The 236,413-nt window shown below is 41.8% G+C and overlaps 8 protein-coding genes and 2 long non-coding RNA genes across 19 annotated transcripts; 5 read left to right on the forward strand and 5 right to left on the reverse strand.

Annotated features, from left to right (window-relative positions):
* Positions 1 to 798: 798 nt before the first annotated feature.
* znrf1 (zinc and ring finger 1) lies at positions 799 to 42,595 on the reverse strand. 2 transcript variants are annotated; one of them, XM_088996559.1, is made up of 5 exons: positions 41,915 to 42,594; positions 21,994 to 22,089; positions 11,696 to 11,801; positions 10,378 to 10,468; positions 799 to 3,123 (listed from the first exon to the last, which is right to left on the reverse strand). In XM_088996559.1, the coding sequence occupies exons 1-4, from the start codon at positions 42,306 to 42,308 to the stop codon at positions 10,411 to 10,413; spliced, it is 654 nt and encodes a 217-aa protein (XP_088852685.1). In that variant the 5' UTR covers positions 42,309 to 42,594; the 3' UTR covers positions 799 to 3,123; positions 10,378 to 10,410. The 2 variants fall into 2 exon arrangements, with proteins under 2 accessions (XP_088852685.1, XP_088852686.1); XM_088996560.1 differs by lacking the exon at positions 799 to 3,123 and adding an exon at positions 10,074 to 10,097 and having other exon boundaries at positions 41,915 to 42,595.
* LOC148898415 (uncharacterized) lies at positions 3,206 to 12,690 on the forward strand. Its single transcript, XR_016115119.1, has 3 exons — positions 3,206 to 3,895; positions 11,708 to 11,806; positions 12,284 to 12,690. It is a non-coding gene; the product is annotated as an uncharacterized LOC148898415 (long non-coding RNA).
* A 4,034-nt stretch (positions 42,596 to 46,629) lies between the features above and the next one.
* ldhd (lactate dehydrogenase D) lies at positions 46,630 to 59,045 on the reverse strand. 4 transcript variants are annotated; one of them, XM_088997607.1, is made up of 11 exons: positions 58,886 to 59,045; positions 56,543 to 56,655; positions 54,397 to 54,538; positions 53,265 to 53,406; positions 51,785 to 51,944; positions 51,006 to 51,205; positions 50,703 to 50,831; positions 49,563 to 49,690; positions 49,001 to 49,091; positions 48,281 to 48,392; positions 46,630 to 48,103 (listed from the first exon to the last, which is right to left on the reverse strand). In XM_088997607.1, exons 1-11 carry the CDS (start codon positions 58,916 to 58,918, stop codon positions 47,902 to 47,904), a joined length of 1,452 nt encoding a protein of 483 aa, XP_088853733.1. In that variant the 5' UTR covers positions 58,919 to 59,045; the 3' UTR covers positions 46,630 to 47,901. The 4 variants fall into 4 exon arrangements, 3 of the variants coding, with proteins under 3 accessions (XP_088853733.1, XP_088853732.1, XP_088853734.1); XM_088997606.1 differs by lacking the exon at positions 58,886 to 59,045 and adding an exon at positions 58,641 to 58,852; XR_016115120.1 differs by lacking the exon at positions 58,886 to 59,045 and adding an exon at positions 58,641 to 58,855 and having other exon boundaries at positions 48,076 to 48,103; positions 48,872 to 49,091.
* Positions 59,046 to 59,175: 130 nt separating this feature from the next.
* On the forward strand, positions 59,176 to 68,083 carry fam169b (family with sequence similarity 169 member B). 3 transcript variants are annotated; one of them, XM_088997615.1, is made up of 7 exons: positions 59,176 to 59,242; positions 59,920 to 60,049; positions 60,143 to 60,245; positions 60,345 to 60,430; positions 60,826 to 60,988; positions 62,834 to 63,016; positions 64,730 to 68,083. In XM_088997615.1, exons 2-7 carry the CDS (start codon positions 59,924 to 59,926, stop codon positions 64,873 to 64,875), a joined length of 807 nt encoding a protein of 268 aa, XP_088853741.1. In that variant the 5' UTR covers positions 59,176 to 59,242; positions 59,920 to 59,923; the 3' UTR covers positions 64,876 to 68,083. The 3 variants fall into 3 exon arrangements, with proteins under 3 accessions (XP_088853741.1, XP_088853742.1, XP_088853743.1); XM_088997616.1 differs by lacking the exons at positions 59,176 to 59,242; positions 59,920 to 60,049 and adding an exon at positions 59,271 to 59,604 and having other exon boundaries at positions 60,179 to 60,245; XM_088997617.1 differs by lacking the exon at positions 59,176 to 59,242 and having other exon boundaries at positions 59,909 to 60,049.
* A 954-nt stretch (positions 68,084 to 69,037) lies between these two features.
* On the forward strand, positions 69,038 to 80,313 carry arpin (actin related protein 2/3 complex inhibitor). The gene is made up of 6 exons (XM_088997621.1): positions 69,038 to 69,174; positions 70,289 to 70,364; positions 76,048 to 76,180; positions 77,737 to 77,943; positions 79,411 to 79,574; positions 79,926 to 80,313. The coding sequence occupies exons 1-6, from the start codon at positions 69,083 to 69,085 to the stop codon at positions 79,932 to 79,934; spliced, it is 681 nt and encodes a 226-aa protein (XP_088853747.1). The 5' UTR covers positions 69,038 to 69,082; the 3' UTR covers positions 79,935 to 80,313.
* A 1,631-nt stretch (positions 80,314 to 81,944) lies between these two features.
* anpeplb (alanyl aminopeptidase, membrane like b) lies at positions 81,945 to 107,172 on the reverse strand. Its single transcript, XM_088997620.1, has 20 exons — positions 106,523 to 107,172; positions 103,192 to 103,334; positions 102,960 to 103,090; positions 102,506 to 102,626; positions 100,862 to 101,016; positions 95,858 to 95,971; positions 95,535 to 95,678; positions 95,337 to 95,402; positions 93,253 to 93,318; positions 92,997 to 93,145; positions 92,449 to 92,528; positions 91,817 to 91,947; positions 90,378 to 90,433; positions 90,101 to 90,248; positions 89,901 to 89,989; positions 88,489 to 88,599; positions 87,036 to 87,203; positions 86,742 to 86,882; positions 83,555 to 83,618; positions 81,945 to 83,424 (listed from the first exon to the last, which is right to left on the reverse strand). Exons 1-20 carry the CDS (start codon positions 107,119 to 107,121, stop codon positions 83,281 to 83,283), a joined length of 2,820 nt encoding a protein of 939 aa, XP_088853746.1. The 5' UTR covers positions 107,122 to 107,172; the 3' UTR covers positions 81,945 to 83,280.
* A 21,106-nt stretch (positions 107,173 to 128,278) lies between these two features.
* On the reverse strand, positions 128,279 to 143,917 carry LOC148898420 (uncharacterized). The gene is made up of 3 exons (XM_088997622.1): positions 143,635 to 143,917; positions 142,200 to 142,816; positions 128,279 to 130,701 (listed from the first exon to the last, which is right to left on the reverse strand). Exons 2-3 carry the CDS (start codon positions 142,728 to 142,730, stop codon positions 130,114 to 130,116), a joined length of 1,119 nt encoding a protein of 372 aa, XP_088853748.1. The 5' UTR covers positions 142,731 to 142,816; positions 143,635 to 143,917; the 3' UTR covers positions 128,279 to 130,113.
* A 6,802-nt stretch (positions 143,918 to 150,719) lies between these two features.
* Positions 150,720 to 185,137, forward strand: chka (choline kinase alpha). 3 transcript variants are annotated; one of them, XM_088997625.1, is made up of 12 exons: positions 150,720 to 151,204; positions 154,355 to 154,463; positions 165,318 to 165,371; positions 169,165 to 169,278; positions 170,490 to 170,623; positions 173,605 to 173,709; positions 174,111 to 174,169; positions 174,257 to 174,344; positions 176,131 to 176,239; positions 176,341 to 176,447; positions 176,548 to 176,629; positions 180,945 to 185,137. In XM_088997625.1, exons 1-12 carry the CDS (start codon positions 150,969 to 150,971, stop codon positions 181,002 to 181,004), a joined length of 1,257 nt encoding a protein of 418 aa, XP_088853751.1. In that variant the 5' UTR covers positions 150,720 to 150,968; the 3' UTR covers positions 181,005 to 185,137. The 3 variants fall into 3 exon arrangements, with proteins under 3 accessions (XP_088853751.1, XP_088853749.1, XP_088853750.1); XM_088997623.1 differs by lacking the exons at positions 150,720 to 151,204; positions 154,355 to 154,463 and adding exons at positions 161,094 to 161,204; positions 161,739 to 161,799; XM_088997624.1 differs by lacking the exons at positions 150,720 to 151,204; positions 154,355 to 154,463 and adding an exon at positions 161,100 to 161,204.
* Positions 185,138 to 205,924: 20,787 nt separating this feature from the next.
* On the reverse strand, positions 205,925 to 228,315 carry cetp (cholesteryl ester transfer protein, plasma). Of its 2 annotated transcripts, none has more exons than XM_088997627.1 (18): positions 227,940 to 228,315; positions 219,315 to 219,645; positions 216,639 to 216,753; positions 216,432 to 216,563; positions 216,067 to 216,137; positions 215,869 to 215,956; positions 215,382 to 215,451; positions 215,225 to 215,285; positions 214,770 to 214,861; positions 214,435 to 214,534; positions 214,176 to 214,255; positions 214,016 to 214,066; positions 213,760 to 213,906; positions 208,696 to 208,763; positions 208,307 to 208,346; positions 206,487 to 206,556; positions 206,279 to 206,364; positions 205,925 to 206,196 (listed from the first exon to the last, which is right to left on the reverse strand). In XM_088997627.1, the coding sequence occupies exons 2-18, from the start codon at positions 219,529 to 219,531 to the stop codon at positions 206,098 to 206,100; spliced, it is 1,587 nt and encodes a 528-aa protein (XP_088853753.1). In that variant the 5' UTR covers positions 219,532 to 219,645; positions 227,940 to 228,315; the 3' UTR covers positions 205,925 to 206,097. The 2 variants fall into 2 exon arrangements, with proteins under 2 accessions (XP_088853753.1, XP_088853752.1); XM_088997626.1 differs by lacking the exon at positions 227,940 to 228,315 and adding an exon at positions 220,088 to 220,460.
* A 2,173-nt stretch (positions 228,316 to 230,488) lies between these two features.
* Positions 230,489 to 232,371, forward strand: LOC148898423 (uncharacterized). Its single transcript, XR_016115123.1, has 2 exons — positions 230,489 to 231,070; positions 231,583 to 232,371. It is a non-coding gene; the product is annotated as an uncharacterized LOC148898423 (long non-coding RNA).
* Positions 232,372 to 236,413: the final 4,042 nt, after the last annotated feature.

The following is a 236,413-nucleotide window of genomic DNA, read 5'->3' on the forward strand; positions in this document are numbered from 1 at the left end:
TCATTGTTTTTATTCAGGATGTCCCGACTACAAATGCTCCCTTGCTTTATTTATCCCTAGCTGAGAATTTTGCTCCAGTTGGTCGTTTGTCCATACACTCTTTGTCATTTTCCACAATGCAATGTTTGCATCATCTGCTACAAGCCACGTGAATTCTTCTTTCCACAATGCTTTTAATGTGCGTTCAATTTCTAAGCACCTTTCAAAACTCTCAAGTACACTTTACAGTCACGTGATAATGTACGTTTACGTTTTGTAGCGTCATAAATTTTGTTAGCTTCTTTTGAATCTTCTGGGGCTGAGTTTCTGTGCACCTACTCTGGAAAATGATATGCTAATGCACAACCTTATAACGCTCGGGAAAGATGGAAGCACGCTTCTGATTGGCTGCCGTACCAAGTATGCAAATTTCCAAACGAACCGAAATTCTGAAATTCCCAACCCAAAATGAAGATTTCTAAATCGGAATACAGTAAAGTCTCGTTATATCGATATCGGATATATCGATAGTCCCGGTTATATCGATACTATTTCTATGCACGCACGAAGAAAATTACATGCAAACAGGGTCGGATATATCGATAGTCCCGGTTATATCGATATTTTTTCGGACCCCCTTGAATATCGATATAACGAGACTTTACTGTACTTTATTCTGATTTTGAATTTCAGACACTAATATTACAATTGGCTTCAAAGCAAGGTCGTCGATCATGTAGACACGGCCGACTACCCGTGCGGGTAGCGTTCGTTCGTTTTCCACTAAGGGACTGTAAAATAACCAAAGGCCTACTGTTCTATGATTTTGTGACCCTCTTCAGGATAGGCAGTGTTGAAAATGATTGGATGACTTTCATTTTTTTGGTTTGAAAGAGGTTTGAATAAAAAAAAAAAGGATTTCAACGTAGACTTCAAAGCAGAGTTCCTCATCGTGTACCAGTACAAACTTCTGACTTGCCGTCGGACAAGCTTAGAAGTGGTTCCCACTCAGTGAGTGTGAAATTCCCAAACTCTATAGCAGCTGAAACCATTTTAAAAACAAGTGGTGTTGAAAATGGAGGTGTTTTAAATGAGATTTTGGTTTTCCAAGAAAAATGAGATTTTCAAAATGAGGTCTCACTTTGGGTTCAGATTTTTAGGGTATGATTGCCATTGCCAAAACTGTGCACAGGAATCAAGCACGCGCGACTGTGCAGTACCAAACGGCTCCAGCCGACTTCACTTTGACAAAACTATGCTGTTTTTAGAGGCCGTGCAATGGAGCGGGTTACAAGCAAGCTCTAAAAAACGTCACACACACGTGGGTGGTTGGGTGGGTGAAAGTTTGATTGATGATCTTGAAGTTGTTCCCTTACTTGTGGTTCCTTAAGGATGAGGCATACATTCCTAATAGTGTCACCCCCTACACCCGATGAGAATGTAAATACCCTCATATATGTCCAGAGTCATTCATTTATGTCAGCATATGTTGTACAAAAGCGATACCTCCCAGACAAATGCATTATTCCTCAGTGAGAGTTTTGTGTCCCGTGTCTTTCATGCATCATTTGCTGTTCTACATGTTGAACTGTACACTTATGTATACACCTGCACGACCATTCAGAATGTTAAAAACCCTTTTGTCACGCCAACTGTTTTAGAAACCCTCTGTCATTCCTTCAGTAACATATCCATTTTCTGGGCCAATTGCAGATGTAAAGATTTCAGCGTGCACATGATTCAGACATTTAATGAAAAGTTGTTCATGTAAATCAAAGCAGAATGTCATCTAGCACAATTTATTCCACTATTTATTGATAGTATCTTTGTTTATGCATGGATTTCTTTTGGAGTAGTCTTTTTGTAAATCACCTCATGGCATTCTGAAGAGTGAGTAATATCCCACATGATTGTAAGATCAAACAAATATTGTTAAATATGAACAATTAAGCAAACGAGCCCCTTGAAATGCTCTACAATGGGACGAGAGTCTATTTTGGTGTCCAAGTCGCTCACATTTGTAGTTCGCCTTTGAGCGGTCTGACCTACGTGAGCAGGAACAGCAGCATCAAAAAGTGACACACATTGAGACGATTGTCACTCTTGAGACTTTCCCAAAGAAAACAGCATATGAAAAATCAGGTTCATCTAAAATTAAAAAAAAAATAAAAAGTACATGTGTAATGTGTACAATATGCCACATAGCTTCTCAGTAGCTGTAAACATCCGCAAAGTAAAGGGAGGAATGCCAGTCACACACAGGGAGCATCAACATCGAGCTGTAAACATTTGAATACGCAGACCAACACACAGGCACACAGAGTACTGTCCCAGTCAGCCTCCGACCTGGCACTCAGACACACATGCACGAAAGCCTGACGTTACAGAACCCCCAAAATGCTACCCATTCAGAGAGCGGACTCCACCGCTGGTCTTCCTTGTCAAGTGGGAAGTTGGAGCAGAGTATTCTCGATAGCCTTTTCCCTCCGTCCTTCCTATGCTCCAAATCAGATCAATTTCGCTCACTATTTAAGGAGCGTTCAGATTATTCAAAGGATCAACACATCAGTGGGGTGAATGGAATGGCTGCACATTGATGACCAGTATGTTATGACACCACTGGGATGGAGTTAACAATTGAGTGAGTGACTCGCTAAATATTGTATAAGATACTTCGGTCTTGTTCATGCAAACATGTTTTCCTCGTGCTCCTGTTCCTTTTTCCTGATGTGTTGCAATTCCTGTCTCCGTTCCACTTTTGTCAGTCTGCTTCCTCTCCGTTTCCAAGTTAAGGCCATGGGGAGGGCTGGAGATCGGCAGACCTTCGATCTTGACGAGGAGGTGGATCCCAACACGTGAGAGAGGCAAGTGGCCACGCGCCAGTTTGTCGAGGGAGATGAGGCAGATGAAGCCCTTTGAAGGACCGTTACGGTTGGATGGGTCTATTTAGCAGATAAGTGTATAAGGTCTCTGGAAGGTCTCATAATGAGCCACTTTTTCAAGTGACAAATCTTTTGTTTGCTTCATTATGAGTAGTTTTCTTCCAAGGTTGAAAGATTCAGTCGTACGTGTTGGTTTGATTGCTTCTTCTCATTTGGTTGGACCCGCGTGGCCCAGATAACCATGGTGTGACCTTGAGCCCTCCTAAGAATTGAGAGAAATGGGTAAACATGTCACCATACACACCAAAGCAAAGCATTCCACAAGGTAAACTGAGCAACAGAATGAAGAATTAAAAACACTTTTGTAGCCCAGCATTTTCTTTCTTTTGATTTTTATGCTGGCTGTTAGGGATATTACAATTATCCAATTTTAAAGGACAACCGACACCTCCCGACAAGTTGCGTCCATAATTTGTAAAATCACTTCAGATGACTTCTACTGACCGCATTTTACAAAGGTTCCACTGCATATAGCTATATTTTACGTTTTAACATTCGCACTGAATATTCATGAAGTTTTGTTTTCGAGTTGATGCCAATGCCGATGACGAAGTGACATCGCAGAGGGAACTCCCCTGACAGGGAAAGCGATACACCGTGCATTTTGAGTACTTTGTTTTGTCTGAAAACACTGTGTTGATCGCGAAATTACAAGAAAAATTACATAAATAACGCGATGGTGAATCGTTGTGTGGCAACCAATTGCAGTAACACGCATTAAGAAGGTGTAAGTTTACACAAATTCCCAGCGGACGCACCAGACATTTCCATCAGACCAGAGCAGGAGAGCGCCAGCCGGAGGCGAACGAGGAGCTAACCGGAGTTAGTGATTCCCCGCTTGGATAACCGCTGTCATCCTCTCAGCCTGACAATGGGTACAAATTGCTTCCAGTGGTGAAAGAGAGAAATTGTCATAATAGTGGAGCAAGCCGATCGGACAAACATCCAGCTGCTGGAACGAGGAGCGAACCGAAGTTAGCAATGGATAACCACTGTCATACTCTCGTGTTGCTTCTGCTCCTCTCGAGGCTGATTATTCAGATCGTAAATTATTTTGTTGAACGTATATAAGTAAAATGGAGCTCTTCCAAGCCAAAGATGATGACATTCTTCAGAACGGGGACCAAGTTCTTTGGTGTAGACCAGGGGTGCTCACACTTTTTCAACACAGGAGCTACTTTTGAAATGACCAAGTCAAAATGATCTACTCATTATATTTATTCAGAAATATATTGACGATTCTTGCAACTTATGTTGATGTATAACCGCATATGTAGCACAACATAATTCTGTACATTTTTTTGCGCCGATAACTGGCAGACGAGACAAACGCACCTTGAAAATATCATCGTGAATAAATAGTCCCATTCCCATTCCATGTGAAAGTGACATTTTTTTTTCCTCTTCCTTGGTCCAGCTCCCCCATGTATTGCTTTGTGTAAGTGGGTTCGGTAAATGATACAACTTCTGGATAGAGTTGAGGTTCTTTATTAGGACGGCTGTTTTGGTTGGAGGGAGAAGGCAATTGACGTGTAGCTCTTGTAGGCTCTCATCAGACTCACTTGCAGCAGTGCGCATGCTCCTTTTGTCTTTGGCCAGGCATCACTAGTTGAACATGCAAATATGATTTGATCATATTATTACACCTCACTCATTTTTATACCATATCTTACGTTTAAGAGGGTAAAACCGAGCGAAAATTAGGATGTAACTAACGACGAGCTTGTTAACTTTGCGTTATTTGAGCATGCACAGTCTACCTAATAGTGAAATGTCATCTGATTGGTTGTCCGGTGTGTCAATCAAGTGAAGGGATGGTTGATTGGCTAACGTCGAATTTTCCCCCCAAAACAACTCAACTTTATTTGTATAGCGTCAGTTCATGACAAATGTCACGCGATCTACCAATAGTATCTTGAAGATCGATTGGTCGATCGCGATCGACGTATTGAGCACCCCTGGTGTAGACAAAAGGACGCTTCGATGACAGTCAAACCTGGTCCGTATCATTCTGAGAGTCTTTTTTTTATTCAAACACAAATGCTTTTTTGATCCATATTAAATTCTCAATTTTCTTATTATGAACTCCATTGTATAGAAGGCCATTCATCCGTAAGTTCGTAACTTTTCATCCTGAACGTTTAAACAACTTTTTGCATGCACAACCATTAAACAATCTGCATTCATGTTGACATATTCTAGCTTATTTGTTGTTCATGTCCTTATATGTGACATATCACCCAAGTTGATGTTATATTGCTAATTCACAGAGCTTCATATATGCTTCATATGTCATGTCCTTCACCAGTTTCGTCGCTTTGCTTACACGGCTCAAATTGATACGGAAGAACTTTTTTAATCGATCGCGGACACTTATGCTTTCCTATTCAGAACTATTTGAATCATATTCATAACCGGATGAGTAACAAGAAAGGATCTTTTTCCGAATCTGAACTCTGTGAAGCCATTGTTTTGATTCTGGAGCAAGGCAGTTTGTGAAGGAGTATCCTGACGAGACGTCACGAACTGGGGCGGGACTTTCTGAATCTCTCCAGTTTTGAGCTCATTAGTGGCAGTTTTGGGCAACTTTAAGTCATTTTATTGGTGTTTTGCGTTTGATTACAAATATTAGTCTGCGTGATTTGGGTATTTTAGATGCTATAAAACGTTTTTCTGATGTCAGCTGGGAACCAAAAAAATGGTGTTGGTTGTCCTTTAATGGAAGAAGCCCAATCCCAATAAAGTTGGGACAGTGTGTTAAAAGCAAATGAAACAAAATACAAAGATTTGCAATCCTTTGCAATCTATATTCATTTGAATAGACAACAAACACGAGGTATTTCATCTGCACAGTACTATGTGTGTGTGTGTGTGTGTGTGTGTGTGTGTGTGCGTGTGTGTGTGTGTGTGTGTGTGTGTGTGTGTGTATGACTAGTCTTGTGAGGACCACTATCATTTTATACCATACGTAGTGAGGACATTTTTGACAAGTGAGGACCTTTTGGCCGGTCCTCACAAGTTTTTCATTCTAAAGGCTTCTCGAGGGTCTATATATGCATCTGTTAAAAGTTTCAGAGAGGTCCTCACAAATTCACCCAAAATGATTTTTTTTTTGGTGTGTATTTTCATTTCACTCGGAAACACACACTTTTTACTCGCTGTGTGTGTGTTTATGTATGTGTGTGTGTGTGTGTGTGGTTAATGAGAGGAAAAAGTTCATACCACAAAAAGTAAAATGATATTTAACCAAATTCACCACAGGGGTGAGGACTTTGAATGTACCCATTCAGAAACCTCACTGCTGCTGTTATTTCAGTTTCAAGTCCGCTTTTTATTTCTTTGTTTTGAAAGAAGTTGAAGTGGGAAATGGGGTGACATTTAGTGTTCAAATGTAACACTAGTTCTTCGCTAAACACTATTAGCTACGGTGGTCCTCACTCCTTACTTGGAGTTATCCAGACCTCACAAAACAATTGAAACAGCAATGTGTGTCTGTGTGCGTGTGTGTGTGTGTGTGTGTGTGTGTGTGTGTGTGTGACTTGACAGTATAACAGCAAACTATCGTGCAGCGTAATCGTGTTTGTTTGATTGGATAAAGTTAGCGCACAATTGGCTGCGTATCAATGGAATTAATAATTTGCGAATAAAACTTCACTTTGTGTGTCCGCGCTTGTTTGTCACTGTTGATATGATAACACAATGAAAACTAGCTGTCAATGGGGCTAAGTCAAGTTGTGTAGCTTCAGCTCATGTTAGATTCACTGCCACAGCCACATTATTTTCACTCAAGCCACTGGGAGAAGTGGGGTGTCGTCAAATATAAATGGCAATTATCAACCAAGTATTGACGCGTGATTTTCAAAAAATATCAGGAGACCCACATATTGCAGCCATAATAAGATCTCAATCAGAGATTTATGTCACAATTAAGGAAAATGCAGGAAGTTGTGTTAATTTCTCCTGAGTTACTTCAGTGCAGAGTTAATACATTTAGACCCGGAAAAAGTAACCCAGAAATAATATGCCAGGTTTGACAACACTATTAGCAGACTTTAGCTTTAGTCATAAGCTTGATGTGTTTGGCTTATACATTCAGGGCTGAATTCATAAAAAATGAACTTTGAAGCTATAACTACAGTTCATTTGCACTGACAGTCTTAATGTCGTAACGTCCTATTCATGAAGGATATTGCATTAATGATAAACTGTCCCAGCGCAACACATGCACTAAATTTGACAACTGAATGCAGTTTGCACTTATTGCTCCTGATTGCCACATCTGGCAAATTACCCGTGTTTTCTGGTGTATAAGGTGTACCCAAAAGCCTTAATCTTCTTCAAAAGATGAATCTGCGCCTTACACGCAGGTGCGCCTTATATATGAAGTAATAACAGGTCTCGCAACTAATGTCAGCAGTCACCGACTCCATTTCACCCTACCCTGTAGTGTAGAAGTAGTGCGTTACAGCCTCTATCGTAGCGCCATATAATGTGGTGAGCCCTTACTTTGCTGCGCCTTATAGATGAAACAAGTTTGAAAATATACAATTAATTGGGGGTGCGCCTTATAGTCCGGTGCGCTTTATACACCGGGAAATACAATACACAGTAAAACCTCCGCTAACGAACGCTTAAGCTCACAAACTTTTGCCTCAAGTACATTATATTTGCGAGCATATAGTCTCTGCTGACAAACTAGTTTTTGGCGGACGAACCAAACTACGTTGTCGAACAGCGCCATGGTGGCGGCCACGAGAAGCTGACGCACGCTCACGGCATCCCAGTTCGTCACCCTCTTCTTTGAGTGCGGACAGGGTTTATGTTTGATAGACATTTTGAACCATATTGAGTGTACTTTTGCTGTTATGGGACTGAAAAAGACACCACCACAGGCTAGTGATAAGCCCAAGAAGACATTAAAGAAAATTACGATCAAGCAGAAGAAGGAGATCTTTGAAGAACATGAATGAGGTGAGCATTTGTGTGACTTAGCATCCCTGTACCACTACGCTAAGTCTACCATTGCTACCATCCTGAAGAACAAGGAAGCTATTAAGGGTGTGTGTGTGGCTAAGGGTGTTTCTGTGTTGTCTCAGCAACGTTGTCAAAACTATTGCTGTGAACCACATTGTTTCCATGGGATAGAACATGGGCCTCCAAGTGGATGCAGTTGATGTTGAGGAGCTTGTTGCTGACCATAATCAGGTCCTCAACACAGGTGATTTGATTCGCCTTGCAGAGGACAAGCAGAAGGAAGCCATTCGGGAGTTTTCATGTGAAGATGATGAGGAGGAGATGGCCGTAGCATCAAGTGAGGGCATCAAGACCATGTTAGCTAAGTGGAGTGATGTGCGGGCTTTTATCGAACAGTACCAGTCACGTTCCAAACGAGGCAGAAGGTAACTGATTCGTCGGAACGAAGTGGGATGTTTGGATCCCCAAGCAGGCGACAGAGACAGAAGATACTTGCGGGGTGTTTATGAACGTAACAAATGGCGCTGGTCCAAAAACAGGTGGACCAGGGGAACAGTAAGAAATAAACAATACTAAAACACGACAAGTAGGAAGACAAGGGGAAAAGCCGACTCGCCTACTACGTCAAAAAGCAACTCGTACACGGTGGTGCAAAAATAGGTACGATCCCGAAAGCAGACAGACACTTATGGGACGCGGGGAAATAAACCTCGGACCGGATCAACACGCGCACCGAAGCTGAGACAGTCCATGGTACGGGCGGGATTCGAGATGAACATCGATAATGTCGCACTAGCGAGGTGACCACGACCCATATAAATACCCAGTGTCTGTTGATGAGGGAATTGACAACAAGTGGTGGAAGCGGGGAGACGCTATTCTCATTTTAGTGGTTTATTATGGGAAATAAATGTTCGGAAGACAAACTGTTCGCCTTCCACACATTTTCTGGGAACCAATTATGTTTGTGAAGTGAGGTATCACTGGATTTGTACAAAGACCACCATGGCCATGTAACGGCAGTCAGGACACAAAAAAATGAAATTAGCGTAATGCAGCTTGGGGTCCTGAACAACGGGGTGAAAATGAAAACCGTCAGAACATTGTTGGAATGATCAGCAAAATCCAAAACAAGCAACTCAATATATTGGAGTTCATCAACATACGCATTTTACTCAACAGCAACATTGTAATCTGTTTTGTGTCCCTCGGAAGGAAGACGAAGACATTCATTCATTCATTGATCTTCCTGACCGCTTTATCCTTACGAAGGTTGCAGGGGGGAGAGTCTATCCCAGCCATCTTCGGGCACAAGGCGTGCCACACCCTCAATAGGTTGCCAGCCAATCGCAGGACACACAGAGGCAAACAACCATTGGCTCTCACTCACACCTTGAGACAAATTAGAATCTTCAATCAGCCTGCCATGCATGTTTTTGGAATCTGGGAGAAAACCGGAGTACCCGGAGAAAACCCATGCGGACCTGAGGAGATCATGCAAACGCCACATAGGGAGGCCGGAGCATGATTTGAACTCACAATCACTGCACTGTGAAGTCGGCGTGCAACCACTCGACTACCGGGCCACCTTCATTCATTCAATTCATTCAATGTATTCATTCATTCATTCATTCAATGTCCACACCATCCAAAATTTTGGTGATCATGATAATATTTAATTAATGTGGGCATCCTTGGGAATGGGAATGTGAACACTCATCATGATTTCTTGTAGTTGTCTGACATAACTCCCTGGAAGGGAAAAAATTTGCCAGAGATCTGACAAGCGCTTTATCGGCACCCCCTGCGAGATAAAACAAAACCCGAACAAATTCGGGAATGATGCTCCACGTTGTATTTTCAATTTTCAAATAAATTCAGGAATGGCAGTGAATGAGTCAACTATCATTGCGCTTTTCCACACTGAGCATTTTAGACCGAGCCTGTGCAAAGCCATTCTTCAGAATTCCAGACAGAACATACGATGACTTCTCCTTCTACATATTCCCTCGTGAGCCCGCTGTGCATCAGCGGGGCCATTGACAAAATTGTGGCCCCATGCAAGCTTCAATTTTGGTGGGGTTGCAGGGGGCAAAAGGGATAAAGACAAATTTGGGCGACATCTCACCAGCTTTAAGGGCTGGTCCAGGATGAACAGACATCTTTTGTAGCACTAAATTATGTTGTAGAGGGCTGGTGCATCTGTAAATTAGGATGAGATGGTTTGTATATACATTGTTTAGCTGTCGCTGGTCACAGTCCATTCAAGAAGGAAGAGGCTTCCACAGAGAAGCCCAATTCTTACACCTGCATTCTCCATATATTATTTGTTTGACTCTATTAGCGTTGGAGTTTGTTAATCAATTACACTATCTGTCAGCTCCGTTTTTACCGGTCAGCGCCATGCAAAAGCCGCTCAATCTTTTCATGAAATTGTCCATTAATGTAGGGTTTGTATTCACGCGATGCATGTGTGCCTCACCTTGAACAATATTGTCAGTGGGAATGTGGTCAGTCAGTCAGACGGGTGTTCAGGGCAGGACCGATTGATCTCAAACCACGAGTCTATACAGCTGCAAACACACAGACACACACACACAAAGCACATATTCTGTGAAACGATGCCTTGACAGCAGTCCTTTGCGAGGGCTTCGATTCTAGGAGGGGTGCATGTGACCTCAGAGAACATGTTTATTATTTTTTTTTTTATCATCAAATTATGTTATTTATTGTAATGGCGGAGGTGCAAAATATTTTACATTGCAATTGTTTTTTTTTTTTTTTACTAATTTGGCCACGGGTGTGACCTATAAAATGTGAAATTATGAACATATTATTTTTCATTCCGCATTATTTTCACATTAAAACATCGGATGGCAGTCTTGGCCTATGTTCTGAAGTAGACAATGAGTCTGATCTAAGACAAATAGAAGAGGAAGCGCCACATCTTTTAGAGTTGGTGGATTTGTTTAAAAGTGATACAGAAGATATATATTTCATTGGATTTAGTGATTATGAGTGACACTGATGTTTTGGGAAACTTGTTAGCATGTAGGGCATGTTGTTTGCATAAAGCTGTAGTCATCTGGATAATTCTGTTACGTGAACATATCAGGCATTTTCTCAGTTCGTTCTTTGTACGTGCTGTCATGCTATCATATAATGCACGTATTCCACCAGTTCTCTATTTTATATGTATGATGTTGGTGTTGGATTTTAAGAAAAAAAGTTCCCCCAAAAATGTAATAATACTCCAGTGCGATGTATGTTTTTTTCTTCTTCATTATGCATTTTATGGCTGGTACTAGGTAATAATTAATAATACAGTAAAGTCTCGTTATATCGATATTCAAGGGAGTCCGAAAAAATATCGATATAACCGGGACTATCGATATATCCGACCCTGTTTGCATGTAATTTTCTCCGTGCGTGCATAGAAATAGTATCGATATAACCGGGACTATCGATATATCCGATATCGATATAACGAGACTTTACTGTAGTTAACTAACTAACGAGTTAATAATTTGGTAAATACGGTTTCTATTCAGCAAAGGGTTGCAACAACACTCTATTATGTTATATAAACTTACTTGAATTAGTGTTTGAGTCATAAATAAGTATATGTAGAGGCTTCTATACACTGCTACATCACTTCAAATAAGAACATCATGTACAAACAGGAGGACAGTGCAACTGAGAGGCCACGGCTGAGGGGCCAGAGCTAAATTGATGTCAAGTGGGCCAGACAAGACAAATCTAATATTACATGTTAATAACAGTAGTTCTCGTTGCATCACCTTTTGTGGTAGATACAGAGGCACGGCAGTCTGGCTATGGTGTCTCCTTGCTGCAGCTCTTCAAGACAGATCACACACTCGCCAGCATCCTTCGCCAACACATCATCTAAGGTGACAAGAACACACAAACACATTAAACTAGCTGTGAGCACCCAGAAATCAAACATTTTTAACTTGACACATCCTACAGTGAGCTCGGAAAGCACATGCTGTAAAGTCAGTACACATGCACACAACGTTCTGTGTGAGCTGGAAGCTTAAACCATGTTTGTCTGTTACCATGTAAAACAATACAATTACTAAGAAATAATAAGTTTGAATAAAATCAGGTATTCATCACACAATAGCTTAAAGATTGTACAATATGAAATTCTCCTTAATATCAGGTAGTATTGAGTTTGGGGGCGGGATGGACAACAGCTTGAAAAGCGCATACCTTGATATGAATCCTGGCTTTTGCGGTTGCAGGCATTGTGTACAATTATAGCATAAATCAATCTTTGTTCTTCTTCTCTATCAAACAGCTTCCTATGTATGTGGCATAAAAACAACAATAATGTTCAATTTTGATTTGTTTGTTTTTTGTAGCGCAAAGAGGGCAAGAATTGGCCAATGATGCTTGGACGAGCGCAGTCATAAAACCTTTCCACAGGAAGACAGAGTACACCTTTTATTTATCTTTAAAGGACAACCAACTGTCATGATCTGGTTGGCGACCAACGGGGGGCGCTGTCAGCCCCGCCTGCACCTGCACAGGTGCTGGTCGTCCCGATCAGATTGGCGACCAACGGGTAGCGACGTCAGCCCTGCCTGCAGCCTTGCAGGTACTGGTCGTTTTAATCATTGACACTTAAAAGGACACCCGGCACGACCATCCGGGTTCGGTTCATTGTTTGCCGCATGTTTGTTGCATGCTTTGTACGCATTGTGTATGCAGTGCATATGTTTGTTTAACCTTGGCGGACATTTACACTTGATTTTCTTTTGATACTTTGTATTTTTTCTGTTCAGATGATTTTGATGTTTTACATTTTGTTCCTGCTGACCTTTATTTTAATACAATTTGTCAAACAACCTCCTGCTCCCTCCTGCCTGCTTTTTGGGATCCGCACCCACCATCACCACCTCGCAAACCCTGACACCAACACCTCCGGACAAGTTGTGTCCATAATTTGTAAAATCACTTCAAATGACGTCTGCTGAGCGTATTTCACAAACATTCCACCGCATATAGCTATATTTTATGTTTTAAGACTCACGCTGAATATTCAGGAAGTCTTGTTTTCAAGTTGATGATGATCCCCTACGTGACGTCACATTTGGAACGGCCCTGACCGAGAAAGCGACATACAATGCATTTTGCGGTACTTTGTTTGGTCTGAAAACTTTGTGTTGATGGCAAAATTAGAAGGAAAAACACTTAAATAATGCCAGGGTGAATAATTGTGTGTTGCACCAAGACTACTATTTGATATTCGCTGACACAAATTCCCAGCAGACAAATCAGCCCATTTCCAACGGAGCTTGGGCGCCATCTTGTGCATTTTCTGGGACGCTACATTGCTGTCATTGACGGCTCGAATTGATTGACGGCTCCTTTAATCGATTGCAAACATTTATGCTTTCCTCTTCCGAACTATTTGAATCATATTCATAACTGGATGAGTAACAAGAAAGGATCTTCTCCGAATCTGAACTCCGTGAGCCCATTGTTTTGTTTCTTGAGCAAGGCAAGACGACTTGGCGTGACATCACAAACTGACTTTGAGCTGATTCTTGGCAGATTTTGGACACTTTAAGTCATTTTTATTGGTGTTTTGCATTTGACTAAAAATATCAGCCTGCATGTTTTGGGTATTTTAAATGCTATAAAACGTTTTTCTGATGTCAGTTAGGAAACAAAAAATGGTGTTGGTTGTCCTTTAACACTAATGTACACACTGTATACATATGTCTGTATGTACATGTATTTATTTGAAACAATTTGTATGTGTGCACCATTTTTTTTAAACTACCGAATCAGGACTCAATTTTGGGAAAGTTCTTCAGACCAAAATACTCAGATCGGGACAACCCTATTATTATCAGCTAATCCGAAATGTGCAACATGCACACGTATAAATAAGCAGTGATATCTTAGAACAAGAGTAACCTCAGGGCTGCTGTAATTCACAATTAAATAAATTGCACTGGGTATAAATTAAATCTGGAGCCCGTTTGTTTGGCTATCGAATCAACGATGCCGATGTGCTCTGACATTTTATTTGTTCTTCAGACCTGAGAGTCGCTTTTGGTTTCTCACATGTATTGATTGAGAGACAGTGTGTCACCCTGCAGCTCTCATTCTCGTATATCCGACAAAAGGTCACTCATTTACAGGACGGAATTCCCCACAGAGACGTAAAGTAAAGACAGGTAAACCCATTTTCATAATCCCACAATAGGCCACAATTATTTGGATAAAAATTTCTAGTTTTATGTTGAGCTGCAAATATTTGTCAACAACAATACAATGCAATACAACGCAACGCAACGCAACGCAATGTAATGCAATGCAATGCAATGCAATGCAATGCAATGCAATGAAATGAAATGAAATGAAATGAAATGCATTGCAATGCAATGATATGAAATGAAATGAAATGAAATGAAATGAAATGCATTGCAATGCAATGCAATGCAATGCAATACAATACAATACAATACAATAGATGAGAAGGTTTCTTCAGCCGTCATCTGTACAATTTTGAAGGTTTCGGACGTTTCGCCTCCTACCCAAGAGGCTTCGTCAGCGAACTAAAGTCTGACTGGTCGTATCGGCCCTATTTATATATCCCTAATGTCCAGGCATGGCGGCGCCGGACACAGCTATGATAGGTCACTACTCTCAGGTAGTGACCAGGTAGCTGACGAAGCCTCTTGGATAGGAGGCGAAACGTCCGAAACATTCAAAATTGTACAGATGACGGCTGAAGAAACCTTCTCATCTATGGACCACTCCTGTACGACTGAGAACTTACACAGACGTAATACAATACAATACAATACAATACAATACAATACAATACAATACAATACAATACAATACAATAGATGTTGATTTACAAGTATATAGCCTGTGTTTGAAATAGCGTCTGTCCGGTGGACCGGGGCGTACAACTTTTGCGTCAGGCGTACAACTTCCAAAACGTCTCAGCCCGGATGGCCGACAACTTCAACAAAATAAAAAGCGATTTTTTTCAAATTAAATGTTTGTTTCATTCAATCAAGCAAGCAAAAGCTTCACGCAAACCGGCACACAACAAGGCACATGGACAACTCTTTCTTAGCGGCTTTCAAAACTCTCATTGCATTCACTCCTTTCCGGTAAGCTTGTCCTCATCTGACTGCAGCCTCACACCAAGGTCTTTCTTTCATCTCCTTGGCTGATTTCTACATTTTGCTAGAATGAGAATCCCGCACACTCATTGCCCACTCATGCTGGATGAGTGGTTATATTTAGTGGAGGCCTTAAAATGTCATCATGCAAGGTCAAAGCCAAAAAAAGATCTGGCGGACACTTCAAATTCAGATGTGGCCACCATCCTCCGATTTCCCTTTCTGACTGTATACTGTATATGGTATTGTTCATTTTTTGTTTGTGACTGCAAAGTGTCCTTGGGAGTTTTGAAATTAATTTAAAACTAAATTGAAGGATATAAGCAAAAATAAAAAGTCATAGAAAATTAGAAATAATTTAATGAATAGAAAGTCACATCATGTATTGCATACGTATTATAAATAGATCTTCACTCAAAACATGCTTTGCTCCAGGCCCATACATCCATCCATTTTTAACCTGCCTTTCCTCACAATACAATACAATACAATACAATACAATACAATACAATACAATACATATCGATTGATGTAGCACTTTAACAACAGCTGAAGCTTCGATGAAAGGGTTTCTTCAGCCGTCATCTGTACTTCTTTGAAGGTGTCGGACGTTTCGCTTCTTATCCAAGATGCTTCTTCAGCGAACTAAAGTCTTACTGGTAGTAGAGGCTATATATATATATATATATTGTGATGTCACGAGAGGCTGTGTCCTGGAGGGCGAATACATCCCCCTAAGATGGCTCCACCCAGAGAGAGTCTTGGCCCCATCTGGTGGAAGGCAGCAATTAAAACCACACACCTGCAGCTGATCAGGGCTTGATTGGCAAGCAAGGCTCTTAAGGCAGAGTGTGGAGCTTGGGGAAAGACAAGCTTGATTGCTGTGCTCTGTGAAGAAGTTGATTGCTGCGTGGAACTCATTGCCAGTTGGGACCACACGACTGGACACTGGATTTGAACCTAGCTAAGGTGGCTAGGCTACATGAGGAGGACGTCAAGAGGGGTGAGGCCTAGAGACTCTTAGAAAAGAACTCCGTCTTCAGTTTTACCTCAGAAGAGACTTTATTTGGATTTAAGTATCAGAAGAGACTTTATTTGGATTTAAGTATCAGAAGAGACTTTATTTTGATAAGTATTGGAAGAGACACTATTCAAAACTTTGTTGCTTGTGAATTCCCCCTGGAACCCTTGATTAAAACCTTTTGTTTGTATCCAAACCTGTCGTCCAGTGCACTTCTTGTCCTGTCCCGATGAGAGCTAGCCTCTCATGATATCACATATGGTGGAGGATGCGGGCACTGGACAAGCGTTAGTAAGTGCATGGACATTGATGGTTTGTGTTATGTTTTTTTAAATTGAAAATATCCTCAATTACAAAAATGGAAGACATTTTGAAAACCCTGCTTGCAAGTCAGAAAGCCCAATATCGGGCCAATTTGGCTCTCCTGGAGGAGCAAAAGAGAGCCAATGAACTGAAGGCAGAGGAATTGCTCTTGCAGAAACAAATGGCCGCCAAGAATATTCCCCGGGTGAAGGCGGGTGATTTTTTTAGCCAAGATGGGAGTGACGGATGATATTGAGGCGTACCTGCATACGTTTGAAGCAACCGCCACTCGAGAAAAGTGGCCCAAGCAGCAGTGGGTGGGACTGCTTGCACCCTTCCTGACAGGGTAATCGCTGAATGCTGTCCTGGACTTGACCGCAGACAGAGCAGAAAACTACGACTATTTAAAAGCTGAAATTCTCAGCAGACATGGGCTCACCAAGTTTGGGATGGCACAGCGCTTCCACACCTGGACTTTCCAGCCACCACCACAACCTCCACGGGCACAGATGGCTGGAACCGGAAAGGAGCACGGCAGCTGAGGTGGTCGAGGCCATTGTCGTGGATCGCTACTTACGAGCCCTGCCCTATGAGGCAAAAAGAATAATCAGTCAGCAGTCGCTGACCACTGCGTGTCAAACAGTGGCAGCGGTGGAGAAGCCACAGCGGAGATGCTGCGAACGACCAAGAGGGAAACCGGCAACACATCCCCATCCCGGACTGAAATGGCCCGCCCAAAGTTGCCCAAGCCCACCAACACAGCCAAGATTGCTCCAGGTGGTGTCAGGGGTCCACCCAGGCAGTGGCTGACGCCCAGTGGCACCGAAAGCAGACGATGCTACAGATGCGGAGGGACGGGACACATCTCATGGCAGTGTGGAAAACCAACGGAAGAGTCCATGCCGTCCGTTGACTCTTCCAGTGCCCACCCTGCTCATTATGCCTCCCTCCTGGGGGGGAGTGACAGCTCACTAACAAGGCCCCCCACCTGTCCGGTGACAGTGAATCAACAGGATGTTGAAGCCCTGCTGGACTCCGGAAGCCTGGTCACCTTGGTGCGCCAAACGCTGGTCGATCCAACCAGGTTGTCTCCAGAGAAAACCCTTCCAGTCTCCTGCGTCCACGGAGACACCAGAGAGTACCACACTACTGAACTCACCATGACCACAACCAAGGGAATCATCCGCACGGTAGCCGGTGTGGGTGACTCTCTCCCTGTCCCCCTCCTGATTGGAAGCGACTGCCCGGCCTTTCACCCACTGTGGAGAGAAACACAGGAAAGACTGGCCCGACTACCTCGGAAGGGGAGAGGTAAGACGCGTGTAGTGAATACCCAAGCCTACCCCTCTGATTCACTCTCCCAGCCTGTGCTCTCCTAGGGACAGCAGATGCACCACCGGTGACGGAGTCTGGCCCAGAGACCGCCGAGGAAACTCCAGCCCCAGAAAATCTCGCGGCTTCCAGTAGTGATGAGAACCCAGGGACTCAGAAGCTGCCTCCTCTAACAGGCCGGTATGGTACAGCCCAGTTACAGGATCCTACCCTTGCCAACGCCATGAAGAATGTGCAGGTTTTAGAGGGTGTAGTACTGGGGGAAAGGACAAGCCCCACATACCCCCATTTTGCGGTTGATCGGGGGCTATTATACCAGGTGACGAAGCAAAATGATGAAGTACGTGAACAACTTCTTGTACCACAACCACACCGAGCTACAGTACTGGACTTGGCACACACACACCTGCTAGGGGGACACCTAGGGGTCGAAAAAACAAAAGAGAGAATCTTGCAACGGTTCTTCTTGCCAGGGGTGCACAAGGATGTGGAGAACTATTGTCGTTCTTGCCCCGAGTGCCAACAGGTGGCGCCCAAGCCCACATACAGAAACCCGCTCATTCCCTTACCCATCATTGAGACCCCTTTTCAGAGGCTTGGGCTGGACATAGTCGGACCTCTACCAAAAAGTGCTAGGGGACACCAGTATATTTTGGTTATGATGGATTATGCCACTCGGTTCCCAGAAGCTGTTCCCCTCAGAAAGGCTACCACAAAGCAGATTGCAAAGGAACTGTTTTCTCTCGCCAGCCGGGTCGGGATCCCAAAGGAGTTACTGACCGACCAGGGAAGCCCCTTTATGTCCAAGGTCATGAAGGACCTGTGTGCCCTGCTCAAGGTCAAGCAACTGAGAACCTCCATCTACCACCCACAGACAGATGGATTGGTAGAGCGATTCAACAAAACACTCAAGGCCGTGATGAGGAAAGTTATTAAAGCAGATGGCCGAAACTGGGATCAACTGCTTCCGTACTTGCTGTTTGCCGTGAGGGAGGTACCACAGTCTTCTACCGGTTTCTCGCCCTTTGAGTTGTTGTACTCTTACAGACCCCGGGGACTGCTGGATATCGCCAAAGAGGCTTGGGAAGAGCAGCCGTGCCGACAACGTACCCTCATCGAGCATGTGGGGGACATGCGGGAAAGGATGAAGGCCATTTATCCGTGCGAGAACACATGGAAGCGGCCCAACGACAGCAGCAAGCCTCCTACAATAGACCTGCCCAGCCTCAAGAGTTCAAGCGAGGGGACAGAGTGCTGGTCTTGGTGCCAACCGTGGAGTGCAAGTTCCTGGCATCCTGGCAGGCGCCCTTTGAGGTCATCGAACGCGTGGGGGAGGTAAACTACAAGGTGAGGCAACCTGGTAAGAGGAAACCTAGGCAGATTTATCACGTCAACCTCCTAAAGAAGTGGCATGCCAGAGAGGCGCTGTTTAGTTGCCTACCCCCCAGCGAGGCAAAGGAACCGGCCAGAGAAGACGTCCAGATGGGTCCAAATTTGTCCCCACACAAACGCCAGATGACCCTCGAGAGACACTGTGTTCCAGTCCGATCCTAGTGGCACCAGACTTCAGCAAGGACTTCATGGTGCAAGCGGATGCATCAGAAGTTGGTCTGGGGGCTGTACTCTCGCAAGTACATGGAGGAGAGGAACATCCCATCCTGTACCTTAGCAGGAAGCTGTTGCCCAGGGAAAAGAACTATTCCACAGTAGAGAAGGAGTGCCTTGCCATCACATGGGCGATGGAGTCATTGCGCTTCTATCTCCTGGGAAGACATTTCACAGTGGTCTCTGATCACGCTCCTCTCCAATGGATGGCCAGGAACAAGGAGACCAACAGCAGAGTAACCAGGTGGTTCTTGAGTCTGCAGGCCTTTAACTTCTCTGTTGTCCACAGGGCTGGCAAGCGCCAAGGCAATGCGGATGCCCTCTCCCGAAGGGAGGCCTTCCTGGCCTGTTTCGCATCCTTCACCCCGCCGAGGACGTCGGTCTCAAGGGGGGGGGGGGGATGTGTGATGTCACGAGAGGCTGTGTCCTGGAGGGCAAATACATCCCCTAAGATGGCTCCACCCAGAGAGAGTCTTGGCCCCACCTGGTGGAAGGCAGCAATTAAAACCACACACCTGCAGCTGATCAGGGCGGGATTGGCAGGCGAGGCTCTTAAGGCAGAGAGCCTCTGAGTGTGGAGCTTGGGGAAAGACAAGCTCGATTGCTGTGCTCTTTGAAGAAGTTGATTGCTGCGTGGAACTCATTGCCAGTCGGGACCACACGACAGGACACTGGATTTGGACCTTGCTGAGGTGGCTAGGCTACATGAGGAGGACGTCAAGAGGGGTGAGACCTAGAGACTCTTGGAAAAGAACTCCGTCTTCAGTTTTACCTCAGAAGAGACTTTATTTTGATTCAAGTATTGGAAGAGACACTATTCAAACCTTTGTTGCTTGTGAGTTCCCCCTGAAACCCTTGATTAAAACCTTTGTTTGTATCCAAACATGGCGGTGCTGGACCCTGCTCTATGATAGGTCCCTGCTCTCAGGTTGGGGAGACCTGCAGCTCCACTGATAGCTTCTATTGTCCTGGCTGACGACTGATTGACCAATTGACCCTAGTATCACCTCATCAGCATGACTAATCCTATGTTGCCTAAACAGGCTATTGTACGAACGATCCAAATTGAACCTCACCCCACCATTACGGTTAAGGGAAGGATTTTGTTGTTTTATGAAAATAGCTTCTATTACTCCTGTTTCAAACCATCTATTTTCTTTCGCTAAGATTTTAACCATTGTCGTCAAATGAGTGGTTGCTAGCTTTCAGGTGCAGATGTACTGTAGATTGAGGCCCACTAGTATTATCCCTGCGATGTTGATAAAGTCTTTTTTTTTTTTGAGAATGTGTTTAGTCTCCCCGATGTATTGCTCTTTACAATTTTCATTTTTACAATGTATTGAATAAACTACATGAGTTGTTTTTCATTTGGCAGCCTATCTTTTGGATGCACTAATTTTTGCCTTAAAGTGTTTATGGGTTTGAAATAAGTAGGAATTTTGTGTTGCCAAAGGACTCTTTGTAGTTTTTCAGAAACTCCTGCAACATAAGGTACTGCTACTCCTCTCTTTTTAGTATCTTCAGAATTGTTGGTTTCATTCCCTATTCTTACAGCTAAAGCTGTAACAAAGTGCTTAACATGGACAACTATCATATACAGGAAATAAAGCAGTCACAAAGATAGGAAAATGCACCAGGGAGTAAAACTTAGATCAAGTCTGAATCATGGTGAATCAAATGCCAAAGTGTACAAGTAAGTTTTAAGGCAGGTTTTAAAGATACACAGCGAGGGCAGAATGTTCAGTGGCAGGTCATTCCAGAGAGTGGGACCAGCAACGGAAAAGAATCTATCCCCCACAAGGGTCGTGAAGTCTGCTGGACCCTATACCAGCTGTCTTCGGGCATAAGCCGGGGGACACCCTGAACCGGTTGCCAGGCAATCACATAGCACACAGAAAAGAATAATCACACGCACTCACACAATCGGGTGCATTTTGAGTATTTCAGTCTGCCCCCTGATTACTATTTAATAAGTATGATCGCTAATTGATTCTCGATTGCCATGTTGCACATGTGTTTACGCTTCCCCTTTTAGACTCCAGGCTCAACAAGTAGCCACCCCCACATCCGGTCTTTGCTCCTTGTCATCATGCTATTAAGGCTGTATTTTGGGATTGACCCCACATTGAATGTGTGAGTAGTGACTGATTTGTATTCCTCAACAGCGACTGATTTCAGCTAGTGTGTTAAAAGTGTACATAAAGTGAATATGAATTGCATTGTCATCCTTCATCTTTAGTGCAGTATGAGTGTTACATTTTACACTTTTTTTGTATGGCACAGAAAATGATTTTCAATTCTTAATAATAATAATAATAATAATAATAATAATAATAATAATAATAATAATAATAATACATTTTATTCATAAGCACCTTTCAAAGCTCTCAAGGACACTTTACAATCACAAAACAAGCACATCAATGAAACGATAGATAAAATTATAAATAGAAACAGGAGATAAAACTGTACAGAGAATGCAATTTTACATAGGTGGGTTTTAAAAGAAATGAACAAACGAATAAAAATATGCATGCTCTATTTAAGCTTCATTATATCCAACATTTATTTTATCCATCTACAAGTGTAATTGAGTAATTTTTCCAATTAAAACAAACAAAAAAGAATAATAACAATTAAGTGCTGAGGTGAGACTCACCATTATATGAAAGTCGGGGCTTGCTCAGACACATGATGAAGTGTACTTCCATTTCAGTGGACGTCACTGATTTAGAGCACACAGGACACTTGAATCCTAAAAGAATATCACAGAATAAGTCAAAGAAAATATTTCTGTCAAGCAATATACTGGTGGATAAAAAAATAAGAAGGAAGAAGGAAGCAATGTACAAGTTTTTCTCTATGTGGAAACATTTTGGATTTCACAATTGAAGTGATCAACAGGACAAGGTGGTTGGCGTGTGTTATGGCCCATGATATTCTGTTGCTGTTAAATTGTTTTTATGTTATGGGGATGTGTGTGTGTGTGTGTGTGTGTGTGTGTGTGTGTGTGTGTGTGTGTGTGTGTGTGTGTGTGTGTGTGTGTGTGTGTGTGTGTGTGTGTGTGTGTGTGTGTGTGTGTGTGTGTGTGCACGCGCGCGGAGAGCGGGGTACGGCCGGGGAGAGGGTAACCGGTAGTACAACGGCGACCCAGACCCAAGTTCGCCCGCCCCCGTGGCGTCCAAATCAGATTGCTTGCAAGTCATTTAGCACTGAGTCTCTATTCAACATTTTGAATGGATTTCGACTTACGGCCATTTCGACCTACGCCGTTTAGTCGGAACGGAACCCGGTCGTAATTCGGATGTTACCTGTATAATAACCAGTGCAATTATATAATGTCTACTACTGTGACAACACGGTGTATCCCTCGTTGTAATGTCTTCTACTTGCTGATACAGTGGGACCTTGGCTTACGAACTTAATTGGTTCCCAGACAGAGTGTGTAAGGCAAAAAGTGTGTATCCCGAAAATTAATTTCACATAGGAAACCATTAAAATGAGAATAATGCGTTCCCCGGCCCCCATGAAATATAATTTTCTACTTTCTAATTTTCTAAGCTTTAAAACAACACAAAATATACCTTATTTTATGTATAATAAATGTGCTATAGTATTATGATTGAAGAAATAAACTGTACTGTACTTCTTATCCTTTCGGCTTTTCCCTACAAGGGGTCGCCACAGCAAATCAGTGCCCTCCATCTTTAGAGGTTTGATCCGCATGTTTGTTTTGGCCAAGCTTTTACGTCGGATGCCCTTCCTGACACAACCCTCTGTATTTATCCGGGCTTTGGACCGGCTCAAGGAGACTTATGTCTCTTTGTGGCTACAGAACAAGCAACTCGCTCAGTAAAAGGCTCCCAAACACAAAATGGTCATTGGCACAGCAACATTCAAAAAAGAAAAAACTATAATTTAGTCAAATAGCAATTCATTTCTCTTAATTTTCTTCCCATTCTCAAAATATTCAGATTTTTGACATTATTTTACAGTTTCTATTGTGGCTTTATTTGGAATTAAGACAAGATGCACAACATCCACATGTGGAATCAGTTGCCTGCCCTCCAATAACCTAAAGGGGTTGTGGAGGGGGTTCCGTAAGGGTCAGCTCAGGGGTGACCCTGATTTATGGCAATATATTACATCCAGGGTACGGCCCTGTACTATACAATAAAGTCATTTTATTTACCTTTGTGATGGTCGTGAATGGCTTGATGGAATGGAGTGTCCGGTTTCCTCAGTATGAAACACTTGAGGAGGAACATAGGCTTCTTTCACCATCTTGAGGAATGATCCCTTGTAGGGGCTTTCTCTGTGATAATTGTATCGAGTTCTTCATCAATTGTGATCTGTTTAGCTGGTTTGATAGCTTTTTGCATCAAGTGTACAGATGACTTGTGCGGGTTATTTGTGGAGCCTGAACGAAAGTGTGAGAGTGTGAGAATAGTGAGAAAATGGATAGAAAACAGTTAAAATATCCCATATATATTTTAACTGTTTTCTATCCATTTTCTCACTATTCTCACACTCTAATAGATAGAAAACAGTTAAAATATCCCACATATGTTAACTGTTTTCTATCCATTTTCTCACTATTCTCACACTCACACTTTTGTTTTTTGTTTCAACTCTGTCATCTCCCGTTCGTGTGTGTGTTTTCTCACTCTCTCTATCTGCATGTCTCTTTAATGTTTAAGCCCCCCCCCCCTCCCCACTGCTGGGTTCTTGACCAATTACATGGCTTTTACCGAAGACGCCATTTTGTTTTTTGGAGAACTGCCTCACTCTCTCTCTGTTTGTAACAAAACTCTTTTCACCGTGTTCGAGCACTCTAAATGGGCCCTGTCCTAAATGCTGTCGGATGGCGTGCCGAAACGCGCGACAGATACGCGCGGGCTATATCTACCAAGGTCGTGGAGGACAGGGGGACTGCTTTCGTCCACCTAGTGGTCCGATCGACCATAGTGAGGAGATGTGTGCAACCCTGCGAAGGAGGGAGGGGCCCGACCAGATCCACATGGACGTGGTCAAATCTCCTGGCCGGAATCGGATCCCGCTGGTACAACGGACCCGTCTCATTTCCACCCTGTGCCTGGCAATGCTACGTCCACGTTAGCCCACACCTCGTCCAGTTTGAATTGCGTCACTCGACGAGCCGTAACGTCCACGTAAACGTCTGGCCGAGACCTCCTTCCAGGTGGCCGTCCAGGGTGACACTGGGTGACTGGCAGTGCGCGCCCACGTCCAGCCACGCTGTCGTCGTGCATGACGAATTGAGTCTCATCCACGACGAGCCGTGCAACGTCCGCGTCAACGTCAGTCCGAGACCCCGCTCACCGCTGGATCCCGGAGCGGCTCTGGACTGGTCTCGTTACCCCGGTGCCGGGCAGTTCACGCCCACGTCGGCGTCCGGCCGAGACCTGGTCCCATATGGCCGTACGGGGTGCCATTCTGGTGACACTGGGTGACTGGCAGTGCGCGCCCACATCCAGCCACGCTGTCGTCGTGCATGACGAATTGAGTCTCATCCACGACGAGCCGTGCAACGTCCGCGTCAACGTCAGTCCGAGACCCCACTCACCGCTGGATCCCGGAGCGGCTCTGGACTGGTCTCGTTCCCCCGGTGCCGGGCAGTTCACGCCCACGTCGGCGTCCGGCCGAGACCTGGTCCCATACGGCCATACGGGGTGCCATTCTGCGCCTGGCAGTTCGATGTCCACGTTGAGCCATGCGCCGTCACGTGAACGTGCGAGAGGGATCGCACTAACGCCCACGACGATCCGTGCCGCATCTTCGTCCACCCCAGGCCGAGTCCTGTTCCCATCAGGCCGCCGCCCGTCGTATGCTGGAGAGGCAGCGGTTGCCCTCTCCACCGATCGTTCCCTGGCGAGTTGACCTTTTGGGAGACTGTTGGGACTTCTGGAAGCAGCCCCTTGAAGGGGGGGTACTGTCATAATCTGGTTGGCGACCAACGGGGGGCGCTGTCGGCCCCGCCTGCACCTGCACAGGTGTTGGTCGTCAGCCCTGCCTGCAGCCTCGCAGGTGCCGGTCGTTTAATCACTGACACTTAAAAGGACACCCAGCACGACCATCCGGTGTCAGTTCATTGTTTGCTGCAGTTTGTTTGCTGCTTGTTTGCTGCATGCATCGTGTATGTGTTTGTTTAACCTTGGCGGACTATTACTTTTGGTCTTCTTTTGCTCTTTTGTATTTTTTCCGTTCAGATGATTTTGATGTTTTACATTTTGCTCCTGCTGACTTTATTTTAATACAATTTGTCAAACAACCTCCTACTCACTCCTGCCTGCTTTTTGGGATCTGCACTGTCATGATCTGGTTGGCGACCAACGGGGGGCGCTGTCGGCCCCGCCTGCACCTGCACAGTTGCTGGTCGTCCCGATCAGATTGGCGACCAATGGGTAGGGACGTCAGCCCTGCCTGCAGCCTCGCAGGTGCAGGTCGTTTTAATCACTGACACTTAAAAGGACACCCGGCACGACCATCCGGTGTCGGTTCATTGTTTGCTGCATTGTTTGTTGCATGCTTTGTCTGCAATCGCATGCATTGTATGCTGTGCATGTGTTTGTTTAACATTGGCGGACTTTTACACTTGGTTTTCTTTTGATACTTTGTATTTTTTCTGTTCAGTTTATTTTGATGTTTTAAATTTTGTTCCTGCTGACTTTTATTTTAATACAATTTGTCAAACAACCTCCTGCTCCCTCCTGCCTGCTTTTTGGGATCCGCACCCGCCATCACCACCTTGCAAATCCGTGACACGCACCCGCCATCACCACCTCCCAAACCGTGACATCTACATTATCCTGCGAGTGCAGTATCGAATAAACCAGAAGAAAAGTAGGCGTCACAGGCGCTGACGTGTGTATGCCTTTGAAGTGCACCTTTCAACCCTTTGATGTCTTTGAAGTTAGTCTCAGCCTGACGCATTTCCCACGCATGAAAATGGGTATATAAGTAGCCGTCGCGGGACAGAGAAGGCAGAATCTCACGGACTCCCACACAGACAGACTCGCAGAGACCCGCACAGCGTTGGACAGAGTTTACAGCACGACTTGCTCGACTCCACGCCACGATCAAGCTCTGGGACACATTCCCGTGTCAGCCTGGGAGATCTGACAACTACCCACTTACAAATAAAGAGAAACATCAAACTCTTCAACACCATAAAAGGTGAATGATGGGAATGATGATGAACACCTGGTAGATATAAAGTGGGGAAGGAGGAAAAGACAAAGTTAGGCAATTTCATTAAAAAAAAGGAATCTATCGTTAAAAGATGAGAATAATTTCCACCATTTTATAGGGGAATATTCATAAAAAAAAAGAAATAAACCCCAATTTTTAAATGCATCAATTGATTTTTTATTTTTGCAAGAAAACATTGTTTGTGTCAGCACTAGTCAAAACACAGTCGTCTATGTCATCTTGTATTTGTGGAGAAGAAATACATGGAATGCGGGTAATTCAGGAACGTTGGATTGGATTGGATTTGCCTTTATTAGTCTCACAGTGGAGAAATTTACATTTCACAGCAGCAAAGTGATGAAAGGAATGAAAGTAGAAAAACAAAATACATGAGCTGCTGGAAAGGCAGCCACTCTTGCGGCGCCATCTTGAAGTCAAAAGAACAAAAAAATAAGGTACCACTATGTTCGACAAAATCATCATGAGCTGCAGACTAGAAGGAAAGCAAGCAACACCTTGCCTTCGGAAATGGCATGCACAATAAAACACAAGGAGTTGTGATATGAATGACCGTGCGTGTGTTACTTGAAAGAATATTTGCTTTACTGTAGACATTAACACACAAACAAGGAACAAGACAACCTTTCAGTTGCTTCAGTGCTAGTGCTACTTTGTATGGAATGTATGTTTAAGTCAAACCCTGAACAAGGAAGTATAAAACACAGACACTCTAACACTCGTAAAATAAATTCACACCTATTGTAGTACGACGACATATATCCTTGGTTCTTTAGTAAGCCATTACTGAAGCTGCTGCCACGTAATTAACGAATTACGTGCCATTACTTTTTGTTATGCATCGCATATTCCTGGAGTGTCAACTGGGAAGAGGGATTTCCTTCCCACCCACATACTCTATACAACCAATCATAAATGAGCTTGGCAGCTCCTCAGAGCGTCAATTGGAAAGAGGAATTTATTACCCGTTCAGATACTGTACGCAGCCAATTGTAAGCAAGCTCAGCGGATCGGGGCCTGAACTAATTGGCAACACTTTAGCATAGCCGGTCGCTGAATGATCAGCCTTGGTGTCCGTCACGTAACATCCAGTGCTTGAAACCTCAAATGTGTCTGCGTGCGCGCGTGAAGCACAGTACACAGCCAATCGTAAGTGAGCTCGGCCGGAAAAAGGCACGCAATACAAAATCTAATTTACAGCATCCCTGTCCGAACATTTTTCAACAAACTTCCTGCAAAAATGTTTGTATGTACTGTAACCATGTAACTCGAGTGGCCGTAAGTTGAGGAGTGTTTGTACATTAAAACTCCAAAAAATTATGGCAAAAACAAATGTGAACCGATCTTACAAAGACCATTTTGGCTGATGTCCAGTTTGTCTCAATTGCTGGTAGCCAACGACAATGCTGCCACCGATCACTACTACTGTCACAGGAAACCAGAAAAAGTAATCCTCAATCGTATGTATTTTTTTATCACTGCGTATGGTCAGATTGATAAAAGCATAACGGGCGCATGCACGTGAGCTGTCTGCATTTCTGCTTGTGTTAGTGTTTTTTGAGTCTTTCTAATAATGTATGGCCTACTACAACTTTTTACGGGAATTGTAATCATTTATAAGAGCAGCTTTTAGTCATGTTTGACAGGTATGACAATTGAAGATGCGAGTTGGGTATGCCAGTGTCAACCGTCAGCTCATTGTCGTCTCGGTGAACCATTGTATTTCAAATTACCGGCGAATATACAAGTGGGTGATGACATCGAAATCACGTGCGTTCAGAGGATTTGGACTTAGCTACAAGCGAAAGCGGCCCACGCCCGGAATCACACTTCACAAATTGTTTCACCTGTGTACTCGGCACACGTGTCGGAGCCTCGGCACAGTCAGTCACATCACTACTAAATTGTCCCTAGGTGTGAGTGTGATAGTGACCTGTTGTTTGTCTATGTGTGCCCTGTGATTGGCTGGCAACCAATTTGGGTTGCCTAGTGCCCGAAGACAACTCGGATAGTCTCCAGCACCCCCCGCGATGCGAATAAAGAGATTCATATTGTTATGGAAAATGCACTTCAGTTTGTGTCTGATTTAACATGTAGACCCTATCTGCTACCATCTCATTCATTTAATGGAATAACCAAACATGAGTATGAGCGAGTAGGTGTACCACCAAATGCTCCCAACCAAACTGGCACATGACCTGGAACTCCTACTATATATGTACCGTATTCACAGCCAAGACTGCACACAGACCGAAGCACACAAAATCAGCACTCAGGAATGCCTTTCAGCGCTGGAAAGCGGGAAGGCGGAACACCCGTCTACTGCCATGACCAAAAAAACAGCATCCCTAAAAAATGTAGGTTTGATTATATCATCCATGCCTTCCTGGAACGATCCACCGTTTCCATGGGAACAGGACAGAACAAGGGAATAGGATAAAAGACTGAAGAGAGACAGAGGAAGTTGAGAGAATGGATGCTGAGTGTGTGGAAAGAAGAGAGCTTAAAGTAACAGAAGAGAAGCACATTATTTTATGTGTCAAATAGGTGACGAGACTTTTGATGGTTGTAAGCTGTTGGATAGAGAAAGGTAAAAAGAAGAACACGGGAAGGTCATGATCATCTCATTTGGAGATGACATGGCTTGTATTTTGGATTCACAGGTATATTCTGCCACCGTCAGGGTTGAAATTAGGTCATTGGAATTGAAGGAGTTCATGAACGTTCATTCAACGCTACAGTCATTCTCCAGGGAGCACAGCGGTCTCAGTAAACAACACTACGCAGGCAAAACAGCAATCCAAGTGAAGCTTCACACAGCTGCTGAGCAAGTCCCCTGAGGATCCCCAGTTCGAAATGAGATTGGTTGCATTTGTCTAACCAGGTCTCTAAACAAATATTTTCAGCACCGACTGTACTGAGTGTGCTAACCAAACAAGGAATGGGTTATTCAGTGGTGCAATCAATCAAATTAAGTAATGGAGCAGTAGGAATGGCCCATTTTTCACTGAACTCCATCTCTCGTCCATTGCTTTCCCATGACTTGGTGGGGAGCACGAGGAGGAACCGAACACAATTACCGGTAGTCCATTTAAAATTCGTGTATATATACGAAATGGTTTCCACATATACATACTTCAACTTCTGGAAATGTCACAACAATTAGCTTCTCCACTTAGAAGAAAACAAGGAAAGGAGCAGCCTCCAAGCAGTTTACCTCATGTCAGATCTATTTTCCTTACTAAGGCTTCACGACACAAACACAACGCGTTGCGAGGGGCTTTTTACTGAGCTGCATTGTTTCTAGATCTTAATAGATGAACTATTAGTTATGAGGGTTAGCTTGACATACTTATTTTTTGAGTGACGTGCGGTGAGGTTCATGGCTGTTGAGGCACTGACGTCATCACAGTCAGATATACAAACATATGAACTCGACAGAGTAGCTTATTCACCATTTGATTGGCAACAGTTAACGTGTTTTGTTTATGTCATGTCAGCATTCTTTATACTATATACAAACTGTAGCATAGAAAAACAGAATAAAAAAATGTTACTATCGTGTTACCTTTACTTATAAATGAAGTCTATGTGCCGCTCTTTCTGAAGAAAGGCATCGATAACTTCTTTGTAGAAGCCTTCCTTATCTTTCTTCAGTTTTAAAAGTCTCTCTGTTTCAATGGAGATCACTGCCAGTGAAGAAAGTCATCCTTGATCAGTCCTGTTCCGAATCTTTGCAATGCTGAGAATGACCGTTCCACTGATGCTGTAGTTGCTGGAACAGTGAGCACGAGCTGGAGCAACTTTGTCGCCTCAGGAATAGTTTCAATGAGATCCTTTTGGGCCCAAAAGCTGAGATGCTGTCCAGGAGATTTCCATCCATCCCTCACCGTTTGCGAGCTATACAGTCCGGTGTTGGTCTTCCTTTAATTATTATCTCCTGCTTCGATTGAAAGTCCAGTTTAGAAAATTCTTTCAATTTTGATATGTAATCCTCCATTCTGAAAATAAGGTCAAGCAACACGGAAAAATGACTGGATGGTGGCATTTAACTTGCCAACTGTTTACTGTCGCTTGCAGTCACTAATTCTATTATTCTGCAGCCGATGAGTCGCAAGAAGAATCTCTGGAATCACCAGCACCCCTGTCATGAGGCAGGAGAACTGTGTGCCTCACCTATGCACACAGTTGTGATAAAAATTAAATAAAATTAACACTGTAGTACAGTCTTTATAACGTACAGTGACTGTACATTATATACACCAGCTAAACCGTAGAAATTTAGTTCATATACTAAAAGTGTTTGAACACTTTAATAGCGATCTGCTGAGGGGCAGCAATACGGTCTCACTTCAGAGCATTCCAGCACAATTAGCATAGTCATTGTGCAATCCATGATGAGGCTCAGCCGGCTGCTGCCTCACCGCTCGTCTCTACTTAGTATTTGTCAGAGATATGACAGTCAGACACCGTGGACAGAGACTCGGAACCAGAAAGATTGTCCCCACTGCCGGCAGGAGACGCAGTCATCAAATGACATACGTCTGAATTCTGCGCCTCTCTGCCAAGCTATTTATTGAGAGTATATAGAAATTAAAGAGATACATTAGTAAAACATGGTTTTCTTAATTATAATGCCACGCCTCTGGGCGTTCTGAGCACCAACAGCTGCAAGCAGTAAAACATAGACATTTTAATTGGTTGTCTTTTCCATGAACTGATAAATTTGTAATCTGGCGCTTGTACAGGATGTTTAAACCGTAAATAACTTTGGTGAAAAAGGAGTATCTCAAGCCCTAAATTCTGTGCAAGGCCGGACCTTCTAGAATCTAGATGGAGACGACAGTTCACCTTGCCGTGTCTGTTTCACTCAGATTTACTGTGGCCATCTGCGCTTTGACTGTGGGCCCATTGTTTAGTTGGTCAGCAAAGCACAACACTTTTAACCATGATAAATTCTTATTCTCCATCAGTATTTGAACGGTAAATGTGAAAATTCCGCGATTTTGAAAAAAACATCAAAAAATGGTGAAGTGAAATGGAAAATAACTTTAAAGTACAAATCACTCAATAAATATATCTGTTTAATTGATTTTTTCATTTGATATTTCCATGATGGCAGGTGAGGCATGGCCTCACCTGCCTCCACTGACTGCACGTCACTGTATTTTTTATAGTTCACCTCCAAGTTGTAGTCCACCGCAACGTTAAAATGACACACTTAAAATGACACACTGCTCTTATAAATGACACACTTTCTTGAATGTAATGCCCAGCCTGTTTTCCAGCTCCCAGGAGCAACGCACCTGATTCAAATCATCAGGACCGTTTTGATGCTGCTTCAGAGCTGGCTGATGAGCTGATCATTTGAATCAGGTGTGTTGCTCCACGGAGAGCTGGAAAACAGGCAGGACAGCGGCCCTCGAGGACCGACTTTGGAGACCCCTGGTTTAAATGATATGGATGACGTGACTTTAGTTGGCCTTATTCAAAAACTAGATCCTGGTGGCGGTGTCATAGTCGTTGCCAAGTCATCTATTTGAAAAAATATATATATTTTTTTGATGTTCAATGTGTTGGCACTGGATCACTACCTAGGCACATTTTTCGACTTCCAATTTAACTTCGATGGAAATGTGGAATTAACTACAAGAGGTGCTCATATAGTGTTGCATTGTTATCTCTAGGAAACTCTGGCCTTGGAGTTAGTCAGCAGATTACAGAGCGCTGAAAGGTGTTTTTTACCTTTCATAATTTTGTCCAGTACAGTTACCAAAATTGCAGACTTAAAAATATACTTTCTAGGACTGTGTCATTGGATAATGACAAGATAATTGGAGTGACAAGGCGAAGTCAGTCCTCTCAGATTGCTGTCTGCTAGTTTGAGCCTTTTCACTCTGAGACGCAAGAGTGCCAACTCTGAATGTAATGAAGACATCCTTGAGCCCCTTGTGCTATTAGTATTCTTAACTCTGCAAAGTGACTAAGAGCCAGGACATGGACTCCTCTTAATAATTGATGTTCAACGTTATGAAGAATGCAATTTCACCAACTGTGTGTGCATTTTATCATACGCTTAATTTCTTTCGTTTTACTTTCTTTTACTCTTACAATATTACAGTTTTTTACGAGTCAAAGACAAATTTCCACTTCCAGGTGGGCATTAACGATTTGTACTATACTAATCTAAAAGCACGCTGTACAATATTTTTGTCACATTTAACGTCAATAGATGCGTTTTGACCTAATCTCTGAAATATTACACTTTTCTTCTTGTATTCCCCACTGGTTGAAGTGGACCTCAATATAGTTGTGAATCTGTGTTTAGGTGACAATTAGTGGTTATGTGGTTAATGCGTCGACCTCAGAGTGGAGAAGTACCGGATTCAATTCCAGCCGTTTTCCCTGGGCCAGTGTGGGTTATCTCCGGGTCCTTTGGTTTCTTCCCACATTCCAAAAACTTCCATGACAAGCTGATTGAACACACAAAATTGCCCCTCGATGTGAGTGTGAGCGCGTATGGTTGTTGGTCTCTGTGTGGCTTGCGATTGGGTGTGAACCGGTTCAGGGTGTACCCTACCCACTGTCAGGAGATGTGAGGATGAAGTGAATCAGAAAATGGATGAATGGATGGATGGATGGATGGATGGATGGATGGATGGATGGATGGATGGATCGTCACAATTTTGAGACACCAGGTGACAACAGAACATGAGAAGGGAAAGCCATGAAAAGAAGCCAGATGGCACCAGGCCGGGCGCGGCCCGAAAATATAACAGGGATCAGCCTTTCTACGGCCTCCAAACGTGTGAGAAGGCCGAAGGACTGAATGTTGTTGAGTCTGTCAAATTGGTGACTTCAATCATACTTTTTAAAAAGATATTAGAAGGTCCTTGGCTTCATCATGTCATGATCTGGTTGGCGACCAACGGGTGGCGCTGTCGGCCCCGCCTGCACCTGCACAGGTGCTGGTCGTCCCGATCAGTGGCGGACTGCCACGTTCGGATTGGCGACCAACGGATAGCGACGTCAGCCCTGCCTGCAGCCTCGCAGGTGCTGGTCGTTTTAATCAGTGATACTTAAAAGGACTCCCGGCACGACCATCCGGTGACGGTTCATTATTTGGATTGGATTGGATTTGCCTTTATTAGTCCAGCAGTGGAGAAATTTACATTTCACAGCAGCAAAGTTATGAAAGAAATGAAAGTAGAAAAGCAAAACACAGGAGCTGCTGTCAAGGCAGCCACTCTCGCGGCGCCGTCTTGAAGTCAAAAGAACAAAAAAAACTAAATAACAAATAACATGACAACGCAAAGACACAGAGAGACATTCATTCTTAAGCACTTTCTGTACCCTCTTTGTTACATAAAGCAGTTCCAGATGAAAGAGGAGAGGATCAAAGCGTCTCTTCACCAGTGGATCAGGGACATCATGGTGGAATGTGCACGTCGACTACAAGCTAAATGTTGAAAGCAAACACGCAGCTGTAGCATCCATTGACGAAAAGAGATTGTCTCACATCTCCTGTCCCCCATAAATCAGCTTCAATTCCATCCCGCGACAATTCCATATACGCATCGGCGCTCTGCGCTGACGCTACTTCCTTCTTATCGCGGGCTCCTCAATTTATCCATTTATCCATCCAGCCGCAGACTGTCCAACAGCACCGACCTTCCACTGAACAAAGCGGGGCTGTGAAGATGCTGCCCATTACAGGCGCAAAAAAAGCACAATGCCCCGGAGCTGTCCGGCGATGACAGTCGAATGGCACCGACATTCCTCCCATTCAAAAACAGTACTGGCATATCCATGCTGCCGAAAAGGCGCAACCGCTCAGCACAGTCTCCCCCTTGATGAATGTTGTGGTAAAAAATGCTGAAAAACAATCCGTATCCGTTCCACACGACACACAACAACACAAAGTGACAAAAGAAAACAACAAAAAAAGCAAGGCTCATCAGAGCACTTGCTGACGGCTGCTTACTCGGGCGCCATCTTGGACTCCTTTGTTGCATGCTTTGTCTGCAATCGCATGCATTGTATGCTGTGCATGTGTTTGTTTAACTTTGGCGGACTTTTACACTTGGTTTTCTTTTGATACTTTTTTCTGTTCAGATCAGTTTGATGTTTTACATTTTGTTCCTGCTGACCTTTATTCTAATACAATTTGTCAAACAACCTCCTGCTCCCTCCTGCCTGCTTTTTGGGATCCGCACCCGCCATCACCACCTCGCAAAAACGTGACACATCAAGCCAAAATTTTTCAACTCTCACCAAAGCGGTTCACAGCCGAATGGGATGACAATCAACATCTCCAAATCTGAGACCATGGTCCTCAGTAGGAAAAGGGTGTATTGGCCTCTCCAGGTTCGGGGTCATCCTTCCACATGACAGAAATGCGGCCTTCGGAGGACACAACCTGTGAATTTGGACACAGCGACTGTCCCCTTGTTGACCTTGAAATACTTTGGGATCACTTAGGAAATCTATCTGGGGAGAGGGAATTCTGAGCTTTCCTGATAAAGTAGCTTCCCCTTGAGCTGCCTGACTGTGGATAAACAGATGATGGATCTCTGATGAATAAATAATTGTCTGTCTTTTCTACTTTCTCAATTTTCTTTTGACCCCACATGCGCTCTTCTATACGGTGTGTGCTTGTGTGTGTGTATATATAATTGCAGTGAATATGCATTTTGAGTTAAATGAAATGCAGTTATGTGGAAACGTGAAGGGAGCGTGTATTGTTCATGCTGTGGTCATGAAACAAATATGTTATCCTCAAAGCATTTGCTGCCACTTCTGCACTCCGTCCTCATTCTCCTTGATGGAATTCTGCAGCTTTTCTTGAATGTAAAATATATGCATGCCCTGTCCTCAAATGCCTTCTCGGTGCCTTCACTGCTCAGCGATACCTCAGAGAAAACAAGGAGAAATCGTGAGTATGCAGATGCACCTCATACATGTGTATGAGAGAAGCAGAAAAAAAGAAAAAACATTGTCAGGCTGACCTACAGTGCATACCGAAACTGCAAAGAAGATCATATGTTTAGTTCTCTTTTCGAAACCCTCCAGTGTGTGATCCTTGCCCAACATCAGTTTTGCTGAAAGCAATGCAATGCAACGCAACAATATCGTTATGTTCCATATACATGTACATACATTAGTGCATGGGTGTCAAAGTCATTTTTTGCCGCGTGCCACATTGTAGTTATGGTTTCCTCTCGAGGGCCGTTATGAATTTGGGGAACCCATTATAATGTTTAAATCCCTTCAAATATTACATATAAAGCACACAGAGAATTAATGAATAACTCGTTTTCAAATCTGAAGTCAAGAATAATGACTTTTATTGTGGTTGACATCCAAAAATATGAAATTTTGGCTCAGATTTTAGCAATCATCATGGAATTTAACAAGTTTGATTTGCTTTCGCGGGCCGAAAAAAATGATGTGGCGGGCCGGATTTGGCCCACGGGCCTTGACTTTGACACCTGTGCATTAGTGCCATTGCCTTTCCTTTTTTTTGTGTGTGGCATTGCAGTGTGTGTCAGGAAAGACATTTTGGAGCTGATTTCAAACGCACCTGTATTATTATAGACATTTACGGATGCCATTATGTCATAAAATAATGACTCTTAAGAATCAGAAACTTCATTACACTTTATTCTTAACAGTTAGTCAACAGTAGCCAAAATGGAACTGTATAGTGCCACTTAGCAGTTTTTTTTTACGACGATACTAGTGCAGCGTGTTCTACCGGAAACAAATTCCTTGTGTGTTCTACATACTTGGCAATAAAGATGATTCTGATTCTGATCTGATTATTGTTAAAAAAAAACTTTGCCAAGATCACTCAGAGAATGAAAACCATCACGAAAGAAAATACTACTAACATTTTTCACACCTCAAACTGCCCTTTACAATATAATACAATGCATCCTGAGTTCTTTCGTTTTGCAGTCAAGGATGCCTTAATTTTTTGGACACAAACATTTATTGATGCTGTTGTTTGTCACATCTGTTCCTGTCAATAATCCCACACTCGAGTAAGGTGACATGTTTCTTTCCTTGCTTTGATGACTTTTTTTAATTTCGTTTTCTTGATATTTCCACACTTCCTTTTTTGGTTTTGCAAAAATAAATGACTTTTTTGCAGAATTCTCCTGTCTCTCTCCTGCTTCCCTTTTGTCTCACAAACCTGTGGAAATGCAATTACATTGTCAAAGTGGTTTTCAATTAGATTAGATGAGCCGTTATTACTCACACTGGATAAATTTACATTTCACAGCAGCAAAGTGATGAAAGGTAGAGGGAAGGAAAAGAAGTAGAAAAACAAAATACACGAGCTGCTGGAATGGCAGCCAATCTCGTGGCACCATCTTAAAGTCAAAATAACACACAAAAAAACAAAATAAATATGACAACACAAAGACACAGAGAGTCATTCAACCCTAAGCACTTTCTGCACCCTCTTTGTTGTATGAAGCAGTAGTAGATGAAAGTGGAAGCATCCTTTTCACCAGTGTGTCAAGGACATCATGGTGAAATGTGCAGGTCTGCTACAAGTTACGTTTTGAAAGCAAACTCGAAGCTGTAGCATCCATTGACGAAAAGAGATTGTCTCACATCTCCTGTCCCGCGTAAATCTGCTTCAATTCCAAGCCGTGACAGTTCCACATATGCATCGGGTGTTTTTGTTAAGGGACTTTGACTCCATGACCAAAGGGTTCATTATACTTGGTCCTAATTTTTTTTGATCCATCAATTTGTTATTGCTTGTGCAATCTATGTGTTTGGGATTGTCAGAAAAATGCTATCATCTCATTGTGTTTCATCAATTCACTTCCCATGTTTTGACTTCCTTTGACCACAACTTAACTGAGCCAGGCAGTCTTTGTGGCACCACCTGGAAGCAACGTTTTCAAAGGGACAAATGTGTGTGATGCACAGCAGAAAGTATGAAGAGAACACGGTCTGTGCGTCGCTGATGTTGAACAAGAGAGCCTGGTTCAGAAATGTTATTGAATTTCCTCTCTGAGATGTTTGGAGTGGTCTGTATCGACCTCTCTGGTTCTTTTACACCCAATATAACTCAAACTGCATGGACGCACAGTTGCATTGAAGAAGGAAAAGGCATTCCGCAAGATCTTTGACATCGTTCAAACATTTTCAGAGCACAAGGAGTCTAAATACGGTGTTTTGTTCAATACCCCTTGCTGTGCCTCAAAATGAGTAAAATCCCACTTTTAAAGGCTATGACGCTCAAGCTATTTATAATGCAAGAGCAAAGTCTATCAATCTTGAGGCACAGTCCGAAAATGGATGCAATATTTCCATTTAGCCCTGACAATTCAAAAACAAACTGAAAATTGATCTGCAGTTTTTTATTATTATTAATTGAACTAAAACAAATAATGACTGTTGTGGTTCACATACGACAATTTGAAATTTTAGTTCAGACTTCAGCAAGCATCATAGAATTTTACATGCTTGATTTGCTTTCGCAGGCTGAATAAATTGATGTGGCCAAATCTGGCCAGATTTGGCCCCGGGCCTCGACTTTTACACATTTAGAGAGTTCTGTTAACTTGCCATCCATGTTTTTGTAACGTGGGGGGGGGGGGACGGAAGACATAAACAAAACGTACGCAGTCACAGACAGAAGATACAAACTCTTACTGGAAGGCGTTCTCACATTATCATCAAATTGTCAAACATTTTCAAGCAAAGTTCCATTTAGATTTTCAAAATACTTTTGTCGATCCTCGAAAAAGACAGATTTTTATGGCGTTATAAAACCCGTCTCAAAACTCACTCACTCACTGCACTCTTTGGCATTCGATATGATTCCGACTCGATCTTGGTTTCACTCCCTGGTGCGTTCTATTAACTTTGTGACTGCTTTATTTCATATATATATATCATGCATGTCCACGTTAAGCGCTTTGTTGCAGCTTCAGCTGTTGTTAAAGTGTGTTACAATTTAATCTTTTCATGCACCCAGTACCCTGATAACATATGATCAGCTGTCCACTGTAGTCATTGTTGTCTCTTAAAGTGAAGACTGGTTCTCAAAACAGTGTTGTTTGTGGATCGTTCAATGGGAAATAGTCTGAAAATGTAAATTTCTCCACTGTGAGACTAATAAAGGCATATCCAATCCAATCCAATCCAATTTGAGCTTCTAGGTACCATATTTTCCGCGTTAAAAGGCAGTCCTAAAAGTCTTCAATATTTTTTCAAAAGCTGACCAATGCGCCTTGTAATCCAGTGCGCCTTATCGAGGGAATGAACTGATAAAAGTGAGATTCACGCATTTCTTTAGTCTGTATACAGTTGTACTGTTGTCAGGGTTGGTCATATTGTGAATATGGACATTTACACCTGAACAACATTTAGTTATTATGCTATTGCATTAGAGTTTTTATTTGAGTCATTATTGTTATTGTTATTGTTATTGTTATTGTTATTGTTATTGTTATTGTTATTGTTGTTGTTATAGTTATGCACCATTACAAGTGTTCCTGTATTGTGATGGCACCAACGTTTAATTTACTGTATCAGCAAACAGAATGTTTTTCACATGTTTATTGAATGGAGGAAAAGTTAACCTCTACCATATGAATGTTGCGCTACTTGTTATACCTTGCTTTTGTTAAAAAAAAAATAATAATAATAATAATAATAATAATAATAATAATAATAATAATAATAATAATAATAATAATAATAATAATAATAATATGTCTGTGTAAGCTCTCAGTCGTACAGGAGTGGTCCATCGATGAAAAGGTTTCTTCAGCTGTCATCTGTACTTCTTTCAAGGTGTCGGACGTTTCGCTTCTTATCCAAGAAAATATAGGGCCTAAACTACCAGTAAGACTTTAGTTTGCTGACGAAGTTTCTTGGATAAGAAGCGAAACGTCCGACACCTTCAAAGAAGTACAGATGACGGCTGAAGAAACCTTTTCATCAATAATAATAATAATAATAATAATAATAATAATAATAATAATAATAATAATAATAATAATAAGAAGAAGAAGAAGAAGAAGAAGAAGAAGAAGAAGAAGAAGAAGAAGAAGAAGAAGAAGAAGAAGAAGAAGAAGAAGAAGAAGAAGAAGAATACATTTCATTTATAAGCGCCTTTCAAAACTCTCAGGGACACTTTATAGTCACAGGATATTTTTTCTGTGGGTGAGCAGCGGCAGCAACACGCGCCAGCGTTCACTTCAACCGGGAAGTAACAGTAAAGGATAAACTGTGTCATGAAAATCCAAATACTTTATATCAGAGTAAAAAAAATAATACAAAAAATAATACAGTTAGTTGTTTATTCATTTTGGAAGTGTATGGAGTTGTCAGAAAATGCATAACATGGAAAAAGTTTGAAAATATGTAATTCATTGAAGATGCGCCTTATCATGCACATTATAGTGCGGAAAATATGGTAATTGGTAATGAGCCTATACATTCCAGAATGCAAGAAAGGTCAGGTTTTCTGCCTAAAATTGTTCATTGTATTTTTGCCTATAACATTTTGGTGTTTTAACCACATTTACCATTTGCTTTACCATTTGCTTTACACAAATGTGTAAAGCAATTTGTTGATATTTCTTTGAAATTTCAACACAAAACAATTACAATAGTAATTATTATAGGATAAGCGGTCCAGAGAATGGATGGATGGATGGATGGATGGATGGATGGATGGATGATAATGTAAATTTCTAACTACAGAAGGTCTTTTTGAACCTACTCCTGACTTCCTCTTATACAGCTGTCACACTTATAAGAAGTGGCCGGGAAAAGGCAACACAACTGAGCTGCTGACACCCAAGTTGTTATTCACCTGCTGTGCACCGACTGGGGCTTCAATAATGAGAGCCTGGGGGGTTGTCTGCTGTGGCTGTTAATGTGAGCCTCCCTTGTGGATTTCTGCACATATATTGTACATGCACACAAGTAGCCGAAACCATGTGGTGAGCAATGTGTGTTTTTACCTGGACTTGAAATGCCAATGCGCATCCTGAAATGAGTTATTATCAGAATCAGAATCATCTTTATTGCCAAGTATGTAGAACACACAAAGAATTTGTTTCCGGTCGAACACGCTGCACTAGTATCATCAGCAAAAAAATTGCAAAGAGGCACTATACAATTCCACGTGGGCTACTGTTCAAATAGTTAATGGCTTGGGGGAAGAAGCTGTTTAAATGTCTGCTGGATTTTTATTATGAATGAGATAAGCTGCAGTGAGCAAAAAAAACACAATCTGTTCCTCCCTTTCAAACTTTCCTTCCACATCTCACTATTTTCCATCTTTTCCAGTTTCTGCTTCCTCTCTCTTTGGATTCCCATTTCTTGACCTAATTGACTCAGCCAGATTTAGCAACAGGCTTATTATGGCTACCGCTGCTCACCCGCACACAAAAAATCCTGTGACTGCAAAGTGTCCTTGAGAGTTTTGAAATGTGCTTAGAAATTAAATGTAGTATTATCATTATCTCACACAAGGAAGGACCTATACATGCAGTGAAACACATGCTTTTGAGAGACAACTCGCATGCAATGTTAAATTCAATGCTACTCATTCAAACACACTCCTCAACATTAGGATTACTTGTCAGTGGACTCCATGCAAAAAAGGTAACTTTGCTTTTTACATAACATATACTAATGCCCAGACAGTTTGGTGTTGTTTAAGGGTAATCTTACTAATGAGGGTACACATTCGATTGAAAGTTATTCATATCGTCGTTATACTTAAAGCCAAATATAAAATCTTAGCCCCAACTCTACAATTCAATGCATTTCACTTCATGCTATAAACTATGGTACAGCCAATACGAATACACATTGTTGAATCAGGAACTGTAGACTCCATAGAGACTGTCAATGTGTTTTCCATCTATAGTATCCATGTTCACCTGACTACATGATTGTACTGTTTACTAATACGTTTGGAGGAACAACAGAAATTACATGTATTGTCCGTTGTCGATTGTATGTCTTTTTAGCCACGTTATAAGTGCCTTGCATGCTGGGTCCGAGAGAACATTAATTTCATCTGTGCTGTATGCCATTCATATTAGCATATTTGACAATAAAGCTGACTTTGACTTGACTTTCGACAAGGAAAATGTATTGCAGCACTACAATTACACGTCATTTTCATTTCACTATGCAAACTATGGACAAGGCTAACCTTTAAAGCGCATGAATGCTTTGGCTGCCGGCCGCCTGCCCCGTTTGTCTCCCACACTCTACCGGATGGGGCGTGAGGCGGTTGCAACGCGCGACAATGATCGACTGACGGCTCTCATGTGTGAAAGTGTTCCGATTGCTCTTACCGCTGTGCGTCCCGAACCAGCGGGGAGCGAAGTGAAGGGGCAATGTGTCAGCCAGCGAACCACGGGACCCCAGATAAAGCACTCCGTCAGTGTGATGCCGTCCATCGCCACCGTCCTGATAGCCGGTTCCATGAGAGGCGGCGGGTGTGCCCCCAGACCCTCCTCCGGCTCGTTCCGATCCCGTGCCTCTGGCTGGGTAAAAACCGAAGGGCACCCTCGGGGATTGCTCGATAGCCATCGCGGCCACGGAGCTCACCGAGCGGCTCCGCAGGCCCATGGTGCCGTTTGATCGGTAGTGGCCGAAGTGGGCCGATGGTGGTACCGCGCTGTCATCCGTAGAAACGCCGGGAAACGCACCCCGGGACCGCCCCGTCGTGCTCTGCTTCCCCCCCATCCAACAAACAGGGAGTTGTTGGACGAAGCGGGAGGGGGCTCGACTTGATCCGCAAAGGGTCGACAGAGCCGTGACAGGCTGTCGCCCCCTCCTCTCGCTTCTGTCTGTCTCTCGGCCCACCTGCTTGTCTCTCTGCCTGTCTGTCTACCCTGGCGCCTGTGTGTGTTCCGACTCCACATGCACGTCAGCTATGACTTCGTGCAGACGCAACAGCTCGTTTCCCCGCCGAGCGGGTCATTGGCCAGCCCGGGTGTCTGGATTTGGCTCTCCCCCAGACAACCCTCGACAGCACTGGCAGACGACTGGCACGCCAAATGACGCAGATATCCCAGGATGACACAAACACACAACGCATTTTGTGTACTTGGTTTCATCCGAAAACTTCGTGTTGATGGCGAAATTAAAAGGAAAAAACATAAATAATGTGATGGTGAATTGTTGTGTGTTGCACCAAGACTACTATTTGATACTAGTTGACACGAATTCACGGGAACGCATACAACGTCCCCTTGTCGGTTGAGGTCAGACATCGGCAAACTACGGCCCGCGGGCCACATACGGCCCGTTAGGCTTTTTAATTTGGCCCGCCGAACTTGTCCAAATTATAGTAAAAACAGTGTCTGAAAGTCATGACAAAATGTTAGCCTATCAACTGCAGGTAGCCTATGTCTGTGTGCTTGGCAACATACACGTGATGTTTGCGCGTGATGGGGAGGGCCTCCATGGTGAGTTTGTAGAGCATGCGGTCAGGACAATCCATCCATGATTTTGCGGAGTTTAACACAAGTAGCTTGATTATTTCGTTTTTAATAATATGTTTTGAATGTTGAAAGTCATTCCACTTTTCAATAAATGTTAATTTCTTTAACTTTGCACCTTCGATTGAAACTTATTAAAAACGGACGCAATCTTGATAACTCAGAGTGCGTATGTTATTTTAATCTATTTCCATTTCCTTCTCCCAGTATCTGCGAAATAGTATATAAATGCCATATATTGCATATTCCCTGAGACAAATTTATTAACTGATAAGGGCCATTTTTCACATTTGAAAGACGGTTAATAAATTGATAACTGACTGATAAGGGCCATTTTTCACATTTGAAAGACAGTTAATAAATTGGGTTGTAGTGTTCATATTGTGGTATGAGGTTTGCACACACTACATTTAATGTTTTACATTTAGTATATTCGGCCCAAACACTCCCTCCAAATGCTCCTTGCATGCTCCCCTCTGTCAAATTTTAGAACCCATTTTGGCCCGCGAGTCAAAAGAGGTTTTATCACCTGAACCCCTGGTTCAGGTGATAAAACCTCAGCAGGCGGGACGCGGCAGTCGAGCATCAGAGGCGACGACGGCGCCAGCCTCGTTGGTAGCAGGAGCACTGCAATATTCGCTCCGCCGCTCTCGTCTCATCTCGACTCAGGAATCGTGACAACTGTTGCTGTCTGGCTGGCTGTCGCGGCACAGCAATATGTCCGCGATGGCGTTTTTCTCCAACTAAGCAGCTGGACTGCGTCTGAATCTTCCCCCGCCGCGATCTGCCAGAAAATGCAAGCAAGCGCTCAGTGCGCAAACTCCGATAATAAAAACCTACTACTGTACAAGCGACTGTCCTAGATGCAATAATTAAATAAAAATAAAAATCCCTCTCCTGAATAAACCACACGTCTGAGAGGGATACTCTATCTGCCATCTTGATCTTTACATACAGTGGGACCTCAACTTACGAACTTAATTGGTTCCCAAACAGAGTGTGTAAGGCGAAAAGTGTGTAAAAAATTCCTATAGGAAACCATTAAATGGGAATAATCCGTTCCCGGGTTTCCATAAAATATACTTTTCAACTAAATAAGCCTTAAAACTACACACAACATACCTTATTCTATGTATAATAAATGTGCTATTGTATTGTAATGAAAGAAATACACTGCATTGTATCATAAAGTCACTTTATTTACATTTGTGATGGTCATTGATGGCTTGATGGGTTAACAACGGCCGCCATTGGTACTGTTGAGCTTCAGGGTGACAGTGGAAAATGGACTACTGTTGGTCGAAGAAGGAGAGGAGGGAGGTGTGCCCGGAGGAAAAGAGAGAAATGTAGGAACTTTGAATGTAGGAACAATGACAGGTAAAGGTAGGGAGCTGGTTGACATGATACAGAGAAGGAAGGTAGACATACTGTGTGTCCAGGAGACCAGGTGGAAAGGGAGCAAGGCTAGAAGCTTAGGGTCAGGGTTTAAGTTGTTCTATCATGGTGAAGACAGAAAGAGAAATGGAGTTGGGGTCATCTTAAAAGAGGAGTTTGTTAGGAATGTCTTAGAATTAAAAAGAGTATCAGATAGAATGATGAGTCTGAAGCTAGAAATTGAAGGCGTGATGTTCAATGTTGTTTGTGGGTATGCCCCACAAGTAGGATGTGAGCCGACGGAGAAGGAGAAATTTTGGTTGGACTTTGATGAAGTCATACAGAACATCCCGAGAAGTGAGAGGGTTGTAATTGGTGGAGACTTCAATGGACATGTTGGCGCAGGAAACAAAGATGATGAGGAGGTGATGGGCAGGTTTGGACTCCAGATGAGGAACGCTGAAGGACAGATGGTGGTTGACTTTGCTAAGAGAATGGAAATGGCTATTGTGAATACTTTCTTTCAGAAGAGACAGGAACATAGGGTGACCTACAAGAGTGGAGGCAGAAGTACACAGGTAGACTACATTTTGTGTCAACGATGCCATCTAAAGGAAATCAGTGACTGCAAAGTAGTGGTTGGTGAGAGTGTAGCCAGACAGCATAGGTTGGTGGTGTGTAGAATGACGCTGGCAGTGAGGTAGATGAAGAAACCAAAGGCAGAAGTGAGGACAAAATGGTGGAAGTTGAAAAAGGAGGCGTATTGCATGACATTTAGGAAGGAGGTAAGACAAGCACTGGGTGGGCAAGAGGTCCTTCCAGATGACTGGAAAACTACAGCAAACATAATCAGAGACACAGGTCGGAAAGTACTTGGTGTATCAAGTGGAAGAAAGGTAGATAAGGAGACGTGGTGGTGGAGAGAGAACGACTATATCGGGAGAAGGATGCTGAATCTTGAACTGTGCAGGAGTTAAACACGGTTGGTGTCAAAAATGAGTTTGACACCCACCCGTTGTAAACCAAAACTAAATCCTCCACTCATGAATCTAAACATCGATTTTCCTTGCTAAAACACAAGTTGAAAAACAACTTTTCATATTCTCAACTGAAAGGTCATCTTATGCAAAATGCTTGCCACTATAATCATCGTTTGAACACAGTGAACACACCCGGTGTCATTCATTACACACAACTCAAAATTGAAGACATTAAAATTATAAGAATCATTGTATTTTATTTTAAATTATATTTCTCCTCGGTTGTCATTTTCATCACCGTTTTCTTTTTTTCTTTTTCTTCTTCATGGTGTTCCAAGTGATTGTATTGTGGATGGCCTCTGTTTGCGGAATTTCGATATTGAGCACTATTTATTGTTTGAAAAATCAATGCAGTGCACACACCTGTCAATCACGTGTTCCATTTGTTCAAAACATAAAAATGGAGGGTTCAGACAAAAGCTTATATTCAAGTTACAGGGGTCCATCTGGGACATTTAAAAATGGGGCCCCCTTATTTCTGATAAGGGGGCCAAATTCTAAAATAAATGGGGCCCGATATCACTCGATTGCAGAAGTATACAAACTGTTTGAAATCAACCAAAATACATCAATTGGAACATAAAATCTATTTTCAAATAGTGATACATTGGCTTACGAACTTAATTGGTTCCCAGACAGAGTGTTGAAAGCGAAAAGTGTGTATCCCCAAAAAATAATTTCCCATAGGAAACAATTAAAATGAGAAGAATCCGTTCCCAGGTCCCCATAAAACATAATTTTCTACTTTCTAATTTTCTAAGCCTTAAAACTACATACAATATACATTATTTTATGTATAATAAATGTGATATGGTATTATAATTAAAGAAATAAACTGTACTGTATAATAACATTGTTTTATTTACCTTTGTGATGGTCGTTGATGGCTTGATGAAATGGAGTGGCCGGTTTCATCAGCATTAAACACTTGATGAGGAACGTAACCTTTCACCATCTTGAGGAATGATCTCTTGTAGGTGCTTTCTCTGTGATAGTTTTACCTTTTTCCTCATCAATTGTGTTCTGTTTAGCTGGGTTGATAGCTTTTTGCATCAAGTGTACAGATGGCTTGTGCGGGTTATTTGTGGAGCCTGATTGATGGGATATTTTAACCTTCCAGTCTACACTCTGCTTTTGAACTATCAAAGCTTTTGTTTTTTTTTGTTTGAAGCTATGTTGTCTCCTTTCGTTTGTGTTTTCTCACTCTCTCTCTGTCATCTGACTGTCTCTTAATGTTTAACGCCCCCTCCCCCGACTGCTGCGTTGTTGACCAATCACGTGCCTTTAACCGAAGACACCATTTTGTTTTTGGGAGCTCTCTCTCTGTCTGTAACCCCCACCACCTCACTGCTGCGTTCTTAACCAATAACGTGGCTTTAACAGAAAACTGGGTGCGGGGAATAGAGGACAAAACAGTCGGCCACCATTTTCTTGTAAGGAGAACGGGCTTGCCCGCGAATGACACACCCTTCATTGTGGCAGCTCCGTGTGTATCCGGAAAAATAGTTCGTATGACAAGGTAAAATTTTCATCAATGTAACGTTCGTAAACCAAAAAGTTCGTAACCCAAGGGGTTAGTAAACCAATGTATCTTACTAGTGTCTACTTAAACGAATGTCTGTGCTTTGAAGATTTCCAATGTGCAGCAACAGCTCTGAAATCATTCCCATTATCCATTAAATTCGAATCATCCACTAAATTTGCTGCAACGAATGATCATTATCCTCCGCAGACTTGCAATTGTTTCTTAAAAAAACGAGAATTTGTTTGTTTGCAGCCTGTTTTTAATGTCTTTTAGAGTTTTAAACATGTTCTAAGGCTCCATATTGCAACCATTCGCCATGTTCAATGCAAATAATGCAATGCACAATGGGTGAAGGAATATTCGATTCGCTCTTTCGGCAGTGTCCGACGGATCACGGAAAAGGCCAAGATATCGTCTACCAAGAATTTGTAACGCACCGAAACAAATGCAAGGTGATTATGGCTCGATATCGGTAAGGCAACGACGACGGAACTTAAAACCTCTGAAGGAAAACGAACATTTTTCAAATGCTGATTAGCTAAATTTGTTTCTTTAGCTATTTTGTCATATGCCATATGCAGATCTTGTCGCAATATGTGCTAATCGTAATAGACTTGTGCCGGTGCTGGCGCAGCGGAGTTACAAAGTTGCGCCAGTGGCTGTCAAAATGCGTAAATGGCGCAAGGGTGCGGCCGAGATACATCCATGAAGTTATGTATCTGATCAAGATGTGAATACCCGAAAACATAAGCTGAAATACTGATCCTTCAATCAATTCATCAATCGATGTCAAACCTGAATCTTTTCAGTCAACGACAAAAATCAAGGGATTTGCCTCCCCCTGACAATAATTTTGAAGGGGACTGCCCATTTACTAAAAGTGTTGTACAGTTTCATTACTTGGTTGACTGTACAGTTTGAGGTTCTCTTGGCAACAAAACCTTCCCTGGATTCATTAAGTTGTTTGGGTCTAGGGCATCCTTGATGCTATGCATGACCTGCATAGTCATGGATCCCATCTCTTCACAAAGCAGTGTTCGCTTGCCCAAGCCCACTCCGTGTTCCCCTGTGCATGTTCCATTCATAGCCAGAGCGCGCCTAGGACAAAAACAAATCAAGGTTTTATAATATTTCTTTCTTTTTTCCCAAAGTGAAACAGAAAAAAAAACAAGGGAAAAAGTATGAAAACCTTTGGAATCACTTTTTGGACAGGTGTGCGAGTCTGAGTTTAAAACGGTTGATATAAATGACAAATAATACAACAAAAAACTTTACCTCGCCAGCCTCTCGCTGAACAAATGGACATGACGTAGTTCTACTGGGTCGTTAGGATCAACGACCATCAAACAGTGAAAGTTCCCGTCACCCACATGACCAGCGATGGGACCTGCATGAGCATGACATCATTGTACTCAGTTGCTTTGTGGTAAAAATGGGCATGGGAAACTCTGGAGAATCAGCCATTGTACCATCAGAATACAGTAAAGTCTCGTTATATCGATATCGGATATATCGATAGTCCCGGTTATATCGATATTATTTCTATTCACGCACGGAGAAAATTACATGCAAACAGGGTCGGATATATCGATAGTCCCGGTTATATCGATATTTTTTCGGACTCCCTTGAATATCGATATAACGAGACTTTACTGTAATTGTATTTTCTGTCGGTGAAAATGGAACAATGTATCGATGTGCAGGAGGGGGCGAAATAATAAAAACAGTCATTTCAAAGATTATTGTGCCGGGGATACCGATAAGCAGCTTTCTAGTAATACACAATAAGCTTGCCTCGCTTAGCTCTCTTCGTTTTTGTCATGAACAAAATGAGGGCAACAATTTTATCATAAAAGAGTAACTCACAGGGATTCTCTTGAGACACCAAGTTCTGATTTGTTTTCATCTCAGCTTCAAACTCGACACTACTTTTGAAAAGACATTTTATGTGGTGTCACAGTTGATATGAAGCCATCTCGTCTGCAGTGAGCTCACCGGTAAGTTTGTTCTCAATCAGATCGGTTTTGGTCTCCACAATGATTTGAGGCAGTTGGGAAATGGGAACACAGACATCTGTAGAATAAGCCTACAATAAAACACAATGGGGAGTTAATGTTGAACTTTGAACTCCGTTTAATGGTTATCATGGGAAAAAGAAAAAAAAACACTTAAACTTGCACTGTTCTAATGGTAGGTTGACAAAGAACTTTAGTGTTCTTGCAATTCCAGGATGTTACACTCCTTTATAAATCTATGGTGTGCTGTTGTTTTAAATATGTAATTTTAACGACAGTTAGGATAACATTAAAAATGTCTTATCATCCACCCTCCCCAAAAAAACACTAATGGGCAAAATCATTGCATGCAAAAAGGCAAACAATGGTAAAACGGAATACTGCCTTTTGCTACAATATGGTGGCACAATCAAACTAATACGGTAAGCCTTTTATTGCCCCCAGTTTTGTTCTACATTTCCACTTTTGTGAGGATTTTCACATTGCTGAGTGCCAATTTGTTTTCATTTAGTTCACTGAAGTCTCAAGCGACAATCGCCTACCTTGCAACCAGGTCTAAGAGCCTGAGCAGCATACCAGGCATCGTGGCGAGCTTTCCACAATCGGTTCCGTGTTTCTACATCTCGGGCCCATTGAAAATCTGAGCCACCATTAGCCTGGGTGATTCCCTCTGTGGATACATGATCAAGATCATGTTAATGATGCATAAGTTACATAGCTGTGCAGTTAGAACACAATCACACTGACACGTGTACAAAAATTGAAAAGCTATAATATGTAGACTTGTATTACAGCAAACATGACAAATTCCTCTGTAGAGAACGATTGAACTTTGACAGGTCATGCCTTTAACAGCTATCCACTCTTCTGCTCAGTCAAGTTTTTAAAATACTTGAACACGCCGTCAAAGGACAGTATTTGATCCCGTTCTGAAAACATGCATGTTCGGTCTCCCTTTGGTCAGTGTGTGTGTGCGTGCGTGTGTGTATGTATATATCCGTCTGTGTGTGTGTGTGCTTGTGTATGTGTGTGTATGCGTGTGTGTATGTGTGTTCGTCTAGTTGAGTCCTATGATTGGCTCTAAAATTGTCCAGAGTGTACCCTGCCTCTTGCCCAAAGTCAGGCGGGGGAGGCTCCAGCTCAGCTGTTACCCTTGGTGGTATAAGCCGTATGAAAACAATTAATTCAAAAGAGGATTGATGGATTTAACCCATTCACAATACAACCTCACAAATATGACAATACAGTTTCTTGACAAGAAAATAAAGTGAGCTGTTGTATGCAATGTTAATTTAAGAAAGAACAAGAGTTGATCATATAAAAATGAACAATAATTGTTTATCTGTGACATAAAACCCTTGCTTCAAGATTAACTTGCAAAACAAAAAATATCCAAAGTTGCTCCTAAAATGAAGTCATTGTTTTGTACTTTGAAATATTTTATCATCCATTTTCTGATTCGGGAGTCACGGGAACTGCTGAAGCCAATCCCAACTGTCTTCAGGCAGCAGACAGGGGACACCGTCAACTGGTTGCCAGCCAGTCGCAGAGTTCACATGGACAAACAACCATTCACCTACACCAAGGGACAATTTTGAGAATGCCTTTTTTGGAATGTCGGGTTGGAGGGAGGAAGGGAGAGACCAGTGTACCGGCACTAGGAGAAAACCCACACAACTCACCTGTTGTGTTGACTTGTTCTGCAAGGCTATGTTCAGAACCATGGAACTCCAGGAACAGAGTTGGAGTCACGGCATATGACAGAGAGCTGAACATGTTGCATGCATTGATCATCACATCATCAAGAAACTCTTCAATACACAAAAACAGAAAAACAGTTCTTAGGATCCATGGGTCTCTCCACTATTCTCCTAAATCATTTTCCAGCAACGGCTTTCACAGACAGTTCTGTAATTGTGAACCGATGTACATGCAAATTGTGTCATTTGTGTTGTGATGTGTTATTAGTGCAAGCAACTGCTCACCAATGCGAGCGATGGCTACCCCAGCTTGGAGAATCTGCACAGTGCTATCCACAGCAGCTTGTACTGAAGGAAATGAGCAAACCGCTGACACCATGGCTTCGGGAATACCATAGAGGCGCAGAGTTGCCTTAGTGATGAATCCCAGAGTGCCCTCTGATCCAACAAACAAGTTTGTCAAGTTGTAGCCCGCAGACGTCTTCCTGTAGTTTATTGATCATGAAGATAGGGGTAAATGTATGTAGCATAGTGCTATTCCATGACTGTTTATCCTCTGAGCATGCCATGTTTGAACAATATCTGAAATTTTGAAAGCCTTATATGGTAGTTCAGTAGTCGAGTGGTTAGCATGTTGACTTTAGAGATCAGAGGTACATGGTTAAATTCCAGCTCCTGCCTTCCTGTGTGGACTTTGCATGTTTTCTCTGTGCTTGAGTGGGTTTTCTCTGGGTCCTCCGGTTTCCTTACACATTCCAAAAACATGCATGGCAGGCTGTTTGAGCACTCAACTTTGAGCCGAGTTGTGTTTGTGATAGCGCATGTTTGTTTGTCTCTGTGTGCGAGGCGATTGACTGGCAACCCATTCAGGGTGTCCCCCGCCTAGTGCCCGAAGATAGCTGGGATAGGCTCCAGCACCCCCCACAACCCTTGTGAGGATAAAGTGGTCAGGAAGATGAATGTACGAATGATCGAATGAATGAATGAATGAATGAATGAATGAATGAATGAATGAATGAATGAATGAATGAATGAATGAATGCATCCATTTTTTTATGTTTTACCTGGGACGTCGGCCCTTGCCGGCCGTGTGAATGATAGTCCCATTAGCAAGGACCACCTCTAGATTGATGACGTTTTCCCTCATTGTTCCATATCGTACTGCATTAGTACCTGATGCGCTCGAGGCGGCCATTCCACACAGTGAAGCATCAGCTCCAGGATCTATGGGGAAGTTGAATCCCAGTATTATTTTCTGAATCATTTTTTAAAACGGAGCAGCGAAGTTATCTGCGGTCAGAATGTGTTGTAAAACAAAAATGTCCTGATAATTGTAATCATGAAAGGACGGCGCTGCTTTGACCCTGCTTTATTCCACTACATTCAACCATACCTGTTGTCTTCAAACAGTGTTGCCCGGCATCAGAAAACATGATGAAAGATCATAGAATTTCACACTTTACTCTCTTTAAGATACTTATAGATTATACTAGTTTAGTGGTACATCTTCTAAAAATGCAGCAAAGTTTCTTCACAAACAACAAATTTCATATTATTCAGAAAAGTCTTAGGATAATAATACATTTCATTTATAAGCGCCTTTCAAAACTCTCAATGACACTTTAGAGTCAGCAAGCTACCTGATATCACAAATCCTGTTAATAATAACATGGGATTTATTTGTTGATGTATTTTTTAAATTATATTTATTCATGTGTGAGAGGATGCACACAACCGGGATAGATGGAGGACATTGATTCGCTGTGGCGACCCCTGAAGAGAAAAGCCCATCCATCCATTTTCTGATCCATTTATTCTCATAAGGGTTGCAGGGGATGCTGGAGCCTATCCAAGCCGGTTGCCAACCAATCACACGGCACATAGTGACAAACAACCATCTGCGCTCACACTCACACCTAGAGACAACTTAGAGTGTTCAATTACCCTGCCATGCATGTTTTTGGAATCTGGGAGAAAACCAGAGTAGCCAGAAGAAACCCATGCACGCCCGGTGAGATAATGCAAACCGCACACAGGGAGACCAGAGTTGGAATTGAACATCAGGCTGGCTGAATGGTGCTTCTTTGGTGTTGTTGTTGTTGTTTTTTGTCGCTGAAATAAATTTCTATTTTTTTTATAAAAATAATTGGTGTCTTGGTCTCGTTGGACAAGACAGATGGTGATTTTTTTTCTGATTATATAGCATGGTAACTTACGTCAGAAGTCACTTTTCTCTTTCTTATTTTTAAATCTAAATGATCAGATTTACATAACAGCTACAATGACATACAACTCCCAGAAAGAAGTATACATTATATCCTCGAGTTCTGTTCAGATGGTGATTAGCAATGCAGAGCTGAAAAAGTTCAAGGAAGGCTGTTGTAAATTCACTGTTGGAATGGAATGCCTGACAAAATCTAGCTGTACATATAGCTGGACACATTGTGGTAATTTATCCATATACATTTGCATATTTTTGACACTGAATCACTTGCGATTCTGGAATCAAGACTTTGGTTAAGATGGGCTGGGGGTTTAACTGACCAACAGGAAACCACATTCCAGTGTCTCGCAGATACGCATTGAGGGCTTTTCGGGTCACACCAGGCTCGACCGTCACATCGAAATCCTCCTGGTGGACATCCAAAATCTGGTTCATATTCCTTAGGCTGAAGCACACACCGCCCTAAGGGAAAGGGAGGCTACATTACTTGGCGTTTTGAAAGTACAGTATACAGTAAAAATATCGAAATAACCGGGACTATCGATATATCCGACCCTGTTTGCATGTAATTTTCTCCGTGCGTGCATAGAAATAGTATCGATATAACCGGGACTATCGATATATCCGATATCGATATAACGAGACTTTACTGTATCTCACTTGAATTCGGTCCTGTAGGCAGTGCTTGCATGCAACCATATAAGTAAGTGACATTATTTGAGTGTTTTGTAGTGCAGACTAGGAATGGGATTGGAGGACGGTAGTTTTTTTTTCACGCGTTCCAACGCTCACACCTCCACCCAGGGACAATTTAGTGTTCAATCAGACTGCCATGCATGTTTTTGGAATGTGGGAGGTTCCTGGAGAAAACCCACATCGAGAACACGCAAATTTCATACATGAAGGCTGTAACCTCAACCTCTGCACTGTGAGGTCAACATCCTAAGCGCTAAGCGCTCAACCACCTGAGCCGCTGTATACACTGATATAACTATATTATCTTGTTTTATCACTAGTTAAATTTGTTCCTTTTAATGTTCATTGAAAAAATATGTTTGTACGCAAATTGTATTTTGTAATAGTAAACGTATTGTTTGTATTGTTATACCTTGATTGGATTGGATTGGATTTGCCTTTATTAGTCTCACAGTGGAGTGGAGTTGTTAACCAATCCTTTGGTTCATTTGTTTTAACTTCATGAGTTGCAAGTTACATTTTCAACATTGAAAAATAATTGTTCAATCGAAATACTTCTACTACTACTTCAATTGTGTATTAATGTAACATCATTCCAACACAACACAAAACAAAAGTACTGAAAATGTGTGCTGTTTAGCAAATGTGGAAGTTTCCCATCCCTAATGCCACCTCACAAGTTAATGAAAACCACATAAAAGTGTGATATTATTCCACAACTGTAACAAGACATCTCACCATGGTATTCTCTCTCACCTTCAATGCTCCTACTCCACCCTCCAGGCCAGTTCCCGTTCCAAACGGTATCATGGGAATGCGATTGTCATGGCAGAAATTCGCCAGAGCGCTAACCTCCTCCACACAACGTGGAAAAACAACCACATCTGGTGGACGGCATCTAGACAGACATTAACAAAGGAGCTTGTTGGATTTGTTATGAAGCACTTTCTGGCATGAAGCTGCAGTGGATCCCTTGTCAAAAGTTGCAAAATAACAGTCTTTGCAAGGTAAGGAATGGAACATAATAAACTATGTTGTTATGGTAACATAAATCGACAGTGTTAAACAGGACAAAAAAGGCACATTTACATCTTCTTTAACCGTTTTTCATTGGATTGTTTTATCTGTGGCCTAGAAGTGTTGGCAGAAAAATATTTACAGTAATCACACTTCACCACTGTGTTAGGGTCGTTAATAATAGACTACAGTACATTCCAACTTTTGTACAAATTTGGCTTAGGCTATCATCAAAGGAATCAGTACTGTCCGAGGACTCCCTAGACAATTTTAGTAGACACTCGCCTGTAAACAGATTGAGGATTAACAATGGTTTGGAAGTAGGGGGGAATTTTGTGGGATTCATCTTTTGTATTTATAATGCTTGCAGTCTTTAATTTGGGTTATTAAAAACAATTACTGTCTCGGCAAACTACAAATATGGCCGAAGCTGTAGTCCAAAGATGAGTGTCTTGGTAAAAAACTACAAATATGGCCGAAGCTGTAGTCCAAAGATGAGTAGCACCATTTTTCCCCCAGAGGAGAGAGCTGAAATGAAGGCAGGTGTGCCAGCAGCTGAAAGCCATTCAGAAATCAAAGGCTCTCACCAGAAGCAACCACTCCTTAAAATAGTCAGTTGCAACACTGCTCAGGTTCGGTTCGGTTCAAGTACTGCTCTAGGAGTTTACCAAGACAGTAGAGTTCAACTGTGTAAAGACCAGGGTGGCTGATTGTGAGAGAACCTGATATTGTGACTGTTTATTTGATCATTTGATGGTTTAATGTCAAAACCAGCCTGTTAAGCCTTCAAATGTAAACCTAATTGCTGTTTGTGTTTTACCTTCTTCAAAGGTTTTTCACCTTGCAAACTTGCAATCTTGAAATCAGCTTGCAATTGTCTTTTCAATGAGAAAAGAGACGATTAAGTCCAAAATAAAAGAGGAAAAAGAAAGGAGAAATCTGTCTCATCATTGGAGTCAAAGAGTGAAGTCCCAGTGTAATCCCGGTCAACACAGTCAAAACCCTTTTCAAGTTAGGGGGAGAACTCAAAAAAAAATAACTTGACAATTACACAATGGCATACCTTATCTAAGTTACATTAATGTGGTCAACGTAACACTGCATGGAAAGAGAAGACATTCATTCTTTGAATGCAACCATGAATGCTATGAAGACAAGAGTGAGTTTATCCAGGAAAATATCAACATTTGTGCATGGGCTCGGCAAGTTACAGTAACATATCAGTGTCTCAGCAATGCTGATTATTTGCTGGAGTGGGTGTCAATAGAACATGTTGGCATTGTGATGTTTCAAAAAAACAAAAAGCAACCAGATGTAAATGCTTTTTTTGGGGGTGTTGCCAATTTACGTTTAATGTCAAATGTTTTTGTTGGGTTCATGCACTCAAACCTGTTTTCATTTTCATTGTGTGTTTTTCCCCCTGAAAACAATTATATGTCTACATTCATGTATTCATTTTCCGAATCGCTTCATCCTCACTAGGCTCAAGGAGGGTGCGGGAGGCTATCCTAGCTGTCTTTGCGCAATAGGGGGGGGGGACATCCTGAACCAGCCAATCACAGGGCACACAGAAACAAATAACCATTCACGCTCACTCTCACATCTGGGGATAATTTCGAGTATTTAATCAGCCTGCCATGCATGTTATAGGAATGTGGGAGGAAATTGGAGGACCCGGAGAGAACCCACGCAGGCATGGGGAGACCATGCTAACTCCACACAAGAAGGTCAGACCCGGATCAGATCCATGACCTCTGCACTGTGAAGTGAACATGCTAACATGTAACCTCGAATTTTTCACCATACAAAAAAACTGGAAATATGTATTTTATCTTCCTTAATGTTGATGGTGCAAATGGTAAAAGTAGATGTGAGTAACCGTGACCTGTGTACAGATTCATCTTTGCCGTGTTGCTCTCTGACAGCAGTTCCCAATGATACCCCATCCTCTCCACATATGGACCTGAATGTAGAGAGTGCACTGTCCAAAGAAGCATTCTGTACGAACACACACAAAGTACATGTTAAATAATGTACGATAAGTTAGACACGAAGTTCTCAAAAAAAATTTCACCTGAGTAGCACCTAAAAAAATATTAACATGTACAAGCACTACCATAATGACCAAAAATAAATTCTGTAGCAGAGTAGCTATACCCATTTGTCAAAATGAAGGTAGGTGCTTTATCTACCACACACAAAAAAGTGATTCAACATAATTATAAGCCACACTAAAATCATTAGTTAAAGAAAATAGTTCTTTGAGCATGCCTCTATCAATCCCCATTCACCATCCCAGTTCAAAAATACAAGCTTTGCCCCCGCCCGGAGTACACTGTACAACAATTAACTGCGGTCAAGCCAGCCTCACTCGCAAAATCGTAGTCAAGTGAGTCGCCACTTCGATTGACAACACTGTGCAGTATGGTAGTCTGTGGAAAGCGGCGTGGATCACCTTCAAAATAACAGTAACACAACGAGTGCATACCCGGCAGTGGTTTGGATGTAAATAAACAAAAAAATATGTAAAACAAGCGGTTTCTTGGCTGTCGGGTAAGGGTCACGTTCACCGAGGAAGAATAAAAACTCTCAGAACAGTGCCAAGCTGGGGTACTCGAGTTTCCCCAAGTATTGATTTGGTCCAAGGATATCGAAGATTTTCCCATTTATAAGTTTTTAAAAATTGATGAACAATATCAATGTCTTGTCAATTTTCAGAGGCTTTTTATTTAAAAATATAAATCTGTATCAGGGTGGTCTGTCTGTGTAAGCTCTCAGGGTGGTCTGGTTGGATAGCTGGGGTGCTCTAGTTTTCCCCAGTGTTGGTTTGGTCTGGGGACATAGAAGATCTTCCCATTGAGAAGTTTGTAAAAATTGATGAACAATACCAACATGTTCACATGCATTGGCATCAGGAAGGAGTTCAGATGTCACTTTTCAGAGGATCTGTATCAGAGTTGTCTGGTTGGATAGCTGGGGTGCTCCAGTTTCCCACAGTCTTAATTTGTACTCAGGATATCGAAGAGGTTCCGATTTAGAAGTTCTTAAATATATAAATTTATAATAATAAAATAAAATAACAAAACAACAAAAAAATATGTCAACATGCACTCAACTACAATGGTGTTTATTTTACTTTTATTTATAAAATGTCTTTGGGTGCTTCGAAAGATGCTTTTGTTATACTATAATGATCATGATCATTATAATTATAAATATTATGTTATGTTATTGGGCGGCCTGGTAGTCGAGTGGTTAGCACGGTGGCTTCACAGTGCGGAGATCGCCGGTTCGCGTCTCGCTCCGGCCTCCCTGTGTGGAGTTTGCATGTTCTCCCCGGGCCCGCGTGGGTTTTCTCCGGGTCCTCCGGTTTTCTCCCACATTCCAAAAACATGCATGGCAGGCAGATTGAACACTTGAAATTGTCCTTAGGTGTGAATGTGAGAGTGACTGTTGTTGTCTCTGTGTGCCCTGCGATTGGCTGGCAACCAATTCAGGGTGTCCCCCGCCTCGTGCCGAAGACAGCTGAGATAGGCTCCAGCACCCCCAGCAACCCGAGTGAGGAATAAGCGGTATGGAAAATTGACGGATGTTGTTATTATTATTATTATTATTATTATTACAACTACTTTTTCATCTCCACTTGAGAACGCGTCTTTGCACTGTTCTGAGAGCTTTTATTCTTCCTGACAGCCAAGAAACCGCTTGTTTACATATTTTTTTATTTACATCCAAACTACTGTCGGGTATGCACTCGTTGTGTCGCTTTTTTTTTGAAGGTGGCACACGCCGCTCGCTTGCCGCAGACTACCGTAATGCACAGTGTTGTTAATCGAACTGGCGGCTTGACTACGATTTTGCGAGTGGAGGCAGGCTTGACCGCAGTACTGTAATACAGTCAGGGGGGACTCTTTACAAACGCAGATAGGGTATGACCTTCAAGTTATGTTGAACAAAGCTATGCAGCAGCAGAAAATACGCACATTGATTGTCGTGCATATGACGTTCTGCGCACTTGAAATGGCAATGATCCAAGTGACATCCAGTAAATGTATATAAATGCAGCAACACTTTTTATCGCTCCGAGAACAAAAACGCAGCATTAGCCACCCACCCCACAAGCAAAACTAGCCGGATGGGAAACTATAAACGACATTGAAGTTCGCGTTCACATTTTTTTCAACTATGGTCGATTTGTCCCAAATGGCCGTGAAACAATAAAACTCACAGTGAGACGACTAAATGAGCGAATTCCCCTCATGATACCAAACTCGTCCGTGCAGTAAACTGTCACACATTGGAGTTGTTCCGGTCAAAACCCGCATAGCGTTAATGTGCTAAATGTAGGGGGTAAGAAACGACCTCCGTTACTGTATGTTATTCGATTAGACTACCAAGCCAGGAGAGGGCGCTATGCGCCAGTGAATGGAACAGAGGAAGACGATGCATGCGTGAGCTGAGCCTAACGCATGCGCAGTTAGTCATAAATGCCGCTGTGTGAAGCTGATTAACACGGTTGTCTCGTGTCGTCTTTTCCTCGTCGTTCACAGTGCTACCTGCCTGAGACGCCTTTGGACCGACCCAGGTATCCCCTAGGCCTTCATTCCGGAAAAGAAACAAGTGACAGTTAAAAATAATAAATACGGAAAAACAGATTTACACACAATCACTTTTAAGCGAGAAAAAAACAGATTTATATACAATCAATTTTCTTTACAATATATTTTAATTTAGAGAGTTGTACTGCTCGTGTCTGAAACTAGATGCTTTTTTTTACGACGTGGTGTAGTGACTACTTTCTCGCGAAAAGTGACGCTGCAAGTCAGTTCAACGCCGTCAGGTGTGCTCTGTGTCAAGGAAGCGCAGGATAGTTAAACCAAACGTCTTTCTGTTTAAAAGATTACCATGACAATCCTTCTTTCTTATCACAACTCAACCTGTCGGAAAGTAGGTTACAGCATTCTTGCTGATTGGATGTTTCAAAGATTTTTTTATGTTTCAGCGTTGCTACGTTTACGATACAAACTTTACACAAAGTTTATGATTGTGCTAATGATCGAATGCGCAAAGACTTGAAAGTTCACATTTCTGATTCAAATGTTTCCCTGTGGCTTTTATACTGTTTATTATGGCGGTCTGAACGAACGTTTTAGAATTAAATGGTTGGGTGGTTAGTTGGTCTGTCGATTCTTCGAAACTCACGTTTTGCATGCACTGTTTGTTGTTTTCAACGTGTACTCGAACGAGAAAAGTTTTGTGCAGGAACATGTTTCCCGTAGACCTGCCAAACGTGGACGAAACTGACCTGAGGTCAGCATCTGAACAGTATCTTTTGTCGCTAAAGTCCAGTCCGAAAGATAATGACTGGTTTGAATCATCCAAAACTTCTAAGGTCTGGAGGTCCCTGATCACAATTATGTTGTCATTATATTATGCTGTTCCCGTCCGTGGTTTCAATGAATGTATACCCTGTATGTCCAATTAGTTGGAAATAACAGCAAATAACATCAAATGGTTGCAGCTATTTGAGGATGACCAAGCTCAGACACCGTTATTGGCACTTCACCCACCTGATGATCCAGCTCAAGGTTGTGATGACACATTTTGGCACCGGCATGTAAACTTGAAAAAAAAAAACATGCAGATGTGTGCCTTCTGACTCTCCCTGCTCTCCCCTTGTTTTCTAGTCGTGGCCTTATACTTGCATGGAAGTTGGTGGTCTGTGAATGATGTTATACGGACATCCTGCAAATCAAGAACTGACTTGCTTCCGGTAATCCCAGTTTCCCCCTTTTTAAAAATGTTATATTCCGTGTGTGTGGGTGTGGATGGATGGATGGATGGATGGATGGATGGATGGATGGATGCATAAAACTTATATATAGAAAACTCAACCAATTTTTTGGGGGGGAGAGGAAAAATTTAAGAATGAGGAAATACTTGAAGATAGTCAATGTTTTTGTGTCTCAAAAGATAGGCCAGCAAACTTCATGGATCAATTGATGACTGCAGTCAAATTATCACACCCTGAGATTGTTTCATAATTGAGTGAGCTGAGTTTGTATATCAATATTAGCTTCAAAACTGATGTCTGATTCCAACATCCAAAATACTTGAACACCAACAAACGAAGCACATTTTAACCATTCGACAACACACTTTCCTCAGGTCCAGTCCCTCATGGAGAGGCTCATTATGTTCCTGCTAAATCAGGTGGTGGAGAGGCATTCACAAGAGGAAAAACTGTTCACCCTGCACCCCCGCACCGAGAGTGCTAAATTGCTGTGGCGAGATGGTCAAGCAGTTGCCTTCTACACAGTGAAACGCAAAGGTGTCTTGCTATCGAGGGAAAAGTTGGCACAGTTTGACTGTTGCTTGTTTGCATAGTGCATCGTGATTTACATATAGCGCTTTCCAGTGACGTGCGGTGAGGTTCATGTCTGGTGAGGCACTGACGTCATCACAGTCAGATTTACAAACATGAACTCTACAGAGTAGCTTGTTCACCATTTGATTGGCAACAGTTAACGTGTTTTGTTTAAGATGTCATGTCAGCATTCTTTATATAAAATGTAGCATAGAAAAAAATAATTAAAAAAAACATGATCATCGTGTTACCTCTACTTATAAATTAAGTCCATGCGCCGCTCCTTCTGACGAAAGGCATCTATACCTTCTTTGTAGAAGCCTTCCTTATCTTTCTTCAGTTTTAAAAGTCTCTATTTCTTTCAATTTAGATATGTAATCCTCCATTCTGAAAATAAGGCCAAGCAACACGAAAAAAATGACTGGATGGTTGCACTTAACTTACTAACTGTTTACTGTAACTTGCTCTCACTAATTCTGTTATTCTGCAGCTGAGGAGGTGCAAGAAGAATCTGTAATCATCAGCGCCCCTGTTATGAGGCAGGAGAACTGTGTGCATCACCTATGAACACTGTTTTGATTAAAATAAAATACAATAAACATTGTAGTACAGTGTTTATAATGTAAAGTGACTCTACATTATATACACCAACTAAACTGTAGAAATTTAGTTCATATACTAAAAGTATTTTAACAACTTTAATAGCGATATGCAGAGGTACAGCAATGCGGTCTCACTGCAGAGCAAGCTAGCACAGTCAGCACAGTCATTGCGCAATCCATGATGAGGCTAAGCCACCTGCTGCCTCACCGCTCGTTTCTACTTAGTATTTGAAAGGTAAATGTGAAAATTCAGCGATTTTGAAAAAAAAATCCCAAAATGGTGAAGTTAAACGGAAAATAACTTTAAAGTACAAATCACTAAATAAATATAACTGTAATTTATTTTTTCATTCGATATTTCCATGATGACAGGTGAGGCACGGCCTTACCTGCCTCCCCTGACTGCACGTCACTGGTGCTTTCACAACAGCTGAAGCTGTAACAAAGCGATTAACAAAACAGTTAACATGTAAACTAATCCACAAGGCACTTGTTTTTTTTTTTCTTTGCGCTTTAATGGGCACCCTTTTTGCGACGACCCCGTATTGTTCAGCGGGAATGTCAGTCCTGATGGACTCTGCGTTGGTGCGGATGGAGTACCTTATAGAGGAGCTGAGGATCAGAAGGCAGCGTTTGAAAAGTAAAATGGCTCTAGTTGGAACTGAAGAATTGAAAGTTTCTTTCTTAATGTGTATGTTACTAACAGATGCTCCAGTTGCCTGTTTGTTTCCAATTTATTTTGGAACAGACATCTCACACAAAAAGTATTTGGCAAGATCCAAAGTAAATTAGTAATAGTGTTGCAGCAGTTGTCATTGCAATTTATGTGTGACATATCGCTTGTTTATAATACGACTTCTATACGGCACAAGGATTTACAGCACCAAAAGGCGCAATAGCTAACCAGGATTCAACTTTAGCCACAATACGGCGCTTATTTGCTGCTATCAAGAAATTCACTCTGACTTTTTTTCTGTTTCTTTTTTTTTCCGTATTAACCCCACTCCATCCACCTCAAATGCAATGTATACTGTGGAACGATTTAAAACCTGAAAAATATGGGACATACATGCATGTTATTTTAAGATAATATAAACTTTATGAGTCTCACAGTGGAGAAATTCACAATTCACAGCAATCAACATACACTAGAGTTTCGTTCATGTGGTACATACAGTACTTGACTCCCATCTGTGTGGTGTTTCAGGCAGTCTGTGTGACAGCTGGAGCAGCCGGTGCTACCTGATGCCTGTTCTGGACACCGTGCTGGTTAGGCCAAGTTGGAGGAAAAGTGGACTGGGACTTCAGATGCTGAGTGACTTCTGCTCGTCCTTCCCCAGCGAGCAAGTGCTGGGAATTAGTGTGCCTCTTTCACCCAACATGGTTTCAGGTTGGATCAGTTTTCAATATTCCATTAATATAAGCGATATTTACATATAAAGCTTTAAATGTCAGCAGTATACAAATAAAATAAGATTATTTTAACTATAATTTATTTTTATGGTTGACTCGCGGGAATTTCAGTGACATGAAACAATGATGTTTGTTTTTCATTTCAATGTCTTCCGGTGGCAACGCATGAAACAACATAGACCGATACAAACATGATTCATGTTAGACGTCAAATTATTACATAAAATCTAAAAAAAAAACACTGGATTAACCTAGATTATTTGATATTTTTGCATGAACAAGACCAACTCTACAACAAATGTTTACAGTGATTGTTCAAAGAATGCTCCTTTCAGCATCTTGTTGACCTCTGTGTAAATCATGCTTCTATAGATTACCTCAACGTGTCCATGCGCTATCTGTCTCAGTTTTCTCTTCTGCCAGGAAGACCCAAATCATGCATCTCCCATTAGTGTGTATTAGCGAGTTGCCTGTTTGAGGTCTACAGTGTCATAAGAATGTATAGAAATGAATGATTCTTTACATTTTACCTCAAATTCTATTCAAACACCACACCTGGTGTAGAAAATGTAGAAATATATTTTTTTTAATGAAGAGGTGTAATCGCAACCTTTGCTAACACGAGATGTCATCAAAACAAGCAAACGATAACAATCAGGAGCAAACTCTGACTCTTAAAGGACAACCGACACCATTTCTTTTGTTTCCTAACTGACATCAGAAAAAGTTTTATAGCATCTAAAATACCCAAAACACACAGTCTGATATTTTTAGTCAAATGCAAAACACCAATAAAAATGACTTAGTGTCCTAAAACTACTTCAAAATTACCTCAAAGTTTCAGTTTCAGAAGGTCCCGCCCCCTTGTTCATGACGTCACGCCAGGACATCTTGCCTTGCTCGAGAATCAAAACAATGGCTTCAGATTCGGAGAAAATGCCTTCTTGTTACTCATCCAGTTATGAATATGATTCAAAGAGTTCTGAAGAGGAAAGCATAAATGTTTGCAATCGATTAAAGAAGTCCTTCCGTCTCATTTTGAGGTGTCTGGATTCCAATGTAGCGCCCATAAAATGCACAAGATGGCGCCCAAGCTCCGTTGGAAATGGGCTGATCTGTCTGCTGGGAATTCGTGTCAACTAGTATCAAATAGTAGTCTTGGTGCAACACACAACAATTCACCATCACATTATTTATGTTTTTTCCTTTTAATTTCGCCATCAACACGAAGTTTTCGGATGAAACCGAGTACACAAAATGCGTTGTGTGTCGCTTTCTCGGTCAGGGGCGTTCCAAACGTGACGTCACATCAGGCATAGTCATCAACTCGAAAACAAGAATTCCTGAATATTCAGCGCGAGTCTGAAAACATGGAATCTTTTTTTAAAGTGATTTTACAAATTATGGACACAACTTGTCCGAAGGCATCGGTTGTCCTTTAAATACAGTCACAGGCTTCACACAGTGAATCAATATGTAATGTACAGGAATCTATTTTCATAACCTGATATAATACCGCTACGTTTTCTTCATCCTCTGTGTTGCCTGATCAAATTCTTGAACTCATGACAGAATGCACTAACAAACTGCTGTTATTGCATCAATTGCGAAACATGGGTTTTGCATTTGTTTGGAAAAAAAGGCATTCTTTTTTTTTTTGCATTATGTGATAAAATGTTTCTGTTTTAAGTGTGTAGGCGGTTTCTGCAACTGAATGAAGGCTACAGAGACCGTCTGTATGAAGTCGAGGCTCCAGGGGAATGGACTCAACGGCGAAACATTTGGCTCAACATCCAACTATCCCGCTATTCCGTCACTGGAGATAAAGTTATATGAATGGGGAAACCTCATTCGATTCAAGACTGTGTCCATGGAACTCATCTTGCACCAGTTGATAGAACTCAGCATCGTTTGCTTTTATTACTTATGTTAGTCGTTTCTTGCATCTATACATTTTCCGTCAAAGGTGTGATGGACCGTACCCCAATTGACCCTGGGTGAGAGGTTTTGCCAGATTTTTTTTTCTGTCTGTCAGGCCACACCTCATTGAGGGTTAAACGTGACTCCCCACTCAGCACAAAACAGCGATCTCGGATCAAATTGAAGACAAATTTGGGACTTAGGCGATGATTTCATGGTTCGGTCTGCCTTAGCCTGAAGTCAAATGTGTTGATTCCACCCCCACCCCCACAGGGACACAAGAGCTGGTTCAAGATAATCATTGCGGAAAATTGGTGGGCAAATATGTCAGTTTCTTATAAATATTGTTTTCACATTCACTGTCTGACTTTACATTACGTCACCATCGTCATGACGTCACATTGAAGTTGGTTCGATGACCACATACATGTTCAGTAAAACAGTCTCTGCGGACCTCGTTGAAGTAGACTACCACCCAGCACCACTGTCTGATCATAAATTAATCACACTTAATGTAACCTTGACACCAGTTATGATTATTCCTAAGGCTTTATGTTGGAAGCTGAACAATAGTTTGTTAGCCCATGATGAGGTAAAGAAAAATATAAACAGGTTAATAAATCGGTAAATATAGCAGCAATTTAGCGAAACACAGAAGGATGATTTATGTGCTCAAATAATCTCTCTTTCCAGTCAATCAGCAACCCTATCTGAGGATGATCACGCCAAGTTAGCAGACTACCAAAATAAACTTGATGGTATATTTAGACGAAAAGCAGAGGGTGCATTTATCAGATCCAGGAGGCGTTGGCTGGAAGAAGGGGAAAAATACTCATCGTACTTCTTTCACTTGGAAAAATCTAAATCTAAAATACAAACCATTGACACATTAAAAATGATAACAAAATTGTTTCAGACTACCACAAAATCTCCTCTTTCTGCTCGAAATTCTATGGTAACCTATACACTTCTAACCATATGCAAGCAGAGCCAGTGTCAATTTTAGAATCCATTACGTCCAATAAAACTATTAATATTTATGAGAAAAAACGATGTGATCAACCAATCAATCTAATTGAAGTGCAGGATGCAATTAAGCAGCTCAAGATGAATAAATCTTCTGGAAATGATGGGCTTACTTCAGAATTGTAGAAAACTTTTTCTGACCCTTTGGCCTTTCCTGCTCAATGTTTTTTTCTGAAAGCATCTCAAAAGGCTCCCTCCCCTGTTCACTCTCTCAAGGTCTTATATCTCTCCAAAACCGAAAAAAAGACACATCATCTCTTGAAAACTGGCGCCCTATCTGCATACTAAATACAGACTATAAAGTTTTAGCCTCCATCCTTGCAAACCGAATTAGAAAATCCTTACCGCATATAATTAGTGAAACACAGTCAGGCTTCTTGAATAAAAGACACATTGCCAATAATGTTCGTCTTGTATTGGATATTCTTGATTATCAGGAACTTATTAACCACAATAGTTTTGTTTTATTTCTCGATTTTTACAAAGCTTTTGACACTTTGGAGCACCATTTTATTTTTCAATCACTTAATAAGTTTGGTTTTGGAAGCTACTTTACTCAGGCTGTTAACACACTGTACACCAACTGCAACTCCTCAATACTGCTTAAATATGGTACGTCCCCTCGCTTCAACGTCTCCCGTGGCATCCGTCAAGGTTGTCCCATTTCTCCCTATTCTTACTTTCAGCACAAATCTTATCACTGTTGGTCACTGAAAGTGAGGTCCAAGGTTTTGAAGTAGCAGGCAGGCCATGTGGCAGATGACACCACACTCTTCCTGAAAAATTCTGAGCAAATTCCAAAGGCCATAGCTCTGGTTAAACAATTTTCCTAAGTGTCAGGTCTCTCGCTAAATATAAATAAATGTGAGTTGTTAGCTGTGAAGTCATGTAATGAGTCAATGCTATACAACATACCTGTAAAAAATCAAGTGACGTACCTAGGTATTGTCATTGCCAAAGAAGACGAAGAGCGTTGTCATCTGAACCTCAATTCAATAATTGATAAAACCAAGAAGCGCTTTAATCACTGGGGATCTATCACTAAACGGAAGAATACTAAAGGGATCTATCACTAAACGGAAGAATACTGCTCGCAAAAAGTGAGGGAATCTCTCAGTTTGTATATCCTACAATGGCTTTAAATGTGGATCCAAGTACATATAAGACAATGGACAAAATAATGTATAACTTTGTATGGAAAATTAAAAGTAATTATATAAGAAACTCTGTCATATCCAGGACGCTAAAAGAAGGAGGCCTAATTTTTTTGGACTTTACTTCTCTAAACTATACTTTTAAGATTAACTGGCTGCGTAATTATCTGTGTAGCCCTAATGCAATCTGGAATTTCATTCCAAAATCCATGTTTTCCCGACTTGGTGGTCTGTCTTTCTTGCTGAAATGTAATTATAAGGTTGAAAAATTGCCTGTTAACCTATCAAAATTCTATAAACAAGATTTATTAGCCTGGTGCTTAATGTATAAGCATTCTTTCTCTCCACATTCATGTATGATCTGGAATAACTGTCATATTTTGCACTAAAACAAATCACTGTTTTTGTCGAGATGGAATGACTTGGTTATCATTTATGTAAAGCAACTTTTTAAAACAATGATTTAATGAACTATGCTGAGTTTCTCAATACGCATCAAATCCCTGTGACCCCTAAGGACTTCGCCATCATTATGGATGCCATCCCAAGTGGTATCATAAGCCTGTTCAAAGGTCACTACGCTACTGACAGACCGCCGCCAATTCCAGTGACAGAAACCGCCCTGTGGAAACTGTTTCTCATCAATTGCTCGAAATCGGAACCGTGCAATTAGACATTTGTTTCAAAAATATTTTGTGACGGTTCCCTACATTGTTCATCACTGGAGAAGAACAAGGTCTGGACCCTCCCATATAAATTTTTCATCACAAACAAACAAACAAAGAGAAATAACCTACAAACTTTTGCACCGTTGCTATCCTGTTAAACATAAGATACGGTCCTTACAGGATATATCTTGCTGGGTCCGAGAGGACAGTAATTTCATCTGTGCTGTATGTCATGCATATTAGCATATTTGACAATAAAGCTGACTTTGACTTTGACTTTGACTTTTTGACTTGATATCTTGTACATTTTGTGAAGCTGAGCCTGAAACTGCAACTCACCTCTTCTGGGATGGTGCCGAAACTAGTCGCTTCTGGAAACACTTTGTCAAATATGTTCAATGTAAAATCACTTCTCCATTCATATTTCGTTACAAGGACATGCTGTTTGGATATTACAACAAGACCAACGATAAATATTTTATTATTAATTTATTAGTTTTTCTTGCCAAACACATATTCATAAATCTAAATTTTGTGAGAGGAAACCCCTATTTGTAATATTTCAAAATGAAATGAAACTATATCAGAAAACAATTCAACCATCTGCCGACCTAAACGCTATCAAAACACATGATTTGTTGATGAAATATGGCATAGGATGATGTGCTTGCCGATTCATCTGGTGTTCCCCCCTCTTTTGTCAATTTCACTATGTTGTGCAGACTCAAAGAAATGTTAAAACCCCTGGGGACGCCCACTCTCTCTCTCTCTCTCTCTCTTCTTCTATTTTTTCTTCTCTTTTTCCTTTTTGTATAATGATTGTGTCAGGAACTCTTTTTATTTCCTGTGCGATCAGGTACTGTCTCTTACGCGATTATGTCACCTAATGTATGTTGCCAACTATTTACAAAATATTAAGTATGCAGAAAGATTTGCTGAGACACACCTCTGATTTACTTCTAGAAGCTCCACGAGCTATTCAAAACCAATGGTTTCGTTTACTTTTGTTGTGTTTTGTTTGCAGTGTTGTTTGTTTGATTCTATTACTTTGTATGTTTGCATGCCATTTGAATAAAAAAAAACAATTAAAAAAAATTTGGACCTCCAAATTCAAAGGGCGTACGCAGTGACCTTTCCTCGTCGGAAATCGGCTATCGGACTTCCCACGTTCGGGGAATGCATCGCAAGCATCCCGGTCACGTGGACGGAAGCGGAAATGTCAGTTTCGGGAAAACACCGACAGCATTGTTTGGAGTTCTTATAATTTGTGAAAAAATGAGCCGAATATACCATGACATATCTTTAAAAAACAAACCAGTGAACAAGGAAAAATATGACCATGTGTGGCCACCTGGATCCTATGAAAGGTTGGTTAAAAATTGTTGTATCCAATGAATTCATTAAATCCATTTACAGTACTGTCCCATTATGCAGGTATGAGCGGACTCGTGTGAACAACTATTCCGACGACGAATATAATCGTGTGTTTTCCTTCTTCTGATTTAATGTTCCTTCCGTAATAACGTTTCAGTCTGATGGAAACAAGTGTTCGTATCTTTGGAGTGAAAAACACAAAACATTTATTTGCACACAAGAGAAAGCCCAGAAGAGTTTTAGATATTCAGATGACTGTCGTGTTCGCGGCCTATAGGGGTCATGCTTGTATAGCACTACCTTGTCTGTGCGTGCCGTACTGTACATCTTTTCTATACAGCGCTGTTCGCTTTTGACTAAAAGGGGGAGACCTCATTATTTTAAGTTATTTTGCAAAACCAGGAAGTTTAAGCACCCAAATGTGACTTTAAGGAAGTGTATTCTTATATCAGAATCAGAAAACCTTTATTCGTCCCACAATTGGGAAATTTGTTATATAAACTGTTGCTCTTATGTTTTTATTCTTGCATTGCATCACAATTTATTCAACATGCATTTTTTATTGTGTTTATCTAGAACAGTGGTTTTTAATCTTGTTGGGGGCACCGAACCCCACCAGTTTCATATGCTCATTCACCGAACCCTTCTTTAATAAAAAATAAAATCGGATTTTTTTTAATGGTGCATGAAATGAATTGTGCATTAATACAGTAAAGTCTCGTTATATCGATATCGGATATATCGATAGTCCCGGTTATATCGATACTATTTCTATGCACGCACGGAGAAAATTACATGCAAACAGGGTCGGATATATCGATAGTCCCGGTTATATCGATATTTTTTCGGACTCCCTTGAATATCGATATAACGAGACTTTACTGTATCACTTTGTTCAAATAACAAAACCAACACAGTGCATGAACTCAAAATACAGTACTTTCAATGACTGTGCGCACTAACTGCAGCCTAGACTGAGGGGTGAACCTCTGCGCCAGATCACCGAGCCCCTGAGACCGACTCACTGAACCCCAAGGTTTCAATTGTACCCAGTTTAAGAAGCACTGATTGAGAACTACTGCTTTGTTGTTGTCTTTATTGTTACAGTGGTGCCGGAGTTATTCTTGAAGGAAGGCTTGTTGATGTTTCAAGACATGCATTGACCGATGTCAACAATCAGAAGGTACTGGATGGAGACTTAAGATCACAATCCAGAAATTGGAAGTTTCTTTTTGCAAATAAGACACAAAAAATGTGTATGCAAAGCTAATAGTTAAAAGAAAGCACATTGGGTGGAAATTACCCCCACATTTGAAATTAATTAATTGTTGACTTCTCAAATGTTTTTTGCAAACTGAAGTTTACAGATTACACATGTTTTCTCTTCCCCCCAAAAAATTGCGTCATGATATTGCCAATTGAATTGGTCAAAATTATACAGTATGACATTATATATATACATATATACAGTAAAGTCTCGTTATATCGATATCGGATATATCGATAGTTCCGGTTATATCGATACTATTTCTATGCACGCACGGAGAAAATTACATGCAAACAGGGTCGGATATATCGATAGTCCCGGTTATATCGATATTTTTTCGGACTCCCTTGAATATCGATATAACGAGACTTTACTATATATATATATATATATATATATATATAACAAGACTTTACTGTATATATATATATATATATATATATATATGTATATATATATATATATATATATAACGAGACTTTACTGTATGTATATATATATATAATATATATATATATATATTATATATATATAATATATATATATATATATATATATATATATATATATATATATATATATATATATATATATATATATATATACAGTAAAGTCTCGTTATATCGATATTCAAGGGAGTCCGAAAAAATATCGATATAACCGGGACTATCGATATATCCGACCCTGTTTGCATGTAATTTTCTCCGTGCGTGCATAGAAATAGTATCGGTATAACCGGAACTATCGATATATCCGATATCGATATAACGAGACTTTACTGTATATATGTATATATATTATATATATATACACAGTAAAGTCTCGTTATATCGATATTCAAGGGAGTCCGAAAAAATATCGATATAACCGGGACTATCGATATATCCGATCCTGCGCCGAACTGCATTAAACAAAAGCCGCCAAAAGAGGGCAGCCAAGCGCCATATAAGAAACGGAGCTGGCCATTAGCTCCCTTTTTTTTGGGTGAGAGATGTTCACCCAATGTTGCCTCAAAATGGCACATATAATTCTTTAATGATTGTAAACATGTATGCTTTAATCTTCAGAACGAAAGTGTATTTGAAACATATTCATAACTGGATGTGTAACAAGAAAGCATATTATCCGAATCTGAAGCCATTGTTTGGATTCACAAGCAATGCAAGACGTCTTGGCGTGAAGTCATTTTTATTTGCATTTGAATAAAAAGTGACATCGGCTGTCCTTTAATACACAGTATGGAATGTTAATAATTTTCAAAATCATCGCGCTTCAGCAGACAAAACAAGAAACATTGTTGCAAAAAACGATTGCATTCATATACAGTACAGTGGGCATGTACATAACACAACAGGGAAACTGCAACGCTTACATCTTACTGTATTATGTATACAATTTAAAAAAGTCATCAATCTTCTTCTGCTTCCCATTTTTACCTTTTAACACAAACACTTCAATCTCGTCTGCTACACACGAGCTAGCGTCTGAAAATGAAAATGGCTCTGCTACACGGGTGCTGGGCACGTAACCAAGTCACCTGACCAAGTCGACCAATGGCGCGACTGATGGCGTGACACGTAACCAAGACACGTGACCAAGTTGACCAATGGCGCGACCGATGGCGTGTCACGTGACAAAGTCACACGGCCAAGTCGACCAATAGCGCGACCGATGGCGGCTCATGTGACCAAGTCGACCAATGGCGCGACCGATGGCGGCTCACGTAACAAGACACGTGACCAAGTTGACCAATGGCGCGACGGATATATCGATATAAACAACAAAAATGGCCGGCGGGGGATGAAAAGGAGCACCGTAATAACCGGATTCTCGTAATAACCGGGTATCATACTAAACGGTACTAATTATACATAAAAAGACTAGAAATGTGCAAGGGAAATGAAAATAGTATCGTAATAAGCGGTACTACCGATATAACCGATATCGATATAACGAGACTTTACTGTATATATATATATATAGCGGCTGGATAGCTCAGTTGATAAGGCATCGGTTTGGCATATGGGAGACGAGGGTTCAAATCCCACTAGGGGCAGAGAAAATGAGCACAAATACATCATCCAGTGTGGGTCCTTGGGCAAGACCCTTCACGCTAATGCCGACCTCATACAATGATGAGAGACAATAAATGGAATGACATGCCGGCGCCCGGCCATGGCTCTGCTGTAATGCTACTACTCAAGCAACCCTAGTCAGAGGGGTTACATGCGGAGAATGGGGGCTGAATGGTTACTTCGAAACCCACAGTCACGGTTGACCACGAAACAACTAGTAGCTCAGTGTTCCAATATCCACAAACGGCAATTGCTATCACAACTTGAGATTGATGAGGTACAACACAAATTCCGAGTTGAAGGGCCCCAGGCTGCCACATCAGAGGAAGAAGTTCAACCAGAGATTGGGAGGCAAGCCCCAATGAATGATGAGATTGGGAACCCCAATGAATGAAATGCTGAGTGAAGCAGCAACTGACCTGAGAGATAAGGAAGAATGAAAATGAAATGAAAACTGGGCAACTAAGAAACCGATTACAACGGCTATGGGAAGTACCACCTGAAAGTCTCATGGAAACTGTGAATGCAGCACTGAGAACGTTCCCGACCGGAACGATCACGGAAACCAATGAGCTGATATACGCCTCAGCATCAGTGATCCTAGAGATGCTTGGCTACAATGAGAGCAACCATTACCCACCATGGAAAAGACGGTTGGAGGCTAAGATCAAGGCGGCTCGGAAAGATGTGAGTCAATTGACGGAGACCCAGATAGGTGTGAATAAAAGGCCAATACCCAAGAGGTACATGCAGATAACCATACCTGAAGCACTCGAAACTGCCAAACAAAGGCTCCAGGCCTTGTCCAGTCGCCTAAAGAGGTACACGAAAGAGAATGAGGCCAGAAGAATAAACAGGCTGTTCGTAACACAACCTGCGAAAGTGTACGCTCAGTGGCAGGGTTCTAACAGCAGAGCAGACCCTCCAAGATACTGGAAGGGCATATGAGAGAAGGAGGTTCGCACATAACAGCAGTGCACAATGGCTGGCTCCTCTGAAAGAGGAGCACAGCAACCTCCCTGAACAGAACCCAGTTACCATCACAGCGGCAGATATACAAGAAAGAGTCTCAGGTATGAAAAACTGGACGGCACCAGGCCCGGATATGGTCCACACCTACTGGCTAAAGAAACTCACAGCTCTCCACGAGCGCCTAGCAGCACAAATGAACCAGTTGCTGATGGATGGAACTCACCCAGGATGGCTAACCGAAGGGCGAACAATCCTAATCATGAAGGATTCCTCAAAGGGTGCAGTTCCTTCCAACTATCGGCCAATAACCTGTCTCTCCACAACATGGAAGCTCATGTCAGGCATCATTGCGGCTAAGATAAGTGGACACATGGATCAATACATGAGCAAAGCACAGAAAGGGAGGTACTAGAGGTGCCAAACATCGGCTGCTGATTGACAGAACAGTCGCACAAGACTGCAGGTCCCGACATACCAACCTGTGCACAGCCTGGATTAATTACAAGAAAGCATATGACTCAATGCCACACACATGGATCACTGAATGCTTGGAGTTGTATAAGGTCAACAGGACCCTGAGAGCCTTCGTTGCAAACTCGATGAGGATGTGGAAAACCACAATTGAAGCCAATGGCAAGCCACTAACGCAAGTGTCCATCAAATATGGCATATACCAAGGTGATGCACTCTCCCCACTGCTGTTCTGCATAGGACTGAACCCCCTCAGCCAGATAATCGCCAAGACAGGCTATGGATACCGCCTCAGAAATGGAGCTACGATCAGTCACCTCCTCTACATGGATGACATAAAGCTGTATGCTAAGAGCGAAAGGGACATAGACTCCCTGATCCACACAACCAGGATCCACAGCAGTGATATCGGAATGTCATTCGGGCTGGAGAAATGTAGTCGCATGGTGACTAAGAGGGGCATGGTAGTCCACACTGAAGGGGTCTCACTCCCTGAAGGAACAATAGCAGACATTGAAAAGAGATGTACAATGGCAACCTCGAACTAGCAACAAGGAAAGCGGCTACGACCAAATACCTCCAGCGGGTGAGGCAAGTCCTCAGAAGCCAGCTCAATGGCAAGAACAAGACCCGGGCAATAAACAATAAATAAGCTATGCCCTGCCAGTGATCAGATACCCTGCAGGAATAATAAGTTGGCCAAAGGAAGAGATTCAGACCACGGATGTTAAGACCCGAAAACTCCTCACCATGCATGGAGGGTTCCATCCCAAGTCCAGCACCCTGAGACTGTACACAAGCCATAAGGAAGGAGGCCGGGGACTAGTGAGTTTGAGAGCCACTGTCCAGGATGAAACATCCAAGCTCCATGAATACATCAAAGAGAAGGCTCCGACGGATGATGTACTCAGAGAATGTCTCAGACAATGGGGAACAGAGGATGAGGTGCTGGAAGAGGGACAATCATGGGATCATGGGCCTAAAGGATAGCACAGAGGCACTCATCCTGGCTGCTCAATAGCAGGCCCTGAACACCAGAGCCATAGAGGCAGGGATATACCACACCAGACACCCAAGGCGTAGGTTGTGCAAAGTGGCACCTGAGACAATCCAACACATAACTGCAGGGTGTAAAATGCTGGCAGGGAAAGCCTACATGGAGCGCCATAACCAGGTGGCTGGCATAGTCTATCGAAACATCTGTGTGGAGTATGGACTGGAAACCCCAAGGTCAAAATGGGAAACACCTCCCAAAGTAGTAGAGAATGACCGAGCAAAGATCCTGTGGGACTTCCAGATACAGACTGACAAGATGGTATTGGCGAACCAACCAGATATCGTGGTCATAGATAAAGGGGAAAGGAAAGCCATTGTCGTGGATGTAGCGGTCCCGAGTGATGGAAACATCAGAAAGAAGGAACATGAGAAAATCGATAAATACCAAGGGCTCAGAGAGGAGCTGGAGAGAGCCTGGAAGGTAAAGGTGACAGTCGTGCCTGTGGTGGTCGGAGCACTCGGGGCAGTGACCCCCAAACTCGACGAGTGGTTGCAACAGATCCCGGGAACAAAATCGGATATCTCGGTCCAGAAAAGCGCAGTGCTGGGAACAGCACGGATACTGCGCAGAACCCTCAAGCTTCCTGGCCTCTGGTAGAGGACCCGAGCTAAAATGGGGGACAGACACCACCCATGAGGGGCGAGACGAGGATTTTTATATATATATATATATATATATACAGTAAAGTCTCGTTATATCAATATCGGATATATCGATAGTCCCGGTTATATCGATACTATTTCTATGCACGCACGGAGAAAATTACATGCAAACAGGGTCGGATATATCGATAGTCCCGGTTATATCGATATTTTTGCGAACTCCCTTGAATATCGATATAACGAGACTTTACTGTATATATATATATATCTATATATATATATATAGATAGATAGATAGATAGATAGATAGATAGATAGATAGATAGATAGATAGATAGATAGATAGATAGATAGATAGATAGATAGATAGATAGATAGATAGATAGATAGATAGATAGATAGATTTTTTTTTCATTTGGCAGGTTCGTTACTATGTGCTCTACATCAAACCTCGACGCATCCATCGCAGAAAGTATGACCCTAGTGGGAAGGAGATAGAACCAAACTTCAGTGACACCAGAAAGGTCAACACGGGTTTTCTCATGTCCTCTTACAGTAAGTAAAGTCTAACTTTTTTTACTTCATCAGTATTTACACCTTTATTTTTTTCATTTGTTTGATTATCATTTTGCATTTTTTCATAAAGTAGGGATATCAAACTCATGTTTTTCATGGGCCACTTTTTACTTATAGCATCCCTCAATGAGCTGTTCTTACAATCAAACCAAATGAGTGAGTGCTGAATGATCTGATTGTACTGCTCGATATGCACAACAAAATGATAGCTTACTAGTTTTAAATCAGAAAGAAAATGTGATAATTTGTTGAATTATTGTTCTAATTAGTGTAAAAAGGATGAAAAAATATTGACAAATAGTAATGTTATTATTAAGTACACATGACTATTCAGCATTCTTGTACAGATTTTAGCACGATTCATGGATGGTGACACATAATTGGCTTTGCAGGCCACAAAAATGATGTCGCAGGGACATCCACCATAATGTAAAATTTAATCAAGCTGATAACTTGGAAACCTTTGAACAGGTCTTTCCAGACAAGAGTGTACGCTTGCACGAGACAGAATTACGTTGCAGCGACAATTATCCTTCGTAAAGGATCCCCCCAACCCCCTCAAAAAAGCAACACTCTTTAGTAGTACTGTAGTGATGGTAGTATTAAAGAGAAGTATTCATGTGGTGACAAAAACAACTATTTTTTGTGTGAAGCTCAAGCTGAACAAGTGGTATGATAACATAAACCTATTACAGGTAGACAGGGTGACCGTGTATCCTGTAAAAGTCAATACAAACTGTAACTGTATATTTTTCCCAAATCATTTTCCCTAAAACATTTATTGGAAATTTAAATCCACTATTTAAAGGTCTTAATGTCACAGACACAATGAAAACATTGCAATACAGTAAAAAAGCAACACAGATTAACATGGTAATCCCCCCTTCAAAATTGCGGATGGCAAAAAATGAAGTCCATATTTCTTTGCTTGAGCTGCTGCTCCTACAAACTGACCTTTTGGTTTGTCTAGAACAGGGGTGTCAAAGTCATTTTTTGCCGCGGGCCACATTATAGTTAAGGTTTCTTCTTGAGGGCCGTTATGAATTTGGGCAGGCCATTAGAATGTCTAAGCCCCTCCACATATTACATATAGAGCGCACAACCAATTAATGAATAACTACTTTTCAAATCTGAAGTCAATAATAATGACTGTTATTGTGGTTTACATCCAAAAATATGACATTTTGGTCAGGATCTTAGCAAGTATCATGGAATTTCACAAGTTTGATTTGCTTTCGCGGGCCGAAAAAAAATGATGTGGCGGGCCGGATTTGGCCCCCGGGCCTTGACTTTGACACCAGTGGTCTAGAACAATATATTCAGTCAATGTGAAGTATTAAATATGATGTGAGTGCACCTTAAAAAGGTCTTCATGAATTCCTTATACTGTATCTGCAGATACCCTGGTCGAGGTCTTTAGTTATCAAAGAAGTAAATGAAGCTAACATCTGAGATTCCAACTAAAAACAGGAAAACAAGTTAACTTCTTCTATGTGTACATGTGTGTGCATATATTTCTATCAATTTTTATAAAGAGTTGGATGTGAAAGGAGAGTCAGACATCCTGTCAGAGGAGCAGTTCTCAGCACTGATACGTAAAGCCGAGCTGGTGAAGGTAACAGACAAGCACAGACCTGACGGCACATGGGCCTTCTGGTATCCTGAATGCGAAATGGAGAAAACGGAGCTTGAGAGTGACACAGACATTCGACTGAAGACTCGAGGAAATAGCCCCTTTATATGTGAGTCGGTATGGTCATGATGTGACCATTTATTCACCTTTTTCATAAGACACAAAGTTGTACTTTATATTGGCACGTTTAATGTTAGAGAATACTCGCCGAAGATGATTGCATGGAAATCATTTGTCCATCTTTTGAAGTTGAGGAGCATATTGCTAAATAAACCAAAGAACTACAATAATCAACTAATTAAAAATGAAAATGAACACACTCATGGGTCATGAAACCCTGAAAAAGCACACATAAAAAAAGCTATACCGTCTCCTATTTCATTGAACAGTCTGCATGTTATATTTACAACACACACACTTTGGCATTGTATGGATTACAATGGGTAATGTCCTCCTGGTGTACTATGAAATTAATTTCCATTCAGAGATGCCCATCATGACCTCTCCATGAGCTGTCACCTTACCAAGGTGGAGGAGTTTGCGTGTCCCAATGATCCAAGGAGCTAAGTTGTTTGGGCGTTCATGCCCCTGGCAAGGTCATCCATGGCAACCAGAATCCTGGGCGCAACACCAGTCAAAACATGGCTCACAGACCTCTTATGAAGAAGAAGAATACTCGTTCAAACTTGCATCAGCGAGCTCCCCCGTCTGGAGCTAGGCCCCGAGATGGGCATCGCTGGCGAGCACCTGATGACCAAACCCTGCCCGAAGAGGCAATATAGGTTCCCCTCCACACGGGCTGACCACATATGGGAGGGGCTAAAGGGGCCAGGTGTGAAGTGAGCTGGTCAGCAGCCAAAGGTGGGAAACTTGGCCTTCCAATCGGCGGGTATAGAAGGTAGCTCTCGGTCGATGGAATGTCACCTCTCATGCAGGGAATGAGCCTAAGCTGATGTGCGGAGCAAGAGTTTCTGACTGGACATAGTCGAACTTGAACACGGTCTGGGTTCTTGTACCGGTTATCGCGAGAGGGGTTGGTATCTATTCCACTCTGGAGTTGCCCAGAGTGAGCGACGCAAAATCAATGTGAGCATACTGATTGACCCGCAGTTCAGTGCCTGAATTAGCGTTCATACTGTTCTCCCTCCGTCTTCAGATGACTGTTGTTTGTGTCTATGCACCAAACACCAACCCGGAGACCCCACCCTTTTTTGAGCCTTTGGAGGCAGTGCTGTCGAGTGGTCCCCTGGGGACTCCCTCACATTGTTGGGGAACTTCAATGCTCACATGGGCAATGACAGTGAGGCCTGGAAGGTGGAGATTAAGAGTAACACCCCTTCCCAATCAGAACTCGAGTGGTGTTTTGTTATTGGACTTCTTTGCTCGTCATGGATTGTCCATAACGAACATCATGTTCACACATAAGGGAGTCCATCTGTGAACTCGGAACCAGGACACCCTAGGCCGCAGTTTAATGTTAGATTTTGTGGTTATATCATCAGATATGCCGCCACATGTTTTGGATACTCGGATGAAGAGAAGTCTGGAATTTTTAACCCTTTCTTACTGTTTCCAGTCTCCTTGGCTAAAATAGATGCTGGCACTGTGTCCAAATGTAATTTTGCTGGAGACGAAAATACTGGAGCATCGTGGACAGACAAGATTATGGCCAACAAATCTGGAGGAGCTGACACTCAGAAGCAGGGAGGTGAAGGAGAGGGACCGCAAGACGATGAATGGGTGAGAGCAACAGCTACAGTAACATCCACCCATAATTTTACTGTGCGAACAATGTACTCTATATAAATGTGCGTGTTTCCATTGAAACATCCACATTTAAGTACTCATCTCCAAATGGGCCAGGCATATGCTGTCAACATTTATATTGTACCCAAAACTGTTAACGATCATGAGATAAGAAATAAAGCTTTTTGGGGGCGGGGGCTAGCTTTCTCAAAATGTAAACAAGGATGTAGAAAAAAAGACTAAACATCACTGTGTCAACTGCAGCCTGGTATCATGATGAGATGTCCACTGTATTAACCGCTGTACACAAAAGGACTGAAAAGCACACTTTTTTTTCTTTCATAGGATGACTAAAGAAGATCTTTAAGCTTTTGGTCAATTTCCAGATTGAATGGTCTCAACTTCGGCAGGATGTCTTGGATCAAATTGCTTTGGTATACAAGACACCAAACGTATTGCACATGTGGCCTTAATGTGAATGGTTCCCTTGAGTAAAACTGACAAAGTTATGCTCTAGTTTTGATTTGGTCACCTACCTACACAGGCTGTATTATTGGACTTGCTTTGCTTCTTTTATGCCCATTTGCATTAGTCATGCTGCATGAGAGAAAAAGCTCAACGCCAACATACCACAAAAGATTGAATGTCTTCCTAGAGAAGATGTGTACAGTTCAAATGCAATACTAGAAAACTAATAGTAGAGACTAATAAAGGCAAATCCAATCCAATCCAATCCAAAAGATATAAAACCAAATAATTCTTTGCCATTCAGCTTTTCAGTCGTCACAGGTCACCGTTTATCTTATTTTACGTTTCACAATTCGCCACCAATTTTGAATGGGAGACAGGCCTGGATTGCAGGCAAGTGAGCTCGAAAAGTCGACAGCGTACTGACAATTGGTTTTCCGAAGGGCGGCCCAGTGGTCATCTATATCGCGTCAACCTCATAGCGCAGAGGTTGTGGGTTCACTCCCGGCTTCTTCTCTGTGTGGAGTTTGCTTGTTCTCTTGGGTGGGTTTTCTCTGGGTACTCTTAATTTTCTCCCACATTCCAAAAGAATGCATGGCAGGTTAATGAATGGTTAGCATCTCTGCCTCAAAGTGGCAGCACTGATTGATGTCTGTGTGCCCTGCGATTGGCTCGTAACCAGTACAGGGTGTCCCGCTTACTCCCTGAAGACAGCTGGGATAGGCTCCAGCAAACCCCGCAACACTTGTGAAGATAAAGCGGATTAGGAAATGGATGGTTTTTCCCAAAATGTTCCTGTGCCCATGGGTTGATATCCTTTTCACGTTGATGTCAGTTTGTGATGGCAGATGAGGGATGGAAGACCACAAATATTCAAATATTCTTACCTGCAGTGATTTCTCCAGATTTTCTGAAACTTTTCAAGATATTATGGACTGTCGGTTGTCCTTAAATCATTTGACTATTTTCTCACGCAGTTATTCACACAGAGCAAAACTCATCCCATATAGCCTATAAATGTAATTTAAAATAGATTCTTATCTTACAGACAGTGTATTGTCGGTGTTCAAATATTCGGCGTCTACTTCCGCCTTGACGCCGAAACATGTCAAGTATTTGAACACCGACAATACACTGTCTGTAAGATAAGAATCTGTTTTAAATTAGACATCAAGTAGAGAGGATGAACTTAATACAACTAGCCTATAAATGAGTTAATAATTCAGGGAAGCTCTTTTCAAACCAATCAAGGCACCCGTGTTTTCCCTGTTGCCCTGTTCAGCTATTTTGAATTTGATTAGCTTTTCCCAACATTCTTAGTCTTTTTTGCCACCTGTCCAAACTTTTTAAGAATGTGTTGCAGCCGTAAAATTGTTTTTGAGTTGGTCCAACAATAATGGGTTAATTTGAATCTTAAATAGCTAGTCTTCTTGAAAGTGACCCCTGTTGTAAAGTACAACAGGGGTCACTTTCAAGAAGCTTAGTGCTTTCATTGCGATAAAAGTCAGGATGTAAAATAAATGGACCTTCTATCTTCTTCATATTTTCAGAACATTTTATTTTCAATTCTTTAATATACATCATTTGTCAGTGAGTAGCCCCTATTTTTCTTGTCGTATATGACTACAAACATACAAATTGCAAACACACTTCATACATAAACAATGTACTTTAAGCACTTTAAGACACAAAATACCATCTCTAGCGCCCCTCTCATAAAATAATGTAATAATCTAAACAATAAACAAAAATACCATCAACTGCCTTTGTTTCTTTGAATTTCTGAACTCACTGGGATACTTTTGGTCAACGTGTGCTATTTGGAATGACAAATAAATAAGTATACTGAACTGGGTAGTGTTAATAATAATAATAATAATAATAACAATAATTCAATGTGTTCCGATACTACACCAATGTATAGAAGGCTAAATTTCAGCCTAGTATACAAATGACTTTGTCATATGACGACAACAAACACATCCATCCAAATTATGTTATTATCTGTGTTACAATTAAAGGACAACCGACGTCTCCGGACACATTGTGTCCATAATTTGTAAAATGGCTTCAAATGACTTCTACTGAGCGTATTTTACAAAGATTCCACCGCATATAGCTATATTTTACGTTTTAAGACTCGCTGTGAATATTCAGGAAGTCTTGTTTTTGAGTTGGTGACGAGTCCATACGTGACGTCACTAAAGGAACGCCCCTGACTGAAAAAAGACTCATTGTAGCAGTCCTTCCATCACGTCAATTTTGCTGTACTTGTTTGGTCTGAAAACCCCGTTTTGCACCAAAAAGCCGCCACAAGAGGGCGACCAAGCTCCATGGAAGGAATTTATCAGCCTGTGTAAACGGGCTGATTAATTCATCACACTAGCTTGGACGCCATTTTCTGCCTCTTTTTGGGTGATACAGCTGAGATAGGCTCCAGCAACCCCCGCGACCCTAATGAGGAATAAGCGGTACGGAAAATGAGATGAGAGATGAGACATTTCCCCCCAATGTTGCCTCAAAATGGCACGGAATAAATTCTTTAATCGATTGCAAACATGTATGCTTTCCTCTTCAGAACTATTTGAATGATATTCATAACTGGTTGTGTAACAAGAAAGCATATTCTCTGAATCTGAAGCCATTGTTTTGATTCTCCAGCAATGCTAGACGGCTTGGCGTGACGTCAAGAACTGGGGCAGGACTTTCTGAAAATGCCCAATTTGCAGCTCAATTTTTTGCAGATTTTGGACACTTTAAGTCATTGTTATTTGTGTTTTGCATATGAATAATAATATCATACTGCGTGTTTTGGGTATTTTAGATGCTATAAAACGTTTTTCTGATGTCAGTTAGGAAAGTGACGTCGGTTGTCCTTTAAGATTCTGTTCTCGTCTCTGGTATATTTCAAAATTGAACATGACATTGGCAGTATTCATCTCTTCCATTTGCATTAGAACAATATTTTATAAATAAATAACAACTATCCCTTTAGCAGGAAAATAAGGATGTTTAATTTTGTCCAGTAACCTGCATTTTGTTTACATTTTGTCCTCATCTCATGAATTAGGTTTTAGGAAAGTGCATCACTCCATTTATTCGTTGAACTTGTCTTCAAGAATCTGTTTTGATTCTGTAGCAGAGGAAGGCCTTTCAAAGTTGCCTTCACCATCTAATGGAGTTCACAATCAAATGCTAAATGTCATAATCTTCTAAATGACATGTCTTATTATTATTCAGTTCTGCTAAGAAACCACTCCAGCACGGTGTCCTTGTTTTCGCTGACCCACTGGATGTTGACTTTAACCTGCTCAATAACCTGCTCCATAGTCCCAGAAGCAGCACCAAGGTCAGACTTTGTGGCAAAATCCTTCAACTGCAGAGGTTCAGAAGAGAAGCACATTTTTAAAAGTACCGGTTTATTAAAAAAACAACACCAACTTGACTTTGGTGACTCATTTTATGATGATGTGTTTTGAATGAGATCACTGCTAAGGATAAATTACCTCCTCCAGTTCGAACTGAGTCGAGAACCTCCTGGTCACACCCTCAATCAGTTTGGCTCCATCGCTGGTGACAGGCAAAAACAATAAATATTACATTTGAACAACACAATTGTAATGTTGAAATTATTTGATCTGAGGATTTAAAATATCTGAAATAAGTTGATGGATAAGGTCATAAAGATCGCATTACAAACATTTGCATTGAAATGAATAAGCACTACTTCCTTGTGGCTTTTGTGAGAAAGAACTAATTAAAATTGATGACCTTTGTACGAGATGACAGCTAAATTAAACAAACCACCGTGGATCACAAGCTTAATGGCACCCGGTGATTTCAAGCCCTGCTCTCTTCAGTGGCCGGGGGATTGTAAACGGGCAATTGGCAAGCGAGCAAGATAAAACTTTTTCGCTGTGGTTCTGTGGTTTCAGACCAAAAGGTGAACTTGTTTCGGACTGTTTTTAATAGTTTCTAAAATGCTGTTGTCCCTTGAATGAACAAATGTACCTCCAATTTTTCTGCATTGTAATTTCATTTTGATACCGGTTTAGGAAAAGGGTCCCAAATGCATTACAAACTAAAAAATCATAACACTGACATGACTATTATTATTATTATTATTATTATTATTATTATTATTATTATTATTATTATTATTATTATTCGTCTGTGTAAGCTCTCAGTCATACAGGAGTGGTCCATCGATGAAAAGGTTTCTTCACCCGTGATCTGTAATTCTTTGAAGGTGTCGGACGTTTCGCTTCTTATCCAAGAAGCTTTGTTCTGTCACATCTAAGATTGAATCTGAGGTGATTCTTTTAGTCAGCTAATTTAAAAGTGGCCTTTTCTAAGCTACATACCAGCAGAAGGATGTCTCTCCCAAAGTTGGCAGCAATATGTCTGTGGTTACACAAACTGTGGTTACCCTCAGTGGTCTTTGAAAATACAGTGAGACCTCAACTTACAAACACCTCAACTTACAAACTTTTTGTCTTACAAACGTCAAATTTTAAAAAAATTAAACCTTATAATAAGCACTATTTTCATAATACACACCCACCACGGCTGGCGGAGTGATCTTCGGCGGAAGCACACGACCGAACAGCACCAGAGGTTAAGTTACCAACAGTCCTTATGGAAGGTGACTCTCCTTCCATAAGCCATCAACGACCATCAAAAAGGTAAATAAAACTTTATTTTACATCACAGTTTATTTCTTTAATTACAGTCGTCATGCAATGCGCCTCTCTTTCCAAACAGCAATTCCCTTTGGCCTTCGACCTCCAACGCCATTCCATCAAGCCATAAATGACCATCACAAATACGTCTGTGTAAGCTCTCAGTCGTACAGGAGTGGTCCATCGATGAGAAGATTTCTTCAGCCGTCATCTGTACAATTTTGAAGGTTTCGGACGTTTCGCCTCCTATCCAAGAGGCTTCGTCAGCGAACTAAAGTCTGACTGGTCGTATCGGCCCTATTTATATATCCCTAATATCCAGGCATGGCGGCGCCGGACACAGCTATGATAGGACCATCACAAATGTAAATAAAATGACTTTATGATACAATGCAGTGTATTTCTTTCATTACAATACAATTGCACATTTATTATACATAGAATAAGGTATGTTGTGTGTAGTTTTAAGGTTTATTTAGTTGAAAAGTATATTTTATGGAAACCCGGGAATGGATTATTTCCATTTTAATGGTTTCCTATGGGAAATTTATTTTTGAGATACACTCTTTTCGCCTTACACACTCTGTCTGGGAACCAATTAAGTTCGTAAGTTGAGGTCTCACTGTATGTCAAAAGGAAAGAATAGGGAATGAAACCAACAATTCTGAAGATACTAAAAGGAGAGGAGTAGCAGTACCTTACATTACAGGAGTTTCTGAAAAACTAAAAAGAGTCCTTTGGCAACACAAAATTCCTACTTATTTCAAACCGATAAACACGTTAAGGCAAACATTAGTGCATCCAAAAGATAGGCTGCCAAATGAAAAATAAAGTAATGTAGTTTATTCAATACATTGTAAAAATGAAAATTGTAAAGTGCAGTACATTGGGGAGACTAAACAAATTCTAAAAAAAAAAGACTTTATCAACATCGCAGGGATAATACTAGTGGGCCTCAATCGGCAGTACATATGCACCTAAAAGCTTGCAACCACTCATTTGACGACAATGAGGTTAAAATCTTAGCGAAAGAAAATAGATGCTTTGAAAGGGGAGTAAAAGAAACTATTTTCATAAAACAGCAAAATCCTTCCCTTAACCGCCATGGTGGGGTGAGGTTCAATTTGGATCGTCCGTACAATAGACTGCTTAGACAACATACGTTGACTTATGCTGATGAGGTGATACCAGGGCAAATTGGGCAATCAGGCCAGTCGTCAGTCAGGACAATAGAAGTAATCAGTGGAGCCGCAGGGATCAGCAGTCCCCTGCTCTCCCCAACCTGAGAGCAGGGACCAATCATAGCAGAGTCCGGCACCGCAGTCCGTCTGGACAGTAGGGATATATATATAGGGCCGAAACTACCAGTAAGTTTAGTTTGCTGACGAACCTTCTTGGATAAGAAGTGAAACGTCCGACACCTTCAAAGAAGTACAGATGACCGCTGAAGAAACCTTTTCATTATTATTATTATTATTATTATTATTAAGACAGTGGTTTATAGCTCAACAAATGGAATGTTTAGCACACCAGCCTCACAGTCCAGAGTTGGATTTGATTTCCATGTTTTCCTTGTTCCGGCGTTGGTTTTCCCTAGGTATTACGGTTTCCTCCCACATTCCAAGAACAGCCATGGCATCTTACCGGAATACTTAGAATTGTCCCTAGGTGAAATTGCGAGGGTGGATGGTAGATGTTCGTCTGTGTGCCCTGTGACTGACTGGTGACTGGTTGAGGGTGGCCTATTACTCATGAGGATAAGCAGATCAGAAGATGAAACTCTCTCTCTCTCTCTCTCTCTCTCTCTCTCTCTCTCTCTCTCTCTCTCTCTCTCTCTCTCTCTCTCTCTCTCTCTCTCTCTCTCTCTCTCTCCATCTGACCATCCCTCCCCCTCTCTCTCTCCCCCCTCTTTAGATGGACCGACAGACAGAAAGACAGACAGGCATTCTGCATTCTGACATCCGTCATGACAGCATAAATGTACAGTGTTAAGAAGTGAACAAGAACCAACCTCTGACTAACGTAGTCCCAGTTTGCCCGAATAAAATTCCAAGCCATTCCATGCCCCGCCACATTTGTGGCAATGTAGTTAATAGTCGAAGTAACATCCATCAGTCGTATCTTTTCAGGGTCCAAAGTGTAATCCAAGTACCTGCAAGATAACGGAGACATTCTTTAGTATGTCTTCTAGTCTTCGAGGGTTATCTGCGGACATCATAAAATGAGATCTTGTTCTTTAAAATGTTATCAGATTGACGACAAAGTATGATACGTCATCATGTTTGAATGTCATTGTTCACGTCACCTGCTTAGAAGCCAGATCTCTTTGGTGCATGACAGTGCTTTACGTAGCTGGTCTTTTTCTGAGGTTTTGCTCGTGGTCTGGAACTTATTCCAAGCAAACTCCCACTCTTTTTTCCCCCCGGCGGCCACAGCTTGGCAGTAGATGACTGAACGCAAGTTGGGGTGAATGCTGAGTTGCACAGAAACACACAAAACATGATGACAATTGATAGGAGACCTTATGTTTTCTCACAGATTTGCTGGAAATGCAATGCAGGGGCATCATGATTTTTTCCCCTCCAAACTGGATCCCTACAAAACATATTTCACGAAATACACATCCAAAGCCTGAGGTCAACCGCTACTCAGAGGTCACACTTGACCTATGAAATTTTAGCGAATGAAGTTTCTGCACATGCGTGCTTTACACCTTCTCTGCAAGCCCAAAACAATACAGTATAGTCTAATGTGATGCATTTTATTACAGTAAAGTCTCGTTATATCGATATCGGATATATTGATAGTCCTGGTTATATCGATACTATTTCTATGCACGCACGGAGAAAATTACATGCAAACAGGGTCGGATATATCGATAGTCACGGTTATATCGATATTTTTTCGGACTCCCTTGAATATCGATATAACGAGACTTTACTGTATATAGTACCGATGGAAATTTAGATTATCGCTGAAAGATAAATATGTGACTAACTGAGGCTTGGCAATAGCACATACAGAGGAAGTAATAGCCTTGAAATTGGGTTTTGATCATCCCTCTCATAAAAGTACAATTTCACATTTAACTGTGGTTCTTTGACGTGACGTGACATTCCATGCTGTTAGGGAGGCAACTGTACCTTCACATCACACAGCACAAATTAAATTAAAATTAAAATGGAAGTCAACTTGAAACATTTCTTTGCAATATTATGTTCTATGTACTGTGTCCCCACTAAAGCAACCACAGCTTTCGGAATCCTTTTACACTTTAGGAATACTGTACGATTAAAGCAGCAAAATTCACCATCTCTTTTTGGGGTGTATTTTGACACTCTTGTCGAGTGGAAATGACACCAGAGTTGCTCGCAGATCAGGTCACGACCAATCACGGCCCAGCTGTGTTTTGAATTTAAAACGGATTCTTTTCTTACAGACAGTGTGTGTTGTATGTGTTCAAATACCTGACATATTTCGGCGTATACTTCCGCCTTCCTTGGCTTATCCTAAGATTTTATTTTATTTAATTTCTATGTGGGCTATTTTAGAATTGTTAGGTCTTGCTTTGCCTCCAATAAGGTGACCTCTAAAACTTATACTTATACTTGCCTTTGCTACCGTACACTTTTGCTGGAGGCGATAGCCACACAATAAGAACAATTACACATATTACATACATACATACATATTTAAGATTACTATGCTGACATAGTTTGGGTCTGTAGCACATTTTGCATTGCCAGGTGTGTCTATACCTGTTGACGTTTGTGTCATTCATCCAGTCATCAAACATCCACGTAGCCATTTGGATGCATTCTTGGAGTCCATTGGAACAAGCTATGTCAATGGCCGTGATCTGGTTGTGCCTTAAAATGAAATCCAGTGTTATTTTTTTTGGTAAAATAACCAGTCAACTTGCTTTATTTGGATTGACAAAGCAAAGCCCACATATGTGTTGTTGTCCAGTGTTGTCCTATTTTCAAATAACATTGAATGATTACTTACTGACCCAATCCCAACTGTTTACCTCCCTTTATTAATATTGAACCTTGATCATATAAATGGAAGGGCAAAAACTTCCACCAATGAAAGATCAGTTAAAGATTCCAAACAGCTGAAAAACTCAGCAGCCATAAATTCTGCAACTTCGGTTTGCACTTTTTCTTCTGGGATGGTGATGGAGAATAATAAATTATCATGTTTAAAAGTGCCGTGCTTTGCTGACCAACTAAACAATGGGCCCACAGTCAAAGCGCAGATGGCCACAGTAAATCTGAGTGAAAAAGACACGGCAAGGTGAACTGTCGTCTCCATCTAGATTCTAGAAGGTCTGGCCTTGCACAGAATTTAGGGCTTGAGATACTCCTTTTTCACCAAAGTTATTTACGGCTTAAACATCCTGCACAAGCGCCAGATTACAAAATTATCAGTTCACGGAAAAGAGAACCAATTAAAATGTCTTATGTTTACTGCTTGCAGCTGTTGTTGCTCAGAACGCCCCGAGGCGTGGTATGCTAATCAAAAAAACTATGTTTTACTAATATATCACTTTAATTTACATATACTCTCAATAAATAGCTTGGCAGAGAGGCGCAGAATTCAGACGTATGTCATCTGATGACTGCATTCTGGTTCTGAGTCTCTGTCCACGGTGTCTGTCTGTCATAGCTCTGACAGATGGGCTCAAACATTTTCACAGATGTAAGACACAATGTCATTACCAAAATGAACTCAAAAGTGGACAGAAACATTTTGTCTGCCAAAATACGACCCAACAAACTAATTAGAAGACCTTTCATCATAATGACTCAAAACGCAAAGGAGTTTTTGGGCGGAAACACTTCCATCACACCATCTCAATCATCCGATGAGGAGACTAAACATAGTAACCGTCAAAACAACCCAAACAGTAAAAGAAAAGCTGCAAAAGCACGTGTCAAACTCCTGTACATGAAGGATGCTGTCCTGGATATTTTTTGTTTCAACTGTGGAAGAGTGGATTGAGTCTGATTTGTATAATATGCTTGTGACACAGTCCATTAAATTGATAAACATAAAAACAGGACATTAGTGCAAGGAAGATTTGGTCCTTGAAGTCAGATTGATTCAGACATAGCATGACTGAAGGGCTAGGTGTGAAATGCACGGTTTGCCACTGGTTGCTTACTGTAAGGAATGGTCCTCTGGAATTGTACAGTTGTCTGTGTAGTTTCTGAAGTAACTGTACAAGTTTTTAATTTGATCCTGAAGATAGACCTGAAGGGAAAAAACGTGTTGGGGAGTGACAAATAGTAGTGTTATGTACAATACGTTACATGACACTACTATTTGTTGCTACTGCTGGCCATGGAAAAGAATGGAACATGCCTGCATCGGTCCGTAGACCTCCGAGCGGTCAAACATGAGGACAAAGTACTCAAGATTCCGAACTGCCGACTCCCAGGGTATGTACTCCTTCTCATTGCGAAGGAACCACGTTGTATTGAGAGCCAGAGCCACATCGACAATTTTGGCCCTAAAAGAAATGTCGATAAGTCACAGAATAAGATCATATTTGCTCGTGTTGATTCGCAGAAAATTAATCTGTGGGGGTTTTATTGCAATGCTCATCTTCAAACATTTAAAGATACAACAGCAGTAATACCTTGCCAAATGAAATGCATCATCAATGAGCTGCCCTCGATTCATCACTGGAATGTGCTACAAAGAAAAAAAAAATAGATGAGCTGTGTTCAAAACATATGTATACGTACGTTGTAATTTACGAGACAAGTTCAATTCATGTAAAAAAAACTGGGGGAACCTGGGAGCAAATAAGTTTCATGAGCATTCTGCACCTTTTCGAGTGGCTATTTTTTCCTCAAAAAAAATTGTAGATTTTTCTGTTTCCTTTTTCTTACAGCTAATTAAAGGACAACCGACGTCACGTTTTTGTTTTTTAACTGACACCAGAAAAACGTTTTATAGCATCTAAAATACCCCAAACACGCAGTATGATATTTTTAGTCAAATGCAAAACACCAATAAAAATGACTTAAAGTGTCCAAAATCTGCAAAAAATTGAGCTGCGAATTGGGCATTTTCAGAAAGTCCCGCCCCCAGTTCGTGACGTCACGCCAAGACGTCTTGCATTGCTTGTGAATCAAAACAATGGCTTCAGATTCGGAGAATATGCTTTCTTGTTATACATCCAGTTATGAATATGATTCAAATAGTTCTGAAGAGGAAAGCATAAATGTTTGCAATCGATTAAAGAATTACAGTAAAGTCTTGTTATATCGATATCCGTTATATCGATAGTACCGCTTATTACGATCCTATTTCTATGAACGCAAGGAGAAAATTACATGAACGCAGGGTCGGATATATCGATAGTCCCAGTTATATCGATATTTTTTCGGACTCCCGAGAATATCGATATAACGAGACTTTACTTTATATGTGCCATTTTGAGGCAACATTGGGGGAAAATCTCTCACCCAAAAAAAAGAGGCACAAAATGGTGACCTCCAGTGGCCACCTCCGCTTCCACAGGCTGATAAATTCCTTATATGGCGCTTGGACGCCCTCTTCTGGCCTTCTGGCGGCTTTTGGGTGCAACACGAGGTCCCCAGACCAAACAAGTACAGCAAAATACATTGACGTGATGGAAGGACCGCTACAATGCGTCTTTTTTACGGTCAAGGACGGTCCTTTAGTGACGTCACCTACGGACTCGTCACCAACTCAAAAACAAGACTTCCTGAATGTTTAGCGCGCGTCTTAAAACGTAAAATATAGCTATATGCGGTGGAATCTTTGTAAAATACGCTCAGTATAAGTCATTTGAAGCCATTTTACAAATTATGGACACAACTTGGCCGGAGACGTCAGTTGTCCTTTAAAAACATTAACGATTGAGTGCCTGGCTCAAGGGTGTTCCAACCAGTAGTCCATCCACTCATAATTTCGCTTTTTAAAAAACACTTTAGAGCAATTGCCTACCGAGAGTCGTCCTTCTCTCCTTTATTCCCAATTTAAATCATACAAATTAAAAAATATCAATGGCAGTTGTATTATTAGCCAGCTCTGCTTAATACTCACATCTGGTTTTGATTCCAGCTGACTGAGGAGATGTATCCAATTTTCTGGGTTATAATTCACCCGATAGTATCCAGTACAGTTGACATTTGCAAGGATCCACTCTCCATGCTTGGAAATAAATGGATCTTTAACTGTTCCAAAGGAAACATTGGTTAATGTATTTACGTGTGTGTGTGTGTGTGTGTGTGTGTGTGTGTGTGTGTGTGTGTGTGTGTGTGTGTGTGTGTGTGTGTGTGTGTGTGTGTGTGTGTGTGTGTGCGGGCGTGCGCGCGTGTGTGTCTATGTGTGTGTGTGGGCATACGTACATGAGTGTATATGTGTGTGTGTGTGTCTATGCATTTATGTATGTATGTATGTATGTATGTATGTATGTATGTACGTATGTATGTATGTATGTCGAGAGACATATTGAGAGTGAGTGAAAGAGAGAGAGAGAGAGGGGGGAAATGAATTACGAATGAAGAATAGGGTGGAAAGTAGGGAATAGTCACACAAATTCAATGACAGACTTCTTATCAGGTGCACTCAAATCCAACAGGAGATGATATTTGTGTTGTGACTCTTACAATTTCTCCTTTTTGAGCTTCACAGGTTTGATTGGGCACAAAAAAAGACAAATGCTCTTCCCTTACCTGCTCTTCGAGTCTTCAACCAGACGAGAGAAGTTCTCGATGTATTTGACAACACTCGGATTGGAATATGCCACAAAACACTGAACGGTCAAAACAACAGACAGGTAATGAGCGTTTTTTCCAGCACGTTTCTATGTTTCCGTCCTTCAACATATGTAATTTGTTTGATCAAATCACCAATAAGCTCTGACAAATCCAAATACAGTAATCCCCCATTTATCGCGGTTAATGGAGACCAGAAACCTGCGAGGTGCGGACGCCATTCGTGATCCCACACCCACCTCGGCCCCACCCCCCTCCCCAAGGAATTTGTGTACAATCGTTTGTAAGTACTAGCATGATTCAAATATGTAAACAGAATTTATCCTTTATATATTTGAGACAAATACTTTTATATAGTGTATTTGAGACAAAGTATTTATACTTTATATATTTGAGACAAAGACAATAGCAGATACTGGTACAGTATCTGCTATTGTGGACGATTTGCCAACCATAACTTACCAATGAATTATCTGTTTTGCTCGGAAATATAAAACCTCCCATACCTTGAGTCCAAAGAACTGTTGAAGAGGAAGTGCTTCTGGTTGATTTCGCCATTGGTTGTATTGATGGTAATGACGGGATATCCATTTTGATTTGTCCATGTGTGCATCGTCCTGGTAACATCAATGTGACCCCCGTCATCAACAACAGCCTGAACGCAAGGAACAAAACGGTGTGAAAGAAGTGTTCCCTTTGTATAGGCTTCATATTCCTAATATGCCATTTGTTCGGGGGAGCATATGATTTTTGTGAACTTACCTTTCGTATATAGCCCCAAAGGTCATCTTGATCGGTGTTTCCATATTTAAAGGCACTGAGGTACATCTGGGAAGAGGAAAAGGGGTTAGGTTTCCGCTTATTTGGGGCGTTTAGGTTTTTTTTAAATGTACTATGGGAAGTTTGAAAAGACAAATACAGTAAAGTCTCGTTATATCGCTATTCAAGGGAGTCCGAAAAAATATCGATATAACCGGGACTATCGATATATCCAACCCTATTTGCATGTAATTTTCCCCGTGCGTGCATAGAAATAGTATCGATATAACCGGGACTATCGATATATCCGATATCGATATAACGAGACTTTACTGTATTTGCTTGCCAGTAGGCAAAAGCTGCAGAATATTATTTGGGCATGATCCACTCCAAGGTTAGTTTTGCTTCCCTCTCACTTGGACATATTTCCAGAAAGAATGTTTTGTTAAAAGTACAAATGGTCGTCGGATGAACGAAGATAGACGTCAGGTATCCAGTTGTGATCAGGTAACATCAGCCGACCTCGACTAATTACAGAAGAGCTGAAATATAGCTAATATTGTGAACTTGTAACTTCTTTCAGATTCAATCGAAAAGAAATGTGAACACTGATTGTCCGTCAATTAAAAAGCCCAAGTTCAGGGAGCCACATGGATGACAAAATGGGAAATCGTCTGCAGTGACCTCAGGTAGGATGAACAGAACGTTTTCCAAGATGTGACCGATAATCTGAGTGGCCTTGTGCCTCTGACTGACTCCCAGTTGTGAAGATCCACAGTACATGATAAACCTTCCTGAATGTGTTTAGTTGTGGGATGTAGCTGCCAACCGTACATCTCTCTTTTCCTTTCACCATGGAACAACAATTTCCCTTGTTTTCACTTTTTGTTGAGGGTATTTCATTATCACCACCACCAATTTCTGTGTTCCTGTCTCTTAATTCCTTTATGCTTTTAACCGTTTTTCTGCAGAAGCCCATTTTTTTCCAAGTGTTTGTTTGTTTGTTTGTTTGTTTCTTTGTTTGCATTGCATCATTTTTACACTAGGTTTTTACTGTAAAAATAATAATGTGAGCTTGTAAATATTTTTCAAGAACAAGCAAAGAATAGACAGTACACCAGTGGCATTGTGATCTTGTGGTTAGCACGTAGGCCTCACAGTGCAGACGTTCAAAATTCCATTTCATGTTTGTCCTTTCTGTGTGAAGTTTGCATGTTCTGTACATGCTTGCACGGGGTTTCTCTGGGTACCTCAGGTTCCTCCCACATCCCAAAAACTGTTGTGGCAGGTTAATATACACTCTAAATTGCCCCTAGGTGTGAATGTCAGTGTGGGTTGGTTGTTTGCCTGTGTGTGCCCTGCGATTAGCTAGCAACGAATTCAGACCTACTGCCTGAAGCTGGCTGGGATAGGCTCTAGCAACCCCCGCAGACCCTCGTGAGGATAAGCGGATTAGATAATGGATGGGTGGATATCCAGGATACTCTTTCATGAACCTTAATAATTATTTTCATGAACCTGCATCCGTACATAATTATTATTCTGAAATTACACATACTGACAAAGTATTTTATTTCATAACACCACAAACACTACATTGAAATGTGTTACACCTTATCTCTTGGGACATTTATGAGCCTCAAAGCCTCTTGTTTCCTTACCATGTGAAATTGACTTGACAGAAGCAATTTAGAATAATACAATGTCAAAGTCTCATGTAGGAGTGGAAAAAAAATTTAAGGGGAAATAAAAAGGACCCTCAGAAGGGATGGATTCCATCTAAATATTTTGCATCTAGGCGTGTATTCTATACAAAAATAAAATTGCAAAGCAGATGCTGGGATCAGCAAGGTCACTCATCCTGCTGAGATTCACTGGATATTGGACAGACGCCGGTCACACCAAACGTTATTTATTAGGGGAACATTGTGAATGTTTTAATACAAAAAACAAAGTGCACATGAGGCCCAGCTGGTCTTTTTTTGGGGGGGAGTCATCCTGAGAGTTTTCCAACAGCCAAATGTGTCATGCCACTGACATGTGCTAAATATTTACACTGATTAAAACAAGGGTATATCAGCACTTACTTTCACCCCTTTGTCAAAAACTCTTTGCTCCACAGCGTCAGCCAGCATTCTCAGCACAATTGCTCCCTACCACAAGAAGAAAAAGAAAGTCGTAAGAACGTCCAAAGTATGCAACCTCTTATCTGAACCTCAAACAAGAATTGTAAGTACTGGATGATGACATCTGTCTCTACTCGTTTTATATAGATTTGGGTATACCTTGTAGTAGGATATAACATCAAACATCTCAGTGATCTGGGAAGTGGACTGGATGTTTCCTTGTGGGACGCTAAGAGGATGTGAAGAAGCCAACGCGTCCTGCTCAAGTGCTCGGTGGAGTTCATGCATGATGTACATTTCTCTCTGGGTGATAACACAGTACATTTCATTCACCAGAAATACAAGGCAAAGTGCTTGACTGAGATCAAGACCAAAAAAAAAAACTTCCACTTGTCAAAAATCGCTTGCCCAGATTTATCGCAACCTTCAAATAATGGCCAATTTATACACTGCAGATATCCTGTGCATACATCTGAACTCACCACTTTAAACGTCGGTTCAACTTCATCCAGTGCCAAAGTTGACATGTAGGTGGCAAAGCCTTCATTGAGCCAAATTTCACTCCACCATTTCATTGTCACAAGATTTCCAAACCACTGTAAGAAAAAAGAGACCAAACCTTACAGGGCACCGTTTAGACAATGGCAGCATTGAATCTGAAGGTTGAAACGCGACACACAATTGAAAAAAGAGAACAAGGGATAGTCTTGCTTACTTGTGACTGTTTAATTACACACAACATGTAGCCACAGGAAGAAGTGCACCGAGAATATTACATTACTTCCGTTTTGTCCATTTCGGACTCTGTTTTTAGTTACCATTCCCCTTGGAGGGCCATATCATATCAAGAAGTCAAGAAAACAGTTTGTTCAACTATTGAACAACATATATATTTCCAAGTCCTGACAAAATAGGTGTTTCAGGGTTCTAAATCGTATAAACCAACTGTTTAAACATTTAGCAATTTTTTGTTGTACAACAGCATTAGTTGGAATGATTGATGCGAGATTTTTTCCCCTCCAGCATGACTGCAACACAATGGTTAGCTGGCTATCTATTAGCTATCTATTAGCTAGCTAGCTGATTGGCTGGCTATCTATTCGCTGGCTAGCTGCCTATCTATTAGCTATATAATAGCTAGCTATCTGTTTATTTATTTGAGTTATTCCGGGTTGAGTGAAAACGCTGGCGCATGTGGCTGCCGTTTCTCACCCAGAGAAAAAATGATCCAGTGACTATAAAGTGACCTTTGAGAGTGAGAGTTGTGAAAGGCGCTTACAAATGAAATGTATTATTATTATTATTATTATTATTATTGGATTGGATTGGATTTGCCTTTATTAGTCTTAGTCTTAGTTTCTCATCTCATCTCATTTTCCGTACCGCTTATTCCTCATTAGGGTCGCGGGGGTTGCTGGAGCCTATCTCAGCTGTCTTCGGGCACGAGGCGGGGGACACCCTGAATTGGTTGCCAGCCAATCGCAGGGCACACAAAGACATACAACATTCACTCTCACACTCACACCTAGGGACAATTTGGAGTGGTCAATCTGCCTGCGATGCATGTTTTTGGAGTGTGGGAGGAAACCGGAGGACCCGGAGAAAACCCACGCAGGTCCGGGGAGAACATGCAAACTCCACACAGGGAGGCCGGACCGGGACGCGAACCGGCGACCTCTGCACTGTGCAGCCGGTGTGCTAACCACTCGACTACCGGGCTGCCCTATTATTATTATTATTATTATTATTATTATTATTATTATTATTATTATTATTATTATTATTATTATTATTGAGTTCATAGGCGACCCCTGAAAGCCGAAAGGAAAAGAAGATTATTATTATTATTATTATTATTATTATTATTATTATCTCATCTCATCTCATTTTCCGTACCGCTTATTCCTCATTAGGGTCGCGGGGGTTGCTGGAGCATATCTCAGCTGTCTTCGGGCACGAGGCGGGGGACACCCTGAATTGGTTGCCAGCCAATCGCAGGGCACACAAAGACATACAACAGTCACTCTCACACTCACACCTAGGGACAATTTGGAGTGGTCAATCTGCCTGCGATGCATGTTTTTGGAGTGTGGGAGGAAACCGGAGGACCCGGAGAAAACCCACGCAGGTCCGGGGAGAACATGCAAACTCCACACAGGGAGGCCGGACCGGGACGCGAACCGGCGACCTCTGCACCGTGCAGCCGGTGTGCTAACCACTCGACTACCGGGCTGCCCTATTATTATTATTATTATTATTATTATTATTATTATTATTATTATTATTATTATTATTATTATTATTATTATTATTTACGTCTGTTTAAGCTCTCAGTCGTACAGGAGTGGTCCATCGATGAACAGGTTTTTTTCAGGCGTCTTCTGTACTTCTTTGAAGGTGTCGGACGTTTCACTTCTTATCCAAGAAACTTCGTCAGCAAACTAAAGTCTGACTGGTAGTTTAGGCCCTATATATATATATATATATATATATATATATATATATATATATATATATATATATATATATATAGTAAAGTCTCGTTATATCGATATCGGATATATCGACAGTCCCGGTTATATCAATACTATTTCTATGCGCGCACGGAGAAAATTACATGCAAACAGGGTCGGATATATCGATAGTCCCGGTTATATCGATATTTTTTGGACTCCCTTGAATATCGATATAACGAGACTTTACTGTATATATATATATATATATATATATATATATATATATATATATATATATATATATATCCCTACTGTCCAGACATGGCGTTGCCGGACTCTGCTATGATAGGTCCCTGCTCTCTGGTTGGGGGGAGCAGAGGACGACTCCCTGCCACTCCATTGATTGTTCCTATTGTACTGACTAATGACCCCACTGATGATGAGGTGATGCCCCACTTCCACCGGCATCACCTCATCAGTATTCCTAATCCTATTTTGCCTAAGTAGGCTGTTGTACGAACAATCCAAATTGAACCTCACCCCACCATATCGGTTTAAAGAAGGATTCACTGTTTTATGAAAATCGCTTCTTTTACTCCCCTTTTAAACCAACTATGTTCTTTCGCTAAGATTTTAACCTCATTGTCGTCAAATGAGTGGTTGCTAGCTTTTAGGTGCATATGTACTGCCAATTGAGGCTCACTAGTATTATCCCTGCAATGTTGATAAAGTCTTTTTTTGAGAATTTGTTTAGTCTCCCCAGTGTACTGCTCTTGACAATTTTCATTCTTACAATGTATTGAATGAACTACATTACTTTGTTTTTCATTTGGCAGCCTATCTTTTGGATGTACTAATTTTGGCCTTAAAGTGTTTATCGGTTTGAAATAAGTAGGAATTTTGTGTTGCCAAAGGACTCTTTGTAGTTTTTCAGAAACTCCTGCAATGTACGGTACTGCTACTCCTCTCCTTTTTGTATCTTCAGAATTTTTGGTTTCATTCCCCATTCTTTCTTTCTGACATTTGTTAAATGACCACTGAGGGTGCCCACAGTTAGTGAGTGCTCTCCTGATATGTTTAGACTCCTTTTCTCTGAAAAGTCAAAGTCAAAGTCAGCTTTATTGTCAAATATGCTAATATGCATGACATATAGCACAGACTAAACAAATTCCCAAAAAAAGACTATCAACCTCGCAGGGATAATACTAGTGGGCCTCTATCGGCAGTACATATGCACCTAAAAGCTAAACTCATTATACGACAATGAGGTTAAAATCTTAGCGAAGGAACATAGATGCTTTGAAAGGGGAGTAAAAGAAGCGATTTTCATAAAACAGCTGAATCCTTCTTTAAACCGATATGGTGGGGTGAGGTTCAATCGGGATCATTCGTACAACAGCCTACTTGGGCAAAATAGGATGAGGAATACTGATAAGGTGATACCGGTGGAAGTGGGGCATTCAGGCCAGTCGTTAGTCAGAACAATAGGAACAATCAGTGGAGCGGCAGGGAGTAGTCCTCTGTTCCCCCCAACCTGAGAGCAGGGACCTATCATAGCAGAGTCCGGCACCGCCATGTCTGGAGAGTAGGGATATATATACAGTGAGACCTCGGTTTACGAACCACTTGCCTTACGAACTTTTCGGTTTACGAACGTTACATTTATGAAAATTTTACCTTGGCAGACAAACTATTTTTCGGGATACACACGGAGCTGCCACAATGAGTGTTGTGTCGTGCACGAACGAGCCCGTTCTCCTAAGAAGAAAATGGTGGCCACCGTGTTTGTCCTCTATTCCCCGCCCCCAGTCTTCGGTTAAAGCTACGCTATTGGTCAAGAACGCAGCAGTGGGCGATCGGGTTACAGACAGAGAGAGAGTGAGGCCGTTCTACCAAAAACAAAATGGCGTCCGGTTTAAAGCCACGTGATTGGTCAAGAACCCAGCAGTGGGGCGGGGGGGTTAAACATTAAAGAGACAGGCAGACAGGGAGACAGTGAGAAAACACACACACACACGAAAGGGAGATGACAGAGCTTGAAACAAATAAACAAAAGTGTGAGAGTGACATGACAGATTGTAATTGTTTTCTATGGGAAATTAATTTTTGGGGTACACACTTTTCGCCTTACACACTGTCTGGGAACCAATTAAGTTCGTAAGCCAAGGTCCCACTGTATAGGGCCTAAACTACCAGTAAGACTTTAGTTTGCTGACAAAGTTTCTTGGATAAGAAGCGAAACGTCCGACAGCTTCAAAGAAGTACAGATGACGGCTGAAGAAACCTGTTCATCGATATTATTATTATTATTATTATTATTATTATTATTATTATTATTATTATTATTGATGAACAAACTGTAAAGAGGCGCTGTCCAATAAAATACTTAATATGTCTATCTTATTTATACTTGTGAGAATCGAAATTTTGGTACATACAGTAAAGTCTCGTTATATCGATATCGGATATATCGATAGTCCCGGTTATATCGATACTATTTCTATGCACGCACGGAGAAAATTACATGCAAACAGGGTCGGATATATCGATAGTCCCGGTTATATCGATATTTTTTCGGACTCCCTTGAATATCGATATAACGAGACTTTACTGTATTTTAGCAATCATGATGGAAGTTCCCATGTTAGATTTGCTTTCGCAGGACACAATATGATGTGGCAGGCCAGATCTGGCCCCCGGGCCTTCACTTTGATATCCCGTTGTCTACAGTATGTCACACTTGACGGAGCTCAAGGCAGCTTCTCAGGTGATAGGTTATCACTAAAATGAAACCTAGGAGGTCGCTAAATGAGAGAAAACGAACGTCTTTGGGAAAAGGAAAAGGCCCGACCAGGAGAAAGAAGAGCCTACGACTTTCAAGAAAAAGAAGACTACATTAATAGATAGTATCCAATTTAAAATATGGATTTATTTCAATGTGAGATTCTAGAATGAACGACTAAGATCTTGTCAAGTTTGGTGAGGTTTTTGTTGGGAAGCAAACTTTTAAATAATCCTTTTTTTACCAACCTGGTGAGCCAGCTCGTGTGCAATGACATAAGAGATTGTTTCCTTGTGCAACTGGGATGACACTCCCTCTTCATACAGCAAGCCTCCTTCATCGTATGTGATTAATCCCCAGTTTTCCATCGCAACAGCAGATAAATCCGGCAGTGCAATTTGATCTGGGAGAATGGTGAAGCACAATTACAGTCAGGCTGAGATTCTTCACGTTCACACATGGGCACAATTTGGAGTGTTCAATCAGCCTGCCATGCATGTTTTTGGAATGTGGGAGAAAACTGGAGGACCTAGAGAAAACCCACACGGGCTCGGGAGAACATGCTAACTCCACACAGGGAGGCCGGAGCAGGACACGAATTTGCAACCTCTGCACTGTGAAGCCAGAGTGCTAACCACTCGACGACCGGGCTGCTCCCTCTCTATCATTAATGATTTTATGATACTTTGGAAAAGGAACAGAGTCCAGCAAAATACCAAGAAAAAGAAAACTCCACAAGACTTGTGCTAGGACCAAGAAATGGGCCCTTACATCCTGGTAAGCGGACAACATTTGCTCATAATGACAGACAATTCTATCTAATATAAGGGTGTCAAACTCATTTTTTGCCACAAGCCACATTGTAGTTACGATTTCCTCTCGGGGGCCGTTATGAATTTGGGGACGCCATAAGAACAAGGGTCAGGGACCTTTTTGACTCAGAGAGCCATAAAAATAAAATATTTAGAAATGTTTTTCAGTGAGAGCCACACACACACATGCAGGTGTGTGACATTTAAACAAATTGTCAGAGTATATTATTTAAAATAACTGTGATAATATTCACCATTAATATGAATATTTTTCTGTTCCTCGTGATTGGTAAAAAAAAATCCAGCCAAACGATCGGAATGAAAGTCAACTTGCCGGGTCCATAGGCGAAGCTACTGTTAACTAGCCTGCACACTGCTCATTAGCTTGCAGGCTTGCTTTCTGCTGTCTCTCACAGAAGTATATTGATGCTCACGTTAGCATGGGGCTTGTCAAAGTGCCACTGATATTCAACTGTTTCATTATTGTATAATTTCATTGCAAATTAGCATCACGGCAGAACTTTTTCTCTCCACAAAGGCGAATCCTTCGGTCCATTCAACCTGAAGTCTACGATACTCATCCTTTTTTTTTACCTGTCAGGCTTATTTAAAAGGGGGCGTTTACCTGTTTCGACATCAACGGCCATAGGTCAGTATCATCCAATCAAAATTGCGCTTTCCGCCAACTGCCGCTCAAACAGGAAATGAACAGTGAAAAAGCGAGAATATGTATTTAGTTTTATTGGCGAGCCAGATGGGCTCGCCGAAGTGGTTTTCAAATTTGAAGTAAAAAATAATGACTGTTTTTGTGGATTACATGGGACAATTTGAAATTTTGGTACAGACTTTTGCAAGCATCGTTAAAGTTTGATTTGCTTTCGCGGCGCAAATAAAACAATGTGGTGGGCCAGAGTTGGCCCCTGGGCCGTGACTCTGATACCCGTGATATAAACTATTTACACTAGTCATGATACATTTCTGCAAATCTTTAGTGCAGGCTTAAAAGCCTTTTCATGACATATCATCAGATTGTAGTCACACACTGAATTGTCTCTATGATGGTCTCGCAGAAAGTCTTACCGAGTTTTTTCAGAAGGTAATTGATTTCGAATGTTTTCTCGTAGAACGTGAGAATCTTTCCAGTAACACTTGCTGCATATTGAGTGTGTCCGGCATCAGTAGCCTCTGGCCGAGCAAATATCTGCATGAGAAAATCATAGAAGGCAGGATGTATGTTGGGTTTTTATTATCAAATGAAACATTGACAAAAATGTGGGTGCCCTGTCATTAGAGTTAGCTTAATATGCTGAAAATTAATCAACGCAAATCACTGCATTATTTTTGTGGCCTAAGTGAATGATTGTTAACTGCAAAATCAGTATTTTGCTCCAGTAGCAATTGTGTTATTATTTCTTTAACGGAAGGGTACCAACAATTTTGTCCTCATAAGTCTCTAAATAATTGGTTGCGTAAAGGGAAGCAAAATACATTACCTGTCAACACCAGTAAAATAACTCACTGCATCTGCACTTACTTGGATTTTCACACGGTTGTGCTCTGATGGGGTGGGTGTGAACTCTGAAACTGTGAATGCCAACAAGTATGTTGACATTTTTGGTGTGGGATGAAAACGCGTGACTTCCCAGTTTTTGATAAGACGAGAGTCTGAAATAAGGGTGTGGGGACATGTTTAAGTAGAGAGTGTCAAAGTATACAGTTGTGCCTTTTTCAATACACAGTCGCTATTCTAAATGTTATTTGTTTACCTGCCACTGCTTCATTTCCAAGTGCCATCATGTTTTCTCTATGCATGATTGACACATCAAATACAGCTTTCATTTCCGGCTCATCGAAACAAGGAAACACTCTTCTGGCGTTTGTTGGCTGCAGATGGGTACTGGCAAGAAATCTACGACATAAAAAGTGAAATATTTTCACCACTAAAAATGTAAGGGCTGACACATAAGAGTAAGCCACATATGTATGTGCACAAGAAAGCTCCGTAAGTCATACATTTCCCATTTCAAACAAGTCCCCAAGTTACTGTAGGAAAAACAGTAAAGTAATTAGAGTCCACCACATTTCAATGGAGTCAAATCATGACTTGGTTCAAGCAAGTCGTAATTCAAGTCAAATAATGTTGCTCAGCAATACGATATAAAAGTGGGAATTAAATAGGAGAGCTTCTCCACTGGTGTTTGACTGAGACCAAAACCACATTTCTCCTGCTGAATTTGAGGTTCGACCTCCCAACAGAACCTCCTCTCCAGCACCACTGAATGGAACTTACCTGGGAGGCTGAGGCGTGTGATTCCGCCCATGTTGGAACACACCCTCCGATCCCCCTTCTTAAAAAAGGGGACCACCATCCTGGTCTGCCAGTCCAGAGGCACTGTCCCCAATGTCCATGTGATGTTGAAGAGCAGGGGTGTCAAATTCATTTTTTTTGGCCCAGTTTTATGAATTAGAATGTTTCATCTCCTCCACATATTACATACAGAAAACACAACAAATTAATGAATAGTTTTAACATTTGAAGTCAAGAATAATGACTGTTGTTGTTGTAATGATATGAGCAAATCGTATTTGCATGTTCAACTAGTGATGCCTGGCTATAGACCAAAGGAGCATGCGCGCTGTTGCAAGTCAGTCTGATGAGAGCCTACGAGAGCCACACATGTCAATTGCCTTCTCCCTCCAACCAACACAGAATCAGAATCAGAATCATCTTTATTGCCAAGTATGTAGAACACACAAGGAGTTTGTTTCCGGTAGAACACGCTGCGCTAGTATCGTCGTCAAAAACAAAACAAAACTGCTAAGTGGCACTATACGGTTCCATTTTGGCCGTCCTAAAAAAGAACCTCAACTCTATCCAGAAGTTGTATCATTAACTGAACCCGCTTACACAAAGCAACACAGTTGTGGTGGCAATTTAAAATTTTGGTTGGACTTTCGCAAGCATCATTGCACTTGGCATGCTTGATTTGCTTTTGCGGGCAGAATAAAATGATGTAGCAGGCCTGATTTGGACCTCGGGCCTTGACTTTGACACGAGGGCCTGACGGCCTTTGTTCACCAGCTTCTTCAGAAAGCACTTGACCTCTACGGTCTCTCACCCAGATTGTGAACAACTACCACCCCTAGCTCTTGAAGTTCTATATTTATCAATCATCACCCAGGGTCATATGAACTATCATTTATATTCCCTCACCAAGGCGCTGCTTACCATGGGTGACCCTGCCAGGGGCATACAGTCCCACAGAACTTCACTTCTAATATCATTGGAACGCATAAACACCGCCACCACGGTAAGGTGACTGCTCATAGAAGGGGTCTAGGAAATAAACTGATATCCACATAATGAATAATGCATGTATTTTTAATGTTTTTATGGGTGTTTAGAACAACCTATTATGCACTTTTACTCTCACAATACATATTGAAATAGAGAAATAAATATAAGTACTGTAATCATCACTTTAAAATGACGGCTGCTTTTGAGGCCAATATGGTTCGTTTGGTGAATCAGAGACACAAACTTTGTGCACTGTGAGATTCAGTAAAGTAGACATGTATAGGTTGACAAGAGTGTTGTCAAATCAAACATGGTGAACATGCTCATGACCCAGTGACTGGCTGGCAACCAGTTCAGGGTGTACACAGTCTACTGCCCGAGAGCAGCGGGTATGGTTGCTCGCACCGGCGCGGCCCCCGTGAGGAGAAGCAATGCAGGTAATGGATGGTCAGATGCTCATGTATGTATATATCCATGTATGTATTTTCAATGAGAATAACATAAAGAGAATGACATACAGTTTCACTAATATTTGACCAGACATTAGTGAGCTAAATGTCACGGTCCGAAACGAAACAAATATGTTAGGATTGAAAACGCGCTTGGAAAAGACAGGGAGAGAGACCGGCCAAGAAGTAACACTCCTTTTCAAAATCGTTTCTGACGAATGTACTAGATTAAGTCAATTTGCCTTCAAAATATTGATTCAGACTCAGTCATTAAGATGAGATCAATTATCGATATTTTATTTCCATTCATGTCATGGCCTGTTTTCTAAACACATAATAAATCCAGACCATGTTCTATGAAGTCCAGATTGTTCAAGATTATCTATCTTTCAGCATCAGTTTTTTTTGTCCAAATATTACATTGAAAATAGTACAGTGATACCTTGGCTTACAAACTTAATTGGTTCCCAGACAGAGTGTGTAAGGCGAAAAGTGTGTATCCCAAAAAATAACTTGTCATAGGAAATCATTAAAATGAGAATAATCCGTTCCGGGGTCCCCATAAAACATAATTTTCTACTTTCTAATTCTCTAAGCCTTATAACTAAGAAAAATATACCGTATTTTATGTATAACAAATGTGCTATGGTATTATAATTAAAGAAACATGTATGCTTTCATCTTCAGAACTATTTGAATCATATTCATAACTGGATGAGTAACAAGAATCTGAAGTCATTGTTTTGATTCTCGAGCAAGGCAAGACGTGGCGTGACGTCACGAACTGGGGCTGGGACTTTCTGAAAATCCCCAATTTATTGCAGTTTTAGCAACTTTAAGTCATTTTTATTGGTGTTTTGCATTTGACTAAAAATATCAGCCTGCATGTTTTGGGTATTTTAGATGCTATAAAACGTTTTTCTGATATCAGCTAGGAAACAAAAAAGTGGTGTTGGTTGTCCTTTAAAGAAATAAACTGTACTTTATAATAAGGTCATTTTATTTACCTTTGTGATGGTCGTTGATGGCTTGATGGAATGGAGTGGCCGGTTTCATCAGCATTAAACACTTGATGAGGAAGGTAACCTTCTTTCACCATCTTGATGAATGATCCCTTGTAGGAACTTTCTCTGTGATAATTGTATCTCGTTCCTCATCAATTGTCACATCACTCATTGCGGCAGCTCCGTGTGTGAAAAAAGTTCATATGCCAAGGTAAAGTTTGTAATCCAAGGTAAAATTTTCAGAAAAGTAACGTTTGTAAACCGAAAAGTTCGTAAGCCGAGGTGTTCGTAAAAACCGAGGTATCACTGTACTCGAAAGAAACCAATAAAAATATTCCACACTTACCTCACTGTATTATCCTTAGAGTCTGGAAACCCTTCGTTATATGTGCTTAAATATAAGGCTTGAAGAGTTTGTGATATCTGTCCTTTGAATGAAAGGAACAAGCTGTAATTCATTCCAACCTCAAGTGTATCCTTTAACTGAATCTCCAAGAAGTCACTTTCGTCCGCATGATGCTTCATATGAGAGATCCCAACCTTCTTTTTTGTAATTTCATTCTTCACCAACGGATCATAAACCCTCAGGTCTCGGCTGTGGAGGTAAATGCTCTGCGTCTTCTCAACACAATAAAAATGTACTGTTGAATTACCGGTGAATAGCACAGTCTGGTTGGGAGTGGTGACGTTAACTTCCTCAATGATTCTGGAATAGAGATGAAGATGAAGAAAAATTTTGTAGTTCTCAGGCACAAGATTTGTCGGCAGCCGCATGACAGGTGGTGGTGCCATCGTGGTGGTTGCCAAGGTTGGTCGCGGAGTTGGGTTCATTGTCGCAATCTCAGTTTTGTACAAAATGATCATCGTGACGATGCTGCCGATGACAGAAACAGTCAGGATGCCAAAAGAAACGGCGAAGGCCTTGGACGTTGAGGTCTTCGCCATGGTGGCTGCTTTACCCGAGGTCCCGTTTTCCTCTACTATCTGAGTTTAGTCTCAAAGATCTGTGGACTTGTATACATCTCTGACCTGCGAGAACTTATCTGCATCCAATTAACAGCCCTCCCATAAACGGGGCTTGGCCCAACTATCCTAACTCTGTTTTTGGATTAAGCATTAACCCGGAAATTGTATAGGGAGCAAAGAGTATGTGATTCAGTGCAGGGTGTTGTAAAATATCCGTCATAGATTGTGATTAGACATCTGGAGGTGGTTACTTGTCGTCTAGCCACACATTCAAAGCCAATTCTCATGAAGCGCAATGTTGTCAATCTTTCCCACTCATGTTGCTCACCTTGCATTCTTCAATGTGGTCATTCTCATTTAAAGACAATATGAAAAGTCAACGCAATCCACACAAGTGCCAAATTTTTAGGATATGAAAAATGAGACAAAAACCCATTCCCATTAATGTGATTTATGACCTGTAAAACCCAGTTGAAAATAAATAAAAATAAGTGACAACAAACAATAGATTTATTATGGTGGCACAAGCGTGTGAATCCCCTTATAATTGGACTTTGTTCAAAACGAATCAATCGTGTGTCATGTTGAATGATGACAAGTGTTAGTCAGCAGAAACATGGTACCACTTCAAGTCCCGCTAATCCTTGAATAAAGTTGGCTGTTTGTCAGAGATATGACAGACAGACACCGTGGACAGAGACTCAGAACCAGAAAGATTGTCCCCACTGCCGGCAGGAGACGCAGTCATCAGATGACATACGTCTGAATTCTGCGCCCCTCTGCCAAGCTATTTATTGAGAGTATATGTAAATTACAGTGATATATTAGTAAACATAGTTTTCTTGATTATAATGCCACGCCTCTGGGCGTTCTGAGCACCAACAGCTGCAAGCAGTAAAACATAAGACATTTTAATTGGTTGTCTTTTCCAAAAACTGATAAATTTGTAATCTGGCGCTTGTGCAGGATGTTTAAGCCGAAAATAACTTTGGTGAAAAAGGAGTATCTAAAGCCCTAAATTCTGTGCAAGGCCGGACCTTCTAGAATCTAGATGGAGACGACAGTTCACCTTGCCGTGTCTGTTTCACTCAGATTTACTGTGGCCATCTGCGCTTTGACTGTAGGCCCATTGTTTAGTTGGTCAGCAAAGCACGGCACTTTAAAACATGATAAATTATTATTCTCCATCACTGTTCTAGTACGGTTTTCCAGACATTGCATCCGAAGCACGAAACAGGCTTCTGATTGGCTGCCGGTGCCGAGTATGCAAAATTGCACCGGCAGCCAATTAGAAGGCTGTTTCGTGCTTCAGACGACACCATGACTGAAAAGTGTACTTGAGAGTTTTGAAAGCCGCTTAGAAAGAGGAGCCCATTTGGCTTGTAGCGGTTTGCTTTTAACTTTTGCTTTATTGAATAAAACAAACGTTTGTTTTGAACAAAATCAAACGTTTTTTTTTTTTTTAATTTCTTTTCTTGAAGAAGTTGTCGGCCACCCCGGCCGAGATGTTTTGAAAGTTGTATGCCTGATGTAAAAGTTGTACACCCTGGGCCGCTGGGCAGACGCTATTTCAAACACTATATATATATCTATATTTTATGTTTTAAGACTCGCACTGAATATTCAGGAAGTCTTGTTTTCGAGTTGATGACGATCCCCTACGTCAGGGGTCCCCAAACTTTTTCCTGTGAGGGCCACATAACTTTTCCCATCTCTGATTGGGGGCCGGTGTCAGTTTGTAACAGAAAAAGTGTGACGATCGTAGGGGAACTTAAAAATTTGATTCTTTTCCAGAAAGCCACACATAACCAAATAACCCTTTCCAGGTTCTTTACAGAAAACGTCAGGAAACAAATAATAACGCTATTAATGAAATAAATAATAACTAAATAACCCTCTCTGAGTTCTTCACAGAAAAAAACAGGAAATAAATAACACTATTTATGAAATAAATAACTAAATGACTATCTGGGTTCTTCATTGAAAAAACAGGAAATAAATAACACTATTTATGAAATAAATAATAACTAAATAATTCTCTGTGTTCTTCATAGAAAAAAGCCATGGAACATCAACTTTGTGCCCTGCACAATCTTAACAGATAAAAGATCAGTTGTCAGAGCAGAATATCTTCACCACATATGAGCAGTCTCTTAAAGTTGTTGTGTTCCTTCCTTATAATCCTTCTGTAGGTTCCAGTAGGCTTGTAGACACTGCTGTCTGCAGCTCTCTCTCTCATCAACTTCCCTGTGAAAACCACAAAGGAAGGACTAAGTGATACAGCACCTAAACAGCACAATACATTTCAGTACCATTATGGCTGTAAGGATGGATTTTATACCACTAGATGTTATTATGATTATATTTTTGTACTAAATTCATCCTGTCTACTTGATATCTAATTTTAAGCAGATTTTAAGCGACTACTTCCGCCTTCGTCACGAAGGCATCTGGCTGGTGAGACGTTGAATATCAGGTTCCATTCTAGTTACAGTTCATCTGTCAATCTTGATATCATCGTTGATTTCAGCAGTTTCATGCGAGAAAAGGTTTTCTCGCAGATATACGTTCTGCCAAAAATTGTGGACATTTTCATTGCGTGTTTTTTGATGTTTGGATATGTGTCGTTTGGGAGGGTGGCATAGACGTCAATGAGACTGTTGGGCTTGAATGCGTCTTTCAGAACATCACAGTTCTATAACTCAGGTCCAACTTCTCCATGGTTTGGTACACTTGGTAAAAAATATCCTCTGGCATTGTAGTCCCGAGACTTTGGAGGGCTGCCAGCTCCTCGCATATCTCAAAGTTTGCGCTAACTCTACGAATAAAAATGAGCAGTTGCTCTGTGTCTTGCATGTCCGTGCTCTCATCCAGTGCTAATGACAAAAAGTCACATTCTTTCGTCTTCTGCTGCAGCTGGGCATATACATTACTCCCGATTTCTTCACCGCGTCTGGTAAATGTACTTAAAGAGTTTGATGCTTCTCTTTATTTGTAAGTAGGTTCGTTGTCAGATCTCCCCAGGTAGGTGACGCGCAGAGCTTGATCGTGGCGTGGAGTCGAGCAAGTCGTGCCGTGATGTCCGTCCGACGCCCGACGTGAGCCGGGCGTGCCTGTGCGGGTCTTTGCAAGTCTCTTTGAGGCTGTGAGTCCGAGATGAGTCTGAGATGATTCTGCCCCGTGGTTCGCCCCAATCTCTCTGTCCCGCAACAGCTCCTTTTATACCATTTTCAAGTGTGTGCCATGCGTCAGGGTGAGACGCACATCAAGGAGATCAAGGAAATGAAAGACATTAAAGCTGCGGTGCGCACCGGTGACGCCACAGGGCTCCCCTCCTGGATCCGAAGTTGGTGAAAGCGATGAAGGAAAAAGAAATAAAAACAAAAGCCACTCTGCGACACGGAGAGGCGAGGCACGATGACGGTCGTCACCGGGCATGGCAGACGTCGGTGGGGAGGTTGCGGAGGAAGCTTCGGTCGTGCCTGAAGTCGTTGTACGGGATCACGCGCAAAGAGTGCTCCACGACTGCCAGTTTGAGTCGATCGATGAGGGATTGTGAGGACGAAGGAGCGTGGGGTTGGTCATGCTGCCGGGCACGGACAGGCCGGTCATCGGCGACGGTGGTGTTGATCGCGCTGCCCTGGCGCTCTGCAGGACGCTGAGGAAGCACCCTGACGTCGGCGGCCGAGTCGGCCATGAAGCGTCTTCCCGAAGTCCGATCGTGGACATAAGCGATGTCCGACTATGTCCGATCGTGGACATATATGATGCCCGATCGTGGACATGAGCGATGTCCGATCATGGACATATACGATGCAGCTAGTTGCAGAATCGCCAGGCGAATTGGACGATGTTGGCCATCAGGGTGCGACAGGTTTCACGGTGGGGTCGGGGCGCCCACGGCTGGTGGCGGCCCATCGGGAGCCCGGCTCGAGGGGTCTTGCTGTGAAGATGCCGGGATCACGGGCGGCTGGGAAATCTGGGTGTTTCCATTTGGAGAGTTGATTGTGGCTGAGGAGGAGGGAAAAAAATCCTTTTGGATGGCTCGCCAAAAAAAGAGTTTGATGGTTCTCTTTATTTGTAAGTAGGTTCGTTGTCAGATCTCCCAGGCAGGTGACGCGCAGAGCTCAATCGTGGCGTGCAGTCGAGCAAGTCGTGTTGTGATGTCCGGCCGACGCCCGGCGTGAGCATTAAAGCTGTGGTGCGCACCGGTGACGCCACATACTCGCCGACAGACTTATGGCATTAAATGCATCTTTCCCCTCGGGACACACCTCCTCTGCGTCAGCATCCATGCATTTCTTAAAAAACTCTCCGTCCGTGAAAGGCTTACCGCTGCTTGCTATCAGTTTAGCAACACGAAAGCTGGCCCGAACGGATGCCTTATTCAGCTGAGCTTGGCGTACAAATGTATTCTGCTGAGATAGTAGGCCACTTTTTAGCTTTGAGTTTGTCTGCTTGTATTTGGCCTTGCAAAACGGGTTCGGGACCAAACTGAGCGCACCTGAATGTACCACCGGATTCCCCTCCACTTCCTCATACGTCACTTTCTTGTGTCGCGTCGCATTGTGACCGACTCCTTTAGCGTTCTATTGTGAGCAGGCGTGTTTGTATTTTTCAATCACGATTATAAACAACATAGATTGATTACATTGATTAAAATAGGAACAGATAATGATTGAAAACCGACATTTGACTTGCAAAATGATTTTTTAGGCCAAATAGGAAAAAAAAATCTCATAGCATCTCTGCTATTGTTTAGGGAGCCGAGCCAAATGTGCTGACGGGCCGGTTACGGCCTGCGGGCCGTAGTTTGGTGACCCCTGCCCTACGTGATGTAGGGCAGGGGTCAGGGATGTGAAAACAACACTCTGGTGTTGTTGGGCATCCGCACCATGCTAAACCCCGACATCGACTCGACTCCAGCAGTTTACGACTGCCTAGTGAGCTCCTCAACCCGACCGACCCTATTACTGTCAACGTCAGTGATCTGCTCACCCGCCTCCGGTAGTTTGCACTTGTTCAGCGGCCCCGGCCGGCCCGGACGTCGTCCCGCACTCCAAACATGCACTGCCTTCCTGCGGTCTGATCGTGTTCGCAAGCCCTCCAGCCCCCTTACGATGACCCGTATCCTGTCCACTCCCACGGTGAGAAGACGTTCCGCATTCAAATCAACGGCCGCGAGGATACAGTTTCCATCGACCGACTCAAACCGGCAGTCGTAGAGCACACGTTACCGTGCTCCCGAACATAGACGTCGGCCACCACTCCAACAACGCCCCCCATGCCTGGCGATCGACCTTCTTCGTGCCTGGCCTCTCTGTTTGACCAAACTACCTGGAACGGCAGACGTGTGCACTTCCCAGAACGGCTCACCTCCTACCGGATCTTCTGAGTGTGTCCGGCTCGTTTTTTCCTGTGTCGCCTCCCCTGATTTCAGATCCAGGAGGGGAGCCCTGCGGCGTCACAGGTGCACACCGGGGCGCTTTCATGTGTACGCCTTTGAAGTGCGTCTTTCAAACCTTTGATGTCTTTCCAACCTTGATGTCTTTGATGTGCGTCGAAGACTGACGCATTTCCCACGCATGAAAATGGGTATAAAATCAGCCATCGTGGGACAGAGAGGGCAGATTCATTCGGACTCAGACACACACGCACGCAGACTCGCAGAGACCCGCACAGCGTCGGACGGAGTTCACAGCACGTCTTGCTCGACTCCATGCCACGATCAAGCTCTGGGATACATCTGCGTGTCACTTGCCTGGGAGATCTGTCAACTACCATTCTACAAATAAAGAGCAATATCAAATTCTCTAGGGTCCTTTTCAGACCACCCCAAACTCGTCCTCGCCCACCTGCGACCGCTGGTAAGTTCATCGCTGGACCCGCTACAGTTTGCCTACCAGCCCAGCATCGGTGTGGAGGATGCCATCATCTACCTCCTCCATACGGCGTTGCTGCACCTGGAGAATGCTGGGAGCACGGTGAGGATCACATTCTTCGATTTCTCCAGTGCCTTCAACACCATGCAGCCAAGTCTACTGGGGGACAAGCTGCGGCATGCCGGAGTCGACCATCACCTCACATCCTGGATTACAGATTACCTCACAAACAGGCCACAGTACGTGAGAGTAAAGAACTGTGAGTCGGGCAGGCTTCTCTGCAGCACCGGAGCGCCGCAGGGAACAGTCCTGGCTCCATTCCTCTTCACCCTCTACACCTCGGACTTCAATTACAACACCCCAACCTGCCACCTTCAGAAGTTCTCTGACGACTCAGCTATTGTCGGTCTCATTACAGAGGGAGACGATAGGGAGTACAGGGGGCTGACAAAGGACTTTGTGGACTGGTGCCAGCAGAATCACCTCCAGATCAACACCGGGAAAACCAAGGAGCTGGTGGTGGACTTCTGCAGGAAACAATCCTCACCTGCACCATTGAACATCCAGGGTTCAGACATTGAGAGGATGACCTCCTACAAGTACTTGGGTGTTACTCTCAACAATAAACTGGACTGGACAACAAACACGGATCAAAAAGGGACAGAGTCGCCTCTTCCTCCTCAGGAAACTGAGGTCTTTTGGAGTTCAGGGGTCACTCCTAAAAACTTTCTATGACTCTGTGGTGGCATCAGCCATCCACTATGGCATTGTCTGCTGGTCAGGCAGCATCACCACCCGGGACAGAAAAAGACTGGAGCGCTTTGTCAAGCGGGCCAGTTCTGTTGTGGGCTGCTCGCTGGACTCTCTAGAGTAGGTGGGCAACAGACGGACGCCAGCTAAACTAAAAGCTATGACGGACAGCCCCTCCCACCCCCTCCTGCCCATCCTGACAGCTCTGGGTAGCTCCTTTAGCCAGAGACTATTACACCCGCGCTGCAAGAAGGAGAGGTACCGCCGCTCGTTCCTACCGACTGCTGTCAGGCTTCACAATTCCCAATGATCACATGTGGAAAAAAAAAAAAAAAAATGGACACTTGTAAATATGGGTTGTTGCAATATATCTAAATGCATTTCTTGATTCTGCACTATGTACGGTCTTGTTTATAGAACGGTTTTTGCACATCTACATTTGCACAGTATACAGTTGACATTTTTATTTTGTTATGCTTAGAATATCTTGTTTTCTATCCTTTCACTCCCACCCCAACCCCATCCCTCTTCAATTGCTGCTGTGGACTGCAAATTTCCCCATTGCGGGATGAATAAAGGTATTCTGATTCTGATTCTGATATGTTGAAGTTAGTAAAACAGCGACGGAGATTCAGAAGACAGAAATGTGATTGACAGTTTAAGAAATATTTGGTCAATAATTGGTCCAGCACTTGCTTGAAAGATTAAACTGTGGTCCACTCCTGATCGCCATGAATAAGAATAACTAAAGCAGAACGTTGTACACCTACACCTCGGACTTCAACTACAACACCCCAACCTGCCACCTTCAGAAGTTCTCTGACGACTCAGCTATTGTCGGCCTAATTACAGAGGGAGACCATAGGGAGTACAGGGGACTGACAAAGGACTTTGTGGACTGGTGCCAGCAGAATCACCTCCAGATCAACACGGGGAAAACCAAGGAGCTGGTGGTGGACTTCTGCAGGAAACAATCCTCACCTGCACCATTGAACATGCAGGGTTCGGACATTGAGAGGGTGACCTCCTACAAGTACCTGGTTGTTACTCTCAACAATAAACTGGACTGGTCAACAAACACGGATGCCCTAATCAAAAAGGGACAGAGTCGCCTCTTCCTACTCAGGAAACTGAGGTCTTTTGGAGTTCAGGGGTCACTCCTAAAGACTTTCTATGACTCTGTGGTGGCATCAGCCATCCACTATGGCATTGTCTGCTGGTCAGGCAGCATCACCACCCGGGACAGAAAAAGACTGGAGCGCTTTGTCAAGCGGGCCAGTTCTGTCGTGGGCTGCTCGCTGGACTCTCTAGAGGAGTTGGGCAACAGACGGACGCTAGCTAAACTAAAAGCTATGATGGAAAGCCCCTCCCACCCCCTCCTGCCCACCCTGACAGCACTGGGTAGCTCCTTTAGCCAGAGACTATTACACCTGCGCTGCAAGAAGGAGAGGTACCGCCGCTCGTTCCTACCGACTGCTGTCAGGCTTCACAATTCTCAATGATCACATGTGAAAAAAGAAAAAAAAACTGGACACTTGTAAATATGGGTTGTTGCAATATATCAAAATGCATTTCTTGATTCTGCACTATGTACAGTTTTTCTTATGGAACGGTTTTGCACATTTACATCTGCACAGTATACAGTTGACACTTTATTTTGTTATGCTTAGAATATCTTGTTTTCTATCCTTTCACCCCCACCCCTACCCCATCCCTTTTCAATTGCTGCTGTGGACTGCAAATTTCCCCATTGTGGGTCGAATAAAGGTATTCTGATTCTGATTCTGACCTCTCAAGATTTATTTAGCAGCCAGCTGCAACTGGAAGGTCTTAATTAAGATAAACTGAACGTTCTAAAAACTTTAAAAACGGTTTGTAGTCTTCACTGCTACAAAATATGGTCTTTCACCATTATTCAACGCCTTTGAACAGTTGTATTTCACCCCCAAAAAAACAACTATTTTTTTTGCATCCGTATTTTCACTTTTTTTATGATGCAATGAGTTCAATTCTCTTTTATGTATGACCAAACCCAATTCCAAATATGAAAACCTGTACATCAAGCAATAATGGGAAAGACTTACATCTACAAAGCTTCAACAATGAGTGTCCTTAGTTCACAAACATTTATTGAATGTTAAAAGAAAATGTGAGGTAAAACATGACTGTCCCGGAGCTTTGGAAGGCGTTACAGCCATAAAACTCTAAATTCATCATTGTTTGCTGAAAACAACAAAGTTTGGAGTTAAACAACTGTGTCTTTGTCGTGTATTCAATTACAGTAAAGTCTCGTTATATCGATATCGGATATATCGATAGTCCCGGTTATATCGATACTATTTCTATGCACGCACGGAGAAAATTACATGCAAACAGGGTCGGATATATCGATAGTCCCGGTTATATCGATATTTTTTCGGACTCCCTTGAATATCGATATAACGAGACTTTACTGTATATATTGATTGAAAATGACTTGAAAATTATTGTATTGTTTGTTTGTTATTTTTTTGTTGTTGTTAAACAGGACATCCCAAAATCAATGGCGTCGGCTTTGTATAACTGGTATTTGAAGCACTTATTTTCTTGTTCTACCCTCCCTGTTCTCCGTTAAAATCGTACTTAATTTTGAATTAACTGAAAGGTGTTCAACGCACTGCTTATTGAAACCCTTTTATGGGGCTGTGCAAACAAACATCAAGACATTTTGGGAATACAGTGAGGCCTCGGTTTACGAACGCCTTGCCTTACAAACTTTTCGGTTTACGAACGTTAAATTTATAAAAATGAAACCTTGGATTACGCACTACTTTTCGCGATACACACTCCCCACCACGGCTGGCGGAGTTATCTTCCGCGGAAGAACACCAAAGCACATGACTGAACAGCACCCCAGCCGGCCTATCTTTCCACACCCCCTTTCTCTGAATGCACCCGTCAATCCAGAGCGAGCGAGAGACAGAGAGCGGGATAGAGACACACACACATGCATACACGTTTTTGCTACATGGTGGGGACATGGTGTGCAAAAGTTTTGACCCGTGGGAACCCAATTTCAAACATGAAAAAAACATTTATGAAACTCATAAAAATTTGATTTTAGGACCCAATTTTTTTAGCCTGTGCTCACTCAGAAATCACTTTAATGGCATAATTCTTGATTTAATTTTTCCAGGTTTTTTGCAACTCCGTGGGGACTTAACGAATCATGTCAAACCAAAACTACCAGCAAGTGGTGCTTATTTTTTTTCAAGAGACAATATTTAGAGCCTGTAAGGTCAGCAATTGTGTTTTGCAGGAGCCACGATCGTATATTTTTTGACAATTCTAAATTTTGAACACAAATTGTGAAGTATTTTGTTCACATGCACAACTGGGTCCAAGCCCCCTCCCATTTTCTGAGACGATATCCGACAGAATAATCAAGCACCAGATGTAGGTCTGGCAGGTTCTGTCACAACCAAAAGTTTGACTGCATCCAGTATTGGACTTTTCAATGTGCTATTCTTTATTATTTATCTGTGAATTACATCCCATTGGTGCTGCCAGCAAATTTTTGTTTCATAAATGTGCTGAGTTCCAACACTTGGTGTGCTCTTTGTGTAGTTTTTAGATTTGTATGTTTAATCTACGGAAAATATCTCGTCTTTTAATTACATATTGACTAACAACCTGTGCAGATCGGACCTAAATGACAATGTTTTAATTTTCTCAATTTTCAATCTAAGTTGCTAGAACAAACATACTTTTCTTGCATATTTATTGGATTGGGGGGCGGCCCGGTAGTCGAGTGGTTAGCACACCGGCTTCACAGTGCAGAGGTCGCCGGTTCGCGTCCCGGTCCGGCCTCCCTGTGTGGAGTTTGCATGTTCTCCCCGGACCCGCGTGGGTTTTCTCCGGGTCCTCCGGTTTCCTCCCACACTCCAAAAACATGCATGGCAGGCAGATTGACCACTCCAAATTGTCCCTAGGTGTGAGTGTGAGAGTGACTGTTGTACGTCTTTGTGTGCCCTGCGATTGGCTGGCCACCAATTCAGGGTGTCCCCCGCGTCGTGCCCGAAGACAGCTGAGATAGGGTCCAGCAACCCTCGCGACCCTAATGAGGAATAAGCGGTACGGAAAATGAGATGAGAGATTTATTGGATTGGATTGGATTTGCCTTAATTCGTCTCGCAGTGGAGAAATTTACATTTCACAGCAGCAAAGTTAGAAAAGCAAAATACAGAAGCTGCTGGAAAGGCAGCCACTCTCGCGGCGCCGTCTTGAAGTCAAAAGAACAAAAAAAAAAAAAACAAATAACATGACAATTATAAAATAGATTCAAGAGAATTAAGTAAATTAACACTGCTCACGTACCAATTTCAATGGCAGCCGATCTTTTTAATAATTGAAATACATCAACCTGAAATTTCAAACATTCAAGACATTGTGGTAAGAAAATAAATACAAATTGCTTTCATATTAACAACTGCGTGTAAAACGTTCAAGATTGAAATAAAACTGCTGGACAAAATTTGTGTGTCCAGAAGTTAAGTCGACAAATATTCAAGAAAAAAACTCAATATGTTGAAATAAAAGCTATTGTCTCTGTGTTGTATTGAAATGTGCCAGAAACAAGTGCATATGACACATACATAAAAACAATGCATTGTTCCAGCTGCCAAACCTAACCTTTCCTTAGTTTCGAACCTAACCTTAACTGCGTTTTGCGGACATTCTCATTAATTTATCAATGCGGTTTTTCACGAAATATTTAACTCCCTTCCAAGTTCTCCCTTTCAATTCTTCTGGTGAAGCCTTAATGCAGTTCATGCATTCGTCTTTGCCTGGAACCCTGAGAGACATGATGGAGTCCATCAAGGTTTTCTCCACAGCGTGGATTTCTTCTTCTGTCCACTTTTTTACTTTCATTTTTACTTCTTCCTTACCTATATAAAATGGGACAGTAAATTAATATTCCTCCAAAAATTAAAACACAGACCAGTGCTGTCTAAAGTCATCATTGGTCTGTTTTGTAACAGTTTTTGTAGTCTTAGCGACATCATGTAAAGGAAGGCAGGATATGACGTATGAGGAAGCTCAAAATGTAAACAAAGATTACGGAGCGATGTTTAGAGATGTTTGTATGGCGAATTACTCCAACAATCATCATCATCATCATTATCATTATTATTATTATTATTATTATTATTATTATTATTATTATTATTATTGTAAATACAAATAAAACATAACTCATGCGTACCGTCTGTATTATACCCGACAACAAACACATAACTGGATTTCGGGTGGGTACGTTGCTGTCTCAGCATCAGTGACTGCTTGTCCCTCCTACCACTCTCAGAATCAGAATCAGAATCAGAATACCTTTATTCGTCCCACAATGGGGAAATTTGCAGTCCACAGCAGCAATTGAAAAGGGATGGGGTTGGGGTGGGTTGAAAGGATAGAAAACAAGATATTCTAAGCAAAACAAAATTAAAATGTCAACTGTATACTGTGCAAATGTAAATGTGCAAAACCGTTCCATAAGAGAAAAAAAACTGTACATAGTGCAGAATCAAGAAATGCATTTTGATATACAGTAATGTCTCGTTATATCGATAGTCCCGGTTATATCGATACTATTTCTATGCACGCACGGAGAAAATTACATGCAAACAGGGTCGGATATATCGATAGTCCCGGTTATATCGATATTTTTTCGGACTCCCTTGAATATCGATATAACGAGACTTTACTGTATTGCAACAACGCATATTTACAAGTGTCCAGTTTTTGTTTTTTTTTCACATGTGATCATTGAGAATTGTGAAGCCTGACAGCAGTCGGTAGGAACGAGCGGCGGTACCTCTCCTTCTTGCAGCGCGGGTGTAATAGTCTCTGGCTAAAGGAGCTACCCAGTGCTGTCAGGGTGGGCAGGAGGGGGTGGGAGGGGCTGTCCATCATAGCTTTTAGTTTAGCTAGCGTCCGTCTGTTGCCCACCTCCTCCAGAGAGTCCAGCGAGCAGCCCACGACAGAACTGACCCGCTTGACAAGGCGCTCCAGTCTTTTTCTGTCCCGGGTGGTGATGCTGCCTGACCAGCAGACAATGCCATAGTGGATGGCTGATGCCACCACAGAGTCATAGAAAGTCTTTAGGAGTGACCCCTGAACTCCAAAAGACCTCAGTTTCCTGAGTAGGAAGAGGCGACTCTGTCCATTTTTGATTAGGGCATCCGTGTTTGTTGTCCAGTCCAGTTTATTGTTGAGAGTTACACCCAGGTACTTGTAGGAGGTCACCCTCTCAATGTCCGAACCCTGGATGTTCAATGGTGCAGGTGAGGATTGTTTCCTGCAGAAGTCCACCACCAGCTGCTTGGTTTTCCCGGTGTTGATCTGGAGGTGATTCTGCTGGCACCAGTCCACAAAGTCCTTTGTCAGTCCCCTGTACTCCCGATCGTCTCCCTCTGTAATGAGGCCAACAATAGCCGAGTCGTCAGAGAACTTCTGAAGGTGGCAGGTTGGGGTGTTGTAGTTGAAGTCCGAGGTGTAGAGGGTGAATAGGAATGGAGCCAGGTCTGTTCCCTGCGGCGCTCCGGTGCTGCAGAGAAGCCTGTCCGACTCACAGTTCTTTACCCTCACGTACTGTGGCCTGTTTGTGAGGTAATCTGTAATCCAGGATGTGAGGTGATGGTCGACTCCGGCATGCCGCAGCTTGTCCCTCAGTAGATTTGCGGATGGTGTTGAAGGCACTGGAGAAATCGAAGAACGTGATCCTCACCGTGCTCCCAGCATTCTCCAGGTGCAGCAACGCCGTATGGAGGAGGTTGATGATGGCATCCTCCACACCGATGCTGGGCTGGTAGGCAAACTGCAGTGGGTCCATTGATGAGCTTGCCAGCGGTCGCAGGTGGGCGAGGACGAGTCTCTCCAGCGTCTTCATCAGGTGAGACGTCAGGGCCACCGGTCTGTAGCTTTTGAGCTCCTTTGAGTTGGCAATCTTGGGCACTGGGACCGGGCATGACGTTTTCCACAGCTGTGGAACTCTGCCCAGCTACAGGCTCAGGTTGAACAAGTGCTGGACAATGTCACACAGCTGGTCGGAGCAGGTCTTGAGGAGTCGGGAACTGATATCATCCGGACCTGCTGCCTTCCTCACCTGCATCCTCCTCAGTTGGTTCCTCACCTGCACAGTTGTGACAGACAGGCAGGAACCAGGAGGCAGAGTGGCGGCTGAGGGTGTGGCAACGGTTGGGAGGGCAGTTGTTGGGTGCGGAAAGCTGGTCGTGAGAGGGGGCAGGGAAGGTAAGGCCACAGTGAGAGTTGGTGCAGGTGCAGCTACAGGTGAAGTTGACGGTGGGCCGGGGGCGGCTGGCGTCTTGTCAAACCGATTGAAAAAGCGGTTGAGTTCATCTGCCCCGTCCTTGTTTTTTTCGTTCAATGTCACTGGGCTTTTTTGGCCTGAGATGTTTTTCAGGCCCTTCCAGACACCAGCGACATTGCTGGCTTGCAGCTGCTCCTCCATTTTCATCATGTAGACCTTCTTCCCCTCTCTGATCTTCCTCCTCAGTCGGATCTGCACGGCCTTCAGTTCCTCTCTGTTGCCCGACACAAAAGCCCTTTTCTTTTCCTTCAGGAGGACTTTTATGTCAGGATTAATCCATGGTTTGTCGTTGGCAAAACACCGCACAGTCCTGGTGGGTACGGTGTTTTGTTCTCAAATCTTGTGCAAGATTAGATTAGATCACATTACATTACATTGCCCTTTATTAGACTCACAGTGAAGAAATTGTTCTGAATTTATAATTATTTTCTGTGTCAACATAATTGTATACTGACATCAGTGACGTGCAGTCAGGGGAGGCAGGTGAGGCAGTGCCTCACCTGTAATCATGGAAAGCTGTCATGGAAATATCAAATGAAAAATAAATTAAACATTTACGTATATCTATTTAGTGATTTGTACTTTAAAGTTCTTGTCCATTTAACTTCACCGTTTTAGGATTTTTTTCAAAATCGCTGAATTTTCACATTTACCGTTCAAATACTAAGTAGAGAGAGCGGTGAGGTAGCAGCCGGCTGAGCCTCAACATGGATTGCGCAATCACTATGCTTACTGTGCTGGCTTGCTCTGCAGTGAGACCGCATTGCTGTCCTTCTGCATATCGCTATTAAAGCGTTCAAACACGTTTAGTATATGAACTAAATTTCTACAGTTTAGCTGGTGTATATAATGTAGAGTCACTGTACATTATAAACACTGTACTACAGTGTTTATTTTGTTTTATTTTTATCAAAACGCTGTGCGTAGGTGAGGCAAACAGTTCTCCCACCTCATGACAGGGGGCGCTTGTGATTCCAGAGATACTTCCGACTCCACGGCTGCAGAATAATAGAAGGAACAGCAAGCTGCAGTAAACAGTTAGCAAGTAAAGTGCAACCCTGCAGTCATTTTTCCGTGTTGCTTGGCCTCACTTTCAGAATGGAGGATTGCATATCTAAATTGAAACAATTTTCTAAACTGGACTTTCAATCGAAGCAGGAGGTAATAATTAAAGGAAGGCCAACACCGGAGCTAAAAGGTTTGCTTCAGACAACGGGACACAATACTCGCTCTTTTCAGGCGGACTGGTACACACGAAAAGGCTGGCTGTGTGGATGTCCAGCAAGAAACCAACTTTTCTGCTTTTCCTGCCTTCTGTTCTCAACTTGTAACAATGTCTGGACTCAAATGGGATATTGCGACCTGAAAATTTTACAACGGAGCCTCATCAAACATGAGCGAAGACTCAACATCAGCATCCACAATGCTAAGGTAAAGGACAACCGGGAGATTTTAAAAGATCGTATCAATGCCACCTGCTTCCTTGCCAAACAACAGCTGGCATTTCGTGGAAATGATGAAAGTAAAGGCTCTGCTAATCGTGGCAACTATGTTGAACTATTACATGCTTTCGCTGAGAAAGATGACAGGCTAGCGAGTCATTTTCATCCACTGTATTTTCTGGCCTGTGAAACAGAATACAGAACGATTTAATTGAAGCAGTTGGTGATGTCATTAGAAATGACATTAAAAAGGAGATCAGTGCAGCCCCATTTGTTGCTGTAGAAGTAGACGAGATTGTCATTCTCAGCACTGAAAAGACCGAAAACATACAGTCAGAACAGGACTGATCAAGGACGACTTTCTTCACTGGCTGTGATCTCCGTTGAGACAGAGAGACTTTTAAAACTGAAGAAAGATAAGGAAGGCTTCTACAAAGAAGTTATCGATGCGTTTCTTCAGAAGGAGCGGCGTGTCATGATGCTAAAAGAAATGTTAAATAATTTTGTGTTTCGTGGATTTTGGATGGGAGAAAGGTGCGCATTTCTCCCCATCCAAAACAGTTGAGTTGGGCGACCACTAATTGATTTAGACTGATTGAGAAGGTGATTGCAACCACCTGGGAATGGCCAATTGCCGCTGGGACCTGATTGGCCAGAAGCTCAGGTGAAGCACCTTTAAAGCCAGCCTGAGCCAGTCTCTTGGAGGAGGAAGAAGAGGGACAAAGGACAAGCTGGAGAGCGGTGTTACCTGTGGTCTGTTGAAAGCTGATATCAACTTCAAATAAAGAAAACTCACGATACCCTTCCTGCATCTAGCTGAGTGAACTTTTATCCTCTTTCCACCTGCTTGCTGTGTCGCCGCACGACACGGCGCATGGACTTCATTTACAAGTAAAGGTAACAAACTTGTATATATAAAGAATGCTGACATGAAATTTTAAACAAAATACGTTAACTGTTGTCAATCAAATGGTGAATAAACTACTCTGTAGAGTTCATATGTTTGTAAATCTGACTATGATGATGTCAGTGCCTCACCAGCCATGAACCTCACCGCACGTCACTGACTGACATGTATGACACCAATGGTCTACATTTTCGGGAAGGCATTGAACAAAACATATTTTGACCTAAAACAATTTAAAGTCATAAACATACCAGATGATTGTGCCGATGATGTTGATGTATGAGTACATTTTGTCATATCTTTACCGTCCTCATCATCAGTGCCTGACATATCAGTGTCAACACACTTTTTCTGAGGAACAGAGGAAACACAGATAAAACTTCAGCTGGCAGAGAAAAAAATGGGTGCAATTATTTCCTAAAATATGCAGATGTGTTCTTACCATGGGGATCAATGTTGATTTCATCCAAATTCTTGCCCTTAAACTGGGACAAACTTCCCGTTTCCAGAGCGATGAGTACCTTGCTCATTTTTGCAAGCTGCAATATCCCATCCGGCAGCCGATAATATTGACGGTGCACTCTGATATCATGGCCAAGGAAGTCTGCCAGCTCGTCCATTTCATTGTCTTTTAAATTGAGAACTTTGGACATTGTGGCCATGTGCTTTCTCAATTTTGTGGAAGACAATGCTTCCAGATTTTTTCCCCCGCAGTTTAGGGCTATCTAATGAATTACATCAGATCCTCTGAAGTGACTGGGAGCTTGTGGTCTTGCAAAAAAGAATGTTTTCATCCAGTATCCCACATTCATGACGAGTATTGGCAAGTAACATCATGGATGTCTGCACTTCAGGTGTAAGGAGAATGGGAACCTTTCGCTCTCGTTTACCTTGTATTTCAATTCTTTGGAAGTGCCGACACAGTTTCCGCTCAAGGTCAGACAAAACCAGCTCCACATCCGGATGTGTCGATGATGTATCTCTCAAAGTAAACACAGTAAGTGGCATCTTAGAAACTTCCCCTTCTCTTCTCTGGTTGAAAATGATAATTTCGCTAAGTGTAACTTTTGCAAGTTCTTCCCAATGTTTCCTACTTGTGTCTTCTTTGAGTTTTGTTTGGTACACCTGTCTTTGGACCTCAAGATACTCATGCATCTTTTTCACATCTTCGGTAAAAGGCAGAAGTTGTGGAACATTCCATTTTGCCTCACACAGGTTTCTGAGGCACTTTGAGGACACGCATTCACTCCATCTGGTGTCACAGATTTGTTTTAACACCCGTGCATTATTAATGGCATCGTCATCACCTGAGATTAATCTTTCACATTCAATAATATTTGCAATTTTCCTGAGGTTGTGGCCTAACCTGAGTGCTAAGGATGGTATTTCGAATGCATTTAATTGCTCATTAAAGCCAGCCACCTTCCTCACTGCTTCGATCACACGAGGGAAATTCACTGGGATAAACAAATCCACCATGTCTTCAAGTTTTCCATTTTTCTTCCCCTGTAGAAGCAGTCGTCCTCCGTCACGCATCTTCTGTCTGATGTAGTCATGTTTTGAGACATGCCCATGCTTATTGAAGAGGTGTTCCCCAAATTGCAGAATCACCTTTTCGTTACGCACAGCATTTGTGATTGCATCATGACACATAGCAAGCACCATTTTCCAAAACTGTTCATTTATACCATCTGGAACTGGCTGAGCATATTCACACAAGGCCTGAACCCTAGTCTTTCCTGGGTTCAAATTTTGCTCATGCATGTTTAAGTGACACCTCTGCGTGTGCCTGCACATTGCTCTCCTCATAAAGTCACCGTGACAATTCACACAATGCATGTAATATTTGGCTTTCACGTTTTTTTTGGATTGCTGACGAGGTATCAACATTCCTTGACCTTCACGAAGAACGTCATTGTTATGGGCACGATTCCCTTTATTTCTGAGAAGATACAGTTGTATTCTTCTCTCTTTGGAGCCAGTTGGAAATTGAAGCACATTTTCCACTTCAGGGGTATCTTTGTGTTGTGTTATCAAATGGCGTGCAATTTTTCTGTAAGGCTTGGAGCAAAACACACAGATGTAAGATTTGTTGTAGAGCCTGCCACGATCTGTTTTCCTTTTAAAAGTCATGACCTTCATATCAGAACCACTGGATGAAGCTGTTTGCTGGTGTTCTGAGTCAGATGAGTCGGCACAAGTCACGCGTCTTTGTGTCTGTGGCTTAGAGGAATTGGCCAGGTGTAAACTTTTTGATTCATGAGGTTTATCCGTGTACAGGGTAGAAGAAGGTGTCACATGTCTTTTTTTTATGTGAAGTTACATGCACTTTCCGTGGGTTGGTCGAAGGCACTTTCCGTCTCTTTGTCTTCTTGTTCTTCTGCTGCTTTGTTTCTTCTTCCGAGTTGTCACTTGTTTGTTATCCAGGTTTGGGAACATATTCATCATCAGCATTGTCAGAACTCGACAGAGAATCGTCCATGGTTTGTTCAATCATTTTCATGTTAAGCTGAAAGCGGGAGAGACAGAGAGAGATCACTAACCGACAAAATTTGTGCCCCCCACTCTTGTGTTTATATATATATATATATATATATATATATATACACACAGTGACGTGCGGTGACGTTCATGCCTGGTGAGGCACTGACGTCATCACAGTCAGATTTACATACATATGAACTCCACAGAGTATCTTATTCACCATTTGATTGGCAACAGTTAACATGTTTTGTTTAAAATGTTATGTCAGCATTCTTTATATACTGTATACAAACTGCAGCATAGAAAAAAAGAATTAAAAAATGTTATTATCGTGTTACCTTTACTTATAAATGAAGTCCAAGTCTCTCTGTCTGGAGATCACTGCCAGTGAAGAAAGTTGTCCTTGATCAGTCCTGTTCCGACTGTATGTTTTCAGTCTTTTGTGCCATGCTCGCCGATAAATATTACATATTATAATACATATTGTCGTTTTTTTCGTCGTTCATTTCCCGTTGGGGCTGCAGTTGCCGGAAAGCGCAATTTTGATTGGATGACACTGACCTAGAATGGCCGAAAGCGCCATGTTGATTGGATGATAGTGGCCGTCATTCCTTCCGTCATTTTCATTCCTTTCATCACTTTGCTGCTGTGAAATGTAAATTTCTCCACTGTGAGACTAATAAAGGCATATCCAATCCAATCCATGTTGAAACAGGCCCTTTAAATGAGCCCAACTTGTGTACTTCAGCCTGAATGCACCGGAGCATTAGAGGAGAGAAAATGTTCTGATTCTCATTTGCAATGAAACAATACCATCGATGAAACAGTCGAATGTCAGTGACATTTTAACAAGCCCCATGTTAACGTTAGCATCGACATACTTCTGCGAGAAGTAGATTGCAGATAGCAAGTGTGGAAGCTTATGAGCCGTGTGCAGGCTAGCTAGCAGTAACTTTGCCTCTGGACCGGCAAATTGAATTTCATTCCGATAGTTTTCCTGGATTTTTACCAAACACGAGGAACGGAAAACCATCCATGTTAACGGTGAGTACTATCACAAAGTTATTTTAAATAATACATTCTGATATTTTGTTGAAAAGTGGCCGCGCATGCGCGTGTGTGTGTGCACGCGCGCGCACATACAAACGCTCGCGTGCGCGCGCGTGTGGCTCTCGCTGAAAAACATTTCTAAATATTTTACTTTTTTGGCTCTCTTAGTCAAAAAAGGTTCCTGACCCCTGCTGTAGTAGCTGGAACAGTGAGCACGAACTGGAGCAACTTTGTCTCTTCAGGAATAGTTTCAATGAGATCCTTCTTGGCCAAAAAGCTGAGAAGCTGTCCAGATTTACATTCATCCCTCGCCGTTTGTGAGCTATACAGTCCGGTGTTGGTCTTCCTTTAATTATTATCTCCTGCTTCGATTGAAAGTCCAGTTTAGAAAATTCTTTCAATTTAGATATGTAATCCGCCATTCCGAAAATAAGGCCAAGCAACACGAAAAAATGACTTAATGGTTGCACTTTACTTGCTAACGGTTTACTGATGCTTGCTGTCACTAATTCTATTATTCTGCAGCCAAGGAGTCGCAAGAAGAATCTCTAATCACCAGCGCCCCCTGTCATGAGGCAGGAGAACTGTGTGCCTCACCTATGAACAGTTTTGATAAAAATAAAATAAAATAAACACTGTAGTATAGTGTTTATAATGTACAGTCACTGTACATGACAGGGGGCGCTGGTGCAGAATAATAGAATTAGTGACAGCAAGCTACAGTAAACAGTTAGCAAGTTAAGTGCAACCATTAAGTCATTTTTTCGGAGTACGATGACTTGCTCTGATCTTACTTTCGTGACTGCTTGGAGCCTCCAGATGTTGAATAGATTTCCATCAAGCCGGAAATCTATGGTAGCCCCACTGTTCTTCTCGATCCTCACATGGAGCAACAGTGTCACACACAGAAGGAAGATGTTGAACAGGACTGGTGCGAGGACACATCCCTGGCGTACACCAGTCTGCCACATTCGGGTCGCGTACACTCACACAGTTTTTTGGTCTGGAATGCCCCCATGGGGACACTTTAGAAATGTCATGAAACGTCTTGAAAACAAGATTTGAAGTCTCTCAGAGCAATTTGCCCGTGGGGACCTCATTTTGAAGTCTCTCAGAGCAATTTGCCCATGGGGAGCTCATTTTAGGTCCCCACGGGTACATGAGTCCCCACCGGGCTGCGTGCAATAAGTTTGATGTCCCCACCGGGGGGCGCAAAGGAGCACACACACACACACACACACACACACACACACACACACACACACACACACGTCGATCGCCTCCAAGGAGTTTTTTTACAGATACTTTTGCTTTTTTGGAAAACGAAAAAGACACCACAGGCTTGTGTTCAGCCGAAGAAGACACTCAACAAAATTACAGTCGAGAAGAAGATCATTGAGAAACACGAACAAGGTGTGTGTTTGTCTGATTTAGCTGCTTGGCGGATATGCTAAGTCCATTTCAATGTGTATCATTGTGTTCAGCTGATAGAAAAGGACTGGTATGATGTTACCCTTCGATTCTTGAAAGCAGCATGGAAGAATTTGTGTCCCACATGCATCCTTGTGAGGGACATTGAAGGATTTGATCCTCATGACTCTGTTGTTTTGGAGCTTGTTGCTGACCATAATGACGTTCTCAACACACAGGATTTGATTTGCTAAGTAGAATGATGTGCAGGGTTTTATTGAACAGTTCCATCCAGAAAAGACTGTGGCTATGAGAATCATCAACATGATGAATGATAATGTGATGTAAGACCTTACAAGTCAGAAAGCAACAGGTGTCAATTAAGAGCCAGCAACGACCATCACAAATGTAAATAAAGTGACTTTATTATACAGTGGTGTATTTCTTTCATTACAATACAATAGCACATTCATTATACATAGAATAAGGTATGTTGTGTGTAGTTTTAAAGGACAACCAACATCACTTTTTTGTTTCCGAACTGACATCAGAAAACGTTTTATCAGAATCAGAATCATCTTTATTGCCAAGTATGTAGAACACACAAGGAATTTGTTTCCGGTAGAACACGCTGCACTAGTATCATTGTCAAAAAAACTGCTAAGTGGCACTATACAGTTCCATTTTGGCTACTGTTGAAAGAGTTCAAAGAGTTAATGGCTTGGGGGAAGAAGCTGTTTATAGCATCTAAAATACCCAAAACACACAGTATGATATTTTTAGTTAAATGCAAAACACCAATAAAAATGACTTAAAGTGTCCAAAATCTGCAAAAAAAATGAACCCGAAAGTGGTGAGTTTCTGAAGGTCCCACCCCCCTTGTTCGCTGGAGAATCAAAACAATGGCTTCAGATTCAGAGCTTTCTTGTTACTCATCCAGTTATGAATATGATTCAAATAGTTCTGAAGAGGAAATCATACATGTTTGGAATCGATTAAATAATTTATTCCGTGCCATTTTGAGGCAATAGGGGGGGAAATGTAGCACTAACAAATAGGCAGAAAATGGCTGATTAATTGCTTACACGGAGCTTTGTCACGCGCTTCTGCCTCTTTTGGGTGCAACACGAAGTTTTCAGACCTAACAAGTACAGCAAAATGCATTGACGTGATGGAACAACTGCTACAATGTGTCCTTTTTTTCGGTCAGGGGCGTTCATTCAGTGACGTAGGGTGAGGACTCGTCACCAACTCAAAAACAAGAGTTCCGGAATATTCAGCACGAGTCTTAAAATGTAAAATATAGCTATATGCGGTGGAATCTTTGAAAAATACGCTCAGTAGAAGTCATTTGAAGCCATTTTACAAATTATGGACACAACTTGTCCGGAGACATCGGTTGTCCTTTAAAGCTTATTTAGTTGAAAATTAGATTTTATGGAGACCTGGGAATGGATTATTCTCATTTTACTGGTTTCCTATGGGAAAAAATTTGGGATACACATTTTTCGCCTTACACACTCTGTCTGGAACCAATTAAGTTCGTAAGCCAAGGTCTCACTGTATGTGGAAATGACCAACTTAATCATACACGTCAATTTTCTCATGTGTCCCTGTGACTAATCGAAGTAAATGAAAACAATACTCAAGAAATAAAACTACATTCGCAAAGTTGTTTGGTTACCAAAGCCAGTTGTCTAGATGCTGGACACAATAACAAGAATCATCCAGGATGGCAGAGAGTTCCCCATAGCTCTTCTCTCTCCAAGTAGGAAGGAGTCTCTCATTGTTGAGGGCCTGGAGTCTTGGGGTTCCTTCCCGAAGGACATGGTACATGCAGGGCCATCGACTCTGGATCCTTAGCCTGGTACGCCTGTCCAATGTGATGCCGCGAACGATCTTCGTAGCTCTGAGCTCACGCAGAGCAGGCAGCTTGAGACAAGAGAAGACCAGGCCTCTGCTCGGTGACACGTCCAAGAACTCCAAAGAAAATGACTCCAGAGTGTAAGAAATACCCAGGTTTCTTAGCGGCACCAGGATGTGTAAGGTGAGAGATTTTAAGTTGGGAAGGGATGTTGTTAAGGTCTGCAGTGTGGATGGAGTTAATCCTTTGAAGACCCAGAAGTACTTCAGCTCAAGGACTTTGAGCTGCTGGAACTGAGTGAGCAGTGATACAGACAAATCTGACCAGTCAAAGTGTAACCTCATCTTGGTGATACGCGGACAACTCTGGGTGAGTTTGGTCAACAACTCCTGGAAATTGTTCACCTGTCAAAACAAATGAAATTGCTTCAACAAAAAGGAACTGACAAGCTGCGAGTACAACCCGAGGGAGAAAAAAATAGACGGGTGTTCTAACATTCGGGAAAGATACATAAAACGGGTGTCAAACTCATTTTTTGCCGCGAGCCACATTGTAGTTACGGTTTCCTCTAGAGGGCTGTTATGAATTTGGGGAAACCATTAGAATGTTTCATCTCCTCCACATATTACATGCAGAACACACAACAAATTAATGAATAACTAGTTTTCAAATCTGAAGTCAAGAATAATTACTGTTATTGTGGTTGACATATGAACAAATTTTGGTTCGAACTTCAGCAAGCATGATCGCACTTAACAAGATTTGCTTTCATGTCTCCACCCAGCACATAACAAACTGGTTCCCAAAGGCTGCATCGACGGGTGGTGAAACCCGTCAGCGAATTGGTTTCATGTGATGACGAGAGTGACCGAGAAAGGCTCTGGGACGCTACTACATAAATAGCTGTGTTCTGCATTGTTTGGGTGGAGCAGAGGAGGCAGGGAGTGTTTGAGTAAGGTAAACCTGTGAATGTTTTTTTTTCCAACTCGATCTATGTACATGACTTATTTCATTGCAAATGTTCAATGGTAAAATACAGAGAACCATCCATACATTTTGCAGGGCCACTTTTATTCTCACAAGAGTCGGAGAATAGTGGAGCCTATCCCAATTTTCTTTCAACAGAAGGCAAGGGACACCCTGAACTGGTTGCAGGGCACACAAAGATGAATAACCAACCCACACTCACACCATACCTAGGGACAATTTAGACTGTTCTATTAACCTGCCAAGAGTGTTTTTGGAATGTGAGAGGAAACCGGAGTACCCAGAGAAAACTCATGCAGGCAAGGGGAGTCCAGTCCTGTGGAGTTTTCCACAGGGCTGGACTCGAACCCTGCACCTCTGCACTGCAAGGTTGATTCTCTAACCACCGGATACTTTGGCTTACAAACTTAATTGGTTCCCAGACAGGGTGTGTAAGGCAAAAAGTGTGTATTCCAAACATTAATTCCCCATAGATGAGAAGGTTTCTTCAGCCGTCATCTGTACAAAGGTGAAGGTTTCGGACGTTTCGCCTCCTATCCAAGAGGCTTCGTCAGCGAACTAAAGTCTGACTGGTCGTATCGGCCCCATTTATATATCCCTAATGTCCAGACCTGGTGGCGCCGGACACAGCTATGATAGGTCCCTACTCTCAGGTTGGGGGAGGCGCGGGACCCCCCCCTGTGGCCCCACTGATTGTTCCTACATTCCTGACTAACGATTGGCCTATTACACCCACTCCCCCCGGTATCACCTCATCAGCATAACGACCCTCATCAGCATTGCGAAAGTTGCCTAACCTGTTTTGCCTGAGCAGGCTATTGTATGAACGATCCAAATTGAACCTCACACCACCAGACCGGTTTAATGAAGGATTTTGTTGTTTTATAAGAATCGCCTCTTTTACCCCCCTTTCAAACCATCTATGTTCTTTCGCTAAGATTTTAACCTCATTGTCGTCAAATGAGTGGTTAGTAGCTTTTAGGTGCAAATGTACTGCCGATTGGGGTCCACTAGTATTATCCCTGCGATGTTGATAAAGTCTTTTTTTGAGAATTTGTTGAGTCTCCCCAATGTACTGCTCTTTACAATTTTCATTCTTACAATGTATGGAATAAACTACATTACTTTGTTTTTCATTTGGTAGCCTATCTTTTGGATGCACTAATTTTTGCCTTAACGTGTTTATCGGTTTGAAATAAGTAGGAATTTTATGTTGCCAAAGGACTCTTTGTAATTTTTCAGAAACTCCTGCAATGTACGGTAATGCTACTCCTCTCCTTTTAGAATCTTGAGAATTATTGGTTTCGTTCGCTATTCTTTCTTTCTGACATTTGTTGAATGACCACTGAGGGTACCCACAGTTAGTGAGTGCTCTCCTGATATGTTTTGACTCCTTTTCTCTACCTTCAGTGCTAGTTGGTATTAGTTTAGCCCTATGCTGGAGGGTTCTGATAACTCCTAGTTTATGTTGTAAAGGGTGGTTAGAGTCAAAAAGTAAGTATTGGTCAGTGTGCGTAGCCTTCCTAAAGACTTCTGTTTTTAGCGCTCTGTCCTCTTTTATAATTACTTTACAATCCAAGAAGGCTAGTTGGTTCTCTTGAATGTCCTCACGAGTAAATTTAATGTTGAAGTCTACAGAGTTGAGATGATCTGTGAAGGATTGAATTTCTTGTTTCTTAATTATGACAAAAGTATCGTCCACATATCTAAACCAGTGTCTAGGTTTTGTCCCTGGGAAGGATGTGAGGGCCTGTTTCTCCATCTCTTCCATGTAAAGATTAGCCACTATGGGTGAAACTGGTGAGCCCATAGCACAACCATGGATTTGTTTATAAAATTTTTCCCGAAATTGAAATTGAGGTTTAAATTTCTCAGTGACTCCTAAAACTATACCTACAATAGATTATATCACAGCTACTGAATCGGCTATTAAAAATAACAAACTTTCGTATGCAGAGGCAGATGATCTACGCATTAAAATATCAGCTCTTCTCAGTAGTGCCAAACTTCCTCCGTCCAACATAACATTAGAAGAGAGAAAGGCGTTAACTACTCTACAAAAAGACAAAAATATTACTATTTTGCCAGCAGACAAGGGCAGATGCACAGTGCTGCTCAACACATTGGATTATGAAGACAAAATAAATAGGTTAATCAGTGATTCTAACACGTATGAGCAACTAAAAAGGGACCCTTCCAATAGATACAAGAAAGAAATGATTGACTGTCTCCAAAAGCTAGAGAAAGGAAAACATATAGACAAACAGATGTATTTTAGATTATACCCGGGACAGGCCACGCCATGTATCTATGGCCTGCCAAAAATACATAAAGAAGGGTTCCCCCTCCGACCCATTGTTTGTAGCATTGACTCCTCTACATACAATGTAGCCAAATATTTAAAAACTATTTTAGCTCCGTTGGTTGGTAACACAGAATACCACGTAGAGAACACCACAGGGTTTGTAGAGAGGATCAAAGACCTCATATTGGAACCTGAGGAAACTTTGGCATCATACGATGTGACTTCTCTCTTTACATCTGTCCCAACCCCAGCAGCAGTCTCAGTGGTGAGGACGAGGCTGCTGGCGGATGTTTCTCTGCATGAAAGAACCAAACTGAAACCGGATCACATCTGCCAATTATTAGAAATCTGCCTTAATACTACGTATTTTCAATTTCGGGAAAAATTTTATAAACAAATCCATGGTTGTGCTATGGGCTCACCAGTTTCACCCATAGTGGCTAATCTTTACATGGAAGAGATGGAGAAACAGGCCCTCACATCCTTCCCAGGGACAAAACCTAGACACTGGTTTAGATATGTGGACGATACTTTTGTCATAATTAAGAAACAAGAAATTCAATCCTTCACAGATCATCTCAACTCTGTAGACTTCAACATTAAATTTACTCGTGAGGACATTCAAGAGAACCAACTAGCCTTCTTGGATTGTAAAGTAATTATAAAAGAGGACAGAGCGCTAAAAACAGAAGTCTTTAGGAAGGCTACGCACACTGACCAATACTTACTTTTTGACTCTAACCACCCTTTACAACATAAACTAGGAGTTATCAGAACCCTCCAGCATAGGGCTAAACTAATACCAACTAGCACTGAAGGTAGAGAAAAGGAGTCAAAACATATCAGGAGAGCACTCACTAACTGTGGGTACCCTCAGTGGTCATTCAACAAATGTCAGAAAGAAAGAATAGCGAACGAAACCAATAATTCTCAAGATTCTAAAAGGAGAGGAGTAGCAGTACCGTACATTGCAGGAGTTTCTGAAAAATTACAAAGAGTCCTTTGGCAACATAAAATTCCTACTTATTTCAAACCGATAAACACGTTAAGGCAAAAATTAGTGCATCCAAAAGATAGGCTACCAAATGAAAAACAAAGTAATGTAGTTTATTCCATACATTGTAAGAATGAAAATTGTAAAGAGCAGTACATTGGGGAGACTCAACAAATTCTCAAAAAAAGACTTTATCAACATCGCAGGGATAATACTAGTGGACCCCAATCGGCAGTACATTTGCACCTAAAAGCTACTAACCACTCATTTGACGACAATGAGGTTAAAATCTTAGCGAAAGAACATAGATGGTTTGAAAGGGGGGTAAAAGAGGCGATTCTTATAAAACAACAAAATCCTTCATTAAACCGGTCTGGTGGTGTGAGGTTCAATTTGGATCGTTCATACAATAGCCTGCTCAGGCAAAACAGGTTAGGCAACTTTCGCAATGCTGATGAGGGTCGTTATGCTGATGAGGTGATACCGGGGGGAGTGGGTGTAATAGGCCAATCGTTAGTCAGGAATGTAGGAACAATCAGTGGGGCCACAGGGGGGGGTCCCGCGCCTCCCCCAACCTGAGAGTAGGGACCTATCATAGCTGTGTCCGGCGCCACCAGGTCTGGACATTAGGGATATATAAATGGGGCCGATACGACCAGTCAGACTTTAGTTCGCTGACGAAGCCTCTTGGATAGGAGGCGAAACGTCCGAAACCTTCACTTTTGTACAGATGACGGCTGAAGAAACCTTCTCATCGATGGACCACTCCTGTACGACTGAGAGCTTACACAGACGTATTAATTCCCCATAGGAAACCATGAAAATGAGAATAATATGTTCCTAGGTCCCCCATAATTTTCTACTAAATAAGCCTTAAAACTACACACAATATGCGATTGGCTGGCAACCAATTCAGGGTGTCCCCCGCCTCATGCCCGAAGACAGCTGAGATAGGCTCCAGCAACCCCCGCGGCCCTAATGAGGAATAAGCGGTACGGCAAATGAGATGAGACTACACACAATATACCTGATTTTATGTATAATAAATGTGCCTTGGTATCGTAATTAAAGAAATAAACTGTACTGTATAACAAAGTCGTTTTATTTACCTTTGTGATGGTCGTTGATGGCTTGATGGAATGCATAGCTTTTTACTGTCTGAAGGAGCTCTGGGTTGTACATCTTAGAAGTTGTGATATTGCGACAGCAACAGATGCAGGCAGACACACTAGAAACGTCATTTATAGATGGTTGCCTTGCTTGTATATTCTCTTCAAATTGTACAGATGGCTTGTGCGAGTTATTTGTGGAGCCTGATTGATGGGATATTTTAACCTTGCAGTCTACACTCTGACTTTGAACTTACAATAAAGTTCTTTTGTACAGATGACGGCTGAAGAAACCTTCTCATCAATAAAGTTGGAACAATTCCAAATTTCACTGTTTTCTATCCATTTTCTCACCATTTCACTTTTGGTAATTTTTTTCACTTTTGTTTTTTTGTTTCAAGCTCTGTCGTCTCCTTTTCGTGTGTGTGTGTGTGTTTCTGTAACCCCTTCCCCCACACATTGCTACGTGTGTCCTGCTGCATGTGTCCCCTCTCTCCTCTACCACGGATCTTGACCAATCACATGCAACTTTAACCGAAGACTGGGGGCGGGGAATAGAGGAAAAAAAACGGCTGCCATTTTCAGCTTCGTTCACTTCAGAGACCCAGCTCCAAGAACCGGCTCGTTCGTGAACGACACATCACTAATTGTTGCGCTCCGTGTGTTTCCCGAAAAATTGTTTGTATGCCAAAATTATATTCTCGCGAATTTAACGTCCGTAAGCAAAATGTTCATTAGCTAAAGCGTTCAGAATCCGAGGTATCACTGTACCAATATTTCTACTTGTCAATCATGAAATTATCGTGTTTGCTACTATTTTAAGAAAACAAAAGAGAAATCTTTTACAGCCAAACATTTAATAATCAATATTGTTTGGTGTTTCCATGAATTGTAAGACATTGTTACTAACTTCAAATATGCACATCAACATTCAATACTGTTCACATCAATGAATCATAAACATTTCACATCTCTAGTTAACAATTTCACACCTCAAGCATTGATATTTTCCATTGTGCATTTTCTTTCTTTGAGTCAGACAGATTGTGGCACTTGTTGCTAGAAATAGTCATCATTTTTTCTGGTCATAAGGCTTCCAAGAAGACGTGGCTATTTATGCGCTCACAGTCAGCATTACTGTGGTACATGACAAGCACAGATTTCGCTACAAGGCACACCTTCTTTCTCCTGAAATTAGAGGTGAACCAACCAGAAGAAGAGATTTAGCAAGCAGAGCTCACTCATACACCTGCTGCTATGGATGAAATGGAATGAAATGTTTGAAAATAATGAAAAGCTAAATGAATAACTGCATTTGAGAAAATTGAGTAAATGTACAAAGTGTCACCAGGGTAAAATATATAGGCCAGGGGTTGGGAACCTATGGCTCTTGAGCCATATAGGGCTCTTTTGATGATTCCATCTCGCTCGCAGATAAAACTATATATTCTCGCTTTTTGTTTGCTCATTCCTGTTTAGGCTGCAGTAGGCTGAAAGGGCAATTTTGAAAATGGCAAAAGGAAAGAAAGATGACGAGTATCGTACACTTCAGGTTGAATGGACCGAAGGATTCGCCTTTGGTGAGAGAACATGTTCTGCTGTGATTCTAATTTGCAATGAAACAATCTCGTCGATGAAACAGTCGGATGTCAGTGGCACTTTGACACGTCCCATGCTAACGTTAGCATTAATATACTCTGGGAGCGAGAGTAGAAAGCAAGTGTGCAAGTGCTGAGCAGCGTGTAGGCTAGCTAGCAGTAATATGACTTCCGATAGTTTGGCTGGATATTTTTACAAATCACGAGGAACGGAAAACCATTCACATTAATGGTATTATCACAAAATTATTTTAAAGAATACATTCTGACATTTTATTAAAATGTGATTTACATACTGTATATGTACATGTATATTTATGTATGTGTTCTGGAATGAACTGCCACTAAACATTCAGCATTTCACTAATAAATAGATACAAATATCGATGAGAAGGTTTCTTCAGCCGTCATCTGTACTTCTTTGGAGGTGATGGACGTTTCGCATCTTATCCAAGAGGCTTCGTCAGCGAACTAAAACTAAACTAAAAGTTCGCTGACGAAGCCTCTTGGATAAGCAGCGAAATGTCCGACACCTCCAAAGAAGTACAGATGACGGCTGAAGAAACCTTCTCATCAATCGTTCGTGAACGACACATCACTAATTGTTGCGCTCCGTGTGTTTCCCGAAAAATTGTTTGTATGCCAAAATTATATTCTCGCGAATTTAACGTCCGTAAGCAAAATGTTCATTAGCTAAAGCGTTCAGAATCCGAGGTATCACTGTACCAATATTTCTACTTGTCAATCATGAAATTATCGTGTTTGCTACTATTTTAAGAAAACAAAAGAGAAATCTTTTACAGCCAAACATTTAATAATCAATATTGTTTGGTGTTTCCATGAATTGTAAGACATTGTTACTAACTTCAAATATGCACATCAACATTCAATACTGTTCACATCAATGAATCATAAACATTTCACATCTCTAGTTAACAATTTCACACCTCAAGCATTGATATTTTCCATTGTGCATTTTCTTTCTTTGAGTCAGACAGATTGTGGCACTTGTTGCTAGAAATAGTCATCATTTTTTCTGGTCATAAGGCTTCCAAGAAGACGTGGCTATTTATGCGCTCACAGTCAGCATTACTGTGGTACATGACAAGCACAGATTTCGCTACAAGGCACACCTTCTTTCTCCTGAAATTAGAGGTGAACCAACCAGAAGAAGAGATTTAGCAAGCAGAGCTCACTCATACACCTGCTGCTATGGATGAAATGGAATGAAATGTTTGAAAATAATGAAAAGCTAAATGAATAACTGCATTTGAGAAAATTGAGTAAATGTACAAAGTGTCACCAGGGTAAAATATATAGGCCAGGGGTTGGGAACCTATGGCTCTTGAGCCATATAGGGCTCTTTTGATGATTCCATCTCGCTCGCAGATAAAACTATATATTCTCGCTTTTTGTTTGCTCATTCCTGTTTAGGCTGCAGTAGGCTGAAAGGGCAATTTTGAAAATGGCAAAAGGAAAGAAAGATGACGAGTATCGTACACTTCAGGTTGAATGGACCGAAGGATTCGCCTTTGGTGAGAGAACATGTTCTGCTGTGATTCTAATTTGCAATGAAACAATCTCGTCGATGAAACAGTCGGATGTCAGTGGCACTTTGACACGTCCCATGCTAACGTTAGCATTAATATACTCTGGGAGCGAGAGTAGAAAGCAAGTGTGCAAGTGCTGAGCAGCGTGTAGGCTAGCTAGCAGTAATATGACTTCCGATAGTTTGGCTGGATATTTTTACAAATCACGAGGAACGGAAAACCATTCACATTAATGGTATTATCACAAAATTATTTTAAAGAATACATTCTGACATTTTATTAAAATGTGATTTACATACTGTATATGTACATGTATATTTATGTATGTGTTCTGGAATGAACTGCCACTAAACATTCAGCATTTCACTAATAAATAGATACAAATATCGATGAGAAGGTTTCTTCAGCCGTCATCTGTACTTCTTTGGAGGTGATGGACGTTTCGCATCTTATCCAAGAGGCTTCGTCAGCGAACTAAAACTAAACTAAAAGTTCGCTGACGAAGCCTCTTGGATAAGCAGCGAAATGAGGTATCACTGTACCAATATTTCTACTTGTCAATCATGAAATTATCGTGTTTGCTACTATTTTAAGAAAACAAAAGAGAAATCTTTTACAGCCAAACATTTAATAATCAATATTGTTTGGTGTTTCCATGAATTGTAAGACATTGTTACTAACTTCAAATATGCACATCAACATTCAATACTGCTCACATCAATGAATCATAAACATTTCACATCTCTAGTTAACAATTTCACACCTCAAGCATTGATATTTTCCATTGTGCATTTTCTTTCTTTGAGTCAGACAGATTGTGGCACTTGTTGCTAGAAATAGTCATCATCATTTTTTCTGGTCATAAGGCTTCCAAGAAGACGTGGCTATTTATGCGCTCACAGTCAGCATTACTGTGGTACATGACAAGCACAGATTTCGCTACAAGGCACACCTTCTTCCTCCTGAAATTAGAGGTGAACCAACCAGAAGAAGAGATTTAGCAAGCAGAGCTCACTCATACACCTGCTGCTATGGATGAAATGGAATGAAATGTTTGAAAATAATGAAAAGCTAAATGAATAACTGCATTTGAGAAAATTGAGTAAATGTACAAAGTGTGATATTAAAGAAATGGTCATCATGAATATACCATATGCAATAAATTCAACTGTTGATCTTACTTTTAATTTTTCCATGTACGACAGGGGCCTCTTCCACAAAGCAACCTTAACTCTATTACATTAACATTACACTAAGGAACCTTCGTGAATGAGTTAAGGTTAGTGTTTTGTGTGTTTCCTTTGTAACAGACATATTGCAATCGATGGTTCAATTGCAGAACATATATGTTACATACAGCTCTACCAGAATTGCTTTGAGGGCGTGTTTATTGTTCTTCTCCAGGTAGCAGAAGAGCAGGTCATCCATCTTTACAGGCAATTTCTTAGCTCCTTCCTGTACAGCCAAGTGTGTGAAGTGACAGGAACACCTGCAAACACGGATATGACAAATAATTTATGATCTATATCACAGGTGTCAAAGTCAAGGCCAAATCTGGCCTGCCATATCATTTTATTGGGCCCGCGAAGGCAAAACAAACTTGCAAAACAAACCATGACGCTTGCTAAAGTCGGAACCAAAATGTGAAATTGTCCAAAGTAAACAACAATAACAGTCATTATTTTTTACTTAAAATTTGAAAACTATTCATTAATTTGTTGTGTGCTCTATATGTAATATGTGGAGGGATTGAAACATTCTAATGGCTTCCCCAAATTCATAACGGCCCCCGAGAGGAAACCGGAACAACAATATGGCCTGTGGAAAAAAAATGACTTTGACACCCTTGATCTATATCATGGCACACAAATCATCAGCACAGAGGAAAATTGGTAGTTTAATAACCTCATTGATTAGCAGTGAGACTGTGCGTAATTATTCATTCGCTTACAAAAAAAACAAAACAAAACTTGAAAGAAAGCTCACCTGCAATGTAGTTAGATGGCGATATTTCGTTGATACGCGATGCAACCCCTTTCTTGGATCCAAGCATTACATAAGCATTGTCTGCTGCAAAACACACTCAATTCTTCCAAGTATTTCCTTGGAATCAATTTTATCCTGAAGAATCTTGAAGATATTTTCTCTTGTTGAAGAAGTATTGCACTCCCACAAAGAAAGAAGCACCGACAGTACTTTTCCAAGTTGGGCATTAAAATACATCCTCATAATCGGTACTAACGTCAGTGGACATACTGAAAGCTTCAGTTTTTATTTATTCGAACAATGCTTCTCGACGATTATTTTCCAAGACAATGGATTGTATTGCTGGTTTTTGTCCGTCCAGACAAATTTCTTTGCGATTTTGGAATCGGGAAACATTTTTCTGAACAACTGTCCCATTTCAATTCGTACTGCGTGTTCAATGATGGCTTTCGTGAACAATACCTTGGCATTTATGACTTCCAGTGAATCTGTCAAGGCCACAAAAAAAATCTGACCAACACACACTGCAATTTGCGTAATTTTCACATTTTCTTGACCGGAGTATAAATTCGGGAAAATCTTGGGGGTATTCCTGACAAAATTACTGTAGTTTTTACTTTTCACACTTTTTCTTGATTTTTCTCCGGCAGATGCCATTACACGACAATGATAAAAACAATATTAACTCCTGAGTACCATGCGCGATTTATCTAAGGGAAGTTAACAGCTGGCACTGTGCCGATCGCTAGTGTTTTGAATGAACGTTGCACGCTTACTATTTTGACGATTTTTGATTTAATGTTTTTTTTGGGAAATCGTAATTGATGAAACCGAAACCCGGAATGGGATAATTACAACTATAGTTTTTACAGCAAAACCGGAGTAGTTGGCAGGTATGCAAAAACCCTGGCACAGGAGTGGACACATTTTTGTCTGGCAGTGAATGAGATTTGGCCAATATACCTGATGTTGTTTTCAAATGCTAATTATTGATGTTACAGATTTAAATTGTAGTTTTGGAGCCAACAAATGACTTATTAGTGAACTACAGCCATAAACATTGGCACACTTACAGTTCTGACAGGTTCGTTCACATTTGAAATGGCAATACCAATACAATAATTCTAGTTTAAAATTTAACAATCTTTAAATCGCATTGCTCCCTGTATATTAGAATAGGCATAGAACCTTTTTTTGAAGAGATATACACCCCTAATTTCGCATCGCAGAATCTCTGAAACAAAATGTGTGAACTGGTCATTTAAAGTTTCCAAAAATGTTTTGTCATTTCCTCTTTCGGCCACATGGCCATGAAATATCAAGATTTGAAATGACCCGTGACCGTCTGTGAGTGGGTGACTAAATATTGTTACCTGGTCCATCTTAGTAACGCTCTCCTGGTGGGAACTGGAGCTGGAATGCACCCTTAAATCCAAAGGTTCAAGATGCGTAAATGTCCAATTGAGGTCGAGGTGACTCAGATCCCTGCAGTGGACATTATCCAACAGGTGGCTGAGCAGGTCACCCCACTTATTGCAGCGATCCCCCAAATCAAAGCTGGCCTTCAGTGTGAGGAGGCTGGCTCGACGTGATATGAGATGGTGCGTGTAGAGGTTAACCCAGGATTTCCACCTCTCAAACTCACGATTTGACACGAGCAGCCCCTCTTGCCCCAGGTGGAAGACACCGCGTCGGGAAAAGTCAGCAACCCGCCACAGCTTCCAGGAACGCACAAGGCAACTCCAGCTCAAGCAAACCAGAGCACAGCTACATTTATCCACCTCATTCAGGAAAGACAACACATGGAGCTGGCACTCCACAGGCAAGAAGTTGAAAGGGAAGTAGTCGTCCTTTCCTTTGCGACGGTTGCTTACAGGAACCAACGGTCTTTTCCTCGGAGGCATGTTGATTGGACAGAATGGTGACCAATGGTGGGTCTCAGAATCTCCACTGAGATGTCTTGTCGTCTGGCTTTGCCATAAATCTGTCTCTTTGGTTTAAAGTAAGAAATGACAAAGTAAAGTCAGGAATAATGACATTTTGTTTGGCTGCAGGAAAACCAGAACAAAAATGAATCACTCTTTGTTTGAAAGGCCGGTCTACATTGTAACAAAGGGTGTTTTAGCACACGAATAATTCAGTTGATGGAATGTTGGTCGACAAATATTTGAAGTCAAATCAATTTTGAATGGACATGACCACAGACACAATGACAACTGAAAGGTTTTGCAGTTGTGCTATCCTTCAGGATGGTGGAATTCTGTGCAATTCTGAAGGGGAGCTAATGTGATTTTTCTTCCTGAGATTCACCGCATGGAATTGAAGCAGATTTCAATGGAATGAGTGTATTGAACCAATCTCTGTATTCATCAATGGACATTAAAGCTTCATATTTGAGCTTCAAACGTCCATGCACATGCAGGAATCGTCATTACGATTGTTATTATTGTGTTATGTTAACGTGTTCTTTTGTAATACTCTTCTATGTTACTTCGTCTATGTATGAATGTTATATAAAGCGCTTTGTAACAGCTGCAGCAACAATACAAATAAAGATGTGTTGTATTGTATATATACTAACTACTACTTAAACCACTCAAAGGCACGTAATGTTGCAAGTGGCGGTTCTTCAGATTCAGACACCTTCATACCACCTTACTGTGGTACACACGCAGACTGGTTTCCACATGAAAACGCTTGCCAATTTTACCAAGCAGTCAAGGTGTGTTCAATTGATAACTTTACTGCTGTTAATTTAAGTCGAATTTTAGATTCTGTAACAGTTCATATTGTTGACGTGTAATTTACCTCCGTGTCGAACAGGCTCGGCACCCTCGATCCCCCAATTTGTGAAGCTAACCTGTTAATGGCTAGAGCAAAACGGAAACAAAGGAGTTTCCGATCCAAACTAAATAGTTTGGATTCATAGTCTGTATTAAAAGCGGAATAGAGACGCTTCAAACGTTGTTCGTAGTACAGATGATGTAAAACAGTAAAAAGCGATACTTTGCGAATTCGGCTTGCGGCAACCTGTGTCAGACAGCTGACTTGTGTTTTTGTGTGCGGCCGACGGAGCTTCCCGTGACGTAATCAAAACCCGCCGAGTTGAAAAGTGAACGCCGACAGAGGGCGCGCGATGTGACTGGAACCTCGATGAGCGGAAGTATCGCGATACAGTTTATAATTTTCAAAATAAATGCTTGAGTCAAAATATCCCGTTTGCTCGTCTCTTTAACAGTGAAATACAGTGATACATTGGCTTACGAACTTAATTGGTTCCCAGACAGAGTGTGTAAGGCGAAACGTGTATATCCCAAAAAGTAATTTCCCATAGCAAACCATTCAATTGAGAATAATCCGTTCCCAGCTCCACATAAAACATAATTTTCTACTTTCAAATTTTCTAAGCCTTAAAACTACACAAAATATACCTTATTTTATTTGTAATAAATGTGCTATGGTATTATAATTAAAGAAATAAATGTACTTTACATAAAGTTGTTTTATTTACCTTTGTGATGGTCGTTGATGGCTTGATGGAACGGAGTGGCCGGTTTCATCAGCATTAAACACTTGATGAGGAACGTAGCCATCTTCCGTCACCATCTTGAGGAATGATCCCTTGTAGGTGTCACGTTTTGCAAGGTGGTGATGGCAGGTGTGGATCCCAAAAAGCAGGCAGGAGGGAGCAGGAGGTTGTGTTTGACAAATTGTATTAAAATTGCAACCCATTAAAAATAAAGTCAACAGGAACAAAATCTAAAACATTAAAATCATTTGAAGACAAAAATACAAAGTATCAAAAGAAAACTGAGAGTAAAAGTCCGCCGAGGTTAAACAAACACATGCACAGCATACAAAGCATACAACAGCATTCAGCATATAAAATTTGCATACAATTGCATCCAATTGCATTCAACAATGACCCGACAACGGATGGTCGTGCCGGGAGTCCTTTTGAGTGTCACTGATTGTAACGACCAGCACCTGGGCGGCAGCAGGCAGGTGTAAAAGGACTCCCGGCACGACCATTCGGTGTCAGGTCATTGTATGCAATTCTATGCACTGTGTATGCATTGTATGCTGTGCATGAGTTTGTTTAATCTTGGCAGAAAGAAAGTCTTTATTTGATACTGTGTATACTGTGTGTACTGTTTGAATTACTTTGATGTTTTAGATTTTGCTCCTGTTAACTTTATTTTAATACAATTTGTCAAACACAACCTCCTTCGCCCTCCTGCCTGCTTTTGGGGATCCACAACCGCCATCAGCACCTTGCAAACCGTGACAGAATTACCCGACCAACCATCGGATCCCACAGGTACAAAGGACCGGTTTCATTTCCACCCTGTGCCTGTCAGTCAACGTCCATGTCGAGCCGATGCTTCGTCCCGTGTGAAAAGGTTCACACTCACGTCCACGACAAGCGGTGCCGCTTGCACGTCCACGTCAGGTCGAGACCTCCTTCCAGGTGGCCGTCCAGGTTGACACTGGGTGTCTGGCAGTGCACGCCCACATACAGCCACGCTGTCGTCATGCATGTTGAATAGAGTCACATCCACGACGAGCCGTGCAACGTCCGCGTCCATGTCAGTCCGAGACCCCACTCACCGCTGGATCCCAGAGCTGCTATGGACTGGTCTCGTTTCCCCGGTGCGGGCAGTTCGCGTCCCTGTTAGCCCACGCCGCGTCGAGTTTGAATTGAGTCACTCGATGAGCCGTAACATCCACGCCAACGTCCGGTCCAGACCCGTTCCCATGCGGCCGTCCAGGGTGCCACTCTGCACCTGGCAGTGCAATGTCCACGTCGCGCCATGCGTCGTCACGTGATCGTGCAAGAAGGGTCGCACACACGTCCACGACGATCCATGCCGCATCTTCGTCCACGTCAGGCTGAGTCCCGTTCCCATCAGGCCATCGCCCATCATATGCTGGAGAGGCAACGGTTGCCATCTCCACCATCGTTTCCTGGTGAGTTTGACCTTTTGGGAGACTGTTGGGACTTCTGGAAGCAGTCCCTTGAAGGGGGGTACTGTCATGATTTGGTTGGCAACCAACGGGTGGCGCTGTCGGCCCCACCTGCATCTGCACAGGTGCTGGTCATCCCAATCAGTGGTGGATTGGCAACTAACGGGTAGCGCTGTCAGCCCTGCCTGCTGCCTCGCAGGTGCTGGTCGTTCCCAATCAGTGACAGTTAAAAGGACTCCCGGCACGACCATTCGTTGTCAGATCTTTGTATGCAATTGTATGAAATTGTACGCACTGTGTATGCATTGTATGCTGTGCATGTGTTTGTTTAATCTTGGCAGACTTTTACTCTTGGTCTTTATTTGATACTTTGAATTTTTCTGTTTGAATGACTTTGATGTTTTAGATTTTGTTCCTGTTTCCTGCCTGCTTTTTGGGATCCACATCTGCCATCACCACCTTGCAAACCGTGACAATTGTGTTCTGTTTATCTGGGTTGATAGCTTTTTGCATCAAGTGTACAGATGGCTTGTGCGGGTTGTTTGTGGGGCCTAATTGATGGGATATTTTAACCTTGCAGTCTACACTCTGCCTTTGAACTATCAAAGTTGAAACTCTCATTGTCGTCTGTCTGTCTCTTTAATGTTTAAACCACCCCCCTCACTGCTGCATTTTTAACCAATCACATGGCCTTTACCGAAGACTGGGGGCGGGGACTAGAAACAGTCGGCTGCCATTTTGTTGTTAGAGCGGGCTCATTCGCGAACGACACTCATTGAGGCAGCGTGTATGAAAAAAGTTCGTATGCCAAGGTAAAGTTTGTATGCCAAGGTAAAATTTTCATAAATGTAACATTCGTAAACCGAAAAGTTCGTAAGCCAAGGGGTTCATAAACCGAGGTATCACTGAATAGTTAAATACAAAAGTATATTTAGGGTTATATCAGTATATGAATAAATATATATATTAAACTGAGCGAGTTGCTTGTTCTGTAGCCACAAAGGGACATATGTCTTCTTGTGCCGGTCCCAAGCCCGGATAAATACAGAGGGTTGTGCCAGGAAGGGCATCCGACGTAAAAGCTTGGCCAAAACAAACATGTGGATCAAACCTCTCAAGATGGAGGACACTGATTTGCTGTGGTGACCCCTTGAAGGGAAAAGCCAAAAGGAAAAGAAGAAGATTAAAAATATATATACAGTAAAGTCTCGTTATATCGATATTCAAGGGAGTCCGAAAAAATATCGATATAACCGGGACTATCGATATATCCGACCCCGTTTGCATGTAATTTTCTCCGTGCGTGCATAGAAATAGTATCGATATAACCGGGACTATCGATATATCCGATATCGATATAACGAGACTTTACTGTATATGTAGATATAAATGTGTATATGTGTGCATGCATGCACACACATACATGTATCTATGTAGGTGTGTAAGTGTTTGTACGTGTGTGTGTGAGTGGATGGATGGATAGATGGATGGATGGATATATCTGACAAACTTGGCCACGAGTCGTTTGACTGACGCGCGGACGTCAGGGTGTGAGAGGGAATGAATAGAATCAAAAATTCGCCGACGCCACTCCTCCATTACCACGGGACGAGTGCGACCCGTAGACACATCGCAGAGGAGAGCGGGAACCCTTCATATAGTGCCACCTCCTCAAGCTTCAGGGCCGTGCCTGTCGCCTTGAGTTCGTGGATGTCTGGATCCTCAGATTGGGCGGTGGCCATCTCTGAGATATCCACCCCGAGCTGGACTGGGCATACGATCGCACGTGACAAGCAATTGGCCACAGGGTTACATTTACCAGCCATGTGCCGAATGTCTGTTGTGAACTCTGAAATGGTCGCTAGGTTCCATTGCTGACAGGCCGACCACAGTTCGGTCACCTTCGACATGTCGAATGTGAGTGGTTTATGATCCACATGTGCGGTGAAACGGCGCCCGTTGAGGAGGAAACAAAAATGGCGCGTCGCAAGATAGAGTGCTAACAAGTCTCTGCCTGAAAACACTATACAGTGAGACCTCAACTTACGAACTTAATTGGTTCCCAGACAGAGTGTGTAAGGCGAAAAGTGTGTATCTAAAAAAAAAATTCCCATAGGAAACCATTAAAATGGGAATAGTCTGTTCCCGGGATTCCATAAAATATACTTTTCAACTAAATAAGCCTTAAAACTACACACAGCATACCTTATTCTATGTATAATAAATGTGCTATTGTATCGCAATGAAAGAAAAACACTGCATTGTATCATAATGTCACTTTATTTACATTTGTGATGGTCATTTATGGCTTGATGGAATGTCGTTGGCGGTTGAAGGTCAAGGGGAATTGCATGAGGACTGTAATAAACTGCTGGAAAATAAAGTTTTATTTACCTTTTTGATGGTCGTTGACGGCTTATGGAAGGAGAGTCACCTTCCATAAGGACTGTTGGTGCTGTTCGGTCGTGTGCTTCCGCCGAAGATCACTCCGCCAGCCGTGGTGGGTGTGTATTATGAAAATAGTGCTTATTATAAGGTTTAAATTTCATAAATTTGACGTTTGTAAGTTAAGGTGTTTGTAAGTTGAGGTCTCACTGTACTTGCGTTCGTTATGTTGCAGCTTCCAACTGAAAAATGCAAGGGGCTGCCATTTGTTCTCCACATGATGCTCAACCCTACGGCAACATCAGATGTATCGGTAGTCAAAGCTACTTGTGCGGTTGAGATCGGGTGGACCAGAAGAGTTGCACTCGCGAGAGCGTCCTTAGCCTGTTGAAAGGACTCGACGAGGTCATTAGCCTTCTTTTTTCTCAAGGCGCCACAGAGGGGTTGTAGGAGGTGAGCTGCGTGAGGAAGGAACCGGTTGTAAAAATTTACCATGCCCAAAAACTCCAGCAGAGCCTTAACTGTGGGCTTAAAAATTCTGTGCCGATTATCGGAACTGTGATCGAGGCAACAATAAAGTTCCACTTGAAATTCCCGTCCATGGAAGCACACAGTCACCGACCTGGAGCCGAAGTTGGTGTTAGCTGCACACAGAGGAGACCTACATCCACCTGCCGCCTTTAGCGCGGCTGTGAGTGTCAGCAGGCTGACTTGTGATCCGCTGTCCACAAGGAAACGTCTTCCTGATGAGGAGTCCGTAATGAAAAGCAGCTCGCTTTCATTGCCGGCGTCCACGGCTGCTATTCGGCACCGGCGCTGGAGTTTCTTGTAGGTGCAGGGGGGCACGCAGCGTCGAGCCTTGGTGCCAAACCGCTGGTGGAAAAAACCTAGGGTATTCTCGTGTCGCTTCCGTGTGACCACTCATGTCCTTTAAAGGACAACCGACGTCTCCGGACAAGTTGTGTCCATAATTTGTAAAATCACTTCAAATGACTTCTACTGAGCGTATTTTACAAAGATTCCACGGCATATAGCTACAGTAAAGTCTCGTTATATCGATATTCAAGGGAGTCCGAAAAAATATCGATATAACCGGGACTATCGATATATCCGACCCTCTTTGCATGTAATTTTCTCCGTGCGTGCATAGAAATAGTATCGATATAACCGGGACTATCGATATATCCGATATCGATATAACGAGACTTTACTGTATATCTTATGTTTTAAGACTCGCGCTGAATATTCAGGTCTTGTTTTCAAGTTGATGACAATGCCTGACGTGACGTCACGTCTGGAACTTCGTGTTGATGGCAAAATTCGAAGGAAAACACACGAATAACGCAATGGTGAATCGTTGTGAGATTGCGCGCCATCTTGTGCATTTTCTGCGATGCTACATTGGAGTCCTGACGGCTCGAATTGATACGGGAGGACTTCTTTAATTGATTGCAAACATTTATGCTCTCCTCTTCAGAACTATTTGAATCATATTCATAACTGGATGAGTAACAAGAAAGCATATTCTCCGAATCTGAAGCCGTTGTTTTGATTCTAGACCAAGGCAAGACGTCCTGGTGTGACGTCACGAACAAGGGGGCGGGACCTTGTGAAACTCGGCATCTCGAGGTAATTTTTAAGTAGTTTTGGGACACTTTACTCATTTTTGTTTGTGTTTTGCATTTGACTAAAAATATCAGCATGTGTGTTTTGGGTATTTTCGATGCTATAAAACGTTTTTCTGATGTCAGTTAGGAAACAAGAAAATGATGTCGGTTGTCCTTTCACAGCATTTTTATACTGACTTTACATATAGGGCGGTCCGGTAGTCGAGTGGTTAGCACACAGTGCAAAGGTCGCTGGTTCGCGTCCCGGTCCGGCCTCCCTGTGTGGAGTTCTGCCCGGGCCCGCGTGGGTTTTCTCCGGGTCATTCGGTTTCCTCCCACACTCCAAAAACATGCATGGCAGTCAGATTGGCTACTCCAAATTGTCCCTAGAAGTGTGTGTGAGAGTGACTGTTGTATGTCTTTGTGTGCCCTGTGATTGGCTGGCAACCAATTCAGGGTGCCCCCCCCCCCCCCCCCCCCCCCCCCCCCCCCCCCCCCCCCCCCCCCCCCCCGCCTCGTACCCGAAGACAGCTGAGACAGGCTCCAGCACCCCCCCGCGACCCTCATGAGGAATAAACGGTACGGAAAATGGATGGATGGACTTTACATATACAGTATAGTACATGTATAGTAGATACATCGGCTTGTGTGCGTATTGTGGGAGGATTTTAACGGTATTGATTTCCAAATCAATACCGTTCACTGCTACAACGTGTTCACTGCTACAACGTTGTCATGTCGACGGGAGTGTTACGCTTGTGATGTGTGCACGTTTGAAGTGGACCACGAACTTCTTTGTTTTTTTGGTCCAGCCCACAATGACCATCAGCTGGGTTGTGTCTGGGCCAACCAACCAGGAGACGAAATTGGCGTACGTGAGTCATGTGACCACGCCCTTCGGGTCCTTCCATCTTCGCTGTAAATCCGCACCAGTTATATCTCACTCATTCCCACACAGGATTTCTGGACCTTCTGCTGCTCTCTCTTTCACAAATCGTCAACGTTAAATCAGTGGCAATTTCTCACGTTAAAATTGAAGGAAACGTGAAAAACCTACTGCTTAAAAACAAATTAAACAGCGAGTCACAAATCTTAGTATTTTGCGAGAAAACCAACGGTGAAGACTTCATTTAGGGATATAATTCGTCGCATTTTCTTGGGTTTTCTATTTAAAAAGCTCAAATGAAGACCAAATTTATCAACGGGGTTTCCTCTTCCCCCTCTCTGTCGCTGGGTTTGCTGGTAACCGAGAACGCCTTGCAGGTTCAGCCTAGTGCTCAAGAGGATTGCAAGGACATGGTCCACCCGGAGACTCCCGACCAAGACACACGGTTAAATGCTTACCTCTGGTGCAAAGAGTTCCTCAATGGGTCCTGGAAAACACTGCCGGAGGACGACTTCGAGATAACCGTGATAAGGTAGGTCACGTTCTTTTCATGTCGGCGATTCTAAATATTATTCAAAGCAAACGGACGTCGTTGAAACTGGGTACACTGGCCATAGGGATACCGAATTTTCCCCCGTTTAAATGGAAACTGAATTTACAGTGCTTTACACGTTGACTGTCTACGTACTCAAAAGTTTCGTTGTTATTACAGTTAAGATACACCATCAGTGATGTTAAAGTAATTCATGGGCCACATTTGCAGTTATACTCAAAGGGTCTTAATTACTTTGATAGCCATAGTCACTTCCGATTTGGCACGTTTTTTGAAAACCAGGTCGCTTATTTTGACATTTATTTTTATACTTGTCATTTATTTGTACAATTTTGAGAGCACTCAAGCTTTTGGATATGTTCATACATTTATTTATTTATTTACTTACACGAAGTTTTCAGACCGCAAGTACCGCAAAATGCATTGTGTGTCCTTTTCTCGGTCAGGGGTGTTCCTTCCGTGACGTGAAGTCAGGAATCGCCACCAACTCGAAAACAAGACTTCCTGAATATTCAGCGCGAGTCTTAAAACGTAAAATATAGCCATATGTTGTGAAATATTTGTAAAATACGCTCAGTAGAAGTCATTTCAAGTGATTTTACAAATTATGGTCACAACTTCTCCGGAGGCGTCGGTTGTCCTTGAACGTGGATTTGGTTGGGAAACTGCTTGTAAAATATCAAAGGGTAAAATTTGGGATTTTTTTACAAAAAATGACAAGACAGTAGAATTTGAAAAAACATATCTCTCTGTTCCTATCTTGATCCTACAACTTTATTTCAATGATTTCAAAACACAAAATACCAAGAAGGGCCGATCAAATGCTGTATAGACAGAAAACATGGGCAACTGATGTTTACAAACTTCACCTGCGCAGGGAGGGCGGCCCGGTAGTCGAGTGGTTAGCACACCGGCTTCACAGTGCAGAGGTCGCCGGTTCGCGTCCTGGTCCGGCCTCCCTGTGTGGAGTTTGCATGTTCTCCCCGGACCCGCGTGGGATTTCTCCGGGTCCTCCGGTTTCCTCCCACACTCCAAAACCATGCATGGGAGGCAGATTGACCACTCCAAATTGTCCCTAGGTGTGAGTGTGAGAGTGACTGTTGTACGTCTTTGTGTGCCCTGCGATTGGCTGGCAACCAATTCTGGGTGTCCTCCGCCTCGTGCCCGAAGACTGCTGAGATAGGCTCCAGCAACCCCCGCGACCCTAATGAGGAATAAGCGGTACGGAAAATGAGATGAGATGAGACCTGCGCAGGGACAGATGTTTTGCCTTCTGCTTTAATACAAAAACAGGAAGAAAATCACAGTGGAGAAACAATTCAGTGCTTTACAACATTCCAACCAACATTAATAAGTAATGGTAGCAATGTCGCAGCTATGGCTAAAAAGAGCTTTTTGTCAATATAAAGACACAAAGTACAGTTTTGATCACCCAGCAAGTACAGGCTTCCTAAGAGCATACTTCCCAAAAGGGAAGTATGTGTATCTTTGTAATTAGAACGATTATTCTGTACTTGTGAAGTTCAGAAATATTTCAGTAATATGATAAAAGGGAGAAAAAATAGTTTGAAACAAATATGAGTCCTCTCCTTAGCCCTTTGGTTATTACCATGAAATGCATCTTGGAACTCAGTAGTCTCCAACTGACCTGGCTTTTAACTAACAGACAAGAACAACATTGGTGTATCTTGGTGATTGCGACCTTTCAATAATAACAGGACTTGGGTCGCCACTGGATCACAAGAACAAAAGAATGGACCAGAATACAAATTGAGAAACATCTATTGTCATGTTGATGAACATACCTGATTTGTTTATGAAGGGCATGTCTTTGGTCAAAGGCAGGTGAACTAAGCCGAAGAGAAGGTGAAAAGACAGAGCATTGTCAATCCATATTTTCTGCTAAATTAAAAAAAAAATTTGTTAATCATGAAACTTAATGAAAACACACTTTATTTGCCTTGATGGGCCTCGTAAACTGATGTAGTGGGTCGAATTTGGCGCCAAGGCCTTAAGTTTGACACCTGCGCTCTCAATCAATTCCATCTGAACATGTGGTCCGATAATGCATGGAATACATGTACCTATATTTGCTCTACTCGTCCGTCTTTTGCTAATTGTGTAGCCAGTATTTTGCGCTGTAAATGACAACGGTTCTTGAACCATGTGGACCAATTCCTAATACAGTAAAGTCTCGTTATATCGATATTCTCGGGAGTCCGAAAAATACTGATATAACCGGGACTATCGATATATCCGACCCTGCTCGCATGTAATTTTCTCCTTGCGTGCATAGAAATAGTATCGTAATAAGCGGTACTATCGATATAACGAGACTTTACTGTATTTAAAGAAAATTATACTTCTTACTTGAACTTTAAAGTTAGTAATGCATGACAAATTTAAACGGACAAAAAAATAAGTCATTATTGTAACATTTCAATTGTAATAAAATTGACATGTAGAAATTAGTTTCAGTATTTTTGTGGTCAGATTATTCATGATCAAGAGGCCACTGTTGCCAGGCAGAAATAATTGGATTGGATTTGCCTTTATTAGTCTCGCAGTGGAGAAATTTACATTTCACAGCAGCAAAGTTACGTTAATGAGGGTTTACTTATCACCGCTTCTTAGGTGGAGGTCAATTATGTTATGTGACATTCACCCGCCCAAAGGAATGGGAGACGTCAGTCACACAGCAAACAGTGTTCCAAATTTGACATTATCAATTACATCAACTACTGAAGCTGCTGCCTCCGCGACCCGACCCCGGATAAGCGGCAGAAGATGGATGGATGAATGGATGGATGGAATTACATCAAACTCTTAATTTTGATTTTGTCTTGTCCGGTCTGGGGGCATGACAACGAATCACTCAAGTGACTCAGTTGCAATGTTTACACCAGATGAGCTTTCTGACTTAAATCACCCATTTATCCAGGCTTGAGGCATTGCGGTACCGATGAAGAATTTAACTTGCGCTGTTTCTGTGAAACGCAGAAGAATATATTATGCTCCCACTGCAATCACAATTTTACTTAGTAAAATTAAAAGGAAAGAAAATGACTGCTGAATCTGGTGGTTTATTCTTGTCTTTTTATCATAGTGACTTATTTATGTGTCTTTCAGGGGTGGGTTGAGTAACAAGCTCTTCCTGTGCAGCCTCCCAGACAGTGTGAACACTGTTGGGGATGAGCCAAGGAGTATTCTGCTGCGCCTTTATGGGGCCATCCTGCAGGTGAGAGTCTTCTTGATTATTTTAATTTGTCTCACAGCGCATGGCTGTCTTTTCCCTACACAAAAAATATGATGAACACTTCAGAAATATGCAATTTTTGCATTTCAAACCTGCACGCACTGTGAGATCTTTTCTGACAGCTTGTTCCAAAATGAGCAGTCGGCAGAAATGTAATACGCAGGCAGTTTGATAAACAAATTGGCACGAATGGTGGCTTGTCTGCCTTTAGGAGAGATACGACTCTTGTTAACCGAGCAATATGTTGTTGCTTTAGCCAAACACGAAACAGAGAAAAGGTAATCACTGTGGCAATGTGATGGGACACAGAGAGGAGAACTGGATGAGTGGCGTGGTTGAGTGTGTGTGTCTGTGCACGTGCGTGTTGGTGTGCGCGTGTTTCTGAAGGTCATAGGCCGATAAATGCGCAGTGATGCCTTCACTCATGTTGCGTCCGTATGTTTAGGCACGTGTTAGCCATTGTCGTACATCGTGATGTACCCCCATGGCTGTACATGCATGTGTTCTTTGCCGTAGGCTTCCCAAAGGAGCCTGCCTTGGGCACTCTTGTTCCCTGTTGAGCCCACCAAAAAACACGGTACAGTATGAGATCTCTGAAGTCTCAGACTAATACGAAGTCCTATGACACATTCATGTAGAGCACAACTCCGACTGCCAACATGAATAAATGACACTGTGGTGAGAGAACAAAGTGATCAACCCTTCTTCTATCAATTACTTTTTTCCTTTAAACATCCAATAGATTGTACTCAAGCAGTCACCTGGAACAATTGATAAATATGTTTAAAGGTGGCACAATAACCATTCTCCCGCTGAGAAAACAACTTAACACAGCTTCATTTTTAGGTTACTTCAACAACAACCACAGCTACGTAAAACATAAATGCCAATTTTTAACACACCAAATGGCCCCCTTTGCCAAAAGTTTGGACATCCCTATTAGATTGAAGTCTCGAAAAACCATTACAGTGTACTGTGAGGATCAATGGACACTGAAACTATCGTTTGTTCACAATCATAGCATGCATGATTGTGAACATGACTAATAATTTGCTGCAAGCTGAATTTAACGTAAACAAACAGTTTCCTCTCAGACGATCATTGGACCGTTGGCGAGGAACAGACACACTTTGTAAATAAGAATAGGTTCAATTGTCCTTTTCCATTCAATAATAATAATACATTTAATTTATAAGCACCTTTCAGAAACTCCCAAGGACACTTTACAGTCACATATTTAGTGCTTGGACTCATCTCATTTCCTTATCTCTTCTTAGTTAAATGCTTATCATCCGCCTCCACGCTGGGGGCATTGCTTCTCACAGTTGTGGCACGGCAATAGGCAAAGGTCCAATGGCACCAATATTTTCCACTCAGTAAGTGAGTGAAGGTGCACAGCAAGGCATCCATCCGCCTGAGTGCCATTGGGCCTGTTATTATTCTACTCACTGTTTGAAAGCTATTAGTTCATGGTTTCTTCGCAGCCGACACGTTACTGTACTGCCATATAAAAAAAAAACAAGCAAAAAAAATCTCAAGATGACACTGCTGTTTTGCTTTTCGTTCATCACCACAGCTGTTGCAGGGGCAACCTATCCAACACTTCAGTGAAAATGCAACCAAATAATTTTCTCCAACACGTCTTTTATGATATGCCTTTCTCAAATTTATGGCAACCGAGTACAGTAATACCTCGGTTTACAAACTCCTTGGCTCATAAACTTTTCGGTTTACGAACATTAAATGTATGAACATTTTACCTTGGCATACGAACTATTTTTCGGGATACACACGGAGCTGCCACAATGAGTGATGCATCGTTCATGAAAGAGCCTGTTCTCCAAAAAGCAAATGGCTGGCGACTTTTTTTTGTCCTCTATTGCCCACCCCCTGTCTTCGGTTATAGCCACGTGATTGGTCAAGAACGCAGCAGTGAGGAGAGGTGGTTTAAACATTAAAGAGACAGGCAGACGACAGTGAGACAGTTTCAACTTCGACAGTTCAAAGAGTGTAGACTGCAAGGTTGGATTGGATTGGATTTGCCTTTATTAGTCTCACAGTGGAGAAATTTACATTTCACAGCAGCAAAGTGATGAAAGGAATGAAAGTAGAAAAAAGAAATACATGAGCTGCTGGAAAGGCAGCCACTCTCGCGGCGCCGTCTTGAAGTCAAAAGAACAAAAACTAAAAAACAAATAATATGACAACACAAAGACAACATGACAAAACAAAGACACAAAGAGTCATTCATTCTTCAGGACTTGCTGTACCCTCTTTGTGATGACTTGAAGCAGTTCTAGATGAAAGAGGAGAGGATCAAAGCGTCTTTCCACCAGTGGATCAGGGACATCATGGTGGAACGTGCACGTCGACTACAAGCTAAATGTTGAAGGCAAACACGGAGCTGTAGCATCCATTGGCGAAAAGAGATTGTCTCACATCTCCTGACCCACATAAATCTGCTTCAATTCCAAGCCGCAACAGTTCCACAGCCGCATCGGCGCTCTGCGCTGACACTCCTTTCTTCTTATCGCGGGCTCCTCAAGCCATGCATCCATCCAGCCGCAGACTGTCCAGCAGCAAGGTTAAAATATCCCATCAATCAGGCTCCACAAACAACCCGCACAAGCCATCTGTACACTTGATGCAAAAAGCTATCAACCCAGCTAAACAGAACACAATTGATGAGGAACTAGATAAAATTATCGCAGAGAAAGCACCTACAAGGGATCATTCCTCAAGATGGTGAAAGAAGATGGCTCCGTTCCTCATCAAGTGTTTAATGCTGAGGAAAGCGGCCACTCCATTCCATCAAGCCATCAACGACCATCACAAAGATAAATAAAACAACTCTATGATACTGTACTTTATTTCTTTGTTATAATACCATAGCACATTTATTTAACATAAAATAAGATATATTGTGTGTAGTTTTAAGGCTTAGAAAATTAGAAAGTAGAAAATTATGTTTTATGGGGACCTGGGAACGGATTATTCTCATTTTAATAGTTTTCTATGGGAAATTAATTTTTGGGATACACACTTTTCGCCTTACACAGTCTGGGAACCAATTAAGTTCGTAAGCCAAGGTATCACTGTACAATTATTCCAACACACATGAAAGACCTCTCAAATGGAGATCTACAGCCAATGTTACAATTATAATGACCATGACAATCACAATTATTGATATTAAAATATTATATAATAAGTTAAATCAACAACTGTTTATCATTTTTGCACATTTGAAATTCTGAGCAGTGACAACTGAAGTGACCATCCATGTTTGCAAGAAGGTTGACCCCACAGGGACAGTGACGATGAGGACTTTTATATTTCAACATAGTGGGACCCTATTAATTAATGATTTGGAATGAATCAATCAAACCTGACAATTGAACTTTGATCAAAGAGTGTAAGAGAACGCAAACAAGCCTTTTCCATGCAATATGGGTGAGGGACTGTATACATCTCAAAAGCTCAGGGATATGTACTTGTACCTCAGGGCTAATTCCCTGCATTCTCGCCACAGGAGGAATGCATGAAAATATCCTGTTGTTTTTTAGGTTTTCCTAATTTTTAATGTGCAAATTGTCACTCACAACAAATTACATTTCAACTGGATTCTCTTTCTCTCTGCTTTTAAAAAAAAGGCTGCAATCTCAGCAAAACACATTTTTCCCAAGATTCTATGTGCAATAATCAAGATTGCTGTCACTACGTTTGAGTACTTGTGTTATTCTCAAATGTGTCTGAAGCGCTGCCAAATACACTGAAAACAAAAACGCAGTCAACAAGAGAATTTTAAGTGAATGAAGCCGTTTATTGTGGCCGTGTTTAATAGTTTTAGGTTATATGAGACCAAACTAGTCAATAATTACTTACACGAAGTTTTCAGACCGCAAGTACCGCAAAATGCATTGTGTGTCCTTTTCTCGGTCAGGGGTGTTCCTTCCGTGACGTGAAGTCAGGAATCGCCACCAACTCGAAAACAAGACTTGCTGAATATTCAGCGCGAGTCTTAAAACGTAAAATATAGCCATATGTGGTGAAATATTTGTAAAATACGCTCAGTAGAAGTCATTTCAAGTGATTTTACAAATTACGGTCACAACTTCTCCGGAGGCGTCGGTTGTCCTTGAACGTGGATTTGGTGGGGAAACTGCTTGTAAAATATCAAAGGGTAAAATTTGGGATTTTTTTACAAAAAATGACAAGACAGTAGAATTTGAAAAAACATATCTCTCTGTTCCTATCTTGATCCTACAACTTTATTTCAATGATTTCAAAACACAAAATACCAAGAAGGGCCGATCAAATGCTGTATAGACAGAAAACATGGGCAACTGATGTTTACAAACTTCACCTGCGCAGGGAGGGCGGCCCGGTAGTCGAGTGGTTAGCACACCGGCTTCACAGTGCAGAGGTCGCCGGTTCGCGTCCTGGTCCGGCCTCCCTGTGTGGAGTTTGCATGTTCTCCCCGGACCCGCGTGGGTTTTCTCCGGGTCCTCCGGTTTCCTCCCACACTCCAAAAACATGCATGGGAGGCAGATTGACCACTCCAAATTGTCCCTAGGTGTGAGTGTGAGAGTGACTGTTGTACGTCTTTGTGTGCCCTGCGATTGGCTGGCAACCAATTCAGGGTGTCCCCCGCCTCGTGCCCGAAGACAGCTGAGATAGGCTCCAGCAACCCCCGCGACCCTAATGAGGAATAAGCGGTACGGAAAATGAGATGAGATGAGACCTGCGCAGGGACAGATGTTTTGCCTTCTGCTTTAATACAAAAACAGGAAGAAAATCACAGTGGAGAAACAATTCAGTGCTTTACAACATTCCAACCAACATTAATAAGTAATGGTAGCAATGTCGCAGCTATGGCTAAAAAGAGCTTTTTGTCAATATAAAGACACAAAGTACAGTTTTGATCACCCAGCAAGTACAGGCTTCCTAAGAGCATACTTCCCAAAAGGGAAGTACGTGTATCTTTGTAATTAGAACGATTATTCTGTACTTGTGAAGTTCAGAAATATTTCAGTAATATGATAAAAGGGAGAAAAAATAGTTTGAAACAAATATGAGTCCTCTCCTTAGCCCTTTGGTTATTACCATGAAATGCATCTTGGAACTCAGTAGTCTCCAACTGACCTGGCTTTTAACTAACAGACAAGAACAACATTGGTGTATCTTGGTGATTGCGACCTTTCAATAATAACAGGACTTGGGTCGCCACTGGATCACAAGAACAAAAGAATGGACCAGAATACAAATTGAGAAACATCTATTGTCATGTTGATGAACATACCTGATTTGTTTATGAAGGGCATGTCTTTGGTCAAAGGCAGGTGAACTAAGCCGAAGAGAAGGTGAAAAGACAGAGCATTGTCAATCCATATTTTCTGCTAAATTAAAAAAAAAAATTGTTAATCATGAAACTTAATGAAAACACACTTTATTTGCCTTGATGGGCCTCGTAAACTGATGTAGTGGGTCGAATTTGGCGCCAAGGCCTTAAGTTTGACACCTGCGCTCTCAATCAATTCCATCTGAACATGTGGTCCGATAATGCATGGAATACATGTACCTATATTTGCTCTACTCGTCCGTCTTTTGCTAATTGTGTAGCCAGTATTTTGCGCTGTAAATGACAACGGTTCTTGAACCATGTGGACCAATTCCTAATACAGTAAAGTCTCGTTATATCGATATTCTCGGGAGTCCGAAAAATACTGATATAACCGGGACTATCGATATATCCGACCCTGCGCGCATGTAATTTTCTCCTTGCGTGCATAGAAATAGTATCGTAATAAGCGGTACTATCGATATAACGAGACTTTCCTGTATTTAAAGAAAATTATACTTCTTACTTGAACTTTAAAGTTAGTAATGCATGACAAATTTAAACGGACAAAAAAATAAGTCATTATTGTAACATTTCAATTGTAATAAAATTGACATGTAGAAATTAGTTTCAGTATTTTTGTGGTCAGATTATTCATGATCAAGAGGCCACTGTTGCCAGGCAGAAATAATTGGATTGGATTTGCCTTTATTAGTCTCGCAGTGGAGGAATTTACATTTCACAGCAGCAAAGTTACGTTAATGAGGGTTTACTTATCACCGCTTCTTAGGTGGAGGTCAATTATGTTATGTGACATTCACCCGCCCAAAGGAATGGGAGACGTGAGTCACACAGCAAACAGTGTTCCAAATTTGACATTATCAATTACATCAACTACTGAAGCTGCTGCCTCCGCGACCCGACCCCGGATAAGCGGCAGAAGATGGATGGATGGAATTACATCAAACTCTTAATTTTGATTTTGTCTTGTCCGGTCTGGGGGCATGACAACGAATCACTCAAGTGACTCAGTTGCAATGTTTACACCAGATGAGCTTTCTGACTTAAATCACCCATTTATCCAGGCTTGAGGCATTGCGGTACCGATGAAGAATTTAACTTGCGCTGTTTCTGTGAAACGCAGAAGAATATATTATGCTCCCACTGCAATCACAATTTTACTTAGTAAAATTTAAAGGAAAGAAAATGACTGCTGGATCTGGTGGTTTATTCTTGTCTTTTTATCATAGTGACTTATTTATGTGTCTTTCAGGGGTGGGTTGAGTAACAAGCTCTTCCTGTGCAGCCTCCCAGACAGTGTGAACACTGTTGGGGATGAGCCAAGGAGTATTCTGCTGCGCCTTTATGGGGCCATCCTGCAGGTGAGAGTCTTCTTGATTATTTTAATTTGTCTCACAGCGCATGGCTGTCTTTTCCCTACACAAAAAATATGATGAACACTTCAGAAATATGCAATTTTTGCATTTCAAACCTGCACGCACTGTGAGATCTTTTCTGACAGCTTGTTCCAAAATGAGCAGTCGGCAGAAATGTAATACGCAGGCAGTTTGATAAACAAATTGGCACGAATGGTGGCTTGTCTGCCTTTAGGAGAGATACGACTCTTGTTAACCGAGCAATATGTTGTTGCTTTAGCCAAACACGAAACAGAGAAAAGGTAATCACTGTGGCAATGTGATGGGACACAGAGAGGAGAACTGGATGAGTGGCGTGGTTGAGTGTGTGTGTCTGTGCACGTGCGTGTTGGTGTGCGCGTGTTTCTGAAGGTCATAGGCCGATAAATGCGCAGTGATGCCTTCACTCATGTTGCGTCCGTATGTTTAGGCACGTGTTAGCCATTGTCGTACATCGTGATGTACCCCCATGGCTGTACATGCATGTGTTCTTTGCCGTAGGCTTCCCAAAGGAGCCTGCCTTGGGCACTCTTGTTCCCTGTTGAGCCCACCAAAAAACACGGTACAGTATGAGATCTCTGAAGTCTCAGACTAATACGAAGTCCTATGACACATTCATGTAGAGCACAACTCCGACTGCCAACATGAATAAATGACACTGTGGTGAGAGAACAAAGTGATCAACCCTTCTTCTATCAATTACTTTTTTCCTTTAAACATCCAATAGATTGTACTCAAGCAGTCACCTGGAACAATTGATAAATATGTTTAAAGGTGGCACAATAACCATTCTCCCGCTGAGAAAACAACTTAACACAGCTTCATTTTTAGGTTACTTCAACAACAACCACAGCTACGTAAAACATAAATGCCAATTTTTAACACACCAAATGGCCCCCTTTGCCAAAAGTTTGGACATCCCTATTAGATTGAAGTCTCGAAAAACCATTACAGTGTACTGTGAGGATCAATGGACACTGAAACTATCGTTTGTTCACAATCATAGCATGCATGATTGTGAACATGACTAATAATTTGCTGCAAGCTGAATTTAACGTAAACAAACAATTGCAGTTTCCTCTCAGACGATCATTGGACCGTTGGCGAGGAACAGACACACTTTGTAAATAAGAATAGGTTCAATTGTCCTTTTCCATTCAATAATAATAATACATTTAATTTATAAGCACCTTTCAGAAACTCCCAAGGACACTTTACAGTCACATATTTAGTGCTTGGACTCATCTCATTTCCTTATCTCTTCTTAGTTAAATGCTTATCATCCGCCTCCACGCTGGGGGCATTGCTTCTCACAGTTGTGGCACGGCAATAGGCAAAGGTCCAATGGCACCAATATTTTCCACTCAGTAAGTGAGTGAAGGTGCACAGCAAGGCATCCATCCGCCTGAGTGCCATTGGGCCTGTTATTATTCTACTCACTGTTTGAAAGCTATTAGTTCATGGTTTCTTCGCAGCCGACACGTTACTGTACTGCCATATTAAAAAAAAACAAGCAAAAAAAATCTCAAGATGACACTGCTGTTTTGCGTTTCGTTCATCACCACAGCTGTTGCAGGGGCAACCTATCCAACACTTCACTGAAAATGCAACCAAATAATTTTCTCCAACACGTCTTTTATGATATGCCTTTCTCAAATTTATGGCAACCGAGTACAGTGATACCTCGGTTTACAAACTCCTTGGCTCATAAACTTTTCGGTTTACGAACATTAAATGTATGAACATTTTACCTTGGCATACGAACTATTTTTCGGGATACACACGGAGCTGCCACAATGAGTGATGCATCGTTCATGAAAGAGCCTGTTCTCCTAACAAGAAAATGGCAGCGGACTGTTTTTGTCCTCTATTCCCCACCACCAGTCTTCGGTTAAAGCCACGTGATTGGTCAATAACGCAGCAGTGAGGGGGGGATTGGGTTTACAGACAGAGAGAGAGTGAAGCCGTTCTCCAAAAAGCAAATGGCTGCCGACTTTTTTTTGTCCTCTATTCCCCTGTCTTCGGTTATAGCCACGTGATTGGTCAAGAACGCAGCAGTGAGGAGAGGTGGTTTAAACATTAAAGAGACAGGCAGACGACAGTGAGACAGTTTCAACTTCGACAGTTCAAAGAGTGTAGACTGCAAGGTTAAAATATCCCATCAATCAGGCTCCACAAACAACCCGCACAAGCCATCTGTACACTTGATGCAAAAAGCTATCAACCCAGCTAAACAGAACACAATTGATGAGGAACTAGATAAAATTATCGCAGAGAAAGCACCTACAAGGGATCATTCCTCAAGATGGTGAAAGAAGATGTCTACGTTCCTCGTCAAGTGTTTAATGCTGAGGAAACCGGCCACTCCATTCCATCAAGCCATCAACGACCATCACAAAGATAAATAAAACAACTCCATTATACTGTACTTTATTTCTTTGTTATAATACCATAGCACATTTATTTAACATAAAATAAGATATATTGTGTGTAGTTTTAAGGCTTAGAAAATTAGAAAGTAGAAAATTATGTTTTATGGGGACCTGGGAACGGATTATTCTCATTTTAATAGTTTCCTATGGGAAATTAATTTTTGGGATACACACTTTTCGCCTTACACAGTCTGGGAACCAATTAAGTTCGTAAGCCAAGGTATCACTGTACAATTATTCCAACACACATGAAAGACCTCTCAAATGGAGATCTACAGCCAATGTTACAATTATAATGACCATGACAATCACAATTATTGATATTAAAATATTATATAATAAGTTAAATCAACAACTGTTTATCATTTTTGCACATTTGAAATTCTGAGCAGTGACAACTGAAGTGACCATCCATGTTTGCAAGAAGGTTGACCCCACAGAGACAGTGACGATGAGGACTTTTATATTTCAACATAGTGGGACCCTATTAATTAATGATTTGGAATGAATCAATCAAACCTGACAATTGAACTTTGATCAAAGAGTGTAAGAGAACGCAAACAAGCCTTTTCCATGCAATATGGGTGAGGGACTGTATACATCTCAAAAGCTCAGGGATATGTACTTGTACCTCAGGGCTAATTCCCTGCATTCTCGCCACAGGAGGAATGCATGAAAATATCCTGTTGTTTTTTAGGTTTTCCTCATTTTTAATGTGCAAAGTGTCACTCACAACAAATTACATTTCAACTGGATTCTCTTTCTCTCTGCTTTTAAAAAAAGGCTGCGATCTCAGCAAAACACATTTTTCCCAAGATTCTATGTGCAATAATCAAGATTGCTGTCACTACGTTTGAGTACTTGTGTTATTCTCAAATGTGTCTGAAGCGCTGCCAAATACACTGAAAACAAAAACGCAGTCAACAAGAGAATTTTAAGTGAATGAAGCCGTTTATTGTGGCCGTGTTTAATAGTTTTAGGTTATATGAGACCAAACTAGTCAATAACTGCATGGCTATGGCGTGCTAATGGGTCTGATCTAAACTTGGCTTTTATAGCTTGAGAAGTCTGAGAGCAGAGACGCTGTGTCCTTCACCCAGGTAACGGCAGCCATCTTCTGTAAAAGAGTGTCTCATTTTAGGAATGACTCATGTTTCATTCAAAAAGCTAACACGACTGAAAGTTTGATTTCATTGCCACAGTGCACAGCTCTTAATGATTAAACTAAGTTACTTTGCCTGGAGATGGCGTTTCTCGGTGATGAAAATATGCGAGTTGAACATTGTACCCCGAGTAAATTCATGAAATAGGTGCTGGCATCCTTTGCCCACCTTTAGTAACAACAAGGTTGGGTCAGAAAACACGACCTGCTAGAACCTACTGTCGTATTCTGACGTTTGCATTATGCATGAAAGCAAATGTCATAGTGTGTGTGTGTGTGTGTGTGTGTGTGTGTGTGTGTGTGTGTGTGTGTGTGTGTGTGTGTGTGTGTGTGCGTGCGTGCATATGCGTGCGTGTGTGTGTGCGTGCGGGCGTCTATTTGAACTCTTACTGTATTGTCTGCGCCATGCACATGGTTCACTTTGGATGCTCATGGATCGCTTTGCATGTATTCATGGATAGTTCTTCCTTTTTCTTTTGTTGATAGATGTCCTGTAATAAAGGGGAATCCCAACAGTCAAACAAAGAGAATCCCTTTCAAGTAAGTAACAGATGATGGTGCCAATGTGTCCAACATGTTCCTCATGACAACCCATTTAACACTCACTTTCCATCGTGTCCGAAAATACTTTTCCATCTACCGGTAAGTTCTCATTTGTCTAATTTGAGGAATTCCTGTTTAAAACAATTGGTGGTTGCTGAGTCATGAAGGTTTTTTTGTTGTTGTAAGAAGCCACATGAATGGACTGAGTTTAAAATCGCAACTTGAGGCCTCACAATGACCTTTGAGTCACACGGACCTCTCACATTGTAAGGGTTATATACACACTTCCGTCGTGATCGCAATGAAGTCATCCGATTGTGGGCTCGAACGGTGGCAGCGCCGTTTGCTTTTTGATTTTTCATTCACCCAAATTAATCGAACACCATATGCCGCTGCAGTAGGTGGCATGCACCGCAAATCGAATCAATTCAAACACATGCAGTCAAAGTTAAGCGTTAGGTGTCAAACTCCTTTTTTGCCGCGGGCCACATTGTAGTTACGGTTTCCTCTCGAGGGTCGTGATGGATTTGGGGAAACCATTAGAACAGTGGTTCTCAAACTCACGGAACCCAAGTTAGTCATCACGGGTTCGGTGGATCCTCCGCCGCAGATGTCTAGTCTGCAGTTAGTGGGCACAGTCATTGAAAGAACGGTTCGATGAATGAGCATATGAAACTGGTGGGGTTCGGTGCCTCCAGCAAGATTAAGAACCACTGCATTAGAATGTTTAATCATCTCATCATATTACATGCAAAATGCACAACAAATTAATGAATGACTAATTTTCAATTCTGAAGTCAAGAATAATGACTGTTATTGTGGTTAACGTAGGACAATTGGACATTTTTGCTCAGACTTTAGCAAGCATAATGGCACTTGACATGCTTGACTTGCTTTCATGGGTCAAATAAAATGATGTGGCGGACCAGATTTGGTCCCCCGGCCTTGACTTTGACACCTGTGGTGTAGCACTTTCAGTGCCTTGTTCAATGACGCCTGAAACAGTTTGAAGCAAACCAACACCTCTTCAGCAACTGTTATCTGTGACCTTGGTCCAGAGTGGAGATTTACAGCCGCAGCCCTTTCCACTCCATAGCAAAGTCTCTCAAAGACTGAGCTGCAGCTGCCCCGCCCCCTTGAGATATAATGTAACCTTGTTCATCTGTGGTGTGTCTGGTGCAGGTAATCCTATTTGGCTTAGTCGAACCGACACTGCATTAATCCCATGCTGCTCTGCAGTATAGCGCGGTATCGTGTTACCACTTTACGTCGGCTGCGTTGTCCTCCGACATAGACCCTTGCTAGTGTTGCGTCACATTCGCTTCATAAGGTCAGATTTTAGTAGGCATTGTATCATTCAATGACTTTGAGGTTCTTAGGTCCTACCTCAGATCGGGTTCCTATTTCAGGTCAAATGTAGTTATCGCTGTTGCCTCGACTGGCTTATTGACACACATTGTGGGACAAGCACAAGATAAGCATTGTGGTTGCTGGAGCAGATGTCACATAGCTCAGAGTGCACCAGCTGAAACACTCCAAGGCTAGCCACGTAACACCGGGTCATTGATATTTGACGGGAGCTCTGATCCCGGATTTCATCATCTTGCAGTGCCTGAAAGGGTATCAGGAAAGTGCCAACTGCTGTCAACCACATTTTGACATGTTTCAAGACAGTCATAGTTTTCAGTGTTGTAATAATAATAATAATCATCATAATTGTGTGTGGCTGCCGCTGCTCAACCGCAGAAAAAATATCCTGTGACTGTAAAGCGTCCTTGAGAGTTTTGAAAGGCGCTTATAAATTAAATGTATTATTATTATTATGATGATGATTATTATTATTCAAACCTCTAAGGATGGGGGACACTGATTTGCTGTGGCGACCCCTTGAGGGGAAAAGCCGAAAGGAAAATAACATTATTATTATTATTATTATTTGCACAGTTGGGTGATATAATTACAGTATGTGTATGCTGAAACGATGATGAGATATTAGATAATGTACGCTGGAGATTTAAAACCAGACGTGATCAGCATTGCATGAGGGTATTATGTAAGAATGGGGCGCTTACTCCGCACTGGCAAGGACGACAATGTTCCATTTCTGAGCAGCAAGATTTATAATTCATGATGTGTAAATGATGTAACTTCATGCTGCTGAAGTCAAACATACTGTACGTATGGTAAATGCTACTGGTCAGATATTTTATTCAATAAATGAACCTCACATAACACAAGCAATCGCTCGGGGCTTGACCCAGTTTGGTTGGATTTTCATTGATTTCAACATTTGAGGAGCAGTTGTGTTGTTGAGTGGACATCGAGTTCTTTGACCTGTCTCAAAGTATCGGTCACTTTAGTTCATATTTATTTTGCAAGCACAAAACATTGGTTGCTTGAAGTAATGTAGAATTTTAAGTGACCGCTTCCACGTTCTGCCATCATTTTATTCTTTACTTGAAATGAATTACTCAAAGTGTACGTTAGACATGATATTTCCAATGCTCTTTGAGAGTACTGATGTGACATGGAAGGGCTTGTGAAGCAGAGCCGTTTCCTATAAGGCAAGATGTCTTCCTGCTGAATGTTCCCTAGCTGGTGTCCGGAGACGTTGGTTGTCCTTTAAAGGACAACTGACGCCTCCGGACAAGTTGTGTCCATAATTTGTAAAATCACTCCAAATTACTTCTACTGAACGTATTTTACAAAGATTCCACCGCATATATCTATATTTTACGTTTTAAGACTCGCGCTGAATATTCAGGAAGTCTTTTTTTCGAGTTGATGACGATCCCCTACGTGACGTCACATTTGGAACGCCCCCTGCCCGAGAAAGCGACACACAATGCATTTTGCGGTACTTTGTTTGGTCTGAAAACTTCGTGTTGATCCGTGTTGATGGCGAAATTAGAAGAAAAACACATAACGCGATGGTGAATCATTGTGTGTTGCACAAAGACTACTATTTGATATTCGCTGACACAAATTCCCAGCAGACAAATCAGCCCATTTCCAACGGAGCTTGGGCGCCATCTTTTGCATTTTCTGTGCACACTAAATGCTGTCATTGACTGCTCGAATTGATATAGGAAGACTCCGTTAATCGATTAAACATTTATGCTTTCCTCTTCAGAACTATTTGAATCATATTCATAACTCGCTGAGTAACAAGAAAGCATCTTCTCCAAATCTGAAGCCATTGTTTTGATTCCTGAGCAAGGCAAGACGCCTTGGCGTGATGTCACGAACAAGGCGGTAGGACCTTCTGAAACTGGCCATTTCCGGTTTCTTTTGAAGTCGTTTTTGGACACTTTAAGTCATTTTCATTGGTGTTTTTTATTTGACTAAAAATATCAGCCTGCGTGTTTTGGGTATTTTAGATGCTATAAAACGTTTTTCTGATGGGGTCGTTTAAGCATCAACACAGTGAATATTTCGACATCGTGAGTTAGCGTGTGTCTGCGCGTGTGTGTTTGCGTGGGTGTGCGTGAGTGTATGTGTGTACAGTATTAACAAGATAAAGGAAGAAGGGTGAAGCTGTCTCCTTGGCTTCAAGAGTTTCAACGGTGTTTGGTGATGTCAGTGGGTCAAGGCCTTTTGGAAGTTTAAATCTAACTACTGTGTTTGCCTCACTGCTCTGACAGGCAAACCTAACGAACTCTTCCAGTTTTCTGAATGTCCTATTTTTTTTTCCTCGTTCATAATTTTTACAGTGCACATTTGGGTTGTTTGTTCGGGTAGTATCAGAAGTCTACAGCTGTTACTTATGGTTGTTGCATGTTTATCTTAGGGGGCAGAGGCCATGGTCTTGGAGAGTGTGATGTTTGCAATCTTGGCAGAGAGAGAACTGGGGCCAAAACTCTATGGGATTTTTCCTCAGGGAAGACTGGAGCAGTATGTGCCTGTAAGTGACAATTTATTGATTGCATGTATGTTATTGTTGAGAACCATACTTGTTAGTACTGTAATCTGAGTATCTACAATGATTCAATGCAAAAAAAAATAATATTTGATGTGATTGTCTGGAAAACATATTAATCGAACAACATGTAGTGATCACAACTATATTTATCCTTTAAACCAGTGGTGGGCTATGCATGTCACTCCTAGGCCTTCAGTAGTGCTCCGTCTAAATCAATCCAGATGCGACCGTTGGCCAGGAAATAACTTGGGACTTAAAGACACTTAAGGAATACTGTCATTAAACTGTTCGCATTTTTATTATGAACGTATGGATTCATGATAACCTAATAACATTTCAGTATTATTAGCTACTTTTGCTACTTCAAAGCTATCTACCCTTTCTGAATGATGTCCATCTATTCTTGAAAAGCCGGTCTTGAAAATGGCTTTAACAGTATGTCTGCAACCAAATCAATTTCTTGTCCTCCCTCCTTCAGCCATTGTGCGTTGACAAAACCGCTATTAAATCAACACAAAAATGTATTTGCTTATGTAGTGCGCTACAGATACAGCGTGTGAGCTCTGGCCAGCATGCACTTATCATTCGCGGCTAGTGATACTATGATTGGCTAGTGACGAGCCATTCATGTGACTAGCCAATCATAGTTTGCAAAAACTGACGTTTCCGGCAGGCCTTGGGTTGCCAACTCGAACTGTAATTGGTTAAAGCAACAGTTTCATAGACATTGAATTTTATGCTCCACCGCCTGCAGAGCTGATTGTGAAGGCGTCACGGTAGATTTCTGGCCGTGGTCACAAATTATGGCTGAAATGTTATTGGTTAAATGTTTAAATATGAAAACACACACCTGGAAGCAGCAAAACAGGGGAAAAGCAATGAAAGGAAGCTGAAAGACAATTTGGAATTTTTGTCAAAATATAATTCACATTAGCCTGTGATTCAGATATTTTTTGGCCAATAGAGAAAGCCTTGCATGACCTGACGGCCCACCACTGCTTAAAACCGAGAACGGAATCAAATGTGTTGAGTATAGATTGATACTGCAATAGAAATGTACATTATTAACAGGTTTATGATTCTGGTTTTGTTGTAGTCGTAGTTGCAGTTTAGCTGGGTCGTTTAGGGAGACAATGCTTATGAAAGAGAATATGACTTCATGTTTTTAAATAAAGCATATTATGTATCGACAGAGCCGTAAGCTGGAAACGTACGAGCTGAGTGACCCGAGCGTTTCAGCAGAGGTTGCTGAGAAAATGGCCAAGTTTCATGCAATGAGAATGCCTTTCAACAAGGAGCCCAAATGGTTGTTTGGAACCATGGACAAGTAAGTTACTAAATTAACTTGGAAGTTTTCCTGGGCCAAATTGAGGTAGAAGTGGAATCATTTACGGTATGCTGTGACACGGACTGGTCGGATCAAAGCTTTTTTTTTCCCCTGTGAAACTCAAATGTAGTTATTTTTGGCATTTTCTTTTTCTTCAATCCCATTTTAAATCTAAAATTCAACAGTTCTCTTTGACATGAAATTAAACATGAGAAAAATGCCCTTCCCCACTCACTCCTTGTAATTGAGCATGCCTATTTGTTTGACCCATTGACCAACCACATTGCAGCTGTGCCTCGCTGAGAATTGTTCTTTCATTTGTACGTACTTGTCTTCACTGTATTCTATTTCACTACAACAACTGAGTACAGTACTTGAACACTGATTCGAATGGTTTTTCATATGTGAATATATCTTCTTTTCCTTTCGGCTTTTCCCGTCAAGGGGTCGCCACAGCAAATCAGTGTCCTCCATCTTTAGAGGTTTGATCCGCATGTTTGTTTAGGCCAAGCTTTTACGTCGGATATCCTTCCTGTCACAACCCTCTGTATTTATCCGGGCTTGGGACCGGCAGAAGAAGTCCCTTTGTGGCTACAGAACAAGCAACTCGCTTAGTAAAAGGCTCCCAAACACAAAATGGTAATTGGCACAGCAACATTAAAAAAAGCAAAAACTATACTGTGAATATATAATTTTATTAAATCGATTTGGAATTGGTGGTTTAGCTAACAGGTTTCAAACTGACAGGCACATTCGTAGAATACTTGAAGCTTTAATGTGCCTAACTTGGGCACCTACACTCTTCAATTGATTTCTTTATTTATTACTAATTCCTGCAAAAGTGCAAGGCAAGGCAGCTTTTATTACATAGCCCATTTCAAGGCTACTCACACAAGTAAGGACACAACAACGACACATTTTTAACAAAACCGACCCTAAGAGGCGATGACACTCATAAGCAAAGCAGAGAAAAAAAAAGAAACAAAAAATACTGAAAGACCAAACATTACCAATGTTTAAATACACAAACAGACCACTTTAAAAACATTTAAAATAATGTTAAGGAAAAAAAAGAGAAAGGACATACCGGAATTTTTAGACTTTGGTTTATTTATTTATTATTTCTTTTATTTTTTATTTTTTGCTTGAAGCAGTGACATAATTTGTGACTTGAACTGCTATCATTTGGGGACATTGATAGATATAGCAGTGACCCATCCGCATAACCATGATAGCCTCCATTGCCACTGTGATGCAACTGACCCAGAGGTAACATTTACGTATTGTATATTAGTGCCATAAGTTTGTATTACATCCGGGTCGAGTGAACGTTGTCCCGAATGGCTGCCGCTGCTCACCCGCAGAAAAAAAAATCCAGTGACTGTAAAGTGTCCTTGAGGGTTTTGAAAGGCGCTTAGAAATAAAATGTATGATGATGATTATGATGATGATGATGATGATGATGATGATTATTATTATTATTATAAGAAATAAAATGGGTCCAAGGACTGACCTTTGAGGGACCCCACGTTATGGCCATTCAAACATGCAAATTTCCAATGTCAGATGTAATTGGACTCAAGACAGCTAATTGGTGTTTTCAACTTATGAACCAAATACATGACAGTTTTTCGATTCACTATATCAAATTCTGTAATCGTTATTGAATTGTACCTGGCTGATTTGAAATGTTGCATGATGTTTCATGAAATCAGCATGAACGTTCTTTGCATGTATGTGTTGAGAGGAGTTCTGTTGCTATTTGGGATATTTATGAGTTTGTGTATTATTGGGTGGTTTCGTTTTGACGAACTCTTTGATCAAATTGCAAAACACATTTGATATTTGTCTGCACTGGTCAAAATTAACTCAATAGTTAGTTTTTCTCCATATACGCTGCACATTACTTTTGTAGTTCATCTTGGCATCAAGTAGTTTTGGTTTTAATAGGAATGACCGCATTCAAGACAGTTTGGATTTTCCAGGTGAATTTATTCAGAAGCTCATTTTCGAGGATTTGTTACCACATGACTGTTGTAACCAAAGTGAATGTGTATTTTCTCGATCTATTTTAGGCAAAGGCTATGCTTCTACCCTACCCAGTAGGTTTCCTACAAGTCCTAAAATTACTGAGCAATTTGGCTGGTAGAAAAAAAAAATCCCCCAATAACACATCCTGCTTCCTCTTCATGTGTAAGGTCAGGTTGTTTGTTTATTTGGTGTCAACAAAGACTGCTCTACGTTTACACCATTGTAAAGTCCCCATTCTCCATTTTCAAAGATAACAAATCTAGAATCCTATAACTTCCATCGATATCATCCCATAGCAACATTTGAACCGAGCCAAAGTTTGTCTGGTAGCTGTTTACAAAGATGACGTTGCATGATTATTGCCAATATGTCGTGACAAAGTCCATCGCCCTGTTCCACTTTTTCCTGTGGAAAATTTCAAAACGGGGCTTTATGACATGACGTCAAGGTCGTCATGTAGTACTCATATTACTGCTTTTTCCTTTCAGGTTACACACCGCAAACAATCTTAATCTCATTAAACTAACTGACTAAAAGCTGCATAGATTGCAATTTTATTTGCTGCGACTAAATATTTGCTACATATTCCAGGTGTTGAAAGGGAAAAAATAAAACTCATGCAGTTGTCATTGAGACAAAATAAATGAGAATACATCATTTAGATTCAGTGACAATAACTTAGAAATGCCAATAGCAGACACGGGCTGGGTCACAGAACTTTCTTGAGAAAGGCTTTCTTGTTATCCTATCACCTCTGTCTTGCCACTCACCTAAACATTAAGACTCAAAAGCTCAAAATGATTCCTGATTCCTTTATTTAATATCCACTTCCAGTGTATCGACTTGCCAATATACAGAGGGATTGCTGTGGCCTGTTTCAGCATTGCATTGACTGGATAATTGACACGTGGAGTGAATGCGTCTTTGTGTTTCTCTGTATTCGTCATCAGGTACTTAAGCCAAGTCATGAGGCTGAACTTCACCCGGGAGTCTCACTTGCGGCATTTCAACCACTTGCTCAGCTACAACCTACTGCAGGAGATGCATTGGCTCAAGTATGTTGTTCTTATTCTAATAGTCATAATCTAAAATCTAAGTTTGTGAAGGTGTTTTCCGTTTGGCATATGTTGCCAGCTGCCAACAAAATTGAAAGTAACATCAAGAACATTGTTGTCGTGGGAATGTGGAACTGAATGCCACCAGGTGATAAAACAACACACTGGTTGCTGGCGCACCGGCAATATTAAAGCTGATTATGTTAATGAATGGGTGATTAACTTGATGACGTCCACGGATTATGTCACAGTTCCCTCTGCACAGATAACGTATAAGACACTGATTGTGTTTGTTGCCAATCTGCAAAAAAATAGTCAATAATAATCACCATCAAGTGAACCTCAAAATACAGGTTTTGTGAAGTGCACTGCTGACCTGCCTGTTTTCCATCTATGTTCAGGTCTCTGTTGGAATCCACCCACTCTCCAGTGGTGTTTTGCCACAACGATTGTCAAGAAGGTAACATCATGCGGATATCGTCGCTTTTTGTAATACAAACACTGTAAAATCAACCCTAAGGGTAATAAACAGGATTTGTTGCTTTAGGAAACATCTTGCTCCTAAAAGACCACCATCAGTCGGACAAACAGAAGTTAATGCTCATTGACTTTGAGTACAGCAGCTATAACCACAGGTATGCTTGCACACGTCTCACTAAGTGTATGGACAAGCCATTCAAGTGTGCAGTTGTAAAACAAACATTTTATTGTACATATTATTTTACTCATAGTGAAATTTCTTTTTATGGTCCCCGAGTACGGTCATTGTTGGTTCTGCACAGCAACAGTGCTTTTGCAACACAAATTTTCTTCACCCTTTCATGCACAAATAATGCTAACCTCCATGAAGATGTATGTTTTTAGTGGTGTTATTATTAGCATTGAAGCATGAAAAAATAAGATTCATTAACATGATAGAAAATAACATTTGAATAGCTGTCCACTCTAGTAACTACTATACCTGAAACAGTTAAACAAATCACTTTTAAAATTTGAAATCAGCAAAAGTGACCCCCCATACATACACATACACACACTTATGTCCTAGAAAGTTAGGAGTCTCTCAAATTCTGAAGATAATTTTCTCTATCTGATTTTAAATGTCTATATGTTTCCAAATCCAGTTTGAAAACCTGAACATTTATGTAACTTTCATCACTATCATTCTCTTTTATTTGACCCCCTCCGATAATGAACTTGCTGTGCATGGGAACATGTGCATGATGATAGAGAAACAGAACACTTGAAACCCGTACATAACCTAGATGCTCAGCACAAATTTAGATTGATGGGGCAAAGGAAAGGGAAAACAACACCACCTGGCACGCAGCCTGGATGGAATCAATACATCCTCCCAGCAGTCATAATTCATGGTCACTCACAGTTTGCAATGTGGAAATACTCTGTGTTTGTTATGTAACCAGATTTGCCGGGCCAGTGAAAGCAACCATGCAATGTGGACACATAAAGAACGCAATGATGGTGCTTTATGCTTTGCCATGCTGTGTTTAAAACGGCGACAGTTGAGTGTCTTGAGAGCATTTTCATCATATAGCTTCTGTTTCTTTTTTTTTTTTTTCAGAATGCACTGCATAGCACAGCAACACCTATAGCTTACATTGACCTCGACTCACAGTAAAGAACAAAGCTTTCATTTTTCTCTCACAGTCTTTTGTTCAAACCCCAAGCACCACTTCCCATCATACCCTTGCACAGCCCCTTTTAAGGCTCCCAATATGCTGCCACCATGTGACCTACTAAATACAAATGTATAAAATGTAAAAAGAAAGTTAAAAAATATATATTTTATTTTGACTTTCTTACACACACGCACACACACACACACACGCACACACGCACACACACACACACACGCACACACGCACACACACTTCTCAGCAACAGTGAAATAAAAGTGACATCAACATAACATCATTTCAAAAGCAGACATCCTTTTTTTAGTTGGCTGTTCAATGTAGCAGTTTGTGGCTGTTGGGTTTCTCTTGGTGTGAAGAACTACAGGCCACATGCAGAGCTTCAGTGCAGAGAGCCTAACAACAAAGAAGTGAACCTACTTGAAAAACAAGATCTAATGATATCCTCAAGTGGACAAAAGTGCATGAAAACACACTTCAGCTGGACGCGGCACTCTTTTTGGGTTCAGTAACAGCTTATCTCTGGGAATCACACCACTTTATTGAGCATTTGCTCCAAGACATTGCTACATGTTAAAGCCAAATGAAAACCAACATAATGTCAGATCCGCTGTCTCCATATGTGAATGTTTATCACCATTGGATTCGATTTACATTTATTATTCTCTCAGTGGAGAAATTTAGATTTCACAGCAGCAACGTTGGGTACATATTGTCATTTTGTGGGAACATAAATCATGGGAAATCTATTTTTCAATTGTTGCAGGGGATTTGATATTGGCAACCATTTTTGTGAGTGGATGTATGACTACAACTGTGACGAGTTTCCCTTCTTCAAAGTGAACACTCAAGCTTACCCTTGCAAGGATCAGCAGGTATGTGGGCTACGGCATAATGAACTTTTTTTTTCATTGCACACATTGGTGCTTTCCAGGTCAAATACTGACCTTAGCTACCTTGGGCCATATTTGAGCAGCTCAACTTCATTGAAAATTACCTGCGCGCATCCCATGAAGGATTTGGCACTCTAAGTAAGGAGGACCAAATGAAAATGAAGGAGGAGCTCTACACGGAGGTCAACAGGTAAGTAAAATCAGCATGACATTTGACACGGTAAAACAATTGATAGAAAAGTAAAGAAAAATCGGAGACAAGTGTCTGTGTGCTTTGCTTCGAAAAACAGATTTTCACTTGCATCCCACTTCTTTTGGGGCTTGTGGTCGATCATCCAGGCCCGTCTATCGACCATCAAGTTTGGATATCTGGTGAGTGATGAAATTACTAAGGCGCACCCAAAAACCTTGATTTTTGTTCAAAAGATGACCCCTCGCCTATGTCAAGTAATATTTAGCCACAACACGTCTTGCAACTACTGTCAGCAGCCACCGACTCTACTTTCCCACGTGGAAGAAGTAGTGCATCACCCTGTTCTCTACTGTAGCACCTTATAAATTGGTGTGCCTTATATTTGGAAAACTTTTATATATTTATACATTATATTTATCATTCATTGAAGGTGCACCTTATAATCCGGTGTGCCTTATATGTGGGAAAATGTGAAAATACACCAGGTGCGCCTTATACACAGGGAAATGCAGTACTTTAACCCTATTATTCAGTTCGATGATAACCCTTTCACGGGGAGCGGTTATGAGAGTGGACTGCTTATGTTATTGGATTGGATTGGATTTGCATTTATTCGTCTCGCAGTAGAGAAATTTACATTTCACAGCAGCAAAGTTATGAAAGGAATGAAAGAAGAAATACAAAATACAGAAGCTGCTGGAAAGGCAGCCACTCTCGCGGCGCCGTCTTGAAGTAAAAAAAAAAACGAAAAAACACGAAATAACAAATAACATGACAACACAAAGACACAGCGAGTCATTCATTCTTCAGGACTTGCTGTACCCTCTTTGTGTTGACATGAAACAGTTCTAGATGAAAGAGGAGAGGATCAAAGCATCCATTTCAGCAGTGGATCAGGGACATCATGGTGGAATGTGCACGTCGCCTACAAGCTAAATGTTGAAAGCAAACATGCAGCTGTAGCATCCATTGATGAAAAGATTGTCTCACATCTCCTGTCCCACATGAAGCCGCTTCAATTCCAAGCCGCGATAGTTCCACATACGCATCGGCGTTCTGCACTGACGCTCCTCCTTATTGCGGGCTCCTCAAGCCATGCATCCATCCAGCCGCAGACTGTCCAACAGCACCGACCTTTCCGCTGAACAAAGTGGGGCTGTGAAGATGCTGCCCATTACAGGCGCAAAAAAGCACAATGGCCCCAGAGCTGTCCAGCAATGATAGCCAAATGGCACCGACATTCCTCCCATTTAAAAACAGTACTGGCATATTCATGCTGCCGAAAAGGCTCAAGTTGAGCTCAGCACAGTCTCCTCCTTGAAGAAAGTTGTGGCCAAAAATGCTGAAAAACAATTACGTTATCAGGTTACAGGGTGCATGATAGGGTTAAAAAAGGCAAATCAACATGAATCCGAAAACTAAACAGTAAGCCCGATTGCCCTGCAGAGTTGGAGCAGTTCATATGTTTTGGAAAGAACTTGTCAGCATAGGTCAGGTCAGATTGTCATGTCAACCGACATGTCAAAAACTCTTGAAGTGTTTGCACTTCTACACACTGCGTTTGAATTAGAATTTTTGTAAAACTACACAAAATATACCTTATTTTATGTATAATAAATGTTGTATTGTATTGTAATTAAATAATTAGACTGTACTTTATAATAAAGTAGTTTTATTTATACCTTTATGATGGGAGTTGTCAATAGACGACGAACTTCCAGGTTGCCTCTTGATGTTATCCGAGTGAAGTTGCCGTGCTTTCTCAGTGATAATACCCTCATTCACGCTGTCCCCTAGCTGCTTTTCGTTAATCTAAAATCAACTGAAGTTTTTCAACCTCTTCTACTGCCTGAGAGGAAACACTCTTAGCCACACACGCACCCTGAATAGTTTCCTTCTTCTTAAGGATGGTAAATGGTAGACTTAGCGTAGTGGTACTGGGACGCTAAGTCACACAAACGCACACCTCGTTCGTGTTTTTGAATGATCTTCTTCTGCTCGATCGTAATTTTCTTTAGTGTCTTCTTAACACTCGCCTGTAGTGGGGTCATTTCAGTCCCATAATAGCAAAAGTACACTTGATAACAAATCACGCCCGCACGCAAAGAAAGGGGGTGACGAAAACTAGTCTGCCAGCCACTGTGGTGCTGTTCAACCCTGTGGTTTTGTGTTCGTCCGCCGAAAACTAGTTCCTCAGCCGAGACTTATATGCTCGCAAATTTAATGTTTGTGAGGCGAAAAGTGAGCTAAAATGTTTGTCAGCGGAGGTATCACTGTCTTTAAAAAAAGAATCTAAAAGAAACACGACAACTGTCACGACAGTCACACGACGACGACTGAGCAAATTAAATATCCCACAGCACTGATTGGACAAGCAACCCTCACGAAACAAGTATGTGTATATATATATATGTATATATATATATATATATATATATATATATATATATATATATTAGGGACGTGCAGTCAGGGGAGGCAGGTGAGGTCGTGCCTCACCTGTCATCATGGAAATATCGAATGACAAAATAAATTAAACAGTTATATTTATTTAGTAATTTGTACTTTAAAGTTCTTTTCCATTTAACTTCTCCGTTTTTGAATTTGTTTTTAAAATCGCTGAATTTTCACATTTACCGTTCAAATACTAAGTAGAGACGAGCGGTGAGGCAGCAGCCAGCTGAGCCTCACCATGTATTGCGCAATGACTATGCTACCTGTGCTGGCTTGCTCTGCAGTGAGACCACATTGCTTCCCTCTGCATATCGCTATTAAAGTGTTCAAACACTTTTAGTATATGAACTAAATTTCTACAGTTTAGCTGGTGTATATAATGTACAGTCACTTTAAATTATAAACACTGTACTACAGTTTATTTTATTGTATTTTTATCAAAACTGTGTGCATGGGTGAGGCACACAGTTCTCCTGCCTCATGACAGGGGGCGCTGGTGATTAAAGATTCTTCTTGCACCTCCTTGGCTGTAGAATAACAGAATTAGTGAGAGCAAGCTACAGTAAACAGTTAGCAAGTGCAACCATCCAGTCAGTTTTTCGTGTTGCTTGGCCTTATTTTCAGAACGGAGGATTACATGTCTAAATTGAAAGAAATAGAGAGACTTTTAAAACTGTTACATCAATAACTGAAAGTTATTGATGCCTTTCTTCAGAAGGAGCGGTGCATGGACTTCATTTATTAGTAAAGGTAACACGATAATCACGTTTTTTTTTTATTATTTTTTTCTATGCTACAGTTTATATAAAGAATGCTGACATGGCATTTTAAACAAAACACGTTAATTGTTGCCAATCAAACGGTGAATAGACTACTCTGTAGAGTTCATATGTTTGTAAATCTGACTGTGATGACGTCAGTGCCTCACCAGCCATGAACCTCACCGCACGTCACTGAGATATATATATATAAACTGTCATCAATGTCATTTTTCAATGATTGGTTGGTTGGTTGGTCTGGGATGAATGAGGCACATGCGCCATGGACGCAAATAGACCGAGTTCGACTAAAAAGTATCTCCCGGGAGCTGATAATATGAATATGTATTCCCCCAAAAAACAAGACGTTTATGGATTTTTTTTATTTTGCAAACTGATCTTATTTGCAACAGCAGATTTACAATAATGTGAAAAACTTATATATTTTGTCAAACACTTTGAAACAGTCCATGGTAATATTCATGTTCGATATTGAACAATAAAAGGAAAAAACACATTTCATTGTAGCGGTCCTTCCATCGCGTCAATGTATTTTGCTGTACTTGTTTGGTCTGGGGACCTCGTGTAGCACCCAAAAGCCGCCAGAAGGCCAGAAGAGGGCGTCCAAGCGCCATATAAGGAATTTATCAGCCTGTGTAAACGGAGGTGGCCACAGGATGTCGCCATTTTGTGCCTCTTTTTTTGGGTGAGAGATTCTCCCCCAATGTTGCCTCAAAATGCCACAAATAAATTCTTTAATCGATTGCAAACATGTATGCTTTCCTCTTCAGAACTATTTGAATCATATTCATAACTGGATGTGTAACAAGAAAGCATATTCTCCGAATCTGAAGCCATTGTTTTGATTCACTAGCAATGCAAGACGTCTTGGCGTGACGTCATGAACTGGGGGCGGGACGTTCTGAAAATGCCCAATTCGTAGCTCAATTTTTTGCAGATTTTGGACACTTTAAGTCATTTTTATTGGTGTTTTGCATTTGACAAAAAATATCATACTGCGTGTTTTGGGTATTTTAGATGCTATAAAACGTTTTTCTGGTGTGAGTTAAAAAACAAAAAAGTGACGTCGGTTGTCCTTTAGGGCCATCAATCTCATCAGATTCTATTGAACCCAGATTAAGAATCACTCGTCCAGACTGACTGAAATCATGCAACTTTTACAATGCATGTACAGTACTTGAATTAAAAATGCCTAGTGAATGATGTGCCCTGACACCTAATCTGTGTTTTCTGCAAATGTTCTACCTTTTGTACCTCATAGGAGTACGCTCTGGACAGATTTGATGCCTACTTCCAGCAGAAGAAATTGTGGGCTGTCTAACGCAGCAAGAAGATTGGCCCACCTTTTGAGCTGTGCGAGGTCATGCTACCCGATGCAGCTTACGTGCTTTACTTACATTCTGCCACAAGAGTATGTGCTGGTTGCTGTTGGTGACGGTGGTGCCAAATCGAATCACAACTGCGGGTGCACGTCTTCCCCCTAAAGTCTCAACTGCTCGTCGACAGATAATCTCGTGCAGGCTATCTGCTTGTGCATTGCTCTGTGAATCTAACTAACATATGCCATGACTGAAGCAGGTTGAAAATGGATTTAGGTTGAAGATAGATTGGACGCATTAACATTGCATCAATGTATCACTGTATTGCTCCTTCTGAGGGAAAGAGTCAAAATTGAATTAGTTGTGGTAGATTTCTACTTACTTAAGCATCCGAATATGTATATTATATATAAACCCAAATTACCACTAACCTGTCCTTCTCTGTTACGAATGGATCGTCTTGCTGGTGGGATTATTATGATATCAATGCAGTTTTAGGTGTCGTCGCGATTTTTACGCCAGTGAAAGGGATTGTGTTGTGTATGTGAATGATGCAATTCAAATCATCAATGTGAAACCGTAGATTATACTGTATTTTTTTTATTATCGTATGTAACAGCACACTGACTCTAACATGCCTCTGCACACAGCTTGGTCTACTTGAGGTGCCAACTTGGTTGAGTCCAAATGCCAGTAGTGACAGTTGAGCAGAATGACATAATTCCATTTTTTTTTTGCATTATTGCTTTACGCTCTATTTTCATTTGGTGTACATTATTTACAGTTCTGTGGTAAATAAATCATGCACAGCATAAATGTTTATACCCTGTCAGTATATGGTAGTATATAGTGTACGGTATGGCTAAAGAAAAAACACATTCCAATTATCCGCTGTGTCATTACATTTGTGCAATTTTCTGTTTTTGACATGGGAAAAAAAACAAAACAGAATTATATTGTTTTGCACGATTGCTAATGCCTGCGAGAAGTGTCAATGAAATCAAAATAAACCCACTGCTCCTCTTGGGGAATGCAGTTTGGATGTTCATTCTAATTAATCCTCTTCATCAGTGGGCATCCGCTGTAATTAAATATTTTACGTTAACAGTTGAAATGCTTTCTACTTGATGCCGCTTTGACAAAACCTGCGAAATTACCTCAAAAGATTCTTGTAGTTGCTCTGCATTCGACCGCCCGATACCATCCGATATCATGCTGATACCAAGACAGTATACTGGACTTCTCAGAGAAGTCAAGTCATTTTGTTAGCGTAGCGTTCAAACACTGAATGTAATTTTCTTCTGTTGTACAATGTGCTGTATTTTCAGCATTTCAATGGATGGCCTATTTCTAAACTTTTTTTTCACGTATAAGGCACACTTTATCATTGTTCTGTGCATCCATTACGCTAAAGGGACACAAGACAGCTTTACTTGTATAGAGCCTTCACAATCGCTCCAGCGAAAACAATGAGAATTGGTCACAAACACGGATGTGAAACATATCAATACAAATGGCATTCCAAAACATCAAGGAAAAGATTTATCAAAACAAATGGCATTCCAAAACAATAAAGGAAAGATTTCAGTTATAAAGAGAATTTATTTTGTTTCTTTGTTGGCAGTGCAGAGCTCACAAAGTAGCTGTAAGCTTGTTTGAGTGTGTGTTAGCAAATGCAAATGTGAATTAGTGGCGACTCGAACCCGTTTAGGTTACAATTGGTTCCTGCTTGTAATCACCACTAAATGTAAATGGCATTGAAACACTAACAGGGAATCAACTCAATGGGGAATAGAAAGAGATTGCAAGGCGCACCGTATTTACAGGGGGTCACACTGTCAGCTTTTGGGATAATTAAATGTTTTAGTTGTGCATTATAGTGTGAAAAATATGGTATACGTATAAGCATAACACTAGTAAGTCATGATTTATTTAATATTGAACATACAGTGATACCTCAGCTCACAAACTTAATTGGTTCCCGGAAAGTGTGTGTAAGGCGAAAAGTTCATCTGCCGAACATTTATTTCCCATAAGAAACCGTTAAAAATGAGAATATCCGTTCCCAGGTCCCCATAAACATAATTTTCTACTAAATAAGCCTTAAAACTACACAAAATATACATTATTTTAAGTATAAAAATGTGCTATTGTATTGTAATTAAAGAAATAAACTACTGTATAATAAAGTCGTTTTATTTACCTTTGTGATGGTCGTTGATGTAGTTGCCTCTTGATATCTGAGTGAAGTTGCTATGCTTTCTCGGCAATAATACCCTCACTCATAATGTTCCCTGCTCGCTGCTTTTCGTTAATCCAAATCAACAGTTTTTCAACCTCTTCTATTGCCTGAGACCGTTGCTTGGACAACACAGAAACACCCTTAGCCACATGTAGCAATGGTCGACTTAGCGTAGTACTCGGACGCTAAGTCGCACAAACGCACACTTCGTTCGTGGTTTTCGATGATCTCCCTCTGTTCAACCGGAATTTTCTTTTGTGTCTTCTTCGGCTTAACACTAGCCTGTGGTGGGGTCTTTTTCGGTCCCATAATAGCATAAGTACACTCTATAACCAACCACGTCTGCACTCAAAGAAATGGGGTGACGAAAACTAGTCCGCCAGCCACTGTAGTGCTGTTCGACCGTGTGGTTTTGTGTACGTCCGCCGAAAACTAGTTCGCCAGCCAAGATTATATGCTTACGTAATGTTCGTAAGATGAAAAGTTTGTGAGCGAAAGCGTTCCTAAACTGAGGTATCACTGTACAGGTACTTCACTTTTCCAAATCTGCTTGTTGTCAACAACTAATTGTGCAACATTTGACTCGCCAAATATCGTGTAAAATGGTGTCGTTGGCAACTGCAATAAGCTAACACTGGGTGGTGGTCCCCAACAAATGTGTTTAGTGCTGATTCCACTCAACATTCTACTTTGGGGTCGCTTAGTCTGATTTTGGAAACCCCCAAAATGTGATCCAGTGAAGGGTACCATTGGTATTACCTCATAGTGTTGTTATAAACGTTTCCCATCTACTGTATATGCCATTTGCCTGATGCTTCAACCATCCAGAAGTCTTAGAATGCCCAGTGTAGCACTTTTGATCTCAAAGGACTGGAGGAGAAGGACAAAAAAGTAATTTAGTATTAAACTGGGATTCATTTGACTTGTTTTATTTTGCATGTATGTATTTTTAAGTATACCTGTCAGTTATCCTTTTTTTAAGTTGTGTGTTACATAATTTGGAGATGCAACAGGACCATGTGTACATCAAAATATTGTCCATTAGACTAAAAAAATCATTTGGGTTGTTTTAACATGTGCAAGTATGAGCCAGATTTTATTCTGTAGTTACGTTTACTTTAATGTGTGTTGTTTTTTTTATTTGTTTGACATGACCTTTCATATCCTCATAGTCATAAAGAACTCTTTCCCTTGCATGGACAAATGTTGGACAGTTATTACAATTCTGAATGAAATGATCTGTCTTAAAGCAGGCCTTGTTGAGGCTCATGTTTATTTGGTCAAGGACCTACGAATGAACTCAGTGCCATAAATCCTGAACATCATGAAGTCACACCAAGTCCTCTCAATTATTTGAATTTGTCTTGAATTGAACAAACCACACTGAGAAAAAAATTTAGTCCTTTATCTCGGGCAACTGCCACCTTTCAGTTTTAAGTTTGGACCAAACCTAAACTTCCACCCCAAATGTTTTAAAAGTTCAGGACTATTGAGGCAAAAGTCTTAACTACTGTGCTTATTTTAAAATGAATGGTCCATGTCTCTTTTATCACAATGTTATTTTGAATTTTTTATATATTTTCCCTGCACTTTTTTTCTCAAAGTTGCTTGGTAATTGTATATTGTTGATGCAAAAATGTCCATGTGTTTTTTTCCTGAACGTAGCATATGTGCAGATTCAGGTTCATTTTGGGCCAATAGAAACAGAATGAAAGCAACATAATCACTTTTTGCAATGTTAAATCACTAAGATTTTGATTCTCTGTGATTATAGTGGTGATGAATCATTAACTAAGCTGAAAATGGTTGAAGTTTAACCACTGCAGCATAGAAAGAATGACCCCCTTGAATTTCTGCTTTGCACAAATAAAAGTAAAAGCAAAAACTATGGTTATGGCAAGATCTGGTTCGTCTTTTTTGTCTAAACTAGGTGTCAAACTCACTTTTGTTGTTGGCCACATTGTACTTACATATAATCACCTTCACATATTACATACATGGCGCCCAACAATTTGCTGAATACCAGTAACTAGTTTTAAAATATGAAAAATCAAGAATAACGACTATCATTGTGGATTACATATGATGATTTCATTTTTGGTCCAGACAGGTTTGATTTGCTTTCACGGGTCACATAAACTGATGTGGTGGACCAGATCGACTCCCCGAGCCTTGACTTTAACACCTGTGTTCTAAACGGTCTCATTCACAATGTGTTGTCCATACTAAAATCATTTGCTAGCAAGAAAGGCAGAAAGAAATTAGAACAGCCACATGTAGTGGACGAAGTGCAGGCAAGTGGAACACTAATCAAGAGATTGAATGGTTGGAATTAATTTAGCATATTTTGAATGGAACCAATTGCATTGCATATCAGTTGCAAATGTGAGTGCTGGTTTTTAGGCAAGCGTATAAAGTGTGGCTGCCTCTGACCTTTCACCACAGACCAATATGGTGTTTTTACTTGAAAGGAATGCAAGCCCACAGAGAGCAAAAGCGGAGGACCGATGAAGGCGACTGGCCAGCACTTAGAGAGCAGGTGTTGGGGTCCTATGACTCGCGAGCCATATATGGCTCTTTTGATAATTACATCTGGCTCGCCGATAAAACTAAATACGAACATATCCTCACTTTTCTGCTCTTCATTTCCTGTTTGGGCGGAAAGCGCAATTTTGATTGGATGATACTGACCTATGGCCGTTGACGTCGAAACAGGTAAACACCCCCTTTTCAATAAGCCTGACAAGTAAAAAAATGAAGAGTGTTCAGGTTCAACGTTCATTTCAGGTTGAATGGACCGAATAATTCGCCTTTGTGGAGAGAAAAGGTCCTGCCGTGATTCTAATTTGCAATGAAACAGTTGAATATCAGTGGCCTTTTGACAAACCCCATGCTAACGTTAGCATCAATATACTTCTGTGAGAGACAGCAGAAAGCAAGCGTGCAAGCTAATAATAATAATAATAATAATATTATTATTATTATTATTATTATTATTATTATTATAATTCTAATAATACATGTAAAGGAGAACCGACGTCTCCGGACAAGTTGTTTCCATAATTTGTAAAATGGCTTCAAATGACTTCTACTGGGCGTATTTTAATAAGATTCCACCGCATATAGCTATATTTTACGTTTTAAGGCTCGCTCTGAATATTCAGGAAGTCTTGTTTTTGAGTTGGTGACGAGTCCGTATGTGACGTCATGAAAGGACTGCCCCCTGACCGAAAAAAGACATTGTAGCAGTCCTTCATCAACGTCAATGGATTTTGCTGTCCATGTTTGGTCTGAGAACCGTGTTGCACCCAAAAGCCGACAAAAGAGGGCATCCAAGCTCCATATAAGGAATTTATCAGCCTGTGGAAGTGGAGGTGGTCACTGGAGGTCGCCATTTTGTGCCTCTTTTTTTGGGTGAGACATCTCCCCTCAATGTTGCCTCAAAATGGCGCATATAATTATTTAATCAATTGCAAACATGTATGCTTTCCTATTCAGAACTATTTGAATCATATTCATAACTGGATGTGTAACAAGAAAGCATATTCTCCGAATCTGAAGCCATTGTTTGGATTCTCCAGCAATGTAAGACGTCTTGGCGTGACGTCACCAACTGGGGGCGGGACTTTCTGAAAATGCCCAATTCGCAGCTCAATTTTTTGCAGATTTTGGACACTTTAAGTCATTTTTATTGGTGTTTTGCATTTGAATAAAAATATCATACTGCGTGTTTTGGGTATTTTAGATGCTATAAAACGTTTTTCTGATGTCAGTTAAAAAACAAAAAAGTGACGTCGGTTGCCCTTTAATTTACAAGCGCCTTTCTGAACACCCAAGGACACTTTACAATAAAAACAGTACGTAAAACAATGAATAAAACAATAATAAAACAGCAGATTAAACTCGACCATGAAAGCAAGTTTAAACAGGTGGGTTTTGAGGTGAGATTTGAAAGTAGGAAGGGAGTCAATGTTACGGATGTTGGGTGGAAGTGATTTCCAGAGTTTGGGAGCGGAGTGGCTGAAAGCTCTGCACCCCATCGTGGTGAGACGGGCAGAGGGCATACAGAGATGGAGGGAGGAAGAGGATCTGAGGCCTCGAGAGGGAACGGAGATTTGAAGTAGGTCAGACAGATGGGGGCAACGTTATGGATGGCTTTAAATGTAAACAGAAGTATCTTGAAATCAATACGAAGTTTAACAGGGAGCCAGTTAAGCTGCTGGAGGACAGGAGTGATGTCGTGAAAGGAGGGGTTTTTAGGCTCAGGAATTTAGGACTAGTTGGAGTTTATGTAGAAATTTTTGATTGACCCCGAGAAGAAGTGAATTACAATAATCCATACGGGATGTGATGCGACTGTGGAGGAGGATAGCAGTGTTGTGAGGGGTGAGAGAGGGACAGAGACGATTGATATTACGGAGGTGGAAATATGCAGACCGAGTTATGTTATTTATATGGGAGTGAAAAGATAGTGTGCTATCGAGGATGACACCCAGGCTCTCGACCTGAAGGGCAGGGGATACGGTTGATGGTGAGAGAGAAACTGTTTGCTTTGTGAAGGGTGGATTTAGTACTGACATGGAGAAGTTCAGTTTTTTTTTCACTTTTTAGTTTGAGAAAGTTATGAGAAAACCAGGATTTAATTTCTGAGAGGCAAAGTGTAAGGGATGCAGGTGGAAGAGAGCCGTCGGGTTTACTGGAGAGGTAGAGTTGGGTGTCATCCGCGAAGCAGTGAAAGTGAATACCAAAATTGCGGAAGATATCACCAAGGGGAAGAAGGTATGTAATAAAGAGAAGGGGCCCCAGAACAGACCCTTGGTGCACACCAGAAGATAGAGGAGAGCACCGTGAAGTGAATGAGTTAATTTGGATAAACTGTGAGGGGGCAGTGAGGTAAGAGTGAAACCAGCTAAGTGGAGTGTGTGTGACGCCTAGAGTGGAAAGTCGGTTGAGCAGGATGGGCTGAGAAATGGTGTCAAATGCTGCAGATAGATCAAGAAGGATGAGAATAGAGAGGGAACCGGTGTCTGCTGCTATGAGAAGATCATTAGTGATTTTTATGAGGGCTGATTAAGTGCTGTGGCGGGGACGGAAACCAGACTGGAATTGTTCATAGAGGTTATTGTGAGTCAGGTGAGAGTGGAGCTGAGACGCAACAGTTTTTTTTGAGAATTTTAGCGATAAATGGAAGACGAGATTTTGGACGTAGGTTATTGAAATTGTTGGGATCTGAGCCAAGTTTTTCCAAAATTGGTGTTACAGCTGCAGTTTTGATTGGGACAGGAACAATTCCAGTGGATAATGAGGAGTGCATAATAGCTGAAATAAACGGGAGGAGAGAGGGTTGACAAGATTTGATGATAGTAGGGAGGGGGTCCAGCTGACAGGTGGAATTCTTGGACTAGGTGATGAAGACAGAAATTAATGAGGGATGAGGGAGTTCAAAAGAGGATAGCAGTTGATGGGGAGTAGGAAGGTTGGGGGAGGGGAGGGATACAGAGGAGCCGAGGTGCTGGTGGATCTTTTCATTGAAAAACAGAAGCACAGCGTTGCAGGTGTCTGAGTGCAGTAATCTGTCTGTCTGCACAATCATGAGGAACGGAAAACTATTCATATTAATTAATGGTGAGTGTTATCACAAAGTGATTTTAAATACAGTAAAGTCTCGTTATATCGATATCGGATGTATCGATAGTCCCGGTTATATCGATACTATTTCTATGCACGCACGGAGAAAATTACATGCAAACAGGGTCGGATATATCGATAGTCCCGGTTATATCGATATTTTTTCGGACTCCCTTGAATATCGATATAACGAGACTTTACTGTATGTCGTGACATTTCATTGAAATCACGTGCGTGCGTGTGCATGTGTGTGTCTGCATGTGTGTGTGTGTGTGTGTGTGTGTGTGTGTGTGTATGCGTGTGTGTGTGTGTGTGTGTGTGTCTCTCACTGAAAAACATTTCTAAATATTTTACTTTTATGGTTCTCTTCGTCAAAAATGTTCCCGACCCCTGACTTAGAGGGTCGCCATCCCTTTTCAAACAGTCTTGAAGTAAAGTGGAAGCAAGGAAATAAATGTTTATCGGTCTACTCTCTTTTACACAATTTTCATGTACGTAAATTGAGCAGAGTTGACTTCCGAATTATAATCCTAAATAATAATTGTCCCTCTGAGTTTTCTTGACATGCTAGCAAGGAATGATTTGGCGCATCTGATGACACACAGACAGATAGGGGTCAAGAATGCAGCAGAGAAAAATGCTGTTACGAGGACTGTGAGACTAAATTGTTGAAATGACCAGGTGGGTTGTTTTGTCCAGACAGGTTGCTTCTTGACATCCCTTTGTCCGTTCTGCAGCGTTGCATTTGTGAAGATGCAGCCAAAGGAATATTACAAGTGACCACCGCGCAAGACTTAAAGAGGATGACAGCAATTATCGATTGCTGCATTTTAGTGGATTAAGCGTTTATTTAAAAGAAGGGGGGGGGGGACAACACCCACACACAAAAAAATACATTTTAAACATTTAAAAACAAAGTAGAGAAGTGAAAACATGTTGCTAAAATTACTCAAAAAGACAACAGTGCAAGAACAAGATTTTAGAGAACACATGAGAAATGAAATTAACCATAATTGTGGGAAAGCTACAACATTTCAACCCGGATTTGAAAGCATTTTCATTTGAGGCTTACTTCAGTTATGTTTGCAAATTTTATTGCATTAGCATACAGCCTGCCACTAATCCAGCATTACTATTCGCAGTTTGTAAATAAGGACGGGAAGTGGTCCGGACTTTTTAGGTTTATAATAACTTACAAAACACTGTTTTTGAGTGTGCGTGTGTAATTATTTAATAACAGGGAGCAAAGTTGACTTATTGTAAGCTGAAATAGAAAGGGGGTGGGTGGATAGTGATCTGAAATACTGAATCGGTTGCCTTCATGGCCATCTTAACCTTGGTGCAAGGAATTGTTTGGCATGTAGCACCCACAGACAAGCAGACAGCATAGGGGAATGTAATCACAGATAAAGAGAAGTGTGTTGCTCGATCGCTTTTACTCTTAGAGGGGGTGGGAAAAAAAACACACACACACACACACGCACACACACACACGCACACGCACACGCACACGCACACGCACACGAACACGAACACGAACACGCACATGCACACACACACACACACACACACACACACACACACACACACACACACACACACACACACAACTCTTTTCTCACAACTGTGTGTTTTCTTGAACAAATTTCACAAAGTTGGCTAAACAAAAATCTAACCATTGCCACGGGAGCCTTATCATTCACATCTGCAACAGCAGTGATTACCAAAGTGTGCCAGCAATACGTCTGTGTAAGCTCTCAGTCGTACAGGAGTGGTCCATCGATGAGAAGTTTTCTTCAGCCGTACAGATGACAGCTGAAGAAAACTTCTCATCGACAAAGTGTGCCAGGACACATTAGTGTGCCCTCCAACCTTTTCAAATGAGAAAATGAACAATGAATAACAAATACAGTAATGTAATTGTGTCCACCAATCTATAATAGCATTATATTGTATGAATAAATACGGAAATAAATAAACACATAAACAAGTAAATAAATAAATATATTTTCCAGACCCCTTTATTCTCATTAGAGTCATGGGGGTGCTGGAACCTATCCCAGCCGTCATTAGCCACAAGGATGGGGACACCCTGAACCAGTTGACAGCAGGGCACACAGAAATGAACAACCATTCAGAATCACACTCACGCCTCTGGACAATTTGGAGTCTTCAATAAACCTGCCATACATGTTTTCAGAATGTGGGAGGAAACAAATCTTTCCGCATAATTAACATTTTGTAAACAGTTGGCAACATACATTAGGTGACATACTCGCGTAAGAGACAATACCTGATCGCACAGGAAATAAAAGTTCCTGACAGATAATCATGATACAAAAATGAAAAAGAGGAGAAATGTAAAAAATAGAAGAGAGAGAGAGAAAAAGCGGGGGTGGGGGGTGCCAGGGGTTTTAACATTTCACTGAGTCTGCACAACATAGTGAAATTGACAAAAAGGAGAGGGGGGGAACAGCAGATGATTCGGCAAGCACATAATCCTATGCCATATTTCATCAACAAATCATGTGTTTTAATAGAGTTTGGGTCGGCAGATGGTTGAATTGTTTTCTGATTATAGTTTGTTCATTTTGAAATATTACAAATAGGGGTTTCCTCCCACAAAATTTAGATTTATGAATATGATGTTTGGCAAGAAAAACTAATGAAATAATAATAAAATATTTATCGTTGGTCTTGTTGCAATATCCAAACAGCATGTCTTTGTAGTGAAATATGAACGGAGACGTGAGTTTACGTTGAACATATTTGACAAAGTGTTTCCAGAAGCGAGTAGTTCCGGGACAAGCCCAGAAGAGGTGAGTTGCAGTTTCAGGCTCAGCTTCACAAAATGTACAGGATATATCCTGTAAGGACCGTATCTTATGCTTAACAGGATAGCATCGCTGCAAAAGTTTGTAGGTTATTTCTCTTTGTTTGTTTGTGATGAAAAATGTATATGGGAGGGTCCAAAACCTTTCCTATTGGATATTTGGGACATACGTTCTCCAGTGATGAACAATGTAGGGAACCGTCACAAAAGATTTTTGAAACAAATGTCTAATTGCACGGTTCTGATTTCAAGCAATTGATGAGAAACAGTTTCCCCATGGCGGTTTCTGTCACTGGAATTGGCGGCGGTCTGTCATGAGTAGCGGAGTGACCCTTTAACAGGTGAACATGACACCACTTGGGATGGCATCCATAAAGATGGCAAAGTCAGTGACGTAGAAGTCACAAGGATTTGATGCGTATTGAGAAACTCAGCATAGTTCATTAAATTATTGTTTGTGTTAAAAAGTTGCTTTACATAAACGATACCCAAGTCAATCCATCTCGACAAGAACAGTGATTTGTTTTTGTACAAAATATGACAGTTATTCCAGATCATACATGAATGTGGAGAGAAAGAATGGTTATACATTAGGCACCAGGCTAATAAAACTTGTTGATGGAACTTTGATAGGTTAACAGGCAATTTTTCAACCTTATAATTACATTTCAACAAGAAAGACCACCAAGTCGGGAAAACATGGATTTTGGAATGAAATTCCAGATTGCATCAGGGCTACACAGATAATTACGCAGCCAGTTAATCTTAAACGTATAGTTTAGAGAAGTAAAGTCCAAAAAATTTAGGCCACCCTCCATTAGCGTCCTGGGTATGACTGAGTTTCTTATATAATGGGTTTGATTTTTCCATACAAAGTTATAATTTTGTCCATTGTCTTACATGTACTTGGATCCGCATTTAAAGCCATTGTAAGATATACAAACCCAGAGATTTTCTCACTTTTTGCTAGCAGTATTCTTCCGTTTAGTGATAGATCCCCATGTAAGCAGTGATTAAACCGCTTCTTGGTTTTATCAATTATTGGATCGAGGTTCAGATGACAACGCTCTTCGTCTTCTTTGGCAATGACAACACCTAGGTACGTCACTTGACTTTTTACAGGTATGTTGTATAGCATAGACTCATTACATGACTTCACAGCTAACAACTCACATTTATTTATATTTAGCGAGAGACCTGACACTTTGGAAAACTGTTTAACCAGAGCTATGGCCTTTGGAATTTGCTCAGATTTTTTCAGGAAGAGTGTGGTGACATCTGCCAATACCTTGGACCTCGCGTTCAGTGACCAAGAGTGATAAAATTTGTGCTGAAAGTAAGAATAAATAGGGAGAAATAGGACAACCTTGACAGATGCCACGGGAGACGTTGAAGCGAGGGGATGTACCATATTTAAGCAGTATTGAGGAGATACAGTTGGTGTACAGTGTCTTAACAGCCTGGGTAATGTAGTTTCCAAAACCAAACTTATACCCACCCCAAAAAGCAACTGACTACCAGTGACGTGCGGTGAGGATCATGGCTGGTGAGGCACTGACGTCATCACAGTAGATTTACAAATATATGAACTCCACAAAGTAGCTTATTCACCATTTGATCGGCAACAGTTAACGTGTTTTGTTTAAAATGTCATGTCAGCATTCTTTATATACTGTATACAAACTGTAGCATAGAAAAAAAAGAATTAAAAAAACGTTATTATTGTGTTACGTTTACTTATAAATGAAGTCCAAGCCTCTCTGCAATGAAGAAAGTCGCCCTTGATCAGTCCTGTTCCGACTGTATGTTTTCAGTCTTTTGTGCTGAGAATCACCGCTCCACTGATGCTGTAGTAGCTGGAACAGTGAGCACGAACTGGAGCGACTTTGTCGCTTCAGGAATAGTTTCAATCAGATCCTTCTTTGCCAAAAAGCTGAGAAGCTGTCCAGGAGATTTACATTCATCCCTCACCGTTTGTGAGCTATACAGTCAGGTATTGGTCTTCCTTTAATTATTATCTCCTGCTTCGATTGAAAGTCCAGTTTAGAAAATTCTTTCAATTAAGATATGTAATTCACCATTCTGAAAATAAGGCCAAGCAACACAAAAAAAACTACTGGATGGTTGCACTTAACTTGCTAACTGTTTACTGACGGGTTTATTTTGATCGTTCGTCCTTGGTTCATTGCTTCTACGGGCGTTGACGGCAGAGGATGGTTAAATCATCAGGAAGCTAGGTGTTGTACAGAAAGTTGGTTTAATCTTGAAGACAGCGGAGACATTGTGGGAGGTCAGCGAAGGAGGAAGGCAGAGAGAAGAGAGAGCGCCAAGCTAGAAAGGGAGAGCATTTATATGGCGCACAATGTGTGACGCGATTGGATTGGATTGGATTTGCCTTTATTAGTCTCTCAGTGGAGAAATTTACATTTCACAGCAGCAAAGGAATGAAAGTAGAAAAACAAAATACATGAGCTGCTGGAAAGGCAGCCACTCTCGCCGCGCCGTCTTGAAGTCAAAAGAACAAATAAAAACTAAATAACAAATAACATGACAACACAAAGACACAGAGGGTCATTCATTCTGAAGCACTTTTCTGTACCCTCTTTTACACAAAGCAGTTCCACATGAAAGAGGAGAGGATCAAAGCGTCTCTTCACCAGTGGATCAGGGACATCATGATGGAATGTGCGCGTCGACTACAAGCTAAATGTTGAAAGCAAACACGCAGCTGTAGCATCCATTGACGAAGAGATTGTCTCACATCTCCTGTCCCACATAAATCTGCTTCAATTCCTAGCCGCGACAGTTCCACATACGCATCGGCGCTCCTTCTTATCGCGGGCTCCTCAAGCCATGTATCCATCCAGCCGCAGACCGTCCAACAGCACCGACCTTCCGCTGAACAAAGCGGGGCTGTGAAGATGCTGCCCATTACAGGTGCAAAAAAAGCACAATGGCCCCTGTGGTGTTGTGCGATAGGATGTGACATAATATAAATGCGACATCATGTAAGGCAGGGGTCGGGAACCTATGGGTCGCGAGCCATATATGGCGCTTTTGATGATTGCATATGGCTCGCCGATAAATATTACATATTATAATACATATTGTCGTTTTTTTCGTCGTTCATTTCCCGTTGGGGCTGCAGTTGGCGGAAAGTGCAATTTTGATTGGATGACACTGACCTAGAATGGCCGAAAGCGCCATGTTGATTGGATGATAGTGGCCGTCATGTTGAAACAGGTAAACGCCCCTTTAAATGAGCCCAACTTGTGCACTTCAGCCTGAATGCACCGGAGCATTAGAGGAGACAAAATGTTCTGATTCTAATTTGCAATGAAACAATACCACATATCGACATACATATCGACATACTTCTGCGAGAAGTAGATTGCAGATAGCAAGTGTGGAAGCTTATGAGCCGTGTGCAGGCTAGCTAGCAGTAACTTCGCCTCTGGACCGGCAAATTGAATTTCATTCCGATTGTTTTCCTGGATTTTTACCAAACACGAGGAACGGAAAACCATCCATGTTAACGGTGAGTACTATCACAAAGTTATTTTAAATAATACATTCTGATATTTTGTTGAAAAGTGGCCGCGCGTGCGCGTGTGTGTGTGTATGTGCGCGCGCACACACACACACTGATGTAAGGGAAGGCAGGATATGACGTATCAGGAAGTCCAAAATGTAAACAAAGATTACAGAGCGATGTTTGTATGGCGAATTACCCCAACATCTACTGTAGCTTACTGTCGCTAATTCTATTATTCTGCAGCGGAGGAGTCACAAGAAGAATCTCTAATCACCAGCGCCCCCTGTCATGAGGCAGGAGAACTGTGTGCCTCACCTATGCATACAGTGTTGATAAAAATAAAATAAACACTGTAGTACAGTGTTTATAATCTACAGTGACTGTACATTACATACACCAGCTAAACTGTAGGAATTTAGTTCATATACTAAAAGCCTTTGAACACTTATATAGCAGAATGCAGAGGGCCAGCAATGCGGTCTCAGCAAGCCAGCACAATTAGCATAGTGATTGCGCAATCCATGGTGAGGCTCAGCCGGCTGCTGCCTCACCGCTCGTCTCCACTTAGTATTTGAACGATAAATGTGAAAATTCAGCGATTTTGAAAAAAAATCCAAAAATTGTGACGTTAAATGGAAAAGAACGTGAAAGTACAAATCACTAAATAAATATAACTGTTTAATTTATTTATTTTGTCATTTGATATTTCCATGATGACAGGTGAGGCACAGCCTCAACTGCCTCCCCTGACTGCACGTCACTGCTGACTACCTAAACCACAATCTCTTTTGACCTTGATGATTAACAATTCAAGTGTATTGAGTATTGAGAAAACAGCGCTACCTTGTGGATTGCTGTCAGATTGCAATTTGCGAAATTAATTAAAAAAAAATAATACTACAATTCTTGAGATGACAGGTGTGGAACGGGCAATTGTTTGGATGCACAGATTGCCGGTACCTGGTGTGTTGCTTTGTGTAAGCAGGTTCGGTAAATGATACAACTTCTGGATAGAGTTGCGCATCTCGCAGGCTGTCATCAGACTGACTTGCGCATGCTCCTTTGGTCTTTAGCCAGGCATCACTAGTTGACCATGCAAATACGATTTGCTCATATCATTACACCTGATATGCCAACGACAGTGCATGCGTAAAAATGTCCTGAGACCCTTCCCCATGTTCCGGATGTAAGAAACTCACGGTCAAACACATAATAAGAAAAACGCGTGTGTCTGCTTTGTCATTCATGTTATTCACAGGATAAATTTTTGACGTCCCGTGACTCTGTATCAAGAAGAGCAAGAATCATCTTTTCCTTTCGGCTTTTCCCTTCAAGGGGTTGCCACAGCGAATCAGTGTCCTCCATCTTCAGAGGTTTGATTCGCATGTTTGTTTTGGCCAAGCTTTTACGTCGGATGCCCTTCCTGACACAACCCTCTGTATTTATCCGAGCTTGGGACCGGCACAAGAAGACACTGGCTTATTTCCCCTTGTGGCTACAGAACAAGCAACTCGATGAATTTAATATAGATGAGATGCTCAGTAAAAGGCTCCCAAACACAAAATTGTCATCAGCACCGCAACATTCAAAAAACTAAAACTCAAAAAGAGCAAGAATAGAAAGAGAAAATGTCTGTGGTGTTGTCAAATAAGGCACATATGAGTCCAGCTGTTGCGTTAACGCGGGTAACTCGTACGTACAGTATTTGACTTCCAATGCAAAGCGTTTTGCTCAGTCACCGACGTAATCACCTAGCGACACTGATCTCGTTGTCAACGACTACGCCACAACGTCTGTTTTATTTTTTGTTTAGTTCTTTGTTTAGTTGTTTTACTTATTGTGTAAATCAAATCACTCAATATATATTAAACATACGCATCACAATTTTTGACTAATATTTCAAATTCATGGAACAGGCAGCATAGCACAACAGTGTATACCAAGTATGTCTCACAGGATTTGTTGCGCTCTCCACTATGGTAAGGGAGATACGGTGTTGTGGGATCCAGAAAAAAAACACAAGACAAGCAGTGCGATACGTCTTGACTCAACAGTGGTTTACTTCGAAAAGGCCAGATGTAATGCAAACGTATGCGCACAACAATTTCCTGTCCAACGATCTAAATCGGTCCGACACGAAACACTAACCGAAGCAGGCGTTCCTTGTTTAAATAAACATTTTCGATATATATCATTTGTAAACCAATATTGTCAAGTTATGTTGGTTTTTTGAGCTCTTCCCCTAACTTGAAAAGGGTTTTGACTGTGTTGACCGGGATTACACTGGGACTTCACTCTTTAACTCCAATGATGAGACAGATTTCTCCTTTCTTCTTCCTCTTTTAATTTGGTCTTAATTGTCTCTTTTCTCATTGAAAAGACAATTGATTGCAAGGTGAAAAACCTTTGAAGAAGGTAAAACCACAAACGGCAATTAGGTTTACATTTGAAGGCAGTCTCTTAACAGGCTGGTTTTGACATTAAACCACCAAATCAAATCATCAAATAAATGGTCACAATAACAGATTCTATCACCGTGAGCCACCTTGGTCTTTACACAGTTGAACTCCACTGCACCAGGCAAACTCCTAGAGCAGTACTTGAACCGAACCAAACCCTGAGCAGTGTAGCAACTGACTATTTTAAGGAGTGGTTTCTTCTGGTGAGAGCCTTCCTGATTACTGAATGGCTTTCAGTTGCTGGCACATTTGTTTTTATTCCAGTTCTCTCCTCTGGGGGAAAAATGGTGCCAAACTCATCTTTGGACTACAGCTTCGGCCATATTTGTAGTTTGTCAAGACAAATATAACTACGTGAATGTAACCAAAATACGAAATAAGATACTTTACAACCTGTCACATACTCCCCCTCAAAATAGATGTTGTCCCCAACATATGTACTAGTAAATACATAAATGCGCTGGACGACATGCCCAAAACAATTACGGACGGTATTATGAACTGCATCCAAATATGAACTTTAATAATGAACAGTTTACAGACTGGAACTCTTTTCATACATTCTGTTTACATTATAACAATCAACAGTTCACAGACTGGAACTCTTTTCATACATTCCGTTTTAATTATACACATCAGGGCTCATCGGGGTCTTCTTGTTTCCATCTCACTGTGCTATCAAACAGAAGTGTCGATTAACCATTTCTGTAGTACTCCGTGGCATAATAGGGGTGTGCGCCATACATCCAAGGCATTGTCTGTTCACCATAACATGGTACTGTCCCTACATTGTAACAAGATGGCGAACCAAGGCTATCATACGTGAATACCTTGGGTCTCCTGTGTTCTCGTCGTGGCCGTTGATTTCCCCCAATATCAGGATTACTGGGGGGTGGCTGGGGAAAAGTGGGTCACACCGTCACAGGTGGATCATTTTCCGGACCAATGTTGCCCTCCTGAGGTTGGTCAACTTCCGCAGCTCCCGGCTCTGTCCCCGGCAGTTCATTCCCCAGTTGATTGTCATCATGGTGGGTTGTCTCCACGAAGCTCACATCCCGCGGTTCTGGTCAGTCTGGTCGGGTGCTCTGGCGATGCAACACTGGATAATACTCATCCTCCTCATCATCCTCTTCCGGATCCATTTCCGGCATCTTGTTCGGTCGTTGCCGAGTGGACTTTTCCTTGGACTGGGACTGTAGTGAAGTCTCTCATGGCAAATGATCACATGGCAGCAAGAGATTGCGGTGGAGTATCCTAGATCTGCCCTTCCCCCTCTCAGGTTTCAGCTCATAAACTGGAATGTCTTGGCTGACTTGACGAACCACTGTATGAACAACATCCTCCCAGTGGTTTCTCAGTTTGCCTGAACCTCCGCGTGGGGTTAAGTTTCGAACCAGAACACGATCACCGGGCAACAGGGTAGAATACTTCAGTTTACTGTCATATAGTCTCTTACTCCTGGCAGCAGCTTTGTTGTTATTTTCTTGCGTGATCGCATACGCTTCCTCCATGCCCTGTTTCCACTTCTTCACATAGTCCTTCTGGTTGGTGTCACCCTGGTTAGAGTCTGGATTCAAACTAAACAACATATCAACTGGCAAACGTGGTGAACGTCCATAAAGTAAGTAAAAAGGTGAAAACCCTGTCACCTCACTTTTGGTACAGTTGTAAGCATAAACGAGTTTGTTTAGTGAATCTTTCCAGTTACTCTTTTGTTTCTCTGTCGGTGTCTTTAACATCTGGATCAGTGTTCGATTAAATCGTTCAACCTGTCCATTTCCCTGTGGGTGGTAGGGGGTTGTCCTTGAACCCGCAACCCCACAATATTCCTTCAGTTGAGCAAAAAGTTGATTTTCAAATTCACCACCCTGATCATGGTGAATTCGAAGGGGGAACCCAAACTTTAAAGCATAGTCATTAAAGATTTTGTTTGCCGCTGTTTTGCCAGATTTGGACGTTGTAGCATAAACTTGAGCGAAACGTGTAAAATGGTCTACTAGCACAAGCACGTATTCATAACCACCCTTACATTTGTCAAGATGCAAAAAGTCAACGGAGACAAGTTCAAAAGGCTGAGTAGTCACAATATTAGTGAGAGGTGCTCTGGTCTCACGGTTGGGCTTTTTGTGTTTTAGGCACACACACTCTCTCAGTACATAGTCCTCTATTTCTTTTTGCATAAAGGGCCAGTAAAAACGATCCCTTACAAGGGAAAGAGTCCTTTCTACACCATGGTGGCCCATTTCATCATGCAGCTCTTTTAACACTGTCACCTTGTGTTTTTCAGGAAGCAGTAGTTGGGTTCTGTTTGCCGTTTTTCTGTACAAAACACCTCTGTCATTAAAGTGTAGCTTGTCCCATTCCCTCACAAGACAAACAACTTGAGGACAATGCTTTCTTAGTTCAGTACCTAGCGGTTTCGTCTCCGCCAATTTGTATCTAATAATAGGTCCTATAATGGGGTCAGTCTCTTGATCTAGCTTGATCTGTCCAACAGTCAATGGGGCTATCGGTGTGTTTAGTGACACCTCGGCACACGTAGCTGAGATTCCCATAGACCAAGCTGCACTAGACTCGTTCTGTTGGTCAACCGCTTGTACGGCAGCACTCACAGCATCATATGACATTTCTTTTGTACATCCTTCCATATATGTTACCATATCAAGGGGCATCCTAGATAAACTGTCTGCATCAACATTTTCCTTACCGGGACGATATTTAACAGTAAAATTAAAATCAGAAAGTTCTGCGACCCACCTGCACCCAGTTGCATTTAACTTAGCAGTCGACAGTACATAAGTGAGTGGATTATTGTCACTATACACAGTGAAGAATGGTGCATAGTACAAATAATCACGAAACTTGTCTGTGATCGCCCACTTAAGCGCCATAAATTCCAACTTGCCCAAGTGTAAGTTATAATTCTTCTCAGCTGCAGTTAATGTCCGAGAGCCATAGGCTATCACGCGAAGTTTGCCATTTTGTCTTTGGTACAACACAGCACCTAAACCCCGGTTAGAGGCATCTGTATGCAAAATGAAAGGATGCGCGAAGTCAGGAAAACCTAAAACTGGTGGTTGAACTAAACAGTCTATTAGCTGCTCTAACACTGACTGATGCTCATCACTCCACTCAATACGTGTGTTGGAAGACACACTGTTATGTCTCACTTTCCATTTTTGTCTTTGATGCTGCTGAGTCTCAACATTCAGAGGGGCTTTAAGCAAAGCATACAAGGGACTAGCGATACAAGAGAAATCTTTGATGTATTGCCTATAATAGCTTAATAGACCCAAAATGGCTCGAAGCTCACCGACAGTGCCTGGCTGCTTGTTTTTCAGGGCACGCACTGCTGCTGTATCTGCCGGGTCCATTCGGCTCCCCTCAGCAGAGACAATCCTGCCGAGGTACCTCACTTCCGGCTTGAAGAGGTCACACTTTCGGGCTTTGAGTTTTATTCCATTTTTCCTGAGACGTCGCAACACTCGTCTAACGTCCTCAACGTGGTTGTCAAATGTCCCGCTGAAAACAAGAATGTCATCAAGATAGGGGACACATGTTTCGTCCCGTAACCCCTCCAGACATTGTTCCATACACCGCTGGAACGCTGCTGGTGCATTCATGAGTCCAAACGGGATTCGAATCCATTCATAAAGGCCCCAAGGGGTCACGAAGGCAGTCAGGTGTCGGCTCCCTTTGGACATGTACCCCTGGTGGTATGCTTTGCCTTGGTCCAGCAGCGAGAAGATGGTGTTACCCCCAAGGCTATCCACCACGTCCTGTACCCGTGGGATGGGGTGCCGGTCAGGGTGTGTTTTCCGGTTCAGCTCTCTGTAATCAATACATAAGCGCAGTGTACCATCTTTTTTCCTGACACAGACGACAGGGGATGAGTAGGAGGAAGTGGACTTTTCCACCCACCCCTGCGCTATCAAGTCCTGTAAATAATCTTTCACCTCTCTGTACATTGGCTTTGGGACAGACATATATGTCTTTGAAACGGGCTCAGTGTCTTTCAACAAAATGTCCATTTGTAGGTTTTCCACACACCCTATGTCGTCGTCCGATTTTGAAAATGATGCCGATTCCTCTCTCAACATCTGCTGAACGGTCTTTCTTTTATCTTCGTCCAAATGAGAAAGGTCAATTGGGGGGTCCCACTGCTCACTGAGAGCGATGGTGGTATTCTGGACATGGACCTCATTGACAACCGTTGAAGGAAGGTCCCTTTTAAATATGTTAGCTGGGTAGACAGACCCTACTGACTGCACTGTACCAATAATAGCCTTTACTGGAAACCTAATATCATGATTAGTAGGGTTCTGGACACTAACAACTATCCTAGGGATGGAACCTGCCTTTACTGAGACCAACGAGTCACAAAGCTCGAGGCCATCTGGCCACTGTGGGTTTTCACTTGGCTCAAAAAGCAATGTAACATCTTCCTTAAAGGGCTTAGCCTGTACTTTGCATGGAATAATAAGTGAGCTATGCCTGGCTATAGTGAATCTCTCATTTGTTGTTTTTACACGGTACTCATGTGCTTGTCCCAGACTAACTGCTTTTATGAAAGTGGCAGCTTTATTGCGCTTAAGGTGGGGAAAAGCTAGTCTAACCGATTTCAAGAGCTTTTCTGTATCCCCTGTTTGTGACTCATTAGAGAGGCTATCTAACACAAGATGCTCAATGACATTAAACCCTATGATAGGACACTGTTGCTGGTCACCTTTTAGTACTAATTTTATGAAAGTGGCAGCTTTATTGCGCTTAAGGTGGGGAAAAGCTAGTCTAACCGATTTCAAGAGCTTTTCTGTATCCCCTGTTTGTGACTCATTAGAGAGGCTATCTAACACAAGATGCTCAATGACATTAAACCCTATGATAGGACACTGTTGCTGGTCACCTTTTAGTACTAATACTGGTACAAGTAGCCCTGGATCATTAGCACCAAGTTTAAATGGTATCTCAAGCCATCCTACATAAGGCATATCCGTTCCATTAGCTGCCACAATATTGAGAGTGTTATCAGGGTCAATAAGCTCATTCACATTTTTCAATGACACGTCAGGTAAGTTCGTTTGTTTCCATAACTCATCTACAGCACACACCTGGGACCCCGAGTCCCAGAGTGCTTCAACCCTTTTGTTACCCAAAAAGCACCGAATAAGACATTTCTTCCCCACTAACTCCCTGACCGAAGGTAATTTGCCACACTGTTTCTTATCTGTACGCTCGACAAATGACTGCTTATATCTCTTCTGAACGGGGCCACATGTGTGGGGCTTACATTCCATTTTCATAGCACCACTGTAACGCTGGGACCTATCTGTCTCTGTGGTCACACCATGTCCCACTGGGGTAACCCTTTCTAGTTTAAAGCATGGTTCCTAGCTGAGTTCTGTGCTTTGCAGCCTGCTCTGAAATATTCACTACTTCCACATTTAAAACAGTGCTGACAATATTCTTCACCTGTCTGAATACAAGAATAACACCTGGGCTGAGGGCGACGGGGCATGTAGTACTGCTGAGGGGCGAACCGCTGCTGGAACTGTGCTGCCCCCCTCATCGACCTGGGGCCTGGTGCTGGGTGGTACTGCTGAAGAGCTGATGGGGAGTGCTGGGTGTAGTAGTGCCTGGCTGGTGGATCTACCTGATATTGTGAAGGTGGAGTGAAGGCGACCTGTTCAGGGTAGTGGTCAGGCAGGCGTTCAGGTCCTCCGCTGGTGGGCTGAGAAGTGGCTGTTGGTTTCTGAATAGTCTCTTTGATCTGGGACACTTCTGCACGCAGCTCTTTTAACAGCATCATCTCTGACCTCATCTCTTTGATCTCTGAAAGGAGTTCATTCGGCACAGTAAAAGTATTCTGCTTTAAGACTGTCTTCTTCCCAATCGGGACTGGTGTGTCATCTAACTGGACAGTGTTCAGCCTTGTCACCCGTGCAGCAGCATTTTTCTTTTTTTCCTGTCGCTCTTTTTCATTTGCACATGCCATGTTTAATTTTTCTAACAGTACTTCATCTGATGTGGTGGTTAGCAGGAGGAAAGGTTGCATGTCACTCTTTACATTGTCACTCTGTAACCCCGTCAGAACTGTGTGCAGGAATAAACTCTGGACCAACGTGGGATCATACTTCACCCCTGATTCAGCCTCTTGATATGCAGAAAGAATCCTTTGACGAAGATCCATCGCACGCAGTAGAAATTTCTGTGGGGACTCTTTATTAGTCTGCACTTCCGATGAGAGCTGCTTGTACAATTCAGTGGCTCCTCTCTCTTGATAGTGAGATCGGAGAATCCTTCGTAAAGAAGGTAGGGTGAGATTTTCTTTCCCTTCGAGGTAGCTTCTCAACTGCGGACCTGGTGTTATGGCACGAACCACTGCATCAATGATCTCATCCCCCTGGTAGCCTTTACTGAGCCCACTTTCTATCTGTCTGACCAAATTAGGAAATGTGAGTTTATCTTTTTGTCCGAGTTCACCTATTTGTCCAGATATTTTGAAATCTTTGCGCCAGGGGGCAGTGTCTGGGGGCACTATGCTTCTCTTTCGCACTGCATCCCGACCTTTTTCACTTGGTTTGGCTATTCCTAGTTCAAAATCTTTTATACTTTCAATCAAGTCCTTTACACGTAGCAAATCTGACATTCCTCCATCTTCTAGCTCTAATTCAGCTCTTTCAATGTAGGTTGACAATATTAATTAGTTGGCCTCGAGTCTTTCCTGTAAGTTGCTCTCTTTCCAGTCCAGATATTTGGATTTCAGCACATAACTCTGACAACTGTTGAAAATTCAGTCCAAATAACTTGCCTTTGATGTCCAACTGTAATTCCTCTAACGCCATTTTCGAGAGGGTAGACGCAGTTCAGCTGGCCGGATTCACTTCAAAGTCTTCCAGTGCCCTCTAGTGGTGGCTGTACGCACAGAGATGCAACTAGAGCACATGTAGAAACAAACCAGTAAACGGCGACGCCACTCCGACTGGGTTGATTGGGGATATTCGGCGCGAGCTTCTACCCACGGCAAGTAGACAACACTCGAACGCAAATATCCCAGCGGTGCCTCCAAAATGTTGCGCTCTCCACTATAGTAAGGGAGATACGGTGTTGTGGGATCCAGAAAAAACCACAAGACAAGCAATGTGATACGTCTTGACTCAACAGTGGTTTACTTCGAATGCCCCGATCTAATGCAAACGTACGCGCACAACAATTTCCGGTCCAACGATCTAAATCGGTCCGACACGAAACACGAACCGAAGCAGGTGTTCCATGTTTAAATAAACATTTTCGATATATATCATTTGTAAACCAATAGAACTACGCGAATGTAACCAAAATAGGAAATACGATAATTTACAACCTGTCACATCTACACGGCTGTCATCGAATCCATTCTGTGTTCTTCCATCACCGTTTGGTTCGGGGCCGCCACAAAAATGGACAAAATCCGACTTCAACGGACAGTTAGGACGGCGGAAAAAATCATTGGCACCGCCCTACCCACTCTCGAGGACTTGCACACTGCAAGAATCCAAACTAGGGCGCGGAAAATCCTACTGGACCCTCCGCACCCTGCCCACCACCTTTTCCAGCTACTCCCCTCAGGCAGGCGCTACCGATCCATGCGCACCAAATCCAGCAGACATTTAAACAGCTTCTTCCCCCAAGCCATTAACTCTTTGAACTCTTTCAACAGTAGCCAAAATGGAACTGCCACTTAGCAGTTTTTTTTGACAACGATACTAGTGCAGCGTGTTCTACCGGAAACAAATTCCTTGTGTGTCCTACATACTTGGCAATAAAGATGATTCTGATTCTGAAAAAGTGGCCTTTTTAATGCAACTCAGACACAAGCACACAAAAAAAAAAACAAAACACAAACACAGAAAACAACAAATTGGTAAAACATATGCAGCAGTTTATTACACATACTCAAGGAATCAGGCCTCCTTGGAAAATATGCATTTCTTTTCCTGTGCATGCCGTTTCCATTGTCTGGCGATGGCCAGTGAATTGCTCCAGTGCAATAAGAGCATGAGTGATGAAAGTTGTGACATGTTTCTAACACAAACGGAAACACAATAGATTAAATGTAATTTAAAATTCTAAAATAGTTCACCTTAAAAAACAGCCATTCTTTTAGGTAGGTGGCAATGTTTTAAAAGTGCTCCACACCTGTCAGATTAATCTCCTGTGCATATTGTTTTTCAGGTCATTCTGATTGAATTTAGTTCTTTTCTTAAACTTCTCTTTCATATTCCTTACATTGCTTGACTGAAGAGTAGGGGCTGAAGGGAATTCATAACACCAACCTCATACCCACATAATAAACAATATTGTATATAAATTACCCAGTTACTTGTGAAAATGGGTGTTAGTGAACAACTGCCTTGAGTCTTTATTGATGTAGACCGTCATTTTGCTGTAGTGTCATCTTGAGAAAGTCTACAAGGAGGTGATGAGGAAAACCAAAGTCCATCTGTATAATCACAAATCCCTGAGCAAAACGGAATAACACTTAGTGTAAGACATGAGAACAAATGTGCAGATGACAAAAAAAGTGTTCAAGTGACACTTACATCCAGAGGAAGGACTTCAGGGTCGTATATGTCAAATAAGTATAATCCCTGTTTGTCCAGCAGACTGGTGATCTCGGTTTCAAGTACTGGAACAACAAACGGAGAAGAGTAAGTACCACAAATTATTCAACTCAATCATTTCAAATCAAATGTTGCTTTTACAGATATGAAAACACATTCTTATTTTAACTGTACAAAGTGTTCTTACCAGAAAGTGCCTTGGGGATGCCGATCTTCATCAAAGCTTCTTGTATGAAATCCAGTTGTGCTTGAGTACTCTGAAAAGATAAATCAGTCAATCAAAACATGCCTTCAGTTCAGTGTATGACGGTCCGTAATTGGTCGGAATGTAATGAATGTGTTTGTGCGTGTGTGTTTGGACTTTTTCTTATGTTTCACTAATGAATACTTCACCACCATTGAAAGCCATACACCATATGTCAAAATATGAAATAACTGCAAAATGAGCGGAAAAACAATCTCAATTTTACAAACTGCCTCTTTCCGACAGTTGCATAGATGTAGTGCAGGTAACATCCGACTTACGACTGGGTTCCGTTCAAACCAAAAGGGCCGTTAAGTCAAAATGGTGGTAAGTCGAAATCCATTCAAAATGTTGAATAGAGACTCAATGCTAAATGACTTGCAAACGATCTGATTAGGACGCCACGGGGGTGGGTTAGCGTGGTTCTGGGTTGCTGGTGTTCTACCGGTTGCCCTTTCCCTGGCATTACCCCGCTCTCTGCGCCGACGCGCCCGACCCGCCACCTCGCCCCGAAGCAGAACCGTGGGCCCGCGTTGCGACGTTCTCGTTGCGCCGTTCTCGTTGCGACGTTCTCGTCACGGCGGTCCCATCACGACAAAAAAAGGGCTTGGCGGTCGTGGTCGTAAGTACGGGTGGTCGTAAGACGCGCCGGTCATAAGTCGGACGTTACCTGTATTTGAAATGAGCAGTGTAGCCTTGTAGTATATGTGAACCGGACAAAAAGGCGCAATAGTCAATGACAAGTTCCACAGTTTTTTTCCCCCAAAAAAAACAACTTTGTTTTGAACACAAATGGTTGTGAGTATATTGCAGTCCATTCACGATGACATGTTTTGTGAAAGTAACTCTCACGTTTTGGTTTGCGAACAACGAGTGGCACTGGAGGGCCCCGTCTGCAGCTGCACAGGTGTTAGTCATTTTAATCAGTAGCAGTTAAAAGGACTCCCGGCATAAGCAGTCAGTGTCCGGTCATTGTTTGTTTCACCCTGTCAGGTTTGCTTCATCTTGTCATGTTTTACTCATGGTTTTGTTTGCTACTTTGGACCTTTCTGTTCTGATGACTTTATTAATACTATTTGTCAAATAGACCTTGCTCTTCCCTCCTGCTTGCATTTTTGGGGTCCACCACCACCTTGCAAATTGTGACAGTCACGATGTGTTACCTAGAATAAAAATGATGGAGTTCCACCAGGTTGTGTTTTGTTGAAGCGAGCCATTTTTAATTTTACATAATGGCTGTAAAATTAAACATTTCTGAGTTATTTAGCTTGTCGTCATTAGCTTGAGTTGAAGAAAGCGAAAAACACTTTTCCCATGACTACAATGACCAAAAGCGGAGTTGTCATTGCACAGTGAACGTATTTGTGTTGAAAGTGTTGGCTGCATGCATCAGACAGGCGGATCAGCATACTCATCAACAAACGAAATTTCGCGAGTGAACCAATCTGAAAATACTTTTACTGTCTTTATGGAGACTTGCTTTTCTCTTCAGACTCTGTTGAACTAGAACAAGTAACCATGCGACCAGTCGCAGCGCCGCATCACCACCATCATTTGCAAAGGATATAACTGGCCATCAATGGCAACCAATTTCAAGCAGATTGGAAGAAGTAGAGGTCTGGTACTTTTATTTCACAGTTTCTATTCTTTGACTAAAGAATGTTGAAGACCTTCGAGTAGACACTGCCTCAAAAAGTTGGGGGGAAACTATGTGAAGGCATCTCCGAGAGAATATTGTGTGAGCGGTTAGGCAATCCACTTACCAGAGGAGATTGGGACAATTCAGCCCGTAGTACATCAACCCTGGAGGATGAAATTAATTAGCACTGATTTGTATCGAGCATACGAAGTTGGTGATTGATTCCAAATGCACCTTTTGGTTCATAAGTAAAGTTCTTCAAGATCAGGCTATTGTTGAATGAACTCAACCTCGAAACAAGTTGAAATGCATCATTTCCGAATGCAATGCAGAATCTTGGATTTATTTTCTTTTGCGTTCGTGACAAAACAACAGGTAGTAGAAAGCGCAACCCCCATTTTTATTTCATCAGTACTAGGAGGTGCGATAAATGACCATCAACCCTCTGAGTTACAATTAGAATGCATGAAACAGAGATCGGCTGATGATAAAAGTAAATGAGAAAGGTCTTACTGTAAAGATTCGCCATGCAGTGTGACGTGTTTGTTGACATAAGAAACCGTGACATCCATGGTGAGGAACTGCACAAAAAACACACTCAAAACGTCATGGCAAACACATTAATTAAAGGGGAAACAAAACGCGTCATCATTGGCGTGGTGAGTGACGTCCAATACTTTAAGCGCCCAAAAAGGTGGACAATACCATTTAGACATTAGTGCAATCTCACATTGATAAGCCAAGTCATGCCAAGATTAACCTATTCACTGCCATTCCTGAATTTATTCGGGAATTGAAAATATGACGTTGAGTGCTATTCCCGAATTTGTTCGGGTTTTGGTTTTTCTTGCGGGGTATGGGGTGTGTGGTGCCGATAAAGCACTGGTCAGACCGCTGGCAGCATTTGCCTTTCGTACAGCCGCCCCCACTCGCACCTCATATTACTCCACACCCATATGACATTTTACTCTTTTTTCTTATGAAAGAACAGATTCTAATGTTTCTTACATTGCATTGAATGTTTATGTTGTCCAAATACTCAATATTCTGTGGGTTCCGGAATTTGAAGATGAGAAAAACCCCTGGTTTTTTGCACATCGTCTGGTAGTGAATGAGTTAAATTTGTGTACTCCTAAAATTCCTGCAGACATTTTTTGCGAGTGAATTTCCATTTTAGTGAGCCGTTATATTGCCTTTTTATTTATTTAAAGCACAATTTCACGCTCATGCACTCTAATAATTTTGCAGGTGACACAGCGCTTGTGTGCCTGCAACAGGAGGACTGAGATCAGCGGTCGGGAACCTATGGCTCGTGAGTCATGTATGGCTCTTTTGATGATTGCATCTGGCTCACCGATAAAATTAAATACAGTACATATTCTCGCTTTTTTTGCTGTTCATTTCCTGTTTAGGACAGCAGCTAGCGGAAATCACATTTTTGATTGGATGATACTGACCTAAGGCCGTTGATGTTGAAACAGGTAAACGGCCCCTTTTAAATATGCCTGACGAGTAAAAAAAAACAAAAAAAACGAAGGATTCGCCTTTGTGGAGAGAAAAGCATCTGCTGTGATTCTAATTTGCATTGACACAATACCATGAATGAAACAGTTGAATATCGGTGTCACTTTAACAAGCCCCAGGCTAACGTTAGCATCAATATACTTCCGCGAAAGACAGCAGAAAGCAAGCGTGCAAGCTAATGAGCTGTGTGCAGGCTCGCTAGCAGTAATTTTGCGTCTGGAGCCGGCAAGTTGACTTTTATTCCGATTGTTTGGCTTGATTTTTTTTTTTACCAATCATGAGGAACGAAAAAGTATTCATATTAATTGTGAGTATAATTACAGTTATTTTAAATAATACATTCTGACATTTTGTTGAAATCACGTGTGTGGGTGTTGCGTGTGCGTGCGTCTGTGTGTGTGTGTGTGTGTGTGTGTGTGTGTGTGTGTGTGTGTGTGTGTGTGTGTGTGTGTGTGTGTGTGTGTGTGTGGCTCTTACTGAAAAACATTACATAAATATTTTACTTTTATGGCTCTCTTAGTCAAAAAACGTTCCCGACTCCTGACTTCATGGGCCCTTTTTAGATTCGTTTTTTGAGTAGCCAAAAAGTCCTTTAATGTTGAATACAAATCAGATTAAAAAAACATCTGCAGATTTTAGAACGTTAGCATTTTCAGTGGGGAAAACTATTTTGGTTGTGTTGACATTGTGTTGAGCAACAACCTCAAATGAGGGTCATGGACTGTTGCACTTTACAAATAACAAAGAAGCCATTTTTTTGGTGCGGGAGGCGGTTGTTTTGAATGTTAATGTCAACAAAACACTCTGTACTGTTTTTGCCCTTGTTCCTTGTACGCCAGCTTGCTTCTCGCACCCAGTCAATGAATAGCCTACTGTGCCAATGGCCTCGTTTCCGCTCGTTTCTGTGTTCTCGCTCCTACCACGAACAGTGTTTTAGAAATTTAAATTAAAGAACATGAGGAAAATTGCACTTTGAATGAGTAGCAACTCTCTATGCTGCAATGGAAAAAGCACTGGGAATAAATGAAATAAATATTTGCAGCAGTACATTTGCAGTTAAAGCGTTACAAAGATATCTAATTTCAAACAGATTCTTATCTTACAGACAGTGTATTGTCGGTTTTCAAATACCTGACATGTTTCGGCGGAAGTAGATGCCGAACGTCTACGTATGAAACTTATGAGCAAAAGTGCATTAGCAAAAAAGACAAGGTTGTTTTGAGTGCGTTTAGAAAGCAACCCTAATTGTGCTTGATGTCCTCTGTTTATATGGGAGGGTCCACTTTTTTACTTACAACTAGGGCTGCTGTATCATGGATAGCATAAAACTATACAGTGGATCATCATTTCCTCATTTCATCCATTTTCTGGGTCATGGGGGTTGCTGGAGCCTGTCCAAGCTGTCTTCGGGCAGTAGGCAAGTGACACCCTGAACTTGTTGTCAGCCAATCGCAAGGCACAGTAATGTACAACCATCCGCTCTCACATTCACACCATGGCACAATTTGGAGTGTTCAATCAGCTCACAATGGTCATAGAAAGGTTTTGGCATATGGGAGGAAAACAGACTACCCAGAGAAAACCCACCCAGGCACAAAGAAAATATGCAAACTCCACACGGAAAGGGCAGAGCGGGAATTTAACTCTCGACATTACCTGTACACTGTGAAGTCGTGCTAACCACTCGACTACCATGCCACCTGGTAATATTTTTTTTTTAAAAAGAGTGAAAAAAATAGTTTTTGACTCAAACAGAACAACCAAAATTAGGGTGGTATTAACAATAGCCTCTGAAATTGAGTGATGATGTTTGAAATAGAATACTCTGCCCATCGGCTCACAACGTCCCGAGTCGAGGTCAGCAGCGCCCCATCCTCACTGTACAGAGTGTTAGTGATGCACTGCTTTCCCCTCCTGAGGCGCCGGATGGTGGACCAGAATTTCCTCGAAGCCGTCTGGAGGTCGGCTTCCATGGTTTCACCGAACTCTTCCCATGCCTGAGTTTTTGCCTCAGTTGAATTAGCCTTTGCCAATTTAACCATTGGGAGGACTGTAAAAGTGTTTGCCCACCGTTTGTGGGCCTGCATAGGTGGAATTGTATATGGTTGATTCAATTCACTTTGTTGCTTCCTCATGGAAGGGCATGTCAGTGGAATTGAGGAGTATGCCCCCCACCAACCAGAATATCTTCAAAGCCATCCGCAAGTCTGTCCATATGGCCTTGCTGAACTTTGCCCAGCTTGGTCAGTCGGTAGCCTCCAAACTCCCTCCAGTCAGGCATTATGGACCAGAGTTTGTGGAGCCTGACAATGTCTTTCTCTCTCCAGGCTGCAGTTTTTGCATTGCAGCATGTGTGTGCAGGTCAACCGCCAGGGGTGCAGCTTTGAGTTGCCAATTGTAATTTGTTTGTTAATGTATGTTACAGTTGTTTTTTGGCCATACCACTCCATTCGCGGGGTATAATGAATACACAGAAGAATAAAAATAAAACACACAAACGGTGGGCAAACACTTTTACATCTTTTACTTATACTCCACCAACACGGCTTCCTTGGAGGAAGCAATGTCTGGGGACTCTGAGATGTGCTCTCCGATCTCTGTGGTTGAAGTCACCGATGTGGTTAAAAAGCTCCTCGGTGGAAAGGCCCTAGGGGTGGATGAGATCCGCTCAGAGTTCCTGAAGGCTCTGGATGTTGTGGGGCTGTCTTGGCTGACACCCCTCTGCAACATCACGTGGTCATCGAGGAGAGTGCCTCTGGATTGACAGACCGGAGTGGTGGTCCCCCTTTTTAACAGACTTTTTACAGAGGGGTCACACTCCTCAGCCTCCCTGGTAACTTCTATTCAGAGGTTCTAGAGGCGAGGGTCCATCGGGAAGTCGAGCCTCAGATTGAGGAGGAGCAGTGTGGTTTTTGTCCCGGCCGTGGAACAGTGGACGAGCTCTACACCCTTAGCAGGGTCCTCGAGGGTTCATGGGAATTCGGCCAACCAGTCCAAATGTGCTTTGTGGACTTGGAGAAGGCGTTTGACCGTGTCCCACGTGTAGTTCTGTGGAGAGTGCTGCGGGAGTATGGGGTACAGGAATGCCTGATACCGGCTGTTCGGTCCCTATACGACCGATGTCAGAGTCTGCTTCGCATTTCCGGCAGTAAGTCGGAATGATTTCCAGTGAGGATTGGGCTCCGCCAAGGCTGCCCTTTGTCACGGATTCTGTTCATAACCTTTAGGGACAGAATTTCTAGGCGCAGCTGAAACGTTGAAGTGTTCCGTTTTGGTGGCCTCAGTATAGCCTCTCTGCTTTTTGCAGATGACGTGGTACTGTTGGGGCCTTCAAGCGGGGCTCTCCAACCCTCTCTGTAGCGTTTCGCAGCCAAATGTGAAGCGGTTGGGATGAGAATCAGCACCTCAAAATCTGAGACAATGGTTCTCAGTCGGAAAAGTGTGGAGTGCCCCCTCCGGGTCGGGAAAGAGATCTTGCCCCAAGTGGAGGAGTTTAAGCTATGGATCGGGACCGAAAGAACAAGATCCCAGACAAGGGGCCAAAATGAGCTTTCTCCGTAGGGTGTCCCAGCTCTCCCTTCGAGATAAGGTGAGAAGCTCGGTGGAAGGGAGGGGCTCAGAGTCGAGCCGATGCTCCTCCACACAGAGAGGAGCCTTATGCTTGGGCATCTGATTAGGATGCCCCCTAGACGCCTCCCTGGTGAGGTGTTCCCGGCATGCCACACTGGCAGGAGACCCCGGGGACGGCCTAGGACACGCTGGAGAGACTATGTCTCCCAGCTGGCCTGGGAACGCCTAGGGATCCACCAGGACAAGCTGGAAGAAGTGGCTGGAAAGAAAGAAGTCTGGGCTTCCCTACTGAAGCTGTAGCCCCCGCGACACGACCCCGGATAAGCGGCATAAGATGGATGTATGGATAATTGAAATGATTGGGAACTGATTGACTAATAAAACTGATTGGGAACTGCCTCACTTATGTTTGTTTTGGGGAAATGTTGGCTTTCTCATTTTTTTTAAATGCAGTTGATTTTAATTCAAGTTTGACAGCCTTACCGTCTTAAAGAAGAGTGTTTCTTGATTTTCACACCATAGTTGGCCAGAAGCCTCAGCCCACACAGTGGTCCCGATGGTGGAAGTGTTGATGGAGGGCACAGACGAACTCCACACTCGTAATTCTGGATGGCTTGTTTCGACAAGACACTTGACACACAAACACACAGATAGAAAGGTGATTAAAGACAGCCAGATGAAAAAAAAAATCACTGTGCTCATCTGAAAGAGCAACGGTATACTTCATTGTCCAAATTACCTTTCTCAAAAAATCAGGCATGGCCATTGTGATGTTTAACTTGAAAAGTTCCTGAAATCACATTCACAAGAGTCCGGAATTGACATACAGTACTTTATTTTTTTGTATCATTTTGGTACATCATGGTGGATATGAGTATGAATCTGTGGTGTTTTCTTACAATCAATTCAGCTCCAGTGATGTTAAGCTGGAAGCGACCATCTTGGTGGGCAGCAGTCATCATCGGGTTTAAGACCTGATCTGGGGGTAACAAACACATATCAGCATTAAATTCTCCAAAACAAAACTTAACACTAAAGTTCATTTCCACACTTCAGCAACAACTCAACAGCTGAAATTGATCCTATTATATGCAGTTAATTTTCTAGGTACACAAACTGTATTTTATTAGATTCTACATTTGGATAAAATATGCTGACCTGAGATCCAAAAGTAGAGCATCCGGTTTTCAGTCAGCTGACTTGGATTAAAAACGGAATCATGAATGGCACTGACATTGTTGTTGTACTTTGTGAGCCCCTGAAAATGGGGAAAAAAGTTTTTAGACCGTAACTAAACCATTGAACATGGCACCTGTTTTTGATGGCTAGAGGATTCATTGCTATTTTACTCGTTGTCTGTTATACATTTTAAATTGCTTTTACAGTATCTTGTGCTTTTATGAATGTGTTTTTAAGCACAAGTATGTTTTTAAGAACAAAATAGGAATGTGTAATTTGGTTCTCATGTAAAGCAAATGTACAGATCTTTCTACCTTGTGGTATGATTCAATGTAGTGAGCAGTTACGGTCGGTGCAGCGGTCACGCCAATATCTACAGTGATGTCTCTGTCACTGAGGAACTGCTCTAAAAGTACATTGAGCATAAGGCAAGGCATTAGCTGATGGACAGGTCAACACAGCAGTTAAACAACCACTGTGTCGTGAACGAAGCAAAATTTGGGAAAATGATAGAGAAAGGAGAAGAGAGTAGCAAAAAACAAAAAAGGAGGGCAAGACTAACCCTTAGCTCATTTCCTAACAATCTTGTTGTTCCAAACTCTTGACAAGTGAAGAGATCATAAGCTTCGGGTCTTTTCTTAATTCACTCCCATTCTCTTTCATGTCATGAATAATGTTGCTATAGTTTACATTAACGGCACCACTAAACTGGAAGAAGTCCAGAAAAAGGGATGTACCTTGTAACGTACTGTATTTGATATGAACCCACCTGCTCTCTCCTGTATAAAGTCCGCTAATATGTTTGCCACTTTGTTGATCTCCTTACAAATCTACATAGGAAGAAAACATTTTTCTTTGTAATGGAAGACAACATCGTATTGTGGCATTGATTTTGATGTTCACCTCACAATTAAACAATGATTTACCTGTCCCTTGATGACAAGCTTGACAGTAAACGTGATGAAGTCTGTGAAGAGTTTCTTGAGCCAGTTTGGTCTGAGTGCACGAACGCACACGCAGGCACACAAACACCCACACACACAAACACACGCACACACACAGACACATGCACACGAACGCACGCAGGCATACACACACACACACACACATCCACTCACACACACACACACACACACACACACACACACACACACACACACACACACACACACACACACGCACGCACACACACACACACACACACACACACACACACACGCACATACACGCACGCATATACGCGCGCACAAACACACGCACACACACACACACACACACACACACACACACACACACACACACACACACACACACGCACACGCACACGCACACGCACACACACACACACACAAAGCACACAATGTGAATAAAGGGTCTTCATCAGCGAGAGGAATTTATTTTAAAATAACTCACTCTCTTTCTCCCTGCAGGTGTAAGCACAGTTTGTCAAAATTCAAGTGACAGGATGATGTGTCTGCTGCTACCTTCCCCTGACCGCAATCTGAGAAAAACCAAACAACAGAAATCTCAAAATAATGACAATATGCTTTGTCAACCATATCAAACTGTTTTAATCGAATAAAGTTGATTGACTTATCGATAAATACTTACAGAGTTTGGGGTTGATCCCAAGGTCAATCTGTGACTCAATCTCAAATTGAATTGACTGAGCAACGTCGACTCTTGATGAAACAAAAAAAATAATTATAATTTATGTAAGATGAAACTGGTTGGGCGCATGTGAGGTGAATGGGGAAGTAACAGCCTCCCAAATGTGTGTGTGCAAGATCTAAATTTCTTCAATAGTCTTCTAAATAATTTGCTCAAAAATATAAAAGGAACACTTGGAATTTCAGAATGTTGTTTAAGAGTTTCATTTCTTATTATTAATACATCAGCACTTAAACTGATCAATTATCTGAGAAGTAATGTAACCACAATTATTTGGTGTACGGTGATTTCCCAGACAAACTCACAGCCAACTACCGTATCCGTAATGGAGATTCCCAATGAAGACTGCAGATACGTTGCTAATCTCCATGGCGATGCCTTCACCGGGAAGAAGCTTAAAGGAGCTCTGACCGATCGTCAGGTTGTGAATCTCCATGCTGGAAGAAGAGGTGCAAACGTGCCTTGAATGCCTTTTTAATTTCCAATTGTGTGCATGTTATGCATGTACTCACTTTTTAAGGCCATATGAGATTTTTCCCAAGAGGGGCATAATCTTCTCTCCTTTAACATCTGGATATCTAGCATATTGGAACGCTGCCTCGATCACTTTAGTCGTTTTTTCATTCACTGTAGAAAATTAAGAGTAATGTACTGTAGTCGTGAATTGAACCCCATTACATATTTGTGTTCGACATTCCAGCAACATGCTGGGTTAATGGTACATTTGAATTTAGTGGTGGGGAAATTTGGTTAATCAGATACCCGCTTGGCTCCTCTTGATGTGGAGAAGAACTGGCTCGGCTCTGAACCGAAGATCGACTGCGGAGAAATTCTGTCCAGAACAGTAATGACCAGAATCGGCGACAAAGGGCACCCATAACAGAGTCCAACCGGAAATGGAAATAATTCCGACTGACAGCAGACAATGTGAACCAAATTCTGACATCGGGAGTAATGAGACCGAACAGGCCCTATCATGAGGTTTGGCCACCCATACTCCCGAAGCACCTTCCACAGAACTCCCAGTGGGACACGGTCAACTGGCTTGTCCAAGTCCACAAAGCACTTATAGACGGGTTGGACGAGTTTCCACATATCCTCGTGGATCCTGCTAAGGGTGTAGAGCTGGTCCACTGTTCCACAGCCAGGACAAACACCACACTGCTCATCTTCAAACTGAGGGTTGACTTCCTGCTGGACCCTTATCTTTACCACCCCTTAAAAGACCTTACCAGAGAGGCTGAAGAATGTGATCCCTCTGTAGTTGAAACACACCGCCCGGTCCCCCGTTTAAAAAAGTGGGACCACCATCCCGGTCTGACAGTCCAGAGGCCTTCTCCTCGATGATCATGCGATGCTACAGAGAGGTGTGAACCAATACAGCCCCGCAACATCCAGAGCCTTGAGGAACTCCGAGCAGATCTCATCCAACGCTGGGGCCTTGCAACCGAGGAGCTTTTTAACAGTGACGTCAACCACAGAGATATGAGATCCCATCTCAGAGTCCTCAGACTCTGTTTTTTCCAGGGAAGTAGGAAGGCCGAGTTCAGGAGGACTTCAAAGTACCCTGCCAATCGGCTCACAAATTCACGAGTTCAGCAACATCCCATCCCCACTGTGCACAGTGTTGGTGGTGCACAGCTTATCCCTCTTGAAATGTCATATGGTGGACCAGAATTTCATCGAAGCTCTCCGGAAGCCAACTTCCACGGCCTAAGCGAATATCTCCCACGTTTTTTTTGCCTTGGTGACCACTGAAACTGCGTTCCACTTAGCCAGTCGATACCCAGCAGCTTCCACTGAGGTCTCAAATGCCATAAAGGCCCGAGAGAACTCCTTTTCCAGCTTGACGGCTTCCTTTACTGCTGGTGTCCAAAAGCGAGTATGGGAGTTGCTGTCATGACAGGCACCGACCACCTGACGGCCACAATTCAGATTGGCCACCTCAACAATAGAGGCAAGGAACGTGGTCCATTTGGACTCAATGTCCCTCGCCTCATGGGGACATGGGAAAAGCTCTACCGAAGGTGGGGATTGAAACTCATTCTGATAGGGGATTCCGCCAGATTCTTCCAACAAACCCTCACAATACGTTTGGGTCTGCCAGGTTGGACCGGCATCTTCCCCCACCATTGAAGCCGACTTATCAGTTCAGTTGACAGCTCCCCGCCCTCATCACCGCAGTGACCAAAACACGAGGCCGCAAAGCCAAATCAATTGAACCAGGTGCCCTGGTGCCAAATGAACATATGGACACCCTTATGTTTGAATACGTTATTGGTGATAGACAATCCATGACGTGCACAGATGATCAATCACAAAATACCACTCGTGTTCTGATCGAGGGGCCGTTCCTTACAATCACGCCCTTCCAGGTCTCACTGTCATTGCCAACAAGAGTACTCTCCAGCACACCGTTCAAGAAGTCTAAAAAGGGTGTGGGTACGCTGAGCTGCTGTTTGATGCATATGCACAAACAACATCCCCACCCAAAGGCGGAGGGAGGTAGCCCTCTCATCTTACACCAATGTAGAGGCAGTGAGACAGGGTGAAATGAGTATGCACACACCTGCTCTATGCCTTTCACTGTGGGCAACTCTAGAATGGAAGAGAGTCAACGCCACTCGAGAGAACTGGTACTAGAACCCAGGCTGTGTGTGGAGGCAAGTCAGATTATATCCAGTCAGAACTTCACTTTGTCGCACAGAACTCTTGGGCTCCTTCCCTGCAAGAGAGGAGACATTCCACGTCCCTAGAGCAAGCTTCTGTAGCCGAGAATCGGACCGCCATGGTCCCCGCCTTTGGCTACCACTGAACTCACACACCCTTTTGGTGCCTCCCATGTGTGGTGAGCCCATGAAAAGGGGGACCCATGTTGACTCTTTGGTGAGGCCCCATGGGTGTATGCCCAATCACAAGGTGGTCGTCAATGAACCCCACCCCCAGGCCTGGTTCAAGAGGGAGGCCTTGGTGATCGCTGTCCCAGCAAAAGAAACTGATTTCCATTGATTTAACTTGTCATAACGGGTTCTTGAGCCGTGCTTTATCTGGTTACTCACCTAGGACCTGTTTACCATGGGTAACCCAACCAAGGGAATAAATCCCCAGACAACTTAAAAAAGTCTTTACATTGAAAACAATTACAATGAGTGCAGTACTTCGACATGCTGTTAAGTTAAGGTACTCACACACAACAGCAGCAGGGTAGGTGAGGCGGCACACAGCCCCACTGAATCTGTAGGCTGAGGTAGTATCCTGCAGGCACCCATGAGATGATCCATACACAGATAATAGGAGTAGGACAAGTAATAGAGGAGGAACGCCATGAGTCATTTTGTAAGTGGACTCTGTACCCGCTCTTTTGACCCATGGAATCTGTGAGTTCTGGTTAGATTTCAGGCTCATTGTCACAGTTGGGCTCTTTTTGCAGTGTAGACCCTAGCTTTTGCCGAAGCTGCTAACTTTAACTCATTTAATCCTGCTTCTTGTCTTTGTTATCTATGGATGTTGAGGTTTCCACTGAAAGAAAGAGAGTAAATACAAAGTCATCATCAAGTTTTCTAATTTTAGTAAATCATTTTCTTTCAAACAAACATATATACACATAAGCATGCACTCGCTCAAGAGCGCGCACACACTCACGCACACAACGCATGCACGCGCGCCCACACACACACACACACACACGCGTGCACGCACACACACACACGCACACGCACACACACACACACAAAACACACAAATACTTTACCAATTTTAATTTATCTGCCATTCTTATGGTCTTTCATTCTGTGGCCAAAATGTGATTTTTACCATGCAGTCAGCAGTACAAAAAGTCAGCAACATTCATATAAATCTTAGTGAAGACTACATTAATTTGGTTTTCATAGCAGAATGCGGCAAAATAAATTGGACTACTATAACAAAACAATAGGTTTAAAATGAGCATATTAACACTTACCAAGTTCATCAAGTCTTGTGGAAGAAGCGAGCATACTAATACGAAGATAACAAACCGTTTCCCCCTCAAATGACTCTTGTCCTTGCTTTTCTGATTAAGTGGTCAAAACGGGGTATGCAGTTAGCAATGCAAATAATCCATGGAGTTCAATTAAATACTGTATAGGATATATAAATAGGGCCGATACGACCAGTAAGACTTTAGTTCACTGACGAAGCCTCTTCGATAGGAGGCGAAACGTCCGACCCCTTCAAAAACAAGTACAGATACGGCTGAAGAAACCTTCTCATCGATGGACCACTCCTGTACGACCGAGAGCTTACACAGACGTGCTGTATAGGAAACCATTCAAATCTGAGCACGCTATTTAACAGTAAGGCTTTTTGAACCCAGTTACTCCTATTTGTATTTGTTGGAGGTAACTGATTAAAAGTCTGTTTAGGGGACTTGTAAAATTGCACCATCTAGTGGGAGTATATGTGTACACCACATTCACCCATCGGTGAGGTTACTCCAGACCAGAAGTGCTCAATGAGTAGATTACAGTCGTAGAAGATGAGTAGAGTAGAATATGTGACTGTTGTGGCATAACAAAGATGAGCAAGGATGATGTGACGAGGGCACTGAAGAGGTGAAGAGGAAGGGTGTAAAGGCACTTAGGCCTGATGTTTTATCAATGGAGGTCCGGAAGTGTGAAGGAGAGGTGGCAGTAGTTTTTCTGACCAGGTTGTTCAACAAGATCTTAGATCACTGGTTCTTAACCAGGGTTCGATCCAACTCTTGGGGTTCGGTTAGTCGATCTCAGGGGTTCGGCAGAGCCTCCGCCGACACACTTCCTTTAATGACGGAAACGGAACATTTCGTCCGGCCCCAGAGGTCGTTCGTCCATTGTTATGTCCGTTTAGCAATCGGTAGAGCTCTGGACGAAATGGAGGAATACCACATGAAATCGTGGGGGCAATATAGAGTCAGAAGCGTTCAAAATCAGAAAAATTAATACAGAGAGAGAAGAAGAGAGGCCAGCTAGACTGCTGCTGCTTCCCCCATTCCAAACGAATGAACAGGCTAGCCAGTAGCTAGCAGTAATCAACGTGTGACTGTTGTGGTAGTACGTCGTTTTTATGTTTTATCCATACTATGTGGGGAAAAATAAGAAAGTGATCGGATGAATATGTACAAGATGGATTCTCATGTATCACGGAACGTGATGGGAGTGAGCGTCCTATTTGCATGATTTGCAACGCCAAGTTGAGCAAATCTACTCTAGCACCAAAAAAACTAAAGGAACACTTCTTCAAGCTGCATGGAGATGGGGAATACAAGAACACAACACTTGCTGAATTCAAGGTGAAGAGAGCAAGATTCGATGAAAGGGCCACTCTGTCTGCTCTTGGATTTGTACCTGTTAGCAAAGTGTATGCATTGTCTTGGTTTTGTTCTTTGAACAAGGTGATGTTCATGCACGGCTCATTTTGTGTAGCTGTAAAAAAATATATCTGTCTTGAATTTGAAAAAAAAAAAAACATTTTTTTTTTTTCAATCAAGGGGGGTTCGTTGAAAGCACAAATAAAACTGATGGGGTTTGGTACCTCCAACAAAGTTGAGATCCACTGTCTTAGATGGAGATAAGATGCCTGACTAATGGAAATAAAGTGTACTGGTGTCCATTTTTAAGAACAAGGGAGATGTTCAAAGTTGTAGAATCTACATCTTGTACATACATGTTAAGTCACACGATTTGGTTGGGAGACTCCCGATTTTGACCACAATACTGTACTCACAATAATTTCTAAGATGAAACAAAAAAAAATGTAAAAACAAACTTTTCTATACTAATTGAATGTATGAATAAACAATGAAAGCATTTTTGTCTTTTATTTACTTCTAATTTACCTTTTTGTAACACGCACAAAAGTATCACAAGTACGAAAATCTCCTGATTTATGATTTCTGAAACTTAACATGTATGACAGAGGAATAAAGTTGATGAGCCATACAATGAAACTATGGGAAAGAGTAGTTGAAGCTAGACTAAGAGGAGAAGTGAACATTTGTGAGCAGCAGGATGGTTTCATGCCAAAAATTAGTAAATGTAGTGTTGCTTTAAGAATGCTGATCGATAAGTACAGAAAAGGTCAGAGGGAACTGCAGTGTGTCTGTAGATCTGGAGAAAATGTATGATAGGGTGCCGAGAGAATAACTGGTATTGCGTGAGGAAGTCTGGAGTGACAGAGTAGTATGTCACAGCAGTGCAGGACATGTATGATGAGTGTAAGTCAGTTGTGAGGTGAGCTGTTGGTGTTACGGAGGAATTAAGGGTGGAGGTCGGACTTCATCAGGGGTCAGCTCTCAGCCCCTTGTTATTCGTGATGGTGATGGACAGGCTGACAGACGATGTTAGACAAGAATCTCCTTGGACGATGATGTTTGAGATGACATTGTGATCTGTAGTGCGAGTAGACAACAGGTTGAGGAGAAACTAGAAAAGTGGAGGTTTGCCCTGGAAAGGACAGGAATGAAGGTCAGTCGCAGCAAGACGGAATATATGTGTGTGAATGTGAATGTGTGTGAGAGGGACCCAAGTACAGTGATACCTCGGTTTACGAACCCCTTGGCTTACAAACTTTTCGAATGACGAACATTATATTTATAAAAATTTAACCTTGGCATACAAACAATTTTTCGGGATACACACGGACCTGCCACAATGAGTGATGCATTGTTCGCGAACGAGCCCCTTCTCCAAACAAGGAGCTGACTTTTTTTGTCCACTATTCCCCGCCCCCAGTCTTAAATCCGCACGTGATTGGCCAAGAACGCAGCAGTGAGGAGGGTGGGGGGGAGGGGTTTTACAGACACAGAGTGAGGCCGTTCTCCATAAAAGAAAATGGCAGCCAACTTGTTTTTTTTGTCCTCTTTTCCCCGCCCCCAGTCTTCGGTTAAAGCCACGTGATTGGTCAAGAACGCAGCAGTGAGGGAAGGTGGTTTAAACATTAAAGAGACAGTCAGACGACAGAGAGAGAGTGAGCAAATGGATAGAAAACACAGTGACAGTGACAACAGTGACATTTGGACTCATTTCAACTTTGATCATTCAAAGGCAGAGTGTAGACTGCAACGTTGAAATATCCCATCAATCAGGCTCCACAAATAACCCATCGGTAGACTTGATGCAAAAAGCTATCAACCCAGCGAAACAGAACACAATTGATAAGGAACAAGGTAAAATTAGCGCAGAGAAAGCACCTCCAAGGGATCATTCCTCAAGATGGTGAAAGAAGAAGGCTACGTTCCTCATCAAGTGTTTAATGCTGATGAAACCGGAAACTCCATCCATCACAAAGGTATATAAAACAACTTCATTATACAGTAGTTTATTTCTTTAATTTTAATACCGTAGCACATTTATTATACATAAAAGAAAGTATATTTTGTGTAGTTTTAAGGCTTAGAAAATTATAAAGTACAAAATTATGTTATGGGGACCTGGGAACGAATTATTCTCATTTTAATGGTTTCTCATGGGAATTTTTTTTTGGGATACACACTTTTTGCCTTACACACTCTGTCTGGGAATCAATTAAGTTCGTAATCAAAGGTATCTGTACAAGAGTGAGGTGACAGAGAAAAGAGATAAAGAAGGTGGAGGATTTTAATTACTTGGGGTAAACTGTCCAGAGCAATGGAGTGTGGAAAAGAGTCGAAGAAGAGTGTACAAGTAGGCTGGCATGGCTGGAGAAAAATATCAGATGTGATGTGTGATAGAAGAGTTTCAGCTCAGATGAAAGGAAAGGTGTATAAAGCTGTGGTGAAACCAGCCATGATGTTTGGACTGGATACAGTGCCATTGAAGAAAATACAGGAAGCAGAGCTGGAGATAGCAGAGATGAAGATGTTGAGGTTTTCTTTGTGAGTGACCAGGTTGGACAGGATCAGGAATGAGTATATCAGAGGGACAACTCATATTCGAGGCTTTGGAGAGAAAGTCGAAGGGCCAGACTGAGATGGTTTGGACATGTCCAGAGGAGAGAGAGTGACTATATCGGAAGAAGGATGCTTGAACTGCCAGTCAGGAGAACGAAAGGAAGGCCTAAAAGGGGGTTTATGGATGTATGAAAGAGGACATGAAGGTAACTGGTGTGAGAGAAGAGAATGCACAAAACAGGGTTAGATGGAGGACAGTGATTTTCTGTTGCGACCCCTGAAGGGAAAAGCCGAAAGGAAAAGTTTTAAATTTGTACTCATCCAAAATTTGTTTGATCTGCATTTCACACAAGGCGTAGTTTGAAACCGTACAATGGGCTATGATTGTGATGCTTTTGCCTTTAACATGCTTGACATGTTTGATTGTGGTTTTGTGGGGGCGGGGTCCATCCTGGAAGGTCGACTGAACTTTGGTCAACAAACGTTAGGCACCCCTACCCCAGTGCAAACATATCCGAGCGTGCATTTCCATTGTAATAATGACCCTTGTTCAAGCCTTCGCAAAAACAATTTATTGAAATACCTCGAGTAAACTTGTTTTAAATATATTCATTTGCAGGCACTATACTTCTAGTGTTCTTTTTTAAGTACAGTACCATACTTCTACAAACTTCATAGAAGTAAGCTTAAATGTACTGTGCTTGAATGAAACATGCACAAACACTTTTTTGAGACACTTTTAAAACCTTATTTGTTCCTATTTAGGATTAATGATATTAATCGTATGTGTTATATACTCATATTCGAGTACACTGTTTAAAGTATGCCGCATTTTATACACACACACACGTCAAGATTATATTCTCGTGAATTTAAAGTTCGTAAGGTAAAAAGTTCGTTAGCTAAAGCGTTCGTAAGGCGAGGTATATATATATATATATATATATATATATATATATATATATATATATATTGTGACGTCACGAGAGGCTGTGTCCTGGAGGGCAAATACATCCCCCTAAGATACGTCTGTGTAAGCTCTCAGTCGTACAGGAGTGGTCCATCGATGAGAAGGTTTCTTCAGTCGTCATCTGTACAAAAGTGAAGGTTTCGGACGTTTCGCCTCCTATCCAAGAGGCTTCGTCAGCGGACTAAAGTCTGACTGGTCGTATCGGCCCCATTTATATATCCCTAATGTCCAGACATGGTGGCGCCGGACACAGCTATGATAGGTCCCTACTCTCAGGTTGGGGGGGGGGGGGCAGGGGACCCCTCCCTGTGGCCCCACTGATTGTTCCTACATTCCTGACTAACGACTGGCCTATTACCCCCACTCCCCCCGGTATCACCTCATCAGCATAACGCCCCTCATCAGCATTGCGAAAGTTGCCTAACCTGTTTTGCCTAAGCAGGCTATTGTATGAACGATCCAAATTGAACCTCACCCCACCAGACCGGTTTAATGAAGGATTTTGTTGTTTTATAAGAATCGCTTCTTTTACCCCCCTTTCAAACCATCTATGTTCTTTCGCTAAGATTTTAACTTCATTGTCGTCAAAAGAGTGGTTGCTAGCTTTTAGGTGCAAATGTACTGCCGATTGAGGCCCACTAGTATTATTCCTGCGATGTTGATAAAGTCTTTTTTTGAGAATTTGTTGAGTCTCCCCAATGTACTGCTCTTTACAATTTTCATTCTTACAATGTATGGAATAAACTACGTTACTTTGTTTTTCATTTGGTAGCCTATCTTTTGGATGCACTAATTTCTGCCTTAACGTGTTTATCGGTTTGAAATAAGTAGGAATTTTATGTTGCCAAAGGACTCTTTGTAATTTTTCAGAAACTCCTGCAATGTACGGTACTGCTACTCCTCTCCTTTTTTAATCTTGAGAATTATTGGTTTCGTTCGCTATTCTTTCTTTCTGACATTTGTTGAATGTCTTATAAAACAACAAAATCCTTCATTAAACCGGTCTGGTGGAGTGAGGTTCAATTTGGATCGTTCATACAATAGCCTGCTTAGGCAAAACAGGTTAGGCAACTTTCGCAATGCTGATGAGGGTCGTTATGCTGATGAGGTGATACCGGGGGGAGTGGGGGTAATAGGCCAGTCGTTAGTCAGGAATGTAGGAAAAATCAGTGGGGCCACAGGGAGGGGTCCCCTGCCCCCCCCCCCCCCCCCCCCCCCCCAACCTGAGAGTAGGGACCTATCATAGCTGTGTCCGGCGCCACCATGTCTGGACATTAGGGATATATAAATGGGGCCGATACGACCAGTCAGACTTTAGTCCGCTGACGAAGCCTCTTGGATAGGAGGCGAAACGTCCGAAACCTTCACTTTTGTACAGATGACGGCTGAAGAAACCTTCTCATCGATCCCCCTAAGATGGCTCCACCCAGAGAGAGTCTTGGCCCCACCTGGTGGAAGGCAGCAATTAAACCCACACACCTGCAGCTGATCAGGGCTTGATTGGAAAGCAGGGCTCTTAAGGCAGAGAGCCTCTGAGTGTGCAGCTTGGGGAAAGACAAGCTCGATTGCTGTGCTCTGTGGAGAAGTTAATTGCTGCGTGGAACTCATTGCCAGTTGGGACCACACGACTGGACACTGGATTTGAACCTAGCTAAGGTGGCTAGGCTACATGACGAGGACGTCAAGAGGGGTGAGGCCTAGAGACTCTTGTAAAGAACTCCGTCTTCAGTTTTACCTCAGAAGAGACTTTATTTGGATTTAAGTAGCAGAAGAGACTTTATTTGGATTTAAGTATCAGAAGAGACTTTATTTTGACAAGTATTGGAAGAGACACTATTCGAACCTTTGTTGCTTGTGAATTCCCCCTGGAACCCTTGATTAAAACCTTTTGTTTGTATCCAAACCTGTCGTCCATTGCACTTCTTGTCCCGTCCCGCTGAGAGCTAGCCTCTCATGATATCACAATATATACAGTAAAGTCTCGTTATATCGATATCGGTTATATCGATAGTATTGCTTATTACGATACTATTTCTATGGACGCAAGGAGAAAATTTACATGCAGCTGGATCGGATATATCGATACTCCGAATATAATATTTTTTTCCGACTCCCGAGAATATCGATATAACGAGACTTTACTATATATATATATATTATTGGTTATATATATATATATATATATATATATATATATATATATATATATATATATATATATATATATATATATATATATACAGTAAAGTCTCGTTATATCGATATCGGATATCGATACTATTTCTATGCACGCACGGAGAAAATTACATGCAAACAGGGTCGGATATATCGATAGTCCCGGTTATATCGATATTTTTTCGGACTCCCTTGAATATCGATATAACGAGACTTTACTATATATATATATATATATATACAGTAAAGTCTCGTTATATCGATATCGGATATATCGATAGTCCCGGTTATATCGATACTATTTCTATGCAAGCACGGAGAAAATTACATGCAAACAGGGTCGGATATATCGATAGTCCCGGTTATATCGATATTTTTTCGGACTCCCTTGAATATCGATATAACGAGACTTTACTGTATATTAAATATTGATATAACTGATCCTGCGCCGAACTGCATTAACAAAAGCCGCCAAAAGAGGGCAGCCAAGTGCCATATAAGAAACGGAGCTGGCCATGAGCTCCCATTTTGTGCCTCTTTTTTTGGGGGGGGTGAGAGATGTTCCCCCAATGTTGCCTCAAAACGGCCAGTGACGTGCGGTGAGGTACATGGCTGGTGAGGCACTGACGTCATCACAGTCAGATTTACAAACATATGAACTCTATAGAGTAGCTTATTCACCATTTGATTGGCAACAGTTAACCTGTTTGTCATGTCTACATTCTTTATATAAACTGTAGCATAGAAAAAAAAGAATTAAAAAAAATGGTATTATTAATGTGCCTTTACTTATAAATGAAGTCCATGTGCCGCTCCTTCTGAAGAAAGGCATCGATAACGTCTTTGTAGAAGCCTTTCTTATCTTTCTTCAGTTTTAAAAGTCTCTCTATTTCTTTCAATTGATATACGTAATCCTCCATTCTGAAAATAAGGCCAAGCAACACGAAAACATGACTGGATGGTTGCACTTGCGAACTGTTTACTGTAGCTTGCTTTCACTCATTCTATTATTCTGCAGCCGAGGAGGTGCAAGAAGAATCTGTAATCACCAGTGCCCCCTGTCATGAGGCAGGAGAACTGTGTGCCTCACCTATGCACACAGTTTTGATAAAAATAAAATAAACACTGTAGTACAGTGTTTATAATGTACAGTGACTACATTGTATACACCAGCTAAACTGCAGACATTTAGTTCATATACTAAAAGTGTTTGAACACTTTAATAACAATATGCAGAGGGACAGCAATGCGGTCTCACTGCAGAGCAAGCCAGCAGAGTTCACATAGTCATTGCGCAATCCATGGTGAGGCTCAGCCGGCTGCTGCCTCACCGCTCGTCTCCAGAATAAGAATCAGAATCAGAATAATCTTTATTGCCAAGTATGTAGAACACACAAGGAATTTGTTTCCGGTAGAACACGTTGCACTAGTATCGTCGTCAAAAAAACTGCTAAGTGGCACTATACAGTTCCATTTTGGCTACTGTTGAAAGAGTTCAAAGAGTTAATGGCTTGGGGGAAGAAGCTGTTTAAATGTCTGCTGTATTTGGTGCATATGGATCGGTAGCGCCTGCCTGAGGGGAGTAGCTGGAAAAGGTGGTGGGCAGGGTGTGGAGGGTCCAGTAGGATTTTCCGCGCCCTAGTTTGGATTCTTGCAGTGTGCAAGTCCTCGAGAGTGGGTAGGGCGGTGCCAATGATTTTTTCTGCCGTCCTAACTGTCCGTTGAAGTCGGATTTTGTCCATTTTTGTGGCGGCTCCGAACCAAACGGTGATGGAAGAACACAGGATGGATTCGATGACAGCCGTGTAGAAATGTTGCAGCACCTCCTGTGGCAGGCCATGCTTCTTTAGCAGCCTCAGGAAGTACATTCTCTGTTGGGCCTTTTTCAGGATAGAGTTGGTGTTGACCTCCCACTTCATGTCCTGGGAGACTGTGATTCCCAGGAACTTGAAGGTCTCAACGGTTGACACAAGGCAGTTGGATAGTGTGAGGGGTAGCTGTGGTGATGGATGTTTCCTGAAGTCCACGATCATCTCAACTGTCTTGAGCGTGTTCAGCTCCAGGTTGTGACGGCTGCACCAGAGCTCCAGCTGCTCCACTTTTTGTCGGTACGCAGACTCGTCGCCGTCTTTGATGAGACCGATGACCGTGGTGTCGTCTGCGAACTTTATGAATTTGTCAGCTGGGTGCGTTGAGGTGCAGTCGTTCGTGTAGAGAGAGAAGAGCAATGGAGAGGACGCATCCCTGCGGGGCTCCAGTGCTCGTGGTTCGTGTTGTGGATGATATATTTCCCAGTCTGACCTGTTGTGTCCGTCCTGTCAGGAAGCTGAGGGTCCACTGGCAGATCGTAGGGGACACACAAAGCTGGAGAAGTTTGGGGATGAGGAGTTCTGGGATGATAGTATTAAACGCAGAGCTGTAGTCCACAAACAGGATCCACTTAGTATTTGAACGGTAAATGTGAAAATTCAGCGATTTGGAAAAAAGAAATCAAAAACTGGTGAAGTTAAATGGAAAAGAACTTTAAAGTACAAATCACTAAATAAATACAACTGTTTAATTTATTTTTTCATTTGATATTTCCATGATGACAGGTGAGGCACGGCCTCCCCTGCCTGCACGTCACTGAAAATGGCACATATAATTATTTAATGATTGCAAACATGTATGCTTTCATCTTCAGAACTACAGTGTATTTGAATCATATTCATAACTGGATGTGTAACAAGAAAGCATATTATCCGAATCTGAAGCCATTGTTTGGATTCACAAGCAATGCAAGACGTCTTGGCGTGAAGTCATTTTTATTGGTGTTTTGCATTTGAAAAAAAAGTGACATCGGTTGTCCTTTAATACACAGTATGGAATGTTAATAATTTTCAAAATCATCACGCTTCAGCAGACAAACAAGTAACATTGTTGCAAAAAACGATTGCATTCATATACAGTACATTGGGCATGTACTGTACAGTAGGCGATATAACGAGACTTTACTGTATATATATATATAGTAAAGTCTCGTTATATCGATATCGTTTATATTGATAATACTGCTTATTACAACACTATTTTCATTTCCCGTGCATATTTCTAGTCTTTTTATGTATAATTAGTTCCGTTTAGTACGATTCGTGGTTTTTACGATAATCCGGTTACTACAGTGCTCTTTTTCATCTCCCGCCGGCCATTTTGCTATGTTTACATCGATACAAAAGATACTTACTGTGAATCGATATTTGCTTCGGGGTTTCTATACAGTACCACCATTATCGAAATCTGTATCGGTCGCGCCATTGGTCAACTTGGTCACGTGACTTGGTGACGACAGTAAGTGCAGAGAACATGGGCTTCTTGTCAGGAAAGAGGATGTTCGTCTGGTCCTGAAAGAGTTGGATCCGAGAGGAGTGTCTTTAAGGCAAGCAAGACGTCTGAGACGACGAAACTACTTCTCGAAAGGGCCGAATTTTATTTGGCATATGGATTCATATGACAAACTGAAACCGTTTGGAATTTGCATCAATGGGGCTATTGATGGCTTTTCAAGGAAAATAATGTGGCTCGATGCCTACACAACAAGTAGTGACCCGAAGTTAATTGGAGGTTACTACATTGAAGTTGTGCACCGTTTGGGAGGTTGTCCTCGAATCGTTCGAGCTGATTTGGGGACTGAAAATGGTCATGTTAAAGGCTTCCAGCGTTTCCTGGTGCCCATACCGCCAGGCAGCACCCTTGACAGTTACTTGGATGGAGCCAGCACCGCCAATCAAAGAATTGAATATTGGTGGGGGTTTCTTCGCAGCCAATGCATGGAATTCTGGTTATCACTCTTCAAAGACCTCAGAGACAATGGCTTCTTTGATGGTGGATTTCTGGACAAAAGCATCCTGCAATTTTGTTGCATGGGACTTATTCAGGTGAGTTCATATATTCTGTAGCTCCATTTATGAAATATGTATTTTTGTATTTGAGAGGGTGTTGATGGGACACAAAAGAAGGTAAATAATCGGATAGTGGAAAGAAGATAGTGGTCTGTGTGTGTGGGGACATAGGGTGAAGGTGAAATGATCAAGGAAAAGATGAAGGAAAAGTGGGGATGGGCAGAGTAGTAAACATGAGTGACGAGTTTAAGGTAGAAAGGAGGGAGCAGGGAGAGAAAAGCAGTCTAATTCTATAATTTCTTGCTCATAAGAGCTGCTATGACTGTGCAACTCTTCCTAAATCTGTCTGTATATCACACCAAATCCAGCAGGCATTTAAACAACTTCTTCCCTCAAGCAATTAACTCTCTAAAAAGTAACCCCAATAGAACTGTATAGTGCCTCCATTTTTTGATGAGACTAGTGCAGCTACAGGAGACAATTTCCTTGTGTGTACTACATACTTGGCAAAAAAAAGATGATTCTGATTCTGATATTATTCTCAACAGGATGAGTTGGATGATACTGCCCGTGTTTGGAACAGCCATCTCATCAGGCCCTCAAAGAACATAAATGTCCCCAGTGGTCGGCGCAACGTGATGTATTCTTTACCTGAACTTTATGGCACAAGGGACTTCCTCTCCACAGTTGACAATGAACAAGTTCAACTATGCAAAAGCCAGTGTGTCTTCCGTTTAACTATGCCTTGTGATCCGGATGTATTTGTATTGTGTGCTTCCTTAATGGCCCAGTCTGGTCTGATGCCACCAAAAGAGCCGTATCAGGCTGTGAACTTGTACTTGCACCTCAGAGAGGCCCTTACTGCAATTCTAAATTAGAAGCATGATGTTTTCAGGGGTCAGAGACATTAACCTTTGGTGAAAGCATTTTTGTTTCCGTATACCAGTCATACTGGAATTATATTACATTAAAATTTAAACATGAATTACTCAAAGCAATAACCATATATTTTTTGGTGTGTGTTTGGGTGAAACCATTTTATGGCTCCTCAACTGGCTCGAAGTAACATTTAATGAAGGCTGAATCCGACGACCATTGCCATTTCTTCAACCCTTTGTTCATCATTTCTTTTATCACTTCACTTTAAATGGATTATTGGGATACATTTGAGGACGAATAATATATAGCAATCACAATTTAAATCATTTTTTGTCTGCTGTTTTTGTTACTGTATAAGGAAAGCATATTTGATCAATATGAAATGTTCATTTGTCAAATCATTCTGGGTGTCAATAAATATACTGTCTTGGTTGCTGATTTTAACCACAAATACTTAACCAATGTGGATCTGAATAGTATTTATTCCTGCACCCCAGTACACAATCACTTGCCTGTAAATGATAACATAATTGTCACTCTTCAATTTCGTCAGCAGGTGGTGTCTTGTGTTTAAAAAAAACATGAATTATTTGGAACAAATTTTATTAACATTGACAAATTGGTATGAACAGCAATCACAAACATATAAATGGAATACAATATCAAGTACAAAAAGAATTGCTTTTGTTTGAACAGTGCAAATATTTGCAACATTACATGACATATCAACTTCAAACCTTTAGGTCAAACTGAAAGTGGCACCATATCCGAAACCATTAGGAGAATAAGTGATATGGAAAATTGAATGAATGAATAATAACCATGAAATCAATTGTAGACACAAAAGGAAAATACAACTGTAGACTGCCCTACGCAAGGTTGACCATGACAGATGTTTTACATCTCAAAGTACAAATAATGAAATGCTCCTAAACTGATGTGTGTGCATGTGTGTGTAGACATAAGAGAGTCAATCAATCAATTGCACACTTTCTCCCACCATGTTGGTGACAGATGAATGAGCTTCACTGCATTCATCCAAATGAGATGTTGGAGTATTTTCTTTTGTGCCAATGTAAAATCTTAACAGTTTCAATTTGTTTTTTTCATAGAGTCTGCCAATTGTTTCATCTAAAGCAATGTGGTTTCTTTTGAAATCACAGACCTCAAAAGTAAAGTCTTCAACAGGTCCTTTGGTTTAGCTTCCATCTGGGAAAAATAGCCCTTTTCCCAGCTCCAAAATTTGAGCGACAGTTGCTGTTTTTTTCCAGGATGGCATACCTTGTTCCTCCACCTTTGCTTGTCCTCACTTGATGGTAATCGTTGCCATAAATCTTCCTTTGAGTCTTTTCTGCAGAAACATTGTTATGTCTTGCCATCCCATCAACATGGTTTTGGAGTACTCCCGAAGTCTCAGCCAGTACACCTTTTTTCCTTGATCTTATTTTGCCTCTTAATTTTTGGAGGAGCAGTTCATTATCACCACTGGACATTTTCTGATGACAAAAGCAAAGGACAGCTATTCGATCACCATAAGAAGTGATATATTTGCCCATTTGCTCTTCGGTCATCATAGCAATTACTGCCATGTCAACCTGCAAAGATAAATTGTGAGAATAAATACTTGACATGTTTATTTAATTATCAATAACTTTTAATACATTTAACATATTCACATGAGTGATGGGACACTACAGTCATCATTATTTGTATTCAGTATAACACGAGAATAGTATATTAGGTAGCGGCAGCCCAATTACTAACTGTAATATCGATTTTAAATTGTGTTAATAACCTCATTATTAAAATAGAATTAACAGTACAGGTAGAGTAGATAGAAATGTTAGCTTCACTTTCACTTTATTGACCTACTACCAATACTACTTCGAAAAAAAATGTCCATGTTTCTCTTGTTTTGCTTATTACATCAGACTTTGTAGCTGTATGCCCACCTTGTCGCTTTTCATACGTGCAATGTCCACGTGAGGGACGTTTCTTGACTGCAAGAAGTGTTCCAAGTCTTCCTCCATGATGCGCCGAGTTGTTGCCTTCTCTCAATAAGCAGCGTGTAATTTGTTACGTGACCAGCTCCCGTGTAGCAGACGCCATATTCATTTCAGACGCCAGCTCGTGTGTGTAGCAGACAACATTTTCTACCGTCTTCAACATTTTGCTGTACTTTGGTCTGAAAATGTCGTGTAGGACCACAAAGAGGCAGAAGAGGGCGACAAAGCTCCATATAAGGAATTAATCAGCCTGTGGAAACGGGCTGATTAATTCCTTACACGACTTTGTCGCCATGTTCTGCCTTTTTTGGGTGCGACATTTCCCACCACTGATGTCTCAAAATGACACGGAATAAATTATTTAATCGATTGCAAACATGTATGCGTTCCTCTTCATAACAATTTGAATCATATTCATAACTGAATTACGACGTCTTGCCGTGACACCACGAACATGGGGGCGGCACCTTCTGAAACTGGCCACTTTTTAGACACTTTACGTCATTTTTATTGGTGTTTTGCATTTGACTAAAAATATCCCAATATATTTTGAGTATTTTAGATTCTATAAAACGTTTTTCTGATGTCAGTTAGGAAACAAAAAAGTGACGTTGGTTGCCCTTTAAAACTACACACATCTATATTATCTATAATAAATGTGATATGGTATTGTAATAGAAATAGAAATAGAGTGTAATAATGTCGTTTTATTTACCTTTGTGATGGTTGTTGATGGCTTGATGGAATGGATAGCTTTTTGCATAAATTGTCTCAAGGAGCTCTGGGTTGTACATCTTAGAAGTTGATATAGATAGAAGTAGATATTGCAACAGCATATAATAATAATAATTTCTCCACTGTGAGACTAATAAAGGCATATCCAATATCCAATATATATATATATATATATATATATATATTCAAGGGAGTCCGAAAAATATCGATATAACCGGGACTATCGATATATCCGACCCTGTTTGCATGTAATTTTCTCAGTGCGTGCATACAAATAGTATCGATATAACCGGGACTATCGATATATCCGATATCGATATAACGAGACTTTACTGTGTATATATATATATATATATATATATCCGGAGGAAACCGGAGGACCCGGAGAAAACCCACGCGGGTCCGGGGAGAACATGCAAACTCCACACAGGGAGGCCGGACCGGGACGCGAACCGGCGACCTCTGCACTGTGAAGCCGGTGTGCTAACGACCCGCCTACCGGATCGCCCTGTATACATACAAAGGGCGGGCCCACGTGGGATTACTCCGGGTCGTCCGGTTTCCTCCCACATTCCAAAAAGATGTATGGCAGGCTTATTGAACACTTTAAATTGTCCGTAGGTGTAAGTGGAAAGAGGATGGATCTGTGTGCTCTGCGATTGGCTGGCAACCAATTCAGGGTGCCCCGCGCCTCATGCCCGAAGACGGCTGGAATAGGCCCCAGCACCCCCTGCAACCTTGGTGAGGATGAAGCGGTCAGGAAGATGAATTAATAATCCAATCTCATCATGTTTTTTGTTTCCAATTGTGACATCTCTAGGAATTTGCGCCCCCCTAGTGGACTCTCGCTGTACAAGAGATGCAACAGCCCTATCTTGCTTGCATATACAGTATTGCAAATGGTCTCTTAATTTAAAAAGAACTTTTCATTTTTCTTTCAAAATATCCTCAATGTGAATTTGTGCATTGATAGTGGTGAAGGGGGTACAAAAGGTGGGATTTCGCACAGGGTTTCAATCAAGTTATAAGCACCGCAGTTTAGAGGATTTATTAGGTTTTGGCAAACATAGAAAAACTTATTATCAACTGTTGTATTGTATATATACGATGGAGGCTTCTTGGGGGCTCCTACAGACACACCTTTGAATCACATGGATGTGACGATTGTCACTGGGAGCACTCAAATTTAGAGGGCAGGCTCTTTGTCTAGAGCAGTGATTCTTAACCTTGTTTAAGGTACCAAACCCAACCAGTCTATATACATTCCCCGAACCCAGGTCAAGAACCATTGCTCGAGAGTAAATATTTATCAGTGTTGTGTTGACATGCCAGGTCCATTCATTTAAAGGACAACCGACACTATTTTTTTGTTTTCTAACTAACATCAGAAAAACGTTTTATAGCATCTAAAATACCCAAAACATGCAGGCTGATATTTTTATCTAAATGCCAAACAGCAATAAAAATGACTAAAAGTTAAATGAAAAAAAAATGAGCTCGAAACATGGGAGATTCAGAAAGTCCCGCCCCCTTGTTCGTGACATCACTTTAGGTCACAAAATGCCCTGCTCCAGAATCAAAACAATAGCAAGAGAGATCAGATTCGTCACTCATCCAGTTATGAATATAATTGAAATAGTTCTGAAGATGAAAACATAATTTTTTTGCTAAGAATTAAAGAAGTCCTTCCGTATCAATCCGAGCCGTCTGCAAGTGATGAAACCGTTGAAGATCTGTACTCCAATGTAGCGCCCAGAAA

Source organism: Hippocampus bargibanti, linkage group LG05 (assembly GCF_051943395.1).
Source record: "Hippocampus bargibanti isolate YZ-2025 linkage group LG05, ASM5194339v1, whole genome shotgun sequence".
NCBI lineage: Eukaryota > Metazoa > Chordata > Actinopteri > Syngnathiformes > Syngnathidae > Hippocampus > Hippocampus bargibanti.

Coding starts and splice junctions, on each gene's coding strand:
- znrf1 (XM_088996559.1), bottom strand. CDS start 42,308: ATGGGGGGGAAGCAGAGCACGACGGGGCGGTCCCGGGGTGCGTTTCCC. Junction 22,090..41,914: donor CTGGTTCGGGACGCACAGCG/GTAAGAGCAATC, acceptor ATATTCTTTTAG/GATTCAAGTGTCCTGTGTGC. Junction 11,802..21,993: donor GCCCCGACTTTCATATAATG/GTGAGTCTCACC, acceptor TTGTCACCTTAG/ATGATGTGTTGGCGAAGGAT.
- ldhd (XM_088997606.1), bottom strand. CDS start 58,760: ATGCTGCGTTTTTGTTCTCGGAGCGATAAAAAGTGTTGCTGCATTTAT. Junction 53,407..54,396: donor GTGGAGTAGGAGCATTGAAG/GTGAGAGAGAAT, acceptor CCTTTCCCTTAG/GGCGGTGTGTGCTTCAGCCT. Junction 49,691..50,702: donor AGAACAAGTCAACACAACAG/GTGAGTTGTGTG, acceptor ATGTATCCACAG/AGGGAATCACCCAGGCTAAT.
- fam169b (XM_088997615.1), top strand. CDS start 59,924: ATGTTTCCCGTAGACCTGCCAAACGTGGACGAAACTGACCTGAGGTCA. Junction 60,050..60,142: donor AATCATCCAAAACTTCTAAG/GTCTGGAGGTCC, acceptor ATGTCCAATTAG/TTGGAAATAACAGCAAATAA. Junction 60,431..60,825: donor CAAGAACTGACTTGCTTCCG/GTAATCCCAGTT, acceptor CACTTTCCTCAG/GTCCAGTCCCTCATGGAGAG.
- arpin (XM_088997621.1), top strand. CDS start 69,083: ATGAGCCGAATATACCATGACATATCTTTAAAAAACAAACCAGTGAAC. Junction 69,175..70,288: donor CCACCTGGATCCTATGAAAG/GTTGGTTAAAAA, acceptor TTATTGTTACAG/TGGTGCCGGAGTTATTCTTG. Junction 77,944..79,410: donor AGGAAATAGCCCCTTTATAT/GTGAGTCGGTAT, acceptor TACTGTTTCCAG/TCTCCTTGGCTAAAATAGAT.
- anpeplb (XM_088997620.1), bottom strand. CDS start 107,121: ATGGCGAAGACCTCAACGTCCAAGGCCTTCGCCGTTTCTTTTGGCATC. Junction 92,529..92,996: donor AACAGTTCTTTGGACTCAAG/GTATGGGAGGTT, acceptor TTGACCGTTCAG/TGTTTTGTGGCATATTCCAA. Junction 87,204..88,488: donor AATGACACAAACGTCAACAG/GTATAGACACAC, acceptor TGTGCAACTCAG/CATTCACCCCAACTTGCGTT.
- LOC148898420 (XM_088997622.1), bottom strand. CDS start 142,730: ATGCCTCCGAGGAAAAGACCGTTGGTTCCTGTAAGCAACCGTCGCAAA. Junction 130,702..142,199: donor GCGTTACTAAGATGGACCAG/GTAACAATATTT, acceptor TTGTTTTGACAG/GTGAACAATTTCCAGGAGTT.
- chka (XM_088997625.1), top strand. CDS start 150,969: ATGAAGACCAAATTTATCAACGGGGTTTCCTCTTCCCCCTCTCTGTCG. Junction 170,624..173,604: donor TTGTTTGGAACCATGGACAA/GTAAGTTACTAA, acceptor ATTCGTCATCAG/GTACTTAAGCCAAGTCATGA. Junction 173,710..174,110: donor CAGGAGATGCATTGGCTCAA/GTATGTTGTTCT, acceptor ATCTATGTTCAG/GTCTCTGTTGGAATCCACCC.
- cetp (XM_088997627.1), bottom strand. CDS start 219,531: ATGAGCCTGAAATCTAACCAGAACTCACAGATTCCATGGGTCAAAAGA. Junction 216,138..216,431: donor TACGGATACGGTAGTTGGCT/GTGAGTTTGTCT, acceptor TGTTTCATCAAG/AGTCGACGTTGCTCAGTCAA. Junction 214,256..214,434: donor GCTCTACTTTTGGATCTCAG/GTCAGCATATTT, acceptor TGTTACCCCCAG/ATCAGGTCTTAAACCCGATG.